Consider the following 252,821-nt stretch of genomic DNA (forward strand, 5'->3'; position numbering starts at 1 on the left):
CGGGCAGAAGCCATTTTTCTACTCCTCAGAATTTTGGAGGCCACTACTGCCCAATGTCCATCCCAGCACACCCCAAACACTGGTCCAAAGGGCTGTCACATGCTTGGCTCTGCTCCCACCTGCATCCCACTCAGCACCATGTAACTCTATTGATAGCGGTGGAGTCACTCTCCAAACAGGGCAGCCTTCAGGATCAGATTTGTCATTGAGTCTCTTACTTGTGCTCAGCCTCAGATTTTTCTAATTGCTGAATTCTCCCACCAGGTCAGAAGTTCAAGATGTTTCACACTGGCACTAGCGTGACCTTCTGTATGTTGAAGGCCATAGACCAAAGCCCTGTTTCACCTGAAGCTCATAGGTTCTGTTTGCCTTTTTTTTCCAGAAAGACATTCAGAGCTTGATCAGGGGACATTCAGAGGTGAAGATTTCATAGTTTCCTGACCACTTTGCTTCAACGATTAATTACTTTGGCCATTAAAGCTGCCACCCTTAATTTTTTGCTTGATCTCCGACATTAGTTTCCAGGCACCCAGTTTGCTGTGTGTTTAGTTGACTTTGAACCTAGTGTTTTCTGCAGTCACCCCTTTGAACTTCCTGTTGATGCCCCTAAGTGTCTGCCTGTCAGGCAAGTTTTCCAGCCACAGAGTAATTCTTTATCCTGCACCCATTTTGAAACTCTTTATCTCCTTTTGGAGATGGACACAGTACTTCCCAGTGCAGTAATGCAGTGAATGGCAAGAGGAAGACACAATCAGATGAAATGTCTTTGTGACATAAAGCCAAAGTAACTAAACCAGCCTGTAGTTCATTTGCAACATTTGCTTTAGGTCTTGGGCCCACTCAAAGCTTTCTCAAGGAAACCAGAGCACGATAAGATGTTGACTTGGCTATTTATGTGAAATCCCCCAAAGTCCTGGTCACTAAGGATCCTATATTTGACAGGACAGTCATAGCATCCAAGAGAAGAATTTGGTCCTGAGGGAGTAATTGTATACTCCTAGTGCAAGTAGTATACATGGTAATTATGTATTCCCGAAGCGTACCATGCTTAGTAATTACACACAACAGACCCAAAAATAGCATTTAACACATGTGCTGTTTTTCAAGGCAAAAATAATGGTGAATTTACTTTGTGATTATATGGTACTTACCACATACACTTTCTGCCAGTATTTGATACTTACCATGTGATTAAATGGTCCACAATTGCTTTGGAAGCAAAGACGGCTTGGAAAATTGTTCCTTGCAAAATGGAGCATTATTTAAAAATCATTAACATTTTTCACCACAGCATTTTTCCTGAGAGGAAAATATACAAGTCTTGCAATTGACTTCAGTCTACTTTCTTCTGGAGATGTGTTGTGTTCTTATTGTTCTGAGAAAGCATAATGGTGCTAGTCTCAAACTTCTTCCCTTGGCTTGAATCCATGTTTCTCTCCATCCATTTTCCTCTTTAAACCCTTTCCTTCCAGGCCAGAAATAATAATTGAAAGCTGATTGTCATTTTAAGCCAACAATATCCCTGTTCCTCACGAAGCCAATGGATGTGGCAAAGTTCCCATTGACTCCAATAGTCCAACTTCTGTTTTAAGGATCCCTGCCATGTGGATGGAGTAACTCCACTGAAGTTAACAGGGTTGCATGGAAAACACCTGGATGTAATAGCAATAGAATCCATCTGAGTGGTAGGAGGATCTCTTCCATTTCCTTCCAGCCCAGGCGTATCTACCCATGCATGTAACCACACCAGAATGGAGCTTGCAGTCCACAAGCTCTCTTTAGCTTTGCCAGCATGGTATGTTATTTTGCTTGATTACTGGGCTGCAGCACAGAAACACAAATCAGCCCAACCTGGCATGACCACAAATTGAAGAAAAGGTAGTCTGAAAGGAACAAGGCCACTTTATTCATCATATTCTATATCAAGACTCATAGGGCTAGAGTGTATGTGTGTGTGTGTATATGTACATATATATATATATATATAGAGAGAGAGATGTATATATAGAACACTAGAGTAAATTTATGACTCCCAATGTAAGTACTAAATTCCTATTTAGCTCTTCTGCTTTTGTTTGAGTTTTCTATTTATTCCAAGGAGCACTGAAAATATTTTGGTGGTGATTCATAATAATGTGACACCAGTTAAGTTATAAGACTGGAATTCACTCATTTTCAGAAGATCAACAGGACAGCTGTACATTACTGCATTGTCAAAATAAAGCTCATAGGAGACTGTGGTAAAGCTGGCTGCTTACACAGGGGAGAATTCCATCCTATTCTTTTGCAGATCTTTGCCAACATGGCAATTGTGAGGACAAACTGTACCCAAAAGCAATGCATGTACGGAAGATACAACTCTCATTAGTTCTCATGGGCAAAGTATCCATCCTTAAGTCTGCAAAGAGGATCTGTTGATTTGTAATGGCTCCTGATACATCTTGGTTTTGGGACTTTTGAAAGAAATCATAGAATCACACAATCATTTTGGTTGGAAAAGACCTTTAATATCGTCAAATCCAATCACTAAACTAATCCTGTCAAGCCCACCACTAAACCATGTTTCTGAAAGAAAAGACCAGACAGCTAATGGCAGTTTAGGTGGAAAAGGAAGATATGAACACAGCACCTTAGCCACAAAATTACTGACTGGTGGGTGCAAACAAGTGATTTTAATAGCTACAATGCTGGACCACATGGAATAGTTCAAATACTAAATGTCAGACCAAAAACATTTTGTGGACTGAATTCTTTCATAATAATAAAGTATTCCTCCTCTGAAAGCCACATGCTTTCTTTCACCACTTTTGTTTGGAAGAAATACACCCTTTTTCAGATGTTTCTCAGCTGATGGCTTGCAACATCACCTGTCTTAGAAAATGGATGCATCCTGCCTGTGCATGCCTGTCAGAGGAGTGAGTTTTAAAATAGCTGTCTCTATTAAAAATGCCTCCTGATTATAAGGCAATGAAAAGATACTTAAGGGGTTCAAAGTTACTATTCACCTCAGGCATCTTTGTCCAGGTCCACATAATACCATAAACTGTTTTTCCTGGAACATATGATTTAGTTGCTCAGGACAAGCACTTTTTTTGGGAACCCAATACGGCCACAGAATGACTGCTCTCAAGTGCTTGTTGCCAGCTGAGACAAAACCTGGGCTTTGGGGCACCTGTATTTTATAATATTGCTAAAAATACTATGTGAGACTCTGGGTTTCAGCCTTTCTCGGCTCATAACATCCCAATTCTCTCTGCTCTCCCACTAAGAACAAAGTCTACTCCTGTTTAACTAGCAAGAAGCTCCAAAAAAGCATTACTGCAAGCTTAGCCAGCAGCAGAGCCAGCAGATCCGCTCTGAAAATAGAAGCAGCAAAAGAGAGACAGCTGATGACTCACGGCTTAGCTCTCCTCTTGTTTATAGTGGCACAAAACAAGAGTAACTCCCTTAAAACTGATAACACCCTTTCAAGTAGCCAAGCTTCTTGAGCAATTTTAGATTGACCTACAGTTATGTGGCATAATTCAGCTTCGATATTAGATTGAATCTACTGGCTTACAGCTTTGTGTGGTTGCAAAGCATCCTGATCAATTAAGACTAAGGAGTGCAGCTGAGCTGAAGTGTACTGATGAAAACAGAGCCATTGTTTGGGCAACACAGACTGCATCATGCAGTCTAGGGCTCCCCCAGAGAGAAGCTCCCCTGCCATTATTAGATGGAAATGAGTTTAAATTGGATGGAAAAGAGTGGGAAGATAGCTTGACTGAGGGATGAGTGAGAGTGGTTTGTTGTGTTTCTTACATTTCCATGGCATTATACAACACAGTATTTGCAGCCTGGCTAGATCCCTAGCTGGGGGAACTTGCTGAACACCAGGGTGGGTTGAGAATTTTGCTTGCTTGTTTGTTTTCCTCTGAAAAGCAGGAGGTTTCTCATTAAGACTTTATGGGAAATTCAGTTATAATAAAGATGTTTCCGTTCTAGTGAAAATATTCACTGAAGGAAAAATGTTTCTCAGCAGTATCTCCTGTGTGCTTTCAGTTCCTGAAGAAGTGAAAAGAGAGTTGCCTGATGTCATGTGAGAAGTCCCATAAGAGGGCTGTATCAGATACACAAAACAACACAAAAAATGTTTGGCAACAGACCTAGGGCAATCAGAAGCAGATAAAAGGCTCGAAACAATGTCCAAATTACTGAGCTATTTACTGTCATTAAGCTCATGTAAAGGCTGATGGAGGTATTCTGCTGATTCAGTAGTATATGATTCCCTAGCCAGACCCCCCACTTAGAATTCTGGGCCACCTCCTAGCAAGTGAGAGAAGTTATCAGACCTTGTAGATTGTCCACCGAGGAGTGGAAATGAAAACAGCTAAACATCTGCTATTCTTCACAGCAACATTACTGCTCAGCTAAGCCATTCACCTAGCTAACTTCTAAGCAAATAAAATGGTGTGCCAGCATTTCCAATATTTAAATCAAGGTTACAACCTGAGGTGCTGGTAGAGATGTTATAAATAAAGATAAGTGTATGTGAGGTGGGGGGGGTCAAGCTAATAGAAAAAACATCCCTCATCTGTGTGGATTTGCACTGTTGTTCAAAGAAAGGGATGGGATTCAACAGGCACAGCTGTTCCTTGCCTGTTTTTGTCTCTGCCCATACATTTTAAACAATATCCGTATTTAATTGAGCATTCTCAATGATATTTTCCCAAGTGCTTTTGAAAAGTCTGTTTGTTAGATTTTTCCTTGGCATCTCTATCTTCCAGCTGCTAATTTCCTTATTACTGAGGACTTTGTCACTCAGAGGAGGTCTAGATCTTGACTGCTCCTTCATTCAGTAGATTTTATGGCTGATGTAGCAGGATACTATCCATTGACATACGATGGTATTTTTGAGAAGTAATTACAGTCAGATTGTGTCTCTAAAGATGTGTGTGGGATAAGTCAAACTCCAAGTCCTTTTTAGAGCAGCATAGAGCAGCATGCAAGTGCTGTGCTGTGCCTGTCTCCATAATTTGTTTTGGGCCCATCTACATAGCAATTTGCTGCCAGATGAAAATGGCAATTTATTGCCCTTCCTGCATTTGGCTACTGCACTGTGGACTTGAAGCCCCGTGAAAAAGTACACATGAGGCATCTATACAACTGAGTATAGAGTGAGATGAGGATGCCATAGCTGGGGCAGAGCAACTGCTCGTAGCCTCCAGGCAAGGGCCCTCAGCATGGCTTGCAAAGCCACCATGCTGCCTGGAGGGGCTTTGGCATCTTTGTGAAGCCACGACACCAGAGCAGAGGCTCACGGTGAATCAAGCCCTCATATATCTTCAAAACTTATGGACTCTAAGCCTCACTGTTAATGCTCTTTAAAGTTAGATATAGATAGCATATGAAAGGCAAAGGAGGCCAATGACGTCTCAGAAATGAAACTACTTTCACTATTTTGAGTTGCTTTCATTTTTGCTAGGGCACTGTCCAGCCAACTCTGGCCTATGATCCCAACTCCGGGCATCAGGATACACCTGGAGGTCCTGGAATGGGTACTGATCTGCAGCTAGCTCTCATCTTTGTCCTCAAGGGAGGGAGGAAGATGATGGGGGGGCTGCTGACATATCCCAGAAAAGGGAAAAGCTTCTATCCCAGGAGTATGGCATAGAGACACCCCAATATCTCTACAAGGAATTAGCCTGAGTCTCTCAGCCTCAGCTCCTGGCAGATCAACCACATTTGAAGGTATCTCAGCCCAGATAATGAGGACTGACAGCTATTCCTGTCCCAAAGGCCCTGGCTCAGGAGTGAGGAGGTTGCAGAACACCATTTAAACAGGATGCATCAAGTTTAAGACTAGTGTAGATAAGAGCAAGAGATAGTCCATCTCTCCTCAGAGGTGCAATGCCTTCTGACAAAAGCAATACAGTTTTGCTTGATGTACTACACAGTTTCAGGATCTATGCTGGGATGACTGAAAAAATTCAATATTCAAATAGTTGAAAGGAATTACATACCAGATACAGGCAAAGGGAGCAGAAAGGTGACAGATGCCTTTTATGTCTTTAGTCTTCTTCATAGCTCTTTCCACCAATTTAAAAGTGGTTATCACCTCCTTGAAATTCAGCAGTGCTGGAGAGCATGATCAGGCTGGGGCTGAGTAATAGGAGAGAATTTTAACAGGAATTAAAATGTGAAGCAGTGGGAAGAAGCCATTCAATCAGCTCTGCTTCATGCACTTCTGGAGGCAGTGAATGTAGCTAACACTGATCAGAGGTAGGAGAAAGATATTTTAAACATGTAAAATGTATAGTAAAATAAATGTATTTATATGCCAGAAGGTATATACTCAAGAGAATCATTTCCTGAAATGTATGATTAGAACAGCTTAGATGTAGTTGTCAAAGTCAGTGCTATGCTGTACTTGCAAAACCATTGCCCAAAGTAAACTTGGGAAGGAATTTAACACTATCTGTGTGGATGCAGGGAAAGGATTTGCTCTTATGAGCTGAACATTTTTGATTACTCAAGACTAAACTGCAGTGCCAGTGACATTTCTTTAGTTTTGAAATGCCACGTACTAGGAAAGTGCATGTGTAGGAAAAGCTACCTGATAGACGTTGCGTGCATCTGCAAAAGAAAGCTCTTTCTCTTTTTAATGAGCTAAAAAAACCTTAAACCTTTTCATAATCCCAAAATGTGATTGCATGTTTAATCTAATTATGCACTAGACTCTGGAAAATCCAGAGAGTTTCCTGTTAACACTGTTTGGCTTTATCCCTCATCTAGGCTGAAGCCTCTGAGCTCATTTCAAGGCTCTGTGACACCATGGATCTGATTCAGTAAAACATTCAAGCAGATACTCAGCCCAAGCACTTTGGGGACTTTCATCCTTGTTTGGCAATACTTTTAAGCACTTACAGAATTTTAAGCATATACTTAAGTCCTTTCAATTTCATTGAAGCATAAGGTCTACTTAAGTCTTCTGTTTAAAGAAAGTGTAAGTGATTAGAATATTATGAGTGCAAACTGATTTTTATCTGTTTTGCATTGCTAGCTTCTTTTCTAAGTAGCCCAGCTTGTCAGATCTATTTGTTTACACTCTTTTTAAATGCAGAGTTGTGTGTGGGAACTCCACAATTAAGTTCTCCAATCTGTTTGTTTGATTTTTCCTTTCAGATGTGGGAGTTCCCAGCTCTTTTGGGAAGTGCTGTGCTGGAAAGGATTTAGCACAATGCTGAAGCCAGAGCAGGACTACAAGTCAGGTTCACTGCATTGTGGCAGAAGCAGATGAATAAACTAAGGTCCATTTCAGCCATCTTAGGCAAGATTTATGCATTTAGTTATTCATCTTTGGCTCTAATCTTGCAAGCCACGTATGAGCAAATAATCTTCATCCACTCAAATATATCCTTGAAGTTGATGGAAGCAGCTGATGAAGAGAAAGTCTGCAAGGACTGATCCTTATATAAGTAAAGAGAAGAGAAAAGAAGAGAAAACAGAGCAAATCCAGCCCAAAAGAGATCACGTCCATCTGCTGTTGAAGTCAGCTTCAGCAGAAGCAGACTCAAGAGCAGAAGGAGGGGCTGTACCCTTTGCTGTCTGTGCCATCCATATAAGCATGCAGAAAGATTGCTTTTCCCAGACTACTGTGGCATGAAATAAATGAGCTCAGGCAAGACCATCTACAAATCCTCTTCTTTGCAGTCTCTTTTATAAGGCTGGGTAATTACATAGGAATTGCTTCTCAGCCTGACTTTTTCTCCTATAAGACAAAGATGACAGTCAAGATACAGTACAATAAAGCTGGCTTTGAATGAAGAGTTATTAAGAGTTTCAGCACCCTTGTTACTGTGCAATGTCTTTACAGGCTGGCTCCATGGGGAAAAGGTTACACAGAGACAGCAGAGAATGGTGGAGCCACGGTGGCTTGCTCTGAACCTCGGCATATATCATGTTCTCACAGTGCTGGCCGGTGGCTATACGGACTGACGCAGGGCTTTGTTCTCAGTGCCAACCCATCCCAGCGCTTTCTTCTGGGGAAAAAAAGAAGTCATAAAATTTCAATTGGCCTGAGTAAAACAGATAATAAAAGAAATGGAAACAGGCAGAGGCTGTTATTGCCAGGTTTTAAAGGAATTAATACAATAGCACCTGAAAAGTACATAGAAGAAGTTTGCCTCCATTAGAAAACAAAGTTGATATTGCAGAAGCGTTGTATTACGTCCATGAGAAGAGCCCAGACTGCACAGCCTGTGCGTGAAAGTATCTCCCACTAGTTCTTTCCTTTAGCAGAGCAGTCCATCCTATTTTTTCCTCTGACAAAAAGACACAGCTTGATTCTTAAAGCTACAGGATGACAACATGCCAGCTGCCAGGGAATCTGGCAGCTGCAATGAGGCGGGAGGGATTTTGGCACTGGATCAGGCCCCACAGGAGAGCAATTCCACCTCATAGCTTGGCCAGACAGAGTTTTAAAGAGAGATCCATTCAGAGAGATCCATTCTCAGGACATATTTAAGAGAAAAGCCATCCTAGAGGAGGTAAAGGCAAGTGATAAAACTGTATGAGGTTCAATAAACTATCTTGACGGAGACATTGATCTCAGCACTAAAATGAAAAGAAGATTAATCTTGCTTTGGTAATGCTAATGCACTGGGGAATCAATTACTACAAAGGGACTACAGAAAGCCCTAAAAAGTCTCACTATACAGAATTCTTGTCAGAAGGTTCTTTTGGAAAAGACCAAAACACCCAGGAAACCAGTAGCTTTTAAACAAAGAGAGGTACATAGACAGAGGTTAGCCAAATGAAGTGAAATACTACATTTTCCCTTAGTTTTGAAGGGTTTGACCCTTGAACAGAGTTGATTAGCGATACCAAATAACATCTGTTAAGAGGAAGGGTAGCTAAGTCTGGGGCAGGCATCAAGGACCCCTCAATTGTATACCCATCATCTTAGTCCAAGTATATAAAACCTAATTTAACCTCAGGTGTCTTGAGTAATTTATCTGAAGCGTTCATACAAAGTATTTTGTTGCCCTATGGTTTTTCCATAGTCAAAAGAGAGCAGTAATTCAGCTCATCTGTTCTTCATGTACAGTCTTGGGTGATGGCTGAGGGAGTCCCAGCAGGGGAGGGACTTAAGCCCTGCAAGTAGGATCAAGGCTGTTTTCTTGTCTTACCTTCTTCACAAAGAGTTATAATACCTCTTGGTCTCACTTTTTCTCTGATTTTAATACTTGATTATGGAGTCTCAGAAACAGGTAGAGATCTCTGGCTATTACATGAATATAGAGTGTAAGTTAAAGTTATTATGTTCACTGGCAATATTGTGGCCATAGGTCCACAGATCTTAACTAAGTCTTATTCATTCAGAGGCATATTGACAACATGGAACTGAAGTACATTTAGCTTCACTCCCTTGGTCATATTGCTTATTAGGTATGTGTATGGGTTTTTTGTATTTTTATTTACACTAGAGTCTGACTTTGCTTGTGTGAATATGCTCTGTATATATGTTATGTAAAACTTTAAATGATGGGCCTAAAACTTTAAATGATGAGAGGAAACAAAGTTTTCTGCATATAGAAGATATGGAAAACATCACCTACTATCATCATGAAAATGGTGGGAGGAGGCAAGGAGAATTTCTAGAAAATCTTATTTTGCACAGATTTCTTCTATATTTCCTTTTTTTTTCCCCTCAGAAAGGGTTATTTCTCTAGCAGTCAGATTTTTAAAAAACAATAACATAAAATAATAAACTCAAAAAGATGTCCTTAACCTCAAAGCATAGCAGCTTTCAAACTCACAGAATCCACATTTTCCCCTTAGCCACTTCCATCTGTAGCCTCACCTGCCACAGGTGATTTTAGTTCCTCCTGGTAACATGAGACGCAGCTCCAGCCCCACATGCTTTGGCCTATAAGGCCAGACCAAATATGCAGCCTAAAATAAACTGCTAGAGTGTAGCATGGGCTATGGAATTCAGACCTGTTAGATATTTTTTTCCTCTCTGAGACTAGAATCAATATTTTTTAAAACTGATCTTTTGACCAGCAGTGAGGCAGGAGGTAGAAATCCTCGTGCAGCACTCGGAGCATCTTTTTTATGAGAAAAGGCTGTGGGATCTGGGGTTGTTCAGGCTGGACAAGAGGAGACTGAGGGGGGACCTCACTGATACTTGCAAGTATTTAAAAGGTGTGTGTCAAGGGGATGGGGCAACACTTTTTTTCTGTAGTGTCCAGTAATAGGACTAGGGGTAATGGATGAAAGCTCAAACATAAAAAGTTCTTAAACTTAAGGAACATTTAAACTTAAGGAAAAACTTCTTTACTGTTCAGGTGAGGGAGCCCTGGCACAGGCTGCCCAGGGATGGTGTGGAGTCTCCTTCTCTGGAGGTTTTCAAAACCTGCCTGGACACGTTCCTAAGTGACCTGATCTAGGTGGACCTGCTTTAGCATGGGGGTTGGACTGAGTGATCTTTAGAGGTTTCTTCCAACCCTACCATTCTATGATTCTACAATTTCCACAGAGAGACAAGCTGTCCTTTCCCTGCACGCTTCAGGGCCAGCAGGATAACCACGGGGACTGACACCCAGCTTCCACTTTCCATCACATACATCACAGTTCTGCTGCTGATCCCTGGGGCCATGAGTCACTTTAAGGATCTCATTTTCAGAAATGCTGGACATCCACAAGTCTCTGGTGGGAGCTGCCAGCGCTCCTCAGCAGGACATCAAACATGAAGTCTGTGATGGTGGTCTACTTCAGCCATATGCAGCCAAGGCCCTGTTGTGGGCTCTGGCTGGTCAGCATCCATGGTGTGTGAAGTCCTAAATACTCTTTTTAATGCTGTCAATAATGTGAGGGTTTTTGTGAGACATGGCAAACCCCCCCAAATGCCTGCAGAGCTGCCACTCAGCCCTGCGTGGCAGTGTGACACCCACACACCCATGGGCAGGCCCTCAGCACACACCCACCAGAGGTGCCACCAAACTCCTCAGCCTCACCTTGGGAAAGAAAGGCCTTTGGAGCTACGGTTGTGCACCCAAGGCACTTCCACTATAGGTGGCCATGAGTTCCCCAGGGGGAACCAGGATACGCAGGGCTATCCATGACCCTCCTCGTGACTGCAGGTGTGGCTCGGCACGCCGGCCATGGCGTTCTACATGGCACGGGGTGGCTCCAAGCAGCCATCAGCCATCAAGCCTGCAGCAGAATACCTTATTTAACCTTGGTGAGGGAAACACCAGCGCTTTCCCCTCTCAGCATTTGTTTTCAGTTGCTAATACAGGAAACACACGTCCTTTCTATGTACTTAGAGAAGAATGAATAATAGCCACGTTTCTCCTCAGCTCCTTCCCCCTCCCCAGTTCTCTTCTCACTCCCCCCTCACCTTGCTATTAAAATGGAAACCCCTGTGTTACAGACATTGACAGGCTGCTAGAGCACTTAAGCAGCACCCTGTGAGCTGCAGCCCTTTACTATGTGCAATTGTTTCTGTGAGACCTAATAATTCTACCATTGTTAGTATAACACTGTGCACTAATACAAATGAGCTTGTAAATAGGGGTCCAACTAAAATAAAACCATTATAATCACAGCCCAGGCTGTAAATCACAGACTAGCGTGTTCTGCTGTGGTTTGACTGAGAGCCAGGCAATAGTCAAATAATCAAACTGCAGATGTTGGGATAGCAAATCTGCTTAAATTTAAGCAGTGGCAAAGATCCAGACAATGGGGAGGGGGGAAGGCAGAAAAGAATCCTTTGCACAATGTAGGAATTCCCCCTCTCCCCTTGCCCTTTCTTGTTAACTGGGTCTATAAAGCAACCAGACACGTTACCGATCATAGTACTGTTCCTAAGCAGTTTGCGTACACCAGTGCCGGCTCACAGGCTCAAGAGCCATGTAAAGCATCTGCAGAGAGACAGATAATTAACACTAGCTGCCAGGCTTGTGGGGGTATTCCCCCCTGCCAGCCCCATGGCTGCTGCTGATGGTGAGATCAAGCCCTCCAGACCTTCCTGGAGGAGAAAACCAGGGATACCCAATAATGCCCTGTGCTGTGAACTTAGTCAGTTACCCCAAAAGTCAATGATACAGAGTCACAACTCAACTCTCTCTAATTTCTTGAGGATCTTGCTAGAACTCACTCCTTCCTCCATCTCAGTCTCACACAAGCCTATTTCCTCATGGTGCATCCCAGGACACAGCTGCAATTTGGATTATTGCTCAGGGGATTTCATGGTGGGCACTTACCACTCCATGCCAGGCCAAGAGCTCGCATCCCTGGCCTGAAGCATCCTCAGTCAGGACACACAGAGGGACCTGCCTACAAGTGTCATGCTGTGGGTTGTTTCACTAAACAAAGCAGCATGTGAGGGACAGAGGGGAGACTGTGCTACAAACATAGGGCAGCTGAGGAGCCACATGTAACTATCCCACTCTACCATCTGTTCCCACAGCTGTGGAGAAGCAACATCTTCTCTTAGCCAGAAATCAGGATGTCTGTTGGTAGTGCTCAAATGCAGGTGGTGTGTTTTCGTTTGGAGAATGCACGAGCCTTGGCTATTACCCCATGACATATGAAATAATGTTATAAGCTTCTTTAGGAAAAGTATACAGTCATTTGTTTCTCTGACAGCCCAAGGCAACAAGTTGGATGGGTCCTGTTGCTCACCACGTTGTCACATGTGGTCACAGGAGGACTGTAAAATGTGAGAACCTCCGTGATGTAACTTTAACTTGCCATGAAGGAATTTTTTATTATTTTTTTAATGTAATATTTAAGCGGCTGCCAGGCAACAAGTCATAAGAACAATCAATCACACAAGCAGATGCCATGTAAATACTTCTTTTAAGCAAGTAACTCAAGAAATCATTGAAGGAATAAAGCAGTGGTCTCTCCAGGGGAAAATCAGCAAAATGAGCTTGCCAGCCTTGGCTGAAGGCTGGACAGGATACAAACCAGTCAACCTCCTGAAGCTTCTTCTTCTCTGTGCACTGGCACAGCAGCTGTGATTATTAATGTGATTTCCCTAAAATCCTGTGACTAAATTCCACTAGCAGGACAATTTGCCCTTCCTACTCGGGAAATATTTGCTGTTAAAATGACTCGAAGGCAACGTGAACCAAGCATGTTCCAGCTCCAAACTGCAGGGACCCCAGAAGGGAATTTTGGTTATGAAAAGCTCATTCACTGATTCAAAACCTTTTCCTTAGAATTTGAGTAACCAACTTGGAAGAACAATCTCTTTCTTCCTTTTTTTCTGTTCTTGATTCTTTTTAAATGACAGTGTATCTCCTGGAGGCGGAAAACTTCTCTGGCCCAAGTCTCCCTTCTAGAGGGAATAAAATCTTATAAGCAGAAAAACGTGCCACTCCAAGTACATGTTGCAGAATTAACACCTTGGTGTGCACTTCTTGAATATCCGTTCTGCTGGGTCCAGATTTCCACAGGTTCCTTTTTGTCAAGGACATCACTTTTTAAAAGTGCTATTCTTTTAGTCTCAGGCTTACAGTAAGCTCGCTGCTTGGAGGAAGCCTGCAGAGAAAGCCTGGTTTCCTTCGATGCATTCCTAAGTGTCTTGGTGAGAGAAATTGTTCTGGTGTATGATTCAGCTCTGCTTCCTCTGCTTGTCAGAAAAACAGCGCAACCTTGTACTGCTGATACATGCCACGCTGCACGGGATGTACTTGATCTCTTCTGCTGCTGCTCCACAGAGATCTCTTCCACAATGTGTGCAGTAACAAGATTAAAATCAATGCTGGAGGTTGTTGTAAACATTAAGCATTAAATAAACTCCAACACTGTACTGTAATTCCTCATAAATGATTAGATCATCCTGCTGGGAGTGCTACCATTATACATAAGGCAAATGTCACCGGGTGCCTCATAAATTTAGCATACAAGTACTAAACATATTAGGTCTGATTCACTGCTGCCTAGCTTCAGTTTATCCTAGTATGAAGCAGAGGAGCTACATCGGCATAAATGTGCAGTGAAATACTGTTTCCCTTCTCATTTTAAGGGATCAGCTCTTTCCACTGACTTTCATAAAACTGATGCTAAGTAGATTCACAGTCACTCTACTCCAGCTACACTGTCAGTTGTGGTAGATCATGCAGAGAAGTCAGTCCCAGGAAAAAAGAAAATACGGGCTGGTATTTCTGGCATAGAAATTGCACCCCCTAATAGTGAAGGTAGGTCTAGACTGCAAAAAAAAAATAACATGCTCTGGAGCTGAGTTGACAAAATCCAAGTAACTGATTTAGGTTAAAATCCCCACAGATGCAAGGTAGGTTGCCTTTTGACACAGGATAGATGCTCAAGTGCGAGTCTGCCACGCAGCTCATGTTAAACAGGAGCTGTGCACATGATCCAAACCCCAGATTGTCTACCAGAGCACTCCTGTCACCCACACTGAAACTTTCGTGGGGAAAGGGAAGGTTGCCGTGACACCATTTTGATTTGTTGCACAGCTCCAGTTGCAAATATGGTCACCTTCCTTTGATGTTTCAGATTTTTCATGAAAAGAGTAACTTCCTTCAGAAAGAGCTTCCCTCCATATGCTGTTTGTCAGGATGGACACAAACTCCTGCTGCCTCAAAGATATTGTTGAGAAAACCTTTTAAGATCATATCCTATTGACAACTGCACTGATGTTAGAACAGAACGTGGCCTCTGAAGCTCCCTGGTCCTTGACTTTCACGCTGAAGGGTTTTTCCCCACAATTCCCCTCATTGCATGTTGTCCAAGGTGCTTTTAATGAGGTGTTGACTAATTCCCTCAGGAACCTTTTCTGCAGTCTGACAGGTCTCATTGTTAGCATTCTACCCAGCCTAAATTTTCCTTTACCAGACTTCATCTCAAACGATTTGCCTCTTTCTTTGGTGTATTTCACATCTTTCAAATATTTGTAGGCAGTTATCATATCCCCTTTTTAGCTGTCTGACAGCCAACTTAAACATAATTAGCCTTTTTTAATCTTCCTCCATAAACCCAGCTTGCTTTCTTGAAATCCAGTCCCCTTCTCCTCCTTACGTGTCTCTTTGGTATGATGAAGCTACATATTTTGTGGTTGTTTTTCACACGCCATCACTGGTATCAGTAGGAAGAGGCATTAGAAACTCAGACGGTAGATCAGGGATGATTTCTATTCTAGGTTAATATTTTTGCTCTTTCTGATACAATGTTTGCTTCACTGTCAAATAATTTAGGGTTTCCTTTGAATGTTTATATCAATTACTATTTACATAATTCAAATCCCGTGCAGTATTTTCAAAGCTAATTGCTTGAAGAGATTAATTAGGAATTTTATGCACTATTTGTGGGTTGACTATGTAACAGTAGAACATTGCTGGAAGATTAATTTATCTGTCATGAAAATTTGTTAAATGGTGGGGGAAAATCACTTTTCTTTTCAGAAACAATTCAAAAAATAGTATTCAGGACCAGCTTTTTGTTTGGCACAAGTGAAACAATCACTCCAATATCCCACCCTCACCCAGCTTGTTGGTCACAGGATGTGAAATTCGACTTTTCAGATTTATGTAAATGAGAGAGAAGCATTTCCCAGCATATGCATCATGCAGGATGAAGCTTAACCAGACAAATGTTTTGCAGACCTATTGATTCTGGCCACAGGTAATATCTGTTTACTTATTCAGTCATTATTTAATACCTAGATAGATCTTTGGCGAGAGAGGGGCAAGGGGTTAAGTGCCCACGGTGGACATGAACTGAGTATTTGTATTCTCCAACCATTTTTAAGTATCTCCTCAAGATTAAAAGGCTTCAGAGACTTAATAACACTTTCCATCTCAGACATGTTCCAGAGGGACACCATCGAAACCCTAAAGAAATTCATCTGTAGGGAGATTTTAAAGATGAACTGCCTTTAGGACTTGGGCTGCTCAGTTCTCAAGGTGACTCTGAAAATTTCAGCTTCATGTATTAGTAATAACTGACTGAAACAATTTCCTAAGGAATGTGATTGATTCTTCATCCACTGGAATGCTTGTGCCATGGTTGGTTATTTTCTAAGTGATGAGCTGTAATTTAAACAGATGCAAGTCACGTCTGGTAAACATAACTTTGGTTTAGCAAAAAGGGCCAGATTAGAAGCTAATCCTTTGTTTGTCTTTAAGCATAGCAGCTCCTTCCTTCACTGTATGCACACACTTTGTCTCCCTCAAATGCCAAAGCTATGAAAAAAAAAAGTGTTAAAGAGGAACCTAACTAGTCAAAATGCCTTCAGGGAAAGTGGCGAATGAAGCAGGAAAATCCCTAGCTGCAAGAAAATCCCCTGAAGCAGGGGTAAAAGCATGCTCAAGTATAGGCCTCCTTCAATATTAATATCCGTCCTGAGGGCAGAAGCCTTTGTTTTTCAGGCCTCTCATTTACAAATTCCCAAGTCTTTTCTAAATACAGCTGCAGAATGAGAGATCAGTGTGGCTGCTTGAAGGTTTTGAAATTTTGGAATTTGGACAAAATGCTTTAATTGCATTTTGAAGGGAAGCTTAAAATAAAAGTCTCCTTTTTCTTTCCTTTTCCAGTGGCTCATATTGTTTTCACAACTTTTTCTATGAGAATATATCTGTACCCAAAATCACTCAGAGAGTATTAGTGCTATGCAGGTCTCCAGTTTCTTTGGTTCAGCTCATGGTAAGTTCATAAGGAATAAAAGTGTGGAAAAGTTGAGAGAAAGATCCAAGCCCAAGGAAAGGAAAATTAAAAGAGGAAGCTGCTTTTGTTATTGCAATAGCTCTAAATGTCCTCAACCGCAGATTTTGCTCACTGACAGAAGGAAAATCCTAGCTGATTTTCATTTATTTTCCTAACAGTGGTGATACTTCTGCAAGATCTGCCCAATATCACTCCCCATAGTCACCATGAAAGTGGAACAAAAGCCTGAACACCGCCATGAGACGTCTGGCATGAATAATCATGACATCAGCCATAGCTGTGTTCAGCAAATGACTATGATATAAATGTGCATAAAAACTGCGTAGCTATGTACATGTTATTGTACCTCCCCAAGCAGCTCACAGCCTGCAACGTGCTCCACACAGCAAAGATCAAAAAAATATGGGAGGGTGAACAAAAGGTGCAGCCTACAATTTCATTTCTTAGTTTAAAAAAACCAAAGCAACAAAACCAAACATTATAACATTATTTATGAATAGGAAGACAGTTGGATGAGCAGACAGGAGTAGACACATGACTGAAAGAAATACATCTGAATGCAGGCATTTGGATGCTGGCCTCCTGTCTGCTTTAGCTGACAGAGCAGAGGCCGCTGGCTGGCAGGTTATTGCAGACCTGAGGTGTCCCGGTGTGACTCTCCCTGTTCTGCAGCTCAGCAAACAAAATAGCCTTCATTTAACCTAATGGGGATTCTCAGCACAGAAAGCAACTGCTTTGCTCTCCCTCCAGCCTCTCCTTGCTTCCTGTACTTGGCTATCTAGTTTTCAAGTAACTTGTGTGTCCCAAAAGATGATATAAATTAGCCCTGTATTAGGGGAGCCGGTAAGAATGAACTATGGGATGTGACATCGAGCTAAGATTTGGACTCTGCTGTTGCCCACGGAAGCCCACAAATCAAATTAACTCATCAAAAAGTGAGTAAAACATGTGATCCTGGCACTCTGGCCCTTGATTAGCAATGAGCAGCAGTGGGCCAAGCTCCAAGAAAAAAACCCCAAAGAATGATGGAAGTGGGGTACAAAAACACCCTCAAGGAGATCTCTGAAGTCAAAGGCAATCTCTGAAGTCTTTCAGCTCGAGGTGTGTGTGTAGCAAGAAGATGTTCAGAAGGCACAATGCAGGAGGTTTCCTGGGCATGATGGCACTTTTGGAACCAAAAGGTCCCGGCTCGCATTTGAGGCTGCAGCTGACGTGCTCAGCATGTGCCTGTGCTGAGATGTGCTAGATGGCCCACTGAGTGACAAGGAAAGTCAGGGTGGAAAGAGACAAGGAGAAGCTCCCTGCAGTATCCATTTGCTTTGAGCTCTGGCCTTGCCTGTTTTCTTTCATTCAAAGGCTGTTTGCTTTACTTCGGCACATAAAAAGAAATCAGACAGGTTTAAAGTCAGCTTTTTGGTTTTGTTCGTTTTTTTAAGAAGTTTAAATCATAGCCTAAGGAGATTACCTCTGCCATTTGGGAAAGAAAAATCTGCATATAAACTCAGTCACTTTAGACATAGGTTATGATGACCTGCCCATTAGAGCAGGGAAGATTTTATGGGTGACAAAGTTTAAAAAATGTCAAGGACCCGGTATGTACTTAAACAATCTCTTTGGCTTTTCTCTCCACCACTAAGCTTGCTGATTGAATTCATTCTGAATTCATAATTATATCAAAGAAGACTGGGAGTGCCATTATAATCTTGCAAAAAATGTTCATTCCCTTCTGCAATAACTCTTATAATGATCCTACCAGAAATGGGAACATTTTCTTCTGGGGAAAAGGCATAGGATAGGCTTTTGAGGGGCCATCTGTGTAAAAAGAAGAACAAAACATATATTTAATCACTGGGGGTTTTGCCAGTGACTTGAACAAGAGCAGAGCTAGGCTTATGCTACATGTTTTTTAAAATCTCAGCTTTGATTTGTTAATGATCATTTGTATGATGGACTACTGCAAGCCATTTATCCACAGAAATAAATACTCAAAACAGAAGAAAACAGGACATAGTGAGGCAAGCTGTGGTTTGTACTAAAGCTTCAAATTTGCTGAAAGACAGATATATAATATTCCTTAGGGTTTTTTCTTTTTCTAGAAAACCACTACTGAAGAGTTTTGCCAGCCTCTTTGTGTTCATGTCAAAAAATAATACTGAAAACCGACCTCTGGGGATTTTCCTGGATAGTATTTCACTGTCAGATGGAAAGGCACACCCCAGAGTCAGCAAGGAACAGGCAGGCCTACCTTTAAACATGTGAAAGTTATTTATAGGAGTAATTTACTGAATCGGGCCTCAAACGAGAGAGATAAGGGGGAAGACTTCATAAAAAGACTAAACTGCAGGAAATCCTGGAAGAGTTATATTCAAAATGTCACGTGTTCCCTCCCTGTCCACTCTCTAAAATGAATTTATTAGTTGTAGCAAAACTCTTCTTTATAAAAGTGGTGGTGGTTTGCTGGAAGATGAACTCAATGTGTTGCTGCCAACCTGGTGGCAGACTTATGTTAGGGTGAAGGATGAAGCAAAGCCTCCAACTGCCAACACAGAACAGATTACTGGAAGTCTTTCCTACTCTAATAGCAAATCAGACTCATAATTTGCTGAATGCTGACAAGTACCAACCAAAGGAGCAACCACCAAAATCTGCAGGGCGGATTGAGTACCTGTGTTTGCTATTTCCTCATAGGAACCACTCATTCTCTACAAAGCAAACCTTGCTAGGGTGTATCAAATGGGACACTCAGGAACCATGGTACCTAAAACCACTAGACATTTTATAAAACCCTAGCCTAAATCTATAATGAATTAGCCCAACACAAGAATAGATCTCCCCAACAAAAACCTGCCTGTTCTGATGAAAGACAATATCCGTAATCACTGGTAAGAAGACCACATTTGGTTATTTTTTGTAACTCTTCCCCACCCCTCAAAGCAAGCTGAAATGACCTTCCAACAATAGTTTGTTTCTTCTTGGCTTCATCTGAACAAAGGCTTTCTATTCACATTCATGTGAAAGAGAGTGTGGATATTTTTGTGGTGAAAGATTGAATCTCTCTTTTGAACTGTGCAGTGGATAGGCTAATTGTAGCATCTCTGAGGCTTTCACTGTCCTTTCAGAAAGCAGCCAACTAAATGTTTGTTTGGAGTGTTTACCAGGAGGGAGGACTATATATATACTGGGGCAGAGGATTAAATTAATCTGGAGTCTTCTGATGTTTCCAACACGTTTCTTACTGGTGTGGAGTTAGTCAGCATGGCCTGATGGTATTTCTGGGAATCTGCCACTAGACAAGCAATGTTGAGTGTGTTCAGTGTGTGGACAATCTGTACCTAGTCATAAACCATGTAATTTCTGTTTCAGTTCTTGGGCAGATTTGAACGTTGCTTCTATAACTGAGGACCTTGCTTTAGCTTTTGAACAGGGCTTCTGCTGAATAAGTGGTTTAAGGGGGCAAGATATAAAAACTGGATGCGGGAATTCCTTTCTCAGCAGTACCAGCTTTGCCACAAGTAAAGCCAGACACCTTTACTGTGGAATGGGTACAGTCCTAATTAAGGTTTAATGAGTCTGTTGACAAAGAATTAAAGGGCTTTTCTGCTGTTTGAAGCAACCAGGTCCTTTCACAGCACATGTATTTCTTTAAAGCTTTTTTTAGAGGTGGCTTCTGTGACAAGGGTGATTTGCAGGTGTTGGGGAGCATGAGTGTGTCAGAGGGGAAAATATGCAAATCTTCCTTTCTTTGCATGACAGAACTTTAACAAAAGCTGTCCCCGAGAGCCCAATTGAGCACATTATGGGCTCTGCCCCCCTCTCAAGCTGCAGTTGCCTTTGTACCAAGGCTCCCTGGAGGTACTCTAAGAGCTCTCACTCCGCCCATTATCAAGCAGGATCCTATCCTCCATGCGATATTGAAGTTCCATTGCAAATGATGACAAGGTGCAAAACTGCAGCTCTTGTGAGTACACCTAACCACTTGTACTTGCCATGGGAAAAGTCATGAGGGAGGCTCCAGTAAATCTGCTTCATTTTTAGAAGGGAACACCAGATGGAAATTGATTTATTCTCTTATCTGCAGTGCAAGAAAAGACTGCTCCTCTGCTCTTTCACCAAAAAGAACCATAGCCCCTGGTCTGCTTAATTTTCTGTAGTTGCCAACAGTTTTGTTTCTTCCAGACTTTCTTTCCAAGTCATTGCCAGACCAGGGCCTTCCTTAATTTGGAACTTTTCAGAACACAGTGCTTTGTCTCTGGTAAAAAGAAACTATGATGACCACTGCAGTTATAGACTAGGTGACTTTGTTCAGGTATTACCTATCTAGGCTATTTGTGCCTTTTTTAATAATGTCAAAGGAGGGCAATTTCCATGCCTGTCTAGACTTGGATTGATTTGCATGCTATTGCCACTGGTCTGGTGGGGTACACTGGATTAAGACCATGTTAGAAACTTGACCAATAACACCACTTTTCTTCCCTTATGAAATGGCAGATTTACTGAACAGTAACATGAGCTCTGGGCTGTTGGGAGCTTTGCAAGTGTCTTGTTTGCAAGAGGCTGAAGCTGCCTGTCTCTAAGCAGTACTCCAAGTCATCCAGTCCTGAGACATTAAAAACATTTTGATTTCCTAAAACCCCCACAACTAATGATAAACTCTGTTTCACCTGAAGCAGGGGCTTATACAACACCCTGGTCTGGCAATGGTTTGAAAGATCCCTGACAGCTAAGGCAAGACTAAAGATTTCATGTGACTCAATTGGACTATCTCCATTTTGAAAGTTCCACCCTGAGGTCCAGCAAGCCCTATCCTTGTAAGCACCAAGTGACCACGGCTCAGGCTGAGGTCACAGGAAGCAGAAGGCAGTCATCAATTTCAAAAACTCAGATGTAGGCAGCCAAAACTGGCTTCTCAGAAACAGGTATTTCTAAAACCACTTTCAAAAATCGGGAACTCTTCATATGGTAAAATCAGTCAGTGAGCATGTGGGACACAAGGCCACCCCCACTGAATCCAATCAGAATTTCACAGTGATACGGATGTATCTTTCAAGGCTGGATGCTTATCTGGGTTGGGTCAACACCAGTTTGCACTATCTGGTGACCTCGTACTCGACTGTTAACGCACTCTGACACAATTTTTTCCTGGGAGCGCAAGGGGATTAACTACCTTGGGGTTTCTAAGGGCTGGAGCTGACAGAACATTCCTTATGGCACTGAGTTGTATGGGAATTTTGCAGACCTCTCTTCTCAGGCAGCAGATCCCTCATCTCAAGAATATCTTCCAATTAAACTGTCAAGCTCTGGGACGTGCAGCTAAATAGAGTTTGAAGGAACATTTAAAGAAATAGTTTTGCTAATTCCCAGCGCAGCCAGGATGATGACACACACTCTGGTCCTAGCAAACTCGCCTGGCAGCTAGGGCTTTATATGTAAATATAAACATATATTTACATATTTCCTAACATCTGTCTTGAATTTGTTTTCCTTTTGGTTCTATTTAAAGTATGTCTTGTCCTATTATCTCCAAAGCTGAAACTTGGAGCAGTCTGTTAATAAACTCTATCGCTGCAGAGCCACAAGACAAACTCTCCCTCCTGCCTGGCTTCTCAGCCAGTTCCTCTACAGCTGCTCCTTGCTTGTGCTTCTAAGTGCAATAGTATCTCCCCAGACCATGAAAGAAGCAGATCTATCTAAGTGGATTCCTGCTGTGTAGGGTATAATCTCACCACCAGCTTCCAGGGATTTATATTCGGTTGGTCTAATCCATTTGTCCTGGCAGCCCAGCTTTTTAATTGTTCCTCGGCACAGTGGCTCTTTCAGAGTGTGCTCTGATGTTAGCTCTATGTCTCATCCACAGTTCCTGCACTCAGGAAGTTCACTGCCACCAGCCATCAGAGCTGGAGCTGCTGCTGCAGAGCAAGACCTTGCCTTCAGTCAGCAATCCAAAGCAGAAGTGAAACCATGGCCAGGGTTAGCAGTGCAGAAGCACCGTGTGAGCAAAGTTCAACTCACTGTCCTGACAAGAGTATTACGCAGTCTACAGAGCAAAACTAAACAGGAGAGAGAACAAGATTTGGACTACATAAAAGAGTGAGGGACATAATTTGTGTTAAATAAATAGATAAGGCGAGTGGGGAAAAGAGCAGAAAGAAGATGTCAAGTCGGGTTGATGCCATCGTTCCCACATGGTCTCTGACAACAAACGCTTCAGCACTGGATGTACATTGTGAGAAAGATTCAGACTGAGTTTTCAGAGGTCCCCAGTGTCAAGAAACCCTGAGTTCACAATGGCACTAGAGTTGCTCTGCTAAATGAACACACAGGATGACGTCCTGGCCTGCAAGTGAGCCAGTGGCTAACACCCACAGATTATGTTCTTATTTTGATATCAGACAGCTATCTCATCCCTTCATGATCCTGGGCCCGGTGCACTTCTCAGTGTGAGCTTTAAGCCTAGCACATGAGTTCAGACCTAGAGTCTTCCAGTGATGCATAAAATTGCCTTGTAGAATGCATTTCCCTGTATCGATTTTAAACACTTTATACAGTCCTTAAAAGTGCAGGGTTCTTTATGGCCAGATGATAGGCAAACCAAAGAGTTTTCTGCACTGGTGACATTCCAGGGAATACAGGGCAAGGGGTAAAGGCTTGAGAGACATGGCTAGAAACAAAATGCTCGATCATCTGTCCCCAAAAGCTGCTTTTCCAGACAAATTATTCAGTCTTTTAGGAAGGAGATGTCTTGGTTTAGCAAGGAGGAAAAGACAGCTCCACCAAATGATGAGGATGACGGTAGTGATCATAATAATGACTCAGATGAATATTAAATATCATTAATTCATGGGAAACATGACACATTCTCTTTCAGTTTCTTGAAACCCTAAAGCCAGTAACCTTGGGATAGGTAACACAGCTTGGGCTGATGCTAGCAAACACTGGAGTTTCTATTGGCTCAACAAAAGCATTCCTGAAGTTTTGCCTCCAGAAGCATCTCATTAAAATGAGATGTGAATCACCAAGATAAATGCTTAACTAAACTAATAAGCTTCTCATATACACCAAATTTACATGAGTAATTTATTTCTAACTAAAAGTGCCATCTCTTCACCTCAATTCAGTGTCTTACTCGAACAGTCCTTGACATCTCTAAACGGAGCCCAGTCTCTTCTGTAAGAAACAGCACAACTACAAATCAAATGCAAACTTCTGTGGCTATAAATTGTGCTGTGTCACTTCACTCTGAATTTTGCTTCTCTGGCCAGCACTATGGTGTGGCTGTGGGTACCACCTCAGAGGCTACGACAGCACTGGAAGAGAACGGCCTCTCACTGCGCCCGCACAAATGCTTTCCCTTTGCATCAGTGACCTGGGGCTGGTGAGCTTTGAGGAGCAGTGTCAGGCTCTCCTGCAAGATTTTGCGCTGGTCTCCAAGTGCTCTGTTGACACATGGAAGGGTGCCTCAGCATCAGGCAGCACTGGCCATGGAAGCTGGCCCCTGGACTTCAGCAGAACTACCACAGAAGGAGAGGGGTCCCTGACACGATCACATTAGGCAGATGCATGGGCTTTGCAGGATCAGAAACTGAGATTGTTGACTTTTTGAGTTAAAGGAAGGGTTGTAGTGGTCAAGACTACTTGTGGCTGTATAAATGTTATAAACACAAGGTAAAACTTCTTTCTTGTTCAGGTAAGGGAGCCCTGGCACAGGCTGGCCAGGGAGGGTGTGGAGTCTTCTCTGGAGGTTGCCAAACACGCCTGGACGTGTTCCTGTGTGACCTGATCAAAATGAACTTGCTTTAGCAGGGAGTTGGACTAGAGGAGCTCTAGAGGGCCCTTCCAACCCCTACCATTCTATTATTCCACAAAAAAAAAGCCCAAAACACTACTACTTATGTCAATCAACTGTGTAGCCCTCAGGGCTCCTGTCTCACTTCCTTACTCTTGCCTTGTTCAATCCATAAAACTTCAACAATTCCTAAAAAACACTGGAATCGCCATGGAGCAAGCATGAAAGAAGATCAGCTCTGGCTACAGACTTACAGTAACTTCAGCTAAGGCATACTACTATACATTTATCTCCTTTGATGAATGGGAAAATTAGACACTCACCTCTCCACCTCATCCCAGAAGTGTGCGCTCTCAGGGCTGTACAAACACGTACATCGTTACTTCTCAGTGCTTGCCACATCCCTGCACCGCATTCAGCCAACCAGAACTTTCTTTCTAAAAGCCATTCTTTTGAAAAGTCGTTATTTTTGAAAGAAAAGAAATGGTTTGCCCCCAATTTTACTTTTTTTTTGTTTTTCATTTCCTAGTGTGGGGTTTTTTTTCTTTAAAGAAAAGCTGTTTCACAATTGCTATTACAGAAGAGACTCGCATTACATTTTCCACCACCCAGCACCCACACAGTTAGACCTGATTCACCTCAGGTACAAGAACACACGTGCTTACTTTGAAAACATACCTCACTATTTCTGACTCAATTAGGGTACAGCAGCTGATCATTCCCTTTGTAATGTATTAAGGGCTGTTTGCCTTTCTGCTTCCATGGCTTTTCCCCTTTATTCCCCTTAGTTTTTAAGTGGTCATAATGAATAAATCTAGCACCTGCTGCCATGATTTCTTGCTTTAAAAACCTCAAGAGAGACAAAATGAGTTAGAAAAATTAAAGTCTTTTTTTTTTTTTTGCATGACATCCAAACCTTGGATTCTAACCCAAAACACCTGTAATTTAAAAAGCAGAATATACACCACAGGTAACTTGGCTGGCTGCGTCAAGGGTAAAGTTTAATAGTGTCTAGCTCAGAGCCAATGTTAGGGACATTACCAATCATTTCCTTTACTTTAATAAGTCCCCAGCACACCTAACACCCAGCTTCACTTACAATGCCCACTCATTTTCCAAGAAAAACAATCTCAAGCCTTCTGGTTATCAAGGGGACTCCAAAAAATGAAGACTGACTCCCTTTTTCTCTCTCACCAGCTGACTGTGCTGGCTGCTCAAAGCCATCTGATCCACATTTGACAGCAGCTGATAGCCACCAGTCTTTCTTGCCCAAATAACCCCTACATTATACCAACATAAACGTTACCAACACATTGTCCCTTTCCCTGTCAGAGAGGGGAAAGGACCATGGCCATCTGTCTCTGGGCTACAAATGAGTTGTGCTGTGGCTGGTCAGCCAACCTGCTCTGTGCCACATGCAGCACACCTGGCCCACAAAACTCACTCATCTCCAGCACAGACACCCCAGTCAGCTATTCTTCTCCACCAAACTGTTTCCACAGCTGAAAGCTTTGGGTGTTACGACACACACAGTGCTTTGTAGCACGGGAGTCTCTGTGGCCACCCACACTATATTCAAATACACAACCAAGCCAAGAAGCTTTGCATAAACAACTTGGCACAATGTGCTGAGATGCTGCTGTATTTCTGCATGACAAGTTCATTACCATTTGGCCCTGGCTTATGCTGATGTACAGTGAAAAAGGGAGAGAGAGAGAGAGACTCTTCACAGTTACATCAGTTTCATTTTATTTAATAAAAAAACAGTATCAGATTAAAAATACAAACACTTTGGGTGATTATCCAGCGTTTTCCCCTGTGTGCCTCGTTGAGCTCAAACCAACCAAGGATTGGAAGAAAAAAAACCAAAAAAACCAAAAAAAAACACCAAACAATTTTGGCCGGAGCTGTAAAATAATGTTGCACCAATTAAATTACACCAAATATATTATTATACCTTTGAAATGGCTTTCAGACCAATAAATAAAAAAAAAAAAAGACAAATTCAAATAAAAAAGTCAACTTTGTATTACAAAAAAATTAAATAAAAATCACAACACTAATAATAACAATGTGCAGTCAAGTTTTTTTTTTCTCTTCTTCTCTTTTAGGAATGATAACATGCCAGTAAACATGTAACATGCCAGTAACATGCCAGTAAATCCCTACAAAACATTTCCAGTTTGGCAGCAAGCAGTCACTCATTCACATTTGTACACAAGGAAGAAGTAGGCCTGGGCAAAAGCCTCGGGAGATATGAGCCTTTGGGGTACTTCTCACCTCCCTGCCACAGCTGCCTGAGTCCCCTTGCCTTTGTCCTGAAACCTCTATAAATCCAGTTGAGGTTTAGTGCCAAATCTGCAGGGAAGGTGCCAATCAGCGCAAAGCCACCAAAGCGATGCTCCATCACGGCAATGGGACAGCACTGATTCACACCAGCTGAGGAGCTGGCTTTTAGGCTCTGGGGCACAAGTTAAAAGCTGTGGTTGCAAAGCACATCCTTTCAGATCCCTTTGTTTCAGAAAGGCCGTGGAGACTATGTCAGGTTGTTCTAAAATGCACCACAGCAAACTTGTTAACTCCATACATGGGGCAAAATGGGGCGTTGCTTTCGGACGGGCTAGAAGAGCACAAGCAGGGCATGTGAGAAGATGGGCTGCCTGAATATCATACAGGGAGGTATGTATCTGTAGAGAAATGGCCTGCAATTGCTCTTCCTGAGCAAATGGGTAGGGAGACAAATTCCACTTGAATACCTGACAGCACATGCCTCTCATAAGATTTCATGGTATTGATGTCATTTCCTCCAGGGCCAAATTTGGTCCAGTGTTTCACCATAAGAAAAATTTCCAGCAGACCAGCAGACTTATGTACCATGATATACCAAATAATGAACCTGCAAGTGAAATGATGGCTCCCTGCCTCAGATGCCAACGACTTATGGGGTTATCCTCAACTCTCAGAGGAACTCTGTTCTGTTTCTGCACAATCTCTACGATTTTGGATACTGGTCCAAATTCTGCTTTGAGTTCCAGTTACAGGTAGGTGTGAGAACACAGATCATCCCGTGCTCCTCTGCTCTTGGTATGCATATAGATAAAAGTTTTGCAGCTGTGTATCACTTAACACCATAGGCTGATACCTGCCACTTCTTTGCACCAGTGCACCTCAAAGAAAGCCAGGGGCTATGTGCTCATGGAAATGAGACTGAAGTGGGCCTTAAGGTTCCAGTTTGCCCAGGCCTGTCAAACACACAGTGCCTTTCTGACATAGGCTTACATTCAGGTAATCCAGTAGACCCATGTGGTACCTTTATGGGAGTTGAAGCCTTCAGTCTGGATACTTAGGTATGTCTGAGAACACAAACACATATCCTCCTCGTTTTTTCTTCAAACTGGTATCATTGCACACACAGTACCAGCTACACTATATGGAGAGAGGCCTGCAATTTTATGCTAACCCTGTTATCAAACCTACCATTATCATTTAATCGCTCAATTCTTTCTGCTCCATTACTACCTAACTAGAAACATTTTAATTTGGAGAAAGGCATCTTCCCACTAACTTTCTGACCTCTATCCATTTCCTACATGCTACAACCTTTTCCTTACCTAACATTCTGGTCCCAAACTACCTGTCACCCTCAAATACTACAAGCTAACAGCAAGGTGCTACCATTTGCTGACATAGACTGAACTCTAGCTGGAGGGTCAGTTAACATTTGAGACCCTTTGTTAGATCCATCTTTGTCTGGGCATCTATCTGGCTGGCCATTTTGAAAGAGTCACGAATGGAATACATAGGTTGAAATGCCTTAAAATGCCCTTTACCTGCTGATGGCATCTATTCCTCCTAGTTCCCATTATCATTTCTGTGACTCTGTTTTTACTGGTAGAAGCAGTAGCTGGAAATAATTTTAGGGCCTCCTTCTCACTGAAGAGAAGTGGCTATGTGAGGGGCCAGATCTGAATGCCTGCTCCACCATGTGTCCACACACACCTCATGAGGTTATTCTGGGGTGTCTCAAATTATCTGTTCCAGATCATGTTCAGAACCTCTTGGGTCAGTCTGGTGGAAAAGATAATGGTGACCACCTAGCCTGGCCTCCTGCATAATGCAAACCAAAGACTCCCAATGTGCAATGACTGTATCCAGATTAACAAGTTCAGGGGGAAAAGAAGTTTCTCCTAAAAGACATCTAAATTTGGTTTGAAGAATTCAGCTCATCTCTTGATAAAGCCAATCTAATATTAATTACAAACCTCTCAAAACATGTGTCCTTCACTTCCAGTTTTAATTCTGTCTAGCTTTGACTTCAAGCCATCAAATCTCGACACTTTTGTCTGCTAGATCCTGATGTACTTCCACCACATGTAAAAAGACCAAAGGTTTTTCTCTGGTCAGGTAATGTTTTGAGGACACAAAATTAGGGTAGTGTGAGAGAGCTTTCGGGCTACTTTACTAGGAGTTCAGCTAAGGAGGTACGGTCAGCCCCTCTGAAGCAAAACCTACCATCGTCAGCAAATCAGAGACCTGGCTTACTCCATCATAAAGGTACACAGATAAACTCCCTTCCTTCCCTCCCTTTCCATCCTCCCCCTGCTAGTTGAGCTTGTTGCAGATCTCTAGGGCTTTCTTGTAGACCTGAGTCACATCATCCATGTCTGTAAGAAGGGAAAAACTGCTGTCCCCCAGGCGGTTGCGATAACGCTTTAGATACTGTGGCCGTGGGCGGTTCTGAAGTCCTTCGAAGTCCTGGATCTGGAGGAAATTTTCAGCAGAGACACAGCTCCGTATCCTCTGTCTGTTTGGCCTGTTCTCTTGCAAATCCAGCAAATCAAAGGAGTCGCTGGACAAAATACTGTCGTCGCTAATCACACTGGAAGGGCGACTGTAACTTCGAGGTAATGCATCCCCAGGCAGGACCACTTCTTCCATGGCCTCCAGCGTTGGTGTGTCAGGGCTAATCAAAGCAGAATCAGTGCCGCTCGTGGAATACTTGCTGTTATGTTTCAAGATGCCCTTACGCCTGCAGGAATGGCTGTAAGACCCATTTCTGGATGGCTCTGTGATCCCCGGAGAAGTGTCGCTGTTTACTGTCTCATCATTATTGTCCAAGAGTTCAGAGGATTCACTTCGTTCTGGAGAGGAGTAATAGCCAGACTCCCTCTGCTGAGTCTTCTTCAAGATTCCTTTTTTTGGCATTAGTGAAGACTGCTTAGTGCCATATTTGCCTGCTACCTCTCCCTCTACAACACTTTTAATGGCTACGCCAGTCCTACACAACTCTTGCTCCAGCTTAAAAGCAGAGGGTAACACTGGGCTGACCACTCCTTCAATGAAACCTGCACTGTGAGATCGATGTTCACTGTTGCTCCTTTTCTTCAGGATGCCTTTGGGTCTCTTAGAGGTGGGTTTGGATGCATTTTCAGCTCCTCCCTCCTGGATGGACTGTGCAATGTCATTTTCCTTTTTTGATTTTTTCAGAGACCTTTGTCTCTCTAACGTGACTTCAGGACCTTTGGGCTTAGAAAGGCACTTCATTTTGGTATCAGTCTCTGGTTGAAGGCCAGTAGAACGGTGATGCCAATCAATGAACCTTGCCAGCAATGGGGACTCGGAGTCCCTCATGGCATCACAGTCACAAACACTACTCTTGTAGCCCCAGTTGACCCACCAGTGGTTGGCAATGTCTTCAATGGTTGCTCGGCGCTCAGGGTTCACCATCAGCATCCATCTGATAAGACCACGAGCATCTACGGACAAAGAATGGAATGAAAAATATTTAGAATGCAGGCATCCTTAGTTCTGTCAGTTTAAAGTGGAAGCATGAAGCCAATCAAACAAGCAAAAATAGTGCTTCTTACAATAGGAGAAGTGAAAGGCCTCAAGGCTTTGGCCATCAGTCAACACTGAAAAACACATTGAGTACTATTTCTTATCAGAAAAATATTATTCACTTCAGGAAACATTGAAAACAAACTTCAGGAAACATGCACTGCGTTATCAAAGAAATTAATAGTTGTACTGTATTAGCGAGTAGGTTCGTATTACCAATCTGTCAATTCTAACCACTTACAAAACTCAGAGGAAAACCAAAGGGATTTGGAATATTTTCAATTATCTACACATTATGGCATTTGTATTTACTTTTTCCATAAACAGTGTCATTTTCTCTATATTTAAAGGTTTATTTTCATAAAGAGAGCAAAAAGAGAGAAAATCGAAAGGGATGGCAAACAAATTATACAAGGCAAATACTCATTTAAATACTCATTTATATTCGTAGATGTTTACCAATGACTCAGAATTAGTCAATGTTTTTCTGTCAGGCGACTGCTTAATGTGTTACTCTCTGAGTAGAAGCAGTGGCACAGGCTGTCCAGAGGGGTTGTGGAGTCTCCTTCCTTGGGTGTCTTCAAGACCCGCCTGGACATGTTCCTATGCGACCTGATCTAGGTGGACCTGCTTCTGCAGGGGAGTTGGACCAGATGATCTCTAAAGGTCCATTCCAACCCTACCATTCTATGATTCTATGAAACATAGTGGCATTAATTCAGATTTTGGCCTCCCTTCTGGGGCAGAAGGCTGTCACTCTGATCATTCAGCTTCTCTCTGCTTGTGATATACCACAGTGCAGCTAGAAGACTGATCTGTACCAGGATGTTGTATCGGTTTACAGCTTGTCTGAACAATTCCACTTGCAATAGCTAACAGACCTTCCACTGTCATAGATCTAGTTAAAAGAGCCCACTGCAGCTTCCCCAAGGCAATAAAATCTATCTGCTACAAAACTAATTTCAAAAGGGCTTTTGGTAAATGCTGTACCCAGATGGGAATTGATAGCAGATGATGTCACTAGAGGAACAAAGTATTCTTTTTCTCCATTCCAGTATGACACCAAAACACGCTGGAATGGGCTGGGCAAACCCTCTATTCTGAACTGCTGTCAGTTCAATACGTTGCCTTCACTCCTTTTTTAATACCTGAGGTCTGTGTTGGCTCACGATATTCTCCACTGCTGATCTGCCTGATGAGATTTTTGTGATCAAAGCCATCAAAAGGCATCGTTCCATAAACGAGAGTGTAAAGCAACACACCAAGGGCCCAGCTGTCAACCTGCAACACAGAAACAATGTGTGTGAAGCCCAGGAAAGCAGATCCCCACGCTTCTCCCTGCTATAAGCACCACGAGAGCAGCATCACATCCAGCTGCACCTACTGATGGGCAAACCTATATCTAACATCTGACTAAGTACAGGCAAAGCAATTGAAAGAGACAAAGGTAGCTTGAGAAATTTCAGTACGGGACAGACCCAAGCGAAGCCACGTGTGCAGTAATACCAGCATTAAGACTAACCCTCAAAGACATTCCCAAATCTCCACTGAAAAGCTGACCCTTCTTACCTCTGGGCCTCTGTAAGGTCGTCCATTAACTATTTCAGGGGAAGCATACAATGGACTTCCGCAAAAGGTTTGAAGAAACTTGTCTTTGTGATAAAGGTTGGAGAGCCCAAAATCAGCAATCTGCAAAAAGAATTGCACAAGGCATCTGTAGGAGTAACATTAACTTAATGCAACAGAAAATCCTCTATCAGCAAAGACTTGCAAGCTATATTTGACCCTGCTGTAGGGCTGGGATATCTTCACATGGATAACCTCTCAAGTTCCTTAGCCAACCTGTTACTCTATGATTTGTTGACTTTTCTCTGTAAAGACCCTTCAGAGAAGGAGAAGGGTCCCCAAGTTAAATTCTCCAGATTAGAAACAAGGATGTTTTGGTTCCATTTACAGACAGGTCACTGACTGACTGCATAACTGCCAGTCTGTAATTTTATCCTGGATGAACTGTATATGCCTGCAAAGACAATTTCATACTGGGAGGCACCAGGTCTGCTGTCCACCGACTGCTCTTCATCTTATATAACCATTAATACCAAAGGAAAGCAAGCTGAAAGTACTGCACATACAAGTCAAAACCCAAAACCTTTAAATCCAGCATGAGAAGTGAGGCAGGAGTGTCACAGGAAACTAAGCATTACAAAAGAAAGTGATTTCTGAACTCATCTGGAACTCAGCTACGCTTGAAGGAGGGGGAAAACGAGGCACTAACTCCTACAGATTCAGACTCTGGCTGAGGAATCTGAGCTGTTAAGCACATGAGATGTCTATCACAAGATAATAAACACAAGTCTGGTTCCTAACTGGAAACAATGGGCCCAAATCTGGCTTTCCCAACACAAACAAAACCTCCCTTGAGACTATTGGGAATTTTGCCCGTGTAGGAATTGCAGGATCAGGTCCAAATATTTTGTTTACTTCAATTCTCTGTTCTTACAAAACAAAGGCTGAGGATAGCAACACTAAATACTCCCACAACCTTTGCATTTCCTTTGTTTCTCCGGGGCAAGGCAACAGATCTCATTTTTTATCTTGTTTAAGACCAAAACGCTTCTGTTTCCCAGAGGCATTTTTATTACTGCCCACTATTGACATAAGGCATACATAAAAGACATAAAGCACAGGCATAAAAAAAAGGTATTATAGCTGTAACAGTCAGGAGATTTCTCTGGGCTTTCTTCACCTTATTCAGGTCTTTTCTACTCAAAAGAAATTAAATCTCAGGAATTTTCACAGGAGAAAATCAACTAAATACAAAACGAACAGAAAAGAAAAGAATTTACCAGCAGCATCATTCACTACTGACTTTCTAAAATGGGTATCATCACCTCTATTATCTGTTTAACTACACAGCTAGTGAACTCTTGGGAGACATAAAATCTGTGTCTCTACTATCTAAACTCCTACAGCCTCATCTAAAAACTTCACAGTTGAGATCAAAAAAGTTGGTAAAGTATGGACAAAAGTTCCTAATTTTCTTTCTTTGCTCCAAAAAAAGAAATACATATGCACACATACACACACTTTATAAATAGATATAGATACAGCTATTTGGATACAGATACTTTCATGTTGGAAATACAAACTTGTTTTTAAAATACCACATTCACAAAAAATTTAATGTCACAGAGCAAATATAGGATTTCACACTTCACCCTCTCCTGTTTTGATGTTCTGCTTGTGCAGGTGTTCCATTGACAGTCTGACTTGTAATATCCTGCTCAAAGAGCAGCTGATTCCTGCTCATTAATGTTAATTCATGTCACCACGTCCATTCATAGTTTGAATTCACTCAGTCCCTCAAACAACGTATTAGCAACCCACAGCAGAAAATTCAACCCTTAAATAAATGTGGTTTGTAAAAATCTTCATTGTATGGCTGGAATGTCATTGAAAACAGCTGGTGTACAATTTTAGTCTGCAAATGTATTCTCATGGCTCAGATTGCACTTAATTGCCTTAAATTCCACTTTCTTATCAAGTCACCCTGCCTGGCTTGCAGGAAGTTGATTTTAAGCCTTGTGAAGTGTGCCCTGTCAATCAGGGGAAGAAAGGGATCATTTCAGTGTTAAAAATTCGTGCTGGTCATTGAGTTTTATTTTAGTTCAGGATGCAGCTAAGACAAGGACAAACACAGCACAGTGTGATTCCTTAAGAAAATACATTCCCTTAACACTATGGAATGTATAAAATGCATGTGGATGTGCATGAATATATATATAGAGATACACATACCATTGTTCACACTAAGAAACTCTCAGACTTGAGCATTCATGTTTTCATTTTGACCATTCAGGAAAAGAGTATTTATGTTACAGTCCACTCCCATACTCGCAGACTGATGTTTATCAGCTTTTCCCATTAAAACTGTCATGCCCCCCAAAACAAGATTAATAGAAGCCAACATTACTTCATGTTCTTGGCACTTAAATGGAACTAAGGCACCAAGTCAAAAAAACTTCCTAAATTGGGAGGAGAGGGGAAGTGGGCTTTTATTCCCCTCGCTTCAGGAGGTGTATGTTTCATATTTACTGTTAGCTATCATAAACCAGATGTAATTTATTGTTTAAGCGTGGACTAAAAATTCCACAAAGTTCACACTTATGGAAATTGTCGGTTTTATCCCACTTGAAAATCTGCCTCTTTGTACTGCAGACATAAGAGAAATAATTGGGTCTCTTAAAGCAAATGAAACCTATGTGCCGTTGGTGAGACTTCCAGCAAGGTAAATCCCAATTACACATACTTACTCTGTATATACGAAACTCTCATGGGGTTTTGGCGGTTAGTCTGATTGGTGTCCCCTTACCAGCTCAGGAGAAAGTGCAGTTAGTAGGATTATGTTACTATTATACTTGCATTTTTCTCTCCTTCTATCACTTTGGGGTTGATCATACAGTTTACGTCAACGTCTGCTAGACATCTCTTTTAGGTGCAAGTAGCCATCACAGCCCTACTGTGAACAAGGAGGCCCCCTCCACTGTGACAAGATGTGTGACAGAGGTGGCCCTTGGGGTAGGTTGCGGCACAGGGCAGGGACATGGCATTTGGATAGGCCAGAAAGAGGCACTAATCCCTTGGCTGCTGCACTGGGCAGAAGTTTCTGTCCGCCTCCCTGCATGCAATTTTGGGCATTTAGGCACTGGGGAGAGCACAAGTGCTTGGGGATGTGTGGTCTTCATCAGGTCAGGCTACAGGAGCTCTGGGCTAATGGAGGCAGCTACATCCTAGCTCACTGCTACTTCTTTGAGTAAATTCATACCTACAATTATAAAAAAACCTGGCATCCTCTGTCGCTTTAAAACTAATGAAGAGAAGAAGTCACCACCAGAAGGTTTATTTGAAGACCACCAATGGCAGACGTCCAAAGCTGTTGGGAACCTTTTCCCACAAAGGGCTTTCTAACTGACCAACTCAGGGCAGTTCTTCTGGTGTTTGGAGGCCGCGTCTGCCCCTACTCACCTCCACCTGTGTTGGGATTACAACCAACGCTCTCCTCTCCATGGAATTAAAATGCCAGCAAGGGGCTGCTCCCCACTGATGAGAGGAGCAGCTCCCATCCCTGGGAAACTGAGGCAAGAAGAGGTGGCATCTCCAAATTACATTACCTAGAACTGGAAGGTGTAAGTCACCAAGTGCAGGCAACTCGATGGAGGATGTGAACAAATTTCAAGGTGAACTCTGCTGTTAGCAGTTGGCACACGAATGTGAGGAAGGAGAGGCTTGTATGTGCTGCAAAAACCCTAATTTCATTGCCATATTGACTCTTTAAAGAACATGGAACCATGAAAAAGGTAAGGTAGCAAATAACACTCTTCTGCCCTGGGAAGCTGCAGTGTCCAGGTAAGGTTTAGCTCCAGGACTGTGCCCCACTATTGACCTCCACAGACAGGCTATGTCCCAGGAGAAACACTCACACTTGAGGATTCTGCTAAAGAGTTGGGTGCCTATCTGGGAAGGCAGGCAAGGTAGTGTCTCATTAATTGTCTGGATTAACTTCTTGTACCACACAGATCCACATTCATGTTAGTCTCAAGTGTGTAAAACACATTTTATTGACTTGCACTTGCCACATTTAGGGGTTTTTAAGTAAAAGTTTGCAGGAATATTACCACATACACCATGTCCCTGAAAGGCATAATTACATGTCACTGATCTGATCACTTTCTTCCCTCCATCACCTCCACCTGTGGACCTGTAGAACTCTTCAGAACATGTATTTTTTTTGTCAGCTTCCAGACACTGGTGTTTCCCAGTTGCTGTACTCTGTTTCCAGAGACTTTTACTTGCTATTGTAACTCTTTAAAAAAAAAAAAAACCCCACACAAAAACTGATTATGTCTCCATACACTGCTTCATGACCTTCATTTAATCATCTAAAATTTAAGAATGCTTTCCAAGTTAATGTAGTATCATGTAAAATGGCTTGGGGCCCTCTTAGGTCGGATAATAATTTCTAATGGATTACTTGTCCTCTTTATTTCCTGTTCTACAATAATTGCTTAAGTTGCTATACATGGACCTATTTTCATAATATCTTTTTTTTTTCCTCTGCATTACTATGACATGTTTGTGTATATCACAATGTATACAGATCACTAGCTTCTTCAGAAACATGTCTTTAATTGCACACAGCACTCAAGGACAAAGGGATTCTTTTCATTTTCTCATTCTTAAAATCAAACTGCCAATTTTGTAAATGCTTTGTAATCCACTGAGTGAAATATAAATATTGGGAAAGTATAGATAGGACTATCACTCCATTTCTAGAAAATGTCTTCCACTGAGTATTTGAAGCCATCAGTCAATACCAAACCCCAAACTGCATATTTCTTTTTCCTGCCTCAAAAAAACCCATATATAAATATTCCTAGAATGGGGATCTGGTAAATTTACTCCTAATAAATAATTTACAGCTCCATATGTGTTTCCTTGCCAACGGTTACTGTTTAGTGAAACAAAGAAAAAGCGAGAAGCAAAATGCTGTGCAAGTAACATAGAAACCTCAGTAACATATTCAAAGCTTCAGCACCAGGGAGATAATGTCACTGTGCTTAACATCAAGTATTCAAAGCTGATCTTAGTCACGAGATGTAAAAACACTGAGCAGGGAGAAACGGGAAAACAATACAAAAAGTCATCTCTTGAAGTAATCTGACAAAATTGACAGTAAGATGTATGAAACAGCAACTGCTTTCCAAGTTCAGTCTATTTTTTTGCTTTATGAGAGACCCTTTGCAGAAATAGTCACCAGGGGACAGCAAAGGAGGTTGCAGTCACCTACCCAGGCCAAGACAGCCTTGCCTGCTCAGAGGTGTGCCTCACAGTTTGCAGAGAAGGAACTGAGGAAAGGCTGGAGGTATGCAAAATATCTCCATGGCAGCTTAAACACAGCGCAGTTCAGGAAAGGGAAGCCTTCAAGAAGAAGACGTCCAAACGACTGGAAGGGATGTGGGGAGTTACGTCTACCTGAATTTCTTCCGCAGTAAGTGCTGCTCACTACAGCAGCTGTTTTGTTGTTGTTCTGGAGCCCCTGGGTCAGCTCCACGGTCTGGACTTGAACGCAAAGCTCCCTGTTCCCACTTCATCCTCCCGCTCTCCCTGCAGGATGATTAGACTCCCATAAAGAAGAGAAGGGAGCCTTCTAACAAAGCACAGCTCCCCAGAGCCTTGGGGAAGTGATTGGTTTTGCATATGAGGACCACAGTGTGGAGATCCAGGCCACCGCAGCTAGCAAATTCCCCAAATTCCTCTTTTCTCTCAAGAATTCTCTGATTAGCTGGGAAGATAGTTTGGCGTGTAATGAGGAAAGAAAGGTCATCCTGCCTGCGGAAGCCTGTTTCGTATACAATGTCCTAGAAAGGCTACTTTTTGTTTTCAGTACTGCTGAGAAGAGCTTGGGCTGCCAGTGTCCCTGTAGGAAAAGGAGTGGTGAGGTTTGCTCTAACGCTGGATGTTAACAGCAAAATACCCAAGTATTGCATTAGATGAGCCTTCTGTAAAAGGCTATTTTTAGGAACCAGATATTTATGTGCCTTTAATCCAGTAGTTGATCCAAGTTAGCTTCTGTCATCAGCGTTACACAGATGGCAGCTACCATATGTTACTTTCCATTTCCATTGCACATCAGCTTAAAATGAAGACAATCTCTCCAGCGTAAAGTGCAGAAGGAAGTGTGTGCAGCCCTGCAGATTTTAGCACAGGAGAAAGGAGGATCCAGGCTACTTAGATACTCAGCTATGCAGGGAGCTCGTCGATTACTTTGTTAATTAAGCAAGCACGCCCAAGTGTCAGCAGAAACTCTTTGGCATCTCCCTCTCTGTCTGCCCATAGATGAGCATGCCCAGCCACCCTCACATCCAGCTACCCAGGGAGGAACAAAGTTGAACGCAAACCACGTTCAGCCACCTGGAAATTCCACTTATCTCTGCACTATTTAGCTTTGTGCTACAGCTATTAGGGAAAAAAAAAAAAAAAAAGAAGGGAAAAAACCCATTATTCCCATGCTTTTGCTGGGGAGAAATGACATGGAAATGACATCACTGACATCACTATCCAAAGCATACGTTTGCGTCTGGAGTTCCAAGGCCATTTCCTAATGAAGCACATGTGCTTTACTAGGTTTATTTTGAAACCCTATTTGCTTATTTTCCAGCCATGATCAAAAGGACATTGAGAGTGTTCTGTAGGAGGCACTTGAACCCTGTAGACCAGGAGAGGTTTTTTTTCCCTAGCCCTAGAAGCCAGCACCAGTATCATTTGTACGATAAACCCAACTGCATGAAATGCTCTGCTGTTTCTTAACAGTAAACAGATACTGCTTTGGGAATTGTGGGGCAGGGCAGGGTCATCTTCCCCAAATCATGCAAAGCTCCATTTAGCATGTATGACTCGTTACCAGTAGTGCTCTTTCTCCAACCTCCAAACCCCTGAGCCTCTTGCCAGATGCTGTTGCTTAGTAGCTGTTGCCATAACACTGGCTCTTCTAATATCTTGGACAAAAATGTTACGAAACGTGCAAATCCATTCCGAGAAGCTGAGAAAAAGAATCCTACCTTAATATTAAAATTGTCATCAAGAAGGATGTTCTCCAATTTTAGGTCCCTGTGGACAACACCGTTCTGAAACAAGGAAGAAAAAAATGGGGGATAAAATGAGAAAATATTGGTCAAATGAAAGGTGAGCTGGCAGGGTGGTCTCTGCATCTACATTTCAAGGCTGATTTCACTGTCATAACACTCACGGCCCAGTGACTAGTGACAGGCGATGTATTAGTCACTTGGTGTGTGGTTAAGGGAAGAATGACTGGAATCTGTCCTCCCACAAAGCCTCTGAAACAGCAGGGGGGGGTTGGGGGATGGAGGGCTGAGGGGTGTCTTTTCGGAACTTAATTCCAGCCTGGATCCTGCCCCCACTGTGTGAAAGCAATATATTCTTCCCAGGCACCAGAAAACAATATCCGTCAATGACGTTAGTCCTTAGAAAAGTCCTCCTTCCTTCAATGTGCAGCCACGTGGATCAGAGAAGTTATAATCCTAAAGGACTGTTAATGTTAGGGATGGAAGAGAACAGGCTGGGTTTAGGTCAGAGCCTTCTTTAAAGAGATTTGGGGGCAAAAAAAAATTTGCACAGGGAAGGCTGATGCAGCTTTTCAGCACTGCATAGTGAGGACTTTGAAAACCTTCCTTGTTTATCTGAATTCAAGTGGAGATTAGAGCGTTTAAGAAGTCAAATAAAAAATTGTCTTAGCTGCTCATTGCCTTTAGCATCATGCAAGTCTTGGCTCTATGTGGCTGGTTTGTAAGTAAGGATAAAAGGTCCATGATGACAACCAGCCAGCTACCTTGTGTTTAATCACTTTAACTGTCATTCTAGTGGGTATCATGATGGATAAAGTCATTAGCAAAGGCTATCTATCTTTTTAGTGCTCCAGCTACATCTGGAAAAGTTACTTTTGCCTATCCAGAACAAGTACATGCTAAAGCTCACTCATGAACTCTCAGACCTTTCCATTGGCTTTTTTCTTTCATATATTTTATCTCCTATTTGAACATTGTTCGCTTGCACATTCAAACTGCAAACTATTGTTTGTTTGAACATACTAATGTTGTAGAAATTCTATGGGATGTCCTTTCTAGTTAATGTAGTTAATTTATTTTTCTTAATGTCAGGAGAATTATTTCCAAGGTAAAAAGGGAACGTAAGGAGTGGCTGCTATCTGTCATAACACAGGAAAACATCTTTAGTCTTCTATTACCGTAGCACTTTTAACGAAGACCTCCTGTTGCACTGATACAATCACATGCTGTGATACTTCATAATGAACGCTGTTGCCTCAGACATGCTTCGAAATATCTAAGTCACCAATCAGCCTTCAAATAGCATTTTTTAAATATGAAATGCTTTGCTCACCTTGTGGCAGTAATGTACAGCAGAGACTATTTGTCGAAAGAAGTGTCTTGTCTCTCTTTCGCTCAATCGTCGCCTCTCACTGATGTAATCATACAACTCTCCTTTGCTTGCATACTCCATGATGATCACAATCTTATCTTTATTTTCAAACACTGCACAGGATTAAAGAAAAGAAAAAAACAAAACAGGGTTGACTCCATATGTTTGAAAACTGACACTTTAAAGAGTGAAGACGACTCAGGAGGACTGAACCCAGTGGTGAACTGCATCACCACTGCCTGAAGTGAGGTACTACCAACTCCCACTGCAAAAAGCAAGTTCCAAAGCTATTTTTTTCCAAAGGAAGATTACAACACTTCAGACCAAGAGAAGGAAGCCTTCAGTTTCACAAAGCTACATGAAAGAAGCTCTTTGCCTCTATAATATGGGGTCACAGGGCAGCAAAGTCAACTTGATCCTGATGAGGTGAAGTGGGCACTTGTGCCAGTGACACCTGAATACTAACCCCCGCTCCAACAGGGACTGCCTCTTACCAGTAGTCCTCTTGAGGCCAGAGGAGAGAAGGAAACAGGAGCTCTCACATAATTTGGAAAAGTTTAACAGAAGGCAGAACAAACTCTGTCTTCAATGACTGCTCGATACAGGATGGTCATTTGGCTTACAGTGACTGCTGGCTGGCATTTACCTACTATCAAAATCCAAGTGAACTTCTGTCTTCTTCCAACCCAATGTGTCTTCTTCCAACCCAATTCTACACAAAAGCACGGTGGGCATGCACACATGAGCTAGGAGTGTCTATAACATCTCCAAAGCTGTACAGCTCTTGTCAGTATGGTTCTGCACCCCATTTCATGTATTCAATTCATCCTCAAGCTTCACTTATCTCCTGCCTCCATCACATGTCCTGTTGCATGCTGTAGATACATCCTTTTCTGGTAGCAATGTGCAACTCCCACGTAAGCAGTGCTAGGAACATCTACCTAATACACATCACAATTTGACTGCTCTTTGGGGCTGAGGGAACTCTGTGCCACATGCTGTCAAGGACTTCAGTGGGAGTTGCAGATAAGTAAACATTTAATCTAGTAAAGTACACTGTGAGTAGTCCTGATTTGCCATAATGCCCTGGCTGCTAAATGTTTTTTTTCCTTTCTGCCACTCAAAATCCACTGTAACCCACTGGAAACTGCCTGCATCTCCCATAGATAACCACTGTTTGTATTAAAACATGGTGATTTGCCTTTTCTTTTTATCTGTGGCAGCAGCCCACTGAGGCTAGGTCACGCTGGCAGAAAGCATCTGCAAATTAATGAAGTTACAGGGGTTATTACAAACGGATGCTAGTTTTGACCAACCCAATTGCAATGATGCCTTCCTATATCTCTTTAACAGAGCTCAGTCAGTAGCCCATAGTGGTTTCTTTCAAAACAAAAACAAAACCAAAAAACTCAAAACACAACTTCAGCTTTTGCTGTGAAATGTGAAGCTCCCTCTCTCAACCCACAGATATTTGCTGCTCTTAGGCTTTGTCTCATGTCCTCTCACACCTTGTCACTCAACTCTACAAGCCAAAGCCTCTGCAGTTCCCTCTAACACCCCTGAACCTCAGCCAAACAGCTCTGATAAAAGGGAGAGCAAACAGCCAGATAAAATTGGCTGCTTACTCATCTGCTGGCCTCACTGTACCCCGAAGCAGGGGCTCCTGCCAGTGATTACATCCTCATTAGCAATAAACTTCAGAAACTGGAAGAGCTGTCTCTGGATGGATTATACTTACAGTATCCTCTCCAAAAATGACAGACTGATATTGTCTGGGAAAAGCTGAACATGCTCTGTGTCATACAGGGAAGTGCTGGGATGTGTTACCAGTAAAGCACTAATGCACACATTCATTTCTCCAGGCTTGGAAAGGCTTGTGAGATACAGAGTTGTTTAGGAAGGCAAAAAGAAATCATTTCAATAAGCTGAGACAAATCACTAAAAATGTTCTTATTTAAGAGATTTGATTAAAAACAAAACAAAACAATCCCAAAACAATAAATCCCCCACTCCTCCCAAAAAACAAGCTGATTAGAGTTAGAGGTTATTATATTGTGCATATATAGGTGAAGTCGCCACATGGCACCACCGATCTCAGAGGGACATTGGCCTCACCAGAGGGGCATAGACGGAAGCAAAGTGGCCCTCAGCTCTTCCTGCCCCACTCTCCTGTCCACCAATGTCCTACCAGGTGGTTCAGCACTGATGATGACTGTAACAGCCGTAACAGCCCTGATGCAACGGAGCATTCCATCAGCCTGTGTATTTACTAGAGTTTTGCCTTCACCACTCAGCCATTAGAGCTTTTAAAAATCACCTTTACATTCTGAAATTTTAACCACCAAAATCTAATTTTTTGGGACCGAAATTTGCCATATTAATACAAGTCCTGAATTAGACATATTTTCCTGCATTTCTAGAAAAACAAAGTAGAAAGCATTTGGAGGAATGTGCACTTAAAGGCACTTTCCATTTCAAATTTTCTCTTATGCCCTCTAGAAAAATAAGGCAATACCTTAACATTTAATTTAGGAAAGCATAAATCACTGTTTCAAATTTTGAATTTTTGTCACAAAACCACACTAGAATCAATGAGAATAGAGGCATCTCAGTGATTCGTATTCAGGTTTCGGCTCATACTCAGGACAAATCAGCACATTCTCTTTCATTATGAGGGAGCGTTGTGAGGAGAACATTACCCTTGGACTTAGATGACACTACAGATGCCTCCTCAGCATTATCATAGCTGAATGCTTATAGAATTAAACAGCAATTTTTCTCCTCAACAAGGAGTGGCAGTGAGAGGTATTTCTTTACAACTGTTATCATTTCAGTTCAGAGCACCTTTACTGTTATCAGCTGAATCTCATGAGAGGGCACACAGCTATATTTCCATAGAGAAGGAACGGATCAGCAAACAAAAACATCTTAAATGAGAGCTGACACAGAAGGAGGAGGAGGGAGTGGAAAGGCAGGAGGATTTATGTCTATACACACACAATCTTAAAGAGGAATTCAGTGGTCAAATCTATTGACACATGACAATGTGGTATTCTGGTAAGTCTCAGACCATCAGCCATGGGCTGATTTTCACAGTAGTGGTAAGGATAGCAGGCAGGCTTCATAAAGACATTTCTGAATTTTTCTTCTGTGCACAGTATGTAGTTTTATAAACATAAGCTCCAAGAAAGCACTGTGGCCAATGGCTAGGGAAAGAGAGGAGGGCATTAATTAAAGGCTGGATTGACTTACTGCAAATAATAATGAGGTAATAAATATATTGCTCTGTTAACACCTGGGCTGTAACCTGCAGGCTGATGATGGACAGATTGCTTCTGTATAGCTTCTGGAACTGCTTGGTTCACTCTTTGTTTTTGTTGAGAATGATTTATTACCTGCCATCCTACTGTATATTCATTTCAAAACTCACCCCCGCCTAGAAGTGTGCCTGAACCCTGGCTGCAGCTACTCTCAACATGCTAGCAAGGCCTTGGCAGGATGCAACACCCTGGGAACATCCCCACAGCTCACTACTGATAGACATCTGTGTCCTACAAGCCTGCTCCTCAGCCTTGACCAAGGTCAAGGGAAGGAGGAAGGTTATGTTTAAGAAAGGTGTGGCTGCTCTTGCTTCTTTCAAACCATGGATATTCTGTAAACAAACTGCCAAATAAGATAGTGGGGAAATGTCAGTATCAACACCCAGACGCGTTAGCGGGAGAGATGATCCGTCAACCACAAATCAAGAGATAGAGGTTGCTTAGATACAAGGCATGAGATCTACATGTTAGAGGAGACAGCAGTATGAGAAATGTCTGCTACAAGCTGTGTGTCACTTAATTCTGAGCCATTGTGTTTATTCAACCACTCTGCAAGCTGAGTTACTCTAAGAGTACTGCAGCAAGATCGTGGTGTGGCAGGAGGGCTGCTGCACTACCTCAGCCATAGTGGTCAAGTGGTGCTGGGCAGCAGTTGTTAAATGACAGTATTCCTTTGCAGACAGAGCCTGCAGGATGAAGGACTGACTTTTGAGATGGCTACACTTCTACCTGGCCACAGAGAAGGAGGAAAGGGACATCAGGAACAAGGGAGCAGGAATGTGATGTGCCACAGGGTGCAAGCAACAACATGATTGCATCCCCAGGAGATGAAAAAGGGTGCTGTGTTAATGTACTAAGACATGGGTTGTGGCAATGCAGAGAAATGGCATTTTCCAGTGGGCTACAAGCTTGTTTGGGCTTGGTCTGCTCACAGGAGCCTTGGCAGAGGCTAAGAGCAGCACTCCACCCAAACGGCAAAGGGTGCTTAAAATGCAATGGTCAAAGAAAGATTTCTTACAACTTTTCTTTAAACTCTCCTCTTAACTCTGTTTTGGTTGTTTATTTATTTTTAATAAAGAATAACAGAAAGAAGGTTCAATACTTCTAGGCTGATAATTGAAACCAAATCTGCTGGCTGCAGAGCTCACCGAAGAATAAAAATGCGAAACTGGGAAAGAACTTCACTTCTCACTACCAAAGACATATCTGAGACAAAGTACATTTTGTAACATCAACAATCTGTCTCTTTCACAGGCTGTTCTACTATAGCAATAATTCTTGAATATAATCTCTCCACTTATTTATATTTAGAGGCCGTAAAATGATGAACTCAGCTTCTATCTACAGCTTTCCATTTCCCAAATACCACTGGTTGCGTAGGGACCTCTTGCTGATCTGAGCTCTTCATTTCTTTACAACCCTACTGCTACACCCTTCCCTTTAGCTACGCCGAAGTCACCTCCACTGAAACTCCATGGGACTCCATTTGACACTGGATGAACACACTTACTATCCCTCTTAAATGCTAAGATGGACTTCACCCTAAAAGTGTTGGAAGCCCACATAGGCACGGTTTTGCAAATATCAGTCAGAAAGCTTTAACAGTATATTGTACACCTTTCTATTAGGACAGATGTCTTTGGACATATTTAGTACCAAACTCAACAAAAGCAAAAACAAAGCAGAAGGCTGTTGCCCTTCCTCCAAGCTTATGGGACACTAAAGTCAGAGCAAGTGCCGAGGGGGGTGGATTTCTTTTTTCCCCCCTTAATGGACTACCTCCTTGTGTGCTGATTCCATTTGGTTTACATGTAACCCTGGGGTAAAGATTTTAGTTTGTTAGTTTAAGAGGGGCAGCCAATCTCTTCGTGCTGGAACCATTTGAATTCTCCTCATGCCTTTGCTCTCTATCAGAGCAATCTCCTAAATTAGTTCCAGTATGTTGACATTCCTTCCATCTGGTGTCTTTCCATTCAGCGGTATTTTTATTACTCTCCTAACAGCCGCAGACAGAAGTACCTTTCCACTGCTACAAAATGCTCTTTTATTAAAGGTCAGCCAAATCAAAAGAACAAGCGGGTTTGTTTTTAATTTTGGAGATGCAGACTAGAATAACCTTTTCATTCAGAAAAGTCATGTACGACCCAATTACCTCGCTTGTGTAATAAGGCTCAAATTATTCTTCACAAAGACATGTGAGTACCGAGAAATGGGGTTTACCCTGGAAATTCAGCCCGATGTGTCTCTCTGTGTTCTTGACTGCTTTGAAAGCTTTACATCCCCTTGGTGTATTTTTTATTTTGAGCTTTTTACTGTTATTATTATTACATAACTTTTTTTTTTTTTAAAACACAGTGTACAGCAGACATGAAAATATCCAAAGTCTAATGCAGAAAAACATTTATAGGCATATGCTTAATTATAATTGAAGATAGCATGACATAAAGTACATGCTTTAAAGCTAAGCTTATGTTAAGTTGTTTTCCTGAGTTATGGCCTTATTCAGCCAAATTGCATCTCTTTTTGAATTAGAGGAATGTATTTAAGATCCTGCAATAATCATATTAAATCAGACAGTATGTTAGAATTTACTCCCCAGTGAGGAGATTAAATCAGAACACAAACCATTATCTTTACTGAGGTTGCTTCTCAGACATTGGGAAATGCAGATTTTGATGGTCTACTCTTTAAAAAGGAAGGAAAATGAGAGTTGCTAATTTGGCCACAATAACCTTTTACACTAATTGTCTTTTGTATCAGTAAAGAACATGAGAGCTAATTCCTCTCTTTTTTTAATTACGATTACAAACTGCTGAGGAACTTCAGGCAAGCAAATATTTACATTGCAGTGGGTGGACTGTGTAAATGGAAAGACAGAAATAAATTTTATCCTTGCTTGCAATCATTTTGACATCTGAATTGAGCCTGCCAGTGCTCTCATCCATTTGAGTTCATGTCATGTCACACAAAGTGTTGTTTAGGCTATCACCCTGAATGACAGGAAATTCATAAAGGTGGAGTATGGTAACTAAAGAGTTACGTTTGTTTATACTTGTTTCATTAGTATTGCCAGACTCCTGAAATACTACTTTATGTTCTTGGATGTTATCAACTGAAAACAATAGAAATAAAGGACTCAAAGGTCAAAAGCCTACATAATTAGAGGAAATCAATTAGAAACGCAGTTCAATAGTGTCACTTCTGAAGTACCTTCTCTTGGCTAAACTAAAGGAAAAAAAAAAGCACCATCCCAGCCTTCCAACCTTCATTCTCTCTGGTTTAACACCTAGTCATCCTCGTGATGTTCTAAGGGACTTTTTCAGGTGCTTGGTACAGAGAAGGGATAAAGTAATTAGGCACCAAAGCCTGCTTTGCTTATGTCTGAAAAATGGGAGCTAGCAGAGGCTGGGACAGAGACTAGAATTGCCTCACCAGCCCTGCCAGCCTGAAACACGTAACACTGTTCTGCCCACAAACAACAGTGGTACCAACACCAATGGTGTGAGTTGCCATCTCTGTCCCCAGCAGTCGATGGCAGGGGCTACTTGCTTGAGCTGGCACTGCTGCGGGGAATGCAGTTAACCAGCAATGGCTTGTGTCCATGCACCTTGCTGCCTGCCACCTTTTTTGGCAAGGGAGGAGACAGTGACCCAACTGACACAAGTAGTCCTGCCTTGGAGACGGACCTACACGGGCCTGAAACACTCAGCACACGTTTGCTTTTTGTTGCATGAAATCTGGCACAAAGTGTGAGATTGAACATGTGTTTGGCAAGTAAGATGAGTATCCTGGAATACTATGCCACCACTGTTACACATGGTCAGATTTTCTTTTGTTGCCTTTGTGATATGAAAGTACAGAAGAGATGAACCAGCCTCCTGATAACCAAAGCATGCAACTTAGTGCAAGTCATTGCGGACTGGCAGATACGTGACAGAGATTCTTTTTCTTAAGAGTATCAAAAGTGCAACCTAAAAAAAGAGTAAAAAGTCCCTCTTACATGGGAAATCCTGGAATTTTTTGTGCCTTGATGTTGTAAAGGGTCCATCTCTGTTCTAAGCATCCTGGCCCAAATCCAGCAAAGCACTTCAGTGCATGCTTTCCTTCAGTTACTCATTCACGTTAATGCCATTGTGCTCCAGGGGCACTAAACTGTCACCCTAATATTTATTCATTCTTCAGGGAACATTTTCATTAAAACTATTTCCACAAACATGTTAGCTAATAATCTGATTATTTTTAAGTACATTTTGCAAATGGGCTGACTTTTCTATATGGTTATGCTGACCAAGGACAACTCTTCAGGCACAGAAACACACAGGCACTGTATTTCACACTACAAAGACTCAAGAGCTCACTCCCGAATGTATCAAGTATAACTGCACTCTCATGATTGGTCCAACACATGTTTAAATGTTTGCAGAATCAGGCCTGATGCTCTTTTTCCTGGTTTAACTTGTATAAAGTATTGCCAGATGAAATAGATTTTGCACTCAGGCTACCCCTGGAAAAATATGTTAGCTCTCAAAGGCTTTATTATCAAATCCTGGAGTTTTCAAGGCAAAAAAGAAACAGGGCAGAGGAAGGGTAGGGGGTGGGGGAAAGACAGACAGATGGACAGAGGCATTATTCTATAAATTTAAATTTATGTGCTGAAATCAGAACACTGCTGGCAAAGCCAGCTCCATTTATCCAGTTCCTTTCAAGGAGTTTAAAGTCACTTGAAAGAGCACTTCCCTTGCAGCCGCGCTCGACAGATTGCCAATTACAGCCCTGCTGAGAGGATGGAATTTCTTTGGACTCACAACTATACGTCTGCCCTCGCACTAACAGGCAAGGTACGTGCCTTTTGATTAGGTTACAAAAAAATATCTCTACACTGGAAAGCTTTGTTTCCACACATCTGAATTTGCTCAGTATCAAAAAAAAACCCCTCAAAACCCACCAGAAAAAAAGATAAGCTTGTGTTTACATCAAGCTGACAAATTCAGAGGTTAATTGCTTTTAAGCAGGCAGGTCAAAAGGATACCTAAACAAGGATCCCTACTTAAGGAAAACACATGTTTGTAAATGCAATACAAAGAGCTTTCAAAGATATTACGGGGAGATAAAGCACTGTCCATGCTAGGTAGATATGTGCAATCTGGCACTTACGGAAAGCACTGTCAGATGTGCAGTGGCAGTCTGAAAACCTACAGTAAAAATTAATGAGGGAAGAGAAAAATATCTGTGGAGTGGTTTCAGTTTAAAAATTAAGAATCCAATCTAAATTAGTCAGCTAGACTCCATCTGTAGCCAAAAGGAGCCTTCTCTGTGCCGTTTATCCCACCTCTCTGAAAAAAAAATCTCCCAAAAGGGAGCAAACCACTCTGTGTAGATGATGGTCTCTCTTGACTAGAGAGGGAAACTAGACTTCTAGTGGGCACCAACTGCTGGATGGACACCAAATGTTGGATGGCTTAAACTTGGTGAGATTAAGCCTATCTCATAGGATTTAATAACTAGTAATGTTCTGTCACAGAACAGCAATATTATCACTTTTTATACACCACTCAAGAGGAATAGCCATGTGTTTAAACTCCAACTTCAAGAGGAATCAAATATTTCAGTCCTAGATGTAGTACTCCCTTAGCTTCTCTACAAGTACTCTTCAGCTTAAAATGAAGCACATGCTTAAGGACTTCTGAGCTCACATCCTTATCTCTGGGCACTACATAACTGCTCCTCTGGATACAGCTGCATAATCACAAGTCTTCCCAGTGTTACAGTATCTAAGTTATAGCATTGGTTGCTGAAGGCCAAATAATGCCTCTGACTGCTTGGAAAGGCTGGGTGAGCTGTATAGCTGCTATAGTTCTGCTCTATGTAACTCCTCCCAATGGACTGCAGTCCAACCAAGAAGCTGACTTCCACTGCCCACCCCTCCAGGCCAGCAATTAAATAGATGAAGCCAAGAAAGGCTGTCCGCTTTCTAGAAAAAGAAAGAAACAGATCAGTAACAGAATGTAAAACTTCCAAGAAATGAGAGAGAAAACCACTTCCAGGTTTGTCACCACAAAGTGCTTGCTGCTGATTGAAGGGCCACAGAGGAACACACCATCGCCTGCCGTAGGCACTCATCCTCCCACAGACAGGATGGACCCTCCATTGTGGAGCTTGACTGGCTCTGCTGCAGAAACACTGCTCCTCCCTCCACAGGGCCAGGGGGGAAAAGTTTTGCTCCCATGGGATTGTATTGTCTGCTTCTAAAAATGCTGTAATCTTTTTAACTTTTACAAATGGTTTATCTCAGTAAAAACTATTTAAAGTAAGGATGAGAAGGGCAATTGGTCAAAGGACTGCAGCATGCTTAATCCTTTTTCTTTCTGAGTTCCTGTGCACATTTGAAATAACTTTTGTTCCATTTGCAACCCACATGCTGACACAGCATCCCTCCCCTTTTCTGTTCCCAGATCCTGTTATGAGTTTATTCAATAAAAAGACAGATATTCATCTCTTTTCAAGTACAAGAACATGCTTTTGAATAACTCAATATGCGATACTGTAACAGTATGCCAAGCCAGCCCTTGTTTTAATCAGTCGTATCAACTCTTAAGAGTTGAGCTGCCATATACATATCATCACCTTGCTCATTTACCTCATGGGTATGTAAATATGTAGGGCTAAATTCAGGCTGCCTGTTCTGCACACAGGGGAGGAGGTGATCCCTGGGAACAAAGCTACTTGACCTGGGTTCCTCCAAACCTCTGGAATCCACCCCCCTGGTCCATCACATGGCCACCCTCCTTGCAGCAACAGGTCTCTTCCACATAGCATGCAACCAGCCTTAACATCCCAGATAGAGTTGGGATGGGAAAGGAGGGAGGGAGGGAAGGAAGGAAGGAAGGAAGGAAGGACAGATTTTACTAGAGTGACACTCTATAAACAAATAAATATCCAAATCAGCAAGGAATGCCCCTGGCTTCCTGCTCCTTGCTGTAGGACCAGGGAGCAGCTCTCAGAGGTAGGAATTAGCAGGCTTCCCAACTGTGTCCCAAGAAGAGACAACTTAGACGGGGAAGACAGGAACAATAAACCAGCGACCAGACCAACAGGAAAGCATGCAGAGGTGAATAGGAAGTGGATGCTGGGATTCAGGGAAAAAGTAGCAATGACAGAACCAGTAAGACTAACTCATAGGTAAGGGAGGACCAATGGCTTAAAGCAGATAAGACTGGTCTTGTTCAGTCCAGGGAAAATCAAGCACATAAGCACAGATTTAGGGGCTGGGGACATAAACAGACATCAGGCTGCTGGGAGAATGAGGGTGAAACCAAACTGAATTGTCCAATGGGTACAAGGAGATGAGGTGATACATGCAACAATTTCCCTCCTGACATGGATAATGTACTTAACTCACACATTAAGAAGCTCCTCCAGTCAAAGGGCAATGCACCTGTGAAACACTGGTGATTCAGAGGGAAGGTAGTGCTCAAAACCGTCTCTTTAGTAAGAGATGAGTTACACTAGAAGTAGGGGTTGGTTCGGTGCATGATCTCAAGAAACATGAACATCAAGTCTGCAAGAACGTAGCAGAGCAGTCAGGGAGGAGAATCGCATTCACTAACCTTCATAGATGGTGATGATATGAGGGTGGCTGAGGGATGACATGATCTCAATCTCCCGTCTGATGTGAACCATATCTTGCTCATCCTTAATTTTGTCCTTACGAATGGATTTTATTGCAACCTATAAATTCAGGAAATCAAGCATTATTCTTGGAACTGAACAGATGCATATAATCCATTAAGGGGAGTTCAAAAAATAAATACAGATGTTAGAAGTTGGCAGAGCATGGAATGACCAAAACAAAGCTTTCAAATACAAACTGCCATGCCCCAGTTCCTTCATTTTACAGGAATAAATACAATATCATTACAGCAAAGGGTGACATGAAGTCTTAGGGTCCTCAGGTCTTAGGACTTCACTGAGGGGTAATGCAGCATCTTTTGAGAGGATGTCTGTGTTAGCCTAAGTCCTCTCCATCTGAGGCAAATGGAAAAGCTCTCAAAAGACTTTGATGGGAAGTGCACTTGCTTAGACACGATTGCAGCTGACAATTTCAAACAGAAGCTTTGGAGACAATTTCTCTCAAATAAGGCTGAGATCTCCGATGGAGCAGAGGCAGGGAATCCACTCTGACTATGACTAATTTATATTTGTCCATGTTAATATGTTTATATTTGTCCATGGGCTGCTCCATGGTTCTGTAAAGCAGGCAAATTGCTCAGGAGTTATGACTTACTTAAAAAGCAGAAGAAATTAATCTTTGAAATTTACATCTAAACTCGTCCTCATGTAAACCCAAGGCTTTCAGGTCCTACACAGCACTTATGCAATCACTGCAAAACCATATCCTTCCTGCATCCTTCCTCAATCAGAAACCTTTTTTTCAAGCACATGGTGTGACTGAGTATCTTTCCAAAAGGCAGGGTGGGAACATAGGAAGTGATAGCTGAACTTGCAATACAAATCCAAATTGTAACAGCTCTTGTGAGTGTGTGTATGTGTGTTGCCTGTGAAAAAAAAAAGAAAAAGGCTTATCTGAACAACACTGTAAATAATTGCAGAGGTCAGCTTATGCCCTATGAGAAATGCAGAAGCCAACAATGGAGAGAAGCTGGTGGGAGAGGGAAGGTGAGGGCATTGTGCATACTGAATGGCAGCATGGCCTTTATTATACTCAATATTTACCCTGCTTTATTTTTGTAAGCCAGAGTTCAAGGAATAAATTACCAGCAAGTTTAAAATCAACAATACATCTTTGAAAAACCTCACCGACCTGCTGAGATGACCACCCTTTTATGGGTAAACAAAACTTCTGTCATTCTATGCAGCCAACTACTGAGGACCTCCCCTGGGAAAACATTTGTAAATCTGTGATTTAAGTGATTTTCCTAGTTCCTTCAGAAAAAAAAAAACCCAACAATTTCACTGCCTACTTCAGTAATTGCAAGTGGCACAACCAGTATTGTTTTCATTATATGATGTAGCACTGAGGATATTGAAGAAAGAAAGGGAAAACTTACAATATTATAAAATTGAAATGTACATAAACAGGAGCTAGTCTAAAGGATCAAGTTTCTTACAAAGTCTTCAACTCTGAAAAGCCAACATTGTTCAGAAAAGCATTAAGCACATGCCTCGTCCCCTCAAATTCCCAAAGATTTCAGCACATGCTTAAAATTAAGCTCATGCTCACGAGCCACGCTACTTTGGGGCAGCAGAACAAAAAGCAGAACTCAAGCGACAAACAAATTTGCATGATAAAACCAGAACAATTATTTTCTTCTTCTTGACTCAAGACATTTGAGTTTGAGATTTTTAAAAGTAATGACTAGAAATGTGGCGCATATTTCTACAGAAGGTAGTGTAACAGATTTTAACTGAACGAGTGATCAAGATAATCTCCAAATAATTTCAGAGGTGGAAAATGCAACTAACACTAAAGATGAGGTTGGACTTTTTCCCCCTTCCCGTGTTTGCTCTGGGACAGGCTGCAAATGCAAATATACCCTGTATACAAGAAGGATGTGGGTGGCTCTTGGAGCACCATGTGCATTCCTGTAAGAAATAAATATAGACATGGGTGAAAACACATTTTTTATTAAAAGTCAGCCTTGTACTTGGCTCTGACGAAGAATTTAAGAAGGGTTTCATTGTCAAATATACAACGGGGAGCAAATTCTTCACCATTCGTGGCTGGTAAAGTAATAATGGCACCCCAGAGGGCATGCCAATCTCCTAACAACTTGACTCTGTGCTTCACAGACAAGACTTTTGTACATCTATGCATAATTACAGCAAATGGCCTCTGTTGAATAACTGCATATATGAAAACATGTATTTTTAGATCCAAAAAATTGCAAATGTGATTAAAAAGAGTTATGGCACTTAGTAAACGTATATTTGGGTTAATCTTCAAATGCAAACAAATGTGTTGCCTGGGAACATATTTTTCAACAGGACCATAGAGTTGACAGTCTCACAACTCGAACTTGAAAAGTGGTTAAGGCATCTAGGGGCCTTAATTTATAAAGGCTGTTCCTAAAAGTTTAACTGAATTCTGAAGAGCTCTCCTGAAAACATCACTTCCCAGTTGCAGGAGTAGAATTCATCGGCACAGTCAAAGTACTTGGGGCTTTGTTAGTGACACCCAGACTGCAAGATCTCATCCCAACAGAAGGAAAGAATGCGTGCTGAATACAGCTCTCAAGTTCTAAAGTTCAAGGCTTTCTCTTCTCTCCCTTTAGCTTTGTCAGATCACACTAATCAGCACTTGGTTACAGAGACAACTGGCAGGTGTGAACTATCTTAACTCCAGTGATGTCAATGGGAGTCTGGGCACCTGGTTTCTGCTAAGCATCCACCTGCCCACACTCAGACCATCCCTTGCAACCCTGACAAACAGCAAGAGCACTGTGGAGGAGGCAATGCCCCACGGCCAGAACACAGTACATAACCAGGACAAGTGGTCTGTATTGGAGCAAGGCTTCAGACACTCACATACACTAACGGCACAATATCACTGTACATTTGCATTGCACAGGAGCTTGCTCAAACCAGAGTGCAGCTATTTATTAATTAAACCTTCAGAGGCAAGCACTTGGTACTCTCAAAACACTGTACTTACATCTCTACCACTTTTAGGAGATGAGGAAACTGAATCAAAAAGCCAACATGGCCCCAAAAGGAAATAAAGACAGTAGCATCCCAAAAATTGCTGCCTGTCTCTCCCTCCCAAACTGTGCAACACATCACAGGAGTGCCTTGCTCAGTAACCATCTGATTAATAAAGGCTGATCTTTCATACCTTTCCCCATGTTCAGATGCTATTTTTCCCCTTAAAAAGAACCTCAGGAAAGTGAAAGGTTTAAAGGCATCTTAACAAATACCTTCTACTCTGTGCCACCTGCCCAGCAGCCTGCACAATCCCCAAGTGGACAGGTTCCACATCTCCAAGGCTATCAAGGGTGCAGAGCCTTACTGGTGACCTGGTGTGAAAAGCCAAACAGTGAGCGATGGCTGGCAGCAGACTGTGACTGTCAGAGGCAGCATCCCAAAGCAGGAGTAGCAGGACAGCACTCTTTCCTTCTACGAAAGGGATCTCTGCCAGTCCAACGCTTTTCACCCACATCAGTCTGCTCAGGTCGTGTCAGCAAGGGTATTTGGGCTTAAGTGTACTGATGTGGAAAAAACACAAGGAAGAAAGCAGCCCAGTTTGGGGTTTTTTTAGTATTTTGTGGAAACATTACAAGATGTGATCACATTTTAGGTATTTATTATATATTTCATTGTTTTCGTGTCTCTGTTCAAAAACAAGATCTCTAGCTGCATGCTGTGGTATCAGGCTGTAAAGTAAGTCCCTCTTCCAAGTATTCTAAAATATCAATACTTGAACTTCTTTCATGAAATGTATTTTACTTGGAAATTTATCCCAGAAAATACATTTTCAAAGTGCTCTTATGCTTTTAACACCAGATAAGAGCTCTGTTTTTCAAAACCCCACTTGCAGGACTGCTGCCAGATACAGTACATGATGAACCCGAACAACTTAAGCCTAATAAGAAATAATCTCAATTGAGAAATACCTTGTGAAAGAATTTGTTTGTTCTTTCTTTAGGTCTTTTTCTTTCTTGCCTGTCTGGTTACTTTCCTTGCTTTCTCTGAAAGCAACAGCTCCGCTGTGTGCAACATCAAAATTTATTAAGGGTCGCAGCCTATGAATCACGAGCAGGGCAAACGCAACATGCTTTTTTACATTAGCTACATTAACTGCTCCAAATATTCCGTCTCGAGATCTGCAGAGAAAGTGCTGCTAGTCCCTTTGGTACTCTCAAAACACTGTACTTACACCTCTACCACACTTTCTCAATATATTTTACTGGTTTTAAGATGTAAATAATTTAATTATAGTATTTTTAGTAACTTTATCGGTTGAGGAATTTGTATTTTTCCTAGCTTCTTGTCTTAATGAGAATTTCAGATAACTCCAATACCTTGTGCTCAGACAGAATAACGTATCAGACTCTTAATAATGAAATCTAAAGCCTCTCACCCCAACAAAACAGGTACAAGTTCACCCAAACCCCCTGTAGACACAGTATCCAATCTGGCAAAACATTTTAGCACATGCCTAACTTCACACATGTGAGCAGCCCATTGACTTTTATGGGATAGCTCATGCGTGTAAAATTAAATATATGCATAAGAACCAAGGTCACAGCTCAAAACTGGGCCATGTGATGGTCTCTCCAGGAGTCAATACTGGCTGTACGCACCAGTAACTTCCTTACTATCTCTTCTGCCGCTCTGATAGCAACATGGTCCCACATATGGAGTTAGAGTAGAAGAAAGGAGAACCAGAGATCTAATAAAACTACCTGTCAGTTCTGGTACCAGCCTCTGCTCAGAAGAAGGTAGAGAGGGGAGCGAAAGCAGGGGGCTGAGAGGGAGAGTCCCGGAGATGGGTACTAAGATGATCAGGGGACTGGAACATCTCTCTGATGAGGAAAGGCTGTGAGACCTCAGGCTGTTCAGCCTGGAGAAGACTAAGGGAGGACCTTATCAACGCTTACAAACACCTAAAGGACAAGCATCAAGAAGACAGGGTCAGCCTGTTTTCTGTTGCACCCAGCGACAGGACAAGGGAGGATGGACACAAGCTGGAACATAGGAAGTCCCACTTGAACGCGAGGAGAAACTTCTTTCCTGTTCAGGTGAGGGAGCCCTGGCACAGGCTGCCCAGGGAGGGTGTGGAGTCTCCTGCTCTAGACGTTTTCAAAACCCGCCTGGACGTGTTCCTGTGTGACCTGATCCCAGTTAACCTGCTTTAGTAAGGGATTGGAATTTCTAGAGGTCCCTTCCAACCCTACCATTCTCTAGACCTGTTGTGAACCTCTAATATTGCCAAGTATTTCCAAATGGTTCTGCATGATCACTGCTGCTCTGCCTTCCAGAAGCAGATGCTGAAGAGGGAGCACAGCTTTTGGCTTCCCATCCCTCCATTGAGTCAGCTTGCAGAGTTTGCTGGGCAGGAAGCATGGAGACATAAGCTGCAATAAATTACCTGTCTCCATTTGCTGGAAAGAGGATTTATAGTCACTCTCTGAAATGGTGTGGAGAGATTATTCAGTATTTTCCAACACACTTCATGCTTCTTTGCTTTTGTTTGGTACATATAACTTGAACTATAAATACTTCAAAAAGATGAGAGTTGCAAAGGTTTCTGTACATTCAGTCCTATGAGAAAAGTCTCTCCTTTAAAAGATTCTCAGCTGCTGGGCAGAGCAAAATGAGTGGAATTTTCAGGCAGATCAAGACCATCGCATACAGAAAAATATCTCAAAGTCTAAATACCTGTCAAAGGGCACGGCAGGCAGTAGGTGCCCATCTCCATATCAAATCTCTCTGTCTGCTGAGTCACTGCTGGCAACATCACTTACGGGATGAGCAAAGCAGCTATATTTTCATCAAAGCAGAAAGCTGTTTCTCTTAACTTCAGGAAGTTGGTTCATGTGTTTGTTTTACTCTAACAAACCTATGTTTCCCTCATTTCTAGCCAAGATGTGTGAATATAGACAAAAGTAGAATTAGCCACAGTGTAGAAAGTCACCGATTTTTAGCTGTAACTGAGGCTGACCACCTGAATGCCAAAAGCCACTGAACCTTCCCCGGCAACTTCTGCATGCAGTACATTCAGTCCCGTTGAAAACAATCTTGCACTCTTTATTATCTATCAAGGCTATTTTTAGGACTGTGGTGAGATATGAACAAACTGCTTTTTTTTTTTCTCCTTCATTGTGGGGGCTGTGACTTTTAAGCTGGTTCCAGCATTTGTGCATACCACCCGTGCTCGAGCAAATTCCAGTGGGCTTTTGCAATACTATTGTGGAGAGTCAGAAAAATGACATCATGACACAGAGAGTTCAGTCCCCTGAGAAAGGGAAAGCAGATTGCTGCCACCGAGAGATATGTCAGAAACGTAGCTTAATGAAAACGATTAAAAATTATTTTCTTCGGGTGAAGAGGGAGGGGAGGGTTAAATACACATAAACCTCTCCTCTCTCAAAGCTGTGAAATGAGGCCATCCCCACCCAGCAATGGGAAGTGGGTGAGCCCAACTGGTTTCACAGCTCTGCTTCCTTTCTTTGAGACTCCGAGATGGAAAGTGCCAACAGGGGCGGGGAGGTAAAGAATAGGTGGATCAACGAGGGGGGAAGAGAAAGGGAGAGCAGAGGATGTTTGGGAGTGGGGAGAGCAAAGGCACATTGTTCTTTCTCCAGCTCCACTGAGCTGAGCAAGAAAGAATAAAGTCTGGCACCACATTATGTTTTTTCCAGGGGAGTCTCTGCCTATGGCTCTTGGCCCAGACATCACCAATAGAAGAGGAAGAGAAACAAAGCTATGAAATTGGGTGGTCCCTAAGGTTGCTGCAATTAAATGATAAGGAGGGGGGTACTGATAATGCAGTTGCATTCAAATAGCACTTCCAGAGGTTGCACAAAGGAGAGAGAGAGATAAAGATGGGGTTTTAAAACCATCTAGCCTCTGAATCTTCCAGCTGGGAAGAAGGAGCCATGGACAGATATCTCTACAGGGAAGCCAAGCATCAAAGAGTTCTGCAATGTTATTTTCATGCAGACTTCTTCTTGTAAGCCTCTTCCCACATGAGTATATCTTTGCTGTGTCTACTTTCTGGAAAAAATTAAAAAAACAAAAAACCAGCTATCTTGAGAGTCTACTCCCAGGACAAATGCAGTAACAAAGAGCATCATGCAGGATGTGCAAGTCTAAGAACAAGCTTCTGCATAGTCATAGAAAACACTTTACCTCACTGAAAAGTTGGACAAAAGGCCAGCATTTTGCTAACACATCTCTGCCAGTGCTCTCTTTCAAAGAGTAAGGACAATGCCATTGTTTCAGAGGTTGTTACTTTTCAAATCCTAAAAGCCAGATCATCTCCATGGTGATACTGTCTAGGAGACAAGCATGCAACAAAATCCTTATTAACTGTTTATCAACAGCCCAACTCTATTGTTTGATATGTTGGAAAACTATGCAGTAATCAAGGGAGTTTCTTGAAGCAGTAGCCTATGCCATCTGCACTCAGTGAGACTCTGATGATTTAAATCTCAGGGCATCTGCCCATTTCTCCCTTCCACTTCATGTTTGTTTGTATCATGGATGTTACCAAAGACAAAGAACTGCTATTGTTGTTGCAAGCTAGCAGCTGCACACATAAAGGGCAGGGACGCACGTGCCATGATGCACCTTTCAAATTCATTTGCTTTTAAGAGGCAAGGGTATTTTTTTTTACAGCTGCCTCACTCTGTATGGTAAAAGCATAAAGTAAACATTTGCACCTCTGCTTCACTTCTGTCTTCCCAGCGTATCACATAGAAAGACTATATTTCTGTGCATACTGATTTGCTGTCCATCTGTGGAAGCTGATTTACTGCCACTCTGTTACTCACTACCTGTTGAGAAACTCTTGCACCAAGGCACTGAAGCCTCAAGTCAATGTGACAAATGTTACATCAAAATTTGGTTTGCACAAGCTGAGGCACAATGTGCCAGTGCCTCTTGGAAAACCACAGTACGATTACCTTGGATTCAATTTTCTTTTTCTCATGCTGCTGGACATTGGTGTTGTTACCATATCATAAATGATGATTCATCAAGTGAAGCAGTTAACAAATCACAAACATTAGGCAAGTGGGTTGTACCTTCTTTCTAGTTCCCACTGGATTCATAGAGAAAAACAACCATGGAACCAAGTTTTAATAAGCAGTAGAAGGCACCAGATGAACACATTTTTTTTTATACTGTATGTATACAAAGTGGGTGCCAAGGGGAACACATACAAGGACCTTCCTCCACTTCTTTCCTCACTCCTGCATATGGTGCCTGTTAGGAGGATTTGTGATCACATTTCCTGAATCACTGCTGCCTTACTGGAATATTTGCATTCTTCATTGATTGGTACCTGCTATCCTCAGCTATGTGTATGGAGCCTGGCATACTTACACCATGTATCCTCTGACAATTTTACCTGGAAGACTTGTTTTCATTTGTCATTGAGAATCCTGGCCTCAAGTCATCCTCACTACCAAACAGATCTTACAGCTCTCTATTAATCATTTCAGGACTGATTTACCACTAGGAATAATAATTAAAGAAGAGCATTCATTTGGTTTAGCATAGATTTGATTTCCAATAGCACTTAAAAACACAAGCGAGGATCTTGGTTACTGATTTTTCATAGCGAGGCAGTGAATCTTGACAACACAAAGAGGAAGGGAGGGCTACAGAACTCAGAATGGACAGTCCATTGATATTTGTCAGAAATCTACCAAAAAACATCCTTCTCAAAATATTTTTTTTCATAGAGCATTAATGAAATCCCCAGTCATAGGATTGTTCGGTTTCAGAAGAAATATCCTAGAAGTGATCATCATCCCTAGCAATAACAAATTGCTGCTCTAAGTGCTGCCTCAAATTGCCCCTTCTCATCCCCCCCCACTGTCCCAATAGCACACTACTGGAAATCTGCATGCACTTCAATCTCCCTGATCCACAGTGAAACAAATTTGCCCTGGTAGCAGCAGAGGTTGCAAAAGATTCGCTGAAAAGCAGAGATCTGTCAATATGAGGTTATTAAAGATGTTTGCAGCTGTGGAGAGCCAGGACTGGAACCCAAAGTTGGCATCCTGGGAGATTCCCTGTCACGTGCAGACTTCACCTTCCTGGATAGAAGAGTGGGGCTGCTTACATTTTTCCTCATTCACTTCCAAATGCAACTCCATATCCTTCTGAATATCCAAAGATGCAATATCAAATGTTTTAAAACACTCACAACTCAGCCTGCAAAAAAAAGAGGGTTATGATTTAATTCTGAAAGACCAAAGAAAAGAGGGGGGAAAAAAAATATGGCCAAGTTGAAGTTTTGGAGCTGTCATGCACAGATGGATGGAAGACCATCTCTTTTCCAAAATCTAATAATTTACAAATATCCCATCCAACTACCTTCAGTCATTCAAGGGAAGGTCATGTTTTGGCATGTAAAAAATTATATTTGGAAAGAAACTGGGGTAGGGGATTTCCCCGAGGCAATGGAGGTTCAAGAAGTGTAATTAAAAGGAAAAAAAAACCTGGTTTACAACCTCAACTATGGATGGTTCCTCCTCAATAGATGTTAACCAGCGCTGAATGCCACATTCACTGAAAAGATGAAAACTGCATTTACAGTTAACTTCTGGTGAAGCTGCCAAGCAGATGTTTATTTTTGGCTTCCACATTTACTAAAGCCAAATGCTACATTGAATTAGGATTTCACAATTCTAACTGCTCCTCTTCCAGGTTACAATTTTGTTGTAAAAAAGGACTGGGGGGAAAAAAAAAAGCTGACTTCACTTTTAAGTATGAAAAAACTTGGTAGCATCTGTTTCTATTATGTCTGTTTAAATCATAGTTTAAATAAGGTTAGAATTGTGCAATCATTATTGATCCACTTCCATCCAGCACATGTGCAAAAGAGGAAGAGTCACTGGAAGTGAATCCTGTGTTAGTTCATCAGAAAGTCTGTGTGCAGGCTGTTTAACACTAACTAAATTGCTGGCAAATCAGGTTAAAGAAGAGTGAAGGAATTCACAAGCCCCAAGTTTACTGTTCTCAGTGTTACATGGCTATTACAGACTCCTCCTCCAAAACCTGGAAGACACATTTCACATTACTTTTGAGGCTTTGTCTCACAGCTACCACAGCAACTGATGTAATGCAAAATGCTAACCTGGGGCAGCAGAGAGGGACTTCAATTCAGTGTTGTTTTTTCATTGTAAATAAGCAGTGAACCATACTGAAATAATCCTCCGAAGTAGGAGTGCACACTGTTCAAGGCACTGATTTGGGGATGAAATGCAAAACCAAGATCCTGGCTATTTGGTTACAAAAAACCCTTTATGACTTACTTAAGAAGAGAGATATAAAGCCCTGGTGCCTGGATCTAGTTCTAGTTTGAAAATGGCATGGTCTTCTGTAATTCCTTCCAATGACTTAAATTGGAAATAGGGTTATTCACACCCTCTAAGCAAACTATTGCAACGTACTACTAAATAATTGCTAAATAATGGTAACCTCAGCAGTTACCAGAGTCTCTAAAGCGATTTTGCACATGTTGAGGTGAAAGGTGCTAAATCAGTGCAAGGCTGTAATTCACATTAAACAAGAGAGTTACACATCTTTGAACTCTTTCTTAGAACTATTTTTTTTCCCAAGGAGACACCTGACAGCGCGTTTTCATTCACTGTTACATTCTGCTTGAGGAATTCGTGGGTAAATAAATGTAACTCCGCTTATTCTCTCACTTTCACTAAATTTTCTTAATCTGTCTCTTTCACTAAAGTTTTTTGTGAGTTCAGAGAAGCCTCAGAACTGCTGAGAAAAAAAAAAAGGTAACAGCTGAAAAAGCTTTGCACAGCTTCTTAATGCCTCTTCTGCCACAAAGGTGAAGTCATCTGGTGGATCTTTTAATTTTGCTCTCCCGGTTCTGCAGGCCTTCAAAGAAAAAAAGGGATGTGCTATTTCACCATGAGAATTATGATAATAAAAGGAAAAACTTGGGAAGAGTCTTCTTTTGAAGAAACGTCTGTACCTTCAGGCACCACAATGCTCATTAAAACCCAACACCATACTGCTTGACCACCTCAAATTCCCAATTAACCCAATGGAATTTTAAAGTGTGAAGAGGATTTAAAGTTGAGTTTATAGAGCTTTGGCTTTTGGATTAATGTTGATGAGCAGGGATTCATTGCACAAGGATGGGAGGCCACAAAGATTGCATCACAGAAGGTACACAGGTGTGTGTAAACAGCACAGACGAAAGGGTTAATGACACAGTGCTATCAGAAGCACCTATATCTAGTATATTTTTCTAAATTGATATAAGGGGGCTCAAAATATAAACGCCACTTCCCGTTGAGAAGCTAGTGAACCATAAACCCACATCCTATCTGGAAAAGCACTCTTGGAAAACAAAAAGATTGGCAATCACGTGTATCAAAGCCTCACCCAGGTTATTTTGCTCCAGGGCTTGCAGATCACTTTGCAATATTAAATTTGTTTTTGTAAAAGCACCGCTTCATTATTACATTGTTCTGCCTGGACGTTGCCGATTTAATGGTCCCTTTTTGGAAGGGACCATCCCAGAATTTATGACAGAACGTGGTGGAATTGCTATGGAGGGAGGAAAGGAGTTTGCTAACGTTTCTTCCCCATCCGTCTCTCATTTCTCAGAAATATGTATACCCCTGAAGGTAGAGGAACCTCCTGTTGTTCCTTTCTATTTATTGAAAGTAAATTACCAGGGCCACCCTAATGGCTCAGTGGAGAGAGTAACACAGGAAGAGGAACACTCTTGCACCCCGCAGCCAGCTGGGCTTGGAACAGACATGAGAGGGTGAGGAATGAATTACGCTTTCCTACAATTGGCTGGCAATCGAGCAGTTTTGTAGCCTTAAATGCGTAATTCTAGCTTTCCTTGCTAGAAGAGACACTGTAGGCAGTAGTTGTAAGTAGTTATGAGGAGGGTTAACTTTGGAGGCGAGAAACAGCAAAGCAATTTTTCTTCTAGACGGAAAGCTTTTGGCTAAGAAGTCCCTCAGACCCTGTGATCTCCAAGACTGTTGCCCCCTTCTTCAGCACGCACAAACACCTTTTTTGGCACGTGTTTTGGCTGGAGTCAGTTGAACACGGGAGAGTTAGCACTCAGATTTCTGGGATCCCCTTGCCAAAAGCTAAAACTGTTAGGTAGTGCAACAGCAGCAGCAGCACAGGCTTCCCACTTCACCCTGCCAGTGACCTTCGCACAGACTTGGACATACCACCTTCCTCAGAATGAGGAGCAATTCCCTCTCACGCTGCTCGGTCCAGAAATTCATCTCAGCAAATACAACAAATCATGTCAGACTGGGCAGGACTATTAAAGCAGTGCTGCGCAATGTGAATTGCTGTCCACAAGGGACTGGAGCAAGAGACTGCCGAACCCACTTTGTTTAACTTTTTATTTAAACAATCCTGAAAGGGGAAGCGGCATTGCTACTCTGGAAATTACAACTTTAATCTCATTTGAAACACGCATTCCTCAGTTAAACTGCAGAAATAATTTAAGAACAGACTCCCAAATAAGGCATTTTTCAAGATTTCCATCCTGGAAAAGTATTACCTCTGATGCTGGGAAGTAAAAGCAGGCTGTTTAGTTTAACCTGGTTAAAGTTCTTCCAGTAGCCCAAATAAACTCTAATATCAGGCTAATTACATGCATCTCACCAGTTTTGCATTTGCAAATTCCTCAACGAAACGCCATGCAACACCACTGCAGCACTGATCATTTCCAACACAACCCCACAGACTACTTGCACATATTGCATTCATCACTCACTCACGTTGCATTGCCCATGGCAGGAATCGATAGCCCTTCCTTGAAAACAGAGCAAGCTTCCTTTCCCTTTAACAATAATGCCTTCCTCAAGTTGGCTTTAATGCGCATGTCTCAGCTCAGAGGTGCCAACACTTACAAAGTTGTTTAAACACCCTTTAGAGTTTTGCTGGGCAGATAAGAAGAATAGCTTGGGTGTACAGTAAAACAAAGATAGAGCTATTTGTGCCAAACATTCAGTTTATGGCAATACTTCACAGGAATTATTCCCCTTAACAACTGAACTGTCGTGTCCTACAACTACATCTCAGGCAACCTCCCAGCTGAGCTCACTACGGCTGCTGTCTGATGTGCTCTACATACAAACACCCAGAACTACCCAGATGTTCTCTATGTAAAACATTTGGTTTGAAACACGCAGTGCTTCTTTCCAAAAAGCCATTACATTTGTTTAATGGACTCACACAGTTCAACTAAAACATCCTGGAGCAGACATTTGACTGCAACTCTACTCTACAAGCCCCATCTGCAAAAAGAAAAAAAGAAAAAGTAAATGAGAATGCTTTACATGATTTATGCTGTCTTTATGATCAGCCAGTTCATAAAATACAAGCTCTGCTCTCTCAGACAATAACACAAATCGCTTTCAAGTGTATTGTTTAGTCCTTGCCTTTAGTCAATATTTCAATTGAAACAAAGGACCAAACTCTACTCTTTGCTTTACAACAGTGTTAATGTAACCGAGAGCAGCGTTTTACCCATGGACAGCACAGCGGATATGGGGGTTTTTTTTGTTTTGTGAGTGAGTAATGATATCCAATAATGATAACCAGCTACATTCATGGCTGCAGAGTTTTCCTTTCATCCAAGAAAGGCAAGTGCAGCATGAAATCCTTCTGCCCCATGAATTCCTCATGAGCAAGGCGCAACCTACAATGAAGCATTTCACAGGTCCCATTAGACCACGTTTTCATCATGAAATGCCAGACAGGAGAGCAGAATACATTTGTTTGTCCAACAGAGAGGTGGGTAGAAAATTCTCCAACAAAAGAAAAAACCCCCACCCTATTGTTGAAAAAAATGGCTTGTCCCTGGCCTGGAAGTAAATGCACTGCATGGTCTAGCTGAAGGCTCTCATTCCTCCCAGGCTGTAAGGACACAATGGTGACCAAGTGGTACCAACTGGTGACCAACAGCGGCACGCAGTAGTGACAAGGCTTCAAGAACACAACAGCTGGTGGGCTTTTGAAAAACTGACACCATCCCTTCAAGGTGTGAATACAGCCATGCAAGAGGACGTTCACTTTACAAGCAACCTTCCTGAGACAGCTGTATCCACACAATGACTGGCTTGGCTCATCACAGCGCTGGAGTTATGGTCAACCTCATCTCTCATGGTTCCACCACTGACTTTTTGCATGAACCTCAGGGAAACCACTCACTCCCTTTGGCACCTGAAGCAGAGCTGTGACAACCAGTTCCCACAGGAGATGAGGCTTAAACCCATAGATCGGTATTTCACCTCATTTCAGCACCTCAAAAAGAATAAACACGACAAGGAAAGGAGTGAGAAAGACACAATGCCTCGGGTATAGACCTGGTTAAAAATGTAGCTTTCCAAGGGGGCAAAGTGGACACTTCTTAGATGTATCCCCACACAGGTCTCGCAAGCCTGTATTGCCTCCAGCAGGTTTTTTTACAGGCATTTTCATCTTGTGCTGGAGCGCAGCTATGTCATGCTCCAGGCCACGTGGTGTGAGACTATGCACCAGCCAGGAAGGTTGTACTCTCCCCTCTCCACCTCCCAAAGGCTTTTTTTTCCCCCCATGCCAAAACAACACCTCGTAGCATAAACCTGCTGAAATAGCCGCTGAGCACAGTGCTGCACTGGGCATCCCTCCCCCAGGCATCCCTGGCCACTTAAGGGGCTGGCTGGCCTTCTCTCCTTCAAGCATCAAGCTACAAGATTTGATGCAGAGCGTGACGGCAAAAACAGACAAATAAGTGACAGCTCCAAGCATGTGCCTCAGGAACTGTTTTTTCAACAAATGCTTTGGCACCTTACTCTGTCAAAGTTGTGTGGAATAGACTTAACCTTTTTGCATCAAGGACAAAACACACAACAAAACACCGTTTAACATAAAGGAACAATTGTTTAGTTACCACATGGCTCAAACAGCTGTTTTTATCCAAATATCATCACTACCTTGAGTGATTAAAGAAATATTCATGATGACTTTTAAAATAACACTTGTACATCAAATAAAGGGAGACACCATTCACCATCAGGCATTTCATGGAGATTAGAAATTGTAGCAGAGATGAAATGCCTTTTTGTGTACGGGAAACACACCATAGAGGCTTTGAGACCTCCATCAACAGCAGGATCCAAATCTTTCTCATCTACCCATAAATGGCTAAATTTAGTCTCCAAACTTAGAAGAGTATCTTTTCACAGGAGCATTGATTTTACTTTTTTATCTTTTTCAAACCTAATATCTCTTAACTAGCATCTTTATTTCAAGGCAGTAGCGCTCTAAGCCTAAATATGCTGACTCAGCTCCTTGTCACAGCGAGACATTAGGATACTTGCAAGTCCCTCAAGACACTAGAATTCAGAACAAAGACACTCGGCTCCTTCAGCCTCTCTGCTTAAATCATCTCCTATGCCAGCTACTAGACCAGGGCATCTGAGAGGCTCTGGGATTATCACAGGGCAATGTCCCCCAAAAAGGTGTGGCAACAGAGAGTAGCCCATCAAGCACGATGCTTCATCAGGGAGGCAGGCAGCTCTAGGCAAGGCACAGGAAACCTTTCCCTTCTCCAGGCTGCCACCCCAGAGGACCCAGTGGCAGAGGGCCTGGGCAGCCACGGCAGAGCTGTGGCTGAGGTGAGGTAGGAAATGCCAGTAAAGAGAGGGGAAGACTGAGGAGGTACCCAGAAATGAACAGGCAAATTATATTGTTTGCACATTAACCTAAGCAACCTCAGTTGTCTTCTTAATACCTACACATCACAAAAACTGAATTTATTTTCTGATTTTGCATTCACTTGCAACTAGCTGGGATGGTTCCAAACATGCCAAGTCCTTTTCCCATAGAATGGTAGGGGACCTTTAGAGATCATCTAGTCCAACCCCCCTGCAGTAGCAGGTCAACCTAGATCAGGTCACATAGGAACATGTCCAGGTGGGTGTTGAAGACTCCACAATCCCTCTGGGCAGCCTGTGCCACTGCTCTGTCACCTGCACAGTTAAATAGTTTTTTCTTATATTTAAGTGGAACTTTTTGTGTTCCAGCTTCATGCCATTACCCCTTGTCCTGTTGCTAGCTACTATAGAAAAAAAGGATGTCCCAACCTCCTGACACCCACCCTTTAGATATTTGTAAATGTTAATAAGATCTCCGATGCTGCTGCTCCAATAGCTGCTGCTGTGTGGCTGTTTTGCTTTGGTTTTTAAATTAACCAGTCAATAAAGTATTTTATTATTTTCCTTCATTGGTAAGAACAGAGCCTGCAGAAGTTCATGCTTCAGCAAGACCCAAGACTTGCATTCCATCATGGGCCAGCAGCAACTTTAAGGAGTGATGTCTCGTAGAACATTAGAGCTAGAAGCAAATCCCATTGTCTTTGGAGTTAGGGAATACTACGCATTTACACCACGCAGTAGTTTAACAGACTGAATTGAGGGTTGGTCTATGCTATTTAGTTCAAAATATAGAAAATATTGAGCTCAAATGAGAGCAGTAAGATAGTGCAAGATCAAAGGACAGCTACAACCTCATTCCCTCCCTCCTCTGCAATATGCAGCAAAGGTAACGAGAGGGCCTCCACATCTATTGAACATCTGGCATTTTTGGTGTGGGTCCAGGATGTTTGATGGGTATGGCCAGACACTGTACACTCACAAAGTATCTCACCCAGCCCCCTAGTGTTCAAAGGTCTAGGATCTCCTAATTTATACAACGTACTATGTTGCCTGTGAAGACATAGTGATAAATATATTCTGTTTAAAAGCAGATACTTCTCAAATCATAACTTGCAGATGCTCAAAGTCTTTCATGTGGGTAAGAAAAATGAGAGCCATAGAGACCGATGTTGTAGCCAGGGAGTACAGGAAGCAACAGCGGGAGAACACTATTGAAAGCCTGGATACACTTATGGCTTTAATGAATTGGTCATCAAATATAACAACACACATATGCAGTTTTTACCTTGCTTTGTAGTTTGCTCCCCATCCCCTCCCCCAGCTATTCCCCATGTATCTGGCAAAGTGGAAATTATTTTGAGTTTAGTTTATTAAACGGACACACATGGTACTCACATCTGCAGGAAGATATTTGAGGGAAATGCTGACAAATAGCATTTGCATATTTAGTGAGAGACTTTTTCATCTGAGACATTTCCTCTGACATACCAACTATCCCAAGTACATCAACCCATCAGGGCTAATGACAAGAGTTTTTTTCTATAAAGTGTCTGGTGCATAGCTGGATGATCTAGGGACAAATCATGACTTAACACAGGAGGCAAGAAGAGGTAAAAATCAATACTCTGGAGGTTAAGAGTCTCCCACAACAGCATGCCCATCGCTGGTGGCATGCAATCCATTAAAACTGTACACCAGAGCTGGGGACTGGCAGCAGCCTCTACCCTTGCCAAGGTCAGGAGCTGTTGAGGCTCTGGCCACTCTGCCCAGGGGAGGAGTTGGCACCTGCCACCACCACTTGCCATTCATGCTGCAAGCTCCTATGACACCTCATGCCCTGAGCCAAACCTGCACTTCCAGTTTCAGAGAATTATCCAGGGCTACGGCAGAAAATATACTGTTTGGTCCCACTTTACACAGGAAGAATGAACAAGGTGGCAATGAGCATGAACAACAGCATCCTGCTGAGAGGAGCACAGTTGCACAGTAAGAGGAGGTGCTTTGGCCTGAGCATCCTGTTTCATGCACTTAGAGGGTACATAAGCACAGTACAGGAGGTAGAGACTTGAGCCAGAGAGATGCCCACATCAAAGCAAAGGTCAGCAGCCAATTTCCAAATCCCTGGTATGTGGGCTTTGGGAATACGTCTCATATGCTCTCCATTTGGATTACCATGACTGTACACAGGTTGACCTGCTGGTGTTCGAGGCTGACATACCTGGAATGGGTTTTCAGCCTGCATTCAGCTCTCTTCCTTGGCACCACCATGACCATCACGTGTCTCCTTCCCATTCCTCACTCCAGCAAAGACTCTCTAGTTATTTATTTACCAGACAAAACACAGACTAACTACAATTACAATTCTGTAAGAAATAAACAACTGCTCGCAAGAACTACACATTCCACACGGTTTCATTCAACATGTATGACCCCAAACTACAATATATACAATAATTGTCTCCACATGGCAAATCCACATTGCGGTTCTTAAAAAATAATAGTAATTTTTAGAACACATGCCATCAAAAAATGCAGTATATTTTAGCCATATCTAATGAAATACTTTGTACAAGCAATTCCCATTCTGTTGTGCTCTCTAGCATGTGGTGCTGTGAAACCGTTTGTAATAACGTTTAAGCATTTTATAGTGTTTTTAGCTGAAGGCTGCATTTTAAACATTGGCTCAAACTCTGTTGTGAATTTCACATTTAGAGGGATCATACTAGGTATGTATCAGACCAAAGTGTGCCCTGTTAATTAGTCTAACTTCTCTATATTAAGTAGTATACCTTCAGAAAGGGGTACACTGAGAACCAGGGAAGTTAATTGATCTGCCCAAAATTGTTCAATACAACAGTGGGGGAAGAGGGAGAAGCAACAGTCTCTCAGAAACTTTTAATTTCTTCACCTGTAAGAGTCCAAGATCATTGAAGGAGTATCACTGGATGTCCACTCAAAGCTTCAAAAGAACATACCGTCCTTTACTTTGGTAAAAGATTTGACAAGCTAACGCATTCAGATGATCCCTTACTGACTAGTCATTCATTCAGACTTTCATACCATTGAACCATAAACCTGCTTCCCCAACAGGAATTCGCAGTGCAGAAAATAAGTATTTAGTACTAGTGCCTTTCCTCTAATGACCTGCATGCTGCAAATCATTTATTTCTGTCTGCAGTCCTTGATGTTCAGATCTCCTTTGGCGTTTCAGTTACACAAGTGTTTACGTGAAGACTGGCGGTGATTTCATACAACCAAGTAGCAATTCCTATTGTAACAAGCCCACAATATTCACTGTGACTTACACCAAACTCAGTGTGTTGATTTTTGCTTTTTTTTCAAACCAGAGTTTCAGAACACATCTAATTATTATGGGTGAAATAAATAACAAATTCACAGCAAAACTATTTTCAAGCCCATAAACTCTTTCCAACTTCTGTTCTTTCCAGATCTAGAATTTCCATGCATGTTTTGGTACAATTTTTACAAAGGATGACCTGAGTTTCACTAACATGCCTTCAGCACTGTGAAAACCTTGTCTGGATTTAGTCACATTATGAATCCCTAAAAGAACTCAGTTTGCACATCTTAAGTAAACAAATAAATAAGCATTTGGCAGTATATTTTGCAAGAATCCCTCTTCCACTGAGGAACCTCTGGCCTCAGGCAAGGGTTGCATGGCAGGAGAGGTGTACACAGCACCCAACACTGGCTGTACTGATTCTGCTGGCAGCTCACAGCTCGGAAGTGAGGGGCAAGGCAGTGCTTTCTGAGCGGGTCACAGCGCTGGCACACAGAACAAAGCAAGAAGCAGCAACACAAGTGGAGTACAAAAGGGCCAGGAATGGAGACCGTAGCTGAACGTCACACAGGGACAAAAGCCCAGGGTAAAGAGAGAGCCAAGGAGGAAGGAGAGAATGAGCTCTGCAGGGAAAAGCTGTCATCCAGAGGACCCTAATGTTATTACATAATGTTATTACATACATGTCTGGAAAAATCAGGTATTAGTTCGCATAATCAAAACTAGCTGATATTTATGATGATTTTGGCTTTAATCAACAAGTTTTTCTTTCTCATTTATAAAACAGGGTAGTGATACAAGCCATTGTTACTATTATTCAAGTGTATGATCATAGCTGTGGAAGCCACATTCCCAAATCAGGATCCCACTGTGCAAAGTACTGTACAAGCACCTCACATCCCAGCAGTGCTGCGTAGACGCTTCCACTGGTGTCTGCAATAAAGGAAGATATCTTAATAAAAACAACAAAGAACCTAAGAAAAAATAAACAGTTGTGCATCAGATTTGGACATTGTCTTGCTTAAGATGCACACTGTGAGATCAAGATAAAAATCAGTATTAAGTAGTGACCCAGGTGCACTGAAGCAGAAGTTCTCAGGAAAAAAAAAAAAAGAATATGTCATTAAAGATAAGAGAGAAGAGAATTCATGTGCATAAGAGGAAGAGAGAGATACCAACATTTTTTTTATAGTATCAGCAAAGCAGACATGAGAATTGGCACAAACATTCCACCTGGCTTTCACTGTCCTCAGTGACCCACAAGCATGTTATCATCTTGTTATTTGGAACCCTTAAAAACCACACCACAAATAAACAAACAGTCATGTGGTCAACAAGGCCTTAACTACCGACATGACAGAGCTGTCATTGTTGGTATTCATGTTTTGGTTTTGTAGTGATAGAAGAAAGACAATCAGCAAAGCAAAGGTAATATTTCATGTAATCTGTTGCTGCTTCAGGGTTTCAAAAACCCTACATCACTCTCCAAAAGCATCATGAAGCAGAGCTGTTTCAAAGCAAAGATTTTCACTGGGCTCACAACTCCAAACATTTCTGTTGCTCTAAAGTCTGGGATATTTACAAGCTTTTATTTCAGAAATCAATTTTGTTTAGTGACATCTTTCTACTTGCACTTCTATGCAAAAGAGATAAGTAACATGCATTACCACACGTGAGATGCCTGCACAAATATGCACCGCATGTCTGTTTTTCATGTTGGGCTGCAGCTTGTCATCAATTCCCAAAGTAATTAACTTTCTGTAGCAACGGCTGGAGGAGAATAGTGCTTCCTCCACCTGCTGGTGAGGAGGAAGAAAAGATATCCCGGCTCCCGGGAAGAGAGAAGGAGGTGAAGACTGAGGGGAGGCCCCTGCAGCTACTCCACATCGCCTCCTAAGTGCAGCCCAAGGAGAGAAAGGAAGAAAAGCTTTTGGCTTTTGCAAACGGCAAAATCTCTGCTGAGGAGAGATGGCAATAGAAAGGAAGCAGAGGTAATACAGGATGCCTCAAGTTGTAACAATCAGCAATGTTAGCGAGCTGCAAGTCCAGCGGTGGAAGAGTAAGCAAACAGCAAAACACCTTGCCAGAGAATACCCACAAGGAGCTGTGAACCAGGCAGGGTATTGAACCTCTGGGTTGAACTGTGCAAGCAGTGCTCCAGGACAACTAACTAAGCTTTCCCTGGTGCCTTCCATGTTTGAGAGAGCTACATGCTCCTTTACTAACATTAACTGTAGTTAATAGTATTGCATTTTTGTATCCAGGCACTGCTTTCTGTATAATATCAAGAAGAACCCAGCAGCATCTATCATCTTCAGACACCATGCATGGGATTGCCTAGAGGTGATCAGTACACAACTTATCTAAGGCTGACATAAGTGTAACTGTAGCCTTTCTTGGCTAACAAACGTTGACTACATAACATGAACAAAAGCTCAGTTCTTTGGTTTAACATGTGCAAGATGACAAGTGGAGAAACACCCACAGAAATGTCAACATGAGTGTTACTTCACAGGCTTGTGATATCATCTCTTTATCCTTACACTTACTAACAGGTGCCTTAATTTAAAATATCTTTAAGTTAAACAGTGTATACTGAGCCAGTACTAATGAAGGAAACCTTGCTGGCAAAATCTGGCACCTCATACGTCATGCAGTGGGCAATATTGTAACCGTTTTGTGCAGTACGCAATACTGTCTGTAGTCACTGTGGTAACTAACACACACATTTGCAGAAGCTGTCTCCAAAACCAAACTAAACGTATCGTACAGTCTACTCTGGAGCTTTATGGCAGGAAGCTTTATGATCGCACTCCCCCAAGAGGAAAGACAAACTAACAATTGGAATAAACCTGCAACCTGTTAATAAGTGCCAAACACTACTACTACAGAAATCCTGTCCCTGATGTCTAATTGCAAAGGACTAAATCACATCTGTACCTTGGATGGAACTGTCCTCTCACCTTGGTTTTCCTTCATTATAACTCAAACCTGCCAATTTCTATTTCTCCCCTAAGCTCTCTATTTATACCGACGATGACAAATGCAAAGTTTGTGTTTCCTATGAAAAGATATCTTTATGAAATGCTGCACAGCTGAGGAGACTGTTAACAGACAAGAGAAACAGAAAGGCCAAACAGGAGAATCTCTCGGACAAGGCCGATGACTTGGAATACAATGCCACTGCCAAAGTCCGGCTTTGCAATCTGTTGCCATCCCGCTCCAAATAACCTGCTTACTGCCAAGTAAAGAAAAAAATTATTAGCTAAACCAGTAGCAGAATAGGAAGCAAACAGACTGGGCTACAGCGACCTTGGGACTCTTGCTACCTAGATGCCAGTCGCAAGACGATTGGCATTGGATATGGTGCAAGAGATGGGGCTGACCGCATCACATCGCTCGCTCTGCGCATCCCCTGCCAACGAACGCTGCAAACAAACACTGCCCAACAATACCAACCAAGGAGAGGAGAGGGAGTAAAAAAGGGGTGGGGGGAGTAGTGGTGGAAACTGAAGGAAAACTCTGCCCCTCTCTGATCAGTCGTCCTGTCAGTGATCTCATCTCACCCACAGAAAGCAGTCGGTGTTCACTGCAACAGCCAGACAAGGGAACTGTCAGAAAACAAGCAGCGTTTTCCATTCGCTTAGGTCTGGCTGGACTGCTGACAACCTGCTTTTCTTCTGTAAACAGACAAAAGGTGGATATTTTACATACAGGCACAGATGTTAAAGTTCAAACGGACACGTTACACCAGAACTCGCCTGCAAAGTAGTTAATAATTATGAAGTGCCACACGCCAAGGCTTGTATTACTACAGTATAAAACTCACACCCTGGTAAGGATTTGTTTAGCTTCTGCATACCAACTGATCAAGCAAGTGTAACTTTTGTTGCATACGTATTCTGAGTTCCCCCCCCCATTTCAAGACGTCATTAGCCATACAAATGCAGATCAGACTGTATCATCCAAGTATCCTTAGCAATACAGATGAAGTGCTTGACAGTTAGCAAAACACAGAAAGACCTAGTCTGTTAATTTAGAGGAGATACACGTCTATGCTATGCCCTCTCCTCTGTGAGGGCCCTTCCTAAAACCAAATCTCACTTACATCAAACCCACCTTTTTAAAAAGACTTGGTAGATACAAAAAAGGTGACGGTATTGTATTTGCTTCTCTACTACACTTTGTAATGTAACCCCAAACTAATCTGATAACGTACAAAATAATAGTATATAACATGGCCCTGGAGCTTTTATTAGCCTGAAATTGTAAAACGGCCAAGACAGCAAACTTTAAAAATCATGGACTTGGAGTGAGCATGTGCAGAGATGTCCATCTCTGGTTTCTCTTCAGCCAGCCCCCAAATGAGCTAATAAACTGAAAGCATACATGATATGACTCTACAACTTGGCTGAAACTCTCATTTTCACTGTTGACACAAGGATATTCGGTTGCAAAGTAAGTGTCCCTTATTAAAGCCATAGCATCTGCAATTTCATTTTCCATTCCACAGTTGCCTCTGCCTCTGGGTGCGCGTTCAGCTTCCAGGCAACCGAAAGGGAAGATAAACGAGACAAAAACCTGTAACGTCGCTAGGGAAATGTCTTGCTTTTAGATGAAGTCTAGCGAAAACTCAATTAGTCTACTTCATATGAAAATCAGCATTAAGATCTCTTTAGAGAACCATCTATCTCTCTGGTCAACCCTTAATGCAATGCCTGCGTCCCATTCGCTTGCCCTCCGTGAATAGTTACATATTTCAGGGAAGGAAAAAATGGTAATAACTCCGACTGTTGTGCACATTTCTTCAATCGCATTTCTGCACCCGGCTGGAGCACTGCACCAATGAGGAAATGCTGAAGCTGAGTTATTGCTGGACAACCTCCGGGCCGCTTGAAGTCTCGAGCCAGCCCGCACCGCTGAGCGGTGAAACGGATCGTAAAAACCAGTAGGGCTGGGCTGCAGTCCCTGCAATTTTTTTAGGTGTCAGCAAAGTTCAGGTCACAAAACTATGACTGAATCACGGCATTTTTAACCAGAGAACCAAACGTTTTCCCTTCTGACAGTAATTTGTGAGTAGCTTTGGTTAGCTGGGGGATGTGACAGGTTTCTCTAAACCGTGAATTTCCAGTGGGGAAAGAATAACTGTTCACAGTGGACCCGCATGTAAAAACAAACCAAAAACGATAAGCCACCTTATTTTTCCAATAACAACACATCCTTTTAAAAGGTACCGATGTGTTACCACCACTCTCACCCCAGAAAAAAAGTTTCTCTGTATGATTTGCATCCCAAACAAAGCCCTGTAACCGAAGGCTCCGCCGGCATGGGTGGGATGCTGACCCACTCCCGGGGGCTGGAGCGGACCTGGGTCCCCGCGGGCAGCGGCCACGCCAGGCTCCTGCCTCCCCAGGACACGCCGGCTCCGCACACGGACTGGCTTCCCTCCGAACGGGTCCCTGGGGAAATGCACCCAGCCGGCTCCATTCCCAAGCAGGCGATGGAAAGCAAAATGATAGATACATACATATATGCAAGAAATAAGCAAGGAGAAGCCCCTCTGCCTGCCTTACCACTCTGCCAGAAAACCTCTCGATGGCCCGCTTGACTTTGCCATAGGTGCCTTTGCCCAAGGTCTCCAGCAGCTCGTAACGATGCTTCAGATTGTGCTTATGGTGATGCCGCTTCACTCCCTGCTGCTTCCTCGCTGCGGCCGTTACCTCTGGGGACGGAGCCTCCCCGAGCGGCTCCTCCATGGCCGCTGCCGCTACCGCCTTCGCCTCGCCGCCGCCGGAGGAGCAGCGGGGCTGCGCGGGGCTGCTGCTGCCGCGGGCGGCCGCCTCAACACCCTCCATGCCCGGCGGCGGCGGGCGCGGGTGTGAGCGCCCCGCCAAGCCTCGCAGCCTCTGGCTCGGCCCCGCGCCCGCGCCGGCACCATGGGGCGCGGCGGGGCGGGGCGGGGCGCTGCGCGGCGCGGAGGGCGGGGGGGGCGGTGGCGCCCCGTGCTCCCCTCCCCTTCCCCACCGCCCTCCTCGCCGGCGGCACAGGCGGGGGCGGCCCCTTCGTCCCGCCCCTCCCCGGCCGGGCCGCGCTGCACCGCCCCCAGAGCCGAGGGTCGGGCGGCGGCGGGCTCGCGGGGGTCGGTGCTTGCGGCTGGGACCATCCTTTGTGCGAACAGGAGCCGGGCCTCCACAGTGGCTCTGCCGGCCCGCTGAAAGGTGGCTCAGCGGGGCAGCCCCGCGGCGAGGCGGGGAGGGCGGCCTGCCTCAGCCACGGCCGCCGAGCCGCGCGGCAGAGCCCCCACGGCCTCTGCGGGGCCGGGCTGAGACGAGGCCGAGGGCAGACTCCAGCCCCACGGGCCCGGCGTGTGCACCTGCAGAGCCCGGGCGTACGCGGGGGTGCGCGGAGGGCAGGCCGGACCGCGACTGACCCTGAGCCACATTTAGGTCTGGAAAGTTTTTTCCAGAAAAGCGTAATTTTCCCCATCCGCCATAGAAGAGAGAGTTTCCTGTAGGATTTCCATGGGACTGGAACTGGCAGGACAGGGCGGGCGCACCCAACTGCTGCCGGGCCTTGGCATGGCAGGCACTGTTTGCCTGCTCCAGGAGATTTTCGCCTGCAAGAGACATGCTCAGGTTTAAGTCCTGCTGCGGTTGACATGCAATTCGTTGCCAAGATATAGAGCTGAGGGACCCCTCACCTCTGTTTTTGTGATCTTTGAAATGCAAATGAATGCATCAAGTTTACGCTTTTACCATAAAGATGGTTATTTCTTTTCATACAGACAAGTTGAAAACTTAAACTAATGCAGGCAGATAAGTTGTTGCCAGAGTTAAGACAGATCGGATGCTTCTTTTAGAAAAGAAGCCACCACCTCCAAGGCCGTGGCCAGAGAAGACAGATGGTCTCTTGTAGCAGACGTGGGAAATTTACATGGAGTGAAACCATTTTAACATGCTCCAGTAGTAGTGCGTTTGCTGGACCGTTTGCAAAGGTCTTCATGTGCAAGTCCTGGCTCCGCATCTCTTCCCCACTGACTATCCCTAACGTGCAGGTTACAGCTGGGATTATCTGCAAGGATAACACACAGACCTGAAATCCTGGGTTCAGCTTCATGGTCACAGCAATGTCAAGGTGCAGAATTTTAGAAGCCAGTAACTTCATCCCTCCGTCTTGCTGGGGGAGTATTAACACAGAAGCTGGTGTGTGTGTTTAGCTGATTTAACTTCCTGGCTCTTGCGAGGGCTCAGGTTTGCCAGAGGTAACTTATTCTGGGGCATCGAGGTAGTAGGGTGATACTCAGGCACCTGCTTTGGTGAGGACTCCCGTTTGGTTCCTCTAGCCCACTGGGCCAGCCTATAAAGCTGGACATCCTCAAAGTTTCTTCCTGAGACAGTGAACACACTGCTCCGAGCTTGCAGCTTTAGCCCCTCTCACTTGATGATCTTGAAAACACAAGTTTCTCTGTAACTGCCACCTCACCATGTTCAGGCAGAACTGGCTCAAGGTGAGTCTGCTGAGTTCAGTACTGTGTTCCTGCATGGGTTGAAGAAGACAGAAAGAATCCTGCAGTGCTCAGAAATAACTCCTCCTGTTTTGGATTCTTGTTCTTTTGGAGCTTGATACTGGCTTCAGCCTTGGAGCATGAAATGTAACATTTCTATCACAGACTGCACCACAAACTGGCTACTCCAAAGCAGAAAGGGAAGCCTCACTTTGTTAACATAGCAAAAAAAAAACCCAAACCAAACAACAAATCTGTGTCATCCTTAGCCCTTTATTTTATTTGTGGAAAGGACAAAAATTCTGTGGCCTCCTCTTTGTAAGAAACAAGTCTCCATTGGCAGCTTTCATGTTTTAATTAGTTTATTTTAGTGCTCTGAAGCACCATTCCGTTCCCCACAGCTGGCACAGAATAAAGCAATACCTGAACATACAGGAGAGGGAGATCTGCTACTATGTCTGCTTCCTTCAGTGCCCCCAATCTGAAACTCATTTAGGTAGCTCTTCTCAAATGGAGGGGATGCCCCAGGAAACATCCACGTGAAGGGAGGAAGGGCAGATCCACTGAATGTAGAGATTGGCCCTACATTGGGATGAGGATGCAGCAGCAATGAGGCAGGAAGGAGTTAGGAGAGGGGCTGGCACCACAAAGAGCAGGAGAGGTGCCCTTGACTGCCTGGAGAAGTGAAAAAATTGTCCTGGCTTGTGTTCACCTCAGTGCAACTTCACTTAAATAGATTAAATCAGAGTCTGCATCTTACAGAGTGCCAAGGGTAAGGCAATCTGTCAAGATGACAGTAAGAACTGCCCAGTGGTTTTGCATGTCCTGTCCCATCGCAGTTGAAAGCAGCCTGGGTCCTGCTCTGATCTGTGCCAGAAATGCCTCGGTCCCTACAGAGGCAGCTATGGTTGTCTGTCTGGAATCTCCCTTCAGCCTGGAACTCAGTATAACCTTTTATATGGAGGTCCTTTATGGCTCCTGAATAGCTGAAAAGCATGAATGCCAGTGATGAAAATAGGTTTCAGTACGTTATACTCGTGAGCGTTGTTAGTATTCCCAAGAGTATTCTCCTCTAGCTGCTCGGAAGCATACATCACTAGTTTCAGAAGGAAATATGCTATGAATCATTGCTGTATATTATGATTGGAGAGATATAAGGCATAATAAAATACCAGAAGCTCCAAAATGAAAAATGCCAAGTTTGTAATGGAAGAAGCACGGGTACGAGGTAGCATTAGCAATAACACTTTTCCTCTTAAATGTCCATGTTCTTAAACATGAATCCAGGGGCATTAAGCAAATTAAATGCATAAATTCAACCTGGACACAAGAAACTTTCTGTGCTCATATGTAAGAGCAATAGGAATTTAAAATAAAGATAAAGGTATACATATGATTGAGTGTGTCACAGGCATATAGAGAGAGATATTGCCTTTTAATTTTTATCACGTTGTTGGGCTCCCCATCAGCATTATGTTTGTCACTACAGGAATAAAACACACTAGAGCAAATACTAAGCCAGCATCCTTCACAACAGGTGCCAGAATACTAAGAAGTAAAAATCACAGAGGGAAGGCAAGACAGCATTAGAGTGGACACAGAAAATCTTAAATAGTTACTTTTGGGAGCAATTTGCATCATTCTAGCTGTTCATGTCAGCATAAAACATGCAGTGTTTCATTGTCTCGGAAATAAACATTTGGTGAGAATTTCAGCTCTCTGAGTTTATAGACACCACGAGGGAATTCTTCATTTCTGACAGTATTATTATACATAAATGCTTTTCCTTATTCACCAAAAAAAAAAGGAATTATCCTCCCATTGAAACCAGCAGATATCTGCTAGCCAGCTTCAAAGGAAATAGGATTAAGCTCCAACTTGCAAAACAGTATAAGAGGATAGGGTGTATCGAATCTAAACTATACAGATAATCACAACAACAATGGTGAAGCCTCTGGTTTTAGTTGGCTTACCTTCCCATACATAGTAGTGACTTGGAAAACGGTCCTAAAAGACTGAAGCATGTGTGCAATATAAATTTATCATGAAACTCAGTACATTTGCAGGATCAATTTTTGCCATCAACTTTCAAAGCCACACAAATTGTTAGTTACCTGGTGTAGAGACACCCCAGGTAACAAAGCAGTGGCTTCATAGCTCTCAGTCAAACGTTTAAGTCTCCTCAGAAAGTCTACAATACCTGTATAGAGACAGAAGATTCATGGAGCTGGTGTTAATTCATTCCATGTATTTATCTAAATTAAAAACAAAACAAAACATCCAAACCTGTGTATCTAAAAGATATAAATAGTTATTTTACAAACCGAGGCCAAATACTTTCCGTGCAACAATTATGTATATTGCAGCTGAATCTGGTGAGATGGTATCATTTGTACTCAAAAAGACTTTTTGCTCATTAGCGCTCCACAGCACTTGTGGAAATGTTCGGCGGTATTGTTAGCACTCTCATAAAGGTCATCTTCCAGGGGGCTGTTGCAGAGCTGGAATACCTTCTTTCACTATTTCCTACAGCATAAGTAAGATAAAGAGGAGAATTGTTTGCTAAAGGGACTCCACGTTGCAAAACACTTGTGTTCTCTGACACTGATGTGCTGCTTGCTTAGGTTTCAGTCCCCTCTGCTGAACTCTGGTCTGTATGTGGAGAAATACATACCACAGGCTTAAAGTCAATTGAGTTGCTGTGACTGCTCATGCTTGATGATCAGGCTAAGCAGAGGCGTATGCTGAAGTGCTCAGCATTGTCCTGTCTGCGAATCTACAGATGATCTAACTGCAAATATTTGGAAAATGCTGGCAGGTGAAACCAGAGGACGTCCGCCCCCCCCCCCCCCCCCCCCCCCCATCCGATGGGACTTTCTCCTCTGCATAAGTACCTGCTGAGAGAGAGCTTTTTGATCTGATGGAGTGAAAGCATGTTAATGTGTTCCGCTCAGTGATGGGGATTATCCTTCAGAAAGAGGCTGCTGGCACTCATCTGTTTCCTGCAGCAGGTATCTGCATATTGTCTGCCCTGGCAGATCGCATCCAATCTTTGAAATTGCATGCTTTAGGAAAATTACAGGAGTCACGCAAGTTCGGGGTAAAGACTGTAACGCTGATTTTCTCTGTAGTGAGCCATATAAAAAACTTTACCTTGACAAGTGATGGTCTTCTGAGTTGTGCCTTGTTTGCATCCCACTGATATCAGTTCACTTTTTAAACAATGCTTCAGTCAGGTAATGGATACTGTGAATGAATGGTCAAGCACCCAGAAATTCTAACTCCCATCTAGACTCATGTATCTCCTCTTGTTATTTGATTGCTTCTAGGCCTCTTGAGATCACAGAATCACAGAATGGTATCTTGTCCAAACATCAGAGATGTCCACACAATAGGAGATATAGAAACTTAGGTGGAGCTAAGCTCTCTGAATCTGGACCCTAGACCCACTACAGCGCTTTATGGGTAATGAGGAAACTGAGGAACACTTGCAAGTCTGTTAGGAGAGGACTCTGGAATTTAGGCTGGAGTTCTTTAGAAGAGTATAAGGCTTTCAAAAGGAAAGGAGCCATGTGTCCATAAAAATGTGTCTTTTAAAATTCCATTTCCATTTCCAAGCCTCAAGCTTTTGCTTCAGTGTCTTTCACTGAGAATTTAGACAATGATAATGTTACCATTTTTCCTTGTAATACTGGTTATTACTTGGTGTGTTTAATTGGAGTATCCATAGCACAAATGATACCATTTCTATCTCCCGATCGGAAAATTCATTTACATGCTTACATATGCGTGTGCATGCCTGTATGCTTATGTTTCATGATTTTATCAATGTAAAATATGCTTTTCTACACTCAATAGTTCTGCATGATGCCTGAACTCCTCAGTGCTGTTGTTAAACTGGGGCATTCAGCACCACTGAGAAGTGAGGGGAAACGACCCAAACTATACAGTAGAGAAAACTGAAATGGAGGGGCCAAGGCTGAGGATCTCTTCTGTTGCAGGGTTTCCAGAAGGACTGAGCATACACAATTCCTCCTTCTGTTGCTTTCCTGTTTCTCATTCGGTTTAGGCATTCTTTCAGTAAAACTCTGGGATGGCATGTTTATTTTGCTGTTTATATATTATTTTCATTAAATAAATGATCCATACAGTCCAAACTATCAGTCCCCCTCCCTCCCGTTGCACATTAATGCTTTTGGGATTAAAGGCCACGTACATCAGCAGACTGTAATAAGGAAAACCAACACTGCAGCTTTCATCGTCGTGAGCAGGGAATTGCGGCAGGCTGCGGTCGCTGGATTGCCCATCTCACCGATGCAAACTGAAAATGAAGTGAAAAAAGGGTAATTAAGTCACTCAGCAGTAAGCTCCCCTCCTCTCATCACTTCCCTTCTTTGCCTTCAGCTCCCTCCCTTCCGCCGCCTCTGGTATTTTGCCCTTATTTTGAGAGACTGGCTGGCTGCATCACGCCCATCAGCACACTAGACCACGCGTAGGCAGCCAGATCTCCACCCAGCCCATTTTGCCCACTACCAGCTCTCACACGTGGAACAAATGCTCTCGGCATAGCTCATAAACACACAGCTTCTCCGAAGCATCACCTCCAGCTACCCCAGCACAATGGTGTGTGCCAGTGAGGTGGCTTAACCTTAGCTTTCTGCGGTTGCCACCGCAAGCCCTTCACTAATAAACACGGGCAGATTTCTGCAGTGCCTGTGGGTTGTGGCGGAAAAGGGTGGAGGGATGTGGCTGTCAGAGGAGAGGGAGGGGGAAGTGAAATGATGTCTAGGTGCTGATGGGCTTGGGGCATCCTGCCTGGGGCTGCCAGCCTGCACTGGGGAGCTGCGTGCTGCAGGGGCCTTCGCTCAGACATGTTTGTATGGGAACATAATGGGGAAGTGTGAACTTTTGCCATCGTGACCCCTTCATCCTGGATGACTCATAGATGAGATGGGGCAGATACATCCCTCCAGGATTCTGGGATTTCCTGCTCAGTCCAATCGAATGGTGTTATCACAGCCACCAAGTAGACCCTACAAGGAATGGCATTCTAGTCTCAGTTGTGGGTTTTGTGTGGCCTTTTGTGTGGCGTTGGTTGCGCCAATGCCTGTGATGAAGAAAACCAAAAGTATGTTTTGCACAAGATGTTTGTTTGGATGTTGAGGTCTGTGGATCTGTGTGTAGACTGCATCACTCTCTTCATACAGCTATTGGATGCATAACCAGTTTTCTTGGAGATACAAGGGTAAGGCTACTACAATAATATAGAGAGTAAAACCAGACTTTTAAAAATATATATCTTTTTTTTAGAGTGAAAAAGGTAAAGCACAAGATGTTATGCTAAAACTCATGCTGCATGTGGCATCACGATTTATTGGACATTCATGCCTTTGAATGCACTCATCTAAACAAACATTTCCCTAAGACTATCACTGACCAGCAGATATCTGGGATAATGACAGCAAATCCTGACCAGCTGCTGAAAATGGATTCCACGACACTTAGAATATAACATCTACCATGTTGTGATAGATATTCAATGTACCTCATCAGAAAGAATAGCATTTGCTATATTTGACCGCTAACACACATCACTTCCCCGGGTGCAACCCTGGCTTGGCAGTGTGGATGTGCAGTTCAAGTCTAGAGAAGAAAAGGGCACTGTGTGTCACCTTACTCTTGGTAGGAAAGCCGTCTGTGGGGAACAGATGTGGCTGTGTTCCACATGTGATGCAGGCTGGCCGGCAATCTCCTTCCCTCCACAGACAAAGGGGAGCAAAGGCTAAAAAAACGCCTTCCCAAAAAGCAGCCCTTTCCCCTCCTCAAGGTGATTTGGGGTACAGTGGAGAAATCCACCTCTTGCCACAGGCTTTATGCTAGAGACACAATCTGCCTGTGAGAAATCACCTCCTCCTCCCCACCTCAATTGTCACTGAAGTGTTGGACTTCAGCGTGGTGTGCATCATGACATCGTAACTGTAAGACTGGCTGTACTTTTCCTTCACTGATCATTAGTTTGTCAAAGTCAAAACAATACTAAATTGGAAAACAGATTCAGCGTGGAGGCTGCCAGCTTCCTTTAGCTTTGTTTTGTTTACTTTTCATTTGTCTGCAGACGCTTCCTGGCTTTAAAATTAGTGCTGTCTGTGACTTGTAAATAAAATTAGGTCAAATAATAAAAGCTGTTAATGGCAATATAATAATTTTATGGCAAGTGATTATAAAGATATAGACAGAATATTATGACTTTAGGATGTTTACCAGCGATACAGCACAACTTTCACAGTAAAAGTTCATACCCAGAAATCTAGGGCAGCAAACTGCGAAGAGCAGTTAAATGGAAAATGAAATCTGTTTGTGTAGAGATGCCCGAGAACCAAATATAATTGTCCATTAGATCTTTTTAAAATCCTGTCCTTTATGGCTGTTTGCTAGCAGAGAGGACTCTCTAAGTCAATAGCAAATTGGCAAACTTGATCAAAGCCTCATTATGCATGAAAATTTCATTTCACTGGATAGGGAATTGAAACAGGGAAGGTCTCGCGGCTCTCCTGTGTTTCTTTTATGCTTCTCAATCAGTCGAATGGGAATTGCAAATTTCAAACATCCCCATACAGGCATAGTGGAGCAGAGGACATCACCCCATCGCCTGTTGTCATCCAGGAGGACAGTGACAGCCCCTCTGACTCCATTGCCAGGTCCACAGCAAGGTGAGTGTCAGAGTTGAGAAGGGGGGATTTAGGGGTAGGGAAGAGATGTTCTTGCTATTCTAAGATGACATCTTTCATTCTTTAGGACTGATGCTAGCTGGTCCACATGACAGCCACCCATAGGCTTCTCCAGCCTGCACAGAGGCCACAGACAAAGTTCAACAGCCCCACAAATACAACACAGACATTCAGAGAAGATGCAACCACAATCCTACAACAGAAACAAGGCAACACATTGATGCCGACAGCTTCCCCATACCGATGCAAAGCGTACCATGCTTCAGGTAATGCTAACTGTAGGAAAGAGCTACCTTCCCCAGCAAGTCCACAGAGGTTTGAAGAGATGCCTCCCTCTCCTCTGTGAACTATGGTGAATCAGAAAAATCTGGCCTGGGGCCTAAAAACACTTTTAAACTTGTGTCTCCTTATCTCTCCTCCAGAACTAGAATACTCTTTCCTGCCTCCCAAGATTTATACAAAAATAAATCTTCTCGGATCTGCAGAATGCTTTGCTGACACTAATTGTGTTATAAGAAAGAAACAGATTTATTTTTAATGGAACAGGACACTCATTTCTAAAGAACATGTTTGAAGGTCTGTTACCAAGATGAAAAAAGTATTTGAATTTAATAAGAGGAGCAATGTGACCTCTGCATATTTCCCATTGCTTTAGCAAGGTCAAATCCTTCTCACTTTACCTCAGCTTGTGCTAATCTCTGTGAGGTCTCCATGCACAGAAGCCTTTGCCAGCACTGAAACCTATGAAGACAACAGCAGTTAGACTGCCTGGAATCAACCACGTGCTCTTGAAAAGCGTCTGGAAATTACTAATATTCTGCCTCTGCATTTATCCCCTCTCACCATGATACTGTCTGAGGTCTTCTGTCTCATCCCTCCCTGCTTCTGTTCCCTTCTCTTAGTCCCCAACTCACTCTCCCTTATTAGGGCAGATCCAGCAGGCTTGTGGTGGGCATTTCCTCCTTAGGACTTCAGACACTGAGCTCAAGAACTTTGCTCCACCAGGGCTTTCATCACCCTTCTGGCCTGGCATTAATACAGGGAAGCTGGCACCTACAGAGTATGCTTGGGGTTTTCCAAGGAGCCAGAGGGGATCTCAGTGGCTTTGCACCAAGAGATGTACCTCCTGCCCTTTGTCACTGTGGCATGAGCTCTTGAGTGTGCCATCTGAACACTTGCTTCCTGCAAATGGTAATGCCAGAAACACAAATTAGCACTGGATCATCCAGAAAAGCACACATGAAGCCGCGTGGGACACATTCACTTTTTAACTGGGAGAATTCTCCCAGGACTCCCTCTCTTCTGCAATTTTCAGCTCCATTGGAAACATCAGGATCAAATATCCGACGGAGGCAAGTGAACCAGCCGAGGTTGTAACTTTACACACACGTTCGGTGGGGAAACACAACAGCTAGATTTCTGAGATTTCAACCTGACCATTGCAATGGCAATACCCGTACAAGAGAAAGAGAAAGAAAAGTGTTTCTTGCCTCATCTTTATCTACTGTGACCTCTGGTTAGCGCTGATGGAAGAGAGGAAACCTGCTCTGCTTTAGGAAGCAAGGCAGACCCTTTCTGTAGCACCACCAAGTGGTTGAGCATCTGTAGAAAAATCTGTCTGCAAAACGAGCACGCAGCAGTGCTGCATAGCAACGTTTTTCAGCTACTTTACAGACTTTCAAGCAGTAAATATTATTTTTGGCACGTAAAATTGGATGTAAATTGGGACTAACATCACGGAAGCTTGCCAGAGTGTGGGTGAAGACAGTTGAATGTGTTGCACTCAAAGCTGTGAGGAGAAGACTGACAAAACCTTAGTGCTTCTCTGTGGTTGTCGTGGGTGAGTGATGTCTCAAGTTGTGAAAGAGGACATGGCTGCAGTAGGAGTGCTACAGGCACAGACTGATAGACAGATCTTTGGGAATTTTTTTGCTGGGAAGTGGTATCAGGAATCAGTGGTAGGTGAGATCTGTTAGTGTTTCTTGAGCAGAATTTGCTTTTATTTTTCTAAATCTATGTGAATTTAGAAGTGAGATTTGAACAGCTCTGAAAGGGGATGTGATCAGAAATGATGACAAGGTCTGGTTCCTGTTGCTATGAAAGGCTCCTGGTGTAAGATTTCCCTGTGTGAGTGATAAATAATCAGTGAAACTTTTTCATACAACATGTCACAAGCTGTTGATATCCTACTTTCAGAGTCACTATGAAAGGAGGGTTCCTTTGCCATGAGTCTTATGATGGAGAGGGGCCTGTAACAGCTTGGTTGCTCAAGCTCACCCTAACCACAAAGACTCCTGCAGGCAAAAAGATTTGCCTGGGTTGTCCCTTGCAAAAACCCATCTCCCAACACTGTCCTCAGGAGCACACAAGCACCTTGCATAAGAGCCTAGGCCACGGGTATTGTCCTTCTCATGGCTTATTTGAACACAAAAATCTAACTTATGAAAGACAAAAAGTTCTTCTCCTGGGACCAGACCAACAGACTACGCCTGCATAAAACTGATTTAAGCGGGTTTTAGAGCAGGAGGAAAGCCCTTGCATCTGAAGTAATTAGGCCTTAGAAAGACACACTGTGTAATATGCATCTCAGCTATCATGTCCTTTAATCACTGCATTCATCAATTGCAAGTATCATTAGGTCTCAGCCAATGACCCCTACTTGCATCCTAGCCAAAAAGGAGGACACTGAGACTTGTGTTTATTGCTGACCTTTGCAGAGTCACAGCAACATTAGCTCTCTTCTACCTCTGGGAACAAAGGGGCCCAAAGGCATCTCTGCACTTCACAGGGGCTGCTCAGGTGAAAAGAGACTCAGGAGGAATAAAAGGCCACTTTCTTCTGTACCAGCTAATGCTTCTGTAATTAATAAAGCAGGTGCTCAGTGGCCATTCTGTTTGTCTGCCTGCAAACTTGCAACACAGACAGAGATGCCTGAGGTACCATTGTATGGAAGCAGTAGAAGACCCAGCATTCCTAATGGCAGAGATATGTTTTCAAAAATACATTTCTTAGCGTGGCAGACAAAGCTGAACAGGGACGGAGGTGAAGTCTGAGGTGAAGCTTTTCAGAGTCCCATTTCAAGAACAGCAGCTGCCAGTGGTATGGCTGTTGGGATGCATCCTCCAGCATGATACTGCAGATGTCTAATGGGAATGGTATTATTTGAAAAGAAGAGAAGCACCAGCAGGCCAGGACCCATTATAAGCAAGCTTGCGAGAGCTAAATGTGATTTTCAGAGGAGCAGATTATGTATGGCTGCAACAGCATTCAATGGGAGCTGTGACTATTCAGGACTCCTGAGAAGAAAGCTGCATTGACCCTGAGGGAAAGGGGATAGATTGAGTCAAAACACATGGCAGTGTCTGATTTCCAAGGGATTATTATAATCAATAATAACTCTGTGCATTTGTGCATGTGTGTCCTTGATGTAACAAACAGCAGCGTGTGTGTATGAATATATATAAACGATACACAGTGTCATGGTTTGACATGACAGCCTTTTCTGGTAAGGGGGAAGGGGCTGCAAAGATGGCTCCTGTAAGAAGTTGCTCACAACTCTCCCCAGCTCTGAGCCAGACCCACTTCTGGGGCTGAGCCAATTAGACGCCTCCACGATCACTTTTTAAGAAGAAGCCGGAAGGGGAGGTGTCTTTCTCCATCTTCTTTCTTTCTTCTGCCTCTTCTTCTCTTCTTCTGGCTGGTGGTGGTGCAAGGAGTAGGAACGGTGAGAGAAACAACCATGCGGACTCCAAGGTCAGTGATGAAAGGGAGGAGGTGTACTGTAGCAGAGACTCCCCTGCATTCTATGGAGAGAACTGGTGAAGCTGAGATTTATTTTCATTTCTTTAAAGACCCCGCATCAGCGGTACAGACTCATTCTGATAATGAGCCCGCATCAGGGGCAGAAACTCATTTTGCTAAAGCTGACCCCGGACCAGTGGCAGCGATTCACTTCATTAAAGGCCCCAAGCCAGGGACAGTGATTTTGGCCGGAGGAGGCCTTGTCCCGAAGGAGGGGCCCTTTATCACTATGGCCGGAGCAGGCCCTGTCCCGAGGAAGGGACCCAATATCCACAGCTGCAACTGTGGGGAGGAACCCACGACAAAGCAGCTCATTAAACTTATGCCCAGAAGAGGCCTTGTCCCAAGAGAGGGACCTTGCAACTGCAGAAACTGCAACCGCGGTGAAGAATCCACGCCAGAGATATTCACCAAGGACTGTGTCCCGTGTGAGGGAACCTGTATCGGCAGAAGCCACAGCTGCTGGGAACAACCCACACCAGAGAAGTTTGTTAAGGACTGTGTTCCGGGGGAGGAACCCCGTGTTGGAGCAGGGGAAGAATGCCAGGAGTCATCCTCATCTGAGAAGACAGAAGCGGCAAAGCCCATCTGTGAGAGACTGACCACATCCCCCACTCCCTGCCCCCCTGAGCTGTTGCGGGGGGAGGAGGTAGAGATATCGGGAGCAGTGAGCTGGGCCCAGGAAGAAAGGAGGGATGGGGGAGGGAGATCTTAAAGTGCTGGTTGTAATTTTCTCATCATCCTACTCCCTTTTTGCTTTTATTCCGTTCTGTTTCTTGTAGAATAAACTTTCCTACTTTCCTCTCTAAGTCGAGTACTGGAGTCTGTTTTGCCCAGAACCATAATTGGCAGTGAGCCCTCCCTGCCCTTGTCTCAATCCACAACAATCTTGCTTATCTTTTTACTCCCATTTCACTGGGTCCTCCGCCATCTTAACGAGGGTGGGGGTGAATGGGGGCATCGAGCAAGAAACTGTCGTGGTGCTGTTGTGCTAGCTGGGCCAAACCACGACATTATTGGCGCCCAACGTGGGGCCCCGAGTCTGTGGGACTTGGAGCATTACAGATTAAATTTGAGACAAGGATACTAATTGGGAGTGGTAACGGGCAAAACATGAACTGTACTGCTGACTATTGAGGTTTTAAGTGGTTCTACCTTTGGTGAAGGGACGAGGGGTGGATTTTTAACACCTCCTTAAAAAGCAATTCGTGAAGGCGAGGGGTGGAATGTCATGGTTTGACATGACAGCCTTTTCTGGTAAGGGGGAAGGGGCTGCAAAGATGGCTCCTGTAAGAAGTTGCTCACAACTCTCCCCAGCTCTGAGCCAGACCCACTTCTGGGGCTGAGCCAATTAGACGCCTCCACGATCACTTTTTAAGAAGAAGCCGGAAGGGGAGGTGTCTTTCTCCATCTTCTTTCTTTCTTCTGCCTCTTCTTCTCTTCTTCTGGCTGGTGGTGGTGCAAGGAGTAGGAACGGTGAGAGAAACAACCATGCGGACTCCAAGGTCAGTGATGAAAGGGAGGAGGTGTACTGTAGCAGAGACTCCCCTGCATTCTATGGAGAGAACTGGTGAAGCTGAGATTTATTTTCATTTCTTTAAAGACCCCGCATCAGCGGTACAGACTCATTCTGATAATGAGCCCGCATCAGGGGCAGAAACTCATTTTGCTAAAGCTGACCCCGGACCAGTGGCAGCGATTCACTTCATTAAAGGCCCCAAGCCAGGGACAGTGATTTTGGCCGGAGGAGGCCTTGTCCCGAAGGAGGGGCCCTTTATCACTATGGCCGGAGCAGGCCCTGTCCCGAGGAAGGGACCCAATATCCACAGCTGCAACTGTGGGGAGGAACCCACGACAAAGCAGCTCATTAAACTTATGCCCAGAAGAGGCCTTGTCCCAAGAGAGGGACCTTGCAACTGCAGAAACTGCAACCGCGGTGAAGAATCCACGCCAGAGATATTCACCAAGGACTGTGTCCCGTGTGAGGGAACCTGTATCGGCAGAAGCCACAGCTGCTGGGAACAACCCACACCAGAGAAGTTTGTTAAGGACTGTGTTCCGGGGGAGGAACCCCGTGTTGGAGCAGGGGAAGAATGCCAGGAGTCATCCTCATCTGAGAAGACAGAAGCGGCAAAGCCCATCTGTGAGAGACTGACCACATCCCCCACTCCCTGCCCCCCTGAGCTGTTGCGGGGGGAGGAGGTAGAGATATCGGGAGCAGTGAGCTGGGCCCAGGAAGAAAGGAGGGATGGGGGAGGGAGATCTTAAAGTGCTGGTTGTAATTTTCTCATCATCCTACTCCCTTTTTGCTTTTATTCCGTTCTGTTTCTTGTAGAATAAACTTTCCTACTTTCCTCTCTAAGTCGAGTACTGGAGTCTGTTTTGCCCAGAACCATAATTGGCAGTGAGCCCTCCCTGCCCTTGTCTCAATCCACAACAATCTTGCTTATCTTTTTACTCCCATTTCACTGGGTCCTCCGCCATCTTAACGAGGGTGGGGGTGAATGGGGGCATCGAGCAAGAAACTGTCGTGGTGCTGTTGTGCTAGCTGGGCCAAACCACGACACACAGACATCTATATGTATGTACACAGGCTCGCTTATATTGCTTAAATAACTATACTAAGAACCCTGTCAATATTAGCCATTAATATTAAACATCCTTTTGTGTTTATGTCAATGCTTGAGGATATGAAAGCCCAGGTTAAGGAGGAGTTGAAATATCGTTGACTGATGGCTCTAAAAATAGAATCACAGAGGAACACGTCACTGTGTTCAAGCTGAAGTCAAGCTGCCTGTTTGAATACAAAGCTGGGCACCCCATTGGAGCTCTGGCCATCTGCATGCACGCTATATTTAAAATGGAAAAAGGCCTCCAGGGAAAATGAACCAAATTCACCATGGGTACAAACAGGCATGGCTCCTTTGAGGTCTGTGGAATGTATTTGCTTACACCAGTAATGGATTTAATTCAAAGACTGTTGTTCTTTATGAGACCTCATTTTCCTTTGTGTTTATGCCAGTATAACTCCACTTACTTTGGTAGGAATAATAATTTATACCACTGTAAGTGGCAGGAATCTTTATTTTTGCTTTTCAGCATAGATGCTGGGTAAGGACTTTCATAACCTATTTACTTTCCTGCTTTAGTGCTATTCCTCTGATTTTTCTACACTTACTTCAGGTTTCCTTAGTCTCAGTGAGAAGGCATCCAGGCCATCAGTGCCCACATCCAGTACCCACTCCTTAGAGCAGATGTTTTTCCCCTGTGCGTATCCTACTCCTGGTGCTGAGGACTGTTGTATTGCCTTCACTGGCATTTCCCTCCTTCCACCATCATCCCAGCTGGGAAGGGCTGCAGCATCTGGTAGTTCATTAATGCTACTTGTTAATTGTCCGAAGGTTGGAGACAGAAAGGTCCTGCTTCACATGCATGAGGCTTCCCTTCTTTGTGGGTTGGCTGGATGACCTAATTTTGTCTGGAGAAAGAGCTCGTAGTTATTAACACAGGTCATATCAATAAAACTAAGTAGAAAATAATGGCAGACATGAGGGATGATAAAAAGGGCTTAATATTTAGCAGTCAGGAGAACAAACCAGAATGAAGATAGTCTTAACTCTCCCTATGATGCAGTTAGGAAAAAGCACACATCTATCTCTGCCTCTTTTACCATCAAGACTTTGTGTCTGTGGCCTTAACCGTGCACTGAGTGCCACCAAAGGCAATTCCCTATTTCCTTAAGTTTTGCATTCATGAAAATCAGTGGCAGAAAGGGTGAACAGATTTGGGCTACTGACCTGATACACGCTACTAAAAAGTGACCAATGCAGAAAACATTACCTAAGCATCACACCAAGGGTGTGGTAGGAGAGATTTAAGTACAAGCTGCTTTTCTTAAACGCCTATCCTCTCACCAGCTGATGTCATTTCCCCCGATAGCTTGGGCATTAGCTCTCTGGTCGGTTGAAAAACGAGTCCCTGAGGAGCCTAAATTAAAGATACCCATACAAAAGTGCGGGGCCTGACCTCTCACAGCTGCACCAGGGCTAATATTGATTCATTATGCTGCTCCATGTTACAGTCCACGGGCAGAACAGACGGGGCAGGGGAGGGATACAGAGGCATTTCATACTCTTCTTAGCTCATTCAGAGACACCTGGTGTCCCGCCTCCTCCTCCTCACGCTTCGGTGCATCCCACCCCTATTGTATAGAAAATCCACTTCTTTAGAGATCTGAGCTGCTCGGGCTGGACAAAGACCAAAATTAAATCTGCAGCTGCCCAGGGAGAAGCTTTCACCGTCAGGGGTGATTATTGAGGATCTCTGATGAGAGAGCGGAGCGAGGAACTCCCCTCGCCTTTGTCACTTCCAGTTACAGGTTTGCATGGATGAGTCCACACATATTTTTCCTCCTTTGCCTAAATAACACAGGCCACTCTGTAGCTGATGTGGAGTGTCACACCCCCGCTGATCCAGTTTAGCTCCAGAGCTTTATGAGAGGTATGTGACCTGCTGCACTCACCATGTTTGCATGGACAGCACTCAGACTGTTTTCAGCCCGCAGGAAGCACTAGTGTCACGGGGCAGTGAGGCCAAAATACCCTCACAGTAGATCCTTCACCCTCAATGAAATTGCATCAAGGGTAAATTTGAGCCAACAAGGGACAGCTCCTATTCTCAGTTACCCCAGAGAGAGCCTGGAACTGCATCATTAGCATCCAAGGAGTTATTTTGGATCTACACGTGCACGAGCGTGAGCAGAATCTGGCACCAAGTTTAAAGGAGCAAAACAAAGAGAGGTTTATGGCAAAAAGGAACAGCAGCAGGTGGCACATATAGGCCATATATTCTCAAGTTTTGAAAGGAAAAGAAACATAAAGTTAATAGAAAACCTTTGTGGCTACTAAATATGTTTTATTCTCGAATCCCCTGTGGAACCGATCAGTCCCTTGGCCTTATAAAAATAGCTGCAACAGGTGTTAGTTTGAAGACTATTGAGCCTCATGTTAAGGGCACTAATGAAAAGTTTATGGTCATTGAAAACTGGAGGAGAAAGTAGAATTACAGTGGAAAAAATTCTGCCTAGCTACACTAGAGAACATCTGGAGCCATGCCATTGACCAGGGGAATTTAAGTCTACATCTCAAAAGCTTTGCATATCTGATCACCATTCCTACTATCACTGTAAATAGCCTCCTGCTGGTAACCTGACCTCTTTAGTTGGTGGCTGCTCCTTCTGTTCTCTACATCTCACTCATTTCTTTCAAGGCCATGCTGAGGATGAGCGCTGTTATCTGATTTTAATCTTGATTTCCTTCTTTACTCTGGTGTGTTTCCTGTGTTTTCTTTGGGCATGTCAACTAAATTGTAGCTCTTTAAAAAGACACCCCAGGACAAGTTGCCTCCTAGAGACTGAGCTGGCCAAGCTGCAGCACAGGGGTGTGAACATTATGCAAATGGAAAGATACGGAGCTGAGAGTGGGTTTTCACAGCTGCCATGGGGAACTGGATGACTGAATCCCATTAGGGTTTGGCAATCTTGCTCTTCCTGGTCACCTTTGAAGAATTCTCAGCACAAAGAAGTCTAAATCGTGCATGAAGCAAGACACACTGTTAGTCCCACAGGACTAAGTCATTGCTATTGCAGTAGCTGAGCCAGAGGCTATGGAAGGATCTCCAGGCATAACTCCCATTATCCTAGATAAGGATATAAGGAAATATAAGGAGAAATTCAGGCGCTGTCAGAAGATATTATCAGAGTGTTGAAGATCTGTCCAAATCTGTACAGGGAAATCAGCTAGAGAGATAACAACATTAACACTTACAAGTATTTAAAAGGTGTTTGCCAAGAGGATGGGACAACACTTTTTTCTATTGTCTCAAGTGACAGGACAAAGAGTAGCGGACATAAGCTGGAACACAAAAAGTTCCACTGAAACATAAGGAAAAACTACTTTAATGTTCAGGTGAGGCAGCCCTGGCACAGGCTGCCCAGGGAGGTTGTGGAGTCTCCATCTCTGAAGGTTTTCAGCACTGTTCAATCTATTCATTAATAACCTTGACAAGACAACAGAGAGCACTGTCAGCAACTTTGCTGATGATACTAAACTAGGGGAGTGGCTGACACTTCAGAAGGCTGTGCTGCCACCCAACAAGACCTGGACAGGCTGAAAAGTTGGGTGGGGAAAAATCTAATCAAATTCAACAAGGGAAAGTGTAGAGTCTTGCATCTGGGAGAGAATAACCCCATGTACCAGTACAGGTTGGGGAGTGAACTCTTAGAGAGTAGTGTAGGGGAAAGGGACCTGGGGGTCTTCGTGGACAGCAGGATGAGCATGAGCCAGCAATGTGCCCTCATGGCCAAGAAGGCCAATGGTATCCTGGGGTGTATTAGAAGGGGTGTGGGCAGTATGTCAAGAGAGGTTCTCCTGCCCCTCTACTCTGCCATTGTGAGACCACAGCTGGAATATTGTGTCCAGTTCTGGGCTCCTCAGTTCGAGAAGGACAGGGAGCTGCTGGAGAGAGTTCAGCACAGGGCCACAAAGATAACAAAGTGGAGCAACTCCCTTATGATGAAAGGCTGACGGAGCTGGGGCTCTTCAGCTTGAAGGAGACTGAGGGGTGACCTCATTAAATGTTTACAAATATGTAAAGGATGGATGTCAGGAGGACGGAGCCAGGCTCTTCTCAGTGATGTCCAAAGAATCAATGACAAGGGGCAACAGGTACAAGCTGGAACATAAGAGGTACCAAAGAAACACAAGGAAAAACTTCTTCACTGTGAGGGTGATGGGGCACTAGAATGTGCTACCCAGATGGGTTGTGGAGTCTCCTTCTCTGGAGACTTTCAAAACCTACCTGAACAAGTTCCTGTATGACCTACTCTAGAAAGTCTTAGTCTGGCAGGGGGGTTGGACTACTTGATCTTTCAAAGTCCCTTCCAACTCTTAAGATTCTATGAATATATCCCATCTGAATATTCACAGCATCTGTAAATGATGTGATCTCTTCAGTCGCTACAGAAAACTAGGTCAATGGAACCAAACCTCCCAATGGGAGGTTCCCAAATGGGAAATTCTGACTCAGTTTGAGAATACTTTGGAATTTGGGACAGCAGGTGGCAGTTAATCAAGATGTTTATCTCAAAGTTGGGCTCTACCAGACCTGTTCTACACAACATCTCAAGTAATACAAGTTCTTGACTGATTATGGAATTCTTTTAATTTTTAAGAACATTTACTCTGCCAGAGTGATGAGGAGGCACTCTTATGTCTCAGCTTACCAAGCTGCAGAAACAGAGGCTTCAGCATTACCTCTCATCCTAAGGGCACCACAGTCTTCTTTTGCCCTTTGCTGCTGGAGCAGCACATAAAAGTGACCAGGCAGCTGTAAAGCTCTGCACCCTGCTGAACATGGGTGTTCTGGGAAGGTCTTTCACACAGCTGCTTGCTCACATTGAGACATTTAGTTAAGTCTTCATAAGTTCTTGTTTGTAAGCATGCAAGAGTTTCTTTCATAAGTACAAAAACTACTTTAAAATGGTTTGATTTTGACTTTGAAAATAATAAATCGAGTTGAACTGCCTTGAAAAACTGTGTTTGTTTGTCTGTAATAAATGCTCCTAGTGAAAAAAATGGGAGAAGGCAAGGAAAGAACAGATAAAACCCACAGTTCCCTACCAAGGGTTAATACAAGGTAGAGCAATATTGTGGTGGAAGCACAGGAAGCTGTAAGATTCTCCACAAGATCAGGGTTCATGAAAGAAAAAAGTTGTTTTGAATAAAGTTATGGGTGGAACCTGCATTAGAGATCTGCCAAAACATCCAACCTTTTTCCTTGATAACTACAAAGGACGCTCAAAAATACAGCTAGACAGAGGTTTCCTTGCCAGAAATGTGTATATAATGTCTAAAATCAAAATGTACAACGAAGAATTTCCACCACACCTTACATGAGGATGTTATTTTTGAAAACAGGTCAATTGGTGGTCTTTGGTCTTTCACTGAATCTTTCCCCAGAGTGAATTTTCCTTGCTCTACCTTACTGTAGTGGAAGCAATGTGCAAAAAGGATTTCTCACTTGTTAAAAGCATTTCAGCAAGCCCATTGATAAGGAATGCCTGGGACTTAAATACAGTGACAACGTGGAACAGAGGGAGACGTAACAAGGCAACTTACAATTTAAAAAAAAAAGGTAATTACCAACATGTGTAAAGCATAAGGCAAGAAAAAGAAAACAGGGGAAGAATGGCAAGGATCCTGTGGCAAAGTGACCAGTGGTGAGCTGTCAGGCCCACAGCCACAGAATGAGGCCTCCAGCATTTGTTGCTCACTGGAAGTCATTTTTCAAGTCAAGGAGCAATACTTCTCCAACATAAATGAAAAATTCCAGTCAGCAGAGGGTAACTGAAGCCCTCTTAAAACAAAAGTATCATTGAAGAGGGACTAATAAATCAACTAGTGACTAGATTTTTTTCATTTGGAGTGGAGAACTCTTCTCTCATCATGTCCCTATGTCAAGCCCATCTCTGTGGTATTAATGAGCACTTCAGGGCGTGTTTATCTTTGCTCAGTACAAACTTCAGAGGGATGTATGCACTTTGAATTGGAGCTAGGAGTTTTGACTGTGCTGGTAGAAGAGTTAGCTGCTAGCCTGAGCCCCCAAGCCCCCTTTGCCAGTATAAACCCATAGTCAATTTCTACTTCTGCTTGCTGTTTGCAGACTGGAAAGGAGTAAAGGAAAGGACCTCCTCTGGGCTCCTCTGCCCAAGTGCACGCTACGCCACATTCCTGAAGACGAGCTGTTTTTTTCCAAATGGTTTAGGCATGAATGAAGTTTGGGCTCACACTCAAGATACAGTATAGCTGCATCCTCTGAAACTCCCTTACCATTTGCAGGCAACATTATTGGGGTCAGCTGTATTCACTGTAGAACATGGCAATGTGAATTTGCTTGTTGCATTCACGATTCCTTTTTGCAGGAATGAAGTGCAGATCACTAGCCTCAGCCATCATCTTGAGAGAATCCTGACTTGAAACTTCATCCAGGAAAGGCTAAAATCAGGGCTGTTTTAACCACCTGGATGCTTCTAAATACTTCAGACAAAAAATGAACTTCACTTGCTACAGCACATCTTGTCTCAGTTCACTTTGCTTTTGGCAACACACACACACAAAAGCACATCTAGTCCTGAACTTGGATTGTGCAGTGAAGATTGTAAGCACTTGTCATTGCTCCTCAAGCACAGGATAAGTTTTTGTTACAGTGACGGGAGAGAAATTGAAAGGAATGATAAACAGCACTCCAAAACTCTCTTTTTAATAAACATGATTCTTTTTATAGTTCAAATACTTTCACAAACAGGGATTTAGCTTGGTGCAGCCATTTCAAACAGCATCTCTGTCACTGAATTAATTTTACAGTCAAAGCAGTAAATTCTACCAGTTCTAATGAATATGAAACAAAAAACCTGAAGAGCTGAAGCTGAAGAGCTTTGTAAGGGCAAATGATGACAAATTAGGATCTGAACAAAAGACAATGTAGTGAGACTCTTGTATAGATTATGCCTTTGCTCCAATTGTTTGAGGTTTGAGGACAGACGTCCCCATGAGCTGTGCTGAGTAGCAAGTTAATATATTAACAGACAGACATTAATATGAGACACATACTTCTCTGCCAAAAGTATTTGCAGAGCTTCCACTACAACAGCAAGATTATATGTGAGCAGTGATCCCCCAAATCACAACCAAAACTATTTTTGAGGGCTGTATTTAATAAATAATATCACTATCTATTGCCAACTGCATTGTAAGTATTCTCTGTCCATACTGAAAGAATGGATGGAAGAAATAGAAAATTCTTTGCCACGGGAGTGATATAAAAGTGAAATAACTAATAAAGCTCCCCAAACCGTGTAAAATATGCAATGAGGTTGGAGGCTAGAAAGCAGTACTATCTGTTCTATTTGGTCCTTTTGCTTTGTAACTGAATTCTTCACCTTCCCCTATCCCTGTCCCCCATACAACTCATCCAATTACTATGGAAATCGACAGAGAAAGCTCTATCCATGTCTGTGGGCTTCAGATTGTACCACGTGGAAGATGTGATCCCACAGAAGACAAAGTGCAGAAACATCTAAGAGTTAACACTAAAAAACTAGTTGCCACTTGCCACATAGACTGTGATCTCTCTGCTGTGTGACATAGTGCTTTAGCACACGTCATCTTTTTCCCTCTGCTCTGGTTAGTAAGCTCCTCTGGGCAGGTAGTCTGTCGTGTGACTACAGAGGAGGGAGGAAACAGTGGCACAGAGGACAAATAGTAGCCTGCACCCTCGCATCCGACAGCTCCACAGCTGATTTCCTCACATTGTTACAGGATGACCCAGCAGTGCATTTGTGATAACATACTCTGAAGGTTCTAAGATGTCCTGGCCCCACTTAACCCAAGGAAGTTCCCCTGAACCCAAAGAAGGCCATGAGGAGTCATACTGCTGTCTCTGGAGCTGCTGCAGCTTTAAAAGCCCCATGACTTAAGAAGTACGGGGCTTTCTCCTGTCACTGACCTGCAGTCACTGGAAGGCTGTGACATTCTTCTGAGATGCTGTAATGCAGTTTGATCACTGAATGCGTGCAAGTACTGAAGTATTTTTCCTGGGTCTAAAAGGTTATTATCACCTCAGTTAATTATCTGTAAAGATTTAGACTCCAGCAAATGTTAATTATCCTTCCACCAATCTCACATTCACAAAAGCTTAGTAGGGCTATTTTTAGGAATACAAAGATCTCCTTTCTGAACAGAAAAGCTGCTCTTTTTCTTGCATATCTTATTTGTAAATGTTAAGCACAACAGACAGAACTGAGTTTCTTTTCATTCTCTTAGAAACCATCCTAAGAATGTGGATTACTTAATTAAGTTGCTAAGAACAATACCATCTTCAGACCTGAATGTATGATGTTAGAAATCTGGTATGGGGATGAGACAAATAGTATCAGAATGGGGTGCCTGAAGTCCACATTTAATCCTACAAAATATGCCACTGGGAGAGGGGTTTGGTGCCCAGAACATTCCAACAGACAGGTGCCTAAATAAGTCTTGTCATTCAGTGCCTGTTAGGATAGGGTCCAAACCTCTGGGTGATGACATTGTACCCATGATGTAAGAATAACAACAGCTTCATTCACTCAGGGTGCCACATTCAGATCACTCGACATCCCTTTTGTTTCCAGCTCTGAGGGCTGTGCTGGGATCTCTGAAGGCATCATCTGAGTGTGTACCAGTATAGCTGCTCTGTCTGATACTCCAGGTAGCTGGAAACAATAGCATTGAGAAAGCTGACCCTCAGGTGTTTACTCTGGAGCTTAATGATGTGCATTGGGCTGCCTGTACTGTTAATATTTGCAATCTTTTGAACAAAAATAGATAGTAAATATGCCTTAAGGCATAGACTGCTTCCCCAACACCATAAACCATAGCTGTTTAAACCACTAATCGTACAAACCAGTATTATCTCCTTTGACAGTGTTCTTATGCTGCTGTGTGGAGACTCTCAGAAGGAGACTTCAAAAAGGAAAGGCTCACTCAGCATGTGAAGATCTGATAGGTATCACATATTTTGATAAACAGCTCTGGTGCACTTGAAGGGAAGGAGAGGGTATTTGGAGCTTTAGGTACTGGAAATCGTTGTTGGGTATATTATATGTGTTTTGCGTGGCTTTGGGCAAAGTGCTTTGGCCTTGATTTTGTACCAGGAAAGGAAAAGGGAGTGTAGCTACTGACTTCAGCGGGATCTGGATCAAGATCCTTGTTGCTTCTTAATTTTTAAGTTTCCCATCTGGTTGGAAATTTTCCTTTAAAACCTCCCAGTTTTCCATTGACAGACTCGGAGGCCTCTGCAGTCATCCTAGCAAGGCTTCCCAGGCTGTGCAGTTCAGAGGTAGCCTGCTGCCCTCCCCAGGTCTCTGCCTCCCAGGCAGACCACCTTGCAGCTTGGATCCCACTCCCTTGTGCAGGGCATTTTGAGTTTCCAGGGCAGGAAATACTTGGTGGTAAGGTTTTTTTGGCCTGTGCAACACCCAAGTGTGAACTATCCAAACACGCTCTGGAAACCGCTATGGTTTGGGTTTTTAACCTGCCACTAACAACAATGTCAACTCCTTTCTTGCAGTGCTCTATCTAAACTGGGGGCTCCACTGTGGCTGTTGTCTCAAGCCCTGTTTTTGCTTATGGCTTCATAGTAATAGTGTAAATCAAATAATATTTATACATCATATTCTGTGTCCCTCTGACATGGAATTTTGGTCAAAAGGGAGGGGAAAAAGACCCCTAAACACATTATCAGACCTTCATTTGAAAGTTAGTGTTTAAAAAAAATAGAGTTTTAAATAACCCTGATTCTCTCTCCACTTGTTATGTTTTCCATCCTTACTCATAACTGTAGGACACTATCCCAACCCCAACCTAAGCAGTATTGACAGGAAAGGATTATCCACAGGAATGTGACATATTTACATCTAGAGAATGCCAAAGGAAAATCTTTCAGAGCGGAACAAAGCCAGCCTTATTTGAACTAGTTTCCTCTAGAATGGACATCAGGGTGGAGCACGGGAATTAACTGCATAGTAAGTATTTCATTAAAACTATTTCTTTATTTTTTTTCTATACAGGATATTTAGTAAAATGAGAAATTGCTTCTTTGGCTTTTATTCCTCTCACAGTGAAATTGGAATCGCTTGAGAAAAGATTTGCCCCCCCAATGCTAAGCCCAGCATCCAGATAGCATGACTTGTAAAAGATTTTGTGATGTACTATTATTATTATACCCATAGCAGCCAAAGGAACACCTGCTCCTTAAGCTCCAATATAAAAAAAGCAGAGTTCAGGGATCTCTTTGTCTGAGGTCTAGCAGGCTACAGCTGTGATGCTGCATTAACTCTGAATAGCTCTGGGATTTAGCATTTGCATTATAAATGCAGAAGTCATCGAGCTCTGCTCTTATAAAGGACTTTCTGAGTTCCCTTTCTCAGTGCATGAGCAAGCATTGACTCCTGAGAAGGTACATATTGGGAACTTGCAATATATTGTGTCTTAGAGATTCTAGAGAGATTTTGCTATGTGAGCCAAGCAGAAAATACATTTTTTGCTTTGGTGTCCATGGCAGAATTGCTCTTGGAGCATCCTTGGTTGGTGTTAGATCAAATGGGTTATTAGGAAAAGGAATTTGTATGCTGTCTGACTGTCTCATGCCAGGATTTATAAGTAACTGTTGATGCAGTCCTGCATGTAAATGTTCTGGATATGCATCCCTGACATCGGTGGATATCTGCTTGTGGTTGAAAGAAGATGACAATGACTGAAACCGCAGGATCACAGAATAGTAGGGGTTGGAAGGGATCTTTAGAGATCATCCAGTCCAACCCCCTGCTAAAGCACGTCCAGCTCCATCAGGTCACATGCAAACAAGTCCAGGCAGGTTTGGAAACCTCCGGAGAGAAGACTCCACACCCTCCCTGGGCAGCCTGTGCTACAGAAAAAATAGTGTCAGCTCATCAAATGCACACATGAAGGGCAGGGCAGCAGCAGCATATGAGCAGTCAGAGGACCAACAGGGATTAGCATCTCACTGTGCTAAATATCATATACAGCTGATAGTAAAATGAAACCCAAGCAGCCACAGCTTCTCCCTCCCTAAACATCTATAGACCATGCAGATGATGGCATGACCAGAGAACACTTATTAGCAAAATGGCTTAAATTGGGCCAAATAAGTAGCAGTTCCTTGTAGAATCAGCCCTGCACGAAACAAAGGGGTTTTTTTCAGGGGGATGATACCCCGTAAGGAGAGTACTAAGCAGAGCACATGAGCGACTGCTGCTGCTGCGGGACGCGGGGAAGGGATGCGGGGGGGAGAGGAGCAGCGACCTGGCGCCTTGCTAACAGGAGGCGTTAGGCCGGCCGCTTTGCCGGCCCCGCCGAGGGAAGGACTGCCGGCGGGGCGGACGGACGGGCAGAAACACGGACGGACTGATGGGCATGCAGGCGCCCGCCCCGTCGTGCCGCGCCGCTGCCACCGGGGGGCGCCCGCCGCCGCCCCGTCCCGCTGCCTTCATCCCCGCCTCCGCTTTCCCTTAAACCCCAACAGGCCCCATCGCTCAGTCTTTTCAATCGCAGAACGTTTCACCTCCTGTTATCATCACCATTTTCTTCTTCGACAGTGTCTGCAGCTCAGGCGCCCCTTTCTTTGAGTGCTGCAAGCTGGACAGAGGTTGTCTGGAGGCCCCACGCTGGGTGTTCTTTCCAGGCTGTTGTGGTGTTTCTGAGGTACATCTCAGGAAGCCTTTCTTCCTGCAGTCTTTCATCTTCTCTGCAGCTTTGTTTGCATTACCAGATGAGTTATGTCAAATAAGATGGTAAGAAGATTAAATCACTAATCCATGTTCTAATAAAACCTCTGTCACACACATTTAGGCCACTAGAAATGGCTTGCTGTTACAGAATCAGAGAATCAAAGAGTGGTAGGGGTTGGAAGGGACTTCTAGAGATCTTCCAGTCCAACCCCCTGCTAAAGCAAGTTCACCTCAACTGGGTCACATAGGAACGTGCCCAGGTGAGTTTGGAAACTTCCTGAGAAGGAGACTCCACACCCTCCCTGGGCAGCCTGTGCCAGGGCTCCCTCATCCTCAGTTTTTTCTTGTCTTTAAGTGGAACTTTTTGTGTTCCAGCTTATGTCCATTGTCCCTTTTCCTGTCACTGGACACTACAGTCAGAAGTGTCACCCCTATCCTCCTGAAATCCACCCTTTAGATACTTACAAGTGTTGATGAGGTGCTTCTTCAGTCTTCTCTTTTCTAGGCTAAACAGCCCCAGGTCCTGTAGCCTTCGCTCAAAAGAAAGATGTTGCAGTCCCCTGAGGTTACAGAAGCTGCACTGGGGGAAGTCCCTGCAGCAGCACAAGATTTTTCTCACGTTTCTCAGTGTGGCTATTTGGGCAAGTCCTTTCAAGTGTGATCAAGTCCACAGTGCCTCAGCGTAATAGTTTCTCCATTTATCAGACAGGGGCTGAAGATGAAGACAAATGTTAATGAACTGTGGACTTGGGGGAGGTTACAGTCAGTTCATCACAGATAGTTTTTGCTGCTGCTTCCTCCTCAAGAGGACTCCTCACACTTCCCACTGTTACAGTGTGAGGTCACTCCCATGGAAGAGTCTTCCATGAACTTCTCAAATGTGGGTCCTTCTCACAGGATGCAGTTCTTTATGAACTGCTCCCATGTGAGTCCCTTCCACGGGGTGTGGGTACAGTCCTTCAGGAACAGACTGCTCCAGCGTGGGTTTCCCACAGGGTCACAGCCTCTTTGAGAAACCCACATCCTCCAGTGTGGGGTCCTCCCAAGGCTGCAGGTGGATCTCTGCTTCCTCGGGGCCTCCATGGCTGCAGGGACGGGGGCAGGGCCTCAATATGGGCTACACCACAGGCTGCAGGGCAACTTCTGCTTCAGCACCTGGAGCATCTCCTCTCATCCTTCTTTGCTGACCTTGGTGGCTGCAGAGTTGTTGCTCTTGTCCTCACTCCTCTCTCCAGTTGCAGTTTGATCCTGTGCAGTAACATTTTTAATCTCAAATACGTAATCCCAGAGGCACTACCAGCCTTGCTGATGGGTTTGGCCTCCACCAGAAGCAGGTCCATCTGAAGCTGGGTGGCATTGGCCCTGTCAGACACAAGAAGCTTCGGCCAGCTTCTCCCAGAAGCTACCTCTGTAGCCCCCCACTACCAAAACTTGGCCGTGCAAACTCAATACACAGCAATATAGTTACATTTTCTTCTGATTAGTTGGTACAGGATTTGGATTTGAATTTGTGTTGGAAACAGTGTTGATAACACAAGGATGTTTTGTTTTTACTGAGCAGGGCTGGCACAGCATCAAGGCCTTTTCTGCTACTCATCCTGCTCTGCCACCAAGTGGGCTGGGAGGCACAAGAAGCTGGGAGAGAGCACGGCCAGGACAGCTGACTTGAACTAGCCAAAGGGCTATTCCATACCACAGAATGCTGTAGAACTGGAGGGAGTTGGCAGGGAAACATGGAACACTGCTCAGGCAACAGTCAGTTGGTGGTATGCAGTTGCATTGTGCATCATTTGGGTTTTTTTCCTCCAGTTTTATTTCTCTCTTTTTTTAATATGTTCCCTTAATTTGCAATGATTCTGTTTTTAGTATTATATTTTATTTTAGTTAGTAAACTCTTCTTACCTCAACCCACAAGTTGCAGGTTTTTTTTCCTGACTATGCTCCCCATCCAACTAGGTGGGAGGAGTATGCAAATGACTACCTGGTGCTTAGTTGCTGGCTGGGGTTAAACCATGACAGGAGAATTGTTACTGAAATAAATAATTTCAATAAGTTCCCATAAAAATTAAGTTGCCAGAAGTGTAACTAATAATTATTTCTTTAATCTCTGAAATCATATATGGCCCAGCTGCAGTTCTTTTCACTGAGAGGGTTGTTAAACATTGGAACAGGCTGCCCAGGGAGGTGGTGGAGTCCCCATCCCTGTAGATATTGAAAAGATGCATAGGTGAGGTGCTGAGAGATTCAGTTTAGTTTAGTGATGGGCTTGGCAGTGTGAGGTTAGTGGTTGGACTCGATGATCTTAAAGGTCTTTTCCAACTGTAATGATTCTATGATTAAGTAAGCAGCCATCAAAAAAAGGTGCAAAGAATATTCCAAATGTTTATTATGTATTAAAAATACCGCAAGTAAGCCATACAGTTCGTTTCACAGTAACCTAAACAACATTGTTCAAGAACTCGAGAAGTCAACAAAGAACAGTGCAGTTCTAACAGTGACAAGTTACCTTAATGCCGTGGGTCTCTCTTTCTTGGCCAGAAATTCTTCACCATTTACAGAGGGAACAACACTAGATATGATTCGGTATCTTATTTACCTAGAGCTCCTTTTCACCTGTGCTGTTCCCACAAGAACACAACTTCTGGGAGGTGATGTTTCTAAGGATTTTTTCTAACGTAGCCATGGATCCAGCTAGTGCAGGCTGACGTGGGCATGATGCCCACCACCTATTTCCAAGGTATCCATACACAGACTCCTTCAACAAATCTTTGGATACACTCAAAAGTAAACTTGAAAAGGAAGGATATTAGAAATCTGTTCCAGAAAAACAGAAAACCAATAAAGCTCCATGAGAAAGTGGGTTTTAAATTAGCATCTAGAGAATTACAACACTTTCTCCTCGCTCTCAGCCAGTTCCTAGAAGGTCCTTCGCTACCAATGCCCCAGGAAGACACCCAGTGACAACAATGGTGACAAGAATCAGGCACCAAGTCCAGAATACATAACAAGAGTTCAGGTCACTGCCAGCTGTCTCAAAACTCGGAAATGTATACACTCTAGAAGCAATTCTGCTGATTTCATGGTGATTTTCCCCCTTGTGTGTTTTGGAGTGTACTATTATCATTAGCATGCTTGCTATACATGAAACACGAGAGGTGCAATTTTAGTCCTTCTCTTTCCTCATTCAAATGTAATCATTTTCACAGAAGATCCTGTATCACAGAGAAATTCAGCCTCCCCTGGACACGGCCTCATCATGTTAACAGTCCAAAAATGACAAAAATACTACTGTCCCATCTTGAAATTAATCCCATCCTTCAGATGCCCCTTCTAAGCATTGATCTTCTGCACCAGCAGCTGAAGGTGCTGGCAAAGAAGCCTGAGAGTACAAAGAATGAATCTCTCCAGCCACGTGGTGGAACACCTCTCTTGGGTCTTAGCCCCAAGCAACGCCACTCACAGAAATGCTCTACAGCTCAGCTGACACCTGGTAAACTGGCCACGTGGCTGAATCTCAAACTACAGGAACAGATGAGCTGCTTCAAACCTGGTCCAAACTTATTTTTACCAGTCTCAGAGTTTACGAAAGAGGTGTAAGTTTTGTTTAAATCAAAACATACCAGTAAAATTCTCAGTGTATTTTTAGTACCAGAAGAGCTGTAGCCTTTCTGTGTGGGACATCTAGTGTCAGTGTCAAACAGCCTCATGCCATTAAACATGTGCCCATGCTAACGAGGCTGTAGTGCCTTAGTTACACCACTACAGTTACAGTGGTACAACTTTATACAGAAGATGAGCTCTTAAAAATCTCTATCTTCAACTAAACCCATGTTTTCTTAAAGAAAAAGGGGGCTTTATTTAAGAAAAAAAAACCACAAAGAAAACCCCAACTCACTACACAAAAGAGAAATAAAGGAAATAAGCAGAACTGTCTCTAGTTTTAAAGTATTCTTACTCTCTTTGGAGGTATCAAATTGCTTTTAAAAAGAGTAAAAAAAATAGGCATACAAAAGCTATTCTCCTTAATCCATTATTTGCACAAGGAGCACCGCTGCCTAAACTTTTTCATGTATTTTTTCTACTTTCACAAACAACCTTTCCAGATCATTCCTTAGGTCATCTATTGAGCTCTTCACAGACTCCAAGTTGTTCTCATTATTTTCAATTTTAACCGAGTAGGCAACTAAACTATCCACTGCAGTTCTTATCATTTTCAAATCAGAATCCACCTGGCTGACAGAAGATCTCAGTTCATCTACAGAACCTTCCACAGAAGAAAATTTTTCAAGGTAGCCTTGAGAATGTGGTTGACCCGTCTGAACATTTCCTTGATCCAGCAGAGTACTAATTTGCTTCTGGACATCCTGAAGAGCATCAGAGGATGGCAGGTCACTGATGCTTCTCCTCAAGTCCTCTACATCATTGTACAGCGAGGTCTGTGACTCACCAAGATTCTTCACAATGTCTGTCACTGAAGTTATGTCCATATCCGAGATCCCCTGAAGAGTGGTAATGCTTTGTTCCAGGCTACTGAGCTTATTATTGTATTCTGCCTCCTTAGAAAGGAAAGATTGCAACTTTTCACTGTTTTGAGAAGCAACAGAAGTAAGAGACTCCAGGCTGTCTTCTATGTGCCTCAATCGAGACTCCAGGTCTTCGCTGTTCTTCCCGAAAGTTTCTAACGCTTTTCTGAAGAGGTCATTTTCTTCCCATTTGTTGAGGTCGGCTTTGACTTGCAGTAAATCTTCATCGAGTCTTTTAATGTCACTGGGGAGCTGCATAATAGAATCCTCAGCTCTCAGAACTTTCTCTTGTAAAGCTTTCAGTGAAAGATGTTCAGTGTCCGCAGCCTCTTTGAATTTCTCATGTTCTTGTTTGAGGTTCACTAGCTCTTTCACTTCAGTATACACATCAGACTCCATGGAGTCTATTGTACTCTTCAAGGTCTCTATGTCCATTTCTTTGGTTTTCATGAATGCTTGCATCTCATCAAAAGCATCTTTTAGCACCTTAATTTCATGTTTATACACATCTCTGTCTCCTAGTGAATCAACCTTTGCTTTCATATTGTTGATTTCATCCTGGCTCCTCTGCTGGACTTCAGTGAATAAAGCAATGTTATCATTTATAGACTTGGTTAGCTCTGTTAGTCTCTCTTCCACTGTGTTTTCCAGAGATGTGAAGTCCCGTTCCCTTGCATCCTTCACCATGTGGATGCCGTCAGACAAGTCTTTCAAAATTTCATTTTGCAGCTTCTGAAGCACTTCACTGATCCGGTTTATTTCACTCTCTCCTTGTTTAACAGCCTTCTCAGTAACTTCCTGCTTCTGCTGCGCAATTTTCATCATGGATTCAAACTCTCCAAATGTGGCTTGAAGGGAACGCACCTAGAAGAGAAATCCACATGGTTAATACGTACAATTTCATCCTTACCCACGTCCTTAGCCTTTGTGTCTAAGATCCTTAAGACATTTGTTACTAAACGATCACCATGCAATCCATCACATCCCTACCTGAGGCGACCTTTTGGCATGGAGACACAGGAGGCAGAAAAAGCCCTGCATCTAGAATCTTACAGCTCTACAGATACACACGTCTTCTGATGAGGATCCTTGGCCTGACTGACCTGTCACAGATGATCCAGGAAATCTGTGGCAGTGAAAATCAAACTCAAGTCTCCCGAGTTTGCATCTGGACCACTTCCTGAACATGAAAGAAGTTTTGAAGTAGGCCAGAAAGAATAACAGGAAAGGTTAAGGGGAAAGGTGAACTGGGAATGGCTGAGGAATGGGAGTAGTAATCTGACATTTTACTGCTCCTAGACACCAATGGAGATGCAGATTTTCCTTGTTAACTATTTAAAGAACACAGAAAGGCCATCATATTCTAAATGCTTAGTACCTCATTATTCACACGCATGCATAAACCCACATGCTCTTAGTAAACAGGGGCATGTGCATGTACACAGGTAGAGCATAAAGCCATAGCAGCTGCCAAGGGGTCTGATTTGTGTCTCTCTCAGGTTAATACTCACAGAAAGTTGCTACCACTGTATCAAGTATGCTATCTATGTTCCCAGTTTCAAAGGCTACAGATGGTTTTAGCAGCAGCAAGAAGGAGAACGTCAAGGAGTGAGTGGCTGCCACATTGACTTAGTCCCACATTTAAAGGTAAGACCCAGGCACACCATCAGGAAAGGACACGTTACTCCGAGTATAAGCCTCAAGCCTCTGGAGAAATCTTTTTGTGCGTGTGTGGGTGGTATTTTTTTAAACTTTGTAAAGCAATGTAAGAACTCCCATTGGCTGCAACAGGAATCCATCACGCAGAAAATACCTCAAGGCTTTGGCAGGATGGCAAGTGCTGAGTAATGCATGTCGCCTTGCCTCATGATACTGCCTATGTCTCAGGGGTATAATAATCAGCCGTGGCACAAGGGCTGCCATGTTTACTGATTAGATACACAGCTTGAGGAGTGGTTTTATTTTATAAATAGAAGGAAGTTTATTTTATGTGTTCTTAGAAAGAAATTTACAGAGCTTCTATTTATTTTCTTCTTAACTGAAGGAAGCTGTAGCAATTCCCAGTTATTTTCAAAATAACTAATAGACTTACTAATTAGAAATTATTTGTATTTTTGAAAGTCTAAATCCCTGGCCAAATCACCCTTGGTTTTCATGGAAGTCTACACTGTGTATAAGGATCATTGGGTCTGACTGTGAGACTTGCCCTCACTCCAAAATACCTCTGCAGTTTGAAGAACAGCCATAAAGATGACTTCTTTTCCCCTTTCCTCTGTAAAAGAGGTTTGGAATGACTTTATGTTGCTTATACTTGTATTATCTATTGCTCACATATGAAACTAGAAATGAGCTAAGAGACTGAGAGGGAAGCAGGGAATACTGACAGGGCACCCACCATCACACTAACTTACCAAGCTCATTTTCACAGAATTACAGAATCTTAAGGGTTGGAAGGGATCTTGAAAGATCATCTTCCTCTAAGTCTTAGCTGTCATTCATTCTGATTTTTTTTTCCAGAGAGCTTCTTCTGTATCACTACAAACGGACTTCAGAAATCTGAAAGGAGGGCACAAGAAAGTCCTCCTCCCTCTCTTAGGACAGAATTTATTTTCTTTGACGCATTCCAAACAAGTCACCAAATTCCTATTAGCTGTCAGCTACCTTCAATTGTTAGTCTGAGCAAAGGCATCAGAAATGGCCAGGAGAACTCTCCAGAGGGCAAGAAGGTGTCTGCTATTACACATTTGACAGAGATGGATGTCATCCCTCCACAGCAGTACTGTCTATCTGCTCTTCCACTGCATTTTGGCAATGCTCGTGTTGTAACTTGAAGCTACTCTCCCATACTTTCATCTAGGCCAGCCCTTTACAGATCAGAGTACTCAAACATCATAAAGTGAAATGAAGTCTTCAAATTAGACCAGATTCTAAACTGATCTGTCCTAACCAAAAGCCACCAGAGTGCAAAGAAAATATCTTGCAGAAGAAGGGTAAAACAACTTCAGTGCAGTAGCTCATACTCACTACTTGGCTTTGTGTGTGTGAGAGTTTGACTGTTTGGTTATCATGGGTTTGTGTGGAGTCGCTCTTTGCTTGGTAACTGGGAGAGGAGGCTGCGGTGCTGGTCCCAGTAAGCAGTTCTCAAAACATCCCCCAGCTCTGAGGTGGACCCACCTCCAGCCTGGCTGGGCCAATATGGCACCTCTGCCATCACTATTTAAGGATGGAAACCTGCAGCTGAAGAGGTGGAGGAGTGGGACAAGACGGAGGCAACCATGAGGAATCCACAGTCAGAGGAGGAGAAAGGAAGGAGGAGTGCTGAACTAGAGACCCCTCTGCAACCTGTGGTGAGCACACAGGCTGTGCCCCTGCAATCCATAGAGGGCAATGGCAGGACTGAGAGCCACCAGCAGCTCCAAGTGAATGCGCTCAGATGGGCAAGAGACTGTGTGAGGAGGTGGCCATGGCGTAGATCGTGCTGGAGAGCCACAGAGACCCACGAGAGAAGTGGAGAGGAGCTGCAGCCCTTGGGATGAACGCACATCAGAGTGGACCATGCAGGGCTGCCCAGCCTGTGAAGGACCCCATGATGGAACAGGGAGGGCTGAAGAGGAGCTCACCTGCCTTGAGGAGAGACAAGTGGCGTGAGTGTTCTGGTTTAGCAAGGAGCAGCTTTTGTAACAGGGGGAGCGGGTTGCAGTGAAGACCCGGTAAAGAGTTTGCGGACTCCCCAGCTCCTGGGTTCAGACCCACCTCCGGCCCGGCTGGGCCAATCTGGCACCTCTGCCATCACTATTTAGGGGACGGGAATTTGAAATGCGAGGCAGGAGGTGTATGAGTGATACAAGATGGAGGCAACCACGTGGACCCTTCAGCCAGAGAAGGAGGAAGGAAGGTGAAGCAATAGACCAGAGACCCTTCTGCAAGCCGTGGCGAGAATGCAAGCTGTGCCCCTCCAACCTATGGAGATCCGTGGCAGGACTGAGAGCCACCAGCAGCTCCATGTGAGTGAGCCCGGACAGGCGAGGGACTGTGTGGGGAGACGGCCATGGCCCAGGCCGTGTTGGAGAGCCTGCACGCCGCAGAGCAGCCCCACACGAGAGGCAGAGAGGAGCTGCTGCCTTTGGAATAAGTGCGCGTCAGAGCAGCCCGTGCAGGGCTGCCATGCGTGTGAGGTACCCCACGGACTTGCAGGGAGGACTGGTGTGGAGTTCACCTGTCCTGAGGAGGGACAAATGGCAGAAGCTATCAGGAACAGACTAACTGAAACCGCCACTGCCTGCCCCCACCCCCCCGAACCGTTCAGGGGGGGACAAGGTAAAACCACTGGGATCAGGGCTCTGAGCCCAGGAAGAGGGGAGGTGTGGCAAGAAGGTGTTCTTAAAAAGGCTGGTTGGACTCTTCATTGATGTATTACTCTGGGTTGTTTCATTTTGGTTATGTTTTGGGTTTTTCGGGGTATGTTTTAGTTGACGTTGCATTAAATTATTTTTCTGTTTTCTTCCCAAACCGAGTGGCCTGGTCTGTTTTGTCCTGAGCAATTAAGCTCTCCCTGCCCTTGAGCAATTCTCAGCCACTTCGGTACTCGAGGCTAATCGTGGTCTTTGTTCCCTGATGGGCCTAAACCACGACAAGGAGTCATCACAAAAAGCCTGAGTGAAGCCTCCACTCCCTGCCCCTGTAAGCTATTCAGAGGGGAAGGAGATAAAGACACCAGGATCAGGTCTCTGAGCCCAGGAAGGGGGGAGAGGTAGAGGGAAGGTGGTCTGAAAGGGCTCGTTGTGCTCTTCGTCATTGTATCACTCTGTGGTGTTTTGTCTTTGTTATGTTTTGGAGTTTTATGTTTTGGTTTGTGTTGTATTAAATTAATTTCTGTTTTCTTCCCCAAGTTGAGTAGTCTTGTCTGTTTTGCGTCGGATCATTAAGTGGCAACTGAGGCCTCCTTGTGTTTAGGGCTTTCCAAAGGCCCTTGGTACTTAAGGCTGATCATGGTCCTTTGTTCCTAGATGGGCCTAAACCAGGACATTGGTGTTCAATGCTGATAAGGTTTGAAACCATAGCTCTTTAAAAGGTTTAATACCATAAACAGCACATGAATATCTATAGCTGACAACTATGTCTTCTTCAACTGGTCATACTATCCTGTATTTAAACGCCAGATGGCCTTGGCCTCCCTGAGAACTGTGCTAAACTTCCACGTCATTTCCCTTCTCCTCCAATTGCCGATGTATAAAGCAGATGAGTTTATGTAATGCTTACTCCTGATGGGAGCTCTCTAGAGTAAGACACTGAAGTGAAAAGCCAGTTCTGCACAGTATCCTGTGCTGACGGCACTCTGTAAGTACAATGCAGGACCCTGCACTTCTGTAGAGCAATGAAATACAGCCTGGTCTCCTCTCCCTCAAATACATTTTTCTGTAAAGACAACACCAAACCACAGCAAGCGAAGCTCTGAAGGGTTATATCCAAACTCTGTGTGATTTCTTTCCCCTGCCTTCAACCTCTGCACTACTGTATGTATGTCTAAGATCAGCCATCTGCTGTGCACTGGCAAATTTGGAACCAACTATTTATAAACTTGTATCCCAGAAAATGTAACATAGCCCTACAATTTTCTGCAGTGACACAGAGATGGGGAGCAAAAAATTCCTATGTTGGGAAGGGTTTATATACGGCACATACATCTGAGTTCTACATTCGTGCATTGTAATCTTACGTCCTGCATGCCTTGCCATTTCTTCCTTCCTATGAAGAGCCTGTAAGAATTCCTGAAAAACTAGGAAAAACCCTCAGCCCTTGTTCAAATCACAGTATACTCATCAGTGACTAAAACCCCCAAAATTTAAAATCAGCTTCAGAAACAACACTATAGCCCTGAATTTTACAACCCCTTTCCCCTGCCACACATGAGTTTTCCTTTTCCCCACTGTTGTATGGGAGAGGAAACACCAAGGCTGACAGTACAAAATTCCACGTGTGCAGGCTGCTTCCCTTCTGGGAGCACCACAGAACAGGCAGAGAATCTCTGCCAGCATCTGTCCCACTGCCCTGTTCCCCCATTGCTGGCCTGGGCCCAAGCTCGCAGGGAATACAGGGAATCTGCACAGCTCACTGGGCAAAAAGAAATCAAGCTGAGGCAGGAATTTCCTTTTCTTTGATCTGACTCAAGTCATAACTTTACATATTGCTTTACAAACAATTTACCTTCTCCGCAGAGAGATGCTTGATTATATATTGATATGCCTTCACTGACGCCATTTTTTAAAGGTTTTAGGTATCCTAAGACATACGCAGATGGGCAGTGCTGTTTGTGAAACTCTAGCTCAAAGGCAAATTAGGCCCCAGTGTAAAAAAAAGGGGAGGGAAATGTGCATTTCTTTTACTTCACTTGAGCCATGCTCCTTGCCAACAACTTCACATTCCTCCCGGGTCCTCAACTGCTGTGGACACCGCAAGTCTTGCTCCTTTGGCACAGGCAGTGGCAGGAGCATGGACAGCAGGGGATGGCAGGGTATGGAGGGTACGGCAGGAGTGGCATTTCAGGCACAGCCTCTGCACTTGAGTGAAGTTGGCACCGTGTTTGTTTTGTAGATCATGTAGGGATGTCGAGGCAGAATCCTGCCACGTCCGACCGCGCTGCTACACCATCTCCCTTGGTGCGCGCATCTGCCCGCTCGACGTGGTGACAAAGCACAGCCCGTCTGCCACACTCGGGTTTAAATGATTTGGGAGAGTCGAGGATATAAAATTACCGCCAGCAGGCTCTGGAAACTGCAGGTCTGCGCTGTTGCCAACGCGTGAGCGTGCTGGCTGCGTTACATAAAATGGCTTCACGCCCAAGCCCTGGAAGAGCAAATGGGCATAGAGCCGCCTGCGGCCGTCGCTGCGGGCAGCCCTGGGGCCAGTCGCCCGCTTTGCCGCGCCTCGCCCCGCCCCGCCCCGGTCCCCCTGCGCGCCGCTTGCCACGGACTTCTCGCTTTACCGAGGCCACGTTAGCAGGCGCAGGGAAAATCTCGTCACAGGCTCGATTTGTCCCTTTTAACGCCGTGGAAGCATCCTTACGGAGGGAGCGCGGAGGGGGAGGGTACAGGACACGTTTGCTTTCCCGCAAGGCGGGCTATCCGAGAGCTGCGCGAGTACTTAAATATTTAAGAGGTGAACCGCCCCCATCCCCCCTCGGGCAGGGGCGGCTGCCGCCTCCACGGTCCCCGCGGCCCAACCCGCCGTCCCGCCCGCTGCTAGCGCCGCCACCGCCGGGCTGTCCCGCGGGACGTCGGCCCGCCCGCCCCGCCACGGTGCCCGACGCCGCGCTACCTTCTGCACCACGGCGTCCAGGGTGGCGGCCAGCTCCTGCCGCTGCCTGCCGGAGGCCTCTCGCTCCCGGGAGCTCCGCCCGACCTCCTCCCGCAGCTGCCGCACGTACCAACCGGCGGGCAGCGCGATGCCCAGCACCAGCGCGGCGCCCAGCACCAGCCCCCAGCCGCGCCGGGGACCAGCACCGGAGCGGCCCCCCGCACCCCCCGCGCCGGCCCTGCCGCCTCGGCCGTGCGCCGCTGCCGCCGGCTTCTTCGGCGCCGCCTCTTCGGCGCCGCCGGGCTGCGAGCCCCGCTCGTTGTTGGCGGCGGCAGCGGGAGGGCTGCCCCCCTTAGGGCCCCGGTGCTTGGCGGCCGACATGGCGGGACGCCGCCGCCGTCGTGCGTGGAACCGGAGCAGCGGGAGCGAGAGGGAGGGAGGGAGGGATGGAGGGAAGGAGGGAGGGCGGGGGCGTCGGCCCGGGCAGCGCCGCTCTCCCGCCCCGCCCCGGGGAACCGCCACGCACATGAGGACGGCCCCGCGCCTTCCCGCGGGCAGCTGCCACGCACACGGGTTCGACCCTGTCCCGAGCATGGCAGCAGGCCGGGAAAGCGGCGGGCGGGGAAAGCCCCAGCCCTGCCTCGGGCTGACAGACCCGCTCCCGCCCCGGGCCGTGTTGCCCTGCAGCCCGCTGCCCCCAGGCGTCCCTAAGCCCAGCTCCGTCCCGCCTCCCTTTTTATTTTTACTCCTGTATGTAGTTTCGGTGTCGGAGCGTGGCGCGCTCACACTTCATCAACTTCTGTTTTGCTTGGTCGTGATTTCGGCTGAAAAGAGTGGAGCAAGCTCCAGAAGCAAGGCTTGGAGAAAAAGCTATTTCTCCATACACAACCTTCCTGTTTCTAGTACCTCTAGAGCAGAGACTTGGCACCAGGCAGCTCCCTCAGGCGCAGAACAGCTGCCTCAACCGGCAGGAGTGCTTCTGATCTGATGCAAACTCCCACCGGTTCCACCGACTGAGCACACTCGGTAGAGGCTGGGACCTCTGCACCGAAATTCCCCACAGAGCCTTTGTGCTGCCAGGCATGCTCCTTCTCCTCAGCACGTCGACAGGAGTGCGCTCCATCCATCTTCCTGAGCAGCGTGTCCCAGCACAGCACAGGAAAGGCTGTGTAGGCTTTCTCCAGCACCACTGGCTCCAGCTGAGGTTGGCCAAAGTGTGGAGCACAGGCTGTCATTTCATTGTCTTCTTGCTCTCAATTTCTCTCCTGCTTTTAAAGAGGCAGATTAGAGAGAGATGTGAGCAAACTGGTTTGATATGCCAGAAAGGAGGAGGAGAAGAGCAAGGCAAAGAAAAGTAGAGGATCCTTATGCTAGGGAACTAGGTGGGCTAGATGTTGTGAATGATGGCTGGGTGATGGGTTCTCTTTTATATAGGGGAAAGGGGAGGAAAATGTGCTCTACAACTGTGTTTGGATGGAAGGGAGATACCACATGGGAATGACTTCAAAACTTCTTCTAAAAATCCCTCTGATTTCCCAACATTACAAGGAGCTGTTTAAACCCTTTCCAGAAACTGAGCTGTTGTGTCTCAAATTGCTATCAGGCATTTGCTTGGTTGTGGAAACTTGAAAAAATACAACAGAAGTCCCCTTTTCCTGTCTGCCTACTGCTTTGGGACAGACTGCAGGACAGATGATAGAGCAGAAAAAGCATAACTTTCAAAAGTGCACCTTGAATTCATCAGTATTGTGCCTATTTTTTTTGTCATTTAGCCCTAATAGGGTAGGTTCAAAAGGGTTTGGTGTTTCTTTCTTGAAGAACAATGCCACAAAAAGTTCTTGGCAGATGGTTTCTCCCTTGGACAAGTTACTTTTCTGTATTTTAAGGCATTTTTTTCTATCAAAAGTTAATTTTTACAAAGCCTGTGTTAATGTTTGTATCTCATAATATTTGTCCACGTTAAAGATCTGTGTGGGATGAAAGAAAATTTTATTCAATACACAGAGTCAAAGAATGAACCTAATGCTTGAAAACTCTACTGAGGCTTCTGGGCAAAGATCTTACACATGTAGCTTCAGTGTCTCTAAGACATAAAAAAAATGTTAGTATCAACAAGGTCTTTCCAGTTCTACACCTAGGCTGCTGAACTGCTGATGCAAATTCTGTTTTCTTCTTGTGCTTTTATGTTATACTGAAATGCATTTGCTTGCCCAGAGTCATTGCACCAGTAGAAGTCCATTACATTAATGTGCAAGCCACAACTCCTTGCAAGATAAAAGCCTGACGTTCTAATGTATCTGCTTCGCTATTTGATTACAGCAGGAAGTCCAATCAAGTTTTGCCTTGGAAGGCATTTTCTTTCCTCAGTCTTTCCCTTGATTCCCAGTGCTTTTTTAAAAAAGAAAAAATTTAGGTTAAAATAAAATGCAGGTATTCTTCAGAGCCAGTGAATCTTAAACCTAGGCAGGATCACAGCCCGCCAGATCCAGTCCGTTCAATACTTGGGCCGAGGTTTACGATGAACCAAACTGTTTGGTCTGTATATGGAGTTCTAGTCAGTAGCTGCTAGCATGAGTGATGGGAGAAATTACAGTTGTTTGTCTCAGGCATTTTGTCAGCACAATTCTGTCAAATGCACGGACCTGAGGCCAAAAGTCCCCAGCTGGAGAGGATGCTGGAGTGACTGCAGGTTAGGGATACCACAACAGAACTTGGTTAAGTGATTGCCCTGACGCTAACAAGTAGTTGAGAGCTTCCACAGGGTGAAGAAGCTGTCTCAAATACATCTCAAAGGTGTCTGGAGCTGATACAAGGGCAAAGGCTTGCACTGAAACAGATGGTGGACCCTCAGAATACTGTCCTCAGTGTGGTGGGAGCAGAAGTCTTCATCAGTAAACAAGGCACCTACCAAGGCTAGAATAGCAGAGTTTCCACAGTGAACATCTAGCCACAGCCTTAGCTGTCTGATCTAGTTTTGCTGGGCATATTTTCTCCCTAGTAGCTGATGTTTGGGATTTAGTATGAGAATAATCTTGATAACACACTGATGTTTTAGTTGTTGCTAATTAGTGCTTATCCTAAGTAAAGGACTTTTCATTTTCCCATTTTTGTGGTTTAACCTCAGACAGTAACTAAGGCACCACACAGAACGACATTCACTTCCCCTTCTCCAGTGGGATGGGGAGAAGAAACATGGAACCACAAGTAAAACTCATGGGTTGAGATAAGAAGAGTTTTCTAATGAAAATGATATAAAATATAAGAATAACAACAATAACAAAATATAGTAATAATAGTAGTCGTGAAAAGGAATATAACAAAAAAGAGAGAGAAATAAAACCCAGGAAAACAAATAAGAAATAAAAAATCCTCTCAAACAAGTGATGCCCAATGCAATTGCTCAGCACCTGCTGACTGATGCCCAAGCAGTGATCCACCCCTCCCCACCAACTCCCTTTAGTTTATATACTTAGCATGACATTCTAGGGTGACAAGACAAGGGGTAATGGGCACAATTTGGAACACAGGAAGTTCCACTGGAACATGAGAAGAAGCTTCTTTCCTGTGAGGATGTGGGAGCCCTGGCACAGGCTGTTCAGGGAGGTTGTGGAATCTCTTTCTCCAAACCTGTCTGGATGCGTTCCTGTGTGACCTGATCGAGGTGAATCTGCTTTAGCAGGTGTTTGGACTGGGTGATCTCTAGAGGTTCCTTTCAACCCCTACCATTCTAGGATTCTAAGAAAAAGACTGTCCCAGCCAAAACCAGGATACCCATGCTCTGCCAGCAAGGAGGGGCACAAGAAGATGGGAAGGAGCATGGTCAGGACAGCTGACCCAAACTAGCCAAAGGGTTATTCCATACCCTCAAATGTCATGCCCGGTATATAAACTGGGGGGAGTTGTCTGGCAGGGGGCAACTGCTGCCTGGGGATTGGCTGAGCATTGGTCAGCAGGTGATAAGCAATTGCATTGTTCAACATGTGTCTTTTCTCGTTGGTTTGGCTTTTTGTTTTGCAATATCTCCTTTAATTACTGTTATTATTAATAATAATTATTATTTATTAATTTCAATTATTAAACTGTTCTTAACCCACAAGTTTTACTTTTCTTTCTGATTTTCCTCCTCATTCAACTGAGCAGAAGGAGAGAGAGAGTGAGTGAGTAGCTGCCTGTTGCTTAATTGCCAGCTGGGGTTAAACCATGACACTGTCTCACACTTTATGATACGGAAGATGTCCGATTTATATTTAGGAAGGGCTTAGAAAAGCTAGGATTTGTAGCAATACCCCAAGACCCAGGATTTTAAACCAGAAGCTGTTTATTTTGTGTCCAGTTCTGGACTCCTCAGCTCAAGAGGGACAGGGAAGTGCTGGAGAGAGTCCAGCGCAGGGCCACCAAGATGATCAGGGGAATGGAACATCTTTCATACAAGGAAAGGTTGTGGGAACTGGGGCTGTTTAGTCTGGAGAAGAGGAGATTGAAGGGAGATCTTATTAACATTTATAAATATCTAAAGGGTGGGTGTCAGGAGGGTGGGACATCCCTTTTTTCTATAGTAGATAGTAACAGGACAAGGGATAATGGGATGAAGCTGGAACACAAAAAGTTCCACTTAAACATAAGAAAAAACTATTTCACTGTGAGGGTGAGGGAGCCCTGGCACAGGCTGCCCAGAGGGGTTGTGGAGTCTCCTTCCTTAGAGGTCTTCAAGACCCGCCTGGACATGTTCGTGTGTGACCTGATCTAGGTGACCCTGCTTCTGCAGGGGGGTTGGACTAGATGATCTCTAAAGGTCCCTTCCAACCTCTACCATTCTATGATTCTATGTTTCTATGATTCTGATTCTATGATTCTATTTCAGAGTTTACCATAAAAGCTGAGCCATGTGGACCTCACCAGAAACAACAATCAAGAAGATCATCAATGTTAAGCATCAAGGGTCGTAAATCTGTTTCAGGTAGTAAGGCAGCATTGGTAACTGCCATACCATTTCTCCTTCTCCAGCTTGGCAGTGACAAGGAAATTGTTACTGATGTACTAGCTAAGGCTTTTTCTCACCAAGAAACTGATGCAAACTGTTTCTGATCAGGAGTACCACTCTACAGCTTCTCATTGTATCTGACACAGTGGGTCTAACTCTTTGTTTCCTATGTACAGAATGGCAGATCACTCGTGCTGAGGGGAGTGTGTTAGGAATTTGCTGTGGTGGTAAAGTAGCTAGAAACTGCAGACTGGTGTGGTTGGGGAATTTAGTGATGTACCATTTTCTCTCCAATGTTAAAAATTCTGTTTAGCCTCTATGTGAATTTGAAGCCTAATACTTCAGTGGGTACAATTAGCAATCCTGTTTGCCTCTCACAAGACTTATTTCTGCTTGAAATACAGGAAACCCTCACAGAACAGCAAGCTGAGAAAGCATCCTTACACCTGCTTGTAGACATTTTGTCTTACCCTTGAGCCTATTATCAAATCTGGGCCTGATGGTCTCAGTCAACCCAGGTTCTTAACATCCATCTGTTAGTGCTAAAGCCGTCTGCCTGGCTCAGTTATTAGGATTAGGGCAAAATGTCTTGTGACTTCAAATTATGTTCTCAGCTGAAGTTGTCATGGGCCCTGGTGTAAACAATAACATGCCTTGCCCTTTCCCTCTCCTCCCACTCTAACCAGCCGTTGGCCACATACTGGGACATTTCTGACTTGTGGAACCAAAGGCAGCTGCACATCTTACCCACTCAGTAGCTGCATTTCTGTTTGCTAGATAAAACAGTGCATTAATTGTAGGCTTTATTGTCTTTTCGATTTTCACTGCTAACAGTAAGGAAAGGTTATGAATTAACTTTCTGCAAAGGCTAAGCACAAACTAGTACTTCATTTTAATTAACAGCACTGCTATAGTCAAAGGCCAAGAATTAAGGCCACCTTGGGACATTAGTCAAAACTCCAAATTTGTACATTGTTGTGGTCTAATTCCAGCTGGCAACTAAGCACAACACAGCCACTCATTCCCTCCCCACAGTGGGATGGAGGAGAGAATTGGAGGTTAACAGTGGGTTGAGATAAAGACAGTTTAATACTTGAAATAAAATACAATAATAATTAACAGTAATTAAAAGGAAAATAACAGAGAGAGATGGGAGGGAAAGAACCACTACAAAACAACAAGAAAGGCAAGTGATGCAAATGAAAACCACTCACCACCAAATATGCTCAGCCAGTCCCCAAGCCATGCCCCATCACCAGCCTCCCCACTAGTTTTAATGCTGAGCATGACGCCCTATGGTATGAGGTCAGTTGGGGTCAGCCGTCCTGGCTGTGTCTCCTCCAAACTTTGTGTGCTCCTCCAGCCTCCTTGCTGGTAGGGCAGGGTGAGAAGCAGAAAAGGCCTTGACACTGTGCAAATGCTGTTCAGCAATAACCAAAACATCCCCATATTATCTGCTATGAAAAAATATCCCAGCCAAAACCAGCACATACCTGCATTTCCTATATAAGATATGAGAACATTGATCTTAATTGTACAATCTTTAACTTTTTTCTGCTCAATTATTTTCCTGACTGACATTGCAGAAGACATAAGACAAGAAGAAATAACTGACATTTCTCTGTGGAGAAAACCTCCACAGTACGTAATTGACTTCAAGATCCATATAATGGTTTATAGCTTCGATGTCTCTGATCAGGAATGAAATGAAACCAAAAAGTCAAGTGCTGAGTACTGCAGTGTCTAACTTATTATTGGCCTTTAGACTGGAATTTTGAAGCTGTATGTACAGATGCATATCTCAGATACAGAGATAGAGATACAGAGAGATAAAGCAAGTAAGCTAGGTACTTCAGAATGGGATCCAAAACAGCTGGTATGTTGTGGGAGAAGAGCACTGCTATAGCTGAAAATGTAGTTGTTTTAAAGCTACTACTTTCTGGAATTCAATGTTTTACTCTGTGATGGAGGGTGATACCGCTGACATACCTTTTCATTTAAATTCCATCTTAAATTCATATTTAGAACCTAGTTTTCTTGGTGGGGCTGGGGCCTCCTTTTCCCTCCCCATGCAAGCTAGGCCACTGGGTACCACAGGTTTCCACAAGTGCCAGTCAACACAGACAGTACACAAAATGGACCCTGAGTCATTGGCCCTGGTGTTTGCTGCAAGTATTCCTTGTACAGTTTAAGATGACATAGCTGGTTAATTAGTAAAACGCATTAGCAGCCATTACAGCAAAGACCAGAACTCAGGTTTCCCCCACCTTTCAGATGACATTTAAGCCAAAATGGATGTAAGAAATAATAATAAATTGTGTTCTTGGGAGTGAAAACAGTCCTGTACAAGGCAGTCCATCTGTATGCCATCACAGTCAGTCCTCTCCAAAGCTTTTTTGAGCTTCTCTCAGACTGTCATAGCCACGTGACACGCACAAACTGGTGCAAAGTAGTGCAAACATGGTTATTTAAAACATTGTCTTCTCTATGGAAGATATCGGATTAGGTTGTTGGACTTAATCCCATTTAATGTCTCTGAAGGCTGGGCTCTGAGCGGCAGGGCTGGCAGGTGCTCTGCATCACTGGGAACAAGCGCTCCTGCCTGAGTAAGGCACTTGGCACTTGTGTAGCCAAACTCCAGACCCCGCTTTGAACTCTTGCTTTTATAACAGAGGTCAATAGGACCTACAGTGAGGAGAACATCTATGCCATATAGTTCATCACAACTGCTAAAGACTATGTGCAAGAAGAGGATCTCTGTTTCCTTCCCAAACCTGCCTGGACCTGTTCTTGTGCGACCTGATCTCAGTTAACCTAGTTTATCAGAGGGGCTGGACTAGAGGATCGACAGAGGTCCCTAACATCCCTTACCATTCTCTGACTCCATGATTCATGATGAGCAAGGCTTGATTTAGCTAGCTCCCGCCTCAGAGGTGATTCCCACTGTTTTGCCCTCCATACTTCCTGGTAGGTGAGGCAATGGTGGCACGTAGCTCCCGTGACAGGAAGAGATGACCCTGGCAGGTACAGTTGGCCCTGCGGGTGTGTGAAGCTGCCCAGTGGATGAGGTCAATAAGCAAAGCATTTATAATAATAGTGCCATAGTGCCTCATGCCGTGTTCCTCAGCGGGCGCTCCGCGGGCCTCCTAACACCACAGCCATGAGCAGGGCAGGTGACTAAACACAAGGCAGTCCTGTGTGGCTCCCCTGAGGCTAGGATGGCGCGGGGTGGCAGTGGGGGCCAGGAGGGCGGGGGAAAGGGGGCGCCTGGCACACCCTCACTGCGCCGGAGAACAGGCTCAGGGAATACACGGCAAGTTACATCCAGAGGGACTGCCGCTTCCCCCGACGAAAGCTGCCCCTGCGCAGAGCCCGTGATCCGCCCGCTCCCCTCAGGCAGCCCCGGGGCGGGGCTAACCCGGAGACAGGCCCCTTCCCCTCCGCGGGGCGGGGCCAGGCCGGAGCGGCGGGGCGGGGCCAGGCCGGAGCGGCGGGGCGGGGCCAGGCCGGAGCGGCGCGGTTCTTCCGTAAACAGCACCCAGCCCTTCCCCCTCCCCCTCCACACCGGGAACGGCCCATTCAACGCGGGGGAGTCCGCGAAAGCGAATCTTCTCGTCTCCTCATATTTCTCCCCGCTTAGTGCTCAGACCCGGCCACAATGGGGAGACGTGGACTGCTTCTCGGGAATAGCTGCAGTTTGATCTAAGTCCCTCGGGCTACCTCGCCGTTGGCAGGCAGGAATAGGTTACGTGCCTCCCCTTCCCCCCCCCCGTCACCGTCAGAGATGGACGCGCCCAAGGAAGACAGTAATAGTCCGGGCTGGGTCTATAAATCCGGGGGGGGCTGTTTAAAGCCCCGGCGAACGCCGCGCAGGAAGGCGAGCTCCTGCCGCCGGGCCGCGGTGAGTGACCGGGGGCAGCAAGGGCAGGGCCGCGCCGTCCGGCAGCGGTACCGCGCGGCCCGTGCCTGAGTATCGGGGCACGTACAGGCGATGAGGTGCGGGGTGAGTCCGGGTCAGAGCTGGTCCGGGGGCTGCTGCCTTCTAGTGTGGTGAGGTGGCTGGGAGGTAGTGGGCTGGCGCTCCTCTCCCGTCTACTGCCCCAGCGGAGCTCCCGCTGCAGCAGGTGGGTATCGCAGCCCCCGCTCTGGGTTTGCAGCGCATCCCTTGCCCAGTGTCTCTCGGCCCGTCTCCGACCCTTAATGCCCGCTGTCTGCCGGGACGATTCGTCCCAACAGGCACAGGTTCTCCCCCTCCGCCCCGCAACCCTGCTTCAGGGCAGAACAAGGGCACCCTGGTCCCACCCCGGGTCAGCCGGGGCCGGGAGAGACACTTGGAGGCGGGCAGCCGGGCTCGCCTTCCCCGGGGCTAGCAGAGAGAGAGTTCACCCTTCTGTTCTCCTCCTCCTTTCCTCCCCCCGGGCTTGTCCTTGGAAACACTGTTTGTTTTGGTCGGCGAGTGCCAAACTCCTGCCTCTGGTAACTGTTAAAAACATGGGGCCGGGGGAGGAGACAGACGGCGAAACAGATGGAGGAAGAGGAGGAGCCGTTGCCGTCAGTGCCGCTCCCCCCGAGTCCCGCAGAGGGAAGCCGGCGGAGCGGCAAGGTGTTACCCGGCCTCCTCTCTGCAGGTTGTGCACCCTCGCCGAAACGTCTGAGGTGAGGGTAACCTCCCCGGGCTGTCCTCCGCAGACGCCTTGGGAGGGCAGCGACTCATCTTGTCCTTATTTAGGTGGTTTTTAAGCCTTCATCAAGAGAAGTCTTGTGTATAAGAGGAAGAGCTATGCACCTAGAAAGCTAGAAGAGATGGTTGATAGCTGTCGGCTATCAGCTGTCAGAAGCGAGGCACGAGGAAACTGCTTAACTCTTAACAAAGGCTCCTTTCTGCTGATGTGCCGCGAGTGCTGGCAAAGGTGGAGTCCGTGAAAGAGAAACTCGAGCCCGAATGAGATTCAGGTCGGTGCCAGCTTGGAGATAGTAAGGATGTAAGCCCAGCAGAACAGGCAAAGTTAAGATATTTATAGTGGTAAAACTGGACAAAGCACTTAATGTGTGCATGGATGGAGAGACTTACTTGAACAAAGCAGGGTTGTGGAAAAACTTCTCTTGCAGATGGTATCTGAAGGGAAAAAGAAAACCCTTCCAAACTGTCCTCCCCCCCCCCCCCTTCTGTTCTTTTTCCTCTTCAGGTGTTTCATGAAGTAGCTTCTAAAGAAAGCTTTCAGTAATAAAAAGCATATTAGTGTTCTCTAAAACTAATCTGATCTTGCAATCTTGATCAGTTCTAAGTGAATGATTAGATTGGGTGATATGGTCACAATAGAAGAGCAAGATGTCTTTAGGTATCTACAGTGTTGTATTCATTGCATTCTTACTGAAAAGAATAATCAAAAGCTGTCCACATAGGAGCAGAAACCGTAACAATTTAGTCTTTATGTGTTAACTGGAATATTTGCTTTTGTACACTTAGATATTATTAGCTAGATCTTCCATTTGTAGTTTTTTTTAAGGATAAACTCTAAAATAGTACTGATCAAAAGAAAAATGAAGCCCGTTGTAAAGGTATCCAACCTAATATAAAATGAAACATCAGTTGTTTTTAATGCAAGAAGAGTAAAGCAGGTTGCAACTGAAGGCTGACCCTTTAATAGAATAGGTAGGATATTAGGCTATGTGTTTAAAACAATAGCCTAATATGTCATACCTAATGAGCAACTCAATAAATAAGGTGGTATTGTCTATTCAAGATGGGAAGTTAACAAAGAGATCTTGGAAAGCTAAAGGTCTGATTTTTTTTTCTTGGAAATGATATTAATCTAAAGTTACATGTGAACTTGATCCTTAGTAATTCATAAGCAGCTCTATGCTGTTCGCAAAAGCCAAAGGAAAAGCAGCTCTTCCAGTGTATACTATAAAGAAGAGACTAAGTAACTCAGTTGTTTATTAACTAATTAGAAATGCTTTTTTTTTTTTTGGTCTCTACTTCCCTTTGATATACTCAATGAATGTACTTTTTTCCCAGAGCTTTTTAGCTGTTGGGCAGCATATTTAAAAACTGTAGATGGAATATCCAGATTCTGCTAGTGTATTCATGTATATTTACTTTGATGTGTTTGCAGCCTTGTTTCTATTTTAAACTTTGAATTTAGCAATAATGTTTTGAATCTGCAGAATACACCCATTCTTCCTTACCATTTAATTTGAGACATTCTACTAGGAAATATATTTACTGTGGCAAAGATTGCAAATTTTTTTTCAGTGTCATATCTCCTGTTGCATTGTTGAAACTTCCTCTTTAAACCTTCTGAAGCACTCTACGGACAGCTGTGCTGTCTGTATGTGTGCATGTCTTATAGGAACAGGTATTGTCTTGGTACATCAAAATATGTCATGGGCATCTTTGAAAGGCAAATATTTGTTGCCAAAGATCCTTTGTTGGGATTAGTATTTAAAGACTTAATGTACATAGAATTTTAATTTCTACCTCAATGATTTGATTGTTTGGGAATCAAGATCTGGGTAGAAACTGGCAGTGGTGATTTGTCTTCATGGGTGGTTTAGTACTTCTGTCAGGATCACCTTGCAAAACTGAATATTAATTAGAATTAATCATACTGACAGTTACAAGGAAAATCTTGAAATGACAATGTGTAAATTGTGTGAGAATTTTCCATTTTTAACGGTCATTTAATTGCTTTCATGTTCTTAACACCTAGACTGAAGCAGGAGACTCAAAGTGCTCATACTAGGCGAGTGATTCACAGGACCTTTTGGGCCAGTACACTGCTAACAAAGTTAGCCAAAACTTTCGATGGACCACGTGCAACATTAAGCTTTTGGAGGTTAGTTACTTATATATCAATAAAGCGGTTTTATACATGATTACAGTGTTCTGTTGCTGATCCAGGAACAACAGTGGCAGGGAAATATAAGCTTTGCAGGCTCTGTAGGGTTAGTGTATTTAAGTGAGCGGTTCCACCTCAAGAACCTGGAGCATGTCCTACAGGTAGGTTACCTGTCACAGCTAGTTTCTAGTCAGTGCTAGCTTTGAGATCTGCAACACTGATCTTAATTGAAGAAATAGGTTTAGTCTTTTGTTTGACATTAACTAGTGACTCCCTTCTAATTGTAACTTAAACAAACACAATTTGCAAGTAAAAAATATCTCAGCCTTTTGTGTGTCTAGATTATTCTGCAACTCTGTCTTGTTTAATCAATAATTTAAATGTCTGCTTTTTTTTCAGCTATTTGTTAGAAATTATAAAACTGCTGTTCTGATAAGGGTTATGATGTTAAGGATCCCAGCTAATGCTCTATGTCTTGTACCTATGACCTCTATATCCTGATCAAAAGTCTCTCTTACTGGCATTTCCAGATAGATAATAAACTCTGAGCTGTATTCTTGTTGATGCAACTAATTCTCTTCACAAAAACCCAGCCTAAAACGTCATATAAATAAGGCACTCAAATGCATCCTCTTTCCTCTTGGGAGAGGAGGAAGAGTAAACATACAATTAACAAATGTTAATCATCTCAATTAACAGGCGAGTACTCACCAGTGTAATGCCTCATCAAGTTATAAAGAGCTTGTCAGGATGAGCTGGTATCCAAAAAATGAAATGCTCTAAGCTGTGACTAGGTGCCAGCATAAATAAATCTTTGTTAGTACTCCCTTTTGTCTAGCTCTTGACCCCACAATACTTTGATTCATGTAAGTACACAAGAAGATCATCCTTTTGCTGACAAAAGTGGCTTTTTCCAAGTTCAGCAATTGCCAAGTGTAGCATTCCTTGCCTGCTGAAGTTGATGCAATTTAACTGTAAATGAAGTTGTATTACTTAAATCCGCTAGTGAAAAACATTGTTGGCTGTATCTCTTCATAAAGTCCACTGCAGAATGCTTCATGGCCGTCATCAAAGATAGACAGCTACTTCTGGTATCTGGGACAAATTCCTTTGGTAGTAATTATGGCTGACTTCTAGTTTCTCATTTTAATATGATTATGAACATATTTTTCACTTCCTGTCATACAGCTATTAATTATCTCTATCACACTCTGCAGCTGTCTGAATTCTCTTGCAGTTGCAGATTATCTGCCTGGGAGGCAGTTTCTTCATGTAGACAGAAGCACTATGAAGCATGACACTTCTCAGCGTTACTTGTCATGTATGCTGAATGTAATATTAGAGGCTCAGTTGCCAGTTGACTTAAGACAGAGAACCATCCACCTTCACCCCTAGGAAGTGTATTTTTTGGGTTTATGCCATTGTGGACCCGATTCTGAGCAAAGACCTACCTAAAGCAGCAGGCCAGACTTTCAACTGCACCCTGTCAGAAATGTAGTATTCTGAATTATTTGCCTATCCACCCCCAGTCTGTTTGCTTCAGACTTGTTACGCTCGGTACACTCCATTTGTGGAAGGAAGCTAATTGCTAAATACCGCTTATTGGTGAAGTCAGGTGGGGGATGGTAATGTCATGAGATGCCTTTATGGACATTGCGAACTTCCAATATTCTGAAAACATGCAACTTCAGGGGTTAATGTGGGTAGTATTTTAACTTTTTAAAATGTAAGCAGTTTACAGACTGTTTCTCACATAATAACTATTAAGGCATGAAACAGCATAAGGAACAAAACTTTCCTGCAAAACAGATGTAGTTTTTTTTCAATAACTATGATTCTGCATGTCAAGCCAGATCCTTTCTGTAAGACCTGTTTTTACTACTTCATCTTCAATCACAATATAATGATCAGTATCTAACTCTTGAGAAAAAAAACCCAAAAAATGCTAAGTGCTGGTTTTATGGGAAATGCATTTGTCTTTCCAGGCCTTGTTTACTGTAGTGCAAGAGTATATCAGAATGCCTCTCAATGATGACCAGAGCAGCGATTCAGATTCTTCGCGCCTCTCGGAAAGCACAGCTTCTTCTAGCGACTCTGAATATTCAAGGCAGAGCTTTAACAGTGATTCTTCAAGCAAACCCAGTTCCCCAGCGTGTAAGCCTATTTCAGCCTTACCTGCGTTGTGCATAGACAGATAAGGCTAACTTATCTCATTTCTCTTTGCTGTCGTGGGTAGAACCTGGGATTCTGAATCTCTGTTTAGGAGTATTAAGAGAAAGGCATGGCTTTCTCTACTATGAATCAGCGCATCTCCTTGTGTGTGGAACACCACCAGCAGCTGTGTTCGTGAGGGTCTCCCTCTGCACTGCTTCACTTCAGAAAGTGTAAGAAAAGTGTGCCACCATGGACATCCTAACCTTGGGTTAATCTTGATGTTGGGTGCAATTTCCCACTCAACCAGATACAGATTTGTGCAAAGTGTGGGTTTCTTCTGTTTGCTCCATACACTTAAAAATTAAATCTGTAGCTTACAGATTTATAATATCACTTGAAGTTAAACAAATTTAATCTCAAATTCACATTCTTTTTCTTTCATAAATAGTAGGATCAATCAGAAAATGCACATTTGCACAAGGAAGGAATTTTGAGTAATGATAAATAAAACTTTGGTTAAGATGAGCTTCACGTTCATGTCTGTAAGCATTCTCAGACCATACATGTTTTTTAATGTCTGTGTAAGTGAAGTTTTACATTAAAACAAGCTTGTTAGTGGAGCTGCAGTTGGCAGCTTGCTCTTCGTCTGTCTTTATTACCAATCTTCCTAGGCTTAATTCTAAATACTAAAATAAATAACAGAATTTGGGGATTTGGAAACTTTGGCAATTTACTCTTGTTTCCTTTCTAGTTTCTGTTATAATGTCAGTACTTGTAAAGAGGGAATGTAACTTAGGATGCACCTGCTATGGAACATAAGTGAGGGATTCTCAAGTCAGTAACTTCAAAACTTTCTCTAGAGGCAACAAAACCACAATATAGACATTATGTGCTCAGGATTATAATGGACATCTGGTATCTGTTATTGCCTGTGCTTTTGGTCTCATGGATTTTACACAACAGTCAATAGGAAATCTGTGGAATACAAGATGCTGTTTTAAAGGAGAGGGGGGGTGGGGAGAGGAGCAGAAGGTGTCTTGGCGAAGAGGCAGAAACATGAAGTTGTTCTTCCAAATGTTATGAGGCTTGTGCGGTATTAACCATACACACCCACAGCTGATAAGCTGGGAGTTTCCTGAGTTAGTGTTTTAAGAAGATATAAAAACTTGTAATCCTAGGTTGTTTCTTCCAGAGTACTAGAGTCCAATTAGCAAGCAGTAAAAGTTCTAAATGTTAATATTTTCGGTTGTACTTGTCAGCTTATAGGTATTTGTCTTGAATTGGTTTTGTTTGTTCCAACAGCAAGCCCTCCCAAGATTATTACATTTGATGAACTGATGGCAGCTGCAAAAAATCTGTCAGACTTGACTCTAGCTCATGAAATTGCTGTAAATGCAAATTTTTGTATAAAACATGAAGACTTACCACAGAACAGGTAAGAGCCTGCGTTTTGCAAAAAGCAGTACTGAGATTGGAGAGGAAAAATGAATGGAGCAGTAAAAAAAAAAAAAAATCAAAACAAACCCAACCAACCAAAAATAACCCAAGCCAAATAATTTTGGAAGGCTACAGATATTTATCTCGCACCTACAGGAGTCACTCTCCAAGTTATTTTGCTTGGAACAAGTGTCACAGTCCTGCTGAGCTGATAACTGTCTTGGAACATATTGCTCAGTCTTAAATGTCATGTGGAAGACAACGGGCTAATGAACCATAAATGCCTGTAGTGAAGATGAGTATCTCTGTTCAGTGCAGTTCCAAGTCCCATGGAAAAGATAAAATAGTGGCCTTTTATGAAGTTATATGTAGTAGCTTATTGATGCCATAGTGATAAGAAGATGGAGCTCATTGTGAAGATAGCTCTAATATTAGCCAGAAAGAGATGCAAAGATAGCTGGAGATCCAGAGGAAGTGAGAAGTAACTTCCCTAATGTAGGTAGGTAAAATGTTCTTGCTTACAGACTTGTCAAACTTAAAAAGGACCCTGGTCTTTACTTTGAGAAAATCTGGGCAAAAAACAAGCAGATTTTTAATTGCACAAGTCTCTTAATTGACTTATATGTTTATATGACAGAAGAGTTTTTGAGGAAGCTTATTACACAGCATACCAGGTTAGGACAATGAATACAAATTCTATGAGGAAAAGGGAAAGGTAATATCTCTTTACCTACCTCTGAATTGCCAGCACAGTTTTATGAAATATGGGTGTGTTAGGAAAGACTTGCCAGTCTAGATAATGCTTTTGGAGTAGATGATCCATGGCCAAAGAAAAATATGAGTTGCAAGGCACAGTAGCTGGTGAGGTGCTGTGCGTTTCCTGAAAAGTTGTCAGGCTAATCTAAAACACTTTTGCCAAGGAGTTGGGAGCCTTTTCTGTAACTAATGGACTTATTTCACAGCTTTGCAGGCACGGTGAAACAAATTGTACACAAGGCGTTTTGGGATCATTTGGAATCAGAACTGAATGAAGATCCTCCAGAATATGAACATGCTATCAAGCTCTTTGAGGAAATTAAGGAGGTAACATTCTTCCCCCAGTGTTGTTTTATCAGCTTAGGTCTGAGAGTCTCTTGCTTTACTTGAAGGGTCTGCTAACTCAGTCAAGCAAACATCTTCAAGTTCTTTCTTTTAAGATGAAACAATGATTAGTCAGAACTGCAAATAGGTATCTATTTATGGTTAATATAAATTGGACTACAAATGCACACTTGTTATGTCCCCTCAACTTTCATTGCATGATGCTTGGTTGCAAGTCAGCTGTTTTCTCAAAGCTTCACATCTCTAGTAGCCTCTTCCCAGCAACATATAAACATGACTGCACCTGCCCAAGTAGACTTTCTTGGCTATGATCATCACACAAAGGAGCATACAAACCTTCAATTTGTGGCACAATAATAGGTCTTTCAAAATCTTAAGTTAGTAAATGTTTGTTTTACAGGGCAGTCTCCCAGTTTTTAAGAGTCTCATTGTTGATGTACTTTCTGTTTTACTGGCTTTGAACATTTTTGCAGAACTGTACTATGAACCTTTTAACAGCTTGCTTTTCCTGTTACCTTAGATAATGCTCAGTCTTAATGTGTCTTACTGTAGTCAGTCAGCTAAATACACTTGATAGTATTAAAAGTCTTCCTTCAGTGTGTTATACTAAATGATTTGAGGGTTTTTTATTGATAAGCTTTTCCTTTTTTTTTCTTTTTCCTCACCTACTTCAGATTCTCCTTTCCTTCCTGACTCCTGGAGCAAACAGGATCCAAAATCAAATTTGTGAAGTTCTAGACACAGATCTCATAAGACAGCAGGCAGAACATAATGCTGTTGATATTCATGGGCTAGCTAACTATATCATCAACACTATGGGAAAGCTGTGTGCTCCAATAAGAGACAACGATATAAAACAGTTAAAGGCAACTGACAATATTGTAGAATTACTGAGGTTGGTATTTGAGTGGGGTTTTAGAGGGAAAAACCTCTTCTCCGAAAGATTACTGGGCAGTGGAAGACGCAGGTGGAGTCTTAGGAAGAAGTCTTAATTTCTATCTGTTTACATAAAACCTATTCTTTAACTGTAAGATCGTTTACAGAGAAGCATTAAAGGGGAGGAGCTATGAGACACTGATGAGAATATTATGTATATCTTTCTTTGTAATGAAATGAGTAGAATGCCTAGATGAACTGAATACCTAAGCCACTAAGCAACAAAAGAGGCACTCTGGTAAACACATTATGTGTTTTGGAGACTGCCTTTTCAGTCTTGTGATGCTTAAATTTTGTAAGGATGAACATTTCTACTGTTCCTTCTTGAACTGTTTATTGCATGCTTCCTCTACAAGGCCAAACTTTGTATTTAAAATATCTTTAGGGAAGATATTTTTACTTTAACTTGAGTAAAACACTTGCATAAAAGGGCACAAACCAGTTTACTGCTCCTTAGATACACCAAAAAATTAAGAGCAAATGGTAGCCGTTGATCTGCTGTTTTATTGCAACTTGGATCTTATCCAGGGACAAAAGCAATTGGGTCAGAAGAATTGCTTCTCTTGGTGCAATTCAAGTCACTAGAGAATTAAAATGTGTTCATTTAGACGGAAATGTACCAATTGATATAGTTCTTGAAAACCATTCTCTTTTTTGTTACAGGGTTGTAGTATATAGTGATACTACATATTTGTCCTGTTAATTTACACTTTGGTGTTAACTTACATAAAACTTTATGTACAATATTCCTTCAAGTACCTGGGAAGATAAATAAAATGCCTGTTACACAGAAATACAAATGAAGGACTGTACTTCTTCCAGAATGGAAATTGAAGGGCTAATGTAGGCATATCTCACATGTGGTGAGTAAAGTCAATAGACTATTGTAACTGTCAAATTTTAAATTCCTCTTTTTCAGGCAAATATTCCGTGTTTTGGACCTGATGAAAGTAGATATGGCAAATTACACAATTCAAAACCTGAGGCCGTACCTTCAGCGTAATTTGGTGGACTATGAAAGAACAAAATTCCAGGAAATTCTTGAAGAAACACCAAGTAAGTGCCATGCTATATTTAATTTAAACCTTTCTTTATAAAGAAGACTAAAATAATGCTATAAAATCTACCAATTGCAGTGAATTTGGAGGAAAATTCCCATTTGTTGTCTGGATGTAATGCAAAAAATAGAGAAGCAAGCTACCAATGGGCAATTGCTTAACTTGTTCTGAAGTATGTTTATTTCTAGTCTGGGGTGCTTTGAGACATATTTGTATTTGCTAAATTGGTTGGTATCTGAAAAACAAGCAATCAAAGGCTTTTACTGTCTGGAGGCAGAAGCCCTACATACTGAAAGATGAGACTTTATCTCTTTTGTACACAGTAACTCTTGCTGTTAGTCTGAAGTAAACATGTAAAACCAGTTAGTGTGCCTGCAAATTGGAAAGGACAGGATCCTTTTTTTTTTTTTTTATAATAAAGAAAAGGTAGGCTCTGAGGGAAACTTCTTAGGTGATGCAAAGTTAACTTGATCAGCTATTGCAGGTTTTGTGTAATATGGCTAACAGTGTTCAGGAAAAAAATGTTTTCCAGGAACGAAAAGTAAGTTTACTAACATTTGGAGCAAGGGCTTCTAAAATGGGAACCCTGTGCCATTGGTACAGCCTGAAGTGTTTTATATGTGTGGTCTGAAAAAACTGCTTTAAAGCACTTAATTTGCTGTCAATCCAGTCACCTCTCCTTTCCAGTTGCGTGACCCAAATGTTTAGTGGCCTCCCTGAAAAAAGGAAGACAATGCTTTGAGAAGGGGGACTTCGAGACTGTTGAGTTTGTATGAGCTAGCTAGAATATTAAGGTGACCAATAGAAGGTGATCAGTGGAAAAAAGTGAGGGGAAAGAATTTGTGTGTGAAGACTTAGCTGTCCACTGTGTTGAAGTCCTCAGAAATTCAATACTGTTGTTGATGTGTACAACACTTTTTCTCAAGCTAATGCTTTATGAAAAGATGCAATAAATCTGTGCTGATTTGCAATGCTTAGGTGCCCTGGATCTCACAACAGAATGGATAAAGGAGTCTATAGAAGATGAATTGTCATCTGTTTCCGATGAATCTTCATCATCCCCTGGTGCTGATAGTAGTTCTAAACCAATTATTAGTCCTACACTGGTGCTAAACAATGGCTACTTGAAACTGTTACAATGGGATTATCGCAAAACAATTCCAGAGGTAAGAAGTGTTATTTAGGTGTCTTTGGATTTCTATCTATGCAAAAGCATTTGTGTGGTGTAATAATCTTGCTGTTGATGACGATAAGTAAAGTATTCTCTTGCACTTCTTTGATTTCTGAATAGTAAATTTGGCATTTGGAGAGTGTACGCTGGTTTAGTTTCTGAAATCTGAGAAGGGCAAGTCAACAACTAGAAAAGAACAAAGTAAAGGTTGTTTTCTCTCTATCCAGTTCTAGCTCACCAGCTCCACCTGAAGAGCAGTCTTAGCCATGGTCAGAGACTGGGCCTTGTACTGGCAGCACTTCCTTTTTAGTATCTTTGACAGAACTGAGTACAGCATCCTGTTTTCCTAACAGCAGCAGGGACTGGTGGGATCACTCTTACTTTAGAACAGAATCAGTAAAAACTTGAAGCTCTCTAAAGTAGATATTCACATGTTTTCAGTACATATAAATGGCTAGTTCAAGAATCAGTGTTAAATTCTTTTCTCCTCCAACTCCTGATTACTTTTGGCCAGTGGACAAGAAGGGGAATCACCTTATTTGTACCATCCTTCGAAGAATTTTGAGTAAGAGCTACAGACAGATGTCCTCTGGTAGATCTAGTTTCTCAAGCTATGAAATTACTACCAAACAGTTGAATGATAATGTCCCTGTGCTTCTCACTGGAGGGATTTGGTTAGGATGAGCTCTTACTAACCTAAAATAAGTCACTCCAGCTACGTCTTGTTGTGAGGATTACTTTCATACTGAGTATGATCAGCTGGCTTTTCACTTGTAGCAGGTTATGCATCACTTGTCTGCACTAAAGGCATTACCTTTCTTCCCACCACAGGCTTATTTCTGGTGCTCATGAATAATACCACTGTGTGCAATACTACATATTCAAGATATTTCAGCTGCTGCCTATTGTGACTTTGCATATTTGTGGTTAAAAGTATTATTGTTTCATGACTGTCTGCTATATGTATCCTTTTCTCTGCCTCTCTCCTTCTGTATTCCTAAATTAGTATGTATTGTTTCAATTCTAGACTCTAATAACAGATGAAGTTCGTCTTCAAGAGTTGAGAGAAAAGCTCAATCAATTGAAAATCATAGCTTGTATTTCTCTCATAACAAACAATATGGTGGGAGCAGCGATTGTAGATGGGCCTGATTTTGCTGAGCATCTGAAAAGGATCTCTGTTCCCCTTCTTGAAGGCATGAGTAAGAAGTAAGGCCTGTTTTTAATGACTTTTCATATTTATTGTTTAAGAGGAAACACCAGGTGGATCTAAAAACCCTTGGAAACAATTCAAATGTCCTAGCCAATGCTTGCTAATAATAATATATCAGATTTTAATAATCTATATTACGTCTACTGTATGTTATGCATATGTTTTCAAAGTCGTAACCTTAATGAACACTTAATCTTCACGTTAACCTACAGAAGTGGAGGCTAGTACTAAAGTTCATTCATACACTTCTAATACTGGAGAGACTGTGGCAACGCATTCATTAAATTGTCTGCCCAGTCACTTCAGACTTGTGGTAGTTTAAGCTCTTTTGCTGCCTATTTCTGCTGCTGCTTGCACTGCAAGCAAATCTATGATCTCAACGTGTCTCAAAGTAGTTCTCCCCTCTTTCTGTGCATGTGGCTCAGGAAAACACCTATGCATAAGGGCAAAGTGAACTGGTGTCACTGCTATTGCACACTTTAAATGTTTTTTTCCAGTCTGAATCATGATTAAGTCCTTATTTTATCTCCCACATACAGATTTGTATGGTATTAGTAGAGGTACATAAATGATGATAAATTATCTTTTCTAAATTCTGTCATTGCAGAGAGCACATTGAAAATAAAAAGGATAAGGGAACAAGTGAGGTCACCCTACAATCTATGCTACAGAAACTGTACAAGTTAATGCTTTTCTCCTTCTTTCTTCCAGAACTTTTGATTTGAAGGAGGCTCTGAATGCTATTGGTGTCCAGGTTTGCAGCAAAGTGAACAGGTGTCTAACTGAAAGAGGTCTTCCCACTCTTAATGAAGAAATGCAGAGCAACTTAATGGGTCAGATCGCTCATATTGTTGAGGAGAATAATCCTGTCACTTCCTTGATTGGTTAGTAAGATAATACTTAACTGTCTTATTGCATGTGTCTGTGACTCCCAGCAAGTTTAATCAGCTGTCTATTTTTTTAAAAAGCACTTTCTTACTGCAGTAAAATGCTGGGTCACCTAATACTAAGGAAATATTGTTTACCTGTAGGTGATGTTTTTACTATGCTGCAGAGTGTGGTTAGTCACAGCTAAAAATAATTTTTAAAGTGTCTATCCAAACAAGCCTTAGGCATTCTAGCATTCTGGAGAAGAACTTAGAAAAATCAATGTTCTTCTCTTCTGTCAGGTCTGGGTTTAAATCCAGTGGTGTTTTGTTTTGTTTTTCTTCCTTTGAGTCTATTTTGTATTAGCTAACGTCTCTTGTTACAGCAGATTTATGCTGTGTCCACCTTCCAGGAGCCCACTTGAAGCTTTTGGTATTGTTTCCCACTGTAACATGGCTTAGGGAAAAGTTGTTCCCTTCACTGTTGGATCTTTTGCTGTACTGAGGTGCAGGGCGCTTATTAAGTGTGAGTATGCCTCCATCCTGGGTGTACATTTGTCCTGAGCATACTTTATATTCCATTTCAGACAAACGAATCCAGCTCTTCATGAGGAGCTTGCTTGCTCTTCCGAATTTCCAGAAGTGTATGCCTACTATGCCAGGAGGCCTTTCTGTGATTCAGACAGAGATGGAGTTTGTTGGATCGCAGTACGCAAGCATTGTGAACTTTAATAAACAAGTGTATGGACCATTCTATGCAAACATACTGAGAAAATTGCTTTTTCCTGAGGCACCAATGAGGAAAGAAGAAACAGAAACACCTACCAATTAAAAAATGACCTATTCTATTTCCCTTTTTTTACTTTTCAGGACAGTGATCTGACTTCCCCACTATGAACAGCCCATTCCAATGACTATTCATGAGAGATGTTGTAAAGTGTATGCAGATAGTTTCTGAAATTCACTGGAAAGCAATTAATGTCAAGGACATACATATTTTAATAGACTAAATTTGTTGAATGGATTGTGTCACTTGTAATAGCCACTGAATTTTAGTTTTCAAGTAAGGACTTCTTATTATTTGCAGTGGGAAAGAGCTAGCAAAGTATGTGCTGTTTTGCCAGCGTTAAAACATAATATTGTTTTCAACTTAAATATATTTACATATAGCAATGCAATTATGAAATGGCAAAACAATTGTAGAGAAAACATACTATACTTATGTTGTATTTTTGTAGAGCAACATCTAATAGAATAATTACGTTTCTGAAAAGACTTTGAAGCAAAAAACGGATAGCATTAACTGCTTTTGTAACCAAAACCAGGTTCATATTAGGCCTAGTTCTGGTACTCCGGCAATTACTGCAATCAGAACTCTGGCTCTGTTACATTAAGGAACGCCAGTATTACAAACTGTTTGGATGATGGCAGTTACAGAAGCAGCATTCACCACTTAAAGTAGGAATCATTCAGAACTTTTCAACTGTAATTGAAAGTTAAGATAAACATCTAAGAAACATGGCAGGGGGCTTGTGGATTAAGTTGGTGTATATAATGTTCATAAGCATTTTGTTTATCCAGTGGAGGTCGTACAGATCTTAAATTTAATCTCTAATATGTGTATGTACTGATCTTTGATCTTAATGGGTATTAAGTATTTTTCAGTTAGGAATAAAGGTCAGAAAGACCTAAAAGCACTTGAGAGTTTCCTTAAAGAATAGCACAGAGCAGTGTCCCCTTCTGTATTCTATCGGATGAGGATGTAAGCTTTTAGAAACATTTTTGGGTCTAAAAGTAAGAACCCAAATGATTAGTTATTGAAAATGTGATTAGATTCATTCTCACTAGATCTGTGAGAAATACTGCACTGCCTTCAAATTCCTTGGGAGTAGGCCCCAATACTTACTTCCCATTTAAGGCATCAGGAGTCTTGCATACAGAAAACAAATAGGCTTGGAATGGAGAAATGTGGAACTAAAGCCTATGTAGACTCAAAAGTTTATTTTGCATATTTCAGATAACTGGGAATTGATACTGCTGGAATACCTAACATAGACATGTTCTTGTCTATAAAACTGAATTGCAATTTACTTGAAATGTTCTTTTAATATATTGCCATATAATAGTCCTTTAAAAATCTCATATATACATATATATATATATATATAACTCCCATGTGGTACAAGTTCTATAGCTTGGTTTTACTATTTTATATTACAGTTTATTTTTATGAAGAGACAAAAAATTGCCCGTGAAAGCTTAATGTTTCACACAAATTGTGTATGTACATTACTGTCTATCAAAGGTCTAAAAAACTGGGCATTATTAGCACTGTGGTTTTGTAGTCCATTTTTACAGAATTGTGTATTCTTTTTTAGGAAGGGAAATGACTTCTATTCAGTTGCTCCTCAGTGTCCAAGGACTTTGGTCCCATGTACATGATAAGAAAAACTTTCTTCAAAATGCTTTTTTAGAAAAGAAATTTCTCTAGTGTACTTCTGCTCTGTCCCTTGTTAAAATATTGCACCAAATAAAGATGAGTACATATGTTAAAGGGAACTGTTTCCTAAAGCCTGAAAAACCTGAGACAAAGGAACTCTTAGGATATAGTAATTGTGCCACTAGGTGAAACAGGCTTGCTTAGAGGAATATGCAACTTTGGTCTGCAATTCAAGATGATCAAGAGAAGAATGGAATTCAAAAGCTATGAGGGGGAACTAAATATTAGTTTAGTTATTTCTAAAGATGTAGCAAATCACTATTTTGAGCTTCAACCAAAAGAGGATTTTATGAAGATGACTGATAACATGATTATGAATTTTTTAATCATAATACATTATATGCATTCTATTGTAAAAATATCAACTTATAGATATTTAATGTACTGAGGAAAGCATCATCTTAGTTTTTACCAGTAAATACTCAACAAAGGAGGATTCAGTGGAGGGTTTGTTGGTAATTAAGGTGACTTGCACAGGGCATTTTATAGCATGGCCTATGTTTCAAGTGATTGCTTAATGTATCTTTATTTAATATTTCAAACTTCAACATTGGATCTGCTTACATGTCATGTGTTGCATGCTGGTTACGCTACCCTGGCTGCAAGGCACTTGTCTCTCCTCTGAAGATGTCCTTGTGAAACAAGATGCCATTTTGTAGCAGCCTTCTTTGTTGAAATGCAAATATTTGAGGTTTTGTATGCATTAAATTTTGTTTGTGATACCCTGCTGGTGAAAAGTCATTCATGCAAACTTTTAAAAATGTAATGGATTGTTAAGTGATGAAGATAAAGGGCTGCACTAATAATATGCTGTGACTCTTCTTTTTATGTATCTTAACAGCTGCAGTGTAGAATAGTGACTTCAATCTAGCCACACAATTAATAGTCAAAACAACCTCTTGCCTAAATCTGACTCATTGGAAGAAAGTGGTACTGGGTTTGCAGGGCCAGGTTTTGGTGGGGAGTGGGGTTGGCCACAGGGGTGGCTGATGAGAGAAGCTGAAGCTTCTCCTATGTCCAATACAGCCACCACCACCCCATTCCAAGACTGAGCTGCTGCTGGCCAAGGCCCAGCTCATCAGCAGCAATGCTAGTGTCTCTGGGATAACATTTATGAAGTGGGAAATAACTCCTCTGTGCACTACAAACTGCAGCTGGAGAGAGGAGTGAGAATGTGTAAAAGCAACTCTGCAGCCACCAAAGTCAGTGAAGAAGGAGGAAAAGGAGGTGCTTCCAATACTGGAGCAGAGGTTCCTGTGCAGCCCAAGGTGTGGCAGGCCCTGTCCCTGCAGCCATGGAGGCCACAGGGGGGCAGAGATCCACCTGCAGCCCAAGGAGGACCCCATGAGGGAGACTGATTCTGTGCTGGAGCAGCTGCTGGCAGGACCTGTGGACCCATGGAGAGAGGAACCCACACTGGAGCAGGTTTGCTAGGAGGCCTTGTGACCCCACAGAGGACCTGTGCTGGAGCAATTAGTGAAGAACTGCAGCCCATGAGAAAGACTCAAGTTGGAGAAGTTCATGGAGGATTGTGTCCCATGGGAGGGACTCCATCCTGGAGCAGGGGAAGAGTGTGAGGAGTTCTCTCCCGGAGTAAGGGGCAGCAGAAACAATGTCTGACTAACTGATCATAACCCCCATTCTCTGCCCCCCTGTGCTGTTGGGGGTGTGGGGAGGTGTTTTAAGATTTGGGTTTATTTCTCATTACCCATTAACTCTGATTTGACTGGCAATAAATGAACTGATTTTCCCTAAGCTGAGTCTGTTTTGCCCACAGTTGTAATTGCTGAGTGATTTCCCTGCCCTTACCTTGACCTGTGGGCCTTTCATTACATTTTCTCTATTCTGTCCAGCTGAGAAGGGGGAATGATAGAGCAACTTTGATGGGTGCTTGCCATCAACCCACTGCAAAGGTAATTTGTAATACTTGATCATAGCTCCGCTCTTGGGAACGATTACACAGAAGAGTCTCTAGACTGCAGCATTTTGGGGAGGAGGGCTATAGCAGATCTACAGAGTGGTAAGTGGCAACAAAAGCGGAAGAGTGTGTAGTTCCTTGTCATCTTTTTGCCTGCAACAAAAGCAGCATCAAAGAAAGGTGGCCACAACTGAGCAGGGTTTTTTTTTTTTTTTCACGACAATGTGTAGATAAGCTGGGGAACACTTTGCCTATCTGTCACTGTTAAAAAGATTTTTGGCTGCAGGAGAATTAAACAACATATACCTGATGGGTATTCTTTGTTTCTTCTATGATTTTTAATTAAAGGTGCCTCATGGCTCCTTATTGCTCTCCTTTTAGAGCATTGTGCAGAATGAGTCGGCACAATTCAGTCAGTCTTGAAGTGCTAGCTGTACTGTATGTGCCTGAGTCAAATGTGCTGAGAATATGCTGAAAACATGATGTTTCTTGAACATCTAGTGTTTCTAAAGTGACTGCCACTTAAGTCATGTCTGGATTTTGATCTTTTGTAATCCTTTTTTTTTCATCCCTCTGAGAACCATTTACAATAAAAAGCAAATGAAAAGCACAGGGTACTGAATTTTCAAATCTGTAAAATCAGAAAAAGATGCTGCTTTTGTTATGCAGAGGGAACAAACATTTTGGAAGTAAACTCTTTGCTGAAAGTTTGTGCTGTGTGATACAGCTTAGGTTTCCTGTAAGCGATAATAAAGTCATAAAGAATGATAAAATAATCATTTTTTAAATGGGAAAAAGAACTTAACCAAGTCTAATAGGTGTTTGGTTTAGAAAGGCAAGAAGAAACTCATAACCCTATAACTCCCTCTTATTAATTTATTGTAAACACTCATGATTTCCAATTACATACTAACCATTGCTAATGGATCAGGTTGCAGGGTAATGCAACTGCAATAGCTCCTTTGTGTGTGTGTAGACGGAAGGCTATGTAGGATGTTGTAGGACTGTCATGTACCAAACAAACTCTCCAGGCCGACTGTGCTGGAAACTGAGTGACAGTGGTCTGAAACACTGCTACTCTGACGTCTCATGGTACTTTGGGTCTTTGCAGCAGGGCTGGTCACCAGCTCAAGGATTGTGGTGGTTTAGCCTCGTGTCCATTAAGTAATAAAATCATTTCCCCTCCCAAACTGGACAAGAGATAGAAATATAACAAACAGCTTGTGAGTTAAGGACAGAGAGATTGCTCAGCAATTAGCGTTACGGGCAAAACAGATTCAACTTAGGGAGAATAGGTGTGATTTATTAAAGAAACAATAAGAGCAGGGAGATGAGAAATAAAACTATCTTAAAAACACCTCTCCCAACTCCTCCTTTTCCCAGAGCTCCCCTTCCCCCATTCGAGCGGTGCAGGGGATGGGGGTTGCGGTCAGTTCGTTACAGATGGACACTGATGTTGCTTCTTCTAAGGGTGAGGCCTCCTCACACTTTCCACTGCTACAGTGTGGGATCCCTCCCACAGCGGCAGCTCCTCACACCCTGCCCCAGTGTGGGTCATCCACCAGGAGAAGAGTCCTTCAGGGACAGACTGCTCCAGCCTGGGTCCCTCACAGGACCACAAGTCCTGACAGCAAACCTGCTCCAGCATGGGCACCTCCCTCACGAACTCCCAGGTCCTGCCAGGAACTTGCTCTAGGATGAACTTCTTACGGAGTCACAGCCTCCTTCAGGCACCCACTGATCTGGTGTGGGCTCCTCCACGGGCTGCGAGTGGGTCTCTGCTTCCTAATGGCCTCCATGGGCTGCAGGGGGACAACCTGCTTCACCATGGTCCTCACCACAGGTCACAGGGGAGCCTTTTCAGTGCCTATGCGCCCTCTTCCCCCTCCTTCTCCACTGGCCTTGGTGTCTGCAGAGATGTTTTCAAATTCTCCCTCCGTGTTGCTGCTGCAGTTTAGCGACTGTGCAACAACTTCTTCCCCTTCTCAAGTACGTTATTCACAGAGGCGTTACTGCAGTCACTAACTGGCCAGGCCTAGGTCAGGTTCAGGGTCCAGTTTAGAACTGACTGGCCCTAACCGTGTGAGCTACACGGAAAGCTTCTGACAACTCTTTGTTTAAAGAATCCACCCCTGTAGCCCCCTCACTACCAAAAAAAATGGCCCCGGCAAAACCACTACAAGGATTCGGGGGGGAAAGTCCCAAACGCTGAAAGGTACTGAAGTCCCTTATAAGGAGCAAGGACACGGTCAGGGAGAGATCTGACCACCTCCAGCAAAGCCCCCAACCTCTGCCCCGCTGCCGTGCGCCTGTGCCTGCACTCACCCTCGCCTGGGCTCCGTGCGCCTGGAACCCTCGGGCGCCGCGCCGCGTGCGACGGGCGGACGCGTTTTGTTGCTACACCGCGGGTCACTCACTGTCTGCCTCCGCTGCGGGTTCAGTGCCGGGCTGGTGATGGAGGCGCTGGCTACCGAGCTGGGGGCCCTGACTCCGGAGCAAGCGGCGGCTCCTGTAAATACGGTGGAGGTGAGCGGCGGCCTGGGATGGGGGTCGCTGGGGGCGAGGCGCAAGGAGGGCTGCGATGCGGTGAGGCGGGAGACCACCGCGCGTACAGTTCCCCGGCTGCCCGCGCAGGTGGGCGCGGGGGAGTGTGCTACAGCGCGTGCGCGGCGGTGGCCGGGGGTGGGTGGGTGTCTTTTCCCTTTTCCAGAGGGGATGATTCTCTTCCTAGTGTTTTCCTGGCCCATGTCCTGCAAACAGGAGGTTTCTACCTTCAGCTGCAGCTCTTTTAAAGTTTGTTGAGCTGCGTGGCGTGCGACGAGGGAGATGTGCGTGTTTCAGGTGTCTCTGCCAGGGCTGGGCATTTTGTGTAGAAGGAACCCGTCAGAAATAGAGCCCAGGAGCCTCATGGCGTGAAGGACGGTGTCATGCCACTAGCACAGCGTTGTCGTGTGCTTCTAAATGCTGAATGGTAAACTCAAACTAGGAGGTGCTGATGCTCTGTGAATATTACAGCATACTCCCTTCTGGAGCTAAGAGATGCAGCCTCCTGTGCTGTCTGGTCCTCTTCACCTTTATCCTCCACCTGTATTTCTCATCTCAGATCTGGAGTGGGCTCCCATGGTGGGGCAGGGAAGGTAATGGTCCCAGCGATCATGGAAGGATAGAAATGGATAAAAGTTTGTAGGATCCTCGACGTACATAGGCTTGTTAGTACTTTGTTTAGGTAGTTTTGCTAAATATTTGTAGTAGTTATGAGTTGTAAAACTGGTAGGTTTTACAGAGATTTATGTCTGCAAGCCCCGTTCCCAGGACTGTGATTCTTGCATTTTGTAATGTATTGCATTGCACAGTATGTATTATTATAATATTAATTACATATTTATAATAATAATTACTTTTTTTTTAAAAGGGGCTGCTTAGCCTTGGTAAGAGAAGACTGAGGAGAAGGACCTTATCAATGCTTATAAATACCTAAAGAGCGAGTATTGAGAGGATGGGGTCTTTTTTTTTTTCTTGTAGTACTGAGTGACAGGATAAGGGGTAACAGGCACAGGGTAGAACACAGGAAATTCCACTTGAACATGAGGGGAAACTTCTTTGCTGTTCAGGTGAGAAAGCCTTGGCACAGGCTGCCCAGGGAGGGTGTGGAGTCTCCTTCTTGGGAGGTTTCCAAACCCGCCTGGACACCTTCCTGTGTGACTCGATCGAGGCGAACCTGCTTTAGTGGGGGAGTTGGACTGATGATCTCTATAGGTTCCTTCCAACCCCGACCATTCTGGGATTCCATAGTTCTGTGAACGTTGTAGCAAGTCTTCACCAAATCACACAGAATCATAGAATGGTAGGGGTTGGAAAGGACCTTTAGAGATCTAGTCCAGCCCTCTGCCAAAGGAGGTCCGCCTAGATCAGGTCACTCAGGAACGTATCCAAGCGGGTTTTGAAAACCTCCAGAGAAGGAGACTCCACACCCTCCCTGGGCAGCCTGTGCCAGGGCTCCCTCACTTGATCAGCAAAGAAGTTTATTAAGGAATATAATTTACAATGTTAACAGGACAAAAAAAAAGTTAGTTGCTCTTAAATAAGGTAGTGGGGAATTTTCGAAGAAATATATATTCTTACATAAGTTACTTTTAGAAACTACAATGTCCCATTGCACCTTGAGAAAATATTACATAGCACCTATGGCTTAACAAGATGATCCAAGTCATCTCTCAGTTTTGTTTTTCCTCCTCTAATTTGACTTTAGATAATCTTTTTTTTTCTAAATGGATCTGTTTTAAAGTAATGTTACTGTTTAAAAGTAATAATAAAAGCCAAACAAAAACATCTTAGATGTTTAGTCACTCTTTAGAAAGATATTTCAAACTGTTTTTGTTTTCAGGAAAAATGGAGACTTCTTCCAGCATTTCTAAAGGTTAGTGTTATTCACTCATTTCACGGCATGAATACTTCACCTCTGTTCTAATTTTACATTCCCCTCTTCTAGCTTTTGCTATTTCCCAGAATATCTGTCCTCACCTTCTGTGTTTGTTTTGCTTTTTTTCTTTTCCCCACCAGTTCCATGCATTTATGGAACACTTTCTGTCTTGTCACAGAGATCGGTTTCTTGATTAATTTACAGATTATTTATCTGTGGAGGCGTCCTTTTAAAGGCTGCAGTTTTGTATTGAGCTATTTTCAATGAACAATGTATATATGTATTGTTTCCAGATTATTTTAATGTTTTACTGATGCTCAGAGACTCTATTCATGGTGTTTATGTAAGACTGTGGCGTTAGGTTCGTAGTTGCGTAGTTCAGAGGAAGCGTATAACCACTACTCTGCCCTTGTGACATCTCATCTGGAATATTTTGTCCGGTTCTGGGCCCCTCAGTTCAAGAAGGATAGGGAGCTGCTCGAGAGAGTTCAGCACAGGGCCACAAAGATGATGGAGTGGAGCATCTCCCTCATGATGAAAGACTGAGGGAACTGGGGCTCCTCAGCTTGGAAAAGACACTGAGAGGTGACCTCATTAATGTTTACAAATATGTAAAGGATGGGTGTCACGAGGATGGAGCCAGGCTCTTCTCAGTGACGACCAATGATAGGACAAGGGGCAATGGGTATAAGCTGGAACATAAGAGGTTCCAAAGAAATACAAGGAAGAATTTCTTCACTGTGACGGTGATGGAGCACTGGAACAGGCTACCCAGATGGTTTGTGGAGTCTCCTTCTCTGGGGACATTCAAAACCAACCTGGATGAGTTCCTGTGTGACCTACTCTAGGAGATCCTGCTCTGACAGGGGGGTTGGACTAGATGACCTTTTGAGGTCCCTTCCAACCCTTGAGATTCTGTGATGCTGTGATCTGGATTCTGCAAAGGCTTGAATATATGTATAGCTTTCCTCATGAAGTCTGACCTTGACTGAACTCAAAGATGACTCATCTCTTAATTTCATTGCTACTCATATAATATGGTATCTGTTCAAGGCACAGTTCTATATGAAGTGCCACTGGATGTAATAACAGGACTAATAAACAGTTGGAAGGAGAAAGGCAGTAATGAAAATTGTATCATAAAAATGGCAGGTAAAGTGTCTGATGTGCATAGGTACCTCCAGGGAATTGCAGCTACCTCTGCACTTGCCATCTGTCTTCAGAAATGTTGCCCACTTCATCAGGGTTCTTTTCATGCTCATTTCATAAATTCTTTTCCTTCCCAGTTTCGATGCTTGCACTCTTCTTTTTGTTGCACCCTTGAGTGTTTGATTCTGGCAGGAAAACAGAGTTCAAAAGTCAGTTACGAATTGCATATGTTTTCGCTTTGGTTTCGGTCTGTGAAGATGCTTCCTGTTTCTGTGTCTCTCCTAGCAACCACATGAACTTCCATCACTAGTGAGCTGGTGATACTGTCTGAATTCTTTAGACTGAAAAAGGGAGGGCTTTTGATTGTGAGGTGCAATTTACTGTGTGCTTTATGCCAAGTGTATCCATCCCACATTATTTCCAGCCAGTGAGCCCTTTAGGGCTACTAGTGGTGGTCTGGCCTTTCTGTTTCATGTTAATTTACTTATGCCAGCAGCAATACAGTTGTACAAAGCTGATGCTGTGCATTACAGTTTCTATAGTGGAATTTTCTTTCAATAAAGCTATTGTGGTATCACCCCATAAAAAAATGGAAAGAACTACCAGCCTGATTTATAGACACTAATACATCTGTAATATTTTCTTGCCTATATCATATGATGTGCAGTATTTTTGTAAATTAGAGAAACTCTAATCTAGAGAACTTTACTCTGGAGTCATTCCTCCTCTTAACCCATGGAGGCTTCACCAAGTAGCTGGATTTGTCTCTCTAAGCTTCATGTTTCTTTATAATAATTTCAGAATGGACTATTGCACATCATGTGAACTCTGTGAGTGCATCTGTTTTCTGTATGAAGTTTTAAGCCTTGTAACATGTTAGTTGTCATGGGGTGTTTGAAAGCTTAAAGCCCTCTGTGATCGTTTAAGCATATGTCTTGACATTGACTATCACTGTTTCCTTTTCAAGGCTACAGTTTTGCACTGTAGTTAGGATACATACACCTCTTATTTCTGCAAACGCTAATCTCTCAACAAAATGACTGTTTCTCAGTATTTGTTCAAACCAAAATATCTCTTTTTTTTTTCCTTTAATCACAGATCATGTTACTTAGTATAATCCGCTTTCCCTTGATTGCTCTAAACTCCTTCAACTTAAATCTTTGGCATGTACTGTATCCTACTTATTACCTGGGGGTGTGGAGTGCTATTTATCCTGTGTGATATTACCCCAGGCACGTTCTCTCTCTTCCTGCCTACAAATTAAACTCAGATGTCTTATGAGTATGCTGCCCTCCTGTGATTGTTTTCTTGCTTATTGATTCCTCTCTTTCACACCCCACTTCTGTCTCCCCCTTCTCATTGGACCTCTCTCTCATTTTTCTTTATGACAGCTGCTGTTGTTATGGTGCAGACAGCTTCTTTCTCTATATTGTAAAAGATTAATATTGTTTCAAAATAGGGGCAAACTAATAAAATATTTTGACTTGCAATGTCTCTTGTTTTTTGGTACGCGTTTCAAAGTCTATTGGGTGTTTACTTTGTACAGTTACCAAATTACTTTTCTGACTCAAAGCACAATGATAGCTGTGGTGTAAACCTGCAAAGGTACAGTGTAGAACCAGACCAATCATCCAGGCATTTCTCAAGTTAACTGAAAAGATTTGGCACAGATCCAAAAGCACTTGTAAATGTTTATATCTTATTTTATGCATTGTATGGTTAATGTTATCAAAGCTGATTTTATTTGCTGCATTCATTTATTATTCAGGTGAAAGGACTTGTGAAACAGCATATAGACTCATTCAACTATTTCATCAATGTAGAGGTATGTTTTTGTGGTGGGAAGAGAGGGGCTCTTGCTACTCAGAAAAAGGCACATGAATCTATTTTCTTTTTTTTTTTTTCCAGATAAAGAAAATAATGAAAGCTAATGAAAAAGTTACAAGTGATGCTGACCCAATGTGGTACTTGAAGTAAGCACAAAATTATTTCTGTATGCATAGTAGCATATGTACTATCTCATGGATTTGCTATTGGCTATAAAATATTTACAGACACCTATGCAAGATTATATCAAGAAAGTATTTTCTGTGGCTCATCTCTTATTTGGAGCATTGAAGAAAGGGAAGATTTAAAAAATAATTCCATGAAGCAGACTTTATAGCTGTTAGCAATACCTTACATCACTATTTTTCTGTAATGTAGTAATCTTGGATGACAGGTGGGAATTTCTTTTTGTCTGTTGGCAGAAATAACTTGGGGTTTGTTGGAAGTGCAGTTTAAATTTTAACTAACTCAAACAGCTGAAATACAATGAGTTACTCTGGTATATGTATATGTAGAATTCTGCATCCTTCCAGTCACCTGAAAAATATTTGACTCGTTGCTCATTTTGGAACTGTTTGTATTACAGGTACCTCAATATCTATGTGGGTACTCCAGATGTGGAAGAAAGTTTCAATGTGACACGACCTGTATCACCTCATGAGGTATTAATATTTGCATCTGTCTTGTTTCTTTATCCGATCTTGGGAATATCTTTGACAAGAGCTGCATGTAACTTTACTTTGAGTACATGTGTACTACATTAGATGGTACAGTGCATGCCATCATCACTGTAGAGAAAAAAAAAACCCTCAAAGATTTAAACAGCAGTAAATTTTTAATTATTTTTAATATTTTTTTTTCTGACGTGAAGAGCTTTATGTGGTGTTTCATGGTAGCTGTATTTGACTGGATTTCCATGAAAGTAGTAAAAAATGCTTCTCTCGCTTAATCCTATGGATCTTTTATGACAGAGCTGCAGTCCGCACACTACAGTGTAGTGTTTTTTGATGTTTTTATTAACTTCTTTTTAATATTAGCCTTGCTACTGTCCCTATGGTCTTCTTTGGGAATATAACTTCTGATTTTGTGCTTACAGTTTTTAAGTCCGAGTCACAGAGCAAACATGGAAACTTTGAGCAGAAACAGATGGAAGTTGATAAAATTATAAGAAACTGCAGAAAAATGTTTGCCTTATGGGGAGTATATTCAGCTTCTTTGCACTGCTGTAAGCACGTAGGTTAACAAATGCATTTTGTACTTCTGGAATAAGGATGCATGTTGGAGAACAAACGCTTCTGTGACTGAAATCAGGGAGTCTTGCTTTTGGCAGGGAATAAAGTAGCATCTGTACGTATAAGGAAGTAGTAAACTAAGATAAGGTTTGGACCTCATACGATTACCTACAGGTATCTAAACCCATTCAGTTCCCTTTAGAGATTACTCAGGGACAAACTATTCCTCTCCTGATGCTGTGCTTTGAGATTTATACCACTGCAAGAGAGGTGCTGACAACTTCTTTTTGGCTTCAGAATGGGATATAAACTTCGAAATTGCTCTTATTGACAGCCTTTGGTCAACCTAATAATTCACTATCAGATGCCTTTTCCTTGCTGTATATGCTTGATACTTTAAATTGTATTGTTTTTTTCTTTTCATGTAGCATTTGTGGCACACTTTATGATGAAATCCAGTCTGTGCTTCAGAGAAATCTATAAAAGCAAGCCATCTAGTGGCTGCTTCTTGTGCACAGCCACGTTTCTATCTCCAGTGACCTGACTTAAATCTTACTTATTTTGATGAAAAGATTTTCCGTAAGGCAAATAACTCTGCCATCAGCAATGCACTTAGTTGTAGTACAGGGCAACTCATGCATCTTAAGAATGTGTAGCTTCATAGGAGGTACGAACATGCACAAAAATGCAATGGGAGAAATTTGTTTTGTATATGAATGCAATTGCATACAAAAAACTATTTGTGGCCAATAACTCATATCCAAGAATCCAGGTATTAAAACGCTTGCTTACTTTATAGCTAAAGTGACTGTACATGCAGAAGAGGACAAAATAACTGCTTCATGGAGTATATTGACCTCAATTTTAGAACAACCTCCTCTTACATCTTACAGACTGCCCAGAGGGGTTGTGGAGTCTCCTTCCTTGGAGGTCTTCAAGACCCACCTGGACATGTTCCTACGCGACCTGCTTCTGCAGGGGGATTGGACTAGATGATCTCTAAAGGTCCCTACCATTCTATGATTCTATAAGATATATCCTCATTGATGCTTAATGGTAGTGCATTATTTATCTTCTTTTTTTTTTCAAGTGTGTTACACACACGTGAAGGCCAGAGTTATTTTCTTAAATAGAATGCTCATCAGGTCCAGGAGGGGTGCAATTTAAAAACAAACAAAACCCCCAAACCAAAAAGATTGGATAATTATAAATACGTCATTACATTTTTCTGTTCAAGGCTTATAAAATTACTTCCCAGAGATATCTAAAATGGTCAGATTTTCATAAGAGTCTGAGTATTTTACCAATTTTCAAACAAATTTGGGAGTTTTGTCTTCCTTGAAGATCAAGTCATGCCTGTCTTTTGCCTCTAGGTGAAGTTACCTCAAGAAAGGTAATAGAAAAATACAAGTGCTGGAATATTACACTGTGTAATTCTTATTTTGCATCTGTCTCTTACGTAAACAAAGCACACACAAAGAATCCCAGAGCCTTTTTTTTCCCTAAGTAATACTAATGAAGCTGTCTAACTCCTTCTCATGCTCTTCTTATGGGATTTTCATTAATTATTCATACAGCTGAATTTAAAATAATTAGAAAATGAAAATATTCTCAGTTATTTTTACATTTGATGAAGTTGCTGGGAGCACAATGGGACCTAGTTTCCTACAATTTGCAGCTTGAAAAATGCTGGTGTACATTAGTATTTGATCACTAGGGAAGTGGTTTACTTTTTAATATGGAGAGGAGCATGCAGTTTGCAATGATTCTTAAGGCATATTCTGTGCCATATTCTTCAATGCACAGCACAGTCTTAATTGCCTTTTATTCATGCATAATCAATACACTGAAAGATCATAGAACCTTAAATGTCCAAGTCTGAGTACTCACATATAGGTCTGAACCTATAATCCTGGAGCTCAGAGGTATAGAATGCTCAATGAGGTCATGAATGACCTGCTATGAATTGCTGTTTTGTATTAAAAAAATGCAATAAACTTTGCCTTGCATGAAAATAGACAATACCTTAAGGACTAGCAACAGTCATAGAGTGAGGGTGGGGAGATCACACCAGAAAGACTGGATTAGAAACAATTGGGCCTTGAGCTATATAATGTCCTAGATAAGTATTATAGTGTCGTGGAATCATAGAATGGTAGGGATTGGAAGGAACGTCTAGAGACCATCCAGTCCAACCCCCCTGTTCAAGCAGGTCTGCCTAGATCAGATCACACAAGAATGTGTCCAGGTGGGTTTTGAAAACCTCCAGAGAAGGAGCATATCCTGCTTCTCTTGCTATCTGAGGAATTTGCAAACAAATTCTGGGTATCTTTACAGGCAGTGATACTGTAGCAAGCTTTCCATAACTCATCTTTAGAAATGGTGTCATCTGGTGAGATTTGCTCATTCTGTTGATAAGATAGTGGAGTGTCTCTCATCTCACATGTTTCCCTTCTGTCAAGCTTCATATGACAGCACAACTCTTCATCTGTTGAGATTCTTCATATAGAGGTGTCCCTGATCTGAGCAGTGCTCTCAGAGCCTGTGGCATAATATAGTCTTTGTGTCAGCTCTGCTGATTAGGCCCATTTGTTTAGTTAGAGAATAACAAGAAGTTTTGCTCTGCAGTGCTGTCCTCTGAAGACACACATCCACTGGCAGCTTTTGAACCATCACAATAATTGTGTTTGGGTTTGGTTGGGTTTTTTTTGTTTCATTTGAAACAGGAGACTATAGAATACAGTCCAGGTACCGTGAAGAGCTTGATCAAACTTTTATTTGCTTGATTTCTCTGTGAGAGCTTACGAGATATAGGGCAAACATGGGATGTTTTAAGAGAGACTCTTCATCTTGTGAGCCAACATCTAACCACATAACTGCCTTCCTTTTAGTGTCGCCTGAGAGACATGACTTATTCTGCCCCGATTACAGTGGACATTGAATATACACGAGGTAGCCAGAGGATCATACGCAATGCACTACCCATTGGCAGGTAAGATGCTGTATGTCAAGCTTCTGGTGTTAGTTTTCTTTTGCTGTTGTGATGGGAAGAGTTTTTACTGCAAAATAAATGGCAGCCTTGCTTCCTTGTAAAAAGAAAAGGTGAGCAGGCAAATCGTGGTGAGCAACTGAACAGGATGTAGCCATTAGGTTCTGTTATTAGATTTTGTTTTGCAAGAGTTTCTGGAAATCTGGATATAAGGATGGATATTGTCTGTGTTTATATTGATCTAAAACCAAAGATGTAAATAAATGGAAGAATACTGGAGTTGCAGGTTGCATTTTTGCAAAAGGAAAATAATCATGTTTTCTTTGTAGACAAATTACACAGTCTTTCATACATAATATGTAGAGATATGTCCATGGAAGGTGAATGACTTGCAGTAATGCAAGCATTAGTTCTTCTAGCTCTCCTTTAAAATTGCTTTGGTTTAGAACCAAGGCTGAACTTTGCAGAGAAATGTTGAGGATTTTTCTACTGATTTTCTTTTTCTAAAGGCTGTCAAATGGTTTGAGGTTATTAGTAATGGAAAGGACAATTAGTTAAAAAACCCAAGCTCTTTACCATACCAAAAAGGTAAAGTACTTGGTAGTTCTAGCATTTATTGAAAGCAAAATTCCTTTTTAAAGGCAATAAAGATGTCTGTCTTTTGTAGACAATGTTTCTTAAAGAACAACCCTGCTAGCTTTAAAGGTCAATGCATCACAGAGATTGTTTAATACATCTTACCAAAGGTTGAATGTTGTCAGGAAAGACAAGACAGATACTTAAGGAGCTACACTTCTTGCAGTGAAATTTTGAGCTTTCATATAAAAGAAATATACTTTGTCAATAGAATGTGATACACAGAAATGCATTTACAAAACCAAGCTCCTGTAGCTGTAGTAACAGTTTATTGTTCTAAATAATTTCTTAAGAAAATATGTCTTAAAAAGACCATCCAAATTTGTGTCCTTTGAATTATTTCAAGGTTTGTGCTATAGGCAAGGAAAAAAAGGTCAAGAAAATGTGCATTTTGTTAAAGTACGTTATTGATTTGTATACAAAAGACAGAACTCTACAGAAGGAGTTATAGCTAACAGTAGCACAATAAAAGCTAGCTTAGACATTTGCCTACATCTATGTCTAAAAAACTAAAATAATAGAGTGAAAAAGACTTGTATAAAGCATTTATGATAGACTTGAGAAGACTAAATTGTTGCACAACATTAGTGTGTTGCATCTTACATTAAGGCCTGTTCCTGTAAATTCTTCTCTTTCTCCTATGAAGTGAGGTCACAGCAAAAAAAGTAAATATTCTCTATTAAAAATAAATTCTATAATCAAACTGGTTTTCAGGGCATACATTGCTGTTAAAAATGGTTCATATCCAGTTATTATTTCCATGGGAAATATTTTTCTCATGTATCTTTAGTATGATGCTGGTTTTCTTTTGCCAGGTGAGTATATACAACGCACTTGTCTGACACATGGTTCACACTGGGATAGGAAAGCTGTATGTTCTTTCCTCTCTTATTTGTTGTGTGGCAAGGTTACTGATAACCTATGTGTGTTAGAAACAAAAAAGGTCCTGGGCACTATCTTTGTGTCTTTAGAAAGGAAAATTACAAATGAATGCTTAATAGCATTCTGAATTAGTGTACTCATTTTCTGTGTCTTTAAACCCAGAAATTCAATAATTTTATATTTCCTTTTAATTTTTTAAAAAATTTTCTTCCTGATAACTTCAGATATTTTAAAAAAATAGGTTCTGTCCTCAAAATGAGAATCTGTTACTATAGTGTCTAAGGTTAGCTGCAAAATGTTTTCTTGTTTGCAACTGATATAAAAACTGGATACTTGATGACATCTGTTTCACTGAAGTTTTCAATGGTGGCATTTACATGCTGCATTTTGAGTATCCGTATGCCAGCTTGGTTACCATTTTTAGATATAAGTAGCCAATATATTAAGCTTATGTGTGTGATGTAAAATTATGGTTGTTGTAAGAAGCTTCTTGTCTCGATGATGTCCAATGATAGGACAAGGGACAACAGGTAGAAGCTGGAACAAAAGAGATTCCAAAGAAATACAAGGAAGAATTTCTTCACTGTGAGGGTGACAGAACACTGGAACAGGCTGCCTGGATGGGTTGTTGAGTCTCCGTCTCTGGGGACATTCAAAACCCAGCTGAACGAGTTCCTGTGTGACCTACTCTAGGTGGTCCTGCTCTGACAGGGGAGATGGACTAGATGATCTTTTGAGGTCCCTTCCAAACCTTGAGATTCTGTGATTCTGTGAAACACTTTCTCAGTGAAACAACTGAAGCAAGTAGGTTATCTTATAAAGCACTAGTGACAAGATAGCTTTTTAACCTCTTCAGAAATACATACTTTTGAGTTCATCAGTTTTCTTTTTAGACATAAGAATATAAAAATGTCCAAGAAAATCAAACAATTGTTAAGATTTGAATAAAAGAAATATAACTTCATTAGCAAGAGCTTGCCTAATCTTAGTTTTTGTTAGAGTAGTTCTGAATGAAGTATCTCTGAGGTTGCAAATAGTTGCATAGTGGAACTCATTGATATATTTGTCAAAATATGTCTTAGGGAATAGCTGGAACATGGGTCTTGCACTGTCCACTAAGCAGTGAACTTCTGTAAGATGGAAAGTAAACTTTCAATTTTTTGAAGAAGAGACTAAAGGACATGGAGGTCTTTCAGTAGCTGTAGCGATAAGCTGTTTTTATCTTGTGCAAAATGCAATTTTTTTCTTTAGAAGTAAAATATACTGTCTTTCAAAAGTTTTAATGAAAAATCTGAGAATGGAATGGTGCATTTTGAGCTGATTATAAAAGTACCCTTTTTAATAATAACTGCAAAGTCATTGCCAGGTAGGTGATGAATAAGCCCAAATTCTTGGTAAGACTACAGTGTTAAAAGACAAAACCAAATGAATATGAACGTTCCTTAATTTCATCACAGGATGAATATTTCAAGTTGGAAGAGATCTCAGGAGCTCTCTAGTACAACCTCCTGCTCAAAAAGGGGTCAGCTCAGTGATCAGATCAAGTTGCTCAGTGCTTTATCCTGTGAGGTCTTGAAGATCTCTGTGGATGGAGACTGCTCAGCTTCTCCATGCAGCTTGTTCAACTGCTTGACTGTCCTTATAAAGAAGTTTTGTCTTACATCCATCTTTAGTTATATCTTTGCTCTCCTTAAGCATAGAAATTTGGTTTTAATTTCTTGGAATATTTTTCCACCACTTCATGTTGCTTCACAAAATGCTTGCTCAAGCCTCTGTGCTAAGACACTGGAGAAATCAAAGGTACTGCTAGGGAAACTTCATGCCTAGCTTATGCATTAGAGGCACTGTCTATCTGCACCCATAAAGTGTGATTGCTATGTGGGAAATCAGTTCTGAACTAGCTTTTTCTACTTAAAACCGGTAACAATGGATTTGTAATAGCACATTCTTCTGTGTAGACTGTACTGTTTTTGGGAATTAGTAGTCTTTGCACTAGTAATAACTGACCTTAGTGACTGTGCTTGTCATGGATGCCTGTAGTAGCTGCTGAAAAATTCAACAGAAAGTCTACAGTTTCTGCCAGTAGGTAAGGTGGGATTAAAGGAGAAGCCTTTTGTTCATATCTTGCATGTATTCTAATTACTTTGCATGAGCTTTCTCTAGTTTGTTCAGCATGGTTTTTATTCTGAATTTGACTGTTCATGTTTTTGTATCTGACTCAAAAATATAACTGATTTTCTTACAGAATGCCTATAATGCTGCGTAGCTCCAATTGTGTTCTTACTGGGAAAACTCCAGCAGAATTTGCCAAACTTAATGAATGTCCTTTAGATCCAGGTATGTTTGCACTCACATTTTTTTATTTACATCTGTACCTTTAGTTTTAAATCTTTTTCAACAAGTAAATACCCATTTGGTATGTTTCCTGCCACTGTGAAGTCTTTGTGGTAACTTTTTAAGTGTGTGCTTGTAACTAAAAGAAATGGCCAGGCTTTTGAGAGTACTGAGAAGTGGTTGACAGCATGGAATATTTGTGTTTGCAGAGGAGTTTTCAGCCACAAAAACAATACACCAAAGTGCTGAAAAAGTTGAGAAGTTTCTATAGTATTGTACAAGTGATCTGTTATATGGGAATAGCAATGGAGTTCGTTCATGAAAATGAAGTGAATCAGGGAAGAGTAAAATATAATGGTGTCTTCCAGAGTGGGAACTCTCATTTGATGTCTTTTCTAAAGCAAGAATAAAGTGTTACATGATAATATTTGAAATGTAGAGAGGAGATGAAGGGTTATGACAAGCAACTTCTTTGGGTTTTATGTGTTGCCTTTGAAACATGAGCTGGACATGTGCTGTGCTTGCATGTGACAGCAAGATACAGCAATATGCCATGCTATGCTAGAGGAGCATTAATAGATTGCTACAGTTTAAGAGAGGAATCTAACATGGTTCGTATGTAGATTCCTTATATTGTCTTAGATACAAAAAAGGCATTAAAATAAATTTTATGAAGTAATACAAAAGAATTTCTCCCTGGAGTTCTGGAAAGAGCAAGTCAGTAGTTACAGAATACTTTATTTAATACCAAGCATCAGAGAACAGTTTGGGTTCAAAGGGACCTTTAAAGGTCCTGTAGTCCAGCCCCTGTGAAATGGCTAGTTGTTTTTTGAACAGTCCTTATTGCATGCTCTTATGTTAGGAAATATTTTTACCTGATTTGTAGGATTAACAATTCCATAACATCTTTTAATAAGTATTGTTATTTTACAAGTTCAAGGGTTCTTTACAGTTTTTTTACAGCTTTACAGTTTTTGATCTGCCTGTGAGTTCTTTCTATCTGAATACTTCCCAAAGTCTTCTATCTCAGATAGTACGAGTCAGCCTAGTCAGAGTCCTGCTCAGTCTAGTGGAATGTTTTTGTAGTTACTATGCTTTCTGCTCAGAGTTTGTTTGTTTCTGTTTAAGGGAGAATTTACTCTCCTGTCCTTTGTGTGCTTACTGTTTACTTCCTAATGATTTATATTCCAAGGCATATTGAAGGAAGTAAGTAAAGTGCAAGGATACTGACGTGCAAATTATTTCTCTTCTATTGAATAGGTGGCTATTTCATTGTTAAAGGTGTGGAGAAAGTCATTCTTATTCAAGAGCAGTTATCCAAAAACAGAATCATTGTGGAAGCTGATAGAAAAGGCACAGTTGGTGCTTCTGTTACCAGGTATGGTAAATGACTGCAACTACAGAATAAATAAACAAACAAACCAACCCAGAGCTTTAGAAGTTCATTGTAGTTGAAGTACCTGTGTACACTCCTTCCTCATATAGTTTAACAGGAAAAAGCTGTAGACATTCAGTGCCCCTCTCATGTTACTGTTGTTTTGTATGCTCAAACATCAGTCTCAAAATCAGTTAGGACAGTATTCCCATAAAAATCAGTGAGAGTTGCTCATATGCTTCAGGATTCATCCCAGACTAAGAAAAGCAAGTTCTACTTTTTAACGTAACAAATGGATGGTGTTTGGTCTCATTTTGCAACGAGTAACATGAAGGGTTACTGCAGTGGAAATTGGATGTAACCTTTTGTCTGACTCTAAATGAAATTGATGTAGAAGTTTTTAATTGAGAAGGAAATGAAAATAAAATATTTTTGTACTATGCAAATTATTGAAAATAGCAAAGTAGTCTCAGTTTGGCCTTTCCTCCTCCATTAAGCTGTATTTATATTTTGTTTGCCTTTTGCTTTTGTATTTAAGCTGCATGCTGGTATAAGATAGTGTTTGTCACTATTCAAAGAGAAGGCTGTTTTCTTTTCTTCTCCAGAGGCCACTCACACATCTCTCCTCGCTACTTTACTGTTCCCCAGTAAGCCTAAATGAGGTTAAACATGCAACACAAAATAGTTATCTCACTGCTGTTGTTGCTGCAGTTTTATATGTTTAGACGTGTGCACAGTTTGACCTTGCTGATTATATCCAAGTCAATGATAAAAGCATGGAAGGGTGAAAAGTACAGACTTCTATTTGCTTAATTTGAATATTGAATATTATCACAGGTGATAATATCCCGTTACCTTAGAGTTACAGAGTGATGTCTGGCTGTGTTAACATAATTTTTAAAAGAAGAGAACGTGGGATTAATTGAACTGAAAGATTGTGCAAGCTTAGTAGGTTTTATACAGAAGATTCTAGGATTGTCAGTGCAAACTTTCTGTTGGACATATCTTTTTTTTTAATTTCAGTTCTACTCACGAGAAGAAGAGCAGAACAAATATGGTTGTGAAACAAGGCAGATTTTACCTGAGGCACAACACTCTGTCAGAAGATATTCCCATTGCTATCATATTTAAGGTAATACAACTGTTGATTTGTTAAAGAAAACAGAAAGGCAAAAGCTCTTTTGTAGATCAAGAATGAGGATTGGCAGCAACTCTCAGAAGTTGACATGTAAGGATGGACTTGGCAGGGCTTAGAGAGTGCAAACTTTTTCCCCCTGGGAAGTTATCTTTATTATACAGCAAAAAGGAAAAAGTGCTGCATTTTACTGCAAGGAGAGCATGTGCCCAGACAAATGGGTGCCATCCCCTTACTGCTTTGTGAGATCCCTCTGCATCGCTGCCTGTGCTTCTGTTGCTATAGAAAATCAGAAGGATTTTGACTTCTTTTATTATGAGTTATGTTGCAAACTTGTGTTAAGGATCTTTGCTTCCTTTATTTCAAATCTGGGGACATGATGGAGCCATGATGTGACTTCCAGTCATAACAGTAAACAAAACTGATGGCCTTTGGGGAAGTCTTGCAATTCTTAGACCAATTCCTAAATCCTTTAAGATTACTAGAGCAGCTTGCATTTCTTGGCACTTTACTTCCTTTCCCTGTGAGTGAACTGTGTCTCAGTCAGAATCCCTGCCTGCCTCAGGAACACTCAACAGTGTCTTCAGTGCAGTGAATGCATGGGCAAGCATCCGTAGCTTTAAAGTGATCTCTGGTAGGTCTGACAAAGGGCTGTGAGAGACATCCACCTGATTTCAGGCAAGAACTGGGGAGGATTTGCTCTGCCAACTGAGCTGGTATCATGCCTTGACCCTCACTGCCTGTGAAACTAACAGTACTACTTTCTTTCACCCTCTGCTTCTGTCTTTCATTTTAACTGACTCAAGAATGCACAAAACTGAAGGCATAATGATTATTTCTCCCTAGCTGCTGGAGAAGATAGTTGGACATGGCCAGTCCTTAGGCTGGGAGCTGTCCTCACAATGGCTTGTAGTTCTTTCCTGTCCTAGAGGCTTGCTGCTACCTGTGGGTTTGCAGCCTGGAGCACTGTGTGTGCAGAAGGAAATTGGGCAGCAGTCTGGGAGACACTGTTCATAGGGAAAGGGCTTTAGGACACAAAAAAGCCTCTGATTGCGTCTAGCAACCAATAGAGGTAAATCTCTTACTCCTTTCTCGTCTTCACTATAAGGTTTTACAGCAGGGGAGATTTGGAGATGTGATAATCGCTTGTCGTAATAAATTGCCAGGAGAGGGCAGCACTTGCTCACAGCATGCAAGCAGTTTGCCAGCAGTGATGATTTGTTGGCAATGGCAAATACAGACTTTCCTGTTTTAGCACAGCACTTTGACTGATTGACTTTTAAGAATCGGTTTTCTTGTAGAAAGTTCTCTGGATTTGGTACTAGAAAATAGTTTAATAATTGGATTTAGACATGAGAAACAAATCTGGCAGGTGGGTTGGACTAAATGATCTTTCAAGGTCCCTTCCAACCCTTGAGATTCTGTGATTTCTGATTAAGCTAATCTCTTCAAGTAGCTGGAGATCATCTGGTTTTAGCAACAAATGTTAAAGGAGCTTGGGAACTTATATGTGGACAGAAATGCACATAGAAGTGTCAGGATGAAGTTTGTCCCTTTTCTGTTACAGGAAAGTGTTAATGTGCCACTTAATCTCGTTTGCTGGAGTACCAAACAGCTGGATTCCACCTTCACCCCCAGAGTTTTATTACATGTTGTCACCCCCTGCTGGTACTGATAAATACCTGCTTGCAGAGCAGTAACTGCTCTGGGTTATTAAGTTAGAGGAGGCAGTTGTTGGGGATTTTTGGTTTTTTAACCAGCGTTGTGCTGACTGTTTCAGCACCTTCTGGCAATACTTGCTATAATTATCTACCTGCTTAGATGTATCTTTTATATTTTAGATAATGGTGCATAATTTTTCATAGTTGAATAAGGGGTTGCAGTTGGTAGAAGCTCTTGCCATAGTGCTTCTCAAGGACTTAGACTGATTTAATCCAGTAGCAAATTAGCTGCACCTACTGTAACTATTCTGAATGTTCCATTCCTGACTGGCACTTAATTGTACTCAAGAGTGATCATTTTGCTTATCTTTCCTTTAATGACTTCAGGGATCCTCTGTCCACTTCTGATGAGTCTCCAGCTGGAAACTAAAAATCCCAGATAGTCTCTTCAATGGATTCTTAGGCAGGCATCAGCACCTGATCTTTTCTTTCTTGGGCATTGGTGTAATGCAGTATTATTTTGTTGTATTTGACTACTAGAAGCAAGGTTACAAATGCTATAGCCTGGAAAATCCTTAATTTGGGGATCCCCATGTAGCCTCAGCTCTCTCACTTGGCAATATTGTACACTGGGGATTTATCGGAAAAGCAAGGAGAATAATTCCTTTCTGCCAAGACCTAAGCCTTTGGCATGGAGCATGTGTCTTCCTCATTACTAGTAAATATTATGCTTCTCATAATGGAGACATACAAATCTGCAAGGGGCAAAGTTAATCTGTACCAACAATCTAAGGTTTTAATTTGCAATTAAAAAATAAACTGAGAAACCAATGCAAAAATCTGTTGGTCTGCATTTCCTCCCAGACCAGCATCCAGGCTGCAACCAAGTGCCACACACTTCTGTGTTTTGAGTAAGAAAATGACTAATAATTACTAGAGGGCTACTGTCCAGTGCATGGGTTAGCTGGAGGGAACAGTTTTGTTGTGCACTATCTGAGAGTCAGTGGGAGAAGGCTGGGCAATTTTGAATTGCCTTTCTAGTCCATATAGATTAGAATGGCCTAGTGTTCCTGGGGATGGCTTAAGATGTAGATCAGGTGCAGAAGATCACTGTAACTTTATAGAAAAGAAAGCAAGCATTGAAGATCTGTGATCCAAAGTGGATTTAAAGGCACTGCAGTTGTAAAGTCGGGTTGTACTATTACCTCTTAGACATCTTTGTCAAAAGCAAGGGATGTGAAGTAGAGAGCTTTCCAAACACCACACACTGACAGAGATGAGGCCTAAAATTCATAAAGAGCTCTAGAATCTAAGGGTTCTTCGTGTTTCAGGCATGAGCCATGGACACATCTTAGCTGCGTGCTAGGGCAAGACCTGAAAATCTAGTGTTCCCCATCCTTTCTTTTTTTCATGGCAAGGAAGGAAACAGGTGCATGAGCTGTGGGGAGCGGTGAAAATAGTGTGGAGCTAAAAGGCTCTTGATCTGGATAGGCTGGGTGACTGGACTGTGTAGGGTCACTATAACATGGAGATCTGCCTTGCAATTCATTCTTATCCACAGTCTCTTCTAAAGATGCAAACTTAAATGACCTGTCTCTGCTGCTTTGCTTTTCTGCTGGCCCCACTTGTAATGATCTTTGTGATTGGCATATTTAGAGATTTAACAGAAAATTGTGCCAGACACATGTCAGTTATGGTTTTGTGAAGTTTAGTATGGTGACCACAGCTGACTCAAGTTCTATAGGCTACAGAAGGCATGGTCCTGGCACTATTCTAGGACAGACTTGAAATGTCTGCTCTTCAGGGGAAGTTGGTGCTTTGTTGCTGTGCTAGTTTTAATGCTTCTCCCCAAACCTTTCTTCTTGAAGGTGACAGAAGCATTTGTGTAGCTTCTGTATATGTAAATGCAGGTTTTGGTATGAAGTAGCAATATAAATTGGACAACTTTGCCCCCAGAGTACAAGTTTTTTAAGGTTTTTAAAGGGCTGTTAACTGCTTTGTAATGGGAAACAGACACAGCTAATCTGCTTCCTGCTTACTGTTTAACACTGCTTCATTAGTTAATATCCACATGCAGCCAGAGTGGTATTTAGGATGTCCTCAGTTGACTTGCAACCCCAAAAGACTTTTGTTTTAGCTCTGTGTCAGTTGTGTACATATCATGGGGCTGTGTGAACTGTATGTAGTGGATTTTTTGACTGTGTCAAGCTATGAGCTATGCACTGTTTACCTGGGGGGCTCAGACTGATTTTGGTAGCAATGAGCATCAGAAGAGGTATGGAGTATTTGTGTAGTACTGAGTGTGTCCTGAGAAATATCAGAGTTACAGGTGAGATGCTGCTGCTTCTTTTGCAGGGAGCTCCCTACATTGCAGGCAGCTTTTTTAAGGTCAGGGCTATGTTTTACAGGGGGTATTGTGGTCTTGATTCAGTAGGCTTGAATGACAGCTGAAATAAATGAAAGTTGCATGCTGCACTAAAACTACTTGGGGAAGGAAGAGAATTTTAAGTAACCCAAGAGGACTTAAAAGTTGAATTTTACAACATGTATCACTAGGTGAAGCATCTTTAGTTTATGTGGGGGCCATAAGAAGCTGCTGTAGGACCTGTGACAAAAGATTTCAACAGCAGGTCGAGATTGATTTTTTACAAAGTTGTGTTAGTCTTGGAGCTGTTAAGATGCAACTCTAGAGGAACAGCTGAGTGGTGGCCTTACTGGATCTGGGGAATTACAGGTTCCCATGGCTGCAGTTTCATAGCTCATGTCTTTTGAATTATGAAAGCTGCAGACTAATTCTGTCTGTGATGTCAACCTTGAACTTCCCTGACATCTTTTTAATCTAGTCATCCGCCTGTCTCCATTCTTGTAATTTAGCCTGATGGACTGCAGAACGACATTCTAGGGAAGTGCCATGGAAACACTCAGACATCATCATTAAGACTCGAGCTGGGGGAGGAAGAGCTGCACTTGCAGTCTCTTGTGCACGCTCCCATATGTACATGTGTTAGCGCACACATGTGTGTGCACACACACAGATACATTTTGTGCAGCAGGAGCCTTCCCAGTCCTAGGAAATGTTTGAACCCAGTTGCACCACTTTGTCCCGCTTGAAGTCAGCACTTGAATATTCATCATGTTTGTTTTGACTTGTCTGTCTTCTGTCCATTGATTACTAGCTTCCTACCCTGCTCTTTAACAGCCTGCTACTGTCTCTTTCCTCATCCTTTCACTGCTGCTGTTAAGTTAACCCTTTGCAATGTCTCCTTCCCCTCCATCCCCCTAAAATTATCCCTTTGTGACATTGCCTTCCAATAAAAAATAAACAAGACACCTTGTCTTCTGCTTTGCTTTTATGTTAATTCACCTTCCTTTGGCTTTGTCTGGGGATCATGTGCATTTTTAGCATAGGACCCATTCTTACTTTGCGTATCTTAAGTGTTTCTGTGACACGAGCAACAGCAACCCAGGAATATTTTGTTACTCTCCTAGTGATGTTACAGTACAATGTTTTTTGGTTTGGTGTTTGTTTTTGTGGGTTTTTTTGTAGAAGTGCAACGTCAGGGTCAAATTTACTAAAAAATAAAGTTAATATTACAAATCTATCTGATAGCAGTATGGGCTTGTTGCTTGCCCCGTTAGTGTTTCATGCAGGTGGATTTTTGTGTACAGCTCTGGGACTATTGTTGAGAGTGCAGAAGAGAATAAATGGGTTTTCTTTTAGGCTTTACTTTTACCAGCATATCTTTTTCAGTCATTTGCCTAGCATTTTGTCATTACTGATAGATTAATTTTCCACAATTTGCATTTATCTAACAATACAACATGTATTGTTTGGTGACAGATCCCAGCCTTTCCCACACAGAAATTCAGATTTCTCAAGTGAGTTTGCGGCTACAAACTTCAATGGGAAAATCTACATGAACATAATGATATGACCTATTCTCATCTTCTTGTTGTTAGACTTTTGATCAGAGAATTCATCAAGTTAGAAGAAATTGTCAAACCTCTTTAATTTATTGTAGCTTTCTGGTTTGGGGGTTTTTTCACTTTTTTTCCCCCCCACCTATTTTGTTCACTTTTTACATGACCATTACAATCTGGTTGCTATCTTAAAATTAACCTGGTGGACAGAAATAGGATTATATCAGCTTGCATTTGATGTGCTTTAGATGAATGTATTCATGATATACATACTTAGAAAGGCTAAAAGAGTCACTCAATAAAATTTTGTTATTCTGTAGGCTAAGTGCAATAATTGTATGAATCTGGTTGTGGTTCCTAAACTGGTTTGCTGATCAACTAGGTCCTAGCCACATGGAAAAATACTATTGAGAAGCTTTCATGTCTTTTTAGACTTTCTTATAAGTCTGGCTCTCAGCTCATGAGGGATTTTGTTAACTTTTCTGCTGAAGTTCTTTTTAACTACTGTGCAACCTTATTTAAAAGGGTGAGAAGTGTAATATTTGAAAAACAGAGATCTGAACAACAGTAATATCACATGGGCAAATTCTGGTTCTGAAAAAAGCCTTGAGATCAGAAGTGTGGCTACTTAGTGGGAGCAAGCTATGATGAAACACTCTTATCTGGTAAAGTATTGTGTTTTGATTTGGTACTCAGGTCTATCAGAGATGGTGAAACCATGATCTGTGCCTTGCACTACAATGGGAATGTTCTTACACTGTTATGGGTGTGTGTGTGCTACTTTTTTAATGCTTTGAATTTCTGATAAACCACAAGTTGGTTTATCAGAAATTCAAAGCATTAAACCACAAGTTGGTTTATCAGAGACAGTGCTTAAAGTTAAAGGAACTTTAGCTAACTATTTCTTTGTTGAAAAGAAAAAAGAAGTTAAAGAAAAAAGGGGGGAAAAAAGAGCTGGATACTTCACAATTAGGGCAACAATTTTGCAAAAGGATAGTGTTAGCTAGGTGTTAAGCAAAGCGACACCTAATGAAGGGAAGGCATTTGTGAATTTTTAAGTAAAATGTGACTTTTTGGGACACTGCCAGTTTTTTAATGAGAACCAGGACACTAGGGCCCACTTAGACCATTATTTATGATGGTCTTTATGGCAGGCAGTTTGAAGAATAATATGAATGCAAACGTAACTTCCTCGCAAAGTTCTGAGAAACATATTACAACTCAGCCAGAAGAGGTTTAGTGAGATTATTCCATTTCTTGATATGGCAGAGCTCCAGGCAAATGTGAGAAGGGAGTGGGGAGCTTTAGCACCATCTGGAATCCACAAAGGCCTTCACTGCTGGCTGCCACCTTGAAACACTTACTGATAGAGAGATTTTTCTAAACCTGTTAAGCACTTTCTTAGTTTATTAAGCTTTTTCCGCAGTATAAAGTCTAACAAGGTGTCCAAGGATCAGTGAAATAATAGAATGGCTTTCAAGTGGAATTGTTTAGTGAAGTCATCTTCTACATGCAGAGATCTGCAAAGGAGGTAGATTGTAAACATTTCTCAAACAGGACGTGCTGCATCACAGTCAACTGAGTTAGTGAAATTGCTTGTGGTAAGGGACCATGTGTAATCTTTTAAGAAAAGTTTCACCTTCCTTTATTTATTGTAGATTCTGAGTTGATTTTCGTTGTTAACACACATAGGGTTGTTATTACCTAGGATTTATTTTTTTCTTAAGAAAAAAATATAGAATTTAGCTCTTATCAGTAAAAAAAAAAGTCTCTCCAGAAAGTGTGTGTGTGTTCCTGCTGCTTATCAAGATTTCTATTTAACGTTCTTCCATAGCTGGAATATGTGCTGCCAGTGCCAGATGGCACAGTTTCTTAGAGAAGAACTAGCTCTTGCTTAGTAGTAATGCAGACAAACAATACCAAATTAGCATAAGCAAATGTCAGTGATTTAACATAAAGCCTGTGCTATTTCTGTCTTTTCTTCTTTTCCTAGGCCATGGGTGTTGAGAGTGACCAAGAGATTGTACAAATGATTGGCACAGAGGAACATGTGATGGCTGCATTTGCTCCCAGTCTGGAAGAATGCCAAAAAGCTCAGATTTTTACACAGATGCAGGTGTGTCTTTTCACATGGCCAAAGGCCACAGAAATCGAATGATGGTGGTTGCTGACCACTTAGCCTCGTCATCAGTCAACATACACTTTGTCTTTTGAGGTTTGCGTTTTCTGGATTGTTTTAAGCTGAGTGTTTTAAGGGGACAAGACTTGTCAGAAGTAAGGCTTTGCTCTTACTGCACAACTGAAAAAACCCAACCCACACTCAAGAAATGCTTTGTTTTCAGAAGTGCAGGGTTCTGTTTTACTGTACATGACAAGTACTGATGTCCATAAGGTTAGGGGACTTTGCTGAGGATGATTCTCATTTTTCAGAAAGCAATTACAGGCCTCATTTTGCAGAAGCCCCATTGATGACCATTTCATTGTGAATAGATGTTCTCACCCAATTGTAATCTCTTGAATAAAGCCCACAATAATAGCAACCCCCCATCCTGCTAAAGACTCATCAGAATTCTCTTCAGCTCATGTGTACTTTTTTAATTAGCCAAAACAGAGGCCATTTTGCTGGCAGCATTTCCATCGTGTATCAAATTATCTGCTAGAAGAAGTTTTACAAGATCAGTCTTATTTCTGCTGTTTCATTGTAAACTTGTGGTGTTGAGAGTTGTAAAATGAACATCTTTCTAGTATGCATCTTTTGAGGCTTTGGGTTAGAGGTAGCATGAAAGCCTTCCTAATTCAGAGTCAGAAGAGTAAAATGGTGGTGCTGGAGAAACACAGAGAAAGCAACCAGGAAAGTACAAAAACAGAAATAAATAAGTTACTCTGCAAAAGGAACATCAAATGAAAATAACGAGAGCTATTTGTGATTTGGGGAAGAAGGTAATATATGGAAATAAATAGTTTGTTATTTAGTGGAGAGGGAAATTCTTTGTCCTGGGGGGGCATAGCTTCATTTCCAGGCAGGAACTTCCTGTGTGGATCTGGATAGTTTCTTCGAGTCATCTGATCCTGAATTCTCCAGATTGATTCCATTTGTTGGACTACTCTTAAGAGAGTAGAGAATCTGTTGATGATTGCAAGGTGCTCTTGGAGACAAATGTGGATTCCACACAGTAGCATTTGTGCCTATTGAATAGTGAGTGCCACCCTACCGTTCAATAATGAAATTTAGCATATCTTTAAGTAAAAGTAGATATCTTTGGAATTTATATAATCCTTTCTTCTATGTCTCTACAATCCCCTTTCTTTTAATGTTTTAGTACTCACATTCTTTCATCACTTCCTATGAACATATGATAAACAACATGTTGTATATTTAATTATAATCATTTGTGTCCATTTTCAAGATCTTTTTTTTTAGCATCACTTAAGTGTTTGGTATTTTTCAGTGTTCTTGGAGTTTGTATCATCTATGGCTAGTGGGATTGCACTGACTGAGGAATACATAGCTATGTCTGTGCAGGTATATTTATATAGGTTACAATTCTGATATTAACTCATGTTAATTTCTCCTCAATAGGCCTTGAAATACATTGGAAACAAAGTACGAAGGCAAAGGATGTGGGGAGGCCCAAAGAAAACAAAGATGGAAGAAGCACGAGAGCTACTAGCGTCAACTATTCTGACCCACGTTCTTGTATGTAATGTGTTTTGGATTTTCTATTAAACTGGAGTAAATTTACGTGGCTATTTATGGTGTGAGCTTTGTTGGCAGCTGAGTTCCCGTGTGACCTACTCTAGATGGCGTGCTCTGGTGGGAGGGTTGGACTAAATGATCTCTTGAGGTCCCTTCCAACCCTTAAGGTTCTGTGATTCTGTGTTTCTGTGTAACTGAAAAAAAGTAAATCATCCTCAAAGAGAAGATTTGAATTGAGGCAAAAGTACATTATGAAATGCTGTTTTCTCTGCGTAGCCACACAGTATCAGCTATAAGTTCAGGACCTTATTCCCATGACCTGTACCTTTATTCTGATTTGAATTTGTTTACTTTGTGCTTCAATATCACTAGTGTATTGCTTTTAGCATTTTTAAAGAAGGTAAATTGCACAAATCCCTTTTGTAACTCCTCGGGCAGCCCATATTACCCATTGATTTAGACTGATGTGTTTGTCTAAATAAGAAATAAGAAACTGATCCTGAAACATCTTCTTTGTTGTTGTTGTTTTTGGTTTGTTTGGGTTTTTCTTATTTACAGGTGAAGGAATTCAATTTTCGTGCCAAGTGCATATACACAGCAGTGATGGTGCGCAGAGTAATTTTGGCTCAAGGAGAAAATAAAGTAGATGACAGAGACTACTATGGAAATAAACGTTTGGAGTTGGCAGGGCAGGTGAGTTTTTTACTTCAGAATGAAGTGCTCTTTTGGGGTTTTGTTACTATCTGCTTTTAAAAAATGCAGAATAAGGAGCATCTCTGTCTTCTTTTTTCCTCTCTTTTTTTTTGTTGTTGATTTGTCTGTGTTGACTTATAGATAGTGCTTCCATGATTAACATTCATAAATTACATCCTCATTTCTGTATTGCCTCTTTATACCAGATAAAAAGACGGAGCAGTATAAATACAGCATCACTTCTAGTTCTGTTATAACACTGTTAGTGCCAAGAAGGCAGCAGTAAGATCCATCTTCCAGTATCCTCTTCTAAGCAACTGGGCAAGAGAATAAACTGGGACCATGTTGGTGTCTGTGTGTCAGGCCAAGACCATCCCACTATGGAGAACTCAGCTTGTGTCGCAGCTCACAAAATAACCTCTTATACCTCCTGTAATTTGGAGAAGCCCATAAGATGGCTTATTTGTTGTTCACTGCCTCTGGAACAGCATTAATTAACAAAGTGGTTTCAAGTTAACTTGAGAAACTGTTGAAAGCGGATTGTGTAGACTTCTCTCCTTGCAAAATTTTGGCACTGGAGTTGGCAGCAGTAACAAAGGGCTGGGAGGGAGGGAGTGGTTTGAAGTATCTGACTGGCGTCATTCTTTTGCAAAGAGGGTGGCAGTTTATGGCTGGTGGTCAAACTACATTTTCCTAATGCAATGGGAATTTGCCCTATCAGGTGAAGGAACTTCTTCATTACCATAGCATGGATTTTTTCTTGCCATGTGTGGCTATTTGATTAACCAATTTAGATTAGGATTGGACTTCTTTGCTGTGCTCTGTATCAAGTTGGAACTTTGCCAGTCAGAATCATCTCTGGTTATTGATCATGCATCAGAAATTCAGACAGGTATACATAATGCACCAGCCTGGAGAAACTGCATCTCTGCTCCTCACATCTTCTGCATAGGAATTTCTGTTGCAGAGCAAGTAACAATGTCTGTTCATTTTTGCTCATATCAAATGGGAATTCTCATCTTATTATACTTTTTTAAGATGAGTGCTTTTGTATTATCTCATACTCCTATTCTCCTTCCCACCCTGCACATGCACACACACACACACACACAGACAGCGTGCAGTCATTTCAGAGTAAGAGCATGTACTTTGCTTCCCAGTTTTCTGAAGAAACTAAGATGACACTCTTGACACTCTTGAACACACTCTAAGCACAAATGCAAGGGAAAAATCCTCTTAACCTGTTAGGAAAAAAAGTATTTTTCAAATTAACTTGTTAATTGTTCATCAAACTTTTGTGCTGAAGTAGAACATACTTCTAAACTGTAAAGAGTAGTAAGAGGACATTACTGTATTATTCTACTGCGAGAGCTATTTTAAGCTGTAATGGATTTATATGGTTTTGACTGTAATGTTGCTGTAGTTCAGTGTGACTGTAATCAGTAAAATCAGTTGATGTTTTGCCATTATGTTGTTCTTGTTTTAACTGAATTGAACGAATAGCTTATTTTTTCCTAATATTTTTATAGGCAGAAAGTAGAGAAGGTAAAAAGTTTTCTACAAGCTGCAAGAAAAAGGCCTCTGCTCACACAGCTGTTTAACAACCAAAGTCGTTTTAAATTAACTGGGAGGAGATTTTAAATGTAGAGGATCATCATAACAAAGCCAATGCCTGTTTTTTCTACAACAAGAAGAACTATACAGGGGTGGTTGTAACACTTGATTAAGAGTAGTTCTGGCTCCCTTGTGATATTTTAAAGCTTATTTCAAGCTGAACACTTGAATTCCTCTCTGCCAAGTTATCGGTGTAACACTAATTTGATTGGATTACAGACTAAAAAATTGTACTTTTTTTTTTGCCAGTTTCTAGATATTTATATTTAGATAAAGTTTGTGTGGATAAAATGGTTGATGTTCTTTTTTAATACCAGTGTGTTCCTGGAATGAAAATCCTGTTGATTTAAAATTCTAATAAAGAAAAAAAAAGAAGAGATCCCCATGTGAGGAGAAAGACATAGCAGTCTAAACAATGCAAAGACATAAAAAGCATTGTGTTTATAAAAATGTGTGAAAACAATAGCTGCTAATTTCACACCCCATGGGACAAGAGAGTACGAAATGTGCTTTAGCTTTAGATAACAGAGTTGTATCCACTAGCCAAGCTGGTTTACAGAGCTTTCTCTTAGTCTTTCTGCCACTAGAGGCTCGGTAGGCCAGGTGCCAGCTGAGGTGTTAGCAAAACCTACCGATTTCAGGCTTAATCTTTTCACCTACCTTTTCTCTTTCCTTAATGTGTTCATTATTTGCTAAGCATTACTCTGTTCTTTGTCCTCGTTTCTTTTTTTTTTGTTTTGTTTTGTTTCTAATGCAGCTTGCTTTGTATGGGTGAGATATGGAACTGCACCAAAATCCGGCACCCTGGAAAGCAAGGGATTTCTACCCTGTGACAAAAGAATACCGCCTTGACTTCAGAGATTGCCTAATCCCAGCTGTTCTGATAATATAATTAAGGCTGCCTAATGTCTTTAATTTTGCAACCAGTTTGTGTGAAAGGGAGAATTTGGCACTCTAAAGGCTTAAACGCTAAATAGCAATCTCAAGGCGCCTAATTAGAATTCTCTGACATTAAGCTAATTGGTGAAACTGTATTTCAGCAGCTTAACTTCTTTATTAATTTTTCTTAGGATTTTCAATGAAAATCAATTGATGAGCTGTCAGTATTTTTTTTTCCTTAAATATAATTTGCTCTTTTGTGCTCCTGTCTGAAGCAGGCTGAAAGGCCCTGGACTAGCTATGAAATCCATTGAATATTATCACCGGCATTCCATCCTTTTTCTTTAATCTCTTGCTCTTGACCTAAATAATGTGGTTATTGTGAGATTCAGCTTTGCCACATAGTCAGAGCTCTCACAGATCGAGAGTCTATGAGTGAAATTAGCAAAGTGTGATGCTTTTCAGACTGCCAAGTAGTAGCAAGTTGGTGCACCTGCGGTGTAACTTACTTTCTTAGTTCACAGAAGATGAAGGATAGTGTGACTTTATAATCTTTATGGAATCTGGAAGTTTTTTTACATTTTATGATCAAGATATAAAGATTCGAATCATAGAATGGTAGGGGTTGGAAGGGACCTTTAGAGATCATCCAGTCCGACTCCCCTGCAGAAGCTGGTCCACCTAGGTCAAGTCGCACAGGAATGTGTCCAGGTAGATCTTCAAGACCTCCAAGGAAAGAGACTCCATACCCTCCCTGGGCAGCCTGTTCCAGGGCTGCATCACTCTCACAGTAAAATAATTTTTTTCTTATGTTTAAATGGAACTTTTTGTGTTCCAACTTCTTTCCATTGCCCCCTGTCCTCTTGCTAGATACAGTAGAAAGTGGACATCCCAGCCTCCTGACATCCACCATTTATATACTTATAAATATTAATAAGATCTCCCCTCAATAGGAAAATATTTTCTGAGTGAGCTTTTTTAATGTTCAGTTAAATGTTTTGTTAAATGTCCTATTGAGATCAAACATATACCACAGTTGATTTCAAGAGAGTTTTGTTCTTATTTGGCAAGACTATTAAACATCTTAAAACTGTGCACATTCCTTCCTTTTACTTTTTCCCTGCTTTTGAAATACTTCCCTCATAATCTAGTTTTGGGAGACTCCAGTGGATTCTCCTTCCTAATATGATGCTTCACAAAAGATGTTTTTATTTCTGATGGAAATCTGATCTAAATGAGCTGTGACATCACAGGTGAGTTGTAGATGACGAGATTTCTTTTGAAAGCGGTGAGAGGGTATTGCCTTGTAAACGTTAATGGCACTACAATCATCAGGAAGGGAAAGAGTCTCTACACCACCTTCCAGTTATGTTAAGGCCAGCTCTAAAAACCCTCATGTAACCAGTTTTCAGCAAAAACTCTTAATCTAGAAGGGAAATACGATTCCATTTTTGTCAAAGGTTACCACACACTGTGCATTATCGCTGGTTTTACAATTTAATGACTGAACACTGAGTGTTCCTTATGTCTTGTAGAGTAGTCTGTCAAAGATAATCTAGTCTTGCTCTCCATGAAGACGAACTAGGGGGCGTTTTATTGCAAATCAGGTGTCTGTCTTGAGTTTCCAGGTGTTACTTGTGGGGTTTTGGGTTTTCTTTTTAATTCTTGAATGCATTTGTGATGCCACTGGAAAGGATACCTTATAATTTAGTTAGCTGCAGTCATATATATAATGTAGTTATCAGTGCCATATATATAATGTGTCATTTGCCAAATGCTTTGGTCAGCCCAGCTGGGGCACACAGGAAGAGGAAAGGAAATGAAGGCTCTGCACATTGCATTATTAGAGGAATGAGTGGTTTGATTTCTTATTTCCAGAAGGTAAGGAGAAATTGAGAATATGTCTGGTGGAGAGGTTAAAATTCAGTTTAATTCCACACATACAGATGTCTTAGCTTGTGGTGGCTGAATATCAGCCCTGCAATCCTTGCTGCCCTGGGAACTGTCATTTCTGGCATGGGGAACTGCTGTGACTTCTGACCCTCGGAACTCCCAGGACAGGACTGCTAGGCTTTACAATTTACACTGCTTGCAAAACTAATAATTGTGAACAGTTAAAATGCATCATGTCATGCAGATTTAAGTATTGGGAAGTGATTAGTGTCTTCAAGGAGAGGTTGAGCCAACTGCAGAAGCACAGCAGGTTAGAGAGCAAAAAAAGTCATTTGACAAACTTTGGTAAACTTTTCCTGTTACGGCTATTTGAAGAACTAGAAGTAATTAGTATTCTTATACAGGAAACAATTGGCTTAAATTGCAGCACTTTTGAAGGGTTGTATTGCTGTCTTTTTTTCAATTCAGATGTGTTAACACAGCTTCTCTGCTTAAACTGTAGACTTTTTATTTTTTTAGAGAGGAGATGTGGAAGAACATGGCGCTTTGCAGATAGTAACACTTCTAGAAAAGGATGGGAGTTATTGTACCAGGTGGACTCTCTGTGGGTGTAATTGGTTTCCCGTGGATTATGATTGGTAGAAAGTAGAAGATGAAAGTCTGTCTGAGTGAGGAAGCTACTTGTGTAACCTGAGAAATGTCTTTCCAGCTGTCAAGAGCAGAGTTTTCTTCTGAGCCCCTAAAAACATCTCTTTTAATTCTGCTTGTCCAGAAGCAGTAACTGCGCACCTTTTGTAGCTCAGTCTGATCTCAAAATCTCTTCACTGCTTCCAAACTCTGCTGCTAAGTTACTTCCCTGAAGGGCCCCTTGCAGTCACTCAGGTATCTGTCTTGTCCCTTTTAAGTAACTCCTGGGAAGGGGCACTTTAAGCAGCCTTTTCCACTTTTAATTATAGAGTATCTCGACTCTTCACTTACTGCTTTACTGCAGTTATTTCATCCAGTATTAGAGTAGAAGCTCGTCTTGCCTCCAAATCTTATATGTAGTTCAGAGTTACACATTTAGGTTGTTACACCTTTCGAAGTGTTTGAGAATTTAGGAAGGGAGAAGTAGATAAGATGGATTATAATAAAGCAGACTAGGGAAAACAGTCAGTAGAGGTGGATGTGTATGCTAAGATACTGTGAAGGAAAGATTAAGGCAAACCAAAAATGAATAAGTGCATAGGCTTAGACCATTCTTCTACTTCTGCTTTCTGTTCAGGGATCATTTCTCTAATATTGCACTCAACAAGGTGAGAAACTTGTGAGAAAAGTATCATTTGAGAAACAGAGCAGGTATTTTTTACCTGACAAGAAGTATAAGGCAGAAATATTAAACATGTGTTCTTTCCTCAACCCCCTCAGTTTACCAGACCATGGTATGTATAACTTTGCCCTTAATCCAATTGTTTTCAATTTCCAGCTTCTTTCTCTTCTGTTTGAAGATTTGTTCAAAAAATTTAACTCTGAGCTGAAAAAGATTGCTGACCAGGTAATCCCCAAGCAACGTGCAGCTCAGTTTGATGTAGTGAAGCATATGCGTCAAGACCAAATCACCAATGGCATGGTCAATGCCATCTCCACAGTAAGTATTGTTGTTTTCACTCTAGGATATAAAATTCTTTCCACCATAGCAAATTATGGAAAAGTGTGAATTTTTGTTCTCGTCTCAACTGTTTTTGATCCTAAAAGCTATTTATTTAACATTCTCCATAGATTCAAATCGCAGCACTCTGTTATAGGCAGAGCTTTTGAAATTCATTGAAGAATCGTTAGTCATCAAACCACTTTTTACTTCACCATTTATTTCAAGGTGATGTTTTATTGTTTGTGAATTGGTGGTAGAAACAAGTAAATTAAAAATAGCGGTCATGTTTGTATTTTTCCAACTTAGCTTCTGGGTTCTACTTGACTATACGGTTCATGGTATTTTTTTATTACCTGGATTTAGGTAGAGTCAGGTTACATCATATGTCCAGAAGGTGATTGAAAACCATCCGGAAAATATCATGAACAGAAAACAACTGGTGGAAGGGTGAGAGTGGGTAAAAAACCCCAAAGAGTAGAATTTTGAACTCTTTAAGGGCACTGCCTTTTTATTCATATGAAGTTGCTAGTATGAGCAAATGTGCAGCACAGAAGTTAGTGCTTCTCTGCTAATGATACTGAACTATTTAACAGAGAAAACTTCTACATGCCATTTTATTGAAGAAAAAGCTCATAATTAAACCTTTAAATATTGGCCTTGGTTATATTTTAGCCTGTGTCTGCCTTCTACTAGAATGAATATTTTTGTTTGTGCTAGTAGACGAGAACAAAAATACAATTGCTAACTTTGTTTCTTACATCACACATCTGCAAGAGCGGTTTGTGAGATGGTTCCAGAAGTCTAGCTACTAGCTTGTAAATGACTTTGAAATACATACATTTTTAAGAAATTAGATTAGTCTAAGTATTTTAGTAGCTGGTAAAAATCACTTAATTTAAAATCACATAACTTAATTTTTAATCTTTGGAGCTCTTGAGAGGAATTTTCTGCCTAGCATGAAACTGAGGTTTTTCTTCAGTTCTTGTAAACAGAGTTAACTCCACAAATTACATCCAAAACCACCAACAGTCTGTTACTTACAAATCCCAGTGTTAAAGCTTATCACTATTTAATTTTATGAGTGCCCCAAATGTAGTTAAATCTCCACAGTGCACATAACCAAAACAATTGACAGATTTGTTTCTCTAAATGCTAGTGCTTTCTTCTAGCCAGTGCCAGTTTTTCCATTTGGACTGACAGAGATAAATCTGCAAACTATTCAGAACATATTGTAAAGTCTTCCTTCTTCTACTGTCTTTGGACTTTTTTTACTGCTACATAAGCAGTTAAACACCATCTGCTCTTAAGCATTGAATATAATTTCTCAGGAACAATGCCCAGTGCATACTATTCAAGAGATTAAGCAAATACCATAAAAATCATTCTTGGAAACTGCAATCTCCAATCTCACCAGAATGCTTCAATGATAGTCTCAAACACTATAAAGTAACTCAGTGGATTCATAATTACACCAGTAGCATGCAAAAGAATTTGTAGCACTACTACATCAACTGCATGGTGGTGTTCAGTGATATTTGCTATAGGTCTTCTTTTACCCTGGAAAATTCTAGAAGAGAGGGTAGGTCATGCAATAATTTTACAGGGCTAATAGACGTTTTAGTGTCTACATAATCATCTGATATTGCTGAAGGAGCAACTTCCAAATTATAGAAGTTTTTAGTAGGAGATTCTCCACTGGGAATAGTCTCACAACAGCCATTGCCTCATTTTGGGGTTTTTTTTGACAACTTTTGAAGGAATCAGTGGGTCACTTCTAAAGCACAAATAATTTTTCATATTATTTCTTCTGGCAGCATTTTTAACCTCCCCTTTCCTCCAGTCTTTGAGGTTTCAGAGTCTTCTGGGCACTGAGGAAGACGCTAGTTTCGACTGCAGATGCAATGATTTCTAGTGTGAGGAAAAGCTACTCATTTACAGTATTCTTCCACTTATATTCTAACTCACGGCCTTAAAGAATGAAATGGTCAATGAGTGAACTCTTCCTTAGGAGGCTGAGCCAAGTGAGCAGGTTGCTTTTGACTGACTTAAAGTTAGATATTCCGTGTTCCCACTTTCTGTAACAAAGTAAAAAAAGAAAGAAAAGGATGTTCTGCAGACTATTTTATAGTCTGTCCAGTGGAAACAAATAGCAAAATCATTCAGACAGGTGGTGGTTTCTTACTGTTCATCACAAAATGGGGTTATGCTGTTCATGTATAAATAAGCCAAGCTGAAAATTAGTTGTTAGCATTGGTGATCTGAGTTATCAAAAAGGAATTTGCAGAAGGCAATCTTTGGAAAAACGTTACCTCTGAGATATTCATTGCTTTTGGATTGACCAGTAACACAATGTCTCAGGTAAATGGTAGTAATTGGGACAGAAACTTGCTATATCCACTGACTCAGCTGCTGGGAGCTGTATATGGAGTAGATGGCATGAAATAGAAAATTTTAGCCCCAAATTTCAAGATGTTACAGTAGGCATTATTAAATCTGCTTGGCACAGAAACATAGTTGTGTCCTAGAATATTCTCTGAACTCCTCTGTTCTCCTAATCAAAACCAGAAGTCACATTGAGAGTCCTGAAACATGAAACCTCTGACATATGTATGGATCTTGCATTTCACATTTGGTGTAATCCTACCAGAGAAGTTGGATAAACCAAATCTCCTGCTTTTTTTATGAGAAGATGCATCACTGAGTCTTTCTCCTCTGGATTCTGAAAACAAAAGGCTTCAAGAAAGTACAGATGACTTTGATGGCAGGTTTCTCCACCATAAATGCCTGTGTTTCCTACAATAGTAACAAATCACAAGAAAGGCAGAACTGAAAGTTTGTGTGATCTATTGTAAAAGTGTATTTTACTCAAAATACCCTTCTTAAAAATACTCAAATCTGTAAAGGGAGATGAGCAAATAATTTGACTTAGCTAAAATGGAGTATAGATTTACCTGTGAGGGATGAATGACGAATCTGTGTGACTGAATACGTACCAGCAAAAGCATCCTCTCATCTGAAACTGCATTTGTTTTGTTTCAACTTCTTTTTATACTTAGCACAAGTGTGTTATAACTAGTAGTTTTATATATAGATTAAAAACTTGGTTAATATAAACAGGCCACATTTGTCATGCAAAGCTCCTCAGATACTGTTCTGTTTAGGTACTGAAAAAAGACATGTAGTGTTGAGACAAGGACAAACAGCAATAACTTTTTTGGAACATTCATTTTATTCTACAGGGAAATTGGTCTCTGAAGAGATTCAAAATGGACCGCCAAGGTGTGACACAAGTATTGTCCCGCTTGTCTTATATATCTGCTCTGGGCATGATGACTAGAATCTCTTCCCAGTTTGAAAAGACAAGGAAAGTGAGTGGTCCACGATCACTGCAGCCATCTCAGTGGGGGATGCTTTGCCCATCTGACACTCCTGAAGGAGAGGTAAGGAACTTCTGTTTTGCTTTCAGTAGTTCTTATCCTGAGGAATGGAGACATGGTTTCTTTTGGAAAGGGTGGCTCTCCATCAGAGCAAGAACTCTGATGAGGAGATTTCTGGAGAGAGAAATTATCTTTAGCCTGATAACACAAATTGTTTCTCTTCTCACATCCCATCTGTTTACATCCTGGTCCTCCTTACTATATTTCCTTTTTTCTCCTGTCTGAGTGAACTGGATGGAAATGTTCAGAAATCATTTGACGGCATGGGAATGACATGAGGCATCCCATTTTTGCAGCAGAGCTGCTTGCTCTGTTTTGATCAGAGCACAGAGGAATCCTAAACTCATATCCCTTTTTCCTGTAATAAATGTTCTGTTTTGAAGTTGCAGCATCAACCTGCTATTTTTCTATAGTCTTTTTTTTTCCTGAATAGAAAGTACTGGAGGAACTGTGAACTTTCTGGCATAAATATGTAATAAATATGAGCTAGCTTCATTAAGCAGATGAAGTAAAATTGCACTGTATAAAAATACTTGGATAATTTTCATTTTAAGAAGTTAAAAAGTTTGAGTTAGAACATACAGGATGTCCAGCAAATTGATAAATAGACGCATTTTGTATTTTCATTATGCTTCTAAGTAGCTGTTCCTCTGCAGAGAGAACTATAGGCTTATACATGGTTGGATGACTTGAGAACTACAACTTTATACAAACTAACATTACATTATTCCCTTCCCTCTTAATTTGCAGTGCAGTTATCTGTTTCACGTCTTTTACTTTATACTTTTGTTATGGTTTTGGAAGAAAAAGGTATGCGTATTATTAATACTCTGGAATAAAATGGTTAAAAGATTTTGTTTGTTTGTTTTAGGCTTGTGGTTTGGTTAAAAACCTTGCCCTCATGACTCACATTACTACAGATATGGAAGATGGGCCGATTATTAAATTAGCCGGTAATCTTGGAGTCGAAGATGTCAACTTGCTCTGTGGTGAAGAACTTTCATATCCAAATGTGTTCTTGGTTTTCCTTAATGGTATGTAACTTTTCAACAGCCTTGACTGATTTGTTGCTGATGCAGAGTTAGACTTCGGAAATCCTCCAACGATTTTTGGAGCACAGTCAACCACAGATGCTGTTTTCCAAATGTAGATAGTTTAATCTGAATATACTTTGTTTCAGCAGAGTAGACGGGCCAGATGATGGCACTTAGTTGTCTGAAGTTGTGTCCTCTGAACTCGTGACTGCAGATTTGTGTAGCTGGGAAATTTAAGCTTTTTCAAATTTCAGTCCTGTTTTTAAACACACTTGCATAAATAGACACAAGAGTACATATTTTCTGTTACAAGTTTGTTTTTTCAGGCAATCACAAAATGAAGTACCATTAATAAAGTACTTTTAAAGGAGAATAATGCTGCTAAATTAGTAATAAATTTACAAGCTCAGAGCTTCAATTTCATAAAGTATTTAATTTTACTGTGAACTATATTTTTATATATATTTTTGCAAGTACCTTTAAAAACAGAAAGGATGCAAAGTTTGGCAATGCTATCCTCTTTGCCTTTTAAAGGGCAACTTGCTTTGTGAATGATTAGAAAAAAATAGATGTTGGAAAACATGCTTTTCTTTATTAAAGGGATGATTTGGCTTTGCATGTGCAGGCTTATGCTTCTTTTACAACTCATCTTTTAGCATTTCTAAATCAACAGGTACTAGGGTGTCAGATTTCAAAACAGAGACATTTAAAATACTACAGCTGTGATTTAAAAGTAGCCTTTTGTCAACTGCAGACACTTGTAGGGACTAGTATTTAATGTCTTGTCACCATTAATAAGTTCTCCATTTACCTTTGAATTAAACAGCAGTTGTTATTCAATCCTACCTTTTTCCAGTAACATAAAAGCAACACTTTACCAAACTATATGCTTCTGCTCTGGTTTTTTTTTGTAGAGGTTCAGTTAAACCACATACACTCTTTTCTTCTTGTTTTATAGTCCAAAGGAGAGTGCAGAGCAGAAATATTGGACTCTTCCTTCACAAGCTCAATCTGTGGTTTGAAGCAAGATAGTCTTATTCCCAAATGTAGAATGATCTGTTACTAAATGAGGCAAAACAACAACTGAGTTTGTGGGTTTAATCCATAAAAATTTCAGGCTTGTGGATGGTTGACTCGATTGTGATTTAAACTTGTGACCCAAGAGGGCAGAAAATCTGTTAAGTACGAATCCTCTAAGCTATAAAGACCCTTGTATTGTCTTATAAGCTCCCTAAACTATCATGCTTTTTCTCTTCCTTCAAAGTTTTGTTTAAAGTGACACCACACTTGTTTTTATTTAATATACTAAGATGACTTTGGTCAGGTGACTCTTTAAATGAATTTTACTCTCTTGTTCGTCTGTCATGCATCAGAATAGTTAAGTATGCGCTAAAGTGCCCTGCGAAGATAACAGAAGCTTGATGAGCTAAGTTCCTAAAGGAGAAATTCTGATACTGTTGCGAGTGATCATATCTATCAAAAAATATCTGAAAAGGCAGAAGGACAGTTGCTTGCTTTGTTCTTGGAAACCGTGAATCCATTTCAGTTCAGGTGAAATTGCAGGCTTCAGAAGTGGTGTTTGCTCCCACGCTACTTGGTGAATGGGTACCTGAGCAGAAACACATCAGAAAAAAGATGGATGAAGAACATTGTTTGATTTCTGAAGCTGTTTGAGGGCAAATACATAGATAACCTGTGAAATTCTGATACTTTTTTTGTGTTTACTGAGAGAAAAAGACCCCAATTCTTATTCATGTCAGAAAAGGGAAATTTTATGACAACTTTTGGGATTCGCAAGAATGCCAACGTGTGATCATAATTTGTTACTGGAGTTTTGGCTGTGCAAGGAATGCACCATGAATTTATTCTCTTTCTGAATAGGTAACATCCTCGGTGTCATACGTGATCATCAGAAATTAGTCAACACGTTTCGGATAATGCGTCGAGCGGGTTATATCAATGAATTCGTTTCCATCTCTACAAATCTTTCTGACAGATGTGTCTACATTTCCTCTGATGGAGGGAGATTGTGCAGGTAAATCGGAATTATCTCACTAGAGAACTTACTATAAACACTGTTTTATGCACTGTAAATACTTGGCCAAGACTTTCAGGAGTATGGATTTAAGCAAATTCAGTAGGACTTAAACATTTCTCCTTAAGTAGCTCTCATTTAAAACAGACACATCTGAGAACCATCTTGTATAGTCAAGCAACTTAAAACAGATTTATTTGTGCTTTTTTTAAATCTGCAAACAAAAGTCAAACAAAAATGTTCCTTCTGTCTTGTTTAAAAAAAAAGAGAGATGGGATTAAAGTCAGCCTGATTGGCAACTCTAGTAGTGTCCAGTGTCCTTGGAGGGGTTTTTTTACATCATGTGAAATGAGAAACAAGCAGCCACTCACCTAATATCCCATTGGGTATGATATCACATTCTAGAATGGGAAGCTACTCTTTGTCTTCAAAGGCATTTATTTCTGGTGAAAAACTTCCTCACGCATGCATACTTATTTGCTATAGTGCCAAGAATCATGTTATACATTTTTTGTTTAATTGCTTACCCTTAAATAGGTAGGGAATTCAATAAACCTATAAGGAGCTTCTCTGCCTTGAGATGCCTGTACAGACAGAAAGAGTGCTTGAATGACAGTCATGACACAGAGGAACGCAAAAGGGAATTGGGTGGCTAAAGTGAGAAAGAGTGGAAAGTAATATTTTGAGACAGAAAATCAGGTTGATTTATAGTAGAGGCTACAGACAGCAGTCAGATTATGGCAACACTACGCTAGGTTATTTACAAACAAAATGCCTCCAGGCCTGAGTAAATAGTCTAAAGATCAAGGCATAAAAGATAAACAAAGTAGAGACTGGGAGAGGCAAAATGAGCTAATAATTTTTTGTATATTTTAGCATTGACTGTCTGTGTGCTTATTTTGTGTGTACCTTAAAAAAGCAGTAGTCACAAATACAGCTGGCATTCCACCTTGTTCCTTAACTGGATTTCAGAGCATGTTGAATGCATTTTGAAGCATGCTTAGAGGCTTCAAAATGGTACATGTGCAAACCATCAGTTAATCGTATCTGGTCAAGAGATCCAGAGTATTCAGTGGCAGAGAAATTACTTTTCCATTCAGAGCTAATATTAGCCATTCTGCAGGTGTGGGGATGCAACAAAACTTCTTATTTGTAAAATAAAGACAAGTGAAATCATGTGGATTTCCAGGAGTTTAGCAAGTTTACTTTGTGGCACCCCCCACCCTGCAATTGTTCAGATACCCCTATTAACCATTAGTCTTCAGACAGTTATTTAGACTTCAGAGTGTACTCCACAAGTATCTTGTAGCTATTTGCTGCTCTTTATAAGAGCAGCTTGTCCAAATAGCAACAGCCCTTGACGTTTCATTCTTGCATGCCATCCTTTGTGTCAGTGTTTTTCTTGTGGTAAGGAAGCCTTCAGAGATCCGTGTGCTGTTGAAATTTATGGATTCATCTGAAGTCACCCATAGCAAATGCCTGTACTTTGCCTCATGTAAGTAACAGTAAAATATGTTCTTGCATGTGGACATTTGAGCACAAACTCTTCACTCAGTGTTGTATGAAGTCCTTGCAATATCAGTAGAACTTAATGCCTTTCTTAGCTTTGTAGCCTGGAAAATAAGGTATCTTTTATAGCCATCAACAAAATGTGTAGGTAAAACTTACAAAATGTTAGTTTAAAGATTTAGAGGAGGGGGAAAAAAGGCTTCCTCCTCAAAACTGAAATTTTAATTTTTCTTGCACACTTTTTGGGTACTTTGTAGGCAATATATCAGCTCAGGGTATCTGTGTATCAAACCAAGGCCTGAATAATCACTGATTGTATTTATGTGGCTATATCAGTCAAAGGTGGATACATTTTTAAATTGGTTTATAAAATAAGTTGTGCATTATTTCTTTCTTTAATTGTAGACCCTACATAATAGTCAAGAAGCAAAAACCTGCAGTTACAAACAAGCATATGGAGGAACTGGCTCAAGGATACAGGTAGACGATTCAAGTAGATATTATTCGTCTTCACTACATAAATATTCTGTGGGAATACTTCAGTCTATACTGAATACTCCCTTATATTAATTACTCCTATATTAAATACTTGTCCAAGATATCAATTCTTAAGTGTTTTCTTCTTAAAGTGTAATAATGTCTGGCCATCTTATTTTGTTACTGGTATGAAATTTGGTGATTATTTGGTGATTATAAATACATCTCACAGCCTCATCTTTCCACAAGTGGAGGACCTGAGGCAGTATCATCCTTCTCCTGACTGAGAAATCAAATGATTGAAGTAATACTGATTTAACTGCCCTAAACTAGGCACATTCAGAATTAATTTTGAAACTCTTTGCAAATTCTTAGTTTGGATGTTTAAAGAAAACACACTTAGGCAAAAATGTTTAAATTTAGCTTTAAATTAATTTTGCAGAACCATCACAATGACTTACTAGATTCCCCTTGTATTTGCCCATATTTATAGTGATGATAAGTACATACAGGAATATCTTATTTAGTTGTTCAAATAAGTAACACTGGGCAGACTGTGTGAAGCAGTGAAATGGACGAGGGGGCTAATTTAAAAAAAACCCACAGTTTAAATATATAAAATGCACAGAACTTCTAATGTAAAAAAATTTTCTCTAGTTTAACTCCTACACATTACATTCCTTCAATATATATATGGTATAGTTTTATTTTTGCAGAAATATAAGAAAAGACAGCACTTCTAGTGTAGTTTTTAAATTTAACTCTAGGAACTTTGAAGACTTCTTGCACGAAGGCCTTGTTGAATATTTGGATGTGAATGAAGAAAATGACTGTAACATTGCACTGTATGAACATACAATTAATAAGTAAGTATGCATTCAGACTATACACTGGTAGAGGAAAAACTTTCCACCGTGTGACTCTCTAAAATGTAAATATGTTGATAATGTTACTGTTTTCACATATACACACCACACCGCTTCCCTTGCTCATGGCTGAAACAGCTCCAGATTAAAGCTAAAGAAAGAAATCTTTTTACACACTTTCCAAATTACCATGGGTTAGTTACAAGAAATGGTTTAGGTTTTGGAGGATCTGTTCCTGCTTCTAACTCTCAAAAATATGAAATAAAGGTGTATCCTCTGTTTCTTTACATTGGGAGCTTTTTTTTTTTGGTTTAAATCACTGTGCTGCATGTCATAAGTAATTTTATACAATAGGAATGCAGAAGGCAAATGATTCCACGTGTTAAATGATGATTTTAGCACATCATGATTGACATTTGGAAAAATCTCTCCTATGGCTGTAGAAGGATCCTAACCAACCAGCTTACACTAAATGTCTGAAATATTGTAATGAGACATTCCTTTTGACTTTTGGATTTATAGTAGACCCTGATAAAAATGTCTGTATCATTTTTTTACCACAGATGTTAAACCCATTCCTGTTATGTGATTTTCATTTAGAAAGACTTCCAGATTTGCTGTTTTCCACATATATAAAGGACCTGTTCCTTTGCATTTTTTTCCTCTGTTTTGTGACTGATTAAAGAGTCCACATTAAGGGAAGGATTCTTTTGAGTCCTATCTTTTTAGGGTTTTTTTAAAATGTTTCTCTGGCAATGCTTTGTCAACTATAGACTGCATATAAGGTGTTTGAAGTTACCTCCTTTAAATGTTTGATCAGTGGATTTATGCATAAAAAGCATTTTGTAAATGTTCTGTCCCGGTCAAGTACTCATGGAAGCTAATAGAAATACTTCATTGATTTCAGTGGAGCTGGATGAGACCTTCAGTTATCTTTAATGTTTGCCAGATGAAATGCATTAACTCTGCTAATTAGATGGTGTTGCTTCTGCCCAGGCTTTTGAAGACTATCACTTTAAGAAATTACTCTTACTTGCTCTTGGCTAGTTCTATATCCACCAGAAAAGAAGAGCTCACACAATTACTGTAATTTGTGCCGAAATTCAATAACTTCTGCAAAGCAGAAGAGCTGAAAAGATGTAAGTTACAGGACACCTGACTCAGCTAGGAGGACTAACGAGAGCGTGTCACATGAAATCTGCGTTTAGTCAAAAATAGGAAGAGATAGTGAATTCCAATGGACTAGTGTGAGGAAATGATTCCACAGTAACTGCCAAAAAGTTTGGGAGATTCTCGTCTTATCCCTCAACTTGTTTTGAGTTTAGCTTCAACACTTGTAGCTAATGGTACCGTTTCAGCTTGCACCATATGAGCACATTGCTGCTTAAGTTTAGTAATGATACTCCCTACATCCTGAATAGCTGACTTGTGTATCTCCTTCCTCTCACTGATCATCTTGCATTTTAAATGGTGTAGCCATGTTGGTACAACTTGTTCTGGTAATACAACTGATACAATCCACTATTGTGAAGTATCCTATTAACATTCCTGCTTTTGTAATGGAGGCTTCTTTTAGCTACAGCAGCCTGTCTTTACCTTTCCAATCCAATTAGAGGTTTTTTCGTTGGAGGATTTGACTCTATTTAATGTGTTCAATTTCTTCCTTGCCCATTTGTAACTCTGATTTTCAAACTCACAAGGTTGCCTTCCTTTCTTGGGTCCATTTCTGGCAGTGGCATTTTGACTTGCAGAAACTGAACCACTATCTGAAGTTTGAAGATCTCTCATTAACATCATGGAATAGGATCTGCATATGTTGCATCTTGGGTTGACATAGGATTGACCTCAATGGAAAAATACTTGTGCTGAATACCTTATCTGAAAATGTATACATAGTTCCATGCACTAGCACCTTCTGTGGAAATTCTGACTTACTGACTTACTGTCAGTAAGTCTTAAGCCTCTTGTTTTATTGTTTGAGGAGTGTCAGCAGTTCTGTGAAGTTCCACAGAACTGGGGAAGCAGTCTGTGCTTTAAGTTTGCTATTGGCTCTTGAGACCATTTTGCAATTACTTGACTGCAATTGGGATTCTATCATTGATATTTTCTTAAGACAGGCTTTAATTAACATAGCTGCTTTTAATCAAGTGGAGAAGAATAGTAGCTATCCCTCTGGCTAGCAGGTGATTTTTAAGTTGCACAAACATCTTTGTGATTTATAAAGATTTCTGGAACTGATAGATAATTTCACTAGGCTTGCTCCTCAGAGTTTCTATATTTTTTTTTCAGATTTCTTTTTTTCTACTGGTACATATGTTGGTTATGTAAGTTCCTGCTGGTCCTTGTCTCTAGTCTGTATGTAGTTCTGGGTAATTCCTCGGCTTTTTTTTTTTGAGCTTTTTTGAGTGATGTGTCTTTTGAGGGTTGTCATAATAAACATTTTTCCCATGTTGCCCTTTGCAAGGTCTTAAAGTTTAGTAATCAAATTAATTTAACTAATTAAAAACAATCTTCCAAAAGAGAGAATTCACATCTTTAATGATGAGATTTTTCAGAATGCAGTGCATTTATGTGTGTGGGAGAAGCAATATATGCCTACACCCAGGCTCTATGTAGTAACTCCAGAACATTGTGAAAGATATGATTTGGATAGGTTTAGTTATAATTATCTTTATTTCAAAATTCCCCATTTCCTAGTTACTTATCTTGATTTAAAAAGCAGATCTGCTCTAGCCAAGCTTTATTGTGCACTCCATCCTTAGTTATTAGTCACTCCACTTGCATCCCAAAGCACACTATGATTTAATTGTCTTTATTGAGCATGAACTTCCTCCTCTGAAGCTCATGCCAGGTAGAACAAATTTTGTTCTCTTTCAGTCTTTACTCCTTGTCTCTGTCTTTTTACTTCTCATCAGTACTGCTTTTTAACAACATAATCACTTCCAAAATATTTGCAGAGCTTTTCAAATAGTGTTTTATTATGCTGTACCACCCATGCCACTGGATCTGGTTTGGACATGGATGTTTTGCCCTCTAACTGGTGTTATATAACCAACCTTGGAAAATTCAAACTACACTTCCCCCCCGCCCCCAATACTTTGAATCTGTCTTGCTCTTCATTCCTCCACCTCCCCAGTTTATTTCTGGATAACTGAGATTTGTAATTTGATGTGGAGGATTCTCATTACATAAGAAAGCATTCCTTAGGGCATTTTGGATCTTACTGTAAAAAACTAGTGTTTTATTGTCTCACTGTTCTCCTGCAGATTGTTGTTACTGGGAGGATTTTTCTCCATGACGGAAATTCATAAATGGTCATTTATTTCTCCTTCATTTCTTTTCATGTTGAAACACTTAAAGCCAAAAGAAAGTAGTTTGTTTTGCTTAAAAACAAAAATCCCATAGTGAATCCAGATTTTTATGTCTTATGTTTTCCTGAACAGAACTGAAGTATTATGACATACTACTAAATTAAATAAATTCTAGTTAAGATGTCTGTTTACAAAGCTGCTGTAATTGGTACTCTTTCTTTTAAGAGATACAACACATTTGGAGATCGAGCCTTTCACGCTTCTTGGTGTCTGTGCTGGGCTGATTCCATATCCTCACCACAACCAATCTCCAAGAAATACCTATCAATGTGCCATGGGGAAACAAGCAATGGGTAAGGCTCTTTTTATTCCTTTTTGGGATGGTGTGTGGTTTTTGAAGCCATGTATCAAAAGTGACAAAACAGAGAAATTCCTTCCTTCCTAGTTCAGATAAAAGGCTTCCTAGAAAGAGGAAAAGAGCACTTCTTCAGCTTTGAGGAGGAAAGAATTTACCTCTGAATGTTGGAAAAATTAAAATGAAAAATATACCATTAAGTTTTACTGTTGGTTTGGGTTTGTTTTATAATTGTAATGACTTTAAAGTTTTCACCATAGCTGCAGGATTGGCAAAGTGATTTTGTTTCTCTTTATGTTGGAAAGTACCGCGTGTTTCCAGACAAAAAGAGTTTAAAAGTGTTTTTGCAAAGACAGAGCAGGAAAAGAGGAGAATTTCCCTGAATAATTGAATAGGTGCCCTAAAAATAATTAAATAAATAGTTACATTGACATTAGAGACTACTAGTTACTTGAACACTTCCTGCAGCTGTACCTTAAATTTTGAGCTTTTTATGTTTTGGATAAAGAAGACAAGTAAGGATCCGTCAGCAAAATAACTGAAAGTTAATTTCCTGACCACGTTAATAATTGATTTTACAAACGCAATAGCTGGTCATTAAAAACTCCTATTTTGTAAATTTGCTGTTGTGAATAATTGTCAGTAAGTTTGTTCTAATCCTTCTTTTAATACACAGCTAAGCTAGCATTAAAGCATCCAAGTCATACAGCCCATGATCAAGCCAGAGTGAGTCCCGAGAACAACCTGACCAAGTAGTACATCAATTCAGACAGCTGTATTCAGGCTTGTGCTGTACATGCCAGTTTTATGTTTTGTATTGATGGCTTGCTCACAAGTTGAGAGCTACAGTAAAACAACTCTGTGTCAAGAAGAAAACTGCCACTTCTGTTAGGTTACTAAACCATTTGGTTTGTGCTCTGTGTCTGAAACTGAAACATTGCAACTTTTGTGAGACTTTTCCAGCAGAATTAACAGTGAAGGAACTGCCTTGTGCTGAACTGTCATGCTCAGCTCATCAAAATAGCAGAAAGTAGCAACAGATGCATGTCCTGCCTTTAGAGGGAAAAAAAAGGGGAGGGGGGACTGGAAGAAGAGCGATGCAGTTTTTTTTTTTTTCCTTACAGTTTTCCCCCATCCCATTATCTTTCCCCCACCCCCGAGTCTCTATTTTATGACTATTAGTCTCAGAAGGTTTGGTTAGTTACCACACACAGTTAAGCAGGATCAGTGTGTACAGAAAGCCAATTCAGTATCTGTGGAGTTCTTTTGTAGTTTTCTGTGTGAAGGTTTTTTTCCCGTTTTGTTTTGAGTGTCATTTGCAATTCATTGTCTGTGTTTTCTGAGGTTGGTGTATTCAGCTGCTTTGACCCTAGGTCTTGCACATTTAGCTCCTTGGATACAATCCTCTGACGTTCCTGCTGACGCTAGGAACACAAAGCCATTGAATATCTTAAGCAATAAAAAAAGCCTTTGTTTCGGTTTGTTATGACAAAACACCTGACTCAAAGAATAAGCAGCTAGATAAAAGTACATTTTAAAAGTTGGCACATGACCTGAGCTTTATTTTGCTCAGCCTGAAGTATCTGCAAGCACCTGAAGCTTTTTGTAATAACCACTTTAAAAAAAGCCACTATAAGTGATGATATGTAGAGGCAGAAAATATTTTTGTCTACACTTATTCATCAAGTGAGACCTTGAGGATATTTCTGAAACGTTGCACTTTTTTTTTTCTGTTTGTATTCTGTTCATAGAAGAGATGTGATGTAGTGCTTCAAAGCCCCACCTTGAAGTAGCCATCCACTTTTCTTGCCCTCTTTCCTTATTCTGAAACTAGTCCAACATTGCCATGTGGAAAGTCTCATGTCCAAGTCCAGTGAATCACTCACTCCGCTGTCAAAACCTGGGGGCATGAAGGGAGCCCCGGGGCTCAGACTGAGAAAGGAGAGCCTTGTGCTGCTCAACACTGACCCCATCTGACCGGGACAGCAGTTTTGGACAGTCTTAGCTCTTTTTTTTAAGCAACATCAAGCTAGAGAAAGGTGTGAAAACGCAAGTAAATGGAGGGTGAACATCAGATCTTGCAATAAGGTCTATAATCCAGTATCCCTGACAAGTGTCAGGTTTGAAACTATTAATGTTTCTGCAGGATAACATTAAATGTCCTGAAAAATATCTCCCTTTCATGGGCAGAATGAATCAACTTGTTGGGAACAAGTATTATGCTTAGTGAGCAAACGGGATTTCACTGAAATTGAACTGAAATCATATCCCTCTGGTTTGACATAGATAATCTGCCATATGTTGCAGGTTGATCTGTAAGACTGAGAGAAAGTTATGATTAGGTGGCAGACAGAACAGCAGCTGCAAGAACCTCAGTTGAATGTTGACATTTTGGTGCAAACTTGACTGTTATATCTTAAAATCTAGGAAGTATTTAAGACTAAAATACAAGAGTCCATACCGTTTGCATTCCATGAGTTGCTGAAATAAGGTTTGAGAGAATCAAAGACTCCTCCAATTAGAGAAATAACTTTAAGTTGAGCTTTTCGATTCCATTAAGATACAGAAAATCAGTCAGTTTTACACACTGTACCTCTGTGACTGTGAAGCGTTGTATAAAAGTCTAATGTAGGAAATGAAAACATAAGACATCTTCCTGCCAGTAATCCACCATATTGCACATGCACATGTGCATCTGTGAAAGTAGTGGTGTGGGTACACAAAGCAAGCTGCAGCTTCAACCCAAATGTCATAATGCAAATCCTGAGAAAGGAGAATTTGAGTGTTAATTATTACTTGAACACGTGAAAGAGCAGAAAGTATTTGAGGGGAGGGTGGAAGGTGGGTGAGAGCTTTGTTGCAGAGGCTTAATGCTGAAACAACTTCTTTGATATTACAAAAAACCCCTCTAACTCTATCATGTACATTCTGCTTCTGTGAAATAGCAATGCTCTCCATAGGCTCCTTTGCCTTATGTTATAAGCAACTGAACGTGTTAAAACTTGAGAAGACAAATGTGCTTCAGGGAATCTAGTGCAGGTGATTGCTGGCTTTTGACAGTTGTCAGAGGCTTGTTGGTTGGCTGAGAGTTAAAGTGCTCCCAAATTTTGTGCAGCTAGCGTGTTGGCAGATAATTGAAACAAGCGTCAAAGCAAAACTGGCTGTTGGTGGTCATCACAGCTGGACCTGGGTGCTTTGTAGTCAAGGCTCAGTTCTACTGCTGCTCTTTGAGGAGCAGCATTTGTGCTCTGCAACACGGTCTCTTTTTGCCAACTCTTCCCTTTGCTGGTAGCAGGCACAGAAGTGCTGAAACAGAAATGAGCCAGGCTCCAGTTGAGCCATAATCTTTTCAACTGACTTCTTAATCTTTTCTACAGTGAAAAGAATATTTCAACTGTTGAACATCCAGATCACTTACTACGTGTACTGTGAAAACCAATCTGAGCTGGGTTGGAGCCCCCTCAACAAGATTCAATACAGCATTTAAAAACCGTACTCCTTTCTCTGCTGGTTTGTGCTCAAATAAAAGGATAGAATAGCAGAAAATCCATGGTGAAATCAGGGGACACACAGAAGTACAGCAATTCTGTCCTATTGGCATGTACAATAATAGCGCTTTTGGCTCATATCTTAAGTAGATTGATTTCTGTATCCTCATTAACTTTGATCGTACGGTTTAATGTTGCTGTAAGTAATAGACCAGGGGATTGGATGAAGTTTTATTTCAGCTGGCTGTTCTGGTGTGTTCTTAAAACTTTCTGCATTGGCATATTTATGCTAAACATCAATAGATAGCATTTTTACAGTGATTAGTTGACACTGAAGAATGATCAAATAATATAAAAGAAAAAAAAATAGCTTGTCAGGAAATGGAAAATTGGAAGGAATGCACATGTATGTTCACAATATACCAAGCACTGAGAAAAGCAAGAAAATGATCCTTGTTACATCCAGGTCAACCTTGTGGGTTTTGCTTTAAACAGGGCTAATTACCAAAGGAAAAAAAAAATGGTTCTTGCTGTTGGGATGATTATAAATGTGGGTCATTGTGAGCAGAGCTTGTTATGGTGAACTTTAATTATACTTTACTTTTGCTTGAATGTTTGGCTGAAGCAAACAAGGGCTCTGTTCTTTCAGAGAGAAAACAGAAATAAAGCTAGTGACTTCCTTTCTTTCAGCAGCCACACAGAGGTCTCGTCTCAACACCAGTCCTCAGAAGGAGAGATCTACTTTTTAATTTTAAATAAGCAGATAACGATTTAAGGCTGTGGTTTGTTAGACCAGTCTGGAGAAGGCATTATTTATATCAATTAGGATAAGTATTGTTGATGTATGTCATGCGTTTTGGCTAATTTATTTCACCCATGTTCTTGAATCATTCTCTAACCAGTTGCTTTCATGCTAGGAGATCCATCACTGAGGCATATGTATATGTTTTCTGTTTGATTCAGCTCCTGGAGAATTGCCTGAACACAGTCTATTATTCAGGCTTAAAGCCTCAGTAATGTCAGTGGTTCATGGCTTCTGGTCTGATACAAACACTAACAATCCTGTTAGGCTTATCTGAACCTCTGATAAAAATGGCAACTTTGAAGCAGCATCTGAGAGAAATAATTTGCATTACCTGAAATATGTAAAAGTGTCATCTGTAATCGTTGATACATAGGGGACTTCCACAGATTGTTACTGGGGTATAAAAGACAAATTTAGCTATGATCAGGTGCCCAAGACTTCATCCCATCTTAACATCCCTAACAAATGAACCACAGCAGGCACAGCATATAAGCATCACATAGGAGAAAAAAATGGCAAGCATTTCAAAAGTGAACATTGGCGTGACTCACTCAGGAGAAGATTTCTCTCAACAACGGTAAAGTGTACATATCCATGGAACTTTTAAGATGACTTTTACAGCAGATAGCCTATCTTGAAAGAACAGCAATTATTCATTCTAAGTACAAAGGGAAAAATAGTCTAAACCACTATATTTTTAATTTGGAAGTAGATTTTTTTAACTGTATAGCGGGAAACCATTTATTTGTTTGTTTGTTTGTTTTAATCTAAGTACAATGAATGTAATGTCTAACACTTAGGCTAAGAGAATATCAGAAGTAATAGGGCCTCCAGACGGTAGGCCTCATGGGGAACTCTTCTGTGTTGTCAAATCCAGGCCCTACCAGCTTGCTTCTAGCTGGAGATGGAAAATATCGCTCAGAGATGATTACTTTCCAGGAAAAAGGCAGAAAAGCAACTGCTCACAAGCAATAGACAAGTAAAGCCTATCAAGTCTACTAGATCTTCATCACTATTTGAAAATACTGTGCCCATGCCTTCAAGTTCACTTTCTAGAGTGAAGAAAAGTCCAGACATGCAAGAGATAACAGCTTATTTTCAGACAATATCTATTGATATATCCTTCTCATCCTTGAGGAAGTTAGACCTGTGGTAGTTTAGGAGGGAGAGGGTAGTGCCAAGGACAGAATAGGCCTTTGGAAATGCTCATGGTGTTGCCTGGTTTTAGGTAATTGATTTCTAGACATCTTATTTAAATGCAAGTATTTGGAAGTTGCATGAAGTTCCCTAAGAGCAGATTCATGCTCAGCTGTATCCTATATTCTGGCTATGTGAAGTCTTCATTATACACTGGCTGCTTTCACCTTTCCTTGAAACCAGTGAGCTTCTGAAATTGCAGGAGAAAATGGAAAGGTGGTTTTAAATGACTTGCCTCCTAATCACATGTACTGCAGAATATTTAGCACTTAAAACTTTAAAACTAACTTTTCAGACTTTAATTTCATAATTGCTTAGAGACATAGCATAGTCTTAGTACAGCAAACTCTAATAACATATGATTGCCTTAACTTTTGTTCTGCTGCACAACAGTTTATGTTTCCCTGCTGGGTGTTAATTATTTTTTCCTCAGATTTCAGAAGACATTTTGGCAGTCTGATGGGACAGGGCCAAAAATTTCAGTCTCAAGCTGGGAGGTCTATACAAAGGACTGAATTCTGAACTGTAAATTTAAAATTAATTTCATGTTAAAAGACAAATATATTGTGAGTTAACTTCTACTGGGGTATTTCTAGCAGTGACAACTCTAATTTCAGAAAGTAAATCAGTCTTGGCTGCTGTAACTGTGTGCTTTGTTCATGCTTTGTGACATTTAACATAGGCTGTTGTTGAACTAATTGTTGCCCAGAAAAGGAGGAAATATGATGTGGAAGACACAGAGCTTGATCCACAGTTCCTTTTGAATTCAATAGGAGTCTTTCTATCGATTCTCATGAAATTTTGGATCAGGTCTATGGAACACAAATTCAGTTCTCAAAAAACCCCACCTCTATGGCTATTAGAACAATAAAAGCAAGCTTCACACTTGCAGTTTTATTCAGCGTCAAGAAATCTTATTTGCATTCAGTCATATAGGACCTGGCTTTGATTTCTTTTATTGTTGTTCTTTTTTATTTGATGCTTAGGTTTTCCCTGTTTAAGAAAAAAACACATTTCTTTCTGGGAAGTTTAAACTAAGAAGCCACTTATCTCTGTCTTTAAATATAGTAATGTTAAGTGGTTTTCATTTTATAATTTTTTTTCATCCTTTTCTTGAAGAATTTCTATTATTAAATCAAATATTTCAGCTTGTGGTTTTAGTTAACTTGCATTTTGGTAATTTTTTTAGCCAAAACATTTCTAGGAAACTCACTAATATTCAAGCACTTTTGGTTTTCTTTTGGTTTTCTTTTACATACAGGTACTATTGGATACAACCAAAGAAACAGGATAGATACCCTTATGTATCTTCTAGCCTATCCACAAAAGCCAATGGTAAAAACAAAAACAATTGAACTGATAGATTTTGAGAAACTGCCTGCTGGACAGAATGCCACCGTCGCTGTGATGAGCTACAGTGGTTATGATATCGAAGATGCTCTTGTCCTAAACAAGGCCTCTTTGGACAGAGGTAAGAACCATCAATTCTTGCCCACTTCTCTAGCGTGTGTTCTGGTTCATGTTTTATGCCTTGTGGTATTAGCCTGTAAAAACTCTTATCGCAATTATGTACAGTACATCTCCAATTGAGAAATCAAGTTCCAAAACTGCTTTGAATGCTTTTATTTGTTGTCTACATGAGTAGTGATTGCAATTCCGTGCTTGCAATAGTGAAGTGAAATTGCCAACATGCAAATAAACTTCTGAGTGTGTATAAAAAAAATAGCTAACTTTTGACCTGAAATGAAAAAGTGAAAATGGTCCTTTTTTAAAAAATATTTTACAAAAAAATCTAAGGTACTAGATAATCTGTTCTGCTGGACTTGCTTTATAGACAGTTACCTGAACCGTAGTAACAGAGAGGTCTCATTATTTTTTCCAGTAACAAAAGCAATAGATGAAATTAGGCTTCTCAATGTATTTGGGGAAGGAATGGAAAGCATGGCATTCGTTGTGAACTTGATGCTCTGAGGGAGCAATAGCAGTATTGCCTACTTTCTGAGAGAAAATAATAGTATTGTCTAAAGCAAAATAGTTTAAAATTAATGGCCCACCTGCTTAAAAACCCCCAACACCTCTGCAATGCAGAGTATTTTAAGTAAAAGTACGTAAGCACCAAACAGAACGGAACTAAGGGAAACCTGTGTTTGTGCTAGTGTAGCCTGGCTCACTTTCTCCACAATTCTTCAGCACTTCGTGTTACTGCTGCTGGGAGTGGGAGGAGAGTTGCCTGAAAACTTCTCTCTTCTCTCTCTTTATTCTAAATAAATTCCCTTGATAGAAGACATAGTACAGCATGATCAAATTGGTTTTAAGTTTTGGGTGGTCAAAATCAGATTCTTCCATGACTTTATTCCCCCCCCCACTCCTTTCCTTCTAGTTGCTAGGCAGCAATAATAGTATTCCTAGACATGTATCTTTGGCGTTAATGTCTGCCGCATTTAATTTATGCCTTCTTTTCTAAAACAACAACAGGCATGATTTAAAACTGAATGTTTTCTTTTCTGGTAGACTGGTAACATTTACAGGGAGAGCTGTGGTGCTTGTCAGGAGTTACTTGACACAATCTAAAGATGTAGATGTACTGTATGTGACCACAACCATCTTTCATATGAACTAAAATAGTTTAGACTTATCAAAAAGACTTTCTTTTGGGTGTCTATAATTCAGAATGTGATGAAAGTGTTTAGTATTGTGGCTTGTTGCTATACTTTGAGAGAAACTCCAGAGATGTTACTTTTCTCAACTAAACTAAAACTATTTTATAACAATACATGTAATTCAGAATTCTTTCAGTTGGGAAAAAAGTGAGTAATGGGATAACTATATGAAACAACTTAATCAGTACTTTACTGGTAGGCTAGGTTGTGTCAACCACAAACATGAATAAAAGTTCAGGTTTCTTAGAGCTCCTGAAAGGAAGATGTGCTGTTCTCATCCTCTTACAATCTCTTCTTGTGTGTTACATGTGCCTGTGGACCACCAAAGGTAAGAGAAACGATGAATGCATGTATGTACAGAGGCGTAGGAGTGAATTAGCATAACTTCAGGATTGGACCGTAGTCCACTGTCTAAAAAATAAGTAGCATGCATAATCTGATTTTTAAATTGTGAGCTACTAGTTGTCCATGTACAATGTTATACATACTCAAGACAGTGAATAACTGATAAAAAAATATTTAACATTCTATAGCTCAGTGGATGGATCAGCATTAGTGTTTTATTTTGGTGTGTTATAAAGAATCTTTGAACTCTTAGGCAGATGAGTTTGTGTTATATTCTAGGTTTTGGAAGATGTCTTGTGTATAAGAATGCCAAGTGTACACTGAAGCGTTACACGAACCAGACGTTTGATAAAGTTATGGGTCCAATGCTGGATGCAGCTACTCGTAAACCAATCTGGCGCCATGAAATTTTAGATGCTGATGGTATCTGCTCTCCAGGTATGTCAAACTACTTGTTCAATCGTGACATGCTCATAATCTGAGGTAGAAATTACTGTTCTGTTACTGTTTCTTGTGCACCTAGTTTTATGCTCAGTGTAATTAGTAATTTTTTCTTGAAGGTGATGGTATCGTAATGGAAAATTTTAAAATGTTAGTTTCTGAAAGCAGTTTGGTACCAATCATCTGGGTTTTTTTGTGCATGAGACGAGGGAGTTTTATATTTAAGTAAAAGAGTGAGTCTTTAATAGTGTGAATCTACTGAAGCATTACATCTGATAATCTTGTCACTCCAACCTGGCAAACTTCTAATACTGTAGATTTGTACTGATTGTGTCTTACATTTTCTATCATTTTTTTAGTGAATAGATTCCTTATTATTTTGATTTAATACACTAAAACCTCATAGAATGCTGTCAGTTAATGCAGTTGTTGAGGAAGTAAAATTTTGTGGCTTTGACACTTTAGAAGTATGTTTGGAGAAAGATAAGAAAATAAATACAACTCCATTTAGTTATGAGCACGGGTTTATAACTTTCCAAACAAAATAAATTTGAGAAACAATTGTCCCATACTGTCATACTTCAGTTAAGAAACAGCTTAATAGATCTGCTGAGATATATAATAAGAAAGGTGCTGTAAAAGGCAGTGAACTTAATTCCATTATAGCAACACAATTGGGTCACTTCTGCACTTTATCATATCAAAATGGATCTTTCCAAGTGAATTTTTTTAAAAATGGCAAGAATCTTCTGAAGTATTAGGATAGATAGGGCTGGGGTGGATTTCAGACTAAGGTTGTTCTCAGCTTATAGGTGAAACCCTCTTTGAAGTAGTTGATGTGGACGGAGAAGAGATATAGGCTGAAATTCAGTGTAATTTTGTGAAAAAGGTGGGGGGCAGGTGCTTGATGTGCATTAGTATCAATGGACATGCTGCTGATCTAGGGTTTTATGTGAAGGGCAGGATAAGAGAATGGCGGGGAAAATAGCTAATATGTGAGACCAGAAGCAATAGGAAAAGGTAGTTGCAAAGAGAGGCTGTAAGGTAGTCTTGCACAACTCATTGTGGAAATGATATGATGTCTCAAATTTAAATGTGAATTTCTAAAGTTTGTCAGTTCCAGTGTTGCTTGTTAATCTTCTCCATACTAACAGCAAATGACTTCACATGCTTTTGTGTATTCTTTAGACCCAAACTATGTTCAGTAGCTACTCTCATAGTGTACCCAGCACGCAAGTTCTTCTGTTTTAGTTTAACAGAAAGAACCTAGTTTTGTGATTCCCTTACCATGCAATATTTAGTAAAACATAACATAGCATACTTTCAGAGATGTTCCAGTTTGGCTTCCAGCTTGCCTTTCTTTAAAGCTGAAAATGTATTTCTAGCATAGGTAGCCACATAAGTAAGTTTCATAGTGCTTTTTTTTCCTTGTCCTTTGTAGGTGAAAAAGTAGAAAATAAGCAAGTCCTTGTGAACAAATCTATGCCAACTGTGACCCAGATGCCCCTGGAAGGAACTAGCGTGTCTCAGCAGCCACAGTACAAAGATGTGCCAGTAACGTATGTTGCCTGCCTTTATAACTGGGGAAGGGTCATGGAGGAAAGGTCTATTGAGAGGATATTCCATTTTAGAAAAGTCAAAGGAGTAAACTTTCCTCTGAAAATTAAACCTAGTTCTCTAGGTCTTGGTTTTTCACAGAATTTGTCAGATCCTAGGCTATTTTCAGAAGTGCCTAACCACTTAATCACTAATAAGTTAGATTCTGACACCTGAAAGGCTGGAATTGCAAAGAGGGGAAGGAACTGTACTCTCCCTCAGGAATCACTGAATAGGTTCTGAGGAGAAACCAAGGAGAGGGCTAAGACAGTGTAGATGGGAGAGGAATCACTCATGAATGAAGTGATGGAGAAACAGGAGAAAAGCAGGATGGGTGAGAGGGCAGAGAACAAGTGTGTACTTTGAGAGTGAGCATGTCTGTTCCTTACCAGCTTTCACAGAAAATGACCAATGCTCACTGGTGCTCAGCCTTGACTTTACCAGAAGGAGGAGGCCAGGAGATAGGAGAGGCCTTTCTACCTCAGAGACTAACAGTCAGCTCATTTTTGCTACTCCAATTAGGTGTCCTTTACCAAGGCACCAATCAATAAGAGTTTTTCTCATCCTGTCCTGAAGGAACAGAAGAGGGCTTCTGAGATATGACATTAAAGTGTTGCATAAAACTTAAAAAAATAAATAAATGGTGAAGAGGTTTTCACTATTTTTGCAGGAGTAGCCTTGACAGTTTGGTAAATTAGCAGACAGTAAGGCAAGCCCAGATCAAAAAGGCAGAATTAGCTTTGCTGCACTTCTATGTGTTTCATATAGTCAAGAAGAAGCTTCAGATTTACTCCTGATACTAATACTAATAAATACTAATAATCATACTAAAAAATAAAAACTAATTATACTAATAAATTATTAGTAATGATACTAATAAATAAATGAGATGACAGTGTAATTATCAAGAGGAAGTACATGGATCCAGGACTCTGAGTTTAGGTGTCATAGTTTGACCATCTCAGCTACCTGAACAATGAGGCAAAAAAATCTCCTAAATAAGGTATTAAAATCTGCTCTACAGTCATTCTGCAATATACATTAAAAAGCTGATACCAGGATAATACTCTTCTCTGTCATGCCTGTCTTTTTTCTTTTTCTTTTTTCCCCTCTCCTTCCAAAATGTCTGCATCTCAAACTCTAGAGTTCAATTGTGTCTGCCTCATACTATGTTCTACCCCTGGTTCATTTCCACACCTGATGCATAGTTTCGATCAAGAAATTATGCCTTAGTTCTGTTCTTAAATACGAACAGTATAGTCCTTAAACTCTCTTCTTCAACTGTAACTGTCTATTTGGCTTCTGTTTGTTTACTTGAACATCCAAAAATTTGCAGTGTTCTAGGAAGGATTTTTTCCGTCAAGACCCCACCTGACGAAAAGAAATACGTTGCTCTTTACCAGTTTGTCTTAATTCTTCCTTTGTTTATATTGTATCTCTTAAGCCTTGTCTTTTTCAGCAGCACACTGTACTCTGGAACTTTATATGTACATACACACACACACACACACACACATATATGTAGAACCTTTGCTTCTTTGACATTAAGTATATAAGTTCTATGATGACTACAGTTTGACAATAGATACTTGTTTGTAACTTGTGTTTGGTTCATGGACCTAAATCTGCATGTTTTTCTTCCTGTACTAGCTACAAAGGTGCAACTGATTCTTATATTGAAAAAGTTATGATTTCATCAAACGCAGAGGATGCTTTCTTAATCAAAATGTTGTTGAGGCAAACTAGACGTCCAGAAATTGGAGATAAATTTAGCAGTCGTCATGGGCAGAAAGGTAAGCTACATGTTTAATACAAATAAATGCATGTTGGCTATGCCTGCTATACATATATAGGATCAGATCATTTATGAATGCAGTGGTAGGAGACTATATCCTTTTTTTTTGTTAAGTTCATCTAATTTAGCAGTGGTGTTTCTGGATCTGGGGAGAGGAATCAACAAACACAGCTCTCTGACAATGAATCTGAAAAATATAGTTGCCCATTTTAAACAAGAACACATTCTGAGGTTAAGTTGTTTCATTTGTTTTCCAAGTATGAAATCGACTGTAGGTGATAGACTTGTCAATGGGTTATCAAGAGAGAGATTGAAGGAGTGAAAGGGCCTATTCTGAATGGACAGAGGAGACCAGAGATGGAAGGGAATGCCTGTGAGTCATCTGTGCAAACATATTGCTCTAAAGATGAGACTATAGATAGATAGCTCAAAGATACAGTGTAAAGGGAAGCAAATCAGGAATGCAACTAGGAGTGCACCAATAGACTGGAAAGAAGGGGAAAATGTTTTTAAAAGACACCTGGGATGTGGTCTGAAGCACCAATAGATCTTCAAACCAAAAACTGAAAATGGATACCTACTAGGAAGCTGCTTGGTGGCATATAGGTCTTCAGTGTTAATAGTAAGATGAAAATCAGGGTCTTGTTTCCATCTCTGCTGACAAAAAGTAGTAAACTCCCTTTGACCTTAATGGCAAAAAACCTCAACCTCAGACCACCCAATCTGAATCTCAAAGGTCTGGGAGGTGTGGGAGGGATGTTAAAAAATAAGTGACTGAAAAGTCTGATTGCAACTGACTTAAAAGTATGTTTTGATCCCATTGGTCTCAATGAGGGATAGATTTTGACATGTCTTCATCTATGATTCTATGTTTTCATCTATCTGTACACTTGAAAAAATCTAGATTATTAGTGCTTTCAGCACAACCACCTACCTTACTGTATGTGCTGTGCTAAGCCTATTACCTGAATGTTGCAATCTTGTTACATTTTTAGGTCTTATTTTGGTTTGAGAACCGTCAGTCTCTTGTCAGATATGATGGGGAAGCAGAGGTTGATGTTACCAAATACTTTCCAGTGCAGCACATAAACTCCTTTCTTGTTACTAAGCAATGTGATACTGTCTTAATAGCTACTGGAACAACAAAAAATCTTCCTTGCTTTGATTTTGAGGAACTGAAACCAAAGCATCAAGTGTAAAGCACACCAGCCTCTTGCATCTGGTAACACAGGCATCTTGTGTGGAGATCAGAAGGAGGGAACTGAGGAAATAACAGAGGACACTGTTTAGATTTGAAATATTGATGCTTAAAACTAGCTGTAGTCAATGAACTTGGCAGTTACACATCAAATTACAATACTATCTTGCAAACAAACTGGCCTTTCGTGAGCAGTGTTCTCTTTGTCAGAAGACATGAGAGAGTGCTTTTTGTTAGGAGGAGCTCCCTGAAAGTGTCCTTTTCAGTGTTTTGTGATGATTCCACTCTACTCCAAGGATCACCTTGGATTTGACCTTGTACAGTTTCACGTCCTGTATTCTTGGAGCAAAACCAGAAAAGTCTGTGTACAAATATGCCCTGGAGTGAGTCAGGATGATGTACTTACACAACATCCATACATAGATCTGAGTCAGTCAAAAGAGGTGAAACTGCAACAGGCAGTATCCATTTCAGAGGCAGATCTCTCTTAAATGAAGCTTAAACAGAATAATCTCCAGCATGTTAAGTGCCTATTTGATGAAAACAGATATTAAGAGCTGTTGCTTACAGGTGGACTTGAGGCACAAATAAGAAGTAATTTTTATAATGCTCCGCGCCACTCTACTCGCATGTGTAGCCTGAAGTCAAACTTGAGGTCCTTTATGAGCCTCTAGGCTACAGAAGTACATAAGCATCAGTGGCAATGAGGTACCCAGGTATAGAATGGTAGGGTTGGAAGGGACCTTTAGATATGATGTAGTCCAAACCCCCTGCAGAAGCAGGTATAACTGAAAGACTGCATCCTTGTCATGAGATGCAGAGCTAACCACAGTAATCCTGATTTCTGTAAACTCCGGGTTTGGTGATCAGATCATCTGCTTAGAGCAAACCTGTCAATCAAAAGGGGAGTACAAAATGGTACAAGGAGTACAAAAGGCAGTAGTTGATCTTAACATCAGCTGTTACCAGATGCTGTCTCAAGTTCATGTGTGTTTACTATCAGTGCAGGCTTTCTCAGTACATCCGTCTCTCTCCAAGATCACACTTACTTCTAATGTCTTTCCATAGACCCACAAAACTGGTTCTTGAAACTCTGTATTCTAAGGAAATCCTTTCATTGTTTCTGCTGTCATTAAGAAACACAAGTTCTTCTTATAAGCATTGAAACATTTTTCCTGATTGTATTTTCAAGGTGGCTTTTGATCTAAAAATAAGAGATAATTCTCACCGAGTCCCCGTGTGATTTGGAAACCAGTACTCACTGAAGGCTTCCAAAAAGTAAAGAAGCAGCAATACACGATTGACTTGCCTTTTAAAATCCAGTCTAGTTCTTGCACTGCAGCCATATAGCATAGTTTCAGGGAGGGGTAAGATCATTAGCTTCAGATGCAAACAGAAAGAGTTGAGCAGTTGGAATGGTCCAGCTGCCCCATTCCTCCTCTCCAGGAGCATCTCCTTTGGGAAGATGTTGTGTAGAGAGTCCCTTTCAAATAATTTTTTAGTGTCATACATATTGCAGATAATCAGTACTTTTAAGCCAGTGACTGTTTTTAGAGCAAAGCCCATTTCTTCATATATTTTGAGCTTCATCTAATGAGTCCTTCTTATAAGTGGCATGTAGCATTTTAGCTGCAAGTTATTATGTAACAGTACTGTGCAGGACAGATTTTCTTGATAGAATTAAAAGAAAAAAACTAATAAATTATATTAAATAAGCAGTATGGAAGGCCCTCTACTCCCTAAAGCCATATTGCAGCCTGCCTGACACAGTCTCGGTTTAGACATCTTGAAAGACAGACATTGCATGAGTACTTTTGCGACTCATCAGACCTTGATATTTGTGGTCAAATGCAGAAACAGTTAATACGCAGTGTATTGGAATCTGGTTGTATTTTCTTTACTACCCAAAAGCCACAGAAAGTTAGTTATTTTTTTTTTTTTGCAGAAAGTAAAATACCTGTGAAAATCCCATGGTGATGAAAAGCAACATCCTAAATTCTATAGGGAACTTTGAAGGTGCCTGTAACTATGCCTGGCATTGTGTCAGGTTGGAATGACTGATCCTCCCTCCACGTATCTGTGCTTTGGACCTGTTAAAATAATAAGCCAAAATCATCAATTATTCAGAGTAACAAATGTCCCTTTCAGCTTGGTTTTGGAGATCTGAGTGGGAAACATTGCAACAGTTGTGTTACAGAGTTTGCAGGTATGTATGTATTAGCTGTCCAGTACATCAATCTGTAGTAATCTCTTGTGATCAGAGGAGCGATTATATTCTAAATTTTTACATTCTGCTAGGATATGTGGCCTTTCTGGTAGTAAACCTCAGTTCACCGGCTTGTAGTACATTATGGGAAATAATGTTACAGGAAATGAAAGGAGAAACGTGCCGAGTGGAGAAGATGTGTGTGTTAGATAGCAAGAAAAAAAAATAATGACAAGAGTTCACTCTTTTGCAACTTCAGTATAAGGCAAAGAACCAGACAATGACATTAACGTTAGATGACAAACAATGATGGAAGTGGAGAAAAGGCACGGAAAGGAAAGGGAAAATCTTCTTTGCTAGTTGTTTAAAAATACAGCTAGTATCACCCTTCTCTGTCATCAGTCATAACAGAACAATATAGACAGTTGTGAAACAGAAAGCATAATACTAACAGTTTAGTGTTTGCCATTGAGACAATTTTTAAATAGCCCTGAATTTGTTCTCTCATCTTCATCTAAATGCAGGCAATTGCCACTTCAAGTTTAATTTGTGAACATTAGCTTCCAGCCCATCATAGGGCCGTTTAAACCTGTGATGTGCTTAAACTAACAAGTACCTTGATTCAGGGGGAAGGAGAGAAAACATATTTCTCTCATATTAAAAATATTTCACAGAAAATATTGATGTATTCTGGAGCTATACATGAAGATGAGATTTGATTGAATTGTAGTGGTAGTTTTAAAGTAATGAAATATATGCAAAATAAGATATTGCACAAACCACATTTCTCAAGTCTTTTTACGGGCTTTTTCCTGTATTCCAAATGGATTTGTATTTCAAAGCTATACTTTGTGGCTGAGGCAAAAGGAAGCAGAGTAAGAGAATTGGAAAGTGTCTGGGATACGACAGATTAAGTCTCACAAACCAGCTTTAGTCTTTTGTTATGGAAGAGCCTTTCATTACATAGGTAGGTAGATTTTGTAGGCCTCTGTAACAGTATAGATCTATGCCACTGCCTCTGTGTTTGCTACCTTCTTTGTGTCCGCTCACATGTCAACATGGTATTGACAGGGGTCACCACTTCTGGCCTGTCCACCACACCCTCTTGTCATGCAAGTCCATGTTTTAGGTACACTTCATCCCAACTACCTGTAAAAGCTATCCTTTCCTGTCTACCAAGAAGTATATGGGGAGAAATGAAGGAAAAAACCCACAGATGAGGCCATCATATTGTAGTCTGACATACAAGTGTTTTGCTCTGTTTCAGTATTCATCTTAAAACTGTCCGTTGCAGTAAAGATCTTTGGGATTGGGACTGTCTCTTTTAGCCTATAAAGTCCTTAAGCTTCTACTCTCTCACAAATAAACATCTACCTACCAGGGAGGATTTGTCCTGAGCTGTAGGACTTTAACTATATTGCATCATATATTTTCCAGAAGAATAAAGAAACTTTTTGGTTAATTATTGTGTTTTTTTTTAATCTTGCCTTCTTTAAGAAAAGTCACTTTTCAAAGCACGGAAGGCTAAAGGATTGTTAAGCTAAAGAAGCTTCATCTGAGTTCCATACAAACTAAATTATTATATTTCCAGATTTCCTCTTGCTTTGCTACAAGTCACAATGAGGAAAAAGTTGGGCTCCTTTGATGTGAAAAAAGCAATATATCACTTCTCTGAAAGAACATTTCTCAGTCTCTCATGTGAAAAAGGATTAACACCTCCAACAAAGGTCCTGTAGATCACAGAACTAAGCAGCAATACTGAACAGTATTCCTGAGGAGTGGAAAAACTGTATTTAGGAAAGAGGTTGTTTGAACTGGCAAACAGAAGCGTTTTAATAGCTGAAGATCTAAGATAAAGGATTAAACCTTTCTGAAGTATCTGCACTTAAACAACTCTAAAGACATGGAAGCGAGTTTAAATTCATGAAAGATGGTCTTTGTTTTCCTAAATGAACCATGTTCTTTAGTGTCAAAACAAAATCCATTCACATCATTGTCAACTATATAAACTTTGTGACAATTACAGCTTCTCTACCAAAGTCTGACTTTGCTTACTTTAAAAAATTTCCACTCGTTTGAGCATCTGCCCTCTGCTTGCCTGACTTCATAGTTGAGAACAAGTTATCTTTCTCCTTTTAATGGACGCTTGTGCGGTACATGTAAGCAGAACGTGTGAAGTAAGATGTTTTAAATGGCTCCTTGTGTCATTTGCCCCCATGTTACAGATCGGACTTGGTACTTTAATAAAACATCAGTGGGTTTATAGGAATTAAATGGTTGAAGTGGCATCAAAAAGAACTTGCTCTTACGGACTGCAGGAATGTGGGATGATTAGTGGTTAGTAGGTTTCCGAAAGGTAGGAATTTCTTACCTTATTTTTATCTTCAGGAGGTGAATATGAGAAAGTGAGGTGTCAGAATGCCATTAAAAGTTCTCATACACTTTTTTTCTGTTTTTAACAAAACGACTGCTTAGCTTGCTGTCTTAAAAAGAAAATTGCAGCATTTTTTTATCTCAAGCGACAAACAGGTAACCTTCTGACCTTTTCAGTAAATCCTCAACTGAACCTCTGAAATTAGGGTGATTTAGCATTTTATGGCACAGAATAAAAATCTCTAATGCTGTTTCCAAATAGTGTATCCTGAGCACACATTTTATTAAGCTCTTGACTCATTCAGCCATGTGTATTTTGTAAAGTTCCTATGGTTATTGTTTTACAATAGCTGCTTCCAGAAGCATTGTAAGGGTTTCAATTAATCAGCTCTTTGTGTGCTTCAGACTATGCAAATTTATCACATCAGACCATTCAGCAGCTCATGGGAAAGCAGTGTACAAACTGTATTGTCTTCTAGCACCTCCTCTCATTTAGAGTGATGTTTTTAATAAGAAAACTAATCAAGTTTACTTATGCATTATTTATCTGTTAATTTTAATTCTGTTCTTTACCTCTTATGTCAAAGGGGATGTAGCAAGTGATATGATAGATCAGTGAGTGATTCAATATGGAACAAAGCTTATGTGATGCAGCACTTTTTTCTTCTGGACTTGTTTTATGCTTAGTTAGCCAGCACGGGATGTAATTAGAGAGTTTGGAGGCAGATGTACATTTTTGTTTAACCTTACACGTTTCTGCAAATCTCTGTCAACTTGCGCGCAATCCACCAGCGCTGTGTTACAGCTCCGGCTCCTCTTAATTGTGCGACGTGGTCTTATTTCTCAGGAGTGTTTCCAAATTCTGGCAAATCTGGTCCATCTGAAATAGACCCCTTTCAAGTCAGTTTTAGCTCTTTAGCCGCCGTATCATTAGAATAAGTAAACAAGCACATTTAGTAATGCGCTTCTTTTTATCTTGCTGATAGAAACTGGTATTGCTGCTGCTTCTATTCACTTAGTCCCCTTTGCTCTCTAATGTCCCTCCTGCTGGTAGTAATTAGTTTTCTATATTAGGTTGTTTTGACTTATTTGATGATTTTTTTTTTCCCATTTGGCGTGTGTGTATAGAAGGCATCTTATTGTGGCCAGTGAAAAACTTTCCCATACTGTTGTGTTTTGTCCCTGCCCCCTCCTTGTCGCCCCCCTTCCCCCTCTCTGCTGAACTGCTGTTTTACAAGTCTGTGTATGTTCGTGTTTGTCAGCAAAAGCCACCACAGAAAAGATAACCGTTCTGGACTCCTGAATTTCTCATGATAAGAATGAGAAACTCTTAAAGGGCAAAAGTAGAGGGGTGAGGGGATCTTTGTGCTCTGTCAGGGGCTTGTGGAGGTACACGGGTGTTGGGATTGACACAGATAGTGTGTGTGTGTGTGTGTGGGGATGGGGGCCATCATGCATAGTCAGAGGGCTGTCATTTATTGGCTGGCATACAATAGCATTGAAAAACACTGCCTGTGGCTGTTTTATACTTGCATGTTAAACCACTGTAGATGTCTGACTCAAGTTTACTCTAATTTAAACTGTTATCATTGCAGTAAACTGCCATGCTCATTAATCCACTTCTTTTTTTTCTTTGAGAGGGACATCTTAGAAGAATTTGTTAGCATTTTCACTGATTTTTTTTTATCTAAGCTGACATTATGAAATTGATACACAAAGCTTTTTTACTAGAGTTTAGTTTGGTTTTCAATTGAAAAGAAATGAGATGTAGCAAGCTGCTGAATGCTTTCTTGCTCAAACACACAACCCTCCTGTTAGTCCACACATACAAAAAAACTTCTTTATGTTTAATTTGTCTGGATGAATAATTGCAGCCTTTTCTGATGGTTCATGTTTGATTCTGGTTCTAGATAAGAACTCCAGAGTGTATAGGTGAGAGCAGCTTTGAGCCCATGGCAGTGCAGATTTTAGTCTGAAATAATATCACTAGATATCAGAAGCAGCATATAAAAATTGTGAGCGAAAGAGAAATGGATGAAACCAAATTTTGGTTTATATCCTGTGTAAATACTAGGAAACAATTTTCATGTGATGGCTGAATTGGTAACATTTTCATGTGATGGCTGAATTGGTAACAATCGGGAAGTCCTAACAACCTGTCGTAAGACCCATGGAGCAAAGTTACCCACTAGTTTGGCTGTGTCCTGTTTATGAACATGGGGAGTAGTTGAGCAGCTCATTTGTGAAATGCAACTTACATGTGGACAGGGCAACGTTGGGAACTTGAAGCTGTATTAAATCCAGCCTCTTCTTTTCTCCTTTACTGTTTTATTAACCAGTTGCAGGTGATAACTGCACTTACATGGATTAATTCACTTGATGGCTTTTTTGCTCAGCAATGCAGAACTGCTAGGCTTGCCTTTTACTGCCCTGCTGCAGACCCTGCCTCAGCCATGGGAGCTGAAAAAGAGGAGCAAATTCAGGAGCTTGTAGTGCAGACTGGCAAGCATTAGTCTCTGAAGAGCTTCTGAAAGCAAGTGACTGCAAAATGAAATCAAATTTACATTTTGAAAATAAATTTCAGTTGCTTGCTTTAAGAAGTAGTGTCATGTGTAGGAAAGATGTCTTTCAGCTTTTGAAATGTATTTTCATGACAAAGAATGAACTTTCTTAAAACACAGGGCAGGAAGAAACTTCTGTGTCCCATTCTCTAAATATGTACAGGCACACTACGTCTTCTATAAACTCAGTGACCTTTTTAAAATACAGAAGCTTAAAATTGAGGGCTTTTTTCTTTTGGGGCTTTTTTGTTTGTTTGTTTGTTTGTTTTCTTCCCTTTCTGTAAAATAGAAACTTTATAAATGGCCTAGTGAGCTTCACATTGCAGGATTCTGTCTAAATATTTTGTTTTTAACTTCTAAGCTCATTATGCTGTCTTTGTGTTAACTTGTATTAAAATCTGTCAGCTATGACTGGTCTCATAACCACAGTCAGCGGACCAGAATAAGTTAATTATTTACTTGTGTCACTAGTGCTCTTCATCTAATGAAATGCACAGCTGTGTTAGATCTGCAGTTGGGTGTGTAGGTCCCATTGTTATACAAGTCAGCGGAGGGTAGAAGCCGCTATGATGGAGAGCCCTCAGTTCTTTCTGCTGTTCTGCCTTTCTGTGTCGATTTCATGGATCTTTTATCATTCACTTTCACACAAAACAAACAACACAGTGTCTGTCTGCTATGGGAACCAGCTTGGCATATAAAAGGTTTTCAGAGCCTAAAGTAATTTTAAGTTAGCTAAGATTTAATTTTTGGCTTACAAGTGCCCTGAAGTCCAGATGCAACCTAAAGCTTTCTTAGAATGAAATGTGAATAAAGCAAAATGTGTGTGCCACAATACATATAGAATAAATTATTTGTGTATATACAATTTTATACAAAAACCCAACCCTGTGCATGCAAGAGGTAGTGGGTTGATTTGATTTTTGGTTTCTCATTTTCAGCAAAGGATTGCTGCTTGGTGAGGTGGAGTAGAAGGACGTTATTGATTTGTTATAATAGAACAATGAAAATTAGTTTTAAATAGGTTTAATGGCTAAATACAACACCCCCCCCTCCTTGCCCCAGATGCTCCAATCCTTTTTTTTTATATCTGTCCCCTCCCCCCCATACTTACCATCCTCGTTCTATTAGCTACTGTCCCACACACCTACCCCTGTCTTGCTTGGACAGTGGAAGAGGAGCTCCCTCCTGAGCAGACGCCAATATCCCCCTGTGAACTGACTGGTGGGGGGATGCCTTTTTAGGGATGTAACCAGCACCCTCATTCTTCCAGGAGCCCCCATCCGCTCCAGGGCTGTTCCCAAAGCGTGCTCTGGCAGTTGCAGCAGGCTGATCTCAAATAGCTTGCAGACGTTTTCAGCTTTAAGGGCTTCTGGAAGAAATTGTCCAAGTGAAACAGTAGCTTTGGTTCAAAGGAGTACGGGCTTAAGCAGCTGCATTTTAACACCTGAATTTGAATCTTAGATCTCTTGGTCATTTGTAGCTGCAGTATTTTGATCTGCAGAATTCACTGTAGAAACAGTTGTAAAGGTTGGAAGGAAAATGTGTGATAAACGATTTGAAATGACTTTTCATGTCTATGTTTAACCTTTCCTAAACAGTTTTAGAGTTTGGGGGGTTTTGTTTGTCTTACATCCAATATGGATGGAGACTGAAAAAAGCCTCCAAAACTTTGAAAGGTACAGTTGTGTTCATGGACTGACAACATAGAAACAGTCTGGGGAGTGGATTGTACTTTGTAATTCATTGAAAACAATCTTTGCTCAACAAATGAATACTGCATAAAAAAATCTTCGGTTTGTGGGTTATTTTTTTGAAATTTTCCCCTGCTTATCTCCTCTCAGTCCCTTTCAAAGTCCTGACTTGATTTGATTTTATTCACAGTATTTAGGAAAGATGCAAATTTGAGTCAGTAATAATTTTGTATGTCCAAAGAGACACTGTAAGAGGCCTCATTTCTTCAGGTTTTTGCAGGAAATTATAGCGTCAGCTTTAAAAAAAAAGGTGCCCCTCGAGATGTTCCAGTCTGACTGGTCAGAAGTTTCTGGTTGCCTCTGAAAGCTACCTAAAGCTTTCTTCCCTAATTTGCTAACTCACAAATCACTGGGAGCATTATGTAAGGCTATGCTAATTTTTCCAGTCCTATCACAAGGGCTGTCCTCTAGCCTGCAGGTTGTGAACAGTGGTCATGGTAATGAATCTGAGTAAAAAGTGATCCATGAGAAAGGGAGGAGGAGGAAAACACTCAAGAAAATCTGGTGAAGAGCGTCAGCCCTGCTGGTGGTTTGCTGTTTGTGAATCGAAATGTTTTCTCTTCTGCAGGGGTGTGTGGATTGATTGTTCCTCAGGAAGACATGCCGTTCTGCGATACAGGAATCTGCCCAGATATCATAATGAACCCTCACGGCTTCCCATCGCGTATGACGGTTAGTGGTTATGTCGCCATTAAAGAGACAGTGTCCTCCGACAGGGAAAGTGAAATGAATTAACTGGAAGAAACAAAAAAGTTTGAAACGTGGTTTCCCTGAGACTGTTCTCCAGACCTCATGCCATGTGGTTGCTCTCCTCTAAGTATTCATTCCTCTGCTTCGCATGTTTTGAAACATCCTGCTGTGAAAGGAGGAGGGATGTGGGCTGTTGTGCATCATTTTCATTTTGTTCTTTATCAGCCTAATAGGGGAATAAATGAATGCCTCACTTCCTCCCTTTCTGTTTCTTGCTCTCCCTCTTCCTTCCCTGCTGCCTATGCCCTCTAAGCTGGCAGGGATGGACTGTGAGGGAAGGGCTAGAGAGGAGTTTAAACAATAGTTCTAGACCTATATAACTTCTTACATTACACTCCTCCCTGGAACTGATGCAAGTCTTGTACCCATGCTGCAGGATCACACTAAATACCTCCTAGCCTGGCCTTTGTATGGAATCTCCACTGGTTACTTCATACAGCCTCTGATCTTTTTTTCTTTGTTAGCTTCTTCCCGCTCCTGAGGTTGTTTTCTAGAGCAGAAGGCCACATTGCATCCTGCTCATTTTCCACACAAATGGATGTTCACAGACCCTGTGATGAGTCTGGTTGGGCTTCTTCCACTCCTCCCATTGCATGCAATAACCCATGCTACCATCTTCCACACTTTGTTTGGCTAAGTTGTTCTGGGACTAACCCAGCAGTGTGCTTGGGCCAGCAGGCAGACTGTTAACTCTGCTTTTCTTTGCACAGGTAGGAAAGTTAATTGAACTCCTGGCTGGAAAGGCTGGGGTCCTTGATGGCAGATTTCACTATGGAACAGCTTTTGGAGGCAGTAAAGTTAAAGATGTGTGTGAAGATCTTATTCGCCATGGTTATAACTACCTAGGGAAGGACTATGTAACATCTGGTATCACTGGGTAAGAATCTGCTGTATAGATGTAGATCTTTCAGGGGAGTGTGGAAATCCTGTTCAGACGTATCTGAAAATCTCCTCATGTCTCAGGGCTCAGGAACTTTCTCTTATTTGCAACCCCTTGGTGAGATGGAGGGAAGGGGCTGAAGAATGGTGCGCTTTTTTTTTTCTTTGAAGTATTTTGTGATTCTGCATCTTAGGAATTACTAGTATTTGCATGGCTGTAATGTATGTAGACCTTGTAGTACAGAAGAAAATTTCCCAGCTTCTCCTGAACGACAAAAAAGGTAAAATGAAGCCTTCCTTTCTGAGAGTTGTAAAATCTTCAGGTTTTGGTTGGCAGCAAATCTTAGATATGCTTAGAATCAGAAAAGCACGTTCATGTTGACTTTAATAGTACTGTAAAATATGGATTTAGAGGCAGGTGTCTGTTCCTTGTGAATATTTTTGTGTGTGTTCTTTTTTCTTTTTTTTTTCCCTTCTCCTTTCGATTACACAATGATTCAGTCTGGCATAATACTCTAATCTGCAAACTTCCTGCTGTGTTGATCAGACTGGCTTCTGAGACACGGAGTTCAAAGAACGTAAGATAGTTTAGGAACACGAAAAGGCCATATGGCTTCACATGCCTGCCCTTCCAAAATGTATCTTAATCCCACCTTCCTGCTATTTTTATTATCCTTCCAGTCTCATTCTTCTCAAGGTTTGATTTTCTTAAAAAATACTTTTAATTTTAATTGCTTTTCCTGTCGATTTCTTCCATATGTTGTTTTTCTTTTTGTTTCAGAAAGATGATTTTGTTTTACTCACCCACTCCATATTCCATAAATTGTATATTGAGTACCCTGATGTTTGAAGCGCTTACTGTTCATGCATCATTGTAACTTTTAACAAATCTGACTAGTCTTGTTTCCTAGGGAGAAGAAAATCATCTGGCTCTAAAGATCCCCTGTCCTAACACCTCAGCTTTCTAGTACCCCATTTAGAGACTTTGGTTTAGGATACCGTTGCTCTTCCAAGCAAATTTCACATGCTTAGTCTATTTGTTATGAAATGTGAGGGCAGATTTCATAACAACACGGAAGTTTGCAAATTCCAAATGTCAAGTTAAGTTTCATTCTTTTCTTCACTAGGCAGCTTTTGGAATAACACTGCATCGTGTCAGTAATGTCTCTGAATGGGGATGTTGTCTCCTGCTTGTTTTTACATTGCACGTACCTTTTTGAAAAATAAATCATTGGCAGCACTGATTTGTTTGTCTGTGTTAAATCTGGCTGTTCTTATTGCTGAAGGTGGTAGCTGAGAAATGACTGAGTGCTTTCAACTGTTGCTGTCTGATCTTGAGATGCTTAAGCTGTTCTTATAGTTGGGGGTATTTTAAACACAGAAATCTTTAGCCAGCTTGTAGAATGGCATAACACCCTCCATACTGCTTACAGATGTTCCCAAGCTGATGCAAGGGCCTAAACACTTCTAAAGAGTTCTCAAGAGCCCTTTTTACCCAACTCATCTGAGCCCCTAGTACCAGCCAGGTCAGTGATTTTTGTCCCGTGGATACAGCTGCTGAGCAGGGCTGCAGAGAGGGCTTTCACCCCTCTGGGTCTTGAATTGTGCTTCAAAGTGGTCCACAGGGAGAATTAGTGGATGGGAAGTCTGTCAAGCTCATAGTGTGCCAGTGCTAAGCTATCCTTGCAAATGCAAATTCCTTACAGAGCTCCTATAAAAATGATGTTTTCAGCATCTATGCTGCATGTATTTGTTTACATATATGCTTACCTTTGTTTCATGTGGGAGCAATGTAAAGTGAAGGAACGTAAATAGAAATAACCTTGAGTCACTCATCAGGGTCTGACACATGTACAGGCTTTACTGATTACTGATGACATGATGGAAACAGTCCTGCAGAGGCAGAGGAGGGACTTAACATGGCAGAGTTGAAACAGATACCTGCAGCTATAGCAGCGTGCCTGCACAGCTTATGGCCAGAGTTCAGGAGCTTGTTCCTCGATAGGGTGGATACAGCAGTGTATCGTGCTGAAGTGTCCTATGCTTGTGTTCAGGAGGGTTCCCTGTGGGGTTTTTGGACTGATTGCCCTGAGAGACCAAACACATTTTTCTCGGACTCAACAATTCTCAAATTGTTTCAAATTCCTTCTGTGTACAACACTCTTGTCTCTCTTAAGGTATATATATACTAACTCTGAATATTGACTTTATCTTGCTTTGTCTTTTATTCCTCCAGGGAACCCTTGGAAGCATATATCTACTTTGGCCCTGTGTATTACCAGAAACTAAAGCACATGGTGTTGGATAAAATGCATGCAAGAGCTCGAGGACCCAGGGCAGTGCTCACCAGGTATTGTTGCAGGCTAAGGACAAAATTCTTGTGTACATTCAGAAGTCTGCCCAGCTCACTGCTGGGTGTAAACCAATCTTTGTTTACCTTTTGATACTTGACACAAAATGCTCTCACCTGGTAGTACACTGTTACAGGCTAAAAGCTCTCAACGGTAGACTTTGGAAAGAGGTTGTTCTGAACGTCCAGCTGTGCTGTGTGTGGTCCAAAACTGAGATTGCTTATCAGACTTTTGTTAGCAGTTTGTAGAAATACCGTCTGCTGACTCACAGTGCACACTGTGGCTCTTTCCATCTGATTGCTCATATCTTAGGTATTTTAGGAGGTTGTGTTTTTCTTTAACAAACTCAAGTATGAGCGTAAGGAGGAATTTTCTTTTAATATTTCATCATCCTTTTAGAACTTAGCCACGATATTGATGTGATCCACATGTTTGTGAAGGCAAAACAAATGCACTGGCCTTAGTGTAGTGCAAACAAGCATTAGAATAATGTGCATCCCTGCTATGGGATGCCTCTGAAAACTGCCTTGCCTGGCAGACTCTTCCATTGAACTCTAAAACTGAATTTAGAGTTGTATGTGCTGGTCCACAGTTACCATTCAATACCATGCAGAACTAATAAACTAGAACACTAATAAATGACAGAAGTTACAGAGAGGCCAACAGTAAATCTCCATTTTTATTTGCCCAGTTAAAGATATGTCCTCAGTTCCTTTGGAGTCGTGAATGTAACACTAAGCCTGGACTTGCTTTTTTCTCCAACAAAAAGGTTGATTTCCACGTTGATGTCGTCTGGTATCAAATTTTGAAGTCTAGCAGATGTACTCTGAGTGATAAGTAGTATAAGCCCTGGAGGTGGGCTTGTATTATCTGGACCTTTGGGGAATTTGAAGCATCCTGTATTCACTGATATTACTTACCTTTTCTCCTTAAAACCAAGTTCTAAGGCTGCTTGCGTGCATGTTCTAAGTTGCTGATATTCCTGGCTTGCAAGAGCAGTTGCATGGCACAGGCTTTGCTTTGAGGAGACTTCCAGTGGATCGTTTAGTTCACCTCTCTCCATCACACTGGGACTATTTGCTATATCTTGCCAGAAAGTTAATTGCCAGCTAGTCTTGAATGTTTTAGTAAAGATTATTTTAAACATCCCTTATCAGTCTGTCTGGACTACCGTGTATGCCATTTATACCTTTTCTTCTGCATGGTGGTACTTTTCTTTCTGACCAGTCCCTTTTGTACTGTTTTTTAGATGTAAGCTCAAAATCATGTCTGTCTGGTCCATACTCTTCCCTATCACAAGCATGGTTTATATTCTTTATTTGTGAATTTATTTTTATGCATCTTACCATGTCCTGATCCATTTCTCTTGCCTTGCCTGACTGCCCAATGAGTGAGCGAGTCTGTCCCCTTAGTAAGTGCAGTTTCTACCCATTGATGTGCTGTTAGAGAATGGAGGGGCAGGTCTTTGCTGTACCTGATACAGAAGTGACTTTCTCTTTTGCTTTCATCGTATATCTTCTGTGGCTTTCCAACTTCATGCTGTCTCTAGGACAAGCTGAGGTCATCTCACACTTACCATAGAAGTAAATACCAGGGGTTGAACTGGGAGAGAAATCCCTAAAGTTATTGTAATTCTTGGCTGGACTCTTCCACCAACCACATTCTGAGAAGCAGATGTAGCACAACCGTTATTTCCTACCACAGCTGCTTGCCTATATGAACATAAGTGCTATTCCCAAATAATTGTCCTTTCTGCCTCATTTTCTTTTCTTCAGTATGTTAGTCATGGTATCGGTGCTTCAGATGAAAATGAGAACTTGCTGTCTTAGCTAACAGCATATGCAGTTGGTTTATTGGAGCTCCTGGCTTACCCAAATCCGTTGATCTGCTTTTGTGTCATCTTCTCAGCTGTTTAGAGATATTGAATTTAAATGAAACGTAAATCCCAAGTCAAGGTAATGTTTACATTTAAAGATGAAGGTGGTATGATTTCCCCCACCTCATACTTTCTTTGACTTCTTTGTTCCAGTTAGTAACATCATACTGTGTAGCGATGGCTCTTTATTTGACTTTCAGGAAAGCTGGTGGATGTTCAATTTATGCTGCTTCTTGACTAGTCTTTTAGGAATTTTCTTTTTTTCCCCACAACTAATTAAACTTTTGTTACTGCCATTGCTGAGAGAGTCTGCTTTGCCAGCTTTCATACCCACTATTGTTTTACCGTCCATTGCACTTTCTGGAGAGTCAATTGTGTCTGACATTGTTTTTTGCTTTTAAGAGTAATCTTGTAACGTCTTCCAACATGGAATTTGGCTGTCGTCATCTTGAAATGCATCTCACTATATATATCTATCTATCTCAAATGTACCTCAACTGACAGAGCAAAGCTGTATTTCCATCTGGAATAGGGCAGAAGACTTTCTTGAATGTCATTGATTCTAGGTATTGTTCTGATTAAAACAAGACTTTGTAGAATTGCAAAGCAGCACTCCCTTGTCAACACAGTCAAAAACCACCAGGATGTTGCCCTCTGAACTGGTATTTGTTAAAGGAAATGCAATACTTAATTTATTTTACCATGAGTAGTTGACAATTAATTTAAAACAGTTCTATATATGGTGTTGCCTAGATACCCAATCCTGCTAAATCTTTTTAATAGATAAACTGCTTTTAGTTTTCCTCACAAGGGATCGATATAAGCTTTCTGCTTGCATAGTTGTTTTGATGGACATTGTCAGAGCTGCCACCTGCATGTCTTTTGAATTGATCAGATATGCCAGTTCCTATTATACTGCAGAGAGCAACATGATGACACTGGTCAGGACTCATTTCTGTGGGAGCCCAGTGCACCTTCCTCCTTGAGGCAATGTTTCACTAGGTAATACACCTTCCTCCTTCAGGCAGCGTTTTGCTAGGTAATACACCACTTCTTGGAGATCAGTCTTTCAGGTAATGACTCTGTTTTGAGTTAGACACTGGTTTTCCATAATGGACGCAAGGGATATCTTCTGAGACCTACAAGGCCCGCTCTTACTCGTGGGGGTAGAATTACTTCTCCTCACTGACCAATGAAACAAGAAACGGGGCCATAAAGCAGAACCCACTCCTTCCAAAAAATACAAAAATGACGCCAATATATTCTCCATGTGCTTAAAACCCTGAGTTAGTGGTTTTATGTTTCTTTTCTACATGCAGGAGTTAAATATGAAGTATGAAGACCACTTGGCTTTTTTTGTTTGTTTGTTTAAAGAATCATTGTGTTTCATTTAGCATTCAAGAATTTTAAGAACTTACTTTAAAAAAAAGTAAAAAATATAAAAAGTATCTCTTTTTAATGATATTTCTAATCTTATTTTCAAGAGTCTGCTTTGTTTTCAGAACGTTATAAGTAGAATAAAGAATGGAAGTAGTTGCCCAGGGCAACAGCTGCAGCGTATGTGTGTATAGCTGGAAAACGGAAGCACAAATGCTTTATAAACACTGTTTTAACATTTTAAACAACCTTTGGTGTGAAGCATTTTCAAACTCTTGTGAGATGGAAGAGAAATTTGATAGACTTAGGGAGCATAAGGTAGACTCTCTTCAAAGGCCCAATCTCAATATTGAAATTTTTGGTACTTAAATAAACTACGTTTTAGGGAGAGAGAATTTTATTCATTTTGGGGCTGGGTTTTTTTAGTTCTTTTTTTTTTTTTAAGGAGGTCGTTGTGACAGTGAAGCACTTAAGAGTTTAAGACTCAAGTTCTTAGGTTTTGGGGAGCTTTTTGTGTTTTCGTGGGTTTTTTTTCAAATGAGATTTCATCTGCCTTAGACGTTTTCATCCTGTGTCTTTTGGAAGACCTGTGGCATATCACCTCTTAACAGGCTGGAGTTGTGACCCCATCATTTTTCAAGCGGTTTTATCCTCCATTAATTGGATAGACACTTTATAGGAGTTTGCATTTATAAAGCTATTTTGTCATTTCATCCTGTGGAACAGCACCTGGTGAAACTTTTGAAAGTAGTCTTGTGCATTAACTAACATTATAGAAGTCAATTGGTAAAAGGAATTCAAGCACTTTTAACACATCAGCAAATGCCTGTATCTTTGGAGGCCCCATCCGCTTTTAAAATCTGCCTGGGACTTCAGAAGAGAAACTGCATTCACCGTGGGGTTAGTCCTTTAAAACATCTGAACGGGGATGGTGCCATCATTTGGGGAAGGGGCCCTAGGGACTTTAAGCAGGATGTAAACAACTTCTAGCCATTCTCCCAACAGTGGGAAAAATAGAAGGCTCTATGAATGAAAAGGATCATTTGAATTACAAGCAGATTAGTTTTAAGGTTCCAGTGTGGTCAGAGTAAGGGAAACTACTTCCCCCTAAAAACAAATACAACTTGCATCTTTAGAAGGTCTTTTGGTTTTGTAATTAGGTATATTCCTTTTTATCTTGTTGCAAAAGTTTATTAGGTGTTGAAGGTTTTTATTAATCCTTTTCTCTCAGTTGCAATACAGTGGCAAAAACTTATTTTCAGTATCTTTAATATGTTTAACAAACTGAGTTCTTTTAAAAAATATTAATAAAATATACTTCAAAAGTTGTGGGCCAGATCTGTCACTGGATGTTCTGGGTGGATTACACTGCTGCAGGTATCAGAAACAGCACATAAGCACAGGATTTCACCGAACAGTGAAGGCTCTCGTGATGGCTAATAACATTTTGCTAGTTCCTTCTCTTTGCTGTCATGTTTCAGGGAATATACTAAGATGGGAATATTTTGTGAAATGCATGTGATATATTGGTGCTTTAGGAGTTTAAGATTGCTTTTGCTTCACAGTTCACTCCAGTATTTGCAGCCTAAGTACTACAGCATCATGCTAGTACATGAGAGTAGAACCGATACGGAATGAAACTGCAGTATGACAAACAAGAAGTTAAAAGTTTGTACTGTTTCCAACCATAAGAAGAAAAACTGGCTAAAGGACTCATAATGTTAAATAATGCCTTTACCTTGCCTTTTGTACTTTAGAATCTTTAGTGTATATTTACATTGCTTTGTTAAAACTTTCCTCTAGCACCATGAAGACAGGAAGTCTTTCCAGACTAAAAATAAGAACTAGAAAACCAGGAATCTATCAATACAAAAATTAGACTATGAAGCATCAGACATGAAAAAAAAAGAAACTAGATAAATGTTACTTTAAAAAAAAAGCAACAGAAGTTCAATAATGAGTTTGTAATGTGTATACTGTTTGTTTCTGACTTTGTTTTGGTATTCTTTCTCAGATAAAAAATGGTTTTATTTTAAGAATCTTAGCTGAAATATTAACTTGATGATTCATTTATTAGCTGCTAAATATTGTTTCATTTAGTTAGCTATAAACTATCATGAGTGTCTCATCAAAAAAAAAAAAAGGTATCAAATCTGTGTCTAGATTGTGTTGGATACTGTTTGGTCTCTTTTTACTTTTACTTATTCAACTATGAGGTAACGACCTGTGGCCTGACACTGCAGTTGCCACTCCCAGAACTGTATCATATTGCCTGTGCAGGAGCAAAGATGAATTGCTTCAACTTGAATAACACATTTGCAAGATGAGCAGCACTGTCTGTAGAAGGCTGCTGTCCATTGATTCTGTACTGTTCCTGCACTTTGAAGACAGGCACAACTAGAGTTGAACAATGTATGAACTGGAATACTGAATTTTTCCAAATCTTTATTTCAAAGGCAACCCACTGAAGGTCGGTCTCGTGATGGTGGTTTACGTCTTGGAGAGATGGAACGGGATTGTTTGATAGGTTATGGAGCCAGCATGCTTTTATTGGAGAGACTGATGATTTCAAGCGATGCCTTTGAAGTGGATGTGTGTGGCCAGTGTGGCTTGCTGGGGTACTCTGGCTGGTAAGTTGTCCAACAGTAACGCTTTTTCTAAGTCACGGTGACCCCTCCTCACTTTGTGCATGTGATATGTTTCATATATTAAAAGAAAAAATTACCTCAGGTACATAAAGCAAAGTAAACAGAGTAAACATGCCTCTAAGGAACAGAACCTTGCTTTTGGTTGTAGTGTTGGTTCTCAGTGTTAATGTGCTCACAGACATCGATTAACAGTCCCACACGCCTTAATCAAAACCAGTGCCAACATTCAAAAATTGGTATTTGGAATATTGGTGACAGAGGGTGGTTCTTTGGTGTGACCTGATTGGAATTGGAACAAAAGTGAGCGTTCAGTCAGTGGGCCAGGGATCTCTCCTGTTGTGGGAGCACAGGTATTGTCTTCCACAGCCAACTGCGCTTGTGGGAAGGGTTACCTTGGTTCTGTCTTCTACCTTCCTTCCCACTTTTGCAGGGCCTTAGCCCCTAACTCCCCAGTCCTGTATATCATCTGTAGCTAGGAGAAAGTAGCTATGTCAATGTACTTGACTCTTCTGACACCAGAAATGAGATTACAGCTGCCTAGTACAATCATGTATTGAACTTCACAAGGCTGAAGAGAGAGAGTGGGCACAGAAGAATGAGAGAAGAAAGCAACATCTCCTGCTTTCTTGTTCTCTAGCTGTGGAGTTCATAATCACATGTATAACGCTTCCTTTGACTGTGCTCCTCCCAAATGCCCTTGGCTTTGTAGCCTTGTAAAACAAGGAGCTCCTCTTTAAAGCATTGGACAAATGCACCAGTCCCATGTCGGAGCCTGAGAGACCAGCAGCTGCCTGGTTGGAAATTCAACTGGCTTCTGCCCAACTGCCTTGTCCCTAGGAAATTTACCTCTAGACTAGCTAAGGGTCTTGCTGCCCTTCTCTGGGTTTTAAACTGGTGGTGAGTTTATCTCCCGCAAGCAAACTTTTCAACAGAGGGGAATCATAAAACTGGATGTCAAAACTGTATGGAGCTGACCATGTGTAACACCGTGGGCTTTGCTCTAACCATCTTTGTCTCTACAGTAATTATGAGGTGCTAGATTGAAAAGTGCACTGTAGCATGCCAGAAATACACCATTGTTATTAGAAAACAGGGAAAATTCTTTCTGTGCTCTTTAGAGGTGAGGGGAATGTTTTGCCTTACCTTGGTTTTGTTTTAGCCAGGCAGAAAAGCAGACTTAGGAGACCAATAGGAAGTTAGGAGATAGAATGTCCTTGCAAGCTTTGTGGTGACCTGGAATCTCATGACTAAGGGAGGAAAACATAAACAGTGCAAGTTCAAGTTACAAGCTACTCTAATATTTACGTGAGGGGAAGATGAGGAGTTGGAAGGAGGAAGAGAAAGATTCATTTCTAAATACCCAAAAAGAACATTATTGGAAACTTGCCATATCTTGGATATCAGCATCAATCTGTTGGGAGAGGCAGGATATTGGACTTTATTCACTCCAGTGCTTCGAGTGATTTTTTCCATGATATAATGATGTAGGAAAGCAAGGTGTGTTCTTGGTTTGTAGATGTGTAAAACGGACAGCTACCATTTCTGCCCTTGGTCAGACCTTTCTTTTGAAGCGTGTGGCTTCTGGCCAGAAACAAAGCACCACCTTTGTGTGCTACCAGCAGCAGCAGTTCTGCTCCGTGTGGAGCAGGAGTTCAGGCAGGGGCAAGTGAACACATGTGAAAGCCAGAGAAGAGGCAAAGCCTACTTTGTGCATCCTGTCGTGGTTGGTGATTTTCAGTTGGGAATTAGTCCTACTAGCTTTTGTGCAGTAAGTACTTTTGAGAGTTCTGTTTTTCTTCAGTGTGTGTACACTGTATGTAAAAAGTGAGGCCTTTTTCTGATCCAGGTCCCTTGAAAATACTGCAATGCAAGTAACTGTTGAAGGAAGTTGTCTGAAAGGAAGGGCATGCCATAAGTCAAACAATCAACCACTTCTAACTGTGTAAAGCACTGACATAAAAATACTCACATGCAGATGTAGCTCAGTTATGGTGTTTTATAAGACCTTGGCTTTCAGGGCAGTCCTTGAGATTTTTGAAGACCACAGGAAATGAGGGTGCCTTGAAGAAGGTTAGGAGTTTGCACTTCAGAAATAGTATTACACTTCAATTTTTAGGTGCTGTTAATATATTCCGTATTTTGAAGTTTATAACAAAGCTTAGTAATTAAATAACTGTGAAAAAACCTCCTCTCTCAGACAGAGCCAGACATTCTTGCAATCTGATTCTGTGGAAAGCTTGTCTGTTGTGTGAGAGTAATCAGTAAGAGGTAGTTTCTGCTAAACGATGTGCTGTGTCTACCAGTAGCTGAAGCAAGTGGCCCTATAATGAGCATTACAGGAGAGACCAAGTCATTAAGAGTAACTTCAAAATGGGCCTTTTCAGTGATTCTGGCATTAATAAGAGGTTGCTGCGAGAAACCTTTTAGAAACATAGTTTGGTGGCTAGCATTAAGGGTACTTGTCTTAAAGGAGATGAGCCCTTCCTCCCAGACAAGGACTAGCCACCAAGTATGTTTTTCTGCAAGACAGTACCATCACACCAGTGTTGGGGCCTGAACTGGTACTTTCTCAGGGAAAGGAGACTGTTGTAGAAGTGATAGAATTTTTCCCTTAAAATATGCAATAGAAACTTAGTGTGACATACCAGTTTGATGCACATTTTTCCAACTGTGCTGTTGTACAGGTGCTCAGGGGCAGCACTCATCTGAATGCAGTGAACAGAATTTGGTCCCTTTTTTAATGATAAGTTGAGAAGTTATTCTCATCCCTAGAGTGAGAGCATTTTAAAACATACAAGAAGAAAAATTTTGTTTCTGGCCCAGGTTCAGCCTTGCCACAGGTGCCTTTTCGTGTCCAGTTTAGTATAAAATCTAGTACCAAATGGTTTTTCAAGTACCTCAGTTCCTGTGAAGTACGTTTGACAGAGCTTTGTGCTTATTGCACCTTTCTGGATGATCCCCATCCAAGTACGAAGCAGACCTACAATGATGTAGCTTTGAGCCTGAGCGTAGCGAGCAGTCTCTGCTGCTCAGTCTCTGGTAGCTGAAATCAGATGCCAGACATCCCCCTCTACTCTGCCCTGGTAAGGCCACATCTGGAGTGTTGCATCCAGTTCTAGGCTCCTCGGAAGCCTGTTCCAAGGAAACGCCAGCTGCAGTCTATTACCTTCTTACTGCTTCTAGTCAGATTGAGAGAAAGCTGGAGCAGTTACTGGAAATAAGTGACCCTTCATTCCTCATCATGAACTGCAGAAATGTAATTAAGACTTCTGACCATGGATTGAAAGCTTTCATGATTAAAAAAGAAGAGGGAAAAAGAAAAATAAATGCCCCAAATATGGAGCACATGGAGGTCAAGGCAACCACAGTTTTATTGGAAAATAACCATCTCTTTGTAGGTATGTCTGTAAAAGAGAGGTAGCAGAGTCAGTTGGACTTGATATTACAGGTCTTTTCCAGCAGTAATGATTCTATGAAAAAGTAACTGGAAGACTAATGACAACTCATATTTATCCAAGAACCTGATTGACTAACTATATTAGACTTGTCCCCACCAACTTCCATAAGCTCTACATCAGCTTCACTGGTAACAGAAACAAGTGACCAAGCATTGGCTTTATTGTGCATTTTGACCTGGGAGTCCTGGTGGACAGCAGGATGAGCATGAGCCAGCAATGTACCCTCATGGCCAAGCAGGCCAATGGTGTATCCTGGGGTGTATTAGAAGGGCTGTGGGCAGTAGGTTGAGAGAGATTCTCCTCCCCCTCTACTCTGCCCTTGTGAGACTGCATCTGGAATATTGTGTCCAGTTCTGGGCCCCTCAGTTCAAGAAGGACGGGGGACTGCTGGAGAGAGTTCAGCACAGGACCACAAAGATGAGGAAGAAAGTGGAGCATCTCCCTTATGAGGAAAGGCTGAGGGACTTGAGGCTTGGAGAAGACTTGAGGGTTGATCTCATTAATGTTTACAGATATGTAAAGTGTGGGTGTCAGGAGGATGGAGCCAAGCTCTTCTCAGTGATGTCCAATGATAGGACAAGGGGCAGCAGGTACAGGCTGGAACGTAAGAGGTTTCAAAGAAACATAAGGAAGAATTTCTTCACTGTGAGGGTGATGGGGCACTGGAACAGGCTGCCCAGATGGGTTGTGGAGTCTCCTTCTCTGGGGACATTCAAAACCCACCTGAACAAGTTCCTGTGTGACCTACTCTAGGTGGTCCTGCTCTGACAGGGGGTTTGGACTAGATGGTCTTTCAAGGTCCCTTCCAACCCTTGAGATTCTGTGATTCTGTGACCATTAGCCATGTGCTCAGGAACACCTTTATCTCCTTTCATTACATGATGCTGAATTTCTGTTGGCAGTTATGTGAGTGGTGAGAAGAGGAGGTCAGTCCTGTTAGCTACTGAGAATTGCCATTCCCCTCCAAAAAAGCGTAGGTTTAACATTAAACTCCCATTGGCTTCAGTCAGATAATTTAAGAGTTTAAAGTTATGACTGATTTAAGCACTAAACTGTGTCTCAAGTACTTGGGTGTTTCTAGGACTGAGCCCAGTGTTTAAATGTAGATGGACAAAGAAACCAGTGGACAGTGGCAACTGGTTTGGGGTTTGGTTTTTTGGGGGGGCAAAGCTTCATTTGTGCACCAACTCTGACCTTCTTTTTTGTTTGTTTCCTCAGGTGCCACTACTGCAAATCATCATGTCACGTGTCTTCTCTGCGCATACCGTATGCCTGCAAACTCTTATTCCAAGAATTGCAGTCAATGAACATCATACCTAGGCTCAAACTAGCTAAGTACAATGAGTGAACAAGATGAGAAAGATGGAAAAAAGTACTTCACATAAATTGAATCCCAACAGTTAGGACTGGAAGACTTTTTTTTTGGCGGGGGGAGGTGAAGAGGAATAACTCTAAAACCTGAGTGGGAAGAAGGGAGGTGCAGGCAATGCAAGAAATCTTTCCTACATAGCCTACTAGGTTTTTAAGTTGACAGAGGAGAATTTGTCAGTAGAATACACTAGGAGCAGTTCTGAAAGCTTCCATTACTCTCAGTGAACAGGATGTCTCGGAATTGCGGAATAAGGCCGTGATCCAGCAAAGCAGTTGCTCCACTTTAAACAACCCCATGCTTGGTTTTGAAAAGTACTTTGCTGGACTGAGACATCAATCAGCTGAGCCAAATGCACATCTTATGCATAGAGGTTAAAAAGGGTTTTCACACCAATGTGATATGGAAGACTAATAAATGTTTTCACTAACACTGCCTGGACACATGTTGATTTCTGTGTAAAGGTGGCAAAGCTGTCTTATAATGTCTAAACTGTTTTGCTATTCCCACAACATTTTGTTGAAGCGACAAAACTTTGTTAAGAGGGACTTGAAATCAGACATTTTGGAGGGGATTTCCATATGCAGGTGTATTTGTGTCAAGGGAGGTTCTTGTCCCCGACTACTCTGCCCTGGTGAGGCCTCATCTGGAGTCCTGTGTCCAGTTCTGGGCTCCTCAGCTCAAGAGGGACAGAGAACTTCTTGAGAGAGTACAGTGCAGGGCCACCGAGATGATCAGGGGACTGGAACATCTTTCATATGAGGAAAGGCTGCAGGAACTGGGGCTGTTTAGTCTAGAAAAGAGGAGACTGAGGGGAGATCTTATTAACATTTACAAATATCTAAACGGTGAGTGTCAGGAGGTTGGGACATCCCTTTTTTCTATAGTAGCTAGCAACAGGACAAGGGATAATGGGATGAAGCTGGAACACAAAAAGTTCCATTTAAACCTAAGAAAAAACTATTTCACTGTTCAGGTGAGGGAGCCCTGGCACAGGCTGCCCAGAGGGGTTGTGGAGTCTCCTTCCTTGGAGGTCTTCAAGACCCACCTGGACATGTTCCTATGTGACCTGATGTAGGTGACCCTGCTTCTGCAGGGGGGTTGGACTAGATGATCTCTAAAGGTCCCTTCCAACCCTACCATTCTATGATTTATACAGTCAGTCTGCTTTCAGCTCAATGTGGGCAGTTTTCATGAAGTTCAAGGGAGGTGAGTGCACAACCAGCCAGTGTCTGATACAGCTTCCACATATCCCTTTGGTTCCTACAGAGTGTAGAAGATTTAATGATACCTGGCCCAAAGCCCTGAAAGGCCAGGCTGCAAACACCAGATACTGATGTGTGCTGCCCTAGGACTTCAGAACTTTTTTCTAAATACAGACATAGCTAATCCTTTTTTATATGAGCAAAACAAAACAAAAGAACTCTGAAGAACAAATCCTCCACTGACACTGAAGCAGGTTTGAATGACTTCAAAGGATTTAGGAAGGGAACAGATGATTTTTTTCATGAGATCTAAGGCCTACAACTAAAGCAGTGCATGAACAAAGAGTCACTTAGTACCCTAAACTCACTTGAGCCCTTGCTCAGCAAAGCATATGGTTAGAATTTTAGGCAAAGGAGTAGCCCTACTGAACTCAGGATGAAGTCTGTGCATGTTCAGGTGCTTCAGAGAAAGGCAGCACTCTAGATCAGCAAGGACAGAGAACACTGCATTTGATCTGCAAGTCCTGAGGTGCTCTTTGGCTCCTCTTATGGCTGAATTGTGCATGCCCATCCTGACACTCTTGCAGTCATGTTGCTGCTGTTCTCTTAGCTGCCTAAGAACCACAGATGAGTATGAGCCCAACTAGGCTTGCTTTTCAAGCTCCCACTAGATTGCTTAAACTCGTAGTTTTGTCTCTGGGCTTACAAGTCAAGTCTGAAGGGATAGATTTTACTTATATTTCTTTTCCCTTCTCCTTGCAACAAGACTTAACAACATCACAGATGTTAACACAGCACATTTGGGTTGGAAAAGCTCCTGAAACACCTCTACCAGACTCTGAACAGCTCAGGGTTATTTACAGAGTTCTAAGAAAGGGACGGGGTGCTTCAGACTGGAGGGAAAGTGCTGATCAGATGCCATTGTTTTGCTCCCAGAGGTTACCAGACAGGCTCGGGTGTGCCAGCAGAGGGAGTGAGTGAGCCTGAAAGGCTGCAGCCCAGGACACGGAGGGTGGCCAGGGCGCAGAGGATGAGCTGCTCTTGCTAGCTGGTCCTCTCGTGAGTGGTATCCTCGGTTAGATGGTCAGAGGACAGTAGAGACTATGTAACGTGTACTGTTACATCCGTGGAAATTTTAGGAGACATAGCAGAGGTGGAGGAGGAGCAATGGAGTTTTCTGGTGAGTAACCCTATTGAGGGAACTGGTCTGTGTGCAGCCCTGAGAGGTGACCTTGCAGATCATTTACTTGAAGCTGATGAAAGCCTGAGGATGGAAGGTTTTGTGAAGGTGAAGGAAATCCCCTGTGATAGTTGAAGTTTAGGAAGAAAGGGGCAGCCTTGGCAGTGATGGATCCAGTGGAACATAGAAACTGGACATATCTGGCAGTAAGTGAGGGTCACCCACTGTCAGCTGCTTGGGTGATATCTGCATCAGTTCCATTTACACATCACTGCTGTCTGACCTAAGCCTGTGCATACACCAGAGGCTTATTTGACTGCAAATTTGAGTTGAAACTTTTATTTTTACTTTTTGCCTCTCTAAGAGGCAATGCCTATGTTCCATGGTAATAGACACCTGCAAGTAACCTCTTGGCAACGGTATAAGCATCAAAGAACGTGAAACAAACAGCTGTGGGATCCTGGAATACCACTGGTCAAAGTGGCAATTCGAGGAACGAATCCTACTCCAGCCAAGAAAAAGCCTGCCCCAAGTATTGATGAGGTAAAATTCATTCTAAGAATCCCAGAGCTGTCATACTGCTTTCTTCTGGTGAGCAGCCCTTTGAATCATCTCCTTAGCCAACTTCCCCTCCCCCTCTTTTTATGCAGTGAATGCCTTCACAAAAGGGTCTCATGTCAGCTAAGAGCTGTGCTGTTGTAACCAGACTTGCCCAAATCAAGTCTGCCGTGGCTCTGATTGCTGAAAGAGACTCAATATTCTGAACAACGTTTAATGAAACCTTAAGGCTTTAGTGCAAGGAGCTGTGGCTTGAAAACTGACATAAACTGCATTCACAGAATCCTAGAATGGTAGGGGTTGGAAGGGATCTCTAGAGATCATCCAGCCCAACCCCCTGCTAAAGCAGCTTCACCTCCAGTCAGATCATAGAATCATAGAATCATAGAATCATAGAATCACAGAATCATAGAATGGTAGGGGTTGGAAGGGACCTTTAGAGATCATCTAGTCCAACCCCCCTGCAGAAGCAGGGTCACCTAGATCAGGTTGCAAATCACACAGAATCAGATCAGATCACACAGGAACACATCCAGGTGGGCTTGGAAACCTCTGAAAGAAGACTTCAAAGAGACCTTCAAACCTCCAAAAAGAAGGAGAAGGAGACTTCACAACCTCTCTGGCCAATTCCCTTGTGATTCCTTCATCTCTTGTATTCAAGTGTCCAGGAGAGGCTTTCTAGAAATGCTGCTCAGCATGAAGGTCACTAGCGCTCATCCCAGCTGAAACACAGAGTGCAGGCCGCTTTCTGAGATAAGCTGGAGGTGTGTGCTGCTGATGAAAGAGATCTCTGACTCCATCTAGCAGATTTAAGTTGCCATTTGCTTTGCAGATAAAGGATTAAATGCTATTAAAAGGTAGAAGCATTTACAGGCCTAGGATTCCGTAATCAAGTCCATTATTTCGCTGCAAAACAAAGACATAAATTAAAAGCTACTCCTTCAAACACTGTCAGTGTCCAGCTCTACTGCTGTGTTATGAGAAACAGAGCCAAGCTGGCCATGGGCTGCAGGATGCTGTGGGACAGAGCAAAGCACAGGGCTTTGAGGCAATTCTAGAACTGTGAGCAAGGTGGGGTGCTTGTTCAGAGTCCAGAAAAAGAGCTTCCCTTTAAATCTTTTACATAACCCTTACAAGTTGGGGTTTTTTTCACTTTTTTTAAAAAGGTAAATGTTTCCAAAGATAGAAACTGGAAAAACAAAGTATAAAGAAAAACACGAACGCAGACTGGCCAGTTTTGGCATTCAAAGAGGATGTAATAGGAAGCACAGGCATACTGGGATTTAATCATTTTAAGATGTTGAAAGTAAAGGGCTCCCACTAAGCACAATTGGTTTTGTTTGTAATGTCCATATCTCATTAAGAGTTTTGCTTGCAATGAAGATTCAATGTGCAGCAAAGAAAGATTTTAATCCTTCAGACTCCTTACTTGTTGCTTAAATAGGGAGGAAAACCAATTACAAACGTAGAGCTGTGAAGAGGAGAAGCTGCTCTTTGGCTGTTCTTGGGTTTTCTGGTGGTAAATAGAAAATTATCTGTGGCTTATAGCAAACTGTGAATAAGTCATAATTAAAAGGCTAAAAAGAGTGAAGAAAGTGTTATTAGTTAGTGATAAATGGCAAACTAATCAACAAGGCTGTGCTTCTGACTGTGGGTTTGCAAGCCCAGCTCAGAACACAGCCCTGGTGGTACAAGTCACTGGCATCATGCAAGTGTCAAACCAAATGAGAGGGGCTGGAAACATCTCTGTGCTTCCTCTGTCTCAGGGCCCCCGGGGAACACTCACCCCCCATGATTGGCAGCCCTCCCATGGTGACCTCCAGGAGCCCCATGGGGAGCATGAACCCTCTGAGGCCACGGCACAGAGCTGGCTCCATGCTGCCAAGAGGCCCTGCAGACGATCACTCTTCTGCTTGGAGCTCAGGATCGTTTTACAGCTTGGTGCCGATTCAGCAGGGCCGTGGGGCACTTGATGAATTCCCCCCTCTGAAGAGGACGTGACTTGCCCAGGGCCACAGAAAGACTGTGCCAGAACTGGGATCAGGACTCCGTAGTCCCCAGGTGCCAGACACGTGCTTGCCTTAAAACTGAGCACTTCATCAAACCGTAAAATCCAGCCAGATGGTGACTCTTTGCTATTATCTGGACCAGTGCTGGGAGGCTTAACGTGTGCAAAGCACGGTCAAGATCTGGATTCCAGTTTCTGTGTCTAAGGCTCAGAAGCCCAGAAAATGGATCCGTGTTTTTGACTTAAGTGCTCCTGGAAACCTCAACAAGTTTGAACCCAAGCTCTGACTTCAGTCCATCCTTCTCATGAAATGTTTCCATCTCGGCTTGGCCCCAGCAGGCTCAGTGAGGGAGTCCTTTCTATGAGAGGGGTTAGAGAGGCACAGGACTAAGGACTAGCTACTTTGTTGACCTTACTGTGCGCCATGCATGTGGCCCCAGTCAGACTCTCTTCTTCCAGATAGCAAAGACCGTGTGAATCAGCCAATGCACATTCTGCCTCTCAGCAGTCATCTAAGAAGTCACCGTACAGACCTAGGAGGTAAATGCACACTTTCCATACAAACCACACAGCAGAACTCTCAGTTAAACTCTCCAAATTAAGGTCAAGGCAAAGAGAGAGATTTTTTTTGCAGATGGAGTTCTTTTAGAAGCAGTGTACATGGCTTTATTCCTGTCTCAAAGTCAAGAGGGAAGATTCCTCTCGGCTGCCCTGCGAATGGTCTTGGGCCTTTGTACCATCTTCCAAAAATACCTTCCAAGCTTGTGAGCAGCCCATTGCCCTTCGTATCTTGCTGTTGGGGAAAAAAAACCCCAAACAACTATGTCTTTCTCCCAATTAGAGGTACCCCTTTATTAGCATGTTTCCCGAGGCAGGTACCTTTGAGGTGGTTCCAGTGACCATGTATTTTTTTTCCCCAATAGCTTCATTGTGCATGTCTTTGTCCCCTCCTCCCAGTCAGTATATAAACAGCGTGTTAGTTCCAAATCAAAAGCAACTCCCTGCTGCTAACTGCAGCAGAGCCTTTGTCTTTCATTAGCATGAGTTTTGGGGAGCTACTTGACCTATGCATATGCTTTACTGTTCCAGACGGTGCGTGCTAGTTGTTGTCCACTCAGACTTAATAATGAAACATTACAAACAGAAAAACAATTCAAGATATAAGAAACCAGCCTGCTAAACAGTCAAATTCTAATTTCTTGCTAAAATTATGCTCTAATAATGGGGATGGTTTTTCCCTTGAACTGCTAGTGAATCGGATACTTCAGCTCTGCATTCAGGACTCACCCTGCCAGTCAGAGGCAGGCGCTGAAGGTAATGCTCTGTGTGCTCCGGGAGGATCAAAAGAAACCCATTATCAGTCAGTCATCTGAAAGGATATGACAGCTTCACATCCAGTCGTTCGGCAGCTTAGACGCAGTCTGGAATGGATCTTTTCTGTGTCTGTTGTCTATAATAGCTTTTAGGGCTGGCTCTTCTTCCAACACACAGTACAAATCCTCTAGTAACTAGTACCAGCCACACGCAACAGAAGCCAGCTGAATCTGGTGTAAGCTCAGAAACCGATGACTGCTTGCCCTTTTCTCGTACTCAAGTCAGCAAGAGCCTCTCAGGCAGCAGCCCTGGGGGCAGGGGTTCTGATACTATCCAGAAGAACGAATTCCCTTCCTCCATGCAGACTGAAGCTGACCAGTGGGAACAGGATGTTTCCACTGATCTCTTTTGGCAACACTGGCACTGCACACCTCTGGGAACCTGAGAAACGTAGCTGAGCAAAAGTCCTTTCACAAGCATTAATAAGAGAAGATCATTTAAGGCCAACCTACACTCATCTTCAACAAAACTTGGCTTCAGGCATCTCTACAGTTACAGCAAGCCAGCTGCAACTCATGATACTAAAAAGAAGGTACCCCCTGCTCAGTGCATGTGCAATCAATCATTTCTGTGCCTCAGCTCTTCTGCTTGTTTTCTCCCTGACACCTGCATATGAGCCTGCCCTGGCCACCTTAGCCCTTGTGCCAATTAAAGCCTTTTGAAGGACTCAGTGCACATGTTTACCTAGGCAGCCTTTTGATGTTCACCTTCCAGTTTCTGCATCTGTCGGCATGATGCTCCCCAAGCACTTATACACAGTTGGTTCCAGAAGTAATCTGTCAGCTTACTCTGTGTCTTGTCCTTTGCCTATACATATAGCTTCCTCGGGGGTGTTAGTATATGTACAATAAAGCTAACATTTCCTGTTGTGATAATAAAGGTGAGTAAGTGGGAAAGAGAAGCCAATACAGAAACAAGATCCTCTTCTGTTTCTCCCACGGGGTTTACCCAGTGGATGAAGACAGCAGAAACAGAGGAATTGAGCTGGGAAGGAGGGTAGATGGAAGCATGGGTTCATTCTGGGGAAAGGAGGCTGCTGGCTCAGGCAAGACGATATAGAACCACTCACAGGCTGCATCCGCTGCTAAGATAATGAAATGTTACTGTGTGTTTGTCTGCTGCCAGCGATCTGACAGTCTGCACAGGGACTCACTGGATCCAAAAGGATCCTCTGAGTCATTGAACTCAGATCTCTGGTGTTGCAGACAACCATTTTACAGGACTCCTTTCACAAGCCATTCACTCTTATTCCTAAAACCAATGCAGGTTCTTGGCCCTGATAGCCTATGGGAAAACTTCTGCAGAACTTCTAGGCTCAAGTTGCCTCCGGTATTCTAACTAAACGAAGAGCTAACAGATTATACTTTTTAGTCCTGTGCCAACAGTTGTGTTGAAAAAGCTCTTCTTGGTGTTTACCCCCAAAATGTTTCTGTTACTGTCTAGTGTTTAGACTCTCAAGGAGCATTTTTTTGGAAAAAAAAAAGTTTGTGTGGTTGCAGCCTGTTGGCACAATCGATTGCAGAGTGGAAGACAGTGATAGAAATGTCTTTTGAAAGAGTTCAAATTATCTGGGTGATGAGTTGATATGAACTCTTACACTTCCACTCTGCCTCTGCTTTGCTGAACCATCAAAAAAAGCTCATTTTCAGTCAGTCACCTAAAAGGACACAGCAGCTTTACACCCAGTTGTGTGGCAGCTTGGATGCAGTCTGGCATGTGTCTTCTATTACCTTGATGACCCTGCACTTCTCGCCATGCACCTGCACAAGTTTGTATTCATTCTTGAATAAAGGTGGTGTTTCTTTCACAGTAGCAACTGAGTCCCTCTCTGCTAAAAATACATCATCTGATGCAGTGTAGAGTTATACTCTTTATTTATGTTCTGCATAAGCAACATCTGGGAGTGAAAATCTCCAATTGTACACTTTTTGCTCACTTGCTGCCCTTTGTTCTTATAACAAATCAAATCCTGCAGCCCACATACAAAAATTTAAAAGGCTACTGACTTGTGTGTGCACCTATAAACTGCTAAACTGCAGCATAAAAGGAGGCGTGCCACATTTTCAGAAGAATTGAGTACTTTATTGTCACATGGGGTATCCAGAAGCATGAGATGCTCTTGAAAAGGGTAAGCAAAACCCAAATAAGTAACAATGGTTGAGCTATGGAAGTATGCCCGGGCAATCCAACACACTGAGGGTACATTACGTAAGCAGGAAGCAGCACTGACGTATTCCATAGGAATGGGAGGACAGGAATCCACATGGAGAGGCAAGGTGTAAGCAGAATGCAGTAAGAACCTCTGGTCTAACAGATGTGCTGATGATAATCCCACCCATTCACCATCACTATAGAGAACATACACCTTTGCATCATGTCAAACTGCCCAAGCCTCTAGGCATCCATCACATCCTTCTGATCCCCTAGAAAGAACATATTTCTATGTTTATATTTTGCTCATCTCTGGGACATCAACGACACAGAGGAAGCTCCCTGAAGCTGCCAGCACTGAGTACCTGTGACAAAGCCCTGCCAGCTGCTGCTGGAGATCTTCAATGCTTCCACAAGTCAGGCCCCTGCCTGTTATTGCTCTTCTGTTAGACTAGAGGTACTTATTGCATTCTGCTTACTCCCTGCCTCTCCATGTGGGTTTCTATCCCCCCATTCTTGTGGAATATGTCAATGCTGCTCCCTGCTACTGCTCTCCTGGCCACAGTGAGTACAAGGGAGGGCTGGCAAGCCCCCATGGGTTCCTGTCAGCTCCAGGACTAGATGCCTCAGCCTTCCTGTGAGGTGGCCGAGGGCAGTGACCACCCATAGGGCCGAGATCATGGCTGGAAGCCTTCGGGGCACCCAGTGACCTCCCTGCAGCCCAGACAGCATTTCCTACTGCTGCAAGTGAATGCTGATTTCAAAATCCCTGAGAGATGTGCCCTGCTCATGACCAAAACTGCCCCTCATGTTTCACAGGGCTTGTGCTTCCCTCAGGGCCTGTGTTTACCCCGAAAAGGGTAGGCAGACCTCAAGAGCCTCTCACCCTACAGGCTTCCCTCAGGGCTCGTGCCACTCCATGGTAAAACCTCAGTGGAAAAGGGAAGAAAAAAGTCACAAACTTAGAAAGGGGAGAAACAACCTTGGTTTGGTGGTGGCCATCAAAAATATTGTCACATTCCCAACCCCAAGGCCCCCAGGGACATACAGCGGCAAGGTTGGGCCTGTCCCACTAACGGATGAGGCAGAAGTGTCATGCCCCAGGGGTGGCAGCGGCCTGTCCTGCCACAGGGCAGGTGGCTGCAAGCAGCCCGAGGAGGCCTGGATGGGGAAGGCTGGGATGGGGGCGAGCAGACCTCGGGCAGGGGCCGCCGGGAGCAGGAGCCACAGGTCGCGCCGTCGAGGGGCCGCGCGAGGGGGGCCACAGGGCCAGCAGTGCCCACCCCAGGGCCAGCAGTGCCCGCCCCGTCGGGGCCCGGCCCGGTGCCGCCTGGAGCAGGGCCAGCCCACGGGCGGTGGAGGAAAGGGAAGACAGGGCTTCCTCGGTGGGAAAGCCGTGGCGGTCGGGAAAAAGCACAGCCCTTGCTTTGGGTCTGAGTTGTTTTCTGGTGGAGCGGGGGTTAGGGAGAGGAGAAGCGTCAGCCTCCCCAGGCCTTGCTCCCGCCGCGCCCGGCAGGGTGGGCAGAGCGGCTTCCCCGCTGCAACCTCAAGAGCTTTTCAGTAGCCGCCGGTCGCAGACTCGGTTTTGTGCTGTCTCACCCCACTGTTATTTTTAGCAACCTCTCCTTCGGACACCTTGAGCTCAGCCGTGGGGGTTGCAGCGGCCGCCGCCCGTCGCGTCCCGCGGGGCCCGGGGCTCTGACTGAGCCCCGCCGGCTCTCTCGTCTCGGCCCGCTCTGCGATGCGAGGGCATCGCCAAGTGTCGGGCTTCCTCTTTAGCAACCTCACCGCTTGTTTTGCTTTGTGGGGTTCGTGAGTTTTCTTGTTGGGTTGTTGTTTTCGGTGGGGTTTTTTTTTGCCTAAGGAGAGAAGGAAGGGGAGTAGTCTGGGTGTAGGGAGGGGAGGGGGAGAAGAGTGGAAAACGTTGGCTCTGTCCATGGTCAAAGTAATTCAGCTATAATCCCCCTTTCTCTTCCTCTCCTGGAGCTCTATTCATATTCTAATCACAGCTTTTCCTTCCCTAAACCAGCCACTTTTATCAGAGCCCTAGCTTTGCACTTTTACTTCCACTTCCAGCACATACAACCGCATGCAGAATAAGCAACTTTTTACAGTCTCCCTCCTGCCCCCCTCTCCCCCCGCACGGTGCTAAAACGAAAAGGGATCCTCACATCCTAAAGCTGGAAGTTTGAAAACGCACCCGTTTGGTTCTTCATTTCTCCTGGCAGCCGGGATCAACCACCCCGCCTCCCCGCTTTTCCCCCCCCAGTCCCAGGGAAAGCTCTCCGGGACAGCCGCTCTCCGGTGGCGAGGTGGCCCCCTCCCCGCCGTGCCCTCGCTCCGCGGGGCCGCGGGGAGACCCATGGGAGTCCACTGAAGATCCGCACCACCAGCACCGCTCGCTGAGCCACTGGCAACTTCTCTCTCCCCTCAGCCCCCCCTTTCCTACCCACACACATTGCCCTTATTTTTTCCTCTCTTCCCCCCCCCCCCCCCCCAATAAACTAAGCTTACAAGATATTTGGGAAGCTGTGCAGCTTCCAACGCCATGTGCCCACGAAGGATCCCAACCCAGAGCCCACCGAGAGGAGGAGGAGGAGGAGGAGGAGGGGAGCTCGGCGGCGCTGCACGCACACCCGGCAGCCCCAAAGAGCACAACCCCAAACCTACTGCCCGTTTGAAGATCTAAGGCAATTTTGATCTGGGGCTGTAATGAGCCAAGGACCTTGGGTGGGGGCTGGGGGAGGGAAAGGAGGAGTGGAAAGGCCGCTGGAACTTTAAATAAGAAAAACGTTTCTAATGCTCTAATAGAAGAGGGAAGTCGAAGTGTTGGGATTGCGTAGATCTAAGGCCCCCCTTTTTGGAGGAAAGCTTTTCTTATTCAAAACAGCATCACAATGGGCTTCACATTGAGCCTTGCCACATCCCCATCTGAGTAGCAGCCATTCATCAGGCTGGCTGGCCTATCAATGACATTTCTCCCATCAGGGCTTCTATAAAATGATGCTTTTTCCCATGAAACATCCGCAAACATTTTGACGGGTCTGGCTTTGCCCTGCTGGATTACGGAGTGTCCCTCTCTCCCGCGCTACACCTCCCCCCCCCCCACTCCCCAACTATCTGCCTCTGCCCTCTCTCCCCAACCCCTCGCTGCCACCCTGCTCCCTCTCCTCCGCGCATCTCTGAGATAGGGGCTCTCCACACCCCGGGACCTTGGGGCTCCCGTCCCGTCCATGGGAAGAGCATGCATTGCGGGTTGCTGGAGGAACCCGATATGGACTCGACAGGTAAGTCCCCCCGTGTGTCCCCCCATCCCCCCCCCCCCCGCCCCTCGCAGGCAAGGGGCTCCTTTCGCACTCCAGGGAGGACTTTTCAACTTGACCGTGGCGGCGGGGGCAGTGCAGGCGGAGGCGGGGGGGCCGCCCGCATCACCGGCCCGGCGGCCACTGGAGTCCCGGAGGCCGAGGGGTGCGGGGGGTGCGGGGCGCGGAGGGGGAGCTCCTGCTCCCGGGCTGGGGCCCTGCGGTTGCACTTGTGGAGACGATGGAGAACAGGATGGGGTGGGTTTTTTTCCTATTTTGGGGTTTTTTTACCCCCTTTTCTTCTCCGTAGGCTGCCGGCCGGCAAACTAATTTCCTCTTCGCTTCTAGTTTTAGGCGCTCGCTGAGGTTTAAGCGAAGTCTCTCGGAATGGGGAGACAGGGAGGTCTGTTAGGGAAGATGGTCGGTAGGTAAGGGCGAGCCCAGCACAGAGGTCGACTTGTCCGGCCGGCAGAGCCAGGGATGGGCCGCTTGGGAGGGGAAGGAGTTTGGGGAAGGGCAGAAGGGGCCACTTCCCCAGCACCCCCAAACGACGACTCAGCCGCTCTAGTAACCGGGTGGGGGCAGAAGGGCGGCCGCAGCCCCGTCGGCCAGCGCCGCAGGCGGGAGAGGCCCCGGCGGGAGCCGAGGGGATAGACTCAGCCGAGGGGCCGCAGCCATCGCCCGGACACCCGACGGCCGCCTCTGCCGCCCGGCCCGGCCCGGGGGCGGTGGCGGGGGACGCGAGGTGGCGGGCAGCCGGCTCTCCCCGAGGGCAAGGCCCGGGCCTAGGTCTTCCCAGGGCGGCTGTCAGCCGACAGCCTCTCGAAACCACGGCGCCTTCTCTCTGGCTGGCTCCCGCCGGCCGTGGCCGAGCTTCCCGCCGTACCACGGAGCACGGTTCCACGGGCTGGCACCGCTGCTGTTCTCCGTCCTGGGTTCAGCCCCAGCGCGCCCACTCGCAGCGGAGGGCGAGCGGCCGCCACCATAACCTTGGCCATTTTAATTTGTTTTATTAGCACCGGAAAACACCCCCTCCTCATCTGCCTCCCTCACTCCCTCCCTCCCTTCCTCCCGCCCAGACGTTTCCCAGGCGGACAGCTCGCAGGTTAGGGAGGGCTCAGCCCGCTCCCCACCTGCCCCGTCCCCTCCTGCAGCCGCTGTGCCGGCTGCAATCGCCGTGCCCCGCTGTGGTGGCCGTCACGGCGCCGAGGTGTCCAGGGCAGCGGAGAGCCGGGCTGCCCCAGTCCCGCCAGGGCCCGCAGAGGGATCGGGTCCCCCCGGCCCTCCCCGACGGCCGCGTCGCGCTGCTCTCCTGAGGCTCCCGCAGCTCGGTCCCAGTTCCCTCGGGGTCGCCCGATGCCGTGCCGGTGCGGCCGGGTGCGGGTGGGGACGGGACAGGGGACCGCGGGGCCGGCCAGCCCCGGCCTCGGAGCCACGTCTCTCCCGCCACCCTGAACCCGGCAAGAGCTGTCCCATCCCTCGCCCCCAGCGCTGCCTGAAGGACATTTTGTACAATTTAGATATTGATTAAAAACAAAACAAAAGGAAGGAAGAGAAGGGGAGGAGAGGCTGCCCGACTCTGCCCGGCTGCCCCTGCCGCCGTCCCGGCGCGGAGGCTCGGCGACCCGGGCGGGCTTGACCCCTCGCCGGCCACGGGCGACACCGGCCCCTTTTGGGCCACTGTTACTGCCGGGTCCCCGGGACGCAACCCGGAGAGGTTGCTTCGAGGAGAAAGTGTTTGGTGGGGAAGGAATCGTTGTGCCGATGTCAGAGGGTGCGCAGGAGGTATGAGGGCGTAGAAGAAGAAAGTTGCAGTTCTGGCCAGCAGCACTGGCGAGACGGGGTTAAGGACTCCGCGGGCAACTTCTCGTTGTCGGGAGTAACGGGTCTTTAAGGAAAGAAAAAAAATCAAACCAAACTCAAAAAGCCTCTCGTTTTCTGTCCCTGCATTCAAAACCGTCAGCCCTCGAGTTGAGCCTCCGAACTCCTCGTTCCTTAAATTCAGGATGGTTATAATAAATGGCAGCACGATTGATTAAGATAATATTAATCAGAAAACACTTTAGTCTTGCTAAACAGATGGCAAGAAAAGTGGAGCTTTGCAGTTGTCTCATTCAGACACCTTAACCTCCCTTTCAGAGGATTTAATCCAATTAGCTTTTCTCCCGAGTTTCAGTTGTTATGTAAAGATCCTTTTGCATTGTGGAAAAATATAGCTTCATTGAAAAAAAAAATCAGTCATGTTTTAATTTATCCGTAACAGTTGTGGGTTTTATGGTTTTTTTTACCTAAACCAGTGAGATTAAAAATTTGAAATTCACCCTCGGCTCTAATTTTAAGGCAGGGAGATGGTTTGGTGCCTTCCCCTTCCCCAGAAGTTGGCTGTGCTTCCAGCATGTTTAACTCACGTTCCCCTCACTCGGGCAGTGACCCACGGCGGTTGGCACCAACTTAAACTGATTTCGAGCCATCTGGGGGCCCAGGGAACCGCCACCCCAGCCGCTCCCCGCCTGATGCAGGGCGCCAGGGATGACTGAGGCGGGTGGCAGGCGGCGGCAACCGGACTCTACGGCTTGTCTCGGCCCCGGCCCCAGCGCGGCGGCCCCGGCAGCGCCGGTGGGAGCTACTGTCGGGGCTCTGCCGCTGCCCGGGAGCGGGGCACCCACCTGGGGGATGCACACCCCCTTCTCGGGCGATTGGCGGTATCTTTCCTCCCATCGTTTTGCCGCCGCCGTTAACTCCGTCGGGCGCCCGCCCGCTTCCCCGAGGAAGTTTCTAAAGCCGGTAACTGCTCTGAGCCGGGCCGGGAGGCGGCGAGCAGCTCCCGCTGGGGCTCGCCCTACCACCCCTCCTCTGTGGGGCACAAAGCAGTTGCCTTGAGGGGGGACGTGTCCGGCTTTTGGGACTCTATCGGCTCTCACCCCACAGCCCCCCGACACCTTCGTGCCCACAGCCTGCCGCGGGTCGGGAACCGCCGCACCGGGATCCCAGCACCCGGATTGCCCCGGTGGGCTGCTGGGGCGGGGGAAGGAGACTTCGCGGGAGATCTTGGTTGTGAATAACAGGTCTCCACGGCCGCAGCCCCCTCTAGTGACATCGGCACAGGCAGTGCCGGGCGCTGCCGTCGGGGGGACGCCCGGGGAGGGAGGGGGCACCGAGAGCTGGGACCCGGCGCAGGGGGAGCGCCCTCGCCCCAGTGCACTCATCGACGGCCTGCCGGAGCTCTCCCCGCGCAGGACATCCCCACACCCCTCCCCAGGATTTCGGATGTGCCAGCCGGGCAAGGACCTGCGTTCGGGGGTGCGAGGCGGCATGGATTTCCTGGGGAGGGAGGAGGGGGCTGCCGCCCTCCCTTTCCCCTGGGAAAGCTCCCGCCGCGCCGCATCGCGGATCCAAAGGAAACGCAGGCGTTTTCTTGGAGTGCAACTTTTCTACCTGACTCAATAAATATTCCTCCCTATTTCAGTATCGGAGCCAGGCAAGAACTCTTCTGATTTCAAAGTGCTAGATGGAAGAGATCCTTGGGACGTGAAAAAGAGATTTAGGAGCTGATCCAAACCCCATTAAAATCTTTCAGTGCCGTCAAGGATGTTGGGATTAGGCCCTTAAAGTGGTTTGTGTGAACCACGAAAAGCGGGCTCCAGTGCCTGAGCTGAACATGTTGCAGTGCTGGACAGAATTCGGTCTATTCTAATCTAAAGGAGTTGTGGCAGTAACTGGTGACCTTTTCTGTGAGCTTGCCCTTTAAAAAGGATCTAGCATATAGGCACTGCTTGAAGAGAATTAACGGCTTTCGTATCCCGGTTCAATTAATGATATTGCTGATGTTGATAATAAATACTTTGCATGCTAGTTGGGAAAGCAGTTGTGACATTTCCGAATATGTGGATAACGCTAAAGCGTATGATACTAGGTCTTGATTTTTTTTTACTCCAAATGAATGGTTGATTTTCCTTTTGAAAACTGTTTGCTTTGCTTCTTGCAATGCAAGTTACTAATAGATAAAGAGGAAATTGCTACTGACTTTTCTTTCTCCATCCCCCCCCCCCTTTAATCTATTGGAGTACTTTTCATACTCGAGCAAAAACGTGATTTATTTTTGTTCCAGTAAACAGAAAAAAAATGTTTAGTGTTCCAGAATTTGTGTTTGTAAAGGCTTTTACCTACTGAGTAGTTAAGATGATGGAATGATTCTTTTGAATCCTAAATTTGATATGATAAGGGCATGCAAAAGAAATGCCACTGGTCCTTTATATAATCAAACCTATTTGTCTTATGTAATTTTGTATCTTATGAGATTTCACACATGAAAGAAATGGATCAAGAAAACCTGACTCAAACAATGCAAATGTTGTATTTTCCAATAGCTGCAGAGTTCCTGTAGACAGTGCTTGGGCAGTTGGGCCTGATCCTTGGCAGCTCCTGCTGCCTCTAGCAGCAGCAGAACTGGGATCTCAATGCAAGTTCCAGCACTGAATCTGGTCTACATTCCTGAGGGGGTTTTAATACCTCTGTACAATCCACAGGGATTTTTTAGGGACTTGTAAATTGGTCAAAATTATATATATAATATATTAAAACTATATATTCTTGAACTAAGAAGTTTGTCTGACTCAGAGAAAATAGTGATTTTATGATATATTTGTCTGCTAATTAACAAATTCTAAAATACTTAGGGAGGGGGAATTGTGACACTTTTCACTGCTCTGCAATCTGTTATTTACCTGCAGTAAAGGTCTTTGAAAGGACAGAAGTGAAAAAGAACTAAAATAAGATTTTGCATAAGAATAGCCAGATCACTGTAGGAAACAGTTTCATTTATTTAAGTTACAGTTTAGGATTTACAGTCCTAAAGACCTTATTTCTGGAAAATCCTCATTAAAGAAGGGACTTTGATTCAGACAGGCTCCACTTTTGTCTGTAAGACTGTAAGGAAACCTGTAGCCTCAACTGGTTTGTTGCAGCTGCGCCTTCCCTGTAGTGAACATCTATCGAGCAAAAGATCTTTAAATTAGAATAAACCCTCTTGTGCTAAGACATTTAGCACATTGATAGATGTTAGAACTGTCCCACAGAAAGTCACCAGTACAGCACCCTGTCTCTGGCTTGTTTGCTTTTAGAAAATAACTCTGATTTTCAGCCACTGGTGCACTGAGTGTGCAGGCAAGGAAGCAGGTTAGCGTAGCCATACTATCTGCAGCACCTCCAAGTGTAAACACCTTTGCACTTCTCAAGCTTAATTTGGAAGTGGTTTGCAAGTTAGGACAGCCATAAAGAGGAGCCTTCTCTGGGATAGTATTTCTACACATAGGATTTCACCGTAGCAAAATAAAGGTGAAATGGTGAGATCAGTGAAGTCTGTGTGGTGACAAAACATTAGTACCTCTTCTGATGAAGACTTTTGAAGAAGTAGCCTTAAATACATCTGGGACTTGATGGTTTATAACAATGCCTTTGGAGCAGCAGCAGGCTGTCATGTAACTAATACAAATATAAGGTCAGTCCTTTGGGGACACTTGATGTGACATTCAAGTCCAAATAATTAGCTCACAATTCTGTGAGCACTGAGGTTTGTGAATTTTCTGAGTTCACCCGCTTGTCTGTTTCCCTGCATCTGTGCTGGATTTTCTATTTGTTTCATTGTGCCTGGAAATGAATGCCCCGTGTGATTCGACCCTGCTGGAGCCCAGAGTCCCGGCGGCCGAGGGGATTTGATTGCTAACATTCTACTTAGGAAGATGGATAGCATAAAGGATATTTGATGGCTGAGCGATCCTATAGATAACAAGTGTAGGAAGGGAGAGTACGTGGCGATGATTAAGACAGTGGTGGCCTGTGTAGGTTTTTTCGATATGTCCGTGCTGAAAATATGTTTACACACACCATTTAGGTCCTATAGTATTGTGCATATGCTTCACAGAGTTTCTGTGAGTCTTTCAAACTGTAATACAATTTGCTGTTAGAGAGGAGTCCTGATCCTGTGATGGCTCCTCAAGGGAAACACCTGTTGAAGTTGGTGTGTGTTCCTCAGAGAGAGCAGGTGCTCACGGTTAGCTCATAAGCATCCCTCCCAAGGCTTGGGAATGTGTAATAACTTAATTGCAGCTATTTCCCACCCATAACTAGCAAGCCTGGCTTGTCTTCATTCTCATTTATTTTCCCCCAGGAGTTTTGCATCCAGAAACTTTATTAGCTATAAAATACTAGCTAGCATTGCAAATGGTGCTTAATGTCAGTATCTTTTCTGGCTTGCTGCAAGAGCTGTGGTTTTGGTCTCTGTAACTAAGTGTTGAGTTAAATACTTTTGGCTATTCTTCCCTTTCTGATAAATTTGAAATCGGGAAAAGTGGAGAGGGTTAAACATAGCCTCGGCTCTCACTGTATGTAGTAAGGAAGGAAAAGCTCATTTGCAGCTTAAACTGCCTCAAGACTGAAATGCAGGGCTCAGCACTGTCTCATTTCCTTCACTTCAGCTACAGTTAAGCACTTTGTTTTCCTTTATTGGTAAGTGAACTTAATTTCTCTGGGATGGAACTTGTTACAGGAATCAAGGAGCTGATTCACAGCTATGAATGATTGATTTGCAATTAATTAGCAGCTTATCCTGAGCATTTTTGTGCAGGATCCCAAATATTATGGTAACAGGAAACAATACATTTCAGATAGCTAGAATGCTCTGTGAATGAGTGATTCCTTGAAAGTTACAGCCTTGGGAATTGGAGTAATTAATTTCAGAGCAGCAGTCTGGGGACATATACTGAGATTTCATCAGTTTTGTAGGCTTGCCGTCGTTTGATCCTGCGGTCATCACTCTGACAAGCTTCCCACTGGAGCTTTGGGTGCTTGTGAACCCCATGGTGTAGACTCACATGCTCACAAATATAAAATCCCCTTTTCTAGAGTTGCTTTTCGCTTGCTGAGATTGCATAGGAAAAAAAAAGGAGACTTGCCTGCAAGTAAGGACAACAAGTTTTGAGTGTCAGAAATTACTGCCTTCTTTTTCTTTTTTAATACTGTCAATAGAAAGACAACTGCTTGTTACTGCTCACCTTTTCTTTCTTCTGTTTTTAAATTGTCACTCCTTACAACAATGCTATCAGACTATCTTCAATTAAGCCATTTTTACTGCTTTGGATACTTGGGGCAAGACCCAGACTAAGTTGGATGGAACTCATGGTAGGAAAAATCTTACATGTAAATGTAAGTTTGCAAATAAGACCCCTAAGTCAAGAAAACAAGCTCGAGCTTTTTATTCTTGTATAGATCTGTAAGTTCATATCTAGCTTGTGCTAAACTTGTAAAGCAGGAAGATACCAGAAATGCAGTGGCAAGGGGAATTTTAGAAGTAGTAAGAAAAGCCAAGTGTTGGAATAAATACAGATACTACTAAATACAATGATAGAAGAGTTATAGTGGTTTTTTTCCCCCCTTTCTAGAATCCTATTAATTGCTAAACTATTTCGGAAGTACTAAAATGCCCTCTGTTTCAGTTGAGGAAGGGCAGTATGGAGTGGGAGTCCAATTTACAAGTGCGATTTCATGAGTAACCATCCATTACTGGGAGGAATTATCTATGTTCTTGAGCTGGTTCCCCTGCATTGACTGCAATCTATACTAAATTGGTAATTCTACCTTTCTACAGCCAGAGACACTGTGTAGCACCCTGTAATAAAGATGCAACCATCTGCAAAAGTCCAAGAGCTCCCATTTGTCAGAAGACAACCAGGAAAGGCTGTATGTTTTGCTAATATTCTTAGATCTTGTAGAAACAGGCTATTTGTTTATTTAAAATCATGGATGATCATAGGAAGTAGATCTAATCCTATCCTTCAAAGGGGGAAAAAAAAAATCCTTAACAACCTGACTTCTGCTCTTCCCACCTCATCTATCTTAAGGTTGAACCATGAACTTGTGGTAGGATGTGCTAATTAAGCAAGTGAGTACTTAATGTTGTTAGTTTCTGCAACATAGCTTGTAGGTACTTTGCTCATGGTTGTTGCCACCTCCAGTGCTCAAAGAAAAGTAAAATCCTTCATGTCCCTCTTCCCCCTACAAATCTTCAGCAACGTGGGGAAACAAAAATTCCTGTCTAGTCCTTAAGCTGGCAGTGACCTGATAGACTCTGTAAAAAAACCAAATAAACCAAATGTGGTGCAAGCAAATGTAGAAGTGGAGTTGTGCTCCATGATTGCCAGGTTAGAGCAGTAGCATACTGTTCTGTGACAAGAGGTTTTCAAAACCCACCTGAATGTGTTCATGTGTAACTAGATCAAGGTAAAGCTGCTTTAGCTGGGGGTTCAACTAAATGATCTCTAGAGGTCCCTTCCAACCCCTACCATTCTCTGATTCTGTTTTAAAAGATGGCTTCTCCAGTGACAGGTGTTCCCTAAGTAGGTTCATGGTTCATGGTGGCTGAAGGGAATGGGCTTCTATGCAGAGTCCTACTCCTCCCTCAGCACAGCCCTTCAGCATCAAGTCACTGTATGTCAGACCTGGCTGAACAGCAGGTCAGAAGTTTGCTTGTTAGCATGCCTGACACCCCAGGGTCAGTGGGAGAGGAGCTGTGCCTGGTGCTGTGTGTGACACAGAGATCTTGTCACGGACAGATGTGGCCTGAGAGCCAGGCCAGAAATTCTCAAACTGAGCAAGACAGGTCTGCAATGTGCATCTCGTGCCCTTGAATGGCCACTTCTTCTGGGGCTCTTGGGATCAATGGTAGAATGAGCTATGTTTTAGCTATTGAGGAAAATTTGGCTGTATGAGAGACTGTGAACAAAAGATGCATTTGGTAACTAGCATCTTGTGTTTGCAGGGTGGCCTGTGGCCTAGCTGGGCCTCCTGGATGCTTGCTGCCTGACACTATAACACACTGACTCAGGGGAAGGGAACTTAAGAGACTTCCAAGGTCCATGGCAGAACAAGGCAGCTGCTGGCTAAGATTTACTCTGTGCCTTGTGCAGGCTCAGAGCAGGGACACCCTGCTCCTTTGTAAGCTGCTCCCTGTTCTTCCTCCCAAGTGGTGGCAATAACAGATCCCGCTGGGTGGACTGACCAGCTAGCGCAGGTTTCCCAATGTCGGAGCTCGCATTCCTCTCTCAAATGCAGAGTCATGGGGACAATACCGGTGTGGGGGCCCCTCTAATGCAAACATTTTTTTTCGAATGAGTTGTGGTAGGGGCAGCAAATGGCCTCCATTGTAACGAGGTGGGGAGAACTGGAGAGGACTGCATTAACAGAGCAGTTTAATCACATGGATGGAGCAGCGTGTTCACCTCTCCTCCTTGCTGGGTCATTTCCACTTTGAGCTCTGCAAACAGACCATCTATTGAGCGGTTAGTATTCAGTGCTGAATATTCAATACTAGACTCTTGTTTTGGTGAGTCTTAGGCGAAAAAAAAAGGAGGAGGAAAGAAGACCTTTTTTTTTTTTTCTCATGTTCCCTCCCTGAGTTTGCTTTGCATATTGTTCAGAGGAGACTGGAGTCTTCTCAGAAATGCCAGGCTCCTAGTTTTAAAAGCGCTGGACTACTTTCATAGTACTTTTGAAGGGAAGGGTAGAGACGATATTCAAGAGAAAAAATTTGTCCAAGGTTTACAAATGTCTAAGTCTAGACATATGAGGACTGATGGAAGACTTTCCAACAAGCACATTTGAGTTACAAAATTAACAGGATTAAATTCTTGCTCTGTATACGCAGAATAGTTCTGCGAGGTACTGATCTTTGTGGGAGTATGATATGATGATTTATGAATATCTTCTTTGCTAGTTTTGGTGTGCACGTATTCTCTTGGTGCACATTGAGAGCTTAAAAAGAAATTTGTTTCTGTCTAGTTAGTGCTGCATTTGCTCACAAAAAATGGTTGTGAGCAATGTAATGGCTGCATCTGTTGAAAGTAGTGAGCAACTGCTACGTTTAGAATAGATATGTGTGAAGTGAGGAAAAGTGCCCACCGTTTTAATAAATACAGAATGTCTTTATTTTGATTCACATTCTTCTTCAGTCAAGTGATTATCTCTTTCTTACTGCTATGATTATATCCCAACATGAGTCGTCTTTGCACATACGTGTCTTTTTCTCTTGTTCTTCCAGTCTGGCTGGATGCTGTTTCTGATAAGCAATATTTACTGTAGTCGCATTCCTCCAGGGACTGATTTATTTTCCTCTGAATTTAAAAAAATATCTTCTCCATAGTTAACTCTTTATTCCTCATACTTTATGTTTTGATATGCCCTTTTCTTTGTCATTCGTTCTTTTGTTTCTTTTCCTTTTCTTTTTCATTCCCTTTCCAACAATTAGCCTTCTCCCTCTCCTTTTATCTCCCTGAGCCCCACAGGCAGCATTTCTTGCATCTTCCACCCATCTTACATCTTTTCATTTTGCCATCTTTGTGAGACCACCTTGCTGATGTTCTACTGTTTCTGTACCAAACTAGCTTGTTTGCTGGATTCATTGGTTCCTGAGGCAGAGGGAGGTACTTGATGCAAATCCTATTTCTTGTTGAATCACAGACTTCCTATTCAGCCAGATTACTCTGGCCTTTCACACGGGTGAAGAGGAGCTGAATTAAGGATTTGAGGGCTCCGTATCTTCTCATGCACACTGGTGAGCTGAGGGACTGTGGTAGCAACCAGGAGTGCTTAACCCAAGAGCCAATGAGCAGAGACTGCTGTAGGGTAGGAGTATAAGAGATGTTGTGACAGGTACCCAGAACTGAAGACGCTCCTCTTCTGAACTCTCTAGCACATCTCCCGTTCATTCTATAACATAAGAAGCTAATGAAATCTGGGACAAAAAGGACATTAAGTGTCTGTCCTTTATTCTGGGAGAGAATAAGAGTGGCAATAATCAAGGGGCATGTTTATAGTTTCTTGGAAGGAAACATGGTGGCTCAAACAGACACAATGATAGCATTTATACTGGTACATGCAGCAGACCCTGAAGGACTGAGGATCTATAAGACATCACGTTGTAGAAGCATGAGTGTACATTTTGCTGTATGCAGAACTGGTGCTTGGAAGGCACGTGAAATGTATGATTATACTAGTGATGAAAAGATTGTCTGCACGTTGCACATCTGTGGAAGTTAGGTGCCCTGGCAGTGGTTAGCTGGTCAGATACTGGTGCCACTGGCTTAAGTGGTACTAGGTGAAAGTGAAGAAATGTCACTGCACTGAAATTGGTTCCCTGTTAAATGAGGAATGAGGTTCCCTGTTAAATGAGGAATGGCCTTGATGTGGCAAAAACCAAGTGTCTGTTTAACAGTCTGGTGAAACTTACTTTTCAAAATAAAACGATAGCATGTCTGTGTGCCTGAGAGGGGGCTACTCCCAATTAACATGCATACTGAGTTGGAAATGCAATAACATACCAAATGCAATACCAGGCAAAGTATGTGATCCCAGAGAAGGGAGTGGATAGGACTTTGAAGTCCTGTTTGATACAGGTTGGAGGCTGCCCTAAATGCCAGAATCAATATGCAGAGGATATTGTATGTACCTGGTGTTCTAGGGTTCCTGAGTGTGCTTGATCTACATTTGGGATGTAGCTTCTTAATGAGGAATATCGTTGACTGAGTACCTCAACACAAGTATCACATTTAGATGAACTTCTGCATAGTACAGAGTAAGAACAAAGCAACATCTCATAAATTTAAGTTTTCCTACTCAAGTATTCTAGGCAAGTTGAAAGACGATGAGCTACAATGCTTTTTGTTATATCCGTTTAAAACCAGCATGCCGTTTTTTTTAATATACCTTATCAAATAGGTTAACAGAAAACCACTACCAGAAACAAAGACCTGACTAAACAAAACAAAAGAGCTCTCACAGATACAAGGGAGTCATTCTTTGCATTCTTATGATATCATGGTAAATTTCACGAAGCTTCACCAGAATCACGAGTCAAAGAAAAAGGACAAAAACATTCCTGCCAACATCTAGTAAATGTCCTGGATTGATGTCCATTAACCCTGAAATAGTTCCAAGAGAACTGTATGCCAAGAAATGAGAACAAAAGAAAAGACTGCAACAAGAGTGCCTGACATTTTGCCCTGTTGGAAATGAAAGAAAAAGTTAGATTAGCAAACAAAGCACCAAGGTATCTGGCAGCTTGTCAAGGTAGCAGCTCTACCATCTGCACCAAGGCCATGTGTCACTGTCATCCCTGAGGAGCAGGTCTCTTGGAAGAACAGAAGATGGCTGTGAAGGACCAAAGAGGACACTGGCATGATTTCCTGCAGAGCCTGAAGATGTTCCTGACAGCTCACACACACTGACTGAAGGATATGTGTCTTGCCAGCTGATGGCAATGAATAAGGAAGCAAGGGGCAAAACCAGACTTTGTGTGGCAGGTCCACCTCCATGGTCAAAGAGGAGCTGTTTTGTGGTCAAGAAGTGTCTGTGTGATGGGGCAATCAGAGGGAACAGTAGTTGGATGATAGCCCTGTTATGATCTCACAGAACTTTGATTTGACAACAGAGAGGAGGGAGATTACATGACCTATGAAAGCCTAAATCTTAGAAAATCCCCATGTGTGTGATTAGCTGCCCCTAATAGCTTGTTCTGCTTGATTTTTAGTTGATTTCAGTAAGTTTTAACAGCTTCCACAGAAGCCAGGGGCTGCCAAGCTCTGTCATGTTACAGGCATACAGTTGTTCATGATGCTGTGCAAAGGCCACAGGTCTTGGTTTTACAGTGGATGGAGATAAAGTGATTTTTGTTTGCTTTCTTTCAAGCAGTGTGGTTCTTTAAAAGCTTTATATGTGCTGCTGTAACCAGCTCTCAGCACTCTAGCAGCATTACACTGCTTAAATGGCAGATGTGCCTGTAACCAGGAGTGCTGTGCTGCAAGGTGTGAGAGAGACTCAGAACGTGAATTCTGCTTCTAGTCAGAGCAGATGTTATGTGCAGCAGGTACTAGAGCAGGGTGTTAATAGTTTGAGGGTCAGACTTCAGGGTTATCTCCTGGCAAAAAGGTATAGTCTCTATTGCCTTTAAGGGATTGATTTAAACTAACTATTTGTCTTCTAAGTTGATATAACTAATTGATCCAAGACATTGAAGTGAAATAAGATGTAGTTCTCACTCGTACCGAGAAAATATTAGATGTACAGGCTCAGTTTTTGCTTTCCTTTTGCTCATATGGCAGTTAGAAACTAGGTTTGCAGCACACTAAGGGATAGTCAGAGAGACAGTTCAAATACTACAAATTTAACAGCTGTAGGGTTTAGAAGTTCTCTGTCCACAGAAATGGTGCCACACCAACAGCGTGCATGGAGGGTTTATTGGGTGGTGGCGTTTCTCAAACTGTGTTCAGCAAGATAAGCACTGCAGAGAGAAGCCTCAACGGATCGTGCAGATCTTAGCATTTATTCTGAGACGAAGCTGTCAGGGCAGTGATGTTTTTTCCAAACCAGAAAAGATGTAGAATATCATTCCATCAGCTCCACTGAAAACCAGATTGTGGTCTATATATCTGGTTATTACCATGGGCTAGTAAATTGGAAACGCGATGTTCCATGACCTTCAGTCACTCTCCTGAGCTTTTGAGATACTGTTTTTCCCTGCTAAATCTGCTGTTTGTAACCACTTTCTCTTGGCCTGATCTGTTGATCAGATGAACAGCTAGGCAGTATTGCTGGCCAGCTTGGTACTGAGACACTTGGCAGAGATGCTGCAGGAAGAGATGAGTAACTCTTCCCTCTGAGAACAATGAACAAATAACTCAGAGGGGTGCTAAGACTCCATATGCATGACAGGAGTTCCTCCTCTGTCACAGGAACTGTGAAATCAAGTCTTTCATCATGTCTGAGTACTCATTTTTCTAACAGGTCCTTTTGTAAATCCACTAAAATTTGGTGGTCTCTTTATATTTTCATTATCTACATTTGATATACCTTTGCTCACAGTTGCTTCCTATTTTTCTCTATATCTGCCTTGAGAAATTAGGGGAAAAGTTACATGAACAGCTGTGAATGAAACTAAAGAGTTGGACTGTTGCAGCTGCACCGTCCTAGTTTGTAAATGACTCAGGCAGTAGTCTGGGTCTTGGCAAATACCTGATTCTTATTCCAGCAGTAACTCTATTTCAGTGACAAGTGAACTTCTGTGGAAGAAGTGCAGCTACCTGTGCAGAGAACTAGGTAAATTGTTACGCCTGTTGACAATCCACTTTCAAATTTGGAGCATGGAAGCTAATCTAGAGCTGAAGGTGTTTGAGAGGGATTTCAGTGCAACTGCTAAGGCTGTGGGAAATATGCTCATGGTGATTGTGCAGGCTCTGATATTATGGTTGCTACGAGCCTCGGCTCTGTTTCTTGAACCTGGGGATTCTCATCTTGTACAATTTCAATTAAAAAATAGCAACTCACAATTATTCCAGTGATAGGACAATGTCCAGAAGAGAGGATGGGGACAACCAGCGCAGTTAGTACCACTGTAGGGTAATGAGATGAAGCAAAATGCATCTCAGATGAGGTGACCACAGAGTTTCAGTCTGCCCATAAAATCTCTGAATCTCTCGTCAGGATGCACACAAATGCCCACAGGACTTCAGCCAGCATCTCTGGGTTCACTCACCTGCTAGCTGTCTGGCACAGCCCTTCCAGCTGCTTTTGCCATGCTACTTGAATGCTGGGCAGGACAGGGTGTCTCTAAAAGGGCAGAAGAGGCTGTGATTACAGGTTGTGCAATCACTGCAGCAACTCTTAACCGGCCTGGCAAGGCAGCAGCTGCAGAAGTCAGTGCCAGCTGTGATCAGGCTCACCTCCTCTTCCCCTGTGCAGAGTGGAGCCTAGGTGGCTCCCACACTGCCCTCGCTAGGGCTATGCACATGTGAAAGCAATGAATGCTTTCTCTTCTGGGCTGTAAATATGCTAAGCCAATAACCATTATACAATGAGGAGGGAGTAATTATCTCATCAAATGTACCGGCAGTATCCAGGCTATATTCTCTCAACCAAGGCTCTGTAGGGAGAAGCCATGCAAAGATGTCTTGCAGGAGCAAACTCTTCTTTTTGAAAGAGATAATTTGTCAAAATAACTTAAAGATATATTTTAAAGTTATATTTTAAAAAACCACCAGTTCTTACTCCTCTTTCCTGACACCATGAAAGCTCCCGCTCAGCTCTCATGTACTGGCTTCTATTTTAGGGCATCCCACGGCTGTCTTCCCAGCTCAGTCTTGAAGTGCCATACAAACAAAAATATGCTTTTTAGTGTGAAGAGGCTCAGTGACTGGTGGGGACAGGGGAAAGCCACGCAAGCATCTGTTCTGCCAACTCTTAAGAAACCCCTCAACAAGGTAGTTTAAACTTCTGTTGTTAAAAATATGGTGGACACATTTAACAGAAGAAGGATATTCTTCTGTTTGAGATTCAGTGGATGTGTCAGTCTCAGCAAGATGAGGACTGAAAAGAAGAAATGCAAAATGAGGGCCAGAAGTGGTTTCATAGCTCTTTCCAGTCTATCTTTCAGCACCTCATGGGGATTGGTTTGTATATTTTGTGTTACGATAAGTTATACTGTAAGAAAATTGACTCTGGAAAAATTATTGTAATTTGAGTAACCATCTCCCTTCTCTCATGTTGAAATCCCTGAGAAGATACAATGTGTCTGTGTTTACAGGATGGTAGGAGTTTGGAAGGGACCTCTGGAGATCATACAGCCCAATCCGCTGCTAAAGTAGGTTCACCTCCATCAGGTCACACAGGAGCATGTCCAGATAGGTTTAGTGATATAAAAAATTGTATAACAAAAATTACAAGGCTGAGGGACATAGTTGTGTTCTTCATTATCATTTACCTGTGAGCCTTGCAAAATGAAACACTTGATATAGGATTTCAAGATGCATCTTGAAAATACCATTAGATATAACTCATCTGCCTACTTTGCTAATAAGAATGTAATAGTTTCCATACCTTGTCATTATATGGTGTTATCAGCATTTGACTACACTGTATTTTCTAATAGATGTTAATAACTTCATTTATTTTGCCAGAGTTGCAGTTTTTGGCTAGCACCAATACTTACTCAAGTCGGTGTGCTGGCACAACTGAGCATTCAGTGTGCTGGGGCTCAGGATGGGAAGGAGTCCTACGGATTGGGGAGAGGATGTGCCTCAAGACTTGATATATTTTGGTGAATAGAGAGCGAGCAAAGATTTAACCTGTGTAAGATACGGGATTCTCTTCTGTTCTCATCAGCACTTTCCACTAGAAAC

General features: G+C 42.2%; 4 protein-coding genes across 13 annotated transcripts; 2 read left to right on the plus strand and 2 right to left on the minus strand.

Moving 5' to 3' along the window:
• Nucleotides 1-26,202: 26,202 nt before the first annotated feature.
• NUAK1 (NUAK family kinase 1) lies at nucleotides 26,203-76,234 on the minus strand. Its single transcript, XM_010196252.2, has 7 exons — nucleotides 75,912-76,234; nucleotides 51,243-51,363; nucleotides 40,277-40,428; nucleotides 38,920-38,985; nucleotides 31,871-31,990; nucleotides 31,450-31,582; nucleotides 26,203-30,219 (listed from the first exon to the last, which is right to left on the minus strand). Exons 1-7 carry the CDS (start codon nucleotides 76,191-76,193, stop codon nucleotides 29,066-29,068), a joined length of 2,028 nt encoding a protein of 675 aa, XP_010194554.2. The 5' UTR covers nucleotides 76,194-76,234; the 3' UTR covers nucleotides 26,203-29,065.
• A 28,843-nt stretch (nucleotides 76,235-105,077) lies between these two features.
• Nucleotides 105,078-115,003, minus strand: CKAP4 (cytoskeleton associated protein 4). Its single transcript, XM_062011544.1, has 2 exons — nucleotides 114,553-115,003; nucleotides 105,078-108,102 (listed from the first exon to the last, which is right to left on the minus strand). The coding sequence occupies exons 1-2, from the start codon at nucleotides 114,910-114,912 to the stop codon at nucleotides 106,771-106,773; spliced, it is 1,692 nt and encodes a 563-aa protein (XP_061867528.1). The 5' UTR covers nucleotides 114,913-115,003; the 3' UTR covers nucleotides 105,078-106,770.
• An 8,315-nt stretch (nucleotides 115,004-123,318) lies between these two features.
• On the plus strand, nucleotides 123,319-139,598 carry TCP11L2 (t-complex 11 like 2). 7 transcript variants are annotated; one of them, XM_062011593.1, is made up of 12 exons: nucleotides 123,658-124,168; nucleotides 124,242-124,465; nucleotides 126,226-126,351; nucleotides 128,340-128,508; nucleotides 129,811-129,943; nucleotides 130,908-131,028; nucleotides 131,721-131,941; nucleotides 132,902-133,038; nucleotides 134,019-134,206; nucleotides 135,239-135,420; nucleotides 136,136-136,308; nucleotides 136,878-139,598. In XM_062011593.1, the coding sequence occupies exons 4-12, from the start codon at nucleotides 128,373-128,375 to the stop codon at nucleotides 137,120-137,122; spliced, it is 1,536 nt and encodes a 511-aa protein (XP_061867577.1). In that variant the 5' UTR covers nucleotides 123,658-124,168; nucleotides 124,242-124,465; nucleotides 126,226-126,351; nucleotides 128,340-128,372; the 3' UTR covers nucleotides 137,123-139,598. The 7 variants fall into 7 exon arrangements, with proteins under 7 accessions (XP_061867542.1, XP_061867558.1, XP_061867548.1 ...); XM_062011574.1 differs by lacking the exons at nucleotides 123,658-124,168; nucleotides 124,242-124,465 and adding an exon at nucleotides 123,327-123,413; XM_062011564.1 differs by lacking the exons at nucleotides 123,658-124,168; nucleotides 124,242-124,465 and adding an exon at nucleotides 123,348-123,515.
• A 3,540-nt stretch (nucleotides 139,599-143,138) lies between these two features.
• On the plus strand, nucleotides 143,139-225,201 carry POLR3B (RNA polymerase III subunit B). Of its 4 annotated transcripts, XM_061988916.1 has the most exons (28): nucleotides 143,139-143,234; nucleotides 145,093-145,125; nucleotides 148,046-148,102; nucleotides 148,186-148,250; nucleotides 148,691-148,766; nucleotides 152,228-152,328; nucleotides 156,089-156,180; nucleotides 157,438-157,555; nucleotides 158,576-158,684; nucleotides 166,263-166,385; nucleotides 167,850-167,966; nucleotides 168,525-168,659; nucleotides 174,511-174,672; nucleotides 177,915-178,115; nucleotides 178,984-179,146; nucleotides 181,028-181,181; nucleotides 183,096-183,170; nucleotides 183,935-184,033; nucleotides 187,570-187,697; nucleotides 194,451-194,660; nucleotides 196,474-196,632; nucleotides 198,077-198,194; nucleotides 199,882-200,024; nucleotides 210,684-210,787; nucleotides 211,576-211,742; nucleotides 213,981-214,094; nucleotides 219,805-219,978; nucleotides 224,673-225,201. In XM_061988916.1, the coding sequence occupies exons 1-28, from the start codon at nucleotides 143,163-143,165 to the stop codon at nucleotides 224,800-224,802; spliced, it is 3,399 nt and encodes a 1,132-aa protein (XP_061844900.1). In that variant the 5' UTR covers nucleotides 143,139-143,162; the 3' UTR covers nucleotides 224,803-225,201. The 4 variants fall into 4 exon arrangements, with proteins under 4 accessions (XP_061844900.1, XP_061844901.1, XP_061844903.1 ...); XM_061988917.1 differs by lacking the exon at nucleotides 148,046-148,102; XM_061988918.1 differs by lacking the exons at nucleotides 143,139-143,234; nucleotides 145,093-145,125 and having other exon boundaries at nucleotides 148,047-148,106.
• The last annotated feature ends 27,620 nt before the right edge of the window (nucleotides 225,202-252,821 follow it).

This window comes from Colius striatus, chromosome 1 (assembly GCF_028858725.1).
Source record: "Colius striatus isolate bColStr4 chromosome 1, bColStr4.1.hap1, whole genome shotgun sequence".
In the NCBI taxonomy this organism is placed as follows: Eukaryota; Metazoa; Chordata; class Aves; order Coliiformes; family Coliidae; genus Colius; species Colius striatus.

What these genes read in the sequence shown, in the direction of transcription:
- TCP11L2 (XM_062011558.1), top strand. Translation starts at nt 128,373, where the DNA reads ATGCCTCTCAATGATGACCAGAGCAGCGATTCAGATTCTTCGCGCCTC. An exon ending in ATCGCAAAACAATTCCAGAG is followed by an intron (nt 134,207 to 135,238) that starts GTAAGAAGTGTT and finishes TTTCAATTCTAG; the next exon opens with ACTCTAATAACAGATGAAGT. An exon ending in CTTGAAGGCATGAGTAAGAA is followed by an intron (nt 135,421 to 136,135) that starts GTAAGGCCTGTT and finishes TCTTTCTTCCAG; the next exon opens with AACTTTTGATTTGAAGGAGG.
- POLR3B (XM_061988916.1), top strand. Translation starts at nt 143,163, where the DNA reads ATGGAGGCGCTGGCTACCGAGCTGGGGGCCCTGACTCCGGAGCAAGCG. An exon ending in TGATGGTATCTGCTCTCCAG is followed by an intron (nt 196,633 to 198,076) that starts GTATGTCAAACT and finishes TGTCCTTTGTAG; the next exon opens with GTGAAAAAGTAGAAAATAAG. An exon ending in GTAACATCTGGTATCACTGG is followed by an intron (nt 211,743 to 213,980) that starts GTAAGAATCTGC and finishes TTATTCCTCCAG; the next exon opens with GGAACCCTTGGAAGCATATA.
- NUAK1 (XM_010196252.2), bottom strand. Translation starts at nt 76,193, where the DNA reads ATGGAGGGTGTTGAGGCGGCCGCCCGCGGCAGCAGCAGCCCCGCGCAG. An exon ending in CTGTACATTACTGCCACAAG is followed by an intron (nt 38,986 to 40,276) that starts GTGAGCAAAGCA and finishes TCCTTGTTTCAG; the next exon opens with AACGGTGTTGTCCACAGGGA. An exon ending in TGAGCCAACACAGACCTCAG is followed by an intron (nt 30,220 to 31,449) that starts GTATTAAAAAAG and finishes CTTTGTCCGTAG; the next exon opens with ATGCTCGTGGTCTTATCAGA.
- CKAP4 (XM_062011544.1), bottom strand. Translation starts at nt 114,912, where the DNA reads ATGTCGGCCGCCAAGCACCGGGGCCCTAAGGGGGGCAGCCCTCCCGCT. An exon ending in TGGACGCCGTGGTGCAGAAG is followed by an intron (nt 108,103 to 114,552) that starts GTAGCGCGGCGT and finishes TTTCTCTTCTAG; the next exon opens with GTGCGTTCCCTTCAAGCCAC.